The following is a 253,031-nucleotide window of genomic DNA, read 5'->3' as shown; positions in this document are numbered from 1 at the left end:
CAAGAAGTAGGGCGTCCAGTGACTTCCCAGCTCTGGATCACGGGGGTCCTCTCCCCTAGCCTCTCAAATGGGATCATCTGTACCCAACTCGGGAGAGGCCCCCAGACCCAGATGACGACGTCACCCTCATGTCAGCTGCCACTGAGACGCGCTGCCGATGCCACTGCCGTTACCCACCTGGATGCAAAAGATCGCCTCTGTTAATCAACCCTCCGCCCGGTCTCCCTCCCCTCTTCTTATCAACCTGGATGCCAGGTTCAGAGATGCCTAGGGGCCTGCCTGAGGTCACACAGTAAAGGGTCGGCCTGAAGTGGCCCCTGCCCCCCTCTAGGCAGCCCTGCCCCTCCACGCTGGGTCTCCGGAGCATCACTGTCTCTGCATCCTACAGGAGTGGACAGGGTGGGGCCGGGTGACCCTTGCGTGCCAGCGTGGGCAGGGCCACGGGACCCCTGACCGTCCTGGGTTTCAACTACAGACCCCTGGTGCTGCTGGGGAGGTTTGGTGGGTGTCCGCCCATGGCCAGCTCTGGGGAAGACCAGGGGGTGGACCTTTTTCAGAGTTCTGGAGCATTCCGTCCCCTAGGATGGATGCCCTGGAGGGTGGCAGGGTGGGGAGGGGGCAGGTAGACTTCTAGGTCGGGTGTCAGGGCTCCCGAGGGGTGCCCACCCTCGCCTGTGATGAGCCCCCTGCCCGCTTCTGTCTGTCTTTGTCTCCCCAAGAGGCTAGAGGAAATGGCTCTCCTTCCTGCATGTGAGAGACACCCTCTCCCGGCTCTGGGCACAGCCCTGCCCTCTGGGGTGGGGACCCGGCGCCCCCGTGCACCCACCCCGGGCGCCGGGCCTGCCAAGCCCCTGCGTGGGCCTTTGTGCTCTGTGAGTTGGATAATGGGCGGCATTCTCAGACGTCCAGTCATGGGTCTGGGCCCGGGAAAGGACCCCGGCAGCTCCACACTGAGGCCTCTGTCCGGCAGCGGTAGGGGGGCAGGGGCAGCGCCGCCCCCGGGGACCCCACCCACATTCTCAGGCTGTTGCCCGCTCCAGGGGGCCAGCTGCCTGGGGCAGGCTATCCCTGAACAGAGGGGAAGTGCCCCACAGATGGAGTCCCGAGGAGGCAGGGGAAGCCCACAGCTGAGCAGGACGCTACTGTTCACTGAACAGTCATGGGGGCTGAGCGCCTACTGTGCGCCAGACATGTCCCAGTCAATCCTCATGGAAGCCATCAAAGGGAGGTGCTAGTGATCCCATTCGATGGATGAGTAAACTGAGGCTCAGGGAGGCAAGGCAATGGTCCTGGATTTGAACCCAAGCCTGTCTGGCCATCCTCATTCCAGCGGATTTTGAGTGAGCACCTACTGTATGCCCCGGGACCCAGCCGTGACAATGTCTTGAGGGTACACAGAGGAGCGTTCAGGCAACCAGGCCCCTGGGAGCAACCAAGGCAGGTTTCCCAGGGGAAGGGGCACCCGAGCCCCAGGGTTTACAGAGCCCTTACAGGATGACTCAGGATTGAACATGAACTTCATCCTTCACACCGCATGGACTGTCAGGCCCATTTACGGGGGAGGAGAAAAGGGAAGTGACTTGCTCAGGGCCACCCGCTACTCAGGTTGGAGCAGGAACTCCTCGGTCTGGCTGTTCCCTCTTCTCCATGCGGGAAGTCCAGTCAAGGCTGTGTCATCCCGTGGCCCTGGGTTCAGATCCGTCTGCTTCCCATGTGTGTGGCCCAGGGTGAGTCCCTTCGGCTCTCCAGGTCTCAGTCTCCACACCAGTGTTCAGTTCAGTCACTCAGTCGTGTCTGACTCTTTGCGACCCCATGAACCGCAGCATGCTGGGCCTCCCTGTCTATCACCAACTCCCGGAGTTTATTCAAACTCACGTCCATAGAGTCAGTGATGCCATCCAACCATCTCACTCTCTGTCGTCCCCTTCTCCCGCTTTCAACCTTTCCCAACATCAGGGTCTTTCCAAATGAGTCAGCTCTTCGCATCAGGTGGCCAAAGTATTGGAGTTTCAGCTTCAGCATCAGTCCTTCCAGTGAACATTCAGTGAAATGGGTCTGAAAGTCCCAGCCTCTCTACACCATGCACAGCAAAATGAGATATTCTCTAGAGCATGTACAGCTGCCAGCCATTTGGCCTGTGATAAAGAGTCAATCATATTGATCACTCAAGTCATGGATGGCAAGGAGACGTTGCTCCCCCTCACTCCAACCCCATCCTTCCAGCTCTGGCTTCTGGCTGCCCCGCCCTGCCCCGCCCTGCCCCACCTGGATGGAGCTCAGAGCTGGCTTGGGTGTCAGGTACCCACAGAGGCACCTCTTCCCCCTGCCGCCACCTCCTCCCCCTGCAGTCAGGGCCTCATCTCAAGACCCTTTTGTCCTCTCCAGACTGCATGCTCCTCTGAGCCTCAGTTGTCTCTTCTGTAAAATGGGACGATGCATCTGCTTCCCAACAGAGTTGGCCTGTGGCGTTTGGTCTCTGCTCAGGACAGAGCTGGATCTTTCCTCATTGGCTCCCTGGAGTCTGCCTAGCAGGTGTGCCCTGGGCCTGGCCTGCAACTGAACCGATTCTGAGACCCCGTCCACTCCAGCAGGGCACACACAAGAACTGGGAAGTCCTCCTGGCTCTAGGACAGGGCAGAGATGCTCTCGTTGGCACGCATGTGTGGGTGAGGCTGGCATGGACGAGCAGGGCCCAGTCTCACTGGCCCTCTGGCCTGCACAAGTCTCTAAAGAGAACCCAGTGTCCGGAGAAGACACGCATCTTCTTTTCTCAGTCACCTCCACGCGTCTCTCCACACCCAGTCCAGATGCCGCTTCCTTCGGAAAGCCTTTCCTCTTGAGCTCCCAGGCCTCCCTCAAGGTCTAGTCTACATGGCTGTCTTTCTGAGAGGACTACCTTGAGTCCTTCCTTCCAGAGGACTTTCTGGAGCAGTTTCAGAAGCTCCTCTCATCAGATTGCTTTCCTCACAGTGGGAGAGCATCTGTCCTCCCCAGCGGACTGGCTGGTCTTCCCGGGTGGACACGTGATCACTGCCTATAAATGTTAGGATGGATGGACCGCTGTGTCCCCACACCAGGACATCGACCGAGCAGATGGGATGGTCACGCTGGCCTCTGGAGACCCCTTCCTGGGCGACGCCAGACACATTCTGCCAAAGCTGCCTCCACGACCCCCACTTTGTCCACGTGGCCACACTGCCCGCCCCCCTTCACAAGACCAGGCCATCCTGCCCTGTGCCTGGAAGACCAACTGGCCCTCAAGGTGACCCCTCAGCCTGATTCCTGGTGTGGTTCTGAGGGTCCTGCCGCCTCCAGGCAAAACCCTGGGTGGAATGAAACACCAGAACAGAGTTCTCCCTTCCTTCCTTCCTTCCTTCCACCACCACTGACCAAGCACCTACTCTGCCAAGCCCTGGGGATATTATGGGGACCCCGCAGGCATGGTCTCTGTCTTATGGGCGAGATGGTCTTAAATCAAATAGCGCAAATAATCACATAACTGTGAAGAGCCACAGCTTCGACAAAGGGCAACACCACGTGGTTCCAGGAGGATTTCTTGCGGCGGTTGTGGGGGGGACCTGAGTCCGTCTTGGGGTGAGCAAGGGCCTCCCTGGGGCAGTGACCCTTGAGCTGAGATCTGCAGGACGCTCACGGGAGAGCTTTCCCAGCACGAGGACCAGGGCAGCGGCTGGAGTGGGCAGTGTGCGGCCCCTGGAGGCGCAGAGAAGGTGAGCTGGGGGCTCTGCTGGAGGAGGGTGGGGTGGGATGGGTTCTCCAGGCGCTGGAGGGCTGGGCAAGGCCAGGGAGAGCCCCCTGACTGCACAGCGAGCGCAGGAAGCCAGAGATGCGTTCTTAGGAAGAGGGACTCCTGAGGACTGGGGGACGATGATGTGGTCTGGGGTGAGCAGAGGCAGGGTCCAGGCAGGGACTTCCTAGGTCGGGTGCTTCACCAGCCTGGGGCTTCCTCTTCCAGGCTGAGAGCAACAGGCTGGTGGGAGATTCAGAGTTCACTGTGGAGGCATTAAGTTAGAGGGGCCTCCCTGGTCACTGGGGGCAGACTCTGCCCTGTCTGAAACTCACAGAGGTGGGACAGCACCACGCTGACCGATGGCTCTGAAGAGGCCTTCTCATGAACAGCTGCCCAGGGTGGGCGGGGCCGCAGCCCATCAGTTCACCTGCCAGGAGAGAAGCATTGGGGGCCCATGGGGCGTGCCCTGGTAATGCCCGTTCCCCCCCAGCCTGCAGGAGCCTGTCTCTGGTTGGCTCCCAGTGTGTACGCATCGGTGTGTGTGGGGGGGTGTGGGCCAAGCAGGGAAAGCATGGGCACGGACATGGGGAGACGTGTGTGTGTGTCTGTGTGGATGTTGGGGTCATGTGTACACGTGGGGAATGAGTGTGCAAGCTAAGCTCCACATGGGTAACAGGCTGATGTGAGGGGATGGACACAAGAGCCCACCCTGTGCACTTCTCGCTGGGACTCTGGTCTCTGGAGTGTCCACTGGGCCTGCGCTTGCTGCCCCTAGGACTGCTAGAGGATTTCCTCCTCAAACTGCTAGATTTTTATCAACCGACAAGAGCCCAATTTCTGCTTTGGAGGGTTCAGTCTGGTCCTGGGCACTTCAGCCTGTGACCTTGAGTGGTCCAGCCTCTGGCCTTAGAAGTTGAGTTAGTATTAGTCCTTCAGTCGTGTCTGACTCTTTGCGGGCCCATGGACTGTCGCCCACCAGGCTCCTCTGTCCATGGGATTCTCCAGGCAAGAATACTGGAGCGGATTGCTATTTCCTTCTCCAGGGGATCTTCCTGTTCCCAGGGATTGAACCCAGGTCCTCCGCATTGCAAGCAGATTTGTTACCATTCAGCCACCAGAGAAAGCCTAAAGCCTTGGAAGGTCCAGCCCAAGGGCTTCCTAAGGCCTTGGAAGGTCCAGCCCTTAACCACGGGCAGGGCAGCCCGTGAGCATTACTCAGCCTGGCCACAGTCCCCTGAGTTGAGGAACTTGGAACTGGTCCCTTGGGGACTTTTGGGTGACGCCATCTGTCATCTTACTTAAGTGCAGGCTCCACTGACCACAGCCAGGAGGCTCAGGATGAGCCAGCATCCTCACCAGTACTTTCCCGCATCCCTCCCCCACTCCAGGTCAGAGTCTGAGTCCCCAGAGCCCGGGAGCCCCCCCACCCACGTCCTGGTATGCATGTTACATTTCACCACGACCCTGAAACTTCCCTCCTCCCCGTCTCCCTGGCTGAGCCTCCAGGCGTGCCTCTCAGAGTCGGCTCTGGCCTCTCCCCTTCCAGGCAGCCTTCTCTGACCTCCCAGGCTGGGTAAGTGCTCCCACTCTGCACCCCACGGCCCCCAAGGGCCCCCCACGCGCCCACACCAAGCGACGATGTGTCTGTTACTCTGGCTCCCTCCCCACTGGGGGGTGTCTCAGGAGCTGGATCGTGTCGGGGGCATACCTGGGTTCCCCACAGGGACTCAGAGCAGGCTCACGAGAGGGAATGAAGCAATGAGTGAATGGATGGGCAAGGAGATGAACTACAGTCCTCTCGCCACTTTCTTGGCTGGTACCCACTCCTCATAGCTCCAGGGCCCTGGTGTCCGGCTGATGCCCCCTTGCGCTCTCACCCACCTGCCAGGGAAGGCTGACACCCATCCCCCTAGCATGGGGAGGGTTTGTGAGTCTAAAAATACAGATTTTCCTATGAGGACGTGACTTGGCTGGGTTGATCATGCTTGCATCAACTCATTCTCCCAGCTTAGGGCCACAGGCAGGGGCCAGACACCCTGGGATCCCCGGGCGGTGTGGGGAATCTTTGGGAACCAGGGAGCAGGTTTACATCCTACCTCGCCACTCCCCAGCTGCAGGACCTTGGACAGAGCCCTTCTCTCCCAGCCTCTGTTTCCCCTTCTGCAAAATGAGGGTGAGGCTGCATCTCTCGGCTTCACTGGAGCCTCATCACCTTTTCTACAGCCCCGGGCACACAGCAGAAGACCTACCGGGCCCAAGGAGGAAAATAAAACAGCTACGGTTTACTGAGGCTGCCCAGGAGCTGCACGTGGATGATCACGTTTATTTGTCCCATTCTGCAGATGGGAAGCAAGGCAGAGTGGAGTTGAGTGACTTGTTCACAATCACGGACTGAATGTGTCGCCCCGCCTGGACCCAGCCCAGGCCTCCACTGCGTCGCACGTGGCACTGAAGGCAGAACCTGGGAGGTGCCCATCCTTTCCTCCCATTTGTTCAGAGGGCACCCCGTCCTCCCCTCCCATCAGTCTGAGACAACATCATCCATCCAAGCCCCACCCCCTCCCGCCTCTCCTGGAATCCCTTCTCCATGAAGCAGCCTCAGGGAGACTGTCCAATTGCAAACCTCTTCACGTTGTTTTTCTACAGCTTGAAACCCAGCAAAAGCTCTCGGGGGTAAAGCCTCACCTGTTTTCCTTCATCCATGACCCCTGAGGACTCCACAGTGGGCAGAGGCCCCCGCGCCCTCCCTGCACAGGGCTCACAGCACCCTAGTGGCTGGGTTATTTGGTGAGTGTAAACACCCGGGGGAAGGTCTGCATATGTTTGTTCACTGCCGCTGCCCCAGGGCTAGACCCCTAGCGGGTGCTCCTACACCTAGGCCAGCAAGGAATGGGTCCCTGGGCTGGTCTGGTGTCCAGCTGAACACAGACTTAGTGGTGGGTGCCCAGGCCTGGCGAGGGGTGGGCTGCAGAGACTTTGAGTAGCTGCCGGGGAGGGAGCCCCCAGCACTGGCCCAGCATCCAGAGGAAGCTATTTCTAGCTCCAGGAAACAGGAAGTGAGTCATGGCCCGAGAAGGCCGGCTGGACGCTTAGCACCTCGCGCGCGATTGATGAGCGCCTGGACGGAAGGGCCAGCCGTGCCTCGGGAAGCAGGAAGGAGGCCTGGAGGAAGGGGATAGGAGGGGAGACCCTCTCCCCAGCAGAACAGGCGGCCCTGTGGGGCCCCAGAGGAAGCCGGTGAGCTCCACACGGATGAAGCCACCAGCCCATTGTCCCTCCGCACCTGGGGTGGGTCGCCAGGGCAGGAGAGGCCACCTGCCCGAACCTTCCAACCCAACTGACACCCAGCTAGGGCCCGCCCCGGGGGGACCGATACTCATCCCATCTGCTCCCCTCAGGAGTGCAAGCAATCCCTCGCCCCATTTCACAGAAGCCCAAAGACAGGCAGGGGCTTGCCAAGGCCATGGCCTCAGAGAGGGCTGCGGGGGACTCAAACCCCGCCCGGTGCCACCAGGGAGAGCGCTCACAGAGGACAGGAGGCCGCCACCACTAACATCTGGGCAGGTGTCTGAGGCTCCCTGGCTGGGCTCTAGACCCAGTTCAGTTTCTATCTGAAAATAGTAAAGCCAAACAAGTACCCCCACCACCACCCCGGGGCCCCGACTTCCCTGTCTTCACTCAAGAGGCTTGGCTGGTCAGGCCAGAGTCAAAGTCTGGGGTCTGAGGCTGGGCCGGTCCCCCCTGAGCTGAGGCTCCCCAGGCAAGCGACCAGGGAAACCCCCTTCCTCCTGGCATCACAGCCTGGGGCCCCAATATGGTTTTGGTCGGGTAGGGGGGCACCACCATGTGACCCTCCATCCGGGACAAGGGGTGGTGCCAGTGGGCTGCCGTCAATCCTGTAAGAGGTGGGGGGGCGTCGCAGGAGAACTTTCACTTCCTCAACTGAACCCATGCCATCCCATCCCTGCCCCTCCGTTCTCACTTCCCCCTCCATGCCACGGCAGGGGTGGGCATCCCCTGCCCCTACAGGAATCGAGGGCTTTGACGTGCCATGCAGCTAACAATGGGCACCCTGAGAGCCCGCCACCAAGAGTGTGTGCCGCGGGTTACAGGGTTGGGGAGAGGCAGAATCAGGCAGGGTGAACCCTTGATGCTTTGCTGGGTGCCTGCATGCATGCCAAGTCGCTTCAGTCGTGTCCAACTCTTTGCAACCCCATGGACTGGAGGCCGCCAGGCTCCTCTGTCCATGGGATTGTCCAGGCAAGAATACTACAGTGCCATGCCCTTCTCCAGGGGGATCTTCCTGACCCAGGGATCGAACCCGGGTCTTTTACGTTTCCTACACTGGCAGGCAAGAACTTCACCCCTAGCACCCCATGTACCGGAGTGCTTTGCTGGGTGAGAGGGGAGAATTTGAAGTTTTTCTTTCGAGTCTCAATTTTCTAAGTTTCATCAGTGAAACTTGTGTATTATTTGTGTTAAAGGCAACAGAAGACAAAAGCCACGGGTTGGGAGGATGTGGGTAATGGTGGGTATTTGTTGAGAATCAGAGGCCAGAAGCACAGCTGCACCTACGAAGGGAAGGAGGGTGGGGCCCGGAGCCTGGGGACGGGGCACTCTGAGGGGAGACTACCTCGGCCCAGCCCAGGCCCTGTCGCTGCCCCACAGCCCCGAGGGAGAGACTCAACTCCACCGTGGCAGGGTACCAGACGCTCAGAACAGCTGGCCACCTGTCGGGGGTCACCGCCCCAGAATGTGGGGGGCGCTGCCCACCCCAGACCCTCCTCTCAGACACAACTTCCAGGGCTGGACTCACCTGGCTGGTCCGCAGGTCCCCTCTGAAAGGTAGCACTGGTGGAACCCCAGCTCTGAAGCTCCGCAACAAGTCACCACCCTGCTCTGTGCCTCAGTTTCTCCCGGGTACCTGGGACGGAGCCAGCTACCGCTGGGCACGCACGCGGGGGCACGTACACATGGGTCCACACGCACCGCCTCTACTATTTGACGGACATGAAGGAACCCAGTGCCACGCGCATGCATAAGGCCGGGCAGGACCGTAGCATCCTCCGTGGGGACCCAGTATCTGTGCGAGACGGTCAGAGGTTGCCCCCCATTTTACTATCCAGCCCTGTCCCTCTGTCTTTACTGAACCTCAAGGCCTCCGGACCTCAAGGCTTGATGGGAGGCAAGGGCCTTGCTCCTCTGGACGCGCACGTGCCCACCCAGCGTGGACCCCATGTGGAAGAGGAGGGACGGAGAGGTTGAGTGACGAGCCTCAGAAAACGCCCGTAAATGCTACAATCAGCGTTATTTACCGCAGGTTTGCGTTTCCAGGACCCTCGGCCCCTGGCGGAGGATGCCGGGAGAAAGAGAGGTGGGCGTACGGAGGAACCGGTCGCATTACTTTGAGCACGGGTAGCTGAGTGGATCCCTGTGAGTTACAGGTCTGGGGCTCCGCTTTCCCCTCCATGCTCCGGACCCTCCCAGCCAAGAGACCAGACCGCCTGAGCACCAAGCCCAGCTGCCCGCCTTGCTAAGCTGGTTAAAGCACCTGCAGGGTGCCTCCTGGGCCGGGCGCTGGGGCCCGTTCAAGTTGGTTTCGCCGGGTAGGGCTGTCATCCCCATTTTACAGAGGAGGAAGTTGAGACTCAAGAACTCACTGCGGAGATTGCCAACCAGGGTCGTCAGAGTTCAGCCCTTGTGCACCCCCCAAACGTACCCACTTCTGTGCCTGTACCCACCCCCACCCCGGGACCCCGCCCGACTCGCCCTTTGCCTTCTCCATCGCAGATCAAGGTCCCTGAGTGGACAGTGAGGACCGCAGTGTAGGGACCGGGTGCCCCTTCCCATGCTCTACGCGGCTGGTGTCCCCTGAGTGCTGAGCAGAGGAGAGAGCTGTAAACCAACAGGCCCAGCCCGCAGTGGAAGATGAAGTGCCGATGAATGCGAGCAGGAAGGTGCCGACTCCCGTTGTTTGTTTAGCCTGGGTGGGGGAGGTCAGGGAGGGCTTCCTGGAGGAGGCACCAGGCTACCAACAGGGGCAGGGGCTGAGGTGAGGGGGCACAGCCGATGCAAAGACCCAGGGGCGAGAAGGAGCCCTGCCTTCCTCCTCGCCCCCCCACCCAGCTCTCCCCTTCCTGACCGCCCCCCACCCCGCGCCCACGCCCATCCTCTCCTGCCAGGGGCTCCTCCAAAGACCGGAAGTTGAGGTGGGAATCCAACCCCGCAGATGAGGAAAAACTGCTCCAAAGGAAAAAAAAAGAAAAAGAAAAAAAAAAACCCACCAAAACCCTTACAGACATTAATTCCATTGTTTCCACTCCCAGATCCTGCCTGAAAAACAAAAATAAAATCAAAATCAAACCCCAGCTGGGAGGCTTTCTCTGGCAAAGCCTTCAAGTAGGGGGTTGAGTGGAGGAGGCGCCACCCCCATCCCCTGCAGAGACCCCGCGCCCCTTGGACCTGAGCCTCCGCCAGCCCCTCAGTGGGGTGAGAACCGTGGGGGCCAGTTGCCTTCCCTGGCCAGTTCACTCAGACCCCTTCACACCCATAAAACTGAGGGGCTGGGCATACAGCGGAGCTGGGATTGGAACCTGGATCTTTGTGACCCTCAGAACGCACTAGCTTGCCCCCAGTCCACGGGGCACTGGGAGCAGGTACGGAGGAGTAAGTGTTGGCAGGGGTTGCCTCCTGCACTTCCGGCTGGCTCTGCTCATACGTCCAGCAACCGGGAGCTCGCTCCTCACAATCAGCCATCTCCGCCTATTTGCATTGGCAAGAATTGTCTGTCCACTCCTGCCGCACCCCCGGCCTGGCTCCTAAACTCTGATAGCGACACACGGGAGGCTCTGTCGGGCCAGGACTGGAGCGGCAGCCTGGTGGGACACTTTTCAGAAATGGGAACAAGAAGTGGGAGGCCACAGGAGGAGGGTTAAGTCTGGCCCCTCCTGGCACTGTGGTCCCTCGGGCGAGTCCCCTGGAGCCTCCCGCCATCCCAGGCCTCTCACGGCCCCGTGGGCAGTGTCCCTGTCTCGTGCCAGGCCCAGAGGGTGCATCTTGTCTCCCTAGGGGCCTCTGAGGTGGGCGTGATTAGGCCCATTTTATGGATGGGGTCAATGAAGCACAGGATGCGCCCAAGGCCGGCCACGCCGGACCCCATGTGGGGGCCCCGGCGCCCCGCTTCCCACTTCCCTCCGGGGCTGACCCCAGCGGCCCCTGGCCGGGCTTTTCCCAGAGCTGAGGCCGGAAGCACAGGTCCCGAGTGTTTGTTCAGGCTGGGCCGGGGCTCCGGGCAGGCGAGGAGGAAACGGCCGCAAGATGTTTGTCCAAGTGGGGGGGTCAGGATCCACAGCCAGGAGCTGGGAAGGAAGTGCCAGAGGAGGAGAAGTCAGCTGGAGTCAGCAGGCCCGGGCCTCGCCTGCCTCTCCTCTCCTCGGGGGCAGGGCTGCACACAGTAGGCACCTGCTGGATAAGGAAGCCAGAGCCCCACCCCCACCCCTCCTCTGCTGCACCCTCCCAGCCACGTCCTTTGGGAAAACCTCCTGGCTCCACACCCTGGAACAAAGAGTCTGGCTGCTGCCCCCCACCCACCATGCCACCCAGGTCCGGCCACCAGCTTCCAGCCTGGACTGGGCAGTAGCCACCTCACTGGTCTCAGCACCCCCATCCTCCTCCCCCCCACCCAGTCTATTCCCCGCCCGCCTTGGCGCCAGAGGGATCCTTATTAATATGCAAATCAGATCTTGTCTCTTCTCGCACAACACTCAGCCAGGCCCCCACCTCCCCGAGAGCAAAAGCCATCTGTCAGGGGCTGAATTGTGTCCCCAGATTCACATCCTCAAGTCCCACCCCCCAGCACCTCGGAATGTGACTGGATTTGGAGACAGGGCCTTTCAAGGGGGTGATTAAGTTGAGGTCATATGGGTGGGCCCCAGGCCAACGGGACCAGTGTCCTTATAAGAAGAGATTGGGGCACAGACAAGTCTCCGCACAGAGTGATAAGGGGGCCATCTGCAGGCCAAGGAGAGAGACGTCAGGGGAAGGCAAACCCGCTGACGCCTTGACCTTGGACTTGTGGCCTCCAGTGAGCCCGGTGGGGCTCTTTGCGACGCCATGGGCTGTAGCCCGCCAGGCTCCTCTGCCCGTGGGCTTTCCCAGGCAAGGATACTGGCGTGGGTAAGCCATTCCCTTCTCCACGGGATCCTCCTGACCCAGGGGTCCAGTTGCAGGCAGATGGTTTTCTGTGTGAGCCATCAGGGAAGCACTCCAGCCTCCAGAACTGCAGGAAAAGAAATTTCTGTTGCCATGCGGTGGTACTCTGTCTCTGCCCCCGAAGCCAACCAAGGTGCCCTCTCCCCTGGCGCCCTGGCCGGTCCTGACCCCTCCTGCTGCCCCTGCGCTCTCTCTTCAGTCCACCTGCCATTCTCTCAGCCCCCGGCCTTGGCCCTTGCTGTTCCCTCTGCCTCTTACGCCCTTCCCCCGGGGCTGCTGCCTTCTCATCACTCGAATGTCTGCTGCCACGGCCCCCTCCACAGGGGCGCTCCCGGCTCATCGGCTCATCGGGGCTGTCAACCACCTCTCCTGACGGACTGGCACCTCCACCAGGGCAGTGGCTGGTGCTTTGTGCCAGAGTGGCCCGCACACAGCACATGTGCAACGAAGACCTGCTGAACACTGGGAGGCAGGCTCCTCCTAGCCCCACCTCCCCATCTTCCAAAACTCAGAGCACAAGGGAGGCAGGGCGGGGCCTCCAGGTGCCGCCCAGGTTCAGGAGGTGGCTCCGCAGCATGGCCTGAGCAGGGCCTGCCTGCCTGCAGGATGCATGAGATTGCTGCCTGCCTCCCACATCCTGGGCTTCTGGACAGCACCTGTGTTCATTCCCCTCTTTCCTCATTTGTTTTTCAATGACTCTTCCGGAGGCTCTGCCGTGGGTCAAACGCGGTCCCCCTCTCAAATTCATCTGTTAAGTCCTAATCCACAATGTGATTGCATTAGGAGGGGGGATCTTTCGCAGCGTGAGTAGTCGTGAAGGTGGAGCCCTCATGAATAAGGATAGTTGTCGTTTTTCAGTCGCTCATTCTCTTAGGGGCCCCATGGACTGTAGTCCCCCCAGCCTCCTCTGTCCATGGGATTTCCCAGGCAAGAATACTGGGCTAGGTGGCCATTTCCTTCTCCAGGGTATAACCCTGTAAACATTCACGTTTGACATCTGTCCATTTCCCTCTAGCTAAATTATATCTCGATAATAAAAAAACAAAGCAAAACCTTTTTTTTTTTTAAAGCCACCACTCCCCTTGTCGGCCACTTGCGGGACGGGGCAGGGGGGTACTCATCTCCTAGGGCGCCGCAGTCGTGCGGGCCGCGGAAGTCTCCACGCGCGGGTGCCGCCTAGTCCCTCCCGGGCCGGGACGCGTGGCCCCGAGAGCCGCGCCGGCCTCCCCGGTGCCCGCTCCCGCCCGCCGGGGCTGGTGAAAGGCCGGAAGCGGCGCCGGGTGGGCGAGGGCCATTGTCCGCACGTCCGCTCCGGCCCCGCCCCACATTGTCCCGGGGGAGGGACCCTCCGCGGGCCCGGGGCTGGGGGTCCCCCGGGTCGCGCAGTGGCGCCTCCCCTTGCCCGTGTCCTCCCCTCCTCGTTTGCAGGAGGGAGGCCAGCGCCGGGGACCGAGCCCCGCGCGCCCCGCCGCGCCGTCCCCAGAGGTCACTCCGCCACCCGCTCCCCCTTCCCCTTGGGGCTTTGGGCCCCTCCGAAATCACAGACGCCGCTGGCGGGTGGGTGGGTGGGGTGGCAGGAGACAGTCCCTCGCCGAGGGTCACGTGGCTGCAAAGCTGGGGAATCAGGGAGACGGGGCAAACCTCGCTGTCCTTGCCAGCGCCCCCGCTTTGAACGAGGGAAACCAGAGAGGGTCTCGTCTGCAGGGGGCTCCCATTCCAGTGTGGGGCGGGGGCAGAGGGGGCGCAGAGCATCGTTTAGACGACAAGTAGGTGACTGCACGGTTGCACAAGCTGGGAGACCGGTGAGGGAAGGCTCAACGAGAGGGGTGGTCACCGGAGGCTCTGAGCAGGTGACGTCCTGGCAGAAAGCACGGGAGAAAGAGGCAGCCCGGGGGGACGGGGTGGGGCGCAGTCGGGGCAGAGGAGCCGTGTGGACCGAGACCCCGTACGAGGCCGGCTGGCGGAGGCGCCTGGTGGGAGGGAGTGAAGTCAGAGAGCCGACTCGTGGGAGCCCAGAGTTTAGGGGCTGCATCTGAGTCAAACTCGATGAAGAGACGGGCCGGCAGTTTGCTGAGAACAGAGAAGTCAGGAAGGCTTCGTTTCCAGCTATGCTCGACGACGACGTTCCCTCTCCCGGCCTCGCTTTCCCTGGTTGCAGAAAGCATCTGGGTTGGAAGACGCTCTGAAACTGACTCCTCTCCAACCAACATTACCGTGACCTCACCTTGGTTGCACAAGAAAGGCGCCTGCAATGGTTCACAGATGGCGGATGGACCTAGGATTGGAAAATCAAACCTGCCCAGCCAGGGATGGATGCCCTGGGCGGGAATCTCTGATCCGCCGGGAGCCGCTGCCGGAGGCCGGGAGTTTAAACGTCTTCGCCAGGGAGGGTGCGATCCCCTCAGTAGCCGCTAGGCGGCAACAGAGACCGGGCTTGAAGCGCCAGAGTCTTTTTCTGAATCGTTTTTGAAGTTACGGAAAAATTCTGAGACTCGTACAGAGGACTCTAGGACTTTCTTAACTAAGATTCATCAAGTGTTAGCATTCGGACCCCCCTCTATGTATATTCAAGTTCTCCCCCAAGCATGGGGAGAGTAAATTGCAGTCGTGCTGCCCCTTGAACCCTAAATCCTTCAGTGTGTGTTTCCCAAGAACAAGGACATCCTATTACACAACCGCAGTAGGGCTTTCAAGATCAGGCGATGTAATGGTGATGCAAGACTTATATACTCGGCAAAATATTATTCAAATATTGCCAGTTGTCCCAACGAGGCCTTTTATAGCATTCCCGTACCCCATCTGCATTCCAAATCCCGGATCACATTTAGTTGTTTGTTTTTATGTTAAATGAAATGCATTCACTAAGCCTTCTCAGGCTGAAGTATTTGAAAAAGATGCATGTGAAGAGTTGCAGCCTCACCCTCCTTAACCACACGTCCCCGGGGCAGGTCCCACTCAGGTCTTCTCTACTGCAAGGTAGCAGATTCTGGGCAGGGTGTGTGGGAGAGGCGGAGCGGGCCAGAGAATGCACTTACAGCCTGAGATGGAGTCTTTCTTTTTCATTCTTCCTGGCCTGAACCCATTTGTGCAGGTCCTTTGGCCAAGGGCTGCTCCCCAGCCATTCACCAAGGGTTTCAAATGACTCCTTGAGGAAACAGCTTCTTGCTTTGGGAAACAATGGCAAATGCCCCCAGCTGGCAAGGCCAGGGGAAGTCCTGTGCTGGGTCTGGAGAGGGAGAAAGGCTCTAAGGGCTGCCAGCACTGGGAGATAAATCCTTTGGCCGGTCCAGTGGCTTCCATTTCTTGCTTGCAGCAAAATGGCAGGAGAACCCAATCCTTTTGTCAACTAACAGAGAGTAATCATGTCTTTAACTTTTATTAAGAAAAATGGAATCATGCACACATAATAATGCCAGTCACCAGGTGGCAACAAAAAATAACTCTTTCTGATGGATTACTATTGACTTCCGGTGTAAAACGCAAACGGAGGGAACATGGTTAACGTTCCCCCAGGACTCCTTCCTTTTCTGTTCCTTATTTATGTGACAAGATTTCTGAGTGCTTACAGCCGTAAAAATAAGAATGAAGAAGAGACGGAGCTGTAGATACTTCTCCACTGGTACACAAGACGGGAAATCCAGTTAAACCATTACAAATGTCATGTGAAATAATACTTTGTGTCATCAGTATCTATCAAAACTTATAATATTTATAGTTTTGATCAGTCATGTACTAGTATTTGTAATCATACCTTTGCAGAATAACAGTTTGCACTTAGTAACTTAGGAGCACAGAAAATTTTTAAAAATTTGAAACCGGTTGTTGTCGCAGAAGATGGTATGATCAGCAAGTGACTTTCAGGCATGAGAATATACTGTTGAGGACTTCTCTGGGGGTCCAGTGGTTAAGACGCTGCACTCCCAATGCAAGGGGCCCAGGTTCAGTCCCTGGTCAGGGAACCAGATCCCACATGCCACAGCTAAGGCCCAGCAAAGTTGAATAAATAAATATATTTTTAAAGTGTATGTTGTTGTTCAGTCGCTAAGTGGTGTCTGACTCTGCGACCCCATGGACTGCAGCCCACCAGGCTCCTCTGTCCATGGGATTCTCCAGGCAAGAGTACTGGAGTGAGGTGCCATTTCCTTCTCCAGGGGATCTTCCTGACCCAGGGATCAAACCTGCGTCTCCTGCATTGGCAGGTGGGTTCTTTACCACTGAGCCACCAGGGAAGCCCCAAGAATAAATTACGCTGGGCTAAAACTTTGTGAGAGGAATCGAACTGAAGACAAGTTTCAGAGAAACTGACACGAATTCTCATTAATACAGAGGAGCTGGTTTGTGTGCTGTCTACACGAGTGTACACGGGGCCACTACGCTCTTCAGCTTCATGGGATGTGTACCGTGGAGTGATCAAACAGCTCAAGCTTACAGTGTCAACATTTAACATGTCCCGAAAAGTAAACCCTGTGCCCCCACTTTGGCTTCGACATCGTCGATGTCAATTTTTGAACGTGTAAGAGGGTGCGGTGTTTCGGAATTCTTTCCCAGGGGCTGCCAGCTAAGCAGTTTGCAGTTCTCCGATGGGTGGGTCCAGGCAGCTGGCTCTGAAGTGTCAGGCCGGGCTCCCTGCAGACGCAGGCTCCTCTGGGTACTTGTCCCATGTCTGGGAGATGTCTACCTCAACTGCGAACTGTTTCACACCCGAGAACAGTGAGAGCCCGAGGTCTCAGAGCAGAGGAACCGGCCCCTCCCAGGTCCGCTCACAGCGCCAGCGAGGCTGACAGTTATGTAACTGCTCGACCACTGCTCATGGTGGGATCCCAGAGCCTTGCTCCGCTGCCGCTGGGCCCCAGACACGGAGAAGGGACTGAAGACGGCTTCCTGGTCTGTCTGGGGGCTGTGGAGAGAAGGGCTGGTCAAAGAAGACTTCTGAGAAGTGGGGCTCTCTGAAGGAAGAAAATGCCTGAGCAGACGGATGGAGGAGAGGGCCGTGAGAACAGCGCCTGAGAAGGGGTGGAGGCGACAGCGAGCGCTTTGTCAGGCGAGGCGACGGGCGTCCAGGACACCGGCAGGGCTGCTGGACTTCCGCTGAGTATCTATTGCCTCTTGGCTGCTGATCTGGGTACCTGACGAGGTGACTCACAACACCCTCCTGGGCTTCCCTGGTGGCTCAGACAGTAAAAAAAAAAAAAAAAAAAAAAAATCTGCCTGCTATGCAGGGGACATGAGTTTGATCCCTGGGCCAGGAAGAGCCCCTGGAGAAGGGAATGGCACCCCACTCCAGTGTTCTTGCCTGGAGAATCCCACGGCCAGAGGAGCCTGGTGGGCTGCAGCCCACGGGGTCGCAGAGAATTAGACACGACTGAGCGCACACGCAGTCCCTTAGGCAAGACCCCGACCTCTCTGACCTCATCAGCAGAATACTCTTCACTCGACACTGCGCCATATGATACGGCCATTTTTATAGCTCAAAAAAAACAGCTGGGTGTTGGAACTTCCACACAGTTCCTTCTTAGATTGGGCCCCCAAAGGGTGCCTAGTTAAGAGGATTATAGGTACGTCCTACACAAGTGAACCCCGGCGGGGACCGAGTGGCCGGTTGCAGAGCTGGGCCGGGGCCCGAGGTGCCGGGCTGTGCCCCGCCTCACCTCTCTTTGCCTGTGTGGACTCTCCCCCTGCCGACAGCTCTCACAGACGTCACACTCACCTGCTTCCACAACCCAGGAACTGGAACTGCCCCTCCCGGTCCCTCGCTCGATTCTGACGATGCGGCCACTCCCGCGCAGACAGCATGGCTGAAGCTCGGGGCGCTGTGGCCCGGGAGGGAGGGGACTGGCGGACAGTGTCTCACGAGTCCACCGTTACGTGCATCTCCTGGCTGCGGGCAACAAAGCCCAGCTCAAACTAGCTTCAGCAAGAAAGGGAATTTACTGGTCCACGAGAGCCTCCCCAGTGGCACTAGTGGCAAAGAACCCGCCTGCCAAGGCAGGAGACGTAAGAGACACGGCTTCCATCCCTGGGTTGGGAAGATCCCCTGGAGGAGGGCATGGCCACCCGCTCCAGTATTCTTGCCTGGATAACCCCATGGCCAGAGGAGCCTGGCAGGTGACAGTCCACAGGGTCGCAGACAGCTGGACATGACTGAAGCGTGTGAGCAGGCAGGCACTGGCTCCTGAACCAGGAGCTTCTATAACCGAAACTGGCTTCAAGCACGGCTGCATCAGGAGTCAAACTGGTTTGACGGGAACCTTTGTCCTTGTCTTGGCCTTGCCTCCCTCCCTCTTGACCTTGGGCTGTGTTCCTGGCAGCCCTGGACACACAGGGTCCCTGTCGATAACAAACAGAAGAGTTCCCCTTTCCCAACTCAGCCAGCAAGAGCCTCCGGACCGACGCGGATTGCCCTGCCTGGAATTACTCGTCTGTCTCCTGAGCCAGGATCATGGGATTACTGCACCTGAATGGCGTTGAAAAGGGACAGAGGAGGGTGTTTCCTAACCCAGGGCTTGGTTACCGGAGGAAGCCATGTGGCGTGGCAAAAACCACGCGTAAACCAAAGACCTCATTCGCTGAGGGGGCTGCTGTAACGGAGGGGCTGGCAAAACCGGCGTCCCCTGGGTGTGCCTGGGGGAGTCAGGGCAGGCTCCACAGGGGACAGGCTGCTCACGTCCCCAGGAGGTCACACACAGAATTGCCGCGTGAGCCGGCAAGGTCGCTCGTAGGCGTACACCCCGAGAGAACTGAAAACAGGGACTCCAACCAGTGCGTGCGGGCCCACGCCCATGGCCGCAGGGTCTGTATAACATACAGCGCCCAGACGGTGGAAACGGTCCCACCGGCCATCAGGCGGCGAAGCGCGCGGGCCTCCACGACAGGCTCTGCTTCAGCCGCGGGAAGGAGTGCCGATCCAGGCCACAGCGCGCATGGACGCTGAAAGCGCGCCGAGGAAAGGAGCCAGCCAGAAAGGCCCCGTTTGGGGCGACTGCACTTGCAGAGAACATCCAGGGACCCAGCCCAGGGCGGTGGTCGCGGCGTGCGGAGGCGGGGGCGCGGGGGCACTCCCGGGGCGAGGACATGGCTGTCGCGCGAGGCGGAGGCGGCGACGGTCGTGCAGCGCTCTGGCCCCAGCACCGCCGAACGCCAGCGAGCCGGTCTCTGTAACCCGGTTCCTTTTAGTGGCAGGAGCCACGTGGGGCCGCGAAGGCGGCAGGAAGCCCGAGAAGCAGCTGAAGAAGCATCGAGGAGGTGGAGGAGGAAGATAAGGCGTTCAGGCGCAAGCAGGAGGAAGAGGGGAAGGAGCTGAAAGCGAAGGCCTCGGGGAAAGGCCCCCGGCCCCAGGTGGAGTCGAGGAATCCGGCCAAAAGGGAAGCTGGTCCTTGTGCCTGAGGCGACGATGGCCCTTAGTTCCATTCCTGTGTAAACGCCTGGATTCGCTGCCACAGTATCTGCTGCCACCGACGTCTGGAAGGAAGTGTTGTCATGGAACCTATTCTACATGTAAGAATACACTTTTGTGGGAAAAAAAAATCCCACACTGGTTCATCTTGTCTTTAGTTTTTCTCAGCCATTTCTACCTCAGCCATGAGATGCACATAAACCCAGTCCAGAATCCTGCCAAAGTGTGTTCTTAAGTCTGTGTTCTATCCTGATCTCTGTACCACCTGAAATTAAACCAACTCATTTGAAATGGAGGGGGTGGTGGGGAAAGGTTCATTTTATGTCATGTGAATTTCACCATAGTTTAAAAAAAATATTTTTTTTGAGCAGAAAAAAACCCCAAAAGGACAAATAATGTATGCTACCTGGTTATTTCCTCCCAAAGGATCTAGTTTGAAGAGAGACGGGAGGGGAAGGCAGGTGTGTGGATGAGCAGGACTGACCACAAGTTGGTGACTGATGACTGAGGTTTAGGACACTATTTACTGACGGTCCCTGTTTGAAAAATTCCTAAATAAAGAGTTAAATACAAGAGTAGGAGCTGTCAGGCAGACAAACAGGGCTGGGGGAGGTTACTGCAAGAAGGAGAAGACGAGCAAAGAGGACAAGGCGTGAAGGGAGCGTCGGGGAACACTGCTTGTGGGAAGCCAGGCTTTCTTCTCTCTCTCTCCTTCTTCTCTCTTTTAAATAAAATCTTGGTGCTAAGCACCAAGAGTCTCAAAGCTGCTTGATCAGCAGTCACAAAGCCCAAACACCTATCGTACTTATTGATGGGGACCCAATAAGTCCTGGTCACTGAGGACCCAATTAAACTTGTGAAAGTCGCTCACTCGTGTCTGACACTCTCTGCGACCCTGTGGACTACAGCCCGCCAGGCTCCTCTGTCCCTAGGATTTCCCAGGCAAGAATACTGGAGTAGGTTGCCATTCCCTTCTCCAGGGGGATCTTCCTGACCCAGGGGTTGAACTTGCATCTCCTCCATCGGCAGGCAGATTTCTTTATCACTGAGCCACCTAGGAAGCCCATGAAAAACAGTGGAAACAACCCGAATACCCACCAGCCAATGGATGGATAGAAACGTGTGTCCACACAATGCAATATTATTCAGCAGCAAAAAGGAACGAGGCGCTGAAACATGCGGCCACACAGAGGGTCCTTGACAACGCCCTGCGTGAAAGAAGCCAGTCGCCAGGGACCATGTGCTGTGCGACTCCATTTATGTAAAATGTCCAGAAGAGGCAAGCCTATAGACAGGAAGTAGACTAGTGTTCTTCGGGTTGGGAGAGTAGCGGGGTGGCAGTTTATGGGTGGAAGGTTTCCTAGGTGATGGAAATGGTCTGGGATTAGTGATGCTGGACGCATCAGCAGACCACTGAGCAGAACGCTTTAAACAAGTAAACCGCATGTTCCCTCAATAAAGCTTCTATTTTCCAAAAACATTAAGTACAGTAGTCTGGGCTACTTTAGGGCAGGGGCAAATAGCATAACACTCCACTTTCCCAACTCAGCTTCTCTGGGCTGGCAAGCTGGCCATGATAATTAAATGAATTTCAGCAGGAAGTGTTTATGTTCTGGAAGATACCTACTGAAAATGTAAGAGGGGAAAAAAAAAATGCTTCTGGTGCATGAAGCAGTGAGATTCAGGGTCTCTGAGGCCAAATCCTGCCTTTGCCATTTACGAGTGAAATGACCGGCCCAGAGAATAAAACCTAAACACCTATCTGAGTTTGCTTTCATCTGCAACATGGCGATTACACACCATCTCCTCTTCAGAGCAACTGTTAAGAATTAGAAATAGAACAAGTACCATGGTGCCTGGCACAGACTAGGGATTCCATATGTAGCAACTTAAAAACTCCACCTTTTTTTTTTAACTTGGGAGAAGCTTACATTTATCTTTACTTTCCCACATCGCCAATCAGGGATTATGAGAGGTTTCTGTATCTCCGCCAGGAAACACAGCGCCACCGAGTGACTCCTGAGCCTAATGGAGAACTCAATCTTCAGTCACAGCGTTAAGAGCGCCTGGGTTCGGTCCCACTGGCCCTCTTTGAAATGACCTAAAATTCCACTTTTCAAAGAGCACTCACCTTGTGCCAGGCGCCAAACCAGGCACTGAGGACATGGCCACGGACAGAGCACCATCCTTACCTGTGGTTAAGAAGTCACCAGTGGGGGCTTCCCTGGTGGTCCAGTGGTTAAGACTCTGCCTTCCAATGCAGGGGACACCGGTTTGATCCCTGGTCAGGGAAGTAAGATCCCACGTGCCTCGGGGGCAACTAAGCCCCTGCGCCACAGCTAGAGAGAAGCCTAACGCTCACAGGCCAACGATCCCAGGCAGCCAAATACATAATAAACAAATATATGAAAAGAGTCCCCAGTGGAGTCTGTCGTCAGCCCCTGGGCCATGTACTCACGTCCATCTGCTAGTTTCTGCTCTCTGTGGACGGGATGCTCTCTGTGGACGGGATGCTCTCTGTAGACAGGATGCTCTCTGTGGATGGGACGCTCTCTCTTGCTGTTCCCATGGTCACAGTATTGTTGACACATACTGATTTTTTTTTTTTTACCCCCCAAGCCAACTTACGATCTAGAGCTGGCAACAGAGAGCCCAGATTCTAGCTACTGGTTCCTTCATCAGATAAGAATGAGAGACGGGACATAATCTGAAGGGATCCAGATGAGTGAGAGAGGTCCGTGTCCTCAAAAAGTCCTCAGCCTATTAATAATAGCATGAAGAATCGAGACCATTTGTGGAGCTGGGAGAGGTACTGTGCAATTGTTTAATCTCATCCTTACAACCTCTAAGGTATAGCGGTTATTATAATGGATTTTCTTCGTGGTTTGCTGTACCTTTTAACTGTCTCAACAGCTACTGAGATGAGTCTTCTATTCCTTTGGACATTTTTAAGCATTCTTTAATGCAGAAGCCTAAATAAGCTGTTAAGGACTCCTGATGTAGACGACCCCTTTAAGGGTTCTCAGGCCAGAAGTGACTCCCATTTACGTATATGAACTGAACTCCGAGCTTCCTATGCTCTCACCATACCCTCACCTAGCAGATCAAAGCAAAACTTGAGCTTCTTCCATTATAGGATCAAAAAGGCAAATGACCAAATACCTTGGACAGCGTTTCTCAGCCAGCCAAATGCCATGACAAAGAGGCTACTGGTTCATTGCGAAAGGGCTACAGTTGCCTTTAAACACAGGGTGGGTCACTGCACCCTGACAGCTTCCTGCAGCCACAGTGTAAACCTTCAGCAGGGCATTCAGAATCTTTCAGAACTGCTGTTAACTTTGTCTCTGGTTCACACGTTCTTCCAGCATGCTTGCAGCCGACCGAGGCTCTCAACCGCTGCTGAAACCACTCGCCTTGGCCTTTGTCACCAGGGTGGTGTTTGACAGCACTGTTCCTTCAGTGTGCAAGGCCCCCCTCACTCATCTCCACCCACCAGAAACCCATCCTCTCTCAGCCCAGACACCACGCCTCCTCCTCCAGCCTTTCCCAACTGCTGGCTCAGAACAGCTGCCTCCTCTCCGCCCCCACACGTGGCTCCTGGCTCTGTTACAACACAGGCTCCACCCCCTTGACCGAGAGCACACCTCCACTGCCTGGCCTGGTGCACGGAGTGGCTTCCAAAGGCTGGAGGATAACTCAAGGTGGCAGCAGCTGCTGCAAGCCCATCGCCCCACGTACCCCTGGCCCAGGCACCCCCCGCCCCCGAGGGGGACATCCATCTGACCACCACACCCAGAAATCCAGGCTGGGAAGAAACCCAATGGGTGGTCCAAACTTAGCTCGGATCTCCTTCTAAGGCAAACCTAAATTACAGTCTGGCATGAGGAAACACTGTCAACTCTTTCCTGCTTCTCAATGGACCTATTACTTAAAAAAAAAAAAAAAAAAAAGGTTTTGATTTTTTTAAAGATACACAGCTACATTCATGTTTAAGAGATTCATACTTTACAATCAAACATCAAAGTCCTTTTTCATCACCATCCCTCCCACTCCCTTTCCCAGAAGTAATTACTGGGAACAGTTTTAATGTGGTTTTCATTTCTATATACTTACATACATAGAGTTATGCAAACAAAACTACTGGGTTGGCCAAAAAGTTTGTTCGGAACTTTCTGGCCAACCCAATACTTTGCACAGAAGTGGACAATACTCTGTTTCACCACAGACCTTTTCCCCCATTTAACGCACTGCTTTACCCATGAGGCTGAACATTTTCTTTTGAATACTTATTGGTGATTCATTCCTTTTCCTGGGAACCTCCGCCCATTTTCTACTCGGTTGACGATTTTCTCAGTTTCCATTAACCCTTTGTGGACACTCATCTTTTGTTACATATGTTGCACAGACCTATTTTCCACCCCATTCATTTACCACTTCCTAACAGTGTAACCAACCAGTCCATTCTGAAGGAGATCAGCCCTGGGATTTCTTTGGAAGGAATGATGCTAAAGCTGAAACTCCAGTACTCTGGCCACCTCATGAGAAGAGTTGACTCATTGGAAAAGACTCTGATGCTGGGAGGGATTGGAGGCAGGAGGAGAAGGGGGCGACCGAGGATGAGATGGCTGGATGGCATCACTGACTCGATGGACATGAGGCCTGGCGTGCTGCGATTCATGGGGTCGCAGAGTCTGACACAACTGAGCGACTGGACTGAACTGAACTGAACAGTGTAACTCTGGGCAAGCTTTAGCTCAAGCTTTGCTTCTCAGCTAGACGGTGAGGATGACAAGGCCTGTGTAAGAGCCTCGGGAAGAATTGAGAGCTCTGCGTCCCGTGGGCTTCCCTGGTGGCCCTGTTGGTAAAGAATCTGCTTGCACTGCAGGAGCCCCAGGTTTGAGCCCTGGGTCAGGAAGATCCCCTGGAGGAGGGCATGGCAACCCACTCCAGTATTCTTGCCCGGAGAATCCCCATGGATAGAGGAGCCTGGCAGGCGACAGTCCATGGGGTCGCAGAGAGTCAGACACGACCGAGCGACTAAGCACAGTGCATGTGTGTCAAGTACCAAGCCTTTAAGCCCAGCATTTGATAAAGACTCAGTGAATGTTAGCAGCTCTTCATTAGCGAGATTTGGGGTCATAAGTCGGCTAGGAGTTTAGTTTAGCTCATAGTTTAAAAATAACACAGTTGACTGTCAGGTAAGGTAGACACTTTCTAGTTGGTCACATGCCCATTCCCTGCCTCCCTAGTCTGTTTTCTACACCACAGCTTCACAGATTTATGAGGGAAGCCCATTTCTAGTCTTCCATACTCCCATGTTTTTAATGGATGATAATAAATCAGACTTTGAAATTATCCATCATCTGCTGTCAGGGTTCACTGTGAAAACTCTAGGACTTGTCACTCATGGTGTAGCTTACTTAGGGCCCATTGAGACTGGCCAGCTTAGCATCTGCACATAGCAGGCTGGTCCATATTTCAAGCAGCTTAAGGGGCTTCCCAGGGGCGCTAGTGGTAAAGAACCCGTCTGCCAGTGCAGGAGAGACAGAGACGTGGGTTCAATCCCTGGGTTGGGAAGATCCCCTGAAGGAGGGGATGGCAACCCACTCTAGTATTCTTGCCTGGAGAACCCCACGGACAGAGGAGCCTGGCAGGCTATAGTCCACAGGGTCACAGAGAGTTAGACACAACTGAGTGACTTAGCAGCAGCAAGGGCATTCTCACAGCAATTTAAAAAGTTTTCGTAAGAGGCGTCTCTTCCTTTCACATCATCCGCCAGGCAGGATCAAGGTGGGTGAGATACTCTAGCTGATAGATGGGAGGGGAGGCACAGAGCTAGCAAGCCAGAAGAGTGACCTACACATCTTGACATTCAGATGGGGGTGGGTGTGAAGGATCAAAATCAGGAGGACCCCGTTTGGTGCCCTGTCGAAGGCGAGATCAGAGCTTCTCCATTTCCAGAGGCCTCCCAGATATCATTAAAAAAACAACCCATCACAGAAACTATTACATCAATACCATAACCACAGATGGAGACAGGCTACAAGATAACTCCTTGCATGAATGCAGAACTTCAAATGGTACATGTTTTACTAAGCAAGTTTTTAGTCCCATCGTAACATCTGTTTATTAACAAAATGGACACGGATGGTTATACCTGTTTCGGGTCATCAGGTGCTGAATTGGGAAGGGCCTGCCTCTAGAGGACTCCCTCCTAAGAACGAAAAGGCAGTCTTGTGTGCCTGTGTGTACAGTTGCGTCTGACTCTCTGCGACCCCACGGACTGTAGCCCGCCAGGCTCCTCCGTCCATGGGATTCTCCAGGCAAGAACACTGGAGTGGGTTGGCATGTCCTCCTCCAGGGGATCTTCCCAACCCAGGAATCAAACCCACGCCTCCTGTGGCTCCTGCATTGGCAGGTGGAATCTTTACCACTGAGCTACCTGGGAAGCCCTCAGGAGGCAGTCTTACCTACCAGTGTAAAGGAACTGTGGCAAAGTGCCAGTCTGAAATGAAGTCTGCACAATCCAGGGAGACGTGACAGCTACCCAGCTGCAAGTTTATCAGTTATGGTCTTGAGATACTGGCTAAACACACTCACACACACTCTCTCTCTCTCTCACACACACACACACACACACACACACACTCACACACAGAGTTTCTAATGCACAAACTAGTGGAGTTTTCAGACTGACAAACTTGCCACTGGAACTGAATATGCAAAAACGAAGAGCAAAACAAACCCGAATCCAACCACCTCGTTAACAGCTGAGGTCTTTATTTCAAATTCGTATGTACAGTAAAAGTGCTGCTGAGAACTGGCAGCAACCAGACACAACATAAATGTAATTCTCTCTCAACAATTAGCAGCTTAAGACCTATCAACTACAGTGGTAATGTTCACACGTTCACAAGTGTCATTTCTGTACTTTTCAATTCGTGCAAGTGAGTTTTTACTCTTACACACTTTGATAAACACGCTTACAGCCTAGTAATCACTCCTACTGAGGGCATCACCCAGAATACACAGCACACAGACAGCAATGGTAACTCTTAGAGCCACATTCAAAGTCCCCAGCTGCACGCGGGGGCGGGAACCGTAATCCGACCTGTGTTGGTTTGTTTTTTTTTTAATCATATTTGGCTTTGTTTGGGATGCATATTTTCCGAAGCTGAAAGGCAGCTCCTTGCTGGAACTCACTTGGAATTCAGCATTTCATCCAACTGTACCTCTGAGGAACAGGAAATCAGAAAACAAAACCAAATGCAGCAAAGACCACGTGAACATTATGCTCGTTATCAAGATGTGGCTAGCAAGGAAGGCTTGATCCCAGTTTTTCCTGGAAGCAAATTTTACCTTAATTGAGTGGAACCGGCTCAGGGGATAGGGAAGACCCCACCCAGTCAGTGAAGTATAAAATGTAACCTTACTTTTGCTTCTTCAGGAGCGGGTGGAATAGAAAGCCTTCTTTGCTAGGGTGCACTGAGTATCTTTCCAAAGAACTGAGATTGGAGCAGACAGAAGTGCCGTTCAACGATCATGTAAAAGGTAAAATGTTAGTGAGACTCTACAACCTGAACAGTCACCCAGGCCGCCATCAGCCTCACACACAGCACTAACCATTCATCCAGGAATGCTTCATTTCACAGGGAATGCACGCAGTCTTTAAAGAGAATAAGCGTTAAAGCGAGGAGACGTTTCCACCCACAGAACTGTTAAACCATGAGAGCGAGGTTACAGGAGAGCTCTGAACAGATAAGACAACTCAGGGACAGCCACAATGCAAAGAAACTCAGAGGCAACAGGAATGGGCAGGCGAGAAAACGGATGCATGGTTACAAACAGCATTAGGTGCAGACAACTGCTGGGCCTGGGGAATAATCAAGGGACAGGAGAGCTAGAAAGCCATTACTGGGCCTGACCTGGCCTGGAGGAGGTCCTTCCTGGGACAGATGAAGAGGATGGACAGTTAGCGGGGGCCTGTTTGGCTGGGAGCTCAGGGAGCTTCTGGAGGTGCAAACCTTCCTTTGATAGAAACTGTCCCAAAGCCAAAAAAAAAAAAAAAGGGAATAATTTTAATCCATCTAGCTAGTGAATTCCGGTGCCCTCCAAACTTTGTAGCCTCTCCACAGTTCAGGGGACTCAAAAGTTCTTAGAAAAACTGGAGGATTGTGGCTAGAGTTGTTTCCAATAACTTCATGGGGCGCTCTTCCCCTCTCTGAGAGGTTAACCTGAAGCAGACAGTTAGGAGACACTGCGCTGGTCTGACCAGGTCGTGGTGTCCTCTGACACTTCTACCTAAAGTCACTGCAATATATTTAGACAGAGTTAACACTTTATCATTTGTATTTTTATCATTTGGCCGTGCTGCACAGCATGAGGGATCTTAGTTCCCCGACCAGGGATTGAACCCATGCCCCCTTCATTGGAAGCGCGGAATCTTAATCACTAGACTGCTGGGGAAGTCCCAACATTCTTAGATACACGGGCTTGGGAACAATTTGTCTTGGGCCAGGGCGTAAACTGGTTCCAATTATTTTAAAAGAAAACTCAGCCCCATGGTCCTTGTTCTGGGAGGTGATTCTGAGAGGCCTGCAGAGCTGACAGGTATGCCGTCACCATCTGGGGCTGGAGGATGGGGTGAAGACTGGGGTACCTGAGTTAGAATGTCGAGATGATGACGGAAACCGCACGCTGACTCTGGGAAGGCCACGGAAGGCCAGAGCTGGCGTGCAAGCCATCGTCTCGCATGGACAGGCGAGGCTAATCTGGGGCTGGAAGCGTCCCCCAGCACAGGGAGGATGGGCAGAGCGTGCTGTGCGTCTCTTTCCAGGGCAGAGGACGTCTGCCCCTTGTTCACTGCCTGGCTGCACAGGACAGAGGCCAAGAGGCACCAGCATCTGTGATTCAATACTATGAACACGAAAAGCCTGACCACGCTTTCAAGACAGGCTCGAAAAGTCCAAGTTCCACCAAGATTGTGGAACTGGTGATAAGACAGGGATAGAGGCTCAGCCTGTCTTTCTAAACTCTCTATATAAAGGTCCAAGGAGCACAGCTAATACGTCTGTCTTGATGAAGAGGAGGCTGACGACATGTTACACCCCAAACTTGGGTCCTTCTAACCTGACGTTTCCTTTCCTGCTCTCTAGGGATAATCATCCTCAGTTGATTCTCTCAGGCAGACAGAATAAAGCTGTGAAATGAAGGCGGGCTGGGGCCAAAATACAGACACAAGATTTCACGTCACTTTGGTCTCGGTAGTTAGGGGGTGTTAAGAAATAAATTAAGAAAGCACGAGGAATTATTTATGACTCTCGTAGTGCAGTCTCAGATTTTCCTAGAGACAACCCCAGCCCAAAGTCACTGGGTGAACCTAAGTCTCGGGGCAGAAACGTCTCTACCCTGTCACGCTGGTTTGCGGAGACAGCCCCCCTCTCCCTGAGCACCCCTCTCCTCTCCAACCAAGCCAAGCCCACTGGGGGAGGTGTGGAGTGGCAGGACACCAGAAAGCAGCAGCAGCAGCCAGGGGGGAGCTGAAGCTGTGTCTCAGGACGAGGGCATCAGAGAGCGGCATTCACAGCAAGTTCTCTCCTCAAACTGTTTCAGGACAAGGAGGGCAGCACACTTAAATATCCACACATCTCTTCATTTAAAAACAGCACTTCTTTATTTCAAAGGAGGAAGAAAAAAAAAAGACCCTCCCAACCCTTTCCAAAAAAACCCAATAATAATAATAACAATAATAAAAAACCCTATTAGAAACCGTAAGGAAGCACTGAGAGTTTGAGTACTACATTCTTCAAGTACGCGGTCTGGATTTTTTTGTTTGTTTGTTTTTATAAGTTGGTGACCATACACATCTTTTTTAAAAAAAAAAAACCTTAAAAGTGCGGCCATGGGATTTGTTTAAAATTAAGCAGTTAGAGGGCTACTTCAAAATACTGTAGTAGGACTGTGCAGTGATCCTTGGGGTGTGATGTCCTTTTTTGTATCCTAGCAAAGGTTATGGGACCAGGCTCCAAACTGATCATACTTCCAGGGTTAGCGTGAGTGGCCAACTTGGGTGAGAAAGCCAGGGAGATCCACGTGTTCTTCCACGGACAAGGAAAATCCACCCCGAGCGCAGAAACTCAGACATGGAATGTGGTAGGGCTTCACAGTAAAGTTAGTCTGGGACAGGGAGAGGCGGTGCGCCCAGACAAGGCAGGGTGTTAGGTTCAACTGGTTTCCCTAGTCAGGTGTTCACGCGTCTTTTTAGTGGGTTTTAGTGCAGTCCTTCAAGCCACAATTTAGAATGCCCTTCAGTGTGCTCCAGAGGGTTGGTTCATGTAAAAGGACTGTTTTCAGATTTGCATCCCAAGGAAAATCATGCTACATAAAAGTGATCCAAGATTGTTGCCCAAAAAACTTCTTGGATAAAATCTAAAAAATACTATTGCAATTGCGTCTTTTGAGGAAGAAGAAGAAGAAGAAAAAAAAAACATTATTCTAAATGTAAACAGATTCACTCAACTCTTGTTGCTGTAGAAAACTCCAGAGGAGGGAAGTGGCCGTCTACGTCCTCGCCGCACGCACTCGCCGGAGGGGAGGGCAGCATCACCTGGGTGAGGAGAAGAAGCGCTGCACGTAGCCCAGGAGGGCGTCCCAGTGCTTCCAGAGAAAGGCGATGAACACCACGAGGAGCAACGTGCTGAACGTCCTGCTGCGAGTCTTCATGAGCGGAACCACGCAGTTGGCGACCGTGGACACGAAGACCAAAAGGACCGCCATGACCGCCAGGAGGATGTTGATGAGCTTGCCCAGCAGGTTCCGGGCAGTGGCGTTCTCCAGCCCCTCCAGCTGAACCACCTGCTGCTGCTGCTGCTGCAGCTCCATCTTGGAGATGCGGGTCTGGCACGCCTCCAGGGCCTCCTGTGGGTCAGAGAGGGGAGAGGTAAGCCTTGGGACGCTCATGGCGCCCGGAGCAGCTGGCAGGCCCCGCGGGGCGGCCAGATGCATCCCGAGCTAGGTCAGAGATCTGAAATGTGCACGAGTCTTGAATGTGAGGGGCCACGGCACAACTCATGATTTAAGCAACTAATATTTACTTTTTGATTACCATTCAAGCAACTTGATTCCCCTCTGCTGTGCTCCGCTGCATTCAGCCACAGTCAGATCTGGTCTTGAACATTCTAACGACAAGACCTCAAACCCACGACTGCGTCTCTCTTTTCTTCCCCCATGTAACAATTACTAATTCGAGTGGCACAGGACACACACACTTGCTCACCATAACAGGACATACAGGCTCCCTTGGTATTTTCCTCAATCCCGGTCCCTGCCCTTGGAGTGACTCTGCCAGTCTGGTGTGTGTTCACCCTTTCACCCGTGTTTAAGTCTACACACAGATGTCCTTAGGGAAATGCATGCAATTATTTAAAATTTTTCTACCTTCATGCAAATAGTATCACACCACGGGACTGGTCCACAACGTGTTTCTCACTTGACAGAGGGCCCTGGCGATTCTCCACCTCAATGCATCGAGGCCCACCTGGTTCTTCTTAATGGCTACCTAGCATTTACAGCTTGGCTAGGTCACAGTTTATTCAGCCAGCTCCCTACTGGAGAGATCTGGGTTATTTCCACCTTTCTCACAGAACAATGGAGTGAACCTCCTCTGGACATATTACCAGGTGCTTTTCAAGCTAAGTAACTCCCCAACATCAGGCAAAAGGGCTCCCTGCACTGTCTTCTTAAGAAGAGTTGATCTCTGTGAAGAGAACAGACACTGTGCCCAACACCTGACCCAGCGTTTCCTTTCATAACCTGCAACCACGGGTTCATATAAAATTGACCATAAAACTCAAGAGGACAGGACCTATTTCCTTAGCCATGGTCAGATACCCTCCGAAGTTCAGCAGTGGTAGGAGCCCAGATTATGTGACCTTGGTTTCAGTGGGTGCTGGTTTCCTGGGATCTGAGGTGATAGCAAGGCAACTTGAGACTGAAGCTAAGCTAGAGAATGGACACACAACAGATACACCCCATTCCAGAAGGACCTTGGGAAAAAAACTAAAATGTAAACAGACTTCTGGGTCATGGAAAAGGGGGCATCTGGGCAAATGATCTAGACATTCCCTTGATTCCTTGAGGCTTCTGTAATACATGTCTCCTGTATTACAGCACCAAGACTGGTTTATTTCAGGATGCTTTCATAGGAAACCACCAGAGCTGCCAGAGAAAGGCAGTGAAAACCACAAGGAACAAAGCACTGAAAGTCCTGGTGTGCGTCTTTGAGTTTTCTCAGGGTTTTTAGAAATATCTCCCAACTGGGATGAGAAAAAGTTAAAATCTCTTTTGCCATGGATTAAACAAGAGTGCCATTAGCCTTCCTCATTACCGCTGTTATTGTTGAGTTGGTCAGTTGTGTCCGACTCTTGGGTGACTCCATGGACTGTGTAGCCCGCTATTATTCTCACAAATGGCCTGGTAGTGTAGCTGTATAAGGTGGATCTGGCAGTGAGGCTTCTGCCACAGAAGAAGATAGGTCAGGTGGCCCTGGGACCTGTCAGAGCAGCTTCTGAAGCAGTAACCACAGACATAATATCTGTGCTCGTCCATCTACTAAGACCATCCTGAGCCCAAGAAACATCTCCCAAGAAGCCAAGCAAGCACACCACCTCCAAATGGTGTAGACTTGAGAAATGCTGGTGGCTCAGATGATAAAGAATCTGCCTGTGATCCGGGAGACCCGGGCTTGATCCCTGGGTTGGGAAGATCCCCTGGAGGACGGGATGGCTGCCCACTCCAGTATTCCTGCCTGGGAAATCCCATGGACAGAGGAGGCTGGCAGGCCACAGTCCCTTGGGGCGCAGAGAGTCACACACAACTGAGTGATTGACACTTTTACTTTGAGACACGCACCGCATTTGAAGAGCAGGTGTGTTACAGGCGGTCTAAGCTTCTTCTAATACTCTGCCCTCTCTGTCTTTGACCCTAAACATTTTTTTGTGTGCATGGTAAAAATACATAATATAAAATCTACCACACATAATATAATATCTACCATTTGCTCCTTTTAAAGTGTTCACTTAAGAAGCATTTATAAGTTCACCATGTTGTGTAACCATCGCTCCTATGAAATTCCAGTATGTCTCCATCATCCCCAGAATAACCCCCTCCCCTTTAGCCATCACTCCCGTTCCTCTCCCTCCAGTTTCTGGCAACCACAGATCCACTTTCTCCATAGACTTGCTTACTCTGCGCACTTCACGTAAATGGACTCAGGCACTGTGCGGCCTCTGCGACCGGCTTCTTGCACTGAGCTCCATGTTTTCGGCTGGACCCAGGCAGGGGCAGGTGCTGGTGTGTCATGCCTCTTTCTTCCCCTTCTGTACTGTGGTAACATATATATGATGTAAAATTTACCATCTGCACCGCTTCTAAGCGCACGGGTCAGTGGCATGACACGTTTGTGCTGTTGTACAATCACCGCCACCTACCTCCACGCTCTTTTCATTTTAGGAAATTGAGACTCTGGACCCATTAACCAGTAACCTGCCCCAAGCCCCCAGCCCCTGCCCCGAGCCCCTGGAAACCACCATTCTGCCTTCTCAGCCTTCTGCTTTTCCACCTGGCCCACCGTGCTGACCTGGATGTCCCGGGCCCGTTCGTAGGACTGGTACGCAATTTTCTCTTCCATGCTGGCCAATTCCTGCTTCAAGTTCAAGATCTCATTCTGGTGGAGCTCTGTTAGGTCATTCAGCTGCTCTTCCAGTCGTTCACACCTAACAAGAGGGAGAGGTGACATGGTTCACGTGTTCTGTATTTCTGTTGGTTATTATTCACATCCAACCCCCCAAATCCGTTCTGCAAAGGAAGAAAACGAGAGCACAGAGAAATCAGGCAAGTGGCCTGGGTGACAGGCACGCTAGTGGGCACAGCTCTCGGTCCCTGGGACGGACAGCTTCTCACAAGGCCGCATCACAACAGCAACAGGGCTCTTCCACATTCTTCTCAACACACGGTATTTGCAGCGAGGCCAGCAGCCCTGGTTAGCTTTGAGCAGACCCATTACAAATGAGGCCATTCTTACTCTGCCCCCAGCGGCATATGGGAGAAGCAAAAACCAGAGGACGTTAAGCGGTCTCATCAGAAGATACACAGCAGGCAATTGGAAACTGACCTTCCAGCAATCACCAGGAGCTTATTCCGACTGGGGCAGGTCACTCACTCACCTGGATGTTCGTCATTCAGAGCCCACTGTCCCTATTGCCAAGCACAGTGCCCGGCACAGGGTCAACAGACGTTTACTGAGCACCTGCTGTGTGCCTGGTTTGTTCAAGGTTCTGGGAACGCTGCGGTAAGAGAGACCGAACGCCTGCCCTCAGGAGTTCACAGCCTACAGTGGTGGTGGAAGGCAGTAAAACCAAGACAGCTGCAGGCGGGTAAGTGAGCCGGAGATCGGGACGGGGATACGGCAGCGTGCCCGGCGGCCCTGGACTGCTCGGGAAGACCTTTTCCCAACCCTGAGAGCTGAAACCTGGGTGATGGCATGAACAAGCCACATGAAGATGTGAGGGGAAGAGTATCTTAAAGCCGAAGGAACTATCTTAAAGCAAGTATAAAACTCTTGAGATGAGAATTGGCTTGGCAGATTTTAGAACAGAGAGGAGGGACAGTGTGGCTGCAGCTGAGAAGAAAAGTGGGGGAATGCACAAAGAGAAGGTTCCTCAGGAGCAGGGAGCATATTTTGTTCATCTGGTACCTCTAGCACTTCAGACTCACGTGAAAAGGTTCATTCTACATGAAGACGGGACCTGGGCAGGGCACCGCGAATCTGTGGGACTGGAACCGTTTAAAAGGAAGAGATCATAGAGGCTGGACAAAGAACACGGGTGAAGGGCGGGAGGTAGAAATGTACGGACTGGCCAGAACAGTTGGGGGAGAAAGAAATTCTGCCCTTAAGAGGCAGGGAAGGCAGGGGGAACCTGAAATAGACAGTGCATGGACCTAAAGCAGATGCTGAGGGGGGAGGCTGACATGAGGAACACAGGGCTGCCTGCTACTGGTGAAGCTTCCGGCAGGTTGTAGGTGGAATTCAAGGAACCAAAAAAAAAAAAAAAAAAAAAGGAAAGGAAAGAGCTAAATAGGTAGGAGAAAGGCCGAAGACGACAGTGAGAAGCCCCGACAGGGAGGAATCACACAGCTCTAGCTGACGGTGACTAGAAACACGGAGGGCTCATCCCAAGAGGAGGATACACAGTTGGAGATCTACATACTTCAGGTTCTACCGAGTTCGGATGGAAGATATTAAAAAAAAAAAAAAAATCCATCAAGTTTCGAAACCTAAGAGGTGCATTTACTGGGCACCAGCAGTATCTACAGAGCATCTACACTGTGAGCGCCACCACACGGGAGGGTGCGCACAGGCTCCATAGGGGCTGGAGCATCAGCAGACTTCACTACTTCTGGGGGTGGGGTGGGCTCCTAGAACCGACTCCCCACAAACGCGACGACTGGGTGCTTCTCAGGCAAGCACACACCTAACACTGGCATGCAAGTCTCGGCAAACTTTGTATTAAAGAAACAGAAATGGCAGAACAAAGGCAAACATTTAAACTGCCCGTCCCTTTCGTGTTTAACCAGATGTGCGGTACACACACTTGAAAGGAATCCATGGAAGTTCTCTGTTCAAGGTCCTCTTTATGTGGCAGCGGCATCAGCAACATTCTCCCTTCTAATAATTATATAATGAATAATTAGATCCTAAACCCCATTCCTTCTCCATGCGACACAGATTAAAAATAAAGGTCTAGCTGACCCTCTTTGCTACATTACTGACTCCTATTTAGTTCTCCTGCGTCCTTGATAACAATCTCTGTGCTGCTTTCTCGCCCATCGAAACCGTCACCGGAGTGACCTGAATAACGGATCGGGAAGGTTTCCACTTTGTGTCTGACTCAGGCGGGTTCTCTGAAACTCTGCCTTTTTACGTCATCTGTGGGCCCCGGCACACACTCGGAAACAGTGCCACCTCTGGAGCTGATTTTGCACCACATTTTCCATCAGTTCAGTTCAGTCGCTCAGTCGTGTCCGACTCTCTGCGACCCCATGAATCACAGCATGCCAGGCCTCCCTGTCCATCACCAGTCCGTGATGCCTTCTAGCCATCTCATCCTTTGTCGTCCCCTTTTCCTCCTGCCCCCAATCCCTCCCAGCATCAGAGTCTTTTCCAATGAGTCAACTCTTCGCATGAGGTGGCCCAAGTACTGGAGTTTCAGCTTCAGCATCAGTCCTTTCAAAGAAATCCCAGGGCTGATCTCCTTCAGAATGGACTGGTTGGATCTCCTTGCAGTCCAACGGACTCTCAAGAGTCTTCTCCAACACCACAGTTCAAAAGCATCGATTCTTCGGCGCTCAGCTTTCTTCACAGTCCAACTCTTACATCCATACATGACCACTGGAAAAACCATAGCCTTGACTAGATGGACCTTAGTTGGCAAAGTAATGTCTCTGCTTTAGAATATGCTATCTAGGTTGGTCATAACTTTCCTTCCAAGGAGTAAGCGTCTTTTAATTTCATGGCTGCAGTCACCATCTGCAGCGATTTTGGAGCCCCCCAAATAAAGTCTGACACTGCTTCCACTGTTTCCCCATCTATTTCCCATGAAGTGATGGGACCAGATGCCATGATCTTCGTTTTCTGAATGTTGAGCTTTAAGCCAACTTTTTCACTCTCCTCTTTCACTTTCATCAAGAGGCTTTTTAGTTCCTCTTCACTTTCTGCCATAAGGGTGGTGTCATCTGCTTATCTGAGGTTATTGATATTTCTCCCGGGAATCCTGATTCCAGCTTGTGCTTCTTCCAGTCCAGCGTTTCTCATGATGTACTCTGCATAGCAGTTAAATAAGCAGGGTGATAATATACAGCCTTGATGTACTCCTTTTCCTATTTGGAACCAGTCTGTTGTTCCATGTCCAGTTCTAACTGTTACTTCCTGACCTGCATATAGGTTTCTCAAGAGGCAAGTCAGGTGGTCTGGTATTCCCATCTCTTTGAGAATTTTCCACAGTTTATTGTGATCCACACAGTCAAAGGATTTGGCATAGTCAATAAAGCAGAAATTGATGTTTTTCTGGAACTCTCTTGCTTTTTCCATGATCCAGCGGATGTTGGCAATTTGATCTCTGGTTCCTCTGCCTTTTCTAAAACCAGCTTGAACATCTGCAAGTTGAACACGGTTCACGTATTGCTGAAGCCTGGCTTGGAGAATTTTGACCATTACTTTACTAGTGTGTGAGATGAGTGCAATTGTGCGGTAGTTTGAGCATTCTTTGGCATTGCCTTTCTTTGGGATTGGAATGAAAACTGACCTTTTCCAGTCCTGTGGCCACTGCTGAGTTTTCTACATTTGCTGGCATATTGAGTGCAGCACTTTCATAGCATCATCTTCCAGGATTTGAAATAGCTCAACTGGAATTCCATCACCTCCACTAGCTTTGTTCGTAGTGATGCTTTCTAAGGCTCACTTGACTTCACATTCTAGGATGTCTGGCTCTAGGTGAGTGATCACACCATCGTGATTATCTTGGTCATGAAGATTTTTTTTGTACATTTCTTCTGTGTATTCTTGCCACCTCTTCTTAACATCTTCTGCTTCTGCTAGGTCCATACCATTTCTGTCATTTATCGAGCCCATCTTTGCACGAAATCCACCACGTTTAAAGTTCAACAAATGCCACAAGATTAGGTTAACGTACTGTCTTTGTATGACTGTCCTATTAAACCCACCGTGTGTGGTGGTGTCAGCATTGGATGATTCGTTATCCTCTCCCCTCACCACACAGGGGCTAGAGGCTTTTTAAAAATGGGGTGTTCCACTGTGTCAGTTTCTTGGGATTTAGGGGAAGGGCTGGGCTGGGCTGGCAGCAAAGGACTCTCCTAAGCTAGGGCCGATGTGGGGTGGCAGGGCGGGCAGCCTGGCAGTATTGGCAACCAGCCTGCATGCTGACAGCGGCAGACTCAGGTGACATCTCTGCTGTGTGGACCACCTCAGTCTCTCAGCCACTTTCAGGCTTTCCAGGAAAGTTACAGACAATCATTTCATTAAACCTGGCTCACAAATACCATTAGAACAGATTAAAAAGGAAGAGCAGCAGCAGCTACCATTTCTCCAACGCTTATGATGTAAACTGGGGCTTCAGCAGTAAAGAATTCGCTGCAATACAGGAGCTGCACGGGACATGGGTTCGATCCCTGGGTCGGGAAGATCCCCTGGGTCGGGAAGATTCCCTGGAGGAGGGCATGGCAACCCACTCCAGTATTCTTGCCTGGGAAATCCCACGGATAGAGGAGCCTGTCAGCCTACAGTCCACAGGGTTTCGAAGAGTCAGACAGGACTGAGTGACTTAGCTGAATCAATTTAGCATGGATTATATAAATTAACTTCCACAACCTCAAGAAGACAGTAGGTAATACCTTTACTTTACAGATGAGGAATCTGGAGCTCAGAGAGATACAGAAATTTGCCCAAGGGCAGAGAAATTAAGTAGGGGAGCGAGGACTTCAATCTTGAATCCAGGTAGGTCTGACTCTAAAGCCCAAGTTCTTAACCATTCAAGAAGGCCAGATGAATTCCCTTCATAAGAAGGGTGAGTCAGGTCTAAAGTGGATTCAAATCACACAGCTCCAAAGGGGCCTGGACACTACCACACTGACTGATGGTTTTGAAGCTTTATGTCAAGGCAGAGTCAACAGGAGGACTGTAATAAAAAAGATTATGGACCTAGAGTAGGAAAGAGGATGATAACAAGTGTTGGTGAGGACGTGGGGAAATTTGAACCGTGGTATACAGCTGGTGCAACTGTTCTCTGGAAAGTAAGTTTGGCGCTCTAAACATAGTTACCATGTGCCCCAGAAATCTCACTCCAGGTGTACACCAGAGAGAAAGGAAGACTAACTTCCACTCGAAATTCGTATACAAATATTAACAGAAGTATTATTCATAATGGCCCCAAGCGGAAAGAACCCACTATCAAGTGATAAATGGATATATAAAGTGTGGTCTACTCATACAACGCAGTGTTATTGCAAAAGAGAAAGAAATGAAGTAATGACACACGCTACAGTATGGATGAGCCTTGAAAATATGTTAAGTGAAGGATGCCAGTAAGGAAAACTGAGAATTGTGTGATTCCGCATGCATGGAATATTCAAAATAGGCAAAGCTATAGAGACAGAAAGATTAATGGTTGCCAGGGGCTGGGGCAGGGTAGAGAAGATTGTAGACTGATAAAAATGTCCTAAACTGATTATGGTGGTGGCTGCATGTATCTGTGGATATACTAAAACCACTGATTTTCGTATCTCAATAAAGCTGTTAAAAAAGATTACAGTAGTTTACTTTGAAATGCATTAAAAAACAGATAAAGGATAGATAGATGGAAAGATATACAGTAAGACAATACATTACCAGTATGGGAGTTAACTGTACACTTTTTTCCCCCAAGTCTGCAGTGTGTTTGAAAGTTTTAGAATAAACATCGGGGGAAAATGACTACAGGTATTACAGCCAGGAGCATTCAGGGTCGTGAGTCCTTTGCGAATTCTACCCCTCAAAGTTGCACGGTCTCAGGTCGGCTCACTTTACATAGCAAATTCCTTCATCTGTAAACTGAGGTTAATAATCCACCTTGAAACATCTGTTTGAGTACACAGGAGGTGTTAAAAAATGTGTTTCTCTTTTTTCCATCTTCAGTTTACTAAGAACACAGTGGCTGTTTTGAAAATGTTTCTAGTTCATAATGAAGAAGGCATCAGGTGAATACTTGCTTCCTGGAAAGAATCCATGGGAATTTGAAAACCTTTCTAACCAACCGAGTATTTCCTGTGGTGACTGATTCACGCCTTAAGTCTCTTTTAGACTCATCAGCAGTCCGCGTCATTGTGCTCACTGCAAAATAAATCCAGTGTCTCACACCCTACTTTACATGTTTCTAACATGATCACTATTTCACATACCTCCCTCCTTCACCCTTAAGAGTTGTTAAAAATCAGTATGTTACAAAGAGAAATACACCACAAAGTATTGTTTGAAAGGTAAAAAATTTAGTTCCCTGACTATAAAGAATGTTAAATTCTAGGGAATAGAAGCAGCCTTGTTAAATCTCTTTCCATCCAGGAACTATTTCTACAATAGCCCTGACAAGGAATCTCTCTGTGAACACCTCCAGGGGCAGGGTCTCATTTTTCTTGAGTTGTTTTCACTGCTAGATAGATGCAGCTATCCATCTAAAACTGAACTAAAACCTAGCAACTCCTCACTCACACCAAGTCCCTCTCTCAGCTACATTACTTGTGATGCCTGCCTTCAGCAATAAGAGGCAGTGCCCATGGATTCCATAGAACCAAACCCTGGTAAAGTCTTGATTGCACACGCATCTGTCAGTATCACTCTCTCTCGCCTCGTGTTATTTGTAAAGATGAGCCTGTATTCTATTCTGGGGGAAGACACAGAAGGCAGGAGGTAAGGGCAAGACGCTTTGGAGCCTGGAGGTGGGAGCTAACCACTGGACAGCCAGGGGGTCCCAGCATCCATCACTTTAAGGTAACAGGAATGACATGAACAGAAAGTTGCCAGGTGCCGAGTGACAGGCATATCAGGACATAAGATACACTTTTTCTGCCCCTCAAACTTTTAACACTTTAACATTTCTTTGAAATGCAAGCCTTGAATCCTATATTCTCTTCCGCAATTTTAGATCCAAACTGATGTAGACATTAAGAATTCCCAATGTAATTTTTTAAGTCCCTACTTAAGATTTACCAACCTGCTTTATTGAGTTCTTTCACTGATTTGCGTTTTTTTCTTTAGTATTTCTTTCAGCAAGGCTTTATAAGAGGTAATTTTACCTACATGTGTCTGAAAGTGTCTTGCTTTCACCCTCTTCCTTGAAGAATAAAGCAGGAGGGACAGAGCAGCTTATGTGAGGTTTCTCTTCCCCAGCCCTCTGGAGGTATCACTGCCATCCTCCGGCAGTATAATGTCGCATGTGTCTGGTCTGTTTCACACTCAGTCTCTTTCACCACCTGGATTTCCTCGTGACGTTGGCAACTCTGGCTTCAGAGTCTTCCATGGCGTTCCCTCCTGCAGGTTATCTCCTCTTTTCAGGTTTCTTTTTGAGCTGCTTCGTGGCTTTGAGTTGTGACAAAACGTGTTTTGCATACTTACACCCATGGACAGTTAAGATGATCTATCAGAGGACACTTGAGGCTGGCCCTCGGATTCTTTTTCAACCTGTCTGTAGAAGGGGAGATTCTATAATGATGTAACACTACCGATGAGTACGTAATGGTACATGTGAATCAAGAGTAAGTGTGAAGTCATCAGCACGTGTTTCTAACTCTTGAACCTTATAAACCAGTGTCTGTCCTATAAAGGTTACTAACACGTCAAAGGCTCTGGAAACCATGTTAGGACTGAATTTTGCTCACCCCACGTTATATCTAAAGGCTCTCCACCCTCACTGTTTCTGCTTTGTACCTTTTCTTCACTTGAAAATGTCTTTATGCTGTCACAGTTTGTCCCAGCCCATGAATCTGCTCATCTAGGTTTTAGACTCAAATCCTGACTCTGCAAAACACCGGTGTGAGTGACCCTGTTCACCTGTTAAGAAGTTTGTCTCCTCCCAAGGGTGGCTGTGAGGATTATTACACAGGAGATAGATGACAAATGTCTGGCAAAAAAAAAAGGCCAAGCCTAGCGGGGTGGTTCCAGGGGGCTGCTTGTCAGTGGCCACGGGATCCCGAGTGCTACACGGCTGCACTCTTCACGGCTTCCTGCTTCTGATTTGTTTCTCTAACCCTTCATTTCTTCATGTCTCCACGTTCTCAGTCTCACATATTCCGGAATTTTCAGCACTCCCAGTATACTCATGCTGCTTTCCCTATGAAATCATACAGGTGGGTTTACGGGGCAGGCATCTGTCCTCCACGCTGGGCACAAGCCTCTTACTTCTTGCCTCCTCATCAGGAGGCCAGCACAGGCGCACCGATGGCTCCGGCCATCACCCTGGCTCAAGTCCCCCAGGCGACTGAACTAACTGAACTAGCTGGCCTGTTCCAAGCTGTTCTTTAAATTGGTAAAAACCCTCCTATCTGCCTTCCTTTCATGGCATGTGTTGTGTATGTGTGTGAGGCAAAGTCTCTTGAATAAATTGTATCAGGTCTTTGCAAACCTCCAGAAAGAGTTGAGTAGAAAGTGTTAATCTTTACCCTGGGTTACCATGCCCTTGCAGAAAACGAAGGCTTTCAGAAGCTGAACAATTTACTCACAGTTACATGGCAATTAACAGCAACACCCCTCAGGCTGAGTCTTCCTGAATGGGAAAATGTAACTGGTGCTCCCAAAGACAGCGCTTTATTAGCAGGTAGCTAACTAGCCAAGTGGCACTGGCGTAAGCAGAAGAGCTCCGTTTCCCAACAGATGAGACACAGACAGGTTAGGAGCCTTGCTGAGGTGACACGAAGCTGCAGAACTCAGGGGTGAAGCAAAACCCACAAAGGGTCCAGCTGAAACAGCCCCATTAATTCATCTACTAAGCGTTTGTTTGCCCTCTTCAAGTCATAAGAATTACCTGGAGAATGATGACTTTCTGAAAGAACAGAAAAGTTGCAGCTGTTATTGTGAAGTGGAAATCCTATCACACTCACACAAACAGTTGTGTTTGGGTTACCATAGTAGTAAAGCACCTCCAATCTGCAGGGAACATCAGGGAGGAGACCGAGAAAGCCATACACTTTGAGGCTTCTGCCAAATGTGACGAACAAAGAGGTTGGCAAGATGCCCCTGGTGCTGTGCAATGCCGTCCTCTGGGTTGTCTCAGTACCCTGAAAGAACTCGACTGGCCTGTCATTACTAAAACATTTTCCCTAATTTTCCCACCTGGGTCAGAGAAGTTCGGTCTCTCAGCTCTTTTCACAACCTGCAAATTGGAAAGCACAAACCTGACTAGGCTTAGCCACTTCCACTCAAATGTTTTTTTTCAGTGCTTCCAGCCTGAGAGGCTTACATAAACCACATGTGAAATTACAGTCTGCAAACAGCCTGGCCCAAAGAGCCCAGTAAAAAATGCTGTGGTATTATGTGCGGTGGTGGAGCGTGTGGGGTGGAGGAGTTTAGGGATCAGTCTAACCAATTAATCACTGTCAGCATCGAAATATCAAAAACGCCAGCAGAGATAAGGAGAACAACAAGAGCTACCTGACCCACTAGGCCTTTTTATGTGACGTGTCTGCCTCAGAGACTCATCGAGACACTGCTCGGTAATCCTCACCTCCTTCCTCTCTGGGAGGTGCTTTGAAGTGTAACTTAGAAAGGGGAGGCTGAGAAAAAAAATGCCACAACCTCCCCCAGCTGGTGAGGTGCAGGAGGATGCGAATCGCTTGCTTCACGCTTCTCACTGCTTAGATCTGTTTCATTGTTGTCGTTTTTATAACTTCCACCCTGTCCAATACTGTTAGTCAGATGAGAAATCTAGACGACGAAAGGAAGGAAGAAAATGCTGTCACCAACTTTCCACTCCTCCCATTTTGAATATTATAGACTCTTTTGCTCCCTTTATTTTTCAGTGTTTACTTCCAGTCTGAATTCTAAAACGGAGAAGCCAGATACCTAGGGAATTCATAAAAAGAACACATCACCATTCTCTCCTTAAATATTAATGCCAAACCAGCAGAGGGTGAAAAAAAGGGAAACTAAACTGTGAATCAGTCTTTCATGTGTGATTTTTTAAAATCAAGAGCTCCCTGTAAGGGACCTGTAACCCCTCATACGACATTACTTGAACTCTCTGGACACGAAGGGTGGGTGTTCTTGGCCCTACGAGTCTGTGACTTTGACTGGCACATGCTTCTCATGTGACTTAACGTGGAACACAAAGGAGCATAAGGTGAATAATCTTACTCTGAGACTTTTAACTTAAAGGTCCTTCCTAAATCATTACAACTCAAATGCAGCGTTGACAGCTAAATATGATTTGAGCTTAACTATCTAGTAAACAGACAGCCTGAACACTGTACGATCTTTTTTGAAAAAAGTAGGTTATATCGTACTTGGGGAGGTGAAACTCTTCTCCACCAAGATGCAACTGCTCTGTCTACAAAGTATTAAAATACATCTAGATTTTTTTTCCCAAGAGGAATTTAGAGCAGTTTATTCCAGGCTTTTAACAACAGGATCTGAGTCTAGTCTAGTCTGACCACAAGAATCTATCTGGGTTAAATTCACCAGTGGGGTGCTTCACCCTTAGGCAACCTACTTTCCCGCCCCCCGCCCCAAGCTTATTTATTTTTTTTATTTTAAAATTAATTAAAAATTTTTTTTTCAAATTTTGGATTTCCCTGGTGGCCCAGTGGTTAAGACTCTGAGCTCTCAGTAGAGGGAGCATGGGTTCGATCCCTGGTTGGGGAACTAAGATCCCACATGCTGTGTGTCCAATAAATGAAATAAAACATTAAAAAAAGTTTTTTTTTCCCAAATTTTTATTTAACACCAAAAACATTTTGTATTGGGGTACAGCCGAAAATACATCTAGATTTGCTGCACGTTCACAATGCATAAATGAATACTGGTCTTGGACACTGAAAATTCCCAACTGGTCCTGGAAACCTGTCCAACTCATCCATTGGATTAGTCAACACAGTAGTCACCTTCCTAGACCAAAGACAAGCCAGGCTCTTTGGGGCCGCATTCCTGACAAGTGAGAAAGCTGGGTGAGTGCACAGCTGGGAATGCACCGCCACTCTCTGGGTGTGGCTTAGGAGTGTGGAGCCATCTCTGAGAGCCTGTGGGGCTTCCCTGATTGGGCAACAGGTCAACAGGACAGGATGGCTGAAGAATCCTGTGGAACAGGTATTGAGAGGAACAGGAAGGACTAGGTCCCGGCTGACGGACACCAACAGGCAAGCCTGGCAGCGGATGAGTGCATTATCTCCCCAGCGCGTCCTAAGACCCGAGGCGGTTTCTGCCAGTGCTGGGCCTGAATGGGCAGACACGGCGGGGGCTGGAGACAGGACGTGCAGTGGGAGCCTGAACGCGCCCCTGGCTGAACTGGGGGAAAGAAAATCGATTTCCCCTCCTTACCTTCTGTTCCCTTATTTATGTCGAGGCCCAAAAAGAGACTAGGAAAGACTCCACTAGCCTTCAGTTGAACAGGAAAAAGCACAGTTTCAGTCCCCAATCAACAACAACCAGTCCCCCTAGCTTTCAGGAGAGGCAGTGAGTTATCTTTAAAGACGAAAAGCAGCAGATGCCTCAAGCACAGAGGGAATAAATAAAGGCTACAGGGGGAGACGGCGATGACAGCTTTCTGATATCCTGGCGCTGCTCACACCATCCTGGCTGCCCCCACAGACGCTGCCTCATTTAGTAATCTCCACAACCCTGCACCATAGACATCGTTTTTATGGAGGAAACTGAGCTTGGGTGAGCCACACCAGCTCATAGCACTCACCAGCGTCAGAACTGGCGAGCAAATTCAGGCCTGCCCAACCTTTTTTAACGAACAAAGTGGTCACTGTATTTGCTCACGCTTCCATCTGTCCGCCCTTCTCCCCTCCCACCTCAGCACCTCTCCAGGGCTACCCTGGGAGGAGCTCACCTGCATGAAAAATCTCTCAGGTGGAAGATCTTACCCTCCGAATGAAGAGTCTGTCTCTGAGGTGCACCTCTCAATTGGGCTTTTTTCCCTCTTATAAATGAAGAACCAATTTGAGCCAATATTCTCAGTTTCTATTTCAAGCTTATGGCCAAACCTGGTCTGCATACCCTCTGCAGACTCTCAGATTGACTGACAGTTGACAGACGGGTTTAACCTAAGAATACGGGGCTACCACAGCTGTATCTGACCGTATCTCTGTCTTATGCTCAGTGACAGGAAAATAAATTCACACTTAACAACAGCTTCTCTAGTTAGAACTCCAGTGGCCGGTGCCTACCTGGGTGGGCCTCACCACTGACTGCTCTGCAGCGTGTGACAGCTGCTCATGGGGATGGGCTCCTTCTGTATTTTTGCTCTTATGACTCAGTGCAATTTAAAATATCCCTGGGCTTAATACAAACAGTCTCAGAAGCCGATTTCCAAAGAACAGCAATCCCCTTAAAATAGAAGCTTTCAAATGGCATTACTGCTCATCAACACCAGGAGGGTTTTTGCCTGCCTGATATGACACTGCTTCATGCAGGCAGTCGCTGAGCAAAATTCTCTGGGAAAAATGACAACATGAACCTGTAAGACTACTGATGGACTGTTTTCCTAGTTCTCTCCTGGTTTCAATGCACTTTGCCATAGAGGAATTTCTTCCTACAGTAGCTCAGCACGGTACATTCAATTTGGGAACAGGACTAAACCTCCAGCTTTTAGCAGCCAATTAAATATATGTTAAACCATTTTACTGTGTGACCTGGCAGAAGTCACTTCATCTTTCTGGGTCTCAGGGGACTCATCTCTGGAATGAGATTACACTAGATATCTAAGGGCCCCCTCTACCTCTGATGTACGAAAGTGAACCCAGTTGCCACGAACCAATCTGTAATAATACTCTAACGGGACAAAGAGATTAGATGGACAAAGAGAATCTGATGTCAGCACAGATTCCATTACTTAAAAAAAAACGAACACAGCTATATATCCTGTCTCCTGCCTCCTCAGATATACGATCCCACTCATACCTGAGAGTCCAAAGCAAAGCGCAAAGACTAAACACCTAGTTAGGGGCCCAAGGTTGAGGCGGAGTTCAGATCCAAGCTCTGCGACACTGACTGCCTGGGCTAAGTGCGTGTGGGCGCTGAAGACACACTCTTCACTTGTGGCACAATCATGTGGGTGAAGAGAGGTTTCTGAGGAATTCTGATGATTCCAAAGAAGACGGTCTTGGGCAAAACTCTTTTCCCTGGTGCAACTCACTGGTGTAGAGACCAAGGGGAAGCACTCACCAATGAAGTGGCTGATGGTATTGAGAAAGGACTCTGAAAAGGGGGAAATCAGGATGGGGTAGTGGAGGTTTACTTAAGTAGGGGTCCCTTATTATTCACCTAAAGTGTTGTATAAGCTTGAGCAGTCACAGAATTTTATAGAATATGTTAAAAATAGAGAGAACTTTTACAGAAATAGACACTGGGTCCTCAAAAAGGCCCTAAAGCTCTTGCTATTAAAGTCAATGCTTCTTAGAGCTAGACTCTAGGTTAGTCTGTCAGACAGATTTCAGGGTTGACTTTGGGAAAATACTTGTCCTGGGATGAAGAGACCCCAGGCTTTGGGGTCACATTAAAGCGGGTGTGATTCCTGGCTTTACCATTTACAGAGCAATCTTTGGCAAAACTTAAAACCTCACTGGGTTTCAATTTTCTCATCTGTAAACTTGGGTTTAGGGTTTCCCAGGTGGCTCAGTGGTAAAGAATTCACCTGCCAATACAAGAGGTGTGGGTTCGATCCCTGGGTCGGGAAGATCCCTTGGAGAAGGAAATGGCAACCCGTTCCAGTAGTCTTGCCTGGAGACTCCCATGGACAGAGGAGCCTGGCGGGCTACAGGCAGCGCAGTCACAAAGAGTCGGACATGACTGAGAGACTGAGCGCACAAAACCGGGTGCAGTGTGCCTACAGGTCCACAGTGCGGGTCAGCGAACATGCAGGAAACATCTAGCGCAGTGGGCACCCTAGGGGTTTACTGATGCTGCAGAGGCAGAGTCCTCCTCCTCCTCTTCCTTAACCACTGTGCCTGGCCTCCCTCCTGTCAACTCAGATGCTAGTAAAATAAACAAAGGCAGCGAGAATAAGTAGAAACCCATCTAGAGCAGCCACGGACACATTAATGGGTTTCCTGGTCACAGAAGAGTCTCATAAGCCCAAGCCCTTCCAGGCCTGGAACAGAGCAAAAACAGAAATCCGCAGAGAGAGGCTGCTGCAGGCAGCTCCCTCAGAGAGTGGAGAAGGTGTGGAAAGGACAGAGAGCAAACTGCCCAGGACCATTTACTGTAGAATCATGTACGCTTCTACCTGCACTGGGCTGAGAGTATCCCTCTAGGCTAGAACACTACTGTTGCCAGCTATTTCCACTCACGTCAGGTTCAATGTACTACTCTGTTAAAAGAAGGGAGAGAAATGCTGCAAAAATGCTTAAAATGTGAAAAGTTGTGGGCCTTAAAGAATACACTACAATCCGTGGCGGAAATCTCATTTATGTAAAACAGTCCAAAGACCAATAAAATTAGATAAATATATTTACCGTGTAAAGACATATGGAATAGAGGAGAATTCCCTTATTGCTCTATACATGGAAATACTGCTGCAACGAAATAACTGAGTAAACGGTTGTTGACTTTTCCAATGCTTTTCTTGGGGGAAAAAAAAAAAGATTCCGCTTAAAGGAAAGACCACGGTCAGGCTGAAGTGACGTGGCAGACATGTCTTCCTCCTGCCCCTTCAGGTTTGAAAATTCACAAGTTCCTTTTATTCTCTCTTCATTCAGAAAACTAGGCATTCACTTTCCAGAATTCAAAATGCAATGAAAGGCGTGCACTTCTCCTCACGTCGCAAGTGGCTTGGGTGTGATTCTTTTAATGAGGTACTAATGAGGAGCTAAAAGTTCTGTCCTGTCTGTGAATTATTTTAAGTGGACACAGAGGTGGCCTTGGGAGACTTGTTTTTCAACTCCCCGATTTTCTCACACTGGCCTACACTGGACTTGACGGCGTTAACAAACTCTATATGAATTTTAAGCTCTGGAAGAATTTAAAAACTGGAATGTTTTGCTTTCCTTTCAAAATAAAGAGGTCAAAGCAGGCAGTTGTTTTTCTGAGCAACTGACCATGGAACGCCCAGGTCTCCATGTTCAGGGCAATGTATTTTAATAGCAGCAGTAGCAGCTGCTACCTAACATCAATCAAGCACTACGGGGCCAGGCACTGAGCTACGTGCTGTGCATAAATTATTTCATTTAAATGGCACAATCATCCTATGAAGGACTATTATTATTTCTATGCTAGAGACGAGGAAATCAAGACTTAGAGAGGTTAAGAATCTTGTTCAGTTTGCAAGATCAGAAAGCGGCAGGCCTAGAATCTGAACCTGGGAGTTAGGTGTTTTTAGACTCTGCGTATGAGTCAGATTGCCCACTGCTTTAGATACTGTTTTCTAAAGTATACTCTGTATGTGTGCTCAGTTGTGTCAGACTCTTTGCAACCTCGTGAACTGTATGTAGCCCACCAGGTTCCTCTGTCCATGGAATTTTCCAAGCAGGAATACTGGGGTAGGTTGCCATTTCCCTCTTCATATAATTATATTAAAGAATATATAAAACAATGACATAAGAACAATCATTCATTTGCTTTTAGAACTTCATTTCTCTCTCCCACACTTCTCTTTTCTTCTCCCTTCAAGTCTGAAGTCAGAACTGAAGGATAGAAGAGTGAAGATTAGAGGCAGGACTGAGTGACATTTTTATCACCTGAAAAGAGCTTGCTGCTGTAACTCCTCTCGGAACTAACTGATACACGTGAACAATTAATCTCAGGCCCTAAAATTACCTCATAAAGGCAAAATTTGAAAAAAAAAAATCATTTTCATTATTTTTTTTCCCCCCAAGAGGTGAAGGGACTGTTCAATCCTTGACACTACAGTAAAAGTACTGAGACTCTAGATGCTAAGTGGGACAGGACCAGACGCAGGCCTTTCAGGGCTTAACCTGTGGCTGTGAGCAGGGTGTGTAGCTCCTGTAATACTGGCCCTTACATCTGTCTCAGAGAGGTGGCCTGGCTCTGGCTGACACCACCAGCCATATGCGATGGGAACAAGAGGCAAAGACACAGACGTGGAGAATGGTTAAGACTGGTCTAATATGAATACAGTGTGTGCTGTGAAACACAAAAGAGAGGCCGGCTCCTACCCTTAACACAGATTATGACTCCAAGCACTCAGTCCTTGAAGAATTTTCTAACTGTGTAGAACCATGTCATGTTTAAGTCCACTCTCATTCAAAGAGCTGACAATCCATGAAAGTAACACACAGGCTTATCTAGATTTACTTCCAGTCTAAATCTTTCTGTATCAACTGCCCAGATAAGTGTGTTTAAAGGCAAGTATCTGCAAGGTTCAGTATGTTTGGCTGGGCTCTATCTTTAATTTCTACAGAGTTCAGAGGGTTACAGATCTTTTCAGTTTCACGTAGTAGAGCTATGGGCTGCAATGGTTTGTGGTGCTGGGATTATAAGTAAGTAGGTGGAAAGCCTTGGCTCCATTTGGAAGTTGAAGACAGGAGAGCTACAGTGACTGGTGTGAGATCTTGGGAGTAATTTAACTCTTCTGGCCTCTCTTTTGCTCTCTCTCAGAACTCATGCCCACATCACACAACATATCTAAAGTGCTGTGGATACTCCAGAGAAAGACTCTACACAGACCTTTTAAAGCTGCGTCTCTGCAGACCCAGAGAACAGACTTGTGGGCACGGGATGAGAGGAAGAGGGCGGGGCGAACTGAGAGAGGAGCGTGTTAACACAGACACTGTCATATATCCAGGACTTGAATCCCGTATCACTTACCTATATCGCTCTTCCTGTAAGGCCTGCATTATTAGCGAATAGTCCCTCTGATAATGCTCCTTGAGGGTCTCAAAGGATTCCTCGAGTCGGGCCTGGGTTTCCCGGATCTCCTGGACCTCGTGCAGCAGTGCATCGAACCCTGAGCTCTGCATGTCCAGGGTGTTGGTTCTGGAGCTGGACGCTCCTACGGCGAGGCCGCCGGCGGTGCTGTTGGCGCCCACTGAGCCCGAGGTGGCGCTGGAACAGTCCTCCTCGCTCCCATACTTGGGGCTGGACTGAAAGGTGGAAATTGCCCCCAAGGCCTTCCCTGCCTCGTCCACCTGCCCTTCCTCTAAAGAGTCCTTCAGGTTGGGGATGTTGTCAGCGCTGCCAAACTTATTCCGAATTAGAGACGCGATCTCTCTGGGCTTGGAGACTACAGCCCCAGCAGCCGAGTGGGTTGCCTGGGAGAAGCTGGACAGCCCCCCTTTGACACTGTCCACCACGCCTTCGCTGAAGCCGGTCACTTTGGCGCCCACGTCCTTCAGCCCCTGGTGCATGTCCCTGAAGACATCCTTTGGCTGCCGGGGGATCCCATTCTGCTCCACCTCCCGGAGCTTCCGGTGGTAGTGCTCGAGCTTCTTCTGCAGCTGCTGGATGGTCTGGGCGGACTTCTGGTTCTTCTTCTCAAAGACCTGCTTGATGCGGGCGGCCTGCTGCTTGTCTGCACTGTTGGCCAGCTTCAGGTACTCGGCCACGTTGTCGTCCCGGGCCGTCTGTGCAATCTTGATTTGTTCCGTGAGCTTCAGAATCTTCTGCTGCAGGTGGGCAATAGCAGCCTTTGTGCGCTGAGGGTCTGGGGTTCCATCCACCGAGTCTGTGTGCAGGCTGCCATCTGTGCTGGAGGCCACCGCACTAGAGGTCTGGGCAAGGCTGCTCACTTCCAACCGCTCGATCTGGTGTGAAAGCAAGAGGGGGAGGTTAGAAGGAGCCCAGGAGGACTCGCTCTCCACCATCGACGGGCCCCAATGTATTGAAAAAGTTCACCTACTCAGCACAGAGCATTGTTCTAATTGTTTAAGTCACTCAGTCCTATCTGACTCTTTGCGATCCCATGTACTGGAGCCTACCAGGCTCCTCTGTCCATGGGATTCTCCAGGCAAGAATCCTGGAGCGGGCTGCCATTTCCTGCTCCAGGGGATCTTCCCCACCCAGGGATCGCACACACATCTCCTACACTGGCAGGTGGATTCTTTACCACTGAGCCACTGGGGACACCCACTCAGCACAGAGTGCTGACCCAATTCCTCCTGTCCTATACCAGCCCCCTTGCCCTCTTGGATACTGTCCCCAAACAAGCACACTTTGCTTTAAGTAAACCAGATACATAAGAAAAGATTTGCAGAGGCTGGAATCTGTGCAAAAGGTATTCGTCTTCTGCTAAAGGATTTCTTACAGTACTGCTTTAAATAATAAAGCTCTCCCAGTGAGTTTAAAGCATGAATTAATTCACACTCAGCACACATACTTGTGTTTAGAAGTTTATCTATGTACAACATAGTACATCTGCATTTCAATTTAATCATATGAAAACTGTCTCTGTATTCAGACACCACTGTATTCCAATTCTTGCTTTCAGATTACAGTCATCTGAAAATGTTGGTGAGAAAGGTAAGTTAAGTGGCTATATATAAAAATCCAATTGTTATCACGTGTCTTTTTAATCAAACCACATCAAGGGATACAGAATCATTTTGTCTATTCCAACAGGGACACTAAATTGGAAGTTGGTGGCATGTGAAGGCGAGAATGGGAAGGTCCTGCTGAAAGTGGCAAGCATGAACATGATAAGGGCTTGAGAGTTAAAAGCCCAGATCACAAGTAGCTGTGATAAGCTTGGCCAAGGTAGCATGAACTGTCTGGGACAGAGATAGAAGAGGTAAGTAATTAAACAAGTCAGGGACTAAGTTCAGGCCTTGTGTGAAGCTCAAATTTTGTCCGTTCTGTCTACTCAAAGATTTTTATTAGGCAAGGGACTCCAAAACACATACAATGACTATCTTCCTATGTGTGTGTGCAACCATTCAAGGGAGCCAAAGAAGAAGACAGATTGTTCAGATTTGAAAACTTCAACTATCAAACTTCAAAACCATCAGGCCAAAGCTAAGGGAAGGTTGAGTTTCTCTAATTCAGGAGAAAAAAGCCCTTCAAGAAGGTGCGCCTGGATGTGGCTTGTGGTGATGAATTAGGGCAGGGCCCATGCAAAAAGAGGATGAGATGGTTGGATGGCATCACCGACTCAATGGACACGAGTTTGAGCAAGCTCCAGGAGGTAGTGAAGGACAGGAAGGCCTGCATGCTGCAGTCCACGGAGTCACAAAGAGTCGGACACAACTGGACAATGACAGCCATGCAAAAAGGCTTTAGACGCTGCTCTCTATTGAGCAGTGACAGCAAGAAATAATGAAATAACCACTGTGGGGTAAACAATTCCCACCAGGAGTGACGATGTGCAAGTTCACCACCCTGGAGAAAAGAGGGGGCACATTCTTTCCCTTGTTTCCCATCCCTAATCTCGTTTACCAGTAAACAAGATGGTAGCAAGAACTACATATAGGTTACTCTCATATTCGGAAAGGCCAAATCAGTAATTCTGTAATGACAATAACACACCAAATCTGAAATAGTCATGAAGTGCTGATCATTAACTTGTCAGTCTAGAGACGCATTTTCCCTTTCCCATCTTGGCTGTACCTCCTCAGTATGCTGTCTGAGCAGGGACCATGCTGATCGCTAAGACACACGCAGTTCGCAACTGGGTTCAGTATATTGCTACTGATGTGAATAGCAAGCAGTAATATTTTCCTTCCACATGAACAGAAGTGAACTACTGAATGCTGAAATAAAAGCAAAAGATAATCTATAACTGAAACGAGTAACAAAAATGACATTATGCTTCACTAACGAAACGAATACGTACAAGAGTCAGGGAGGAACCCGGTAACCGGGTCGGGTCCCTTCTCCATCCACCCTGCTCCTCTCTAGGCGCCTGCGAATCAGCGTGGAAGGGCCAGAGGGAAGGCAGCAGCGGCGAAGAGGAGCCAGAGTTCCAGCTAACTGAGCTGCCCAGAGTTCCAACAGAAGCTCCTGGAAACCCACTCTACTCAGGGCCTCGGGGCCACTCTCTCAGGCTGCACAGAGCTCCCACGGCGTGTTTCTCTCTGATGGGATTTCAGATCCCATAACTACCGGACATATCATTACACGATCCTGACTATGCTTATGCTTGACGGCTCCCCATCTACCACAGTGTAACAGGAAGGCAAACACGAAACACCTCTAGGTTGAGGACCACAAGCTTATGCACGGTCTAGTTTTCTTAGGCTCTTTCTTATCTGAATATCAACTTCTACGCATCCTGTTGTCTGAGGAAGTGTCGACATGGAAATCAAGTGTCACTGTTACTCTGGGAGGACACACATGGATCACACTGCTCAAAAGATACTGTTGGGACTAGAATCGGGGTGTTTTAAATGTATTTATTATTTATTGAAATATATCTAATTTACAATGATGTGTTCATTTCTGCTGTAGAGCAAAGTGACTCAGTTATACACACATATATACCTTGTCTTCCATTATGGTTTATCACAGAATACTGAATATCATTCCCTGTGAGACAGAATAGGATCTTGCTCTCAGAATCAAGGTTTGATTCCATCACTAAAATTGTAAAAACCTATATAAAGGTTCAACATAATTATTTACAAATGATCACAGTTTAGATGTGATGTTACTTCCCTGCACAGCAACTGAAGAGATAACCCAGTCTCTCTCTACTCTGGCTTCTCTGTCTGGGCTGTCTGGAGCCCCACTGCGTCCTTCCTGTGCCCAATTCCCACTTAGCATCAGCAATATGTCTGCGAGAATACAGCTGACAGAATCCACTGTCCTCAGCCTCGAGAAAGAAGACTAACCCTCAGTTTCAGCACAAGGGCAGTTTACATTTGAAACCATGAATCCCTGGGTTACCCAGTAACTCCTCCCAATTTTGGCAAGCACTATTCTTAAAAAGGAAGAAGAGCAAGAGAAATCGGGAGAAGAGGGGAGGGGGCAGAAAGAAAAAGGAAGAAAGAGAAAGATACATTGAACTGCAGAGTTACAGGACAGGGGTGAGAATGCTCTCTTGGTATCGACAGCACTGTGAACCAAGTCCTTGGTGGCCTGAATACTTAGCACTGGAAGGGCTGACTCAGCCATGAGTTGTAAATGTACCAGCTGCAAAGTCTGCTGTCCCAAAAGTCTTTGCTAGCGTACGAGGCTCTCCACATCTAACGACATAAAATTTCATTCCTACTTCACTCCAGACAAACAACTAAATTGCCAATAGGAAAAGAATGTTTTAAACCTTTTTAGAAGGCAGTAGTGGAAAACAGGAGAAGGTTTTCTTAAACGGGAAAAGGTACAGATCAGAAAAACAAGACTATTAAATCTGGCTACAGTTCCTACAGCAGGGAAGCACAGGTTCTGGCATAAACTGCTCAGGTTCAAAACTGGCTTTGCTACTTACTAGCCATGTGACACTGGGCAAGCTGTTCAACCTCTGTGTTCGTTTTGTCAACTGTACAATAGGGACAGTACTAACGCACACAAAATTACCTCAAAAAGCAGCTTGAAAAAGCATTGATATACAAGTAATACTCGTGACAATGATCCTGATCACCTGTGAACTTGGGGCTACAAGTCTAGTTTGTCTCAAACAGCCCTTTTCTGTTGTTGACCCCACTCTTTTCTACCACCAGCACTTTTCAGGTCTATCTTCATGAAGAACGAAGTTTTAAAATCATCTCGTGGGTGACACTGCGTATGTGACAATTCACTGAAACATGAACTCTGGTGGGGTCTGCTCACTAGCTTTGGAGCTACTGATCCCAGCATGTGCCTCGGCAGAATTGTGACCCGCCCCCCGGCCCCGCCAAAAAAAACAACAAACCAAAACTGTATCATGGGTCACTTGGGAATAACGGAAACTTTCCATTTGAATCTGTGTGTGCTAAGGGCACAACTGGAATGCAGCTCTCCAGCCAGGGTGCACAGCTTCACACGTCCAGTCTTCTGCCTTCAAGGGCACAACCTCCTTTCCTTTCCTGGCTGAGCGGAACCCAGTCCAGGCAGAGCCTCCTTCCGGGAATCTCTCCTGACAGCCTCCTGCTCCCAGTTGGATTCATGTGTGCAGTCGCTCAGTCGTGTCCGACTCTTTGCAGCCCCATGGACTGTAGCCCATCAGGCTCCTCTGTCCATGGGGATTCTCCAGGCAAGAATACTCGAGTGGGGTGCCATTTCTTCCCCTAGGGCATCTTCCCACGCAGGAACTGAACTCGGGTCTCCTGCGCTGCAGACAGATTCTTCACGGTAGGAGCCACCAGGGGAGCCCCTGGAGGCGCGGCTCCTCCTCGCTGTTCCCACACGTCTCTGCGCTGCGCCGCTGTGTCGATCACATTACGCTCTTCCTCGCTATTCCCACACATCTATGCACTGTGCCACTGTGCTGATCACATTATGCTGATACGACTGTCTGAGTGGGCTGCTTCTACTGACGGTTCCTGTGGGGTAGGGGTCATCACTCATCTCTGTGCCCCGAGAAGGTATCGCAATGCCTTGAACAAAGAAAATATCCAGTAAGGGTTCAATATAAATGCTTGCTAGCGTGTCCTTCAAAGGATCCTTTTCGAGCTTGTACGCCATGCGGTGACTGAGCCTATGTGACTATGAATGGAACAAAGGTCAGAATTTTTGTAAGAAAAACAGCTTCCAACAGATGATACACATTCCTCCAAGGCTGCTGAGGAAAAGCTACTGCCTGAGTCGAATATGCGTTGAGATGATTAACATCCTCTCTGGCCCACCCTGCTCTAGCCCCACTGCAAAGAATCCATTATGGAATCCAGGGCTGCTGCTCAGAACGTGCCATCGCAGGAGAACTGCTTTCCTGCTTGTGTGAAATAGAGCACTGAAGATGAGCATTGCCAGGAGTACTTCAGGCCTGATGTGTGAATTTGATGGATTCATGTAAGCCCGGGGTCGGGCGGGGGAGGGAGGAAGAGAAAGAAAGAAAAGAATAGAAAGAGATCACAGGCAACTTCCAACCACAGCACTGACGGTGTAAGTATAAAACTATATGCTGCTTTTTTATGGTTAGGAGCTGTTTCTGTAAGCACAGATTCATTGTTCCACTTAACCAAGGGGCTTCAAGTATCAGGTTGCATATGCACTGGAAATGTTCAAGCAGAGACTTCGTGCCTGCATGTTAAAACTGTCGCATGAGGATGCACTGACAGTTAGAACAGATGATCCCTGTTTCCTTCTAACTTTAAGGTTTTACCTTTTGTGAAAAAGAAATAGTGACTTGGGGTATGGGTTTTTCAAAAATCTTTCTCATAAATCCTCAGAATGAAGAATGACTAGTCCGAAGCACACAGATCTGCTAATACTAAAGTGACTTTCTAGTTTTTGAGCAGGTGCTAACGAGCCAAAGAAGAAAGTGACACAGAAAAATGCTTTCACTGCTGAAGATTTAAGAATGCATATATCAGTAAAACCCATGTGTGGATAAGCGAATCTATAAAACTGCCACCAATGAGTTCCCCTTTACAAGTTAATTTCCCACAAATACTCTTAGGACACAGTCTAATTAAGACAAAAGATTTCCAAGCCTCAGCTTAATCCTTTTTATTTCAAGCAATTCTGATAAAACAAAAGTCTAAAAAGCAATGAAAGAATCTGAAAAGCTCCATGTGGTTTGTGATAACCTGGTTCTCTCTGAACTGGCTATTGTTAGTCTTACATGTGGAGTAAAAAGCTCTAGGGAGGCGCTGTATAAACTGTACACCCTCAACTCCATTTTATGGCTTGATTACTCTTCTTCCTCTTTAAATGGTCTTAGATATAATGCATTTGCTAACAGTTTCCAAATGTATACCGTAGCCGATACTTGACTCATATACCCAACTACCCATCTGCTATCTCTACTTGGATGTCTAACAATCACTTCAAATTTACTACGTACAAAACTGGGTTCCTGACATCTCCCTAACCTGTGGCCCCTGCAATCTTTTCCATCTTGGTAATGGCTACTTTACTGATCCATGCGATCATAAAGCATAAAGAGTTTAAGTTGTCCACAAACAAGAGTAAAGAGGTGGCCAAACCACTGCTTGAACCCGGGTAGCCTGGCTCCGGAGCCTGCGCTGTTACCAACATGTGTACTATGTTGCCACAGCAAAATGTTTCAGGCTCTACTTGCAGAATCTGCCTGCTTCTCACTGTACCTCAGCTGCAGCCACTCTGGCCTACGACACCATCAGTTCTTCCCTGCATGACTGCAATGATCTCCTACACTACTACAGCAATAACATTTTTACAGTCAAAAATATTTCAGTAGTCCTTAAAAACCTAAGTCAGATCACAGCAACAGTCTTTTACATGCATTACTTTCCGGTGGCTCCACACATTGGTCAGAGTAAAAGCTAAAGTCCTTACAAGAATGATATATAAACCAATGTTCTCAGATAGAACATAATGGATATAACCTAGCTGATACTTCAGAGTTATAATGGGACAGCAGTAACTTAAAAAATTAAAAAAAAATTTTTATTCTACTATGAAAAAAACAGCATAAAGATGTGACTAGTATGGATTTCAGTGCATGCTCAATCACTCAGCTGCATCTGACTGCAACCCCATGGACTGTGGCCCACCGGGCTCCTCTGTTCATGTGACTTCCCAGGCAAGAATACTGGAGTGGGTTGCCCAGGGGATCTTCCCGACCCAGGGATCAAGCCCACAGCTCCTGAGTCTCCTGCTTTGGCAGGCGGGTTCTTTACCACTGAGCCACCTGCGAAGCCCCATCCATCAGGTCACACAAGCCAAAACCAAACCATGCCAAAGCCCAGGGATCACCCTTGATATCACCTGCCTTCTACCTGCATCCAGTCCAATACCCAGTCCTATCTACTCTTTTCCAAATTTCCATCAAAGTATAATACTCGTCACCCATCTCTATTTCTACTGTCAAACTCTTAGGACAAAATCTTGTCCTCCCTCTGCTGAATCACTCACACTGACTGATCTATTTGTATTCATGTAGGCCCTCAATTAAACTGAAGATTTTAATATTAAAAAAAGGAAGTCCTAAACCACCCAATCCTTACATTATTTTAGTAGCTTTCCACACTCTTGAAGTATTAAGAACAAGAACCTGAACTCGGTCGACAAAGTTCTACGTGACTGGGCCCCGGATCTCTCTCTAGCTTCATCTCATAGCGTGCTCCTCCCACTCTAGACACTCTGGCCTTTTTCAGGCGCTGCTGCTCATCCTTTCTTCTCTCACGGTGGATGGAAAGTTTGCTCGCCGTCTGCCTCTACAAAGATGAGGTCACTGGCCGCTGTGATCGCTGATCTTTGACACATCCTGAAAGCGTTTCAGACCAGAGATCAAGAATGAGGGACTCTGTGCTCTGGGAAAAACTGGCAGAACTGGCCTTCAGATAGTTAAAGATACGTTTCAGGAAAAGATTTTATGACCCCAATTTCCTGCAACTTTTCAAATCTCGAAAAGCATTAAAATCATTAGTGAAGACACCTGCTTCTTGTGACCAGCAGTAACCTGCTCTAGACTAGCAGCACTGTCTGTAAAAATGTATGCGTGAATCCCCTGTTACCAAAATCACAAATATACTAACACCACCCCTCCCTTTGGAGCAATTCCTCACAGCTATCTGAGAGACTGTCTCCCAGGCTATAGTCCTCATTTTGTTCCCAAATAAAACTCAAGCCACAACTCTGACGTGCATTTTTTCAGTCAACGTCACCACAGGATCTTTACTCAGGCAGTACTGCCCAGTGCCCTTCCTTCAGCTCTCAGCCAGGCACTCTGCTAGGCGTCTGGGCGTATCCTGACAAAATGAAGTCTGTTCCTTCATGACGCTTAGGGCTAAGTGGGGAAAAGTGGTAGAGAGAAAAAACCGGTAATCAAATGACATACACTGCGACCAGTGCTACAAAGAAAAAGGACAGAGTGCTGCGACAAAAGGAGTAACGTCAGGCAGAGAAACCTACTTTAGACTGGAAGGTCACAGAGAAATTCTTTGAACAGGGGCATTGACACTGAGTTCTCAGAGACAGAAAAGGACGTTGTCACTTAACTGGGCCACAAAGGAAGAGAAGTCTTATTTCTGTAGGTCTCATGTGCCAACAAAATATAGCATCTGAATGATCATAATCAAGATGAAACTACACAGTTAAGCTGACAATTCAAAAAGAGGAAAAAGATTTGTCTATTCATTGCTTCTCACTTGGTGAAAGACTGAGACTGTTACCAAAAACGTTTAAGGAAGAAGCACAGGGATGGGATGAGAGAGGAAAAGACCAGAAAAGAAGGGGCCACCTGCCCAGTAACCAAATGGAGTGGATGGGTAGCTGTATTTACCAGGCTTATATAAGCAGTGAGTCAGCAAAAACCCAGGTGTCAATGGATCTTTTCTCTGCCCACTCTAAGCAGCTAGAAAACTTGGCTCTCTCTACTGGATAGAAGAGGGGCTCAAGGGCAAGGTCTGAGGCAGGCTAATAAAACAGCCACCGCACCAGCCAGTGGTACTTGCCCAAGAAAGGCTGGGGAAGAGTAAACCTTCGCGCTCAGCAAAACACAAGAAACAGGATCCAGCTTAAAGCAGACTAGGGCAAGGTGGTTCTGGTAAGATTTCACTGACCTAGTGTAACTATTTCTTTAACTCACAATAAAAATGCTTATTCAGTCCAGTTCAGTTGCTCAGTCGCGTCCGACTCTTTGTGACCCCATGGACTGCAGCATGCTGGGGTTCCCTGTCCATCACCAGCTCCTGGAGGTTGCTCAAACTCATGCTTATTAAGGAGCCCCAAATCCAGACTCCAAAATTTGCTGAAAGCAAACTCTAGATTTTAAAGAAAAATATCTTTGTCTTTCTTGGGGTCCATAAGTATTTCATGGCTTCTTTCTACAACTATCTTTTCTCTAAAACAGGCTAATATGTATTAACAGTAACAGAAGAAGGGCTCATAATGATGGAACTGGGTCTGGCAAAGCAAAACTGTACAAACTAGAACACAAAAGGGATTAAAGAGCAGTAGAGGCAGAGATAAAGCACTAAGCAACCACGTGACACTGAGCAGCAATGACAATGAACCGAAGACAAACACCCACCAACGCACAGCTATGAAAATAGCAGGCTCTTCAACCTGCCCTCCTCCACCTCCACACTTATAATTCTCAGCCTATTAGTGTTTCAGTGGTAACAATTAAATAAGAGCACAGAGCCTTTATTTTTTCTTCTCCACTTCAGGCCACAGGGAAAGCTGAAAAAAAAAGGGGGGGGCATGGGGGTTAACTATGACTGCTCAAAGAAGAAAAAGGCTATCTAATTGTTAGTGTTCTTTGCTCTGGAAATTCCTAGCTTCTACCACTTCATGGACATCTGAAAAAAAAAAAAACCTGATGACTATTTCTGAAGGTCACAGAACTGAATGACCAGAAATAATGGCTTCCTTTCTGGCTCCCTCGGGTATCCCTTTCCATCAAATGTGAATCTGCAAAATGTTTTAGTCATTGCTAAGAGGCAATTCTGTATAGCAGATACAGAAAAGTAGAAACAGCAACAACAAAAAACAAAAACAAAAAAAGGGGAGAGGGCTGGGGGGGGGGGCGGGCAGAGACCCAAAACATAAGCGACACATTTATCTTACCAAAGCCCCCTGTCAGGCAGTCTGCTGATTTTGCTCGCCACAAAGCTCATCCTTCATTTGTGCACTGCCAGCGCAAGCTTGGATCGCGCAAACAATCACAACCTCTTTTGGCTATAAGCTCTTTCCATTTGTCCCAGCTTCCAAACTGCAGAAGAGCTGTGGCAGAGTCTGTCACGGCTGCACATACTTGGTTTCCGAGAATAACGTGGTAAATGAGGACAGCTACCACTGGGAATGCCTTCCCCCACCAACAGCCAGCCGAAATGAAGCTTCTAGTTGCTCCCTGGGCTTCTCACCTTCACAGCCTCAGAGAAGTGCCTTTCACAGAACAGACAGGTACAGCCACACCACATCAACATCCCCGCATAGCCAACACCCTGCAGTGCCCTCCTCGGCCTGCGAACTGTTCCGCTTCTGTCTCCCGCATCAACTCTTAGAGCTTTCTACACTGGGGAGCCAAGGAGGAAGGACTCTGTGCTGAACAAACAGAAAGCTTCTGCCAAACAAGCATCCGTGTGTGAGAGAGAGTGTGTGTGTATGTGTACGCGCACGCGCGTGCCTGGGTGTGGGCACAGTTTGCTAGAGCTGAATGCAAATGAACAGTTTGAGACTGGAAATCACAGACAGTATCTGCCGCTCTTCTTCAAGCTGTGAGCATCTTTTATAAAAGACAAAAGCATCCAACAGGCTGGGCTTAAAGCTACAGGACGTTCATTCACCATCCACATTTGTACTCTCACTTACAACCAGAGAACAGCTCAAGGAGGTGAAAAATATTCCAAATAGGATAACACTGTTTAGGGAGCTTGGTTCCATAAAGACAAAGGAAAAACAATCTCTCCATGTTTCAACAGAAGACTAAAAGACTGCCAGGACAAATTTCTATGCTTTTCTAATGTTTCTTCCCTTATTTTTCATTTTAGGTTTACAAAGTCATTTAAATGAAAACTGAGCAAAGAAAGACTTCAGAAAGATTTCTTTTGTAGCGCACAAGACCCTGAAGTCTTTTTAACTATGGACAACAGGGGAAAAAAAAAAGCTTCTGAATGAAAAACAATAAGCTCTCTGAAGTTTAGGTAACAGATTAAAACACCACAATCGTAAACCTGAGCTCAGCTCCTGTACCATCACATACTATTTATTGAATACTCACGATACTGCATGAAAGAACAAAATGTCTTCAAGAGACTGTTCCTGCCCTGAAAAAGTCACTTTGGGATTTACCCTAAAACAACCCATCAAGGATGTCTGTGTGATTAATTAGCACTCTTAACCACAAAAATCAGGTCAAATCTAAAGAGACCAATTATTTTGTGATCAAGAAAAATCTTTGTAAATTATTTATGATCACAAGAGGGATGGGAGGTTATCAGCAGAAATTGCAAAACACTAAAGTGGTTAAAAATTAAAAAAAAAATTAAGTGTCTTTTCAAGGGACTAGCCAGTGCTGTCTATCAGATATTCTGGAGTTATCCAATAGTATAAATTCTGCATCTTTGTTTCTGTCTAGGTTATTCTAAAACTGTAGAGATGGAAATTACCTTGTGGATAGTGCTGGTGATGAAATACAGGTCAATTTTGTCTGGTAGAGAATATAAACTTCCTTAAGTCCAATTCTCATTTTAATATCTTACTGCTTCCTAATAATTGGTGAATTAGTGAGACAAATAAAATCTTTGACACGTGTTCATTTTGTATGAGAGTCACAATTTTTCCTTTGAATAAAACCTTTAACATTTGAATCTGCAGCTTTTATTTTATAAAACATCTAATTAAAAATCAATAGTTTAATTCTGTTTTAATAAGGTTCTTACAAAAGACCTAAGAACCAAGAACTATTTTTAAATTTTTAAAGAGTTTTAAGAACAAAAACAAACAAAATATATAATAGAGTACTCTTGTGGCTCTCAAAGTCCAAAATATTTATTTTCTGCTCCTTTACAAAGAAAAAAGAAAGCTTGCTAATCCTTGCTTCACAAACCCAGACAGCGTATTAAAAGCAGAGACATCACTTTGTGGGCAAAGGCCTGTATAATCAAAGCTATGGTTTTTCCAGTAGTCATGTATGCATGAGAGAGTTGAACGATAAAGAAGGCTGAGTGCTAAATAACTGATGCTTTCACAGTGTGGGGCTGGAGAAGACTCTTGAGAGTCCCTTGGACAGCAAGGAGATCAAACCAGTCAAACCTAAAGGAAATCAGTCCTGAATATTCATTGGAAGGACTGATGCTGAAGCTGAAACTCCAATACTTTGGCCACCTGATGTGAAGAGCCGACTCACTGCAAAAGATTCTGATGCTGGGAGACTGAGGGCAGGAGGAGAAGTGTGCAGAAGAGGTTGAGATGGCATCATCGAATCAACAGACATGAGTTTGAGCAAACTCTGGGAGATGGTACAAGACAGGGAAGCCTGAAGGACTACAGTCCACGGAGTTGAAAAGAGTCAGATATGACCTAGCAATTGAACAACAACAATCCTCGCTTTAGATCAAAGTTACAGCGTCTCAACTGGCATAGATATCTGAATAAGCATGATCAACTTGACAAAATAGAAGACACTGAGGATTCAACTGGCATTTAGCAGTAAAGTCAAGTTAGGACCCAGACAGAAAACAGGCTCCTTTACTAAATACCACCCAAAGACATATCAGGGATATTTTATTGATAACACAAAAAGTTTCCTTTAAAAATGTCTAAAAATGTTCAAATGTTACTTTACAAAGAGACTTTTTTTAGCTTTCTATATTACTTTTGGCTGCGCTGGGCCTTCGCTGCTGCGCGTGGGCTTTCCGCTGCAGTGGCTTCTCTGGTTGCAGGGCACGAGCTCTGGAGCGCAGGCTCAGTGGCTGTGGCCCACGAACTCAGCTGCTCCAGGGCGTGTGGGCTCTTCCCCAGCGAGCAACTGAGCCTGTGTCCCCGCACTGGCAAGTGGGTTCTTATCCACTGGACTACCAGCGAAGCCCCAGAGAAACTGTTTAGACCTGTTTTCCATTGACTGGTTTTCAGACTTCTCAACACTGATTAAAGTTTACTGAATATGCCCTTAGAAAGAAACAAAGGTGAATACAAATATTACTAGAATCTAATTTATGAAATACTTTTAAACATTGTAGTATAAATAGAATAATGTGGAAATAAAACAAAAATAATAACAAAAACCTACTAAATTCAGAATTTATCTGACAAGAAAATATTTTTTCCCTCAGTAATACAAACCTACAACAGTATTTTTACTGTGTTCAACACTGTTGAGTACTGGGGGGAATGCTGAAAATTTATAGGAAATAGATTTTATCCTTCTAAAAAACTCTTGGGGAAAGAATGCCTTTTAAAAACTTCTTTGTTATGCAACATTTCAAATATGTGTAAAAGTAGAGAGGATACTGAATCCTATACACTTTTCCCAGCATTGATTATTAACTCATGGTTGGTCTTTCCTCCCTCCCATGCAATGATTTAGAAGCAAATCCCAGACAAAAGACATGCTTAACATAAACCAAGTCTGATTCTAGAGGCTTTGCTCTATTACTAAACATATCATCTCAGCTGTAAGACCTCATGGGTACTACTTTATTTTTTGGACAAAATGCCTAAAGCTCTCCCTCTCTTTCACCCTTTGCGATACTTCATGAAGGATCCACTGGGGAAAAATGTCCAAAGACTGAGGAACTTTGTTCTGTAAAGCATCTAATTTGACTGACCTTCTTGATGCTGATGCCTGATGATTGGCTGGATAAACTTTTCCCAAACTGGCCAAAGATGGGGAAAAGGAAAGCTGAATCGAGGAAGAACAATCATAAATCTAATAGATCAGTTACTGTCTGTAATAGCAGAAAGCAGAGGATAGATCTGCAAGGGAGGCACGAAAGTCAAGACCTGTTGCAACAGCTGGCCCTGCATTCCTCAAGGAGTCTCTTTTCTTGCCCTCCTCCAGCAGGTTACAGGTTCACCTAAAGTCCTTAACTGCAGCAAGCTCCCACTGGGATTCAGTTAAGAGGGAGGTTTTCTTTGACTTCAGCAGCTTTCTCTATGCAAAAGCAACCCCTCATAACCAGGCAGTGGGTGGGGGAGCAGAAAAGTGACAAAGAAAGTAACTGTAAAGGAGTTTAAAATCTTTTGAGATTAGTTTAGTCATATGAACCTCTAAATAAGGCAAGTGCTTTCTTTTACTGCTTGGAACCAATTAGTTCAGAAAGGAGAGCAACAGAATTAGTGCCAAAGCCAACACCAGAATATGAAGCTTTAGGAGAAGAAAACAGGCACCCGCCTTCTTTAGAAATTAACCAGGTTACCTGCCTTGCTATTCGAGACAATTAACTGAAGACGTGCAATTCTGATCCAAAAAGGATGTCCTAGAGACATTTCCATGACTAGTGTCAACGTTTAATGTATGACAAATATGAAGCCAAATATTCATGTCCTTTGGCCCAAGTGTTTACAGTAAATGGGAACAGTGTGTAAGTGAAGAACAAGTCTTGCTGAGGTCAAGGACTCACACCAGGATAATGATAGTCAAAATGGGTGATTAAGAATCTGCACTGATCTTGAAAAATAGAATAAGCACAGGTTCACGAAGTTAGTTTGGAAACAACTCACTCCTAGAGCTTCCGTGAACAGGATCAACGTGTACACAGCAGAAGTACACACAGCAGAAGTGTACTCATCACTATAATCACAGAGGGGAAAGGGACTGAGACAAGGAAGGTAAGAGGACATCTTCTCCCAAAGGCAATAAACATGTTCTAACAAAGAAAGTACAGAGAATTAATGTCCCTTCAGACACTAATTTATTTTATTCTATTAAAAATGTTTGATTGAAGCACAGCCGATTTACAATGTTGTGTCACCTTCTAGTGTTCAGCAAAGTGATTCAGTTGTGTATATATTTATTCTTTTTCATATTCTTTTCCATTATGGTTTAGTTCAGCTTACAATGTAGGCTCAATAAATGTCCAGTGAATTAATCCATAAGAAATAAGAATATAACATCAGTTCAGTTCAGTTCAGTTCAGTTGCTCAGTTGTGTCCGACTCTCTGTGACCCCATGAATCATAGCACGCCAGGCCTCCCTGTCCATCACCAACTCCCGGAGTTCACTGAGACTCACATCCATCGAGTCCGTGATGCCATCCAGCCATCTCATCCTCTGTCGTCCCCTTCTCCTCCTGCCCCCAATCTTTCCCAGCATCAGAGTCTTTTCCAATGAGTCAACTCTTCGCGTGAGGTGGCCAAAGTACTGGAGTTTCAGCTTCAGCATCATTCCCTCCAAAGAATATAACATCATATCACCTGAAATACAGGCTTATGTTATATTTAAATCTACAGATAGTTGTGGCTAGTTTCTGAATTGGAATCTTCCATTTTTTTTTTGTATACAATGTTTCACAGAGCCACCTCTGATTGCTGGACAGTGTTTGCTTATGAATTAATTTTAGTCCTTTAAGGATTGCCTTTAGTTTCTGATATTCCACAAGCACATAAAAAGCAGAGTTACAAAAGTTTTTTTCTCTGCAGAATTCCAAGCCAGAGTTGTAAGAGACCTTAGAAGACAGCCTCTGTGCCTGCTCAGTCACGTCTGACTCTTTGCGACCCCATGGACTACAGCCCATCAGGCTCCTCTGTCCACGGGATTTTCCAGGCAAGGATACTGGAGTGGGCTGCCATTTCCTCCTCCAGGGAATCTTCTCAGCCCAGGGACTGAACCTGCGTCTCCTGTGTTGGCAGGTAGATTCTTTACCACTGTACCACCTTGAAAGCCCCAAAAGATAGTCTGCTCAGTATTTAGGTGAAATTTATTAGAAATGGGGGTGAAATCATTCACAATTAAAATCTAGAGACAAATTTCTCATAAAAGACTAAGAAGCAGTAACTATAGAAGGCCTCTGTTCTCAAGCCATTATTTAGAAAATCAATATGGAACTGTCTCTAGTTTGTTCTTGACTTTGGCACACTCAGGGAAAAAAACATATTCCATCTTCCCAAGAATATTTTCTGACAAAATTACTTTTTATCTTATAATGATTTGATAAAAATTAATTTTTCAAACCATGTTACAGTCAAAATTAATTTTAACTTTACAGTTTAGATAACTGTTAAGACTTTATAAAGAGGGCTGAGCACTGAAGAATTGATGCTTTTAAACTGTGGTGTTGAAGAAGCCTCTTGAGGGTCCCCTGGACTGCAAAGAGATCACATCAGTCAATTTTAAAGGAAATCAGTCCTGAATATTCATTGGAATGACTGAGGCTGAAGCTGAAACTCCAATACTCTGGCCACTGATGCAAAGAACTGATTCATTGGAAAAGACCCTGACTGCTGGGAAAAATTAAAGGCAGGAGGAGAAAGGGACGACAGAGGATGAGATGGTTGGATGGCATCACCAACTTGATGGACATGAGTTTGAGCAAGCTCCAGGAGTTGGTGATGAACAGGGAAGCTTGGCATGCTGCAGTCCATGGGGTCACAAAGAGTCGGACACAACTGAGCGACTGAACTGAACTGAAGGCTTTATATGGTATTACAGAATTTGCAGCCCTTTAATCTAGGGAGTAGGAAAGGAAAAATCCTAATTAAAATTCCTAATAACTTAGTGCTTTGTCTTGCACATTAAGGGGAGAACTTTAATAAATTTGCTCATGACCAATTGATAACAAATGTTCTTTTGGTGGCTTTTTGTAAACAAAATTGAGATGGGAATATTGTTAGTCATTCCTCATATTCTTTTCAACTACTAGGAACTCAGTTTTCTCTCAGGGTATTTTATGTTGTAATTATATCAACAACAATGTTTCTGTTATAACATCCTAATGTTAGGGTAATATTAATAATGCTGCTTTTCCAGAATTTTAATTTCAAAGAATGACTAAGACAAACTAATTCTTAAAATGTATTGTAGTAGAACAAGAGCTCTGTCTGATTTAGGTTATTCAAGATCCCACTAGGTAAAGACTTCCTTTTTTGCTATAGGATCTAAATTACTTTGAGTTAAGAGATTGCCAGAGAACCTACTCACAGCATTTCTAATTCAGTTCTTCAGTTTGTTTTCTCTTTAATTGCAAATGGTGTTAAGAACAGCTGACCTTTCCATAAATCACATAAATATGGTACAGCTGAATCATATAATGTGGTGACTTCTGCTTTACATCTGAGAATACCACTGAATTCCAACTTTACAGCTCAAAATTTTAATTATTCTTTTCAGCTGCTTGACATCTTCAACCCTGACTAAGCATAGCAATGTCATTAGTGACGGATTAATGAAGAGGTTGAAGAGGACCGGAAGCTCTTTGCAGCAATCCATCAGGGACCGTGTTCCAGGATGGTGTTTATCCAAGTTAGTAATCTTCACTCTTTCATTCACTGACTCAGTTATGAATAATCAATTATAATTTCCTTCCCTCAAAAGATACCATGAAAACCTCTGTTAAATGTACTGCTGAAATCTAGATATCCTGTCTTCAGAACATCTCTACTACTATAGTAAGCCTATTAAAAAAGGAAATGAGCTTAGTCTAAGGATAATCAAACTTACAAAATCTGTTTAGTGCCTTCCCTATGGGCCTCTTTTGCAAAGTACTTATTTACATATGCCTAACCACTGGTCTGGAATAGTAACAATTTAATGCTAAGGAGACTGAAAATTTGTCCATTTTTCAAAGACGTAATGGCAGCCAGAAGATATTTCTGTGCCCTTAATTTTAACATTAATAAAAAACAGAAGCATGAACTAAAAATTTAAGTTTTTATCTTAAGACTGTTAGTGTTTTAGCAACTTTGGATCAAGTAAAATGTTTAGAATACATATATACACCATATGGTTACACTCATTTCACTGTACGTTTTTTCTTAATTTCAAATTCCTATTAATTTGTAGGCCACAGAGATTTGTGCTCACGCTCAGTCGTCGAATCGTGTCCAACTCTTTGCAACCCGATGGACTAGACACAGCCATGATCCTTTTCCATGTAATTTTCCAGGCAAGAATACTGGAGTGGGTTGCCATTCCTCCTTCCAGGGGATCTTCCTGACCCAGGGATCGAACCTGCGTCTCCTGCATTGGCAGGAGGATTCTTTACCACTGAGTCACCTGGGAAGCCCAGGCCACAGAGATCAACCTCATGTAAATAAAGATATGTGACTCTTCACTTAAGGAAGATTTTCTTCCAGCAAAATAATGTGCAAATTAAGGATTTAATATAGAATAATATTTATTACATTTGAAAATGTGTTACACTTAAAAGTGACTATATAAAGGAATTTAGAATGAATGCTTTTGAAAGAAAATAGTTACCCTATCCAGAGTTAGAGAAGTTCGTCTAAATCCAGACTTTTCTCTGTACTAGTAGTACTAGTTTAAGTCCAGTAAACTCCTTCATTTCTTCTATGAGTAGTTTGTAACTGAATAATAATCAGTTAAGAAATTGCTTTTTAACTCTATTAACTGCCTAGAAACAGAAAAATAAGTTTGAGACCGGTGTCTCTGACCACTTCTGAGAGTCATAGGAAGACATGTCACTTTATTTTTAAAACCAACCTATACGTGTCTATGTACATATATTCTGAAACATCCTAAAATCTAACAATCTTGAGAAGCTGTCTTGTGAAGTAGCCTTATCTTACAAGTGAGGAATAAAAGCTCTGGCATGTTAACTAAATCCCCAAGTTCCCATCTGGTTCTGGCAGGACTGGGACTATAGCCCATACCTCTCCAATGTACTCCTTGTTTACTTATTAGGCTTATTACTTGCTGTCATCTTCCCCAACTTGAATGGAAGCTGCATGAGGGCAGAGAGCCATCTCAACTCCCAAACTCTGATAGATTCTCCAACAACTGTTTGTTCAGTGAACAAATGATCAGTCTATACCACCCTCTGTTTCAGATAGGATATACTGGAACTCTGGCATACAGTAATTTCTGGCATGAATTAAAATAATCAACGACAAATGTTCTTAAGCATTGAGTCGGAGTTCTCAACCTATTTTTCTTCTCGCAGTCTTAAGGGATGTGAAACATCCTCCGGAGGAGAAGGAAAGCACTTTGGGCACTGGGAGTAGGGAGGCGCGCCCTGTGAAACAGTCTTCTGCTGCTGTGCTGTGCACTTCTCATCCACCACTGAAATCACTGTTGTAGCTATTCCTTTCGAATGAAAGTCAATTACAAAGAAATCCCACAATTACAAAATAATGTGGGCAGATCCTTGCACTGTTTCATAGGCATTGTTCCTAGGAAATCTGACCTTTATGTAGCACTCTGAGCCCCATGAAACGATGAGAGTTGGTCAACCAGCAGTTGAGATGGGAGGGGAGTTTTATCATTTAAAAGTTCACAATTTAATAAAGTGACAGTCCAGTGTAAATAACTGTTTAAATGACATAGATAGCATCTGTACAGAACCAAATAATTATCACCATAAATTCTGGGCATTTGTACAGAAAATCAAGGCAATTTATATAGATGTGTGTTGTTGCACGGTTATTAAAGAAGGAAAAGGCAAATTATTCATCTTTAAGTCAACATCTGGGAATATTATCTTGTGTAATATTTAAAACACAAATATAACTTCAATATATAAGCAATATGTTCTGTAATACCCCACTTCCTAAGACTCTCCAATTCTTCCGATATGTTTTCCCCTCTAGAGTTTTGTGCCTTTAAAATGTTTATCCTGCAGTTTTCATAAAGTGTGTTGCAACCTCACGCAAAGAGGTTTTACATAAAGCCCTATCTACAGCAGTTTAATGTATCCAGAAGCTATAGCAAGTACCTCTTTTCTGAACATTTTTATCATTGTTTCAATGAGAGGATCCCTGTGGCGCAACTGGTAAAGAATCCTCCTGCAATGTGGGAGACCTGGGTTCGATCCCTGAGTTGGGAAGATCCCCTGGAGAAGGGAAAGGCTACCCACTCCAGTATTCTGGCCTGGAGAATTCCATGGACTGTATAGGAATACTCTGGGTCAGTGAGAGACACGGGTAGAGAAGCAAGTTTAATCTAAAATTATTCACTCAGGTACTAAGTGATTTTGGCAAGCTTTTCTCTACTCATGGATTAAGGCAATAAATAGACAAAACAAAATCAATTAAAAATATTCAGATTACATTTTACGTTTTCCTCCTCTTCTGGGACTGTCAGTAATGAAGAAAAAGGAGTTAACTTCTGTTTTACTATCAGTCTCCACCTCCTATCCTTTCAGGGCTGGCCTATGAATTCTTTTCTTCTGAACACCCCATTCAACCTGGGATTGCATTCTTAATAAAACATAGATAAGGAAACTGACCTTTTATAACCTCAGAACAAACAGAGATGTGCCAGGGTTTTAAAATCCAAGATACAGAACAAACAACAGGAAAAAAAGGGGGGGTGCACAGAGCAGAGGTACAAATCTGTTAATAAAGCTGGCATTTAACCATAAGGAATAGGAGAGTGGCTTACACTAAACTCCAGAGTGAAAATCTATTTGGATCTTAAATACAGTGGCTCACAGCAAACAATAATACACATCAGCTTCAGGATCAGGTAAAACTGCACAGAATCTGTGTGCTTCAGCGTGTATCTCTTAGAAAGGATCTACATATTATCTATAAACCCACAACACACCAAAATCTCATGGTAAACTACAGCCGTCACCCACATTTTGCACTGCTGACTGTGGATGAGACGTGAACATGGTGGATTCACTGTGAAGCTGGGTCACCCTCCCATCCAGCGGAATCTCAGGGACTTGCTCCACTGCTCCCGAGGAATAGCACCAAAACATGTGCATGCCGCTTTACAGTTCAGAAAATTGCCAAGTCTTTGGGAAAAATACACGAAAAACAAGTAGCTGAGTAATAAGAACCATTTTGTTTTGTTTCGTTTTGTTTTTTAATGTGAGAACTATTTCAAATGGCTTTAATCCAAATTCTTATTGGTTATGCATGCCTGGTATCTTCAAATTTAACCCAAGCTTTCCCCAAGCTGCCAAAGGCAAAGGAAACTCTGGTTCTCTGAAGAAAACACTTAATTTTGGAGTACTTAGCCTGAGAGAGTGAGGATGACATTTACTCTGCACTGAAGCAGCCCTGTCATACAGCAGAACGGGACACTCTGGTATCATCTGAGCATGCCCACACAGCCAAAGAACACTCTGTGCATTCTACCTAAATACCTAGGGGTAAAATGAACAACTAGGAAACACATAACACGCCTCTCCATTACTGCCACCTCACACAAATCAGTCCCAAAATAGCAAATGCCCGGGGCTGAGATCTACTGCTGAAAAATGCTACGTTTCAGCAGCTCAAAGCATTTCCTGTGTCTGTCTCAGCCACCAGCCCCCACTTAAAGCTGTAGAATTATAAGATTAAGGAAGAGATTTGAGGAAAAAAAAGACAGATACACACACATATACAACATACGGTTTCCGAGGAGAGTGAGGGTTCCATGCTTGTGAGGGAGGAAGAGGAGGAATATGCCGAAGAACCCTCGGGTTTCTCCCAGATTTGAACATGCTGTACTGTGGCATGAGGTCAGCAGAGACTGACTCCAGCCTGTGAGGCTGAATTCTACCCTGACAAAGCAGGATCACTGTAATATGAAGCAAGAGGACCCAGGGCATGTTGGCTGCTGTACAGAGTGGCTGTTCTAGAAAGTAATGGCAATTCCAAAACAAGGGATCTATGCTGTCACATGAGGTGATCTTCAGCCCAGTTAAGCAATAAGCACCCAAAATACTCTGAATCCCAAACACAGGCAGCTCAAAACATTAGGAGAAAACTTTGTTCCTCAAACCTATTTTGTGTCTGGAGGAAATGAACAGGAAGTGGGAAATTCTAAGAACTATTGGTTACTTTGTTTTATATCACAAATAATGTCCAGATTCTATTCTAAATGAGCCACAGTCGTTTGGACACTGTGACCTAGCCAAGGAGCCCCAAAACTTTTCTATTACTTTACAAGGAAGAAGGGAGAATGTTCTAAAAAAATATTTTTGGTGTTAGAGATACGCTGAAACTGAAGAGATGGTTTAAAACCCTCATTTCTCCCAAATACCCAAAAGGCGGAGGTTGCTGCAGACCTACAGCACATTACCATTTCTTTTTAGGTCACCAAGAATGTATATAACTGTACTGTTAGAAATTTTTCCCTGAAATAAGGGGAAAACACACACACACAAATCATAAATAGAAAAAGGAACCAGGAGATGGAATTTCCATCAAGACAAAAACACAGGACACACAGTGCAGAAAAGCCTCTCCGTTCTGTGGTCTCCCCCGTATTACAGAAGTTTTACTCTAGGCCAGAAGTGACCCAATCCTTTCACCATTCTCAAAAAGACAAAACTCCGATGAGAAGAATGGATTCCGGATTCAGGGTGGGGTTAGGTGTGACTATCAGGGGGGTCTCCCGGAGTGATGGAACACATGAACACGCACATGCACAGCCAAAATCAGCACACACATCAGCTTCCCCTCAAATGCCTCCCGTGTCGCCTTCTGAATCCCAGTTCTGCCATTTCCGAGATGCACGGCAAAATAAATGAGAACACCCCAGGCCTCTGCGACTTCTGGGACTCTCATTTCCCCTTCAAGCGCTTCAGGCTGCCTCACCTACAGCACGGGCCCTATGCACGTTAGTTCCCTTTCCTGCTTTTATTTCCATCACAGATCTGTTCTCACAGACACCAACCGCCATGGATTTCTATGCAGAAACTGAAAGTTTGCAAATCAGAGTGTGAGTTCAAAGTTCTGTGCTTCCGCCGTGCCAGCTGACGACGTCTCCAGCAGCCACACGGCATCGGGGGATGCGTGGCTGCCGCTCATTCATTCAGCAGCAGCAGAGGCTAACAACTCAAGCCTGACTCTGTGCTTGTCATCAAGAAGATAACGGCACAGGACAAATCAAGGAATAGAAGCTGTTCTGTTCTCTTCTTGGGCTCTTTTCTTGTCTTGAACTCTTTTTAGTCTTATCTGTGGTGGTGCGAAGCCGCTTCAGTAGTACGACTCTTTGCGACCCCATGGACTGCACCCTGCCAAGTTCCTCTGTCCATGTGATTCTCCAGGCAAGAATACTTGAGTGGGGTGCTGTGCCCTCCTCATTGGTCTTATACGTCCAAATAATATTTCTCAACTCCACCAGGGAAAGGACAAGAAGTGTGGAAAGAGCAGAACAGTCAGAGCTATGAAGCACTCAGGATCTGCTTAGTTTCACATTCAAAAATGAATCACAGGCACTTTACGGGTGGGGTGAGAAGGGTCTTCAAAGGGTATGAATATGAGAAAATCAATTCAAGTAAATAAAAAATTCTAAGAAGTGACATCCTCATGGTCTGAAGCAAAGTCTGCCCATCTCCACAAGCTGTGGCGCTGTGCCCTCTGGCACTTACCTCTGCTCCCCACTCAGACATCTCACTGCTGCTCTGTCCCTGCTCTGCCTCCTGAAGAAGACTGTCCAGGACTCCAGCAGACACATGGATAAACTCTTACATGACTGTGCTTCAGAACATTTAGCTCTTCCGGGACTTACCAGTTAGTCAAACGGAATTTACCTTTGACCTTATTAACACGAGGTTCTGTTCCACCTCACCACTGAGATCACTAATCTCAAGACTAATCACCCTTTTGGAATTACATCTTAGGCTTTCATGTCTAAGAAATTAAATCTCATTGGTGCTACCCTATTCCCTCCCTCTTCCCCCTCCTAGCAGGATCTATTATACTATCTTTCAAGCCAAAGTCAACGTGGTATAAAGAAATCAAGCAAAACTACATTAGAATTGACTCTACTGATTACTGACTGTCCAACTTTCATAACCACTGAACGTCAGTCTCTTCGTCAAAATAAGAATATAGCACACCTTTCAGCCCACATTTCTGAGCACTGACATACAGATTATCAGATACTTCTGCTACAGTGAATAAACCCAAATTTCAAGAATAATCTCTTCTATGTACATGGCTCTTTACAGAAGTTTTCAAAGCAATTAATGTGACATAATCTCCATTTTACAAAAAAGGAACTTGAGATCTGCACAATTCCTGAATATGGCAGGGCCTCAGTAAATATTAGTGACTACTCTGAAGGTTGACTTATTCAAGATTACACAACTGGGGTGGGTTAGGATTAGAACCAAGGAATTCTGACTCTTCCCTAACATTCTTTCCACTATTTTGCCGTTCAGTTATTTGCCTCTATTTCTGTGCTTCTGTGTTTATTTGGAAGAAATAAAATTATAAATTATATTTCTCATGCTCTATCTTTATCATTTATTATTTCTATATTGGCTTTCTTTAGCTTATATATATATTTTGCATACTCAAACTTTCAAAGTTTCTCTATACATTCATCCTAATACACTGAAGATTCCATGACTTATTTCAGCAAAATAAATTGAGATCATTTAGTTATTTCGATAGACTTCTAACACTACAACTTCACTCTCTATTTCCAATATTGTAATTTCTCCTGAGCAAATGTCTCATCTTTTGGTTTCCAACTGTCTACCACGGGGAAAGGACTCTCTGATCTAAACAGTTTGATCTCATACTCTTCACATAATTTACCTAGAAGCCAGGTCAGAATTCTTTCATTTCTGTCATTTACATCTCTCTTCGTAAAGCAATGCTTAAGAATAATTTCCTTTGCCAAGAAGACTCATGGTCTTTTCAACAAATGATACCAACACAAGTAGCTATCAACATGCAAAAGAATGAAGTTGGACTCTTCCTCACAAAATATAAAAGATTAACTCAAAATGAATCAAGAATCAACATGTAAGACCTAAAACTATGGGTGTAAATCTTCACGACCTTGGATTTAGTCAATGGTTTCTTAGATGTGACAGCAAAACCATAAGCCATAAAAGAAAAACACAGATAAAACAGCCACCACAAGCTTCAAAGTGCACCCCTAAGACCATGAGAAGACAGCCCATAGAAAGGGGAAAAGCTTTTGGCAAATCATAAGCTTTATAAGGGACTTGTACATAGACTATATAAAGAACTGTTACAACTAAATGTTAGCGAGAAAACCCAAATGGGCAAAGGCCCTAAATAGACACTTCTCAACAGAAGACTGACAAATGGCCAAAATGTACATTAAAAAGATGCTCGACATCATTAGCCTTCAAGGGGATACAAATCAAAACCACAATGAAATACCCGTTCACACCTAGCTAGGGTGACGATAATAACTAGAACTGGTGAGAATGCAGAGAAAGTGGAGCCCTCGTAGGCTGCTGGCGGGGATGCAACATGCCACAGTTCCTGCGGCAAACAGTCTGGTAGTTCCTCAAACGATTAAACAGACAGTTACCATACGATTCAACACACCCCTTAGAGGCACATGCCCAAGAGAAACAAAGACAAATGTCCACAGAAAAACTTGTACCCAGACATTCACAACAGTATTATTCATGAAAAAAGGAGAAGCAACTCAAATGTCCGTCAACTGATGAATGATATATAAAATGTGATTTGATATAACTGAATATTACCTGGCACTAACAAGGAAATACTGATAAATAACATATAGTATAATCCTGAAAACAGACTGCTAAGTTAAAGAAGCCAGTCACAAAGGATCAGCTATTTTATGATTTGATTTACATAAAATGTCCAGAACATTCAAATCTACAGAGACAGAAACTAGATTAGTGCTTGCCTAGGGCTGAGGGAAATGATAAGATTGGCAGTAATGGCTAGGATGTGTGGGATTTCTTTCTGGGGTAATGAAAATGTTCTAAAATTAATTATGGTGACAGTTGTGAAACTGAATAGAGTAAAAGTTGTGCAATTATAAACTTCCATGGATGAAGGGTATTATATGTGGATTATGTTTAAAAAAAACTGTTAAAGTTTGTTGAAAAGCTGTTAAAACTTGAAAAAGTCACTTCTCGATTAAACATTTTTAACAGGACTTGTATTCTCAGCTACCACGACTCTTAAGATCTATACGGATTTATTGCATAGATGTGCTTGATCACAGACAGAATGGAATACACCAAAGAAGCACTCAGAGTCAAGGAGAGAAGACAACGTACACTGGATACCCACTTTGGCACCAATAACCTGTGTAGACAAGTCTTACTAAGCCCGTTTCCTCATCTCTGAAGCCTCTTATGATAAAATTGTTGGCTGAATCAACTCTCTTAGAAAGATTTTCTCTTAGTTTGCACAAACTTGAACTTCATGAGCAGCTGAGAATTCTAGGAAGGCTGGAATAAGGGATTAAAAACAGAATTAAACATTCCAAAAAAGACTTCTGTAGAAAAGTGTCATCTGTACTTCATGCTATTTATTATGGTGAATCTTTGGAATATGCAGCTACTCCTCTATATGTTATATAAAGTATTCAGAGTAAAATATTTTATCATGAAATAAGAAAAACAAAGTTGTATTTACATTACACAAATGGCACTGTGAAGTATATGCAATTGACATGTGAATTAGAAACACTCACAAAGCTGTTATGTTGTAATGCACCATCAATTTTTTTGGATGACGAAATGTCTTTACAGCCCTAACAATGTAGGACTATTTTTATCACAACTACTACTATCGATAACCACCAGAAGAATAGCGACCTTTTAAGTACTAGGCTCTTTATACACATCACTTTATTTAATCCACAAAATACCTGGCACTCTACTTTATTCATTTGCTTCATTTTTAATGAAGAGGAAATTAAGGCTCAGCGAGGGTAAGCCGCTTGCTTACCTGTGCTATTCAGCCTATCTTTGATGCTCTTGTAGACTGGCCTACATCAAATGACAAACCAAATCCCAAGGGAGATGCCTCGTTTTATTCTACCCATCCTAAAGGAAGGTAGCTGCCTTGCTAGCTTCATTTTTGTTCCAGTGTCTTTGGGTTCACACTGTGACAGCAGTTCAGAAGAACTGGGATGGTTTGTAAACACATGTAACATTCATACAGTATCCATCACTACTGGGCCTTGCCTCCTGAAACTCTCTCACCCTGGAATGCGCTTCTACATCCAACAGCCGTTAAAGGCTCAGAGCCAATACTCCCATGAAGCTTTCTCTTGAGTTCCTTCTGTGGAAATCTTTCTCCCAATCATAGCATTTCATGAATATAATTATAAAACACCTACTCGGAGCCAGATGTTGTGATAGGCACTGAGTTAGATATATTTATTTTTTTACCATGGTGCAGACCAAAAAAATCAATTGTATTTATGTTTCACTCAGTGTATAAAAACAGGCTACATGGTCTGCAAAATGCCCTGATAGAGAAAAATGATCTTGATCATAGCTTCAGAAACAAAGACAGTGGAAGGAGAAAGGCATTTCTGAGTTCAGTTTCTAAACTCAAAGAAAAACTTAAAACTCACAACCTCGTTGCTATTGATTAATTTACTTAAAATTCAGGCTTTAAAAAATACCTTCCCCGTTTCATAAAACCCAAATCAAGAGCTTTTCTGGTAGGTTTCAACTGCCAAGTTCCATTTGTTTTAAAGGAAAACAATTACAGTCATAACAGCATCTAACGAAACATTCTAGTGACACCAGAGTATGATTTTAAAAGTTTCTTTGAAATTATCCAAATCTCTAGAGTAAATCTGATTAATATTGTGTTCCACGTACCAAATTCAATGCAAAATGGATGCTTACATTGCTGATAAGATGTTTAAAATCTTAATTTCACCTTGTAATTATAAGCGTACTACCACTTGTACCAAGTAGAGCATTTCCAGCAACTTCAGGGGAAGAAGGAGAAGGGGTCAGTGAGGTTGGTTTGCTGTAGAAGATTTCAGAAAAATCAACTATTTTTAAGTTGAAACCACCCATTTATCTTCACTCCTTTCTTGAAAACATTTAAAATAGCACACAGTGTGTACTGTCAGTATATAACTTGAGAGTTTTACACATATTCAATATAATCTCCTAACAGCCCTGGTAGGAAGTTGCTACAACCACCATCTTCAACTCGAAGATGAAGCTGAGAGGAGGAGAAACTTGCTCCAGGTAAGAGCACCGACAGAAAAGGAGAAGAGATTTGAACCTAGGTGTTTCCCAGCCGATATATATATATATATATACATGGTAATTTTGGGTAACCATTAAAGAGCACAACCACCACCTTCGAGGCTTCCCACAATATGAAGAGAATAAAATTGCTTAGAAGACAAACATGTCACTGTCATGTGCTAAATTGAATTAAACTAGATTTCCAAGTACCAGCTATGAGTGCTAGAGACACCGATCTGATAGGAAAATCCTTCAAGAGTACACTGAAAAAAAAAAAACAGAGAAAAAACATGTCCCACAGTTTCAAACATGCATTCACATTTCTCAAAACTCACTCTTCTCTTTGGCTTGTATGATGAGATTATAAAGCATTTTGTTGTCATGTCCTGCAGCAACTCCACACCTTCTCTTGGGGGCTCATAATCAGAGTTAACACCAACAGCTTCTCAGCCACAGCACAAAAGATGCTTCCAAGAGCGGCTGCACATTTCTCTAAGTGTAGCTGTTGCCAGAAGAATCCTCCCTGCTCAGAGCAGCTGCCCTGGAGGGAGATCGTGTAGCCCTTGCCTACACTTGTGCTGTGCAGCCTCTAGGGCAGCGTTGCTAGACATTCTGGATCCTAAGGGTATTGGCCCCTCTCTCTCCACTTAAGCAGCACGAAGCGTGTCCTTGCTACCCAAACAGAAAGACATGGCTGAACCTCCTTTCCTTCTACCTAGTTTTTAAATCCCTGAAAGGGAGGAAAAGAAATGAAGTATTCTTAGAGAAGATTTCATGACTATACCTGTGGCTTTAAAAACTGTTTTAATTTTTTATAATATTGCAGACTGTTGATTACTGTATAATCTCAACTGTTAGAAAACCTGGTCCTAAAGCGATTCCACGAATAAACTGGGTGATAAGGAGACAGTTATGATTATACTCACCGCTACTTGAGCATGTGTAGAACAGATGTTTTTTCCATGAGGATATGGGAAGGCTAAGGAAATTCAATAAAGCATTCCCAGCATTCTCACAAGAGAAAATGGATTAATACAGGGAACATCTGAAGTTCTTCACCCTCACGCGTTGCATCAGTCGGTATCTACTTAGTGCCCTCACCCTCTCTTTGAGAGAGCGGGGCGTGGGGCAAGGGTGTGTGCAGCGCCAGGGCACCAGCATCCGCACAGCGCCCAAAGGGCGCGCGGCTGCAGACAGTGCAGTGGGGAGCAGGCAGGGCAACTCCTTGCTCTCTCACTTGGCTCTGTAACCTTGGGCGAGCATTTTGAATCTGAGTCTCAGTGTCCTCATCAGTAAAACAGGATTATTCACTTTGTATAAATGCTGTGAGAATGAAATGAATTAATGTGTTAAGAGGTTTTTTTTTCCTCCTAGGCACAAAAGAGGCATTCAGTAAAAAGGTAATCCCCATATACTTGAAGACTAATTTAAAACATAAATTTAACCCTAACACAAGCTCCATTAATGCAGGCTGCAAAAGGATTCTTAAAAATGAATTTATAGAGGCTCCTCAGTTACCCACCTTGTTTTTAAAAATGTAATACAATGGTTCAGTCTTTTTTGGATCACATACCCTTTTGAGAATTTGATGAAAATTCTTCCTCCAGAACAACTCGTGGACACATACAGATTTACACGTAATCCTAAGAAATTCAGGGACCCAAGATTAAAATTCCCATATGTGATATTTTGCTTTGGATACCAGGGAGCGCAGTCCAAACTATAACTCAGTGTTATCAGGTAAACCATCAATGTTCTGATGTTCTTCTTGTCCTTTCTTTGAAAACTTGTATTATATGCCTAAGAAGTTTTTGTGTATAATACTTCTATTTAGAAGATTTTAGACTCTATAACAGTCAATTCACATTAAATTGCAAATTTGAAATCAGAGTTTTTTCCTTAAGCTTTTAGGATTGGCTTATAAATCATGATTCTTTCCAAAGGCTAGTAAAATTTAGCAATCTTAGCAATCTGTCTCAGTTGTACAGAATCCACCTGCCAATGCAGGAGATGTGGGTTCAATTCCTGGGTCAGAAAGATCTCTCGGAGCAGGAAATGGTAACCCACTCCAGCATTCTTGCCTGAAAAATCCCATGGACGGAGGAGCCTGCTGGGCTCAAAGAATTGGACACACTGAGCAACTAACACTTTAACATATGGCTATAAGTCATTTATTCCCAACTTATTAATACCATTAACTATAAGTATAACTGGCTCTTCTTTGGGAGTTTTTAATATAGCATCAGAGCTTAAATTATTCATATTTGGTATTTGAGAACCTCCTCCCAACTGTTTTATTCTTGAACAATTTTGCCAGAGTTGGGAGATTTGCTTCATTTTTTACCCAGATTCCTCTGTGGTGTACTTTGAACAAGTAGGGTAATTAATTTTTTTTCAGGTAAATTTAGTACGTATTTCTCTAAACCTTAGTTTCCTTGTTGGCAAGGAGCTCATCGGATTGTTACAGAAATGCAAATATGGTCATAGTATTAAGTATTAAATAAAAAATCCTTCTAGCCAACAATGACTAGAGGAAGTAGAATGGAAAAGAGATTGAGGGTTCCAGAGAGCTTAAGATAGGTGCAAGGTATTTAGTCTTGTTTTGATCGCTTTAAAGAACAAAAAATCCGGATATCCTCATTGTTTCAGAAAAAAACATAAAGATGTTTTAATATGACAAGTAAACTAATCTGTTATCTGTGATCTCAGCTCATAGGGAATTAAGATTAATCCTGAATTTGCAAGGCTAAGTTTTATGTATCATTACAAAAGTTTTATTTTGGCTTCCCAGGTGGCGCTAGTAGTAAAGAATCTGCCTGTCAATGCAGGAAATGAAAGAGATGTCGGTTCGATCCCTCGCTCGGGAAGATTCCCCTGAAGTAGGAGATGGCAACCCACTCCAGTATTCCTGCCTGGGAAACTCCATGGACAGAGAAGCCTGGCAGGCTGCAGTCCATGGCGTTGCAAAGAGTTGGACATGGACTGGGCACACACACACACGGAACAAGACTGTGACATCTCATAATTCAATAATTATCAGCACAGGCTGTGGAGCAAGGCATCTTCTAGTTGACCCAGAATTCAAAGGAATATAGGTGTTATAGTGTTAGAGTGCTCTTGGTCCAGATACGAGGTCATCAGGATTCCAGAGGGTTCTGGGGGGCAGAGCTGAACTATATTATTTGTGTTTTAAGTCAGCATCCAACTAACTGTCCTAATTTAATTGTCAAATAGTACAAAGAAATTATGACCCTCACTGTAAGAGTTTAGGGGTCTCATTTCTAGTCAGAAAGTGAAAAGCAAAGAAATACCACCTGTGTAGAAGATTCTGAAAGGCATTTTCTTGGACTCTGATTCAGGCATGCCTGAAGCCAAACTTGTTTGGGCTAGTGTTTTCTCCTTAAAAGACTTGCAGGGAGACTAGCCACTCCCGCCAGGAGTAAATATAGAGACTGAAAGCTAGAGATGGGTTGCTGGCCACTCAAAATAAGGACCAAAAGGAAGGAGGGCAATGTCTTACTTCTGTGGAAATGGCAAAACCCAGTCAGAATAATCTTTCACTTGATACAACTATTAACTGCTGTGTGAGCTAGAACTGCTTGCTAGGTCTGAGACTAGACTGATACAAAGAAAAGGAGAGATCAGTGCCCTGATGTCCTGGGAGGCCAAGCTGGAGTGCTAAATTCATTCATTCATCAGTTCATATACATTGTCATTCACCCAAATATTTTGAGTTTATGGCATCTGTAAGGCTTTGTGCTAGCATACATGGAGAATACAGAGATGACCATGCTGCTGAAAAGTGGGATGGAAACTAACGCCTAATATAAGATGTAGATTTTCAAATATTTAGTACAATGCCTGGCACATAATAAGCAGTCAACAAATGCTAGCCATTATTCTCAAAAAATCAAATGGTTCTTCAGATGATACAACAATGCTGGCTAAACAATCCTTATGATAAACGCTTTTTAAAAATCACTTTTGAGATATAACTCACACATCATTATAGTTCACTGAAAGTATACAATTCAATGATTTTTTGTATATTCACAGAAATGCGCACCCATCACCACGATCAATCTTAGAACATCTTCCTCATCTCAAAAAGGAACCTCCTATCCCTTAGCCATCACCCTCCTACTACCCCATCCCTCCTTACCCTATGGAATCACCAGTCTACCCTCTGTCTCTACAGCCTTGCCTATTCTAGGTATTTCATATACATGGAGTCACACAATATGTGGCCTTTAGCCTTCTTCAGCGATCAATGCAAAGAAATAGAGGAAAAGAACAGAATGGGAAAGACTAGAGATCTCTTCAAGAAAATTAGAGATACCAAGGGAACATTTCATGCAAAGATGGGCTCGATAAAGGACAGAAATGGTATGGACCTAACAGAAGCAGAAGATATTAAGAAGAGGTGGCAAGAATACACAGAAGAAATGTACAAAAAAGATCTTCATGACCAAGATAATCACGATGGTGTGATCACTCATCTAGAGCCAGACATCCTAGAATGTGAAGTCAAGTGGGCCTTAGAAAGCATCTCTATGAACATAGCTAGTGGAGGTGACGGAATTCCAGTTGAGCTGTTTCAAATCCTGAAAGATGATGCTGTGAAAGTGCTGCACTCAATATGCCAGCAAGTTTGGAAAACTCAGCAGTGGCCACAGGACTGGAAAAGGTCAGTTTTCATTCCAATCCCAAAGAAAGGCAATGGCGAAGAATGCTCAAACTACCGCACAATTGCACTCATCTCACATGCTAGTAAAGTAATGCTTAAAATTCTCCAAGCCAGGCTTCAGCAATACATGAACCGTGAACTTCCAGATGTTCAAGCTGGTTTTAGAAAAGGCAGAGGAACCAGAGATCAAATTGCCAACATTTGCTGGATCATGGAAAAAAGCAATAGAAAAACATCTATTTCTGCTTTATTGACTATGCCAAAGCCTTTGACTGTGTGGATCACAATAAACTGTGGAAAATTCTCAAAGAGATGGGAATACCAGACCACCTGACTTGCCTCTTGAGAAACCTATATGCAGGTCAGGAAGCAACAGTTAGAACTGGACATGGAACAACAGACTGGTTCCAAATAGGAAAAGGAGTACGTCAAGGCTGTATATTGTCACCTTGCTTATTTAACTTCTATGCAGAGTACATCATGAGAAACCCTGGGCTGGAAGAAGCACAAGCTGGAATCAAGATTGCCGGGAGAAATATCAATCACCTCAGATATGCAGATACCACCACCCTTATGGCAGAAAGTGAAGAGGAACTAAAGAGCCTCTTGATGAAAGTGAAAGAGGAAAGTGAAAAAGTTGGCTTAAAGCTCAACATTCAGAAAACGAAGATCATGGCATCTGGTCCCATCACTTCATGGGAAATAGATGGGGAAACAGTGGAAACAGTGTCAGACTTTACTTTTTTGGGCTCCAAAATCACTGCAGATGGTGATTCCAGCCATGACCTTGGAAGGAAAGTTATGACCAACCTAGATAGCATATTAAAAAGCAGAGATACTACTTTGCCACCAAAGGTCCATCTAGTCAAGGCTATGGTTTTTCCAGTGGTCATGTATGGATCTGAGAGTTGGACTGTGAAGAAAGCTGAGAGCCGAAGAACTGATGCTTTTGAACTGTGGCATTGGAGAAGACTCTTGAGAGTCCCTTGGACTGCAAGGAGATCCAACCAGTCCATTCTAAAGGACATCAGTCCTGGGTGTTCTTTGGAAGGAATGATGCTAAAGCCTGAAACTCCAATACTTTGGCCACCTCATGCAAAGAGTTGACTCATTGGAAAAGACTCTGATGCTGGGAGGGATTAGGGGCAGGAGGAGAAGGGGATGACAGAGGATGAGATGGCTGGGTGGCATCACCGACGCAATGGACATGAGTTTGGGTTAACTCCAGGAGTTGGTGATGGACAGGGAGCCCTGGCCTGCTGCAATTCATGGGGTCGCAAAGAGTCGGACACGACTGAGTGACTGAACTGAACTGAATCTAAAGAACAAATAATTATTTCGCTTTGCTTGAGGTGTGTTATAATAGATGGCAAGATACAGCTCTTCCTCACAATACAGTTTGAAGATATTTCACTAGAAAGTAAAAATTTAAAGTCCCCAATCCAAACAACTTCTGAAGACCATTTTTTAAATGCCCACATATATAGACATAAGGATCTTAATGTGTCCATGAGTTCATTATTTTAAAAAAAGTTCAGTGAGAGGTGCCTCCTGAGAGGTAAATGATTTCAGCAACTAGATCTCTAGGCATTTTGTTTTGATTTATTACAAATCCTACTGAATGGGTGTCTCTTTTCCCCTCCTGTTCTCCTCTGCTATGAGAAACTTAAACCGTCCGTTCTTTTTCTGACTCAAGAATAAGATTTGAAGACTAAGTTGCAAAGGAAAATGGATCTGGTTTAAAGCTTTACACCATACTCCCAAACGAAATTAATCCATCCCACAAGAGAAAATCAGGATAAAATATAACACGGCTATTCACTTAGTTCAAAGGATTTCTATTCTCACATCGAGGCAAGCCAGGCTGTCAGGGTTTTTCCATCCGCAAAATACAGGGTTGGATTATGTACTCGTTAAGGTCTCTTCCATCTCTGACAGACTATGACTTTTCTCCTTAATCCTTTTGAACACAGGCATAAAGAGCTGTACTATGACTTGCCTGAGGCTAAAGAGAAGCTTGTCAGCAGGGCTACGGTTAGACTCCTCATTCATCCCTGTATTCACTGGGGATATCCAGAGAAAGAAGTCAGACTCATTTCTGACCTCACAGACTTCACGGTCTAGTAGGGAGGAAGGACAAGCAAACGGTAATGGTTGTGACACACAGAGAACCAGGAGAAGGAAGGGGTAAGAGCTGGGAATTTTGTCTTCTCTTCTTTGAAATACTTCACATCCCCCTCCAAATATGAGTCTTCTATAAAGCAATCTAGGTTAGACCTCATTCATTTAGGTTCTTACACTGATGTCTGGAAATGATGTAAAGGTTGACATATTTACTCTTGACCAGGGGTAAAGATAAACTAAGAACAATTAAACCACACTTCTCTTCTTACGGCACGTAAGCTATGCTGATTCACAGAGGGGAAACAAAACTGCACAGTTTATTTTTTAAATGCTCTTTTATTATTAATCACAAACTGCCTGAATCAAGCAAGAAAGAATATGTTGCCTATCTTTTCCTTTAGCAGTTAAAGGTCTTTCTTTAAGGTGATAATTACCAAAGGATTATTGTAGCCAACACACTCTGTAACTTCTGATTTTATTACGCGTGTCATGAATTCAAACGGACCCATCCTGCACTGCATTTTTGATGCAAAATGGAACTTTCATTTCCTTTATATTGTTAAACGGAAACATTCTGTCCTTGGCAAGCAAACAATTTTGCCTGAGGTTGGTAACTATTTGGGGATCCAAGGGATTCTGTGATTATCTGAGGTCCAATTAAATGAAAGAGCAGAAAAATGAAAACTGTATCTCTACTTACACAGGGATTTAGAACACAGGTTAGACACAATTCTTTAAATACTATCAAAATGCTCCTAAACTACAGATTTTTAATTCTACAATCTATCAATTTGGAGATTATCTCCAGAGAGTGTGCAAAATTTCCCATACCTTCCGGGAAGACACTCTGAATTTGGGTTCAGGGACACTACACAGTAAAATGAATATATAACTGCAATTTGTACACGTGACTAAAAAGACAGACTATAATTAGGTTCACCCTAAAAATGAAATTTCTGGCCTCCTAAGCACTCTAACAAAAATGAAGAGATGTGGACAACAACAGCTGGATCACAGGCACCGCCCGCGGGAGAGGAGATGAGTCAGTTAAGATGTGTGTGCTCTGAGGTTTTTGTCAGTGTGATACTACCACTGTCAAAATCTCTGGATCTCTGGAGGACTCTAATACTTAACTCTAATTGTCCCTAACCACAACACTCTCAGAAATCAACATGTCCATAGTAAGGAATGTGAGAATGGCAGTTGTGTTTAGTCCTTAAGTTCTGTCTCAGGGACTGTAGCCCTCCAGGCTCCTCTGTCCATGGGATTTTCCAGGCAAGAAGACTGAAGCCCTGGGGAACGGTAGAGGAAAGCTTTGCTAGGAGGGAAGCAGCTGATCTTGGCTTAGAGAATAGTTAAGACCTGGATAAGGAGATTGGGGGTGGGCAGGAAAAGGAAAGGGAGGATAAAGTGATCCGGGCAAAAGAAAAACCTGAGTGAAAAGCAAGAGGGAACAAATACAGAGCCTGTACAGGAAACAATGAGCGATTCAGTCTGGCTGAACCCTAGGCTCACTGGCTAATGAAGTTAGGTTAATTGTCCTCTGTCATGAGAGGACTTAACCAATAAGCTGAGGAATATGAGCTTCATTTTGAGTACAGAGGGAGCAACTGAAGACTGTATGGCATGACTGAGACCACAAGAGACACAATTTACAAAGATTTCACAGGCAAAATAGATACGGGAAAGGCAGAGCTGGAAGTGGGTGTGGGAACAGTTAAAAAGCTAGACTTTTTTGAATGTACCCTGCTTTGTAGATTTGACTTTGGTACCATGTAAATGTTTTATGCGATTATAAAATCAAATTCAATCAGAATGGGGGAAAAAACCTCTAAATGTAAAAAGTGAAATGAAAGAAGCCCAACAGCATCTAGTTGGTAAGTTAACAGAAAATTTTGAAACAATAAAAGAAGAAAATAAACACTTAAAAATTCATGTCTGACTCTTTGCGACCCCATGACTATAACCTGCCAGGCTCCTCTGTCCATGGGACTCTCCAGGCAAGAAGACTGGAGTGGGTTGCCATCCCCTTCTCCAAGGGATCTTCCCGACCCAGGGGTGGAACTCAGGTCTCCTAAACTGCAGGCAGATGCTTTACCATCTGCGCCACCACGGAAGTCCAAAATTTTAAAATATATTCTTACTGTACTTTGTACCTTAAAGACCAGAAGAACTACAAAGAAATATTAAACTGTTTTCCATTGTCATCCTGACACAACACAGAAGCAATGAGCATACTTAGTGCTCAGAATGGTCCCTAAATGTGATTTCTCACTAAAGGAACCAGGGCTCCTTGGAAGAACACAGATGATTCTAGGTCTGGAGAAGAAAATTTCTTGACTTTTGTGTTACACAAGGACAGCTGGAGTCCTGTGAAAATGTCTAAGGGCCATTTCAGAGAATATTATTGTTCGGGGTACTGACCACTTTGTCATTTAGCTTGAGGTATCAGTCTATTTATGAATCACATATATATTGAATATTCTTTCCATAAAACTGTCAGTAGGCAGAATAAATTATCATACCCCAAAATGCTATGAATGTTCTATTAATATATACATTTCTTACCACAGATGACCTTCAAGGGATGTATATTAAGAATCTAGAAGGTGGAAGTATAATGGTGAACATGGAAGATTTCACCCCTGCCCTCATGAAGCCTACAGTCCAGTGGAACACAGAGGTAATTCAAAATATTGAGTCAGAGGCCTGGCAGATGGTAGGCAGCACACGGTGCTGAGAGAACACAGAAGAAGGGCAACTGGCTCAGAGCTGGTGGGCCACCAAGTTTCTCTGGAGCAATGACATCAAAGCTGAGACCCAAAAGACATTCAGGAGTTTGTATACATTTGCTTGTTTCTTGGGAATGGAAACTGGAGAGTGAATAGTGGCAGGATTAGGAAAAGGGAGGGAAATCCATGCAAAAACAGTCACAGCATGACTCCTCATGACTGAGAGGGAAAAAATTAGTAATTTAGAGTGGCTGGTGGATAGCAAGGATGAGGCAAAAAGGTAAGCAGAGGCCAGGTCATAAAAAAATCTACAGATTACGCTAGGGCAGTTTTAACTTTATCCTGAGGCAGCCAGTGAAGAACTTTTGGGAGAGGGAAGCCTTAATTAAATCTGTCTGAAGAGCCACAATCCCTGGAGGAGGGCATGGCAACCCACTCTAGTATCCTTGCCTGAAGAATCTCATGGACAGAGGAGCCTGGCGGGCTACAGCCCACGGGGTCACAAAGAGTTGGACACACCTGAAGCGACATAGCATGCATACACACACGCACATCCAGAACGGATTAGAAGGGGGCATGATAAAGCACGCAGAGGTCCATCAGAAGTCTGCTGTCAAAACTCAGGTTCAACACTGGGGATGGAAGCACGCGCTCAAATACTCGCTATTTGAGAGATGTTTAGCAAGCAGGGTCGATGGCTTCTATTGGTTAGGGGTTGAGGGTGTGACGGGGGAAAGATTAGAAGCTGAAGATGATGCCTCCTCTTCCGTCATAAGTAACTGGGTACACAGGGGGTGACCCTTAATAAGAGAAGACTGGGAAAGAAGTAAGTTTGGGGAAAGGGGCGGGGAAGATGAGCTCATTTTTGACCATATTAAACACCGAGTGACTGTGAGAGATCCCAGAAGAGACAAGAAGCAGGCAACCAGCACTGTTTCCCCGTTCCCCACATTCAATCCATCACCAAATCCCCTGAAGTCCACTTTCAAAAACCAAGATACAGCACAACTCTGTCCACCTCTTTCATCTCCACTGTTAACCAGCACATTGCAAAAGCATCATTGTTTCTCTCGATGGTTGCCACATGTCACTTCTATTACCTAGTCCCCATGCTGTAAGTAATCTTTCTAAAATATAAATCAGATCGTATTACCCCCTATTTTAACCCTTGAAGGGCTTTCTATTGAATTTTAAAATGAAATCGAACTCCTTATCATAGCCAAAAAACTCCTCCATGACACTGGCCGTTTTCCTTCTTTTATCTGCCGCTCTTACTCATTTGGCCAAACTCTCTGCTTTTAGAATCTCTGCACTAGGGAACTGCCGCACTTCCCTTTATTCCCCTTTCTTCCCTCAACACAAATGTCTCTGCCTTTGGATGTCATCTCAAATACCATCTCCTCAAAGAGTCCTTCTCTAGCCACTCCCTTCCACATTGCATGACTTACTGGACTACAGTCTGTATCCTTGACTGTTGGCCTATTCCCTACATCATAAATTCCATGAGAATTGAAACCTTATTTATCTTTTCCACTGCTCTACTTTGTATAGACGAAACAGAGTTGACCTTCAGCATGTTTGCTGAATGAATTGACAAACGAATAAATGCACAAAATGAATGGAACTGAAGCTCAGAAGGAAAAGCTCAGCTGGAGCCCCTGATTTGGGCATCTTCCTCATGTGTATGACAAATGATGCCAAGAAAACCAATACTGCCCACGGGAAGTATAGACAGAGAATAAGAGAGCCCTTAAAACAGAGCCCGGAGGAACATCGACACTCTAGAGACGAGCGGAAGAAGAGGACCTATACACATAAAGGAACAAAATGGAAGAACCAGAGGTAAAGAAGGAAAACCAGGAGATGCTCCCAAAGTGCTGGGCTCTGTAGAAGAGCACTCTTTATTGGAAAGGCAGCTCGGCAGTAAGGAGAAGTATGTATCACTGAAGTCGGACATATATTCCTACCACGTGCCAGGGACTATGCTAGGAGCTCGGACATAAAATCAAACAAGAAAATAGATCAAATGCTACTAATGACTATTCAAAGACTGGTACACAATACAATCTTCTCCAAGTGTGCTATGAGCAAGTCCCAATCCGAATCTTAATTATCACAACTGCTGAGAAGATTAAATGAGATCTTGTTCATAAAGTGCTGAGTATAATTTCTGAAACACAACAGGCATCTAATCAATCACAGTTACTATTATAAAACTATCTTCCCTTCACTGATTAAAAAAAAAATTACAGCACACTATAGCAATTTATGGCAATCTTCCCTTGGGGAATAATTGGATTTAAAAATTCATTATCTATTCTGGGAATACTAAAATAAGCAAAAGGATAGGATTCTTTATAGGGAAACTACTGGCGAGTACCAATTCAAGGTTCTTCCAAGATTCCAGTTTGGTTTTAGCACAGGTACAGAAGTGACTTAAGCGACTCAGAAGTAGGTCACCCCAACTCACCTTAGTAGACAGCTCTTTGAGTTCCCCACCCCTCATATACTACTCAGAGAAAGACCGTAAACCTGCCGTTCCCCTCAAAACCCCAGTTCCTTGGGCTTATCTTATTCCTGAACAAGACTTCCTGACTTTCCTAAAACGAGACAATTAGAAGAAAAAGTATCACAGTTCAGTCAGATCTCATTTTTTGCACTTTTATTTTGCTAGATTATCCCCTTTAGAGTCAAGAGGCTCACTTCTTTTAAAATAAAGAACAAAAAAGTCAGCTGAGCTGAAAGAACACAGATTCCTCAAAAACACTAAACAAGAGAAAAATGCCCGAGTATTTCTCACTTAAATTCCAACTGGGAACACGAGGCTGAAATACCGCGGACCAACAGGAGCCTTTATTCTGCATGCCACGCGATCCAACCCCCAGCCGGAATGCCTCCTTCCTCAGAGCACACACTACTTCCCATTGATTCCCCCTACTTCAGTTGGTGTCCAAACCTCAGAGATCAAGGCTGCACTGGTATCTTCCAGCCAAAGGAAAATTATTTTCTTTGCTTCTCTTTTGTTCCTCTCTAACAGACTGCCGGTTCTTTTGTCCAGACCATGTGGGCAGCGGAGCTAAAGAACTTCTGCCAGTTATACACGCTTAGCAAGCAAAAAGTAAACAAGACAGATTCTTCCAAGCTGAAATGTTCTAAAAGCAAACTACGCAGTTAAGTTCCTGAATATTTTCAGGTAAACAGTCTATTTACTAGAGTGTATTAATAGACTAAGGTCTGGAATAAGGGGAAAAAAATTCAAAATTTAAACAGAGCAAAATTTTCATTTAATACCAAGGTCAAAAGAGCATGAAACTGGAAAATAAGGGAGAGAAATCCTAACCACGATCGGATCACTATGCAGCTGTGCTTTTGCCCTTGTTTACCCACTGATGCAATTAGGCTAAAGACACTTTCTCCCTTTCTGCCTTCGAAACAGGTTGAATTTCACAATATCTCATCTCCCTGCAGTAAAGCATAACTGAGAGAAGTGTACTACATCTCAAGGTAGTATGCTCCCTTTAAAAAAAGTTAATCAAACAGCCTGACTCCACTCTAACAGGGCTTTCTTTTGTGTGTGCGTTTCTGAGAACCCAGCACCAAACGACTGTCTCTTAATTTGGCAATGTGTTTGGAACGCAATGACTTGTAGCAAAGGACAATGTCCCCCATCATAATACACAGGGACCACTGGCAGCAGTAAACCACCCAAGAGTGGCCGTGTGCCCTTAGAAACAAACTGGGAGAAGTTAAACCCCAAGAAGTAACTCCTAGCTTACTCCTATCTGTTCAGTTGTTATTTCTAAAACATCACTGCAAAATTAAAAGAAATCTTACATTTTACCTTTTAATTTTCTACATAAGGTGGAAGGCTACAAAGTCTCTTAAGAATATTTTCTTCTAATAACAACCAAAATATAAGTCAATCTTCTGGGTCCTTACAAATCTTAAGCTCTTCCTTTTTCACCAAGCTACATTCTCATCATCTGTGATCACCATTTCAGTAGAAGTTCCCTTTGTAATATGACATCGTACTTTAAAGATGTAAAAAAGGTTCACCTGAGATACCTTTTGGGGATGGAGCAGGGAAACTTCTTCTCCCTCACCTAGCTTTACTGCGCTACAATGAACATGCTGTGACACATTTAACTTGTATTTGTTGTTCAGCTGCTCAGTCGGGTCTGACTCCCTGCAATCCCATGAACATCAGCAGGCCAGGCTTCTCTGTCCTTCACTATCTCCCAGAGTTTGCTCAAATTCATGTCCATTGAGTGATGCCATCCAACCATCTCACCCTCTATCACCCCCTTCTTCTGCCCTCAATTTTACCCAGCATCAGGGTTGTTTCCAATAAGTCAGCTCTTCACATCAGGTGGCCCAAGTACTAGAGCTTCAGCAACCGTCCTTCCAGTGAATATTCAGGGTTGATTTCCTTTAGGATTTACTGGTTTGAGCTCCTTGCTGTCCAAGGAGCTTTCAAGAGACTTCTTAATTTATATAGTGGTTGGTTCTTTAATATTATGGGAAATATCTTCAAATAGTGGTGGTTAGATAATTAAAAGTTATTTAAAAAACATACTCAAAGTACTTATGCTAAAAATTTGTCTCTCTGAATTCCTTTCAGATCTTAGTGGATCAGGTGGTCTGAAGAACAGGAAACATTATGAAGTCATATCTTTCCAAGTAAAATGCCAGTCACACCAACAATCAACATCTTAAACCCGAAGAGAGTAACGTGCAGCGAGGCATGACTTTTTCTGTATGTGCACAATCAGAAGGTTTGGTCATTAAATAGTTTCGGTAGACCTAAGGACTATCTACTTCTGACTCCACTAACGACAGTCTTGAGTCAATTACTTCAGACCTTCCTAGGCAGCAGTAAGAGGAAGGTAAGACTACTTTGTCACTTTCATCCCTTGCCTGTCAAGCCAGAATGATTTATTCAGTGACATTTCTGTAACCAAAAAAATACTTTGGTTTGATTTTACTGCCTCTTCCAATTACATCCCATTTCAAGCCCTTCCCCACCTCCTGCCAGGCTTCCTAAAGAAGCTGTCCACACTTACTAATGCCATTTGTCTATCCCATATTCCACTTACCGGGCTGTTAACTAGCTTCCCATCTCGTCTACTCAAATTTTATATTCCTCAATAAGATTTTCCTGTTTTGCTCACATAATGAGAAAAGAAGTAAATTGAAGGGGTCAGCAGAGAATTTAGGCTCAAGACTTCCATCTGACATTTACAAGCTGTGTATATTTAAACATTTCATTTCACATCACTGGGCACTTTCCTCCTCTGTAAACTGAATCGATTAGATGACAATCTCTAGGGTCTCTTCCTCTACTAAACCTATAGTTTCACAACTAAATTCAATCAGCCTTCATCCTTTTCTCTTTGCTGTATGACACTAATCACCATCTTCACTCCACTATTATTTGCTCAAAGCTCTTCCACTCGTGACTTCAGGTATTATCTCTACGCTAATATCACCACCAAATCCTCTAACCCCAAATTCTCTATTTCCAAATACACAGTCTCTACACTTCGCCATTATATCTTCATCAAAGACATAATACACCCAAACTTGTACTTACACCCAAACCAACAAACCACCCTTCAGCTTGCTCCAAATATCCTGTTTCCTTAATAATTCCTAACTACCCAAAGTCTTGGATGCTATGCAAGTCTGAGTCTTTCTTCTTCCGTCTCCTTTTCATTCGATTCTGCTGACTCTTCTTAGACAGTAGATGCTCTCCCTTTTGAAACGTCATCACTCCTGGCGGGATTGCTCTAAACACCTACTGCTTGTTTTCTCAGTCCTAGTTTGTTCACTTTCCCAACCAGCCAATATTCTCTTGCATTGTCCAATATGGCATCCACTAACTGCACGTGGTTTTTAAATTAAGTTTAAAATTCAGTTTCTCATTCACACCAGTTGCAGTTCAAGGCTCAACAGCCACATATGGTAGGTGACTATTACACTGGACAGCAGAGATACATTCCCATCCTCACAGAAAGTTCTATTGGAAGGAGCCATAATCTTAGACAAAACTTCTTAACACGCTATTTACATCATGGGTTTTCTTGGTAAATATTTAGTAAGAATATGGGCTGGATTGCTAACACTGAATCAAACCAGTCTGAAATCTTTATCTGGACATCGAAACGTTCCAGGCTTCGCTTCAAACTTCTTTGTACATTTTCTTTGCCAGCACATACTCTGTTTGCCAAACTGTTCTCAGTGATCACATAGTGAACAATGTTCATTATCACATTCATTCATTCTTTCATTCAATATATAAACCATGTGTGAGACACTTACAGATTCCAGGAATACCGCAGAGAAGGAAACAGACAATAATCTTCTGACCGACTCTGCTTCCTCTCCGCTCACCGGCTTTCTACCCATCTATCCTCCAAAGCCCATCTTCTTCAAGCTCTCCTAGCTTACCTTCCCCTCTCAAAGTTCGCAGGGCACTGGTACACAGCCCACATTTGGACAGAATTAAGTAAAACTTAGTTTTATATTCTTTCATGCTTTATCATCCCAACTAGAATTCAATCTACTTAAGGAATTTGGCATTCACTACCAAGAGAGGAGATATTTCTGTGTTAATATGAATTTAACTAAAATCAAAGACTTATGAGACACTGAAATCTTATTTTATATATCTACTAAGTAGGACAATAACATTTGTTCTATCTAAATCATAGAATCAAACTAAATAAGAGTGAATAACTTTGATTTTTCTTGTTGGCAAGAAGAAATCTCTAGGGATTTGTTATTTATAAAAAAGCTGAAAAATAAAGAGTAGGCAAAAGGTTACTTTGCTGTTGTTACATTCAAGGGAAATGATGAAATCACTTTAAAAAAGTTACACACTAAGATTTCTGCTCAACAATAAAATACAATGTTCCATGGAATATTACATTCTTAATTCAGGATGGCTCTTTTCTTTCCTTCCATTTTTTTCAAAGAAACAATTCATTCACGTTTTCAATAAACAGGAACTAGGCATCTACTATACCCTAGATGCTGAAGATACGTTAATAAAATAGACAGACACTCTCCAAGGAATTACATTCTTGAGGTTGGGGCAGGGAGGGAGAAAGAAAACAGATAAATTAGTAAATCGTATAGTATATTAGTTATTGTACACTAAAAGGTAATAAATGGTAGGAATAAAAAATAAAACAAGGAGACATCCTAATTTAATATTTTAGAGTGCTCAGGGAAGGTCTCACTAAGAAGATCTGACAAGACAACACCTAAGGTAAGATCTGAAGGCAATGACCACATGAATGATGTGTCTCCCTGGAGAAAGAAGAACCCGGAGATAGCAGAGTACAGAGTAAAGGTTCTGAGGGAGGAGAGTGCTTGGTATGTTCCAGGAATAGCTAGAGGGCCAGTGTCAAGGAAATCAACCTGAATATTCATTGGAGGGACTGATGCTGAAGCTGAAGCTCCAATACTTTGGCCACCTGATGGGAAGAGCTGACTTGTTGGAAAAGACCCTGATGCTGGGAAAGACTGAAGGGGGGAGGAGAAGAGGACGACAGAGGATGAGATGGTTGGATGGCATCAGTGACTCACGGACATGAGTTTGGGTAGGCTCTGGGAGTTGGTGATGGACAGGGAAGCCTGGCGTGCTGCAGTCCATGGGGTCGCAAAGAGTTCGACGCGATTGAGCGACTGAACTGACCTTAGTGTGGTCAGAGAGTTAATGAAGAAACAGATTGTGTAGGGCTTAAAGACCAGGTACAAGTGAGTGACAGAGGAAAACACTGGAGAGTTTTGATCATATGAGTAATATCATCTGGCTTAAGTTTTATTAGGATTATTCTGTCTTTTGTGATAAGAAAATTCTAATGGGGAAAAGTAGATGCTAAAAGACTCGTTAGGTTAATGCAGTAATTCAGGTGAAAGAGGGTGTCAACAGAGAACAGATATTGGCGAATTCTAGATACGTTTAAAAGTGAAGTCAAGAGGATTTGTTGATAAACTGGGAGTGAGAAAGAGGCATCAAAGGTGACTCAAAGATTTCGGGCCTGAAGGGTGGAGGTGTTGTTAACTGTGAAGGAAAAGTGCAAGGGAACCATGGAGGGGAAAGGATACCAGAAGCTTAGTTTTGGACATATTTCGTCTCAAATGTCTGTTAGACATCCTAATGGAGATGTCAAACAGGCAGCTGAATATACGGGTCTGGAATTCAAGGGAAAGATCAGGACTGAGATTATACACTTGGGAAGTGTCAACATATAATGGTACTCAGCACTGTAAAGCTGGATGAAATCACCAAGAAAGCAGTAAAGTGGACTGAGCCTAGGCTATAGCTACATAATTAAAAGATCAGGAAAGGAGACTGACTGGTGAGGACCAGTAAGGTGGAAGAAAAGCCAAGAGTATGATACCCTGACAGCCACGTGAAGGAAGTGTTCACTGAGGACAGAGCGACCGGCAGGCCCCATGCTCAGATCAAGAGGCGACTGAGAACCGAGGACTGGATTTAGCAACACAGCAGTCACACTGGAGGTCTTGGCAAAGCATAAGCAGGGAAGTGACACAAGTGAAATGAATAGCCATGCTGGAGTCCAGGTCTCTGTGCTTCCACGTCTCCAAAGCTATAGGGTTAGAGTGGTAATGACAGACACAGCAGTCTCCCTCACTGCTGACTCCTCCTTTGACTCTCATGGGAACTATTTTCACTTGAGTAGGACTTGGGAAAAAAGGCAGAAGGGCATCTATTGGGAATGTTTACCATCCTTCCTATGATATTTCAGGTCGGTTGCTCAACACAATTTGATTATCATGAGCTGTGATACGTTATTTTCCTTTTTTTGTTTGTTGTATTTGAGAATAGGAAATATGGAAGGTAGTAGTAGATAGCGCTTCCACTTATCACCTAAAGCTTGAGTATTCCTGACAACTTCAATGGCAGAAAATGAAAAGTTGCTTAAAAACTCAGCTAACTTAGATGCCAGAACGGGGAATTCCATTTAGTTTGTCCTTTAAGATAAGCTATTTTATAGTAGCCATTTGCCCTTTCTCTTAAATTAAAAACTAGGCAAGGTGACTCTGGAAGCCACCAGTATATTCAAACACAAGTGTGTTTTTGTAGGGGTAGGTTTATCAAACCAAGAGACAGCTCAAGAATGAAGTATGAGAGCTTTTTCTCAGTTTAGCCCAACAGACAGATGTCAGCTCTTAAAAGTCTCCATATTATAATATCGAAATACCTAAATGTATTTGTTCATTGAATAATAGAGAAAGGAAGTTTCATTAGGATTTTAGTTTCTAAGTACTGCTGTTTTTATGCAGGAGTCTAAATGACAAAGTCTACAGAGGAACAAATTCTTGCATCTCCAAAGTCCAGGAAAAAGGCAGACATCACACAGACAACTTCCCAATAGTCAGTATAGCTCTAGCATTTCTTTTGTGATCGCTTTTTCAAAGGATGTAGCACTTACGAAAGGTGGCCATCACCACTCGACACCAAGCTTCCTTTATAAGGTGAAGAGGGAAGGCCTCTATATTCCAACAGGCAACCAAACAGAGAAAAGAAGACTGAAAGGCATGTCTTCCTGCACACAGACATGAACAAAATAGATCGACATAAAGTTCACATAAACTTTACCATAAAGTTTTCATGATGGGGGTGCGGGGAACAGTAAGAAAATACAGATGACAATAAATAAACCAGAAAACCAGAGGGGGTTAAAGAAAAGAAACTCAAAGGGAAATAAGGAGAGCTGGGGAACAAGTGTGTAGGGGTGGGGAGGGGGAGTAATTTTGCTGTTTTAAAGAAAACAGCTAAAGCCTTGCTGAAGAGGTGACCTCTGAGCTGAAACTTCAATGATGCACAAGAGCAATCCAAGCAGATGCTGAAGAAACAGGGTCACAGAGGGAAGGGAGGACAAACGCAAAGGGCCCAAGGCTGTGTGCGCATCTGAGAAAACAGCAAGGCAGCGGGTGCAGCTCGGGCGGTCTGAGTAAAGGAAAGAGCAGTAGGACGTGAGGTCATTGCTCACCTTCACATACAACCTCCATTTACTAAGTTCCAGGTTCTCTCCGAGTCAGAAAACACACAGAATTTCTACTCTTTGCCCTACAATTTCTTGAAGTCGCAAGGGTTGGGTGTTATCTCATTACAGTGATCAATAACATCATTTCGTAAGATTCGAAACTAAAATAATCACTTACCACTAGACACTGAATAGCTTGGGTCACATTCTCAATTTTCTCCAAAGAGAAAGTGTTCACTGAAACCAAGCTTTATGGCTAGTCTCCTAAGTCTCAACACACAGACACACACAGAAACACCCTGCAACCCAGAGAGAATGGGCGATTCTACTCAGGTGCTATGCGCATCGTTTCAAGATACATCTCACCAAGTGACTAGAAGACAGGGAGAGAATGTTAGAGACATATGTTAAGACTCTGCAGTTAAAATTCCATACATAATACTAAGCGGAAATCTTCAACAACCCACATACATTATCTGGAAGACTGTTTCCTGGATTTACCCCTACAGAAGTTAAGGAATTTAGGATGACAACACTGTTCATTGATTGGTTGGCTGTCAAGTCACTCAGCCATGTCCGACTCTGCAACCCCATGAACTGTAGCCCACCGGGCTCCTCTGGCCACAGGATTTTCCAGGCAAGAATACTGGAGTGGGTTGCCATTCCCTTCTCCAGGGGATCTTCCCAACCCAGGGATCGAATCCAGGTCTCCCACATTGAAGGCAGATGCTTTACCAGCTGAGCCACAAGGGAAGCCCACACTGTTCATTACTTTGGTTAAATTTCCCCACAGAAAATATAAACTAACTCTCGGATAGATTTTTAAAGGATGTTCACATTAGAACTTCCCCAAACAAACAGGTATTGAATATGACATAGCTCTCCCTCTTAAAACCATTCCTGGTAATCTTGCCTCCTTCCTGGAATATTTTCCTCCTGTCCTTCCTTCACTGACATCAATGATACGCAAAGGAAGGGGTTCCCCTGGAGTATGCATCAGAAAGGTGAGGTATTTATCAGGTCACTCCCCAAAGTACTACTACCTTAAGCCTAAGTCACATTCTTACAGTATTAGTATTAATATGTTGGGGCTAAAGGGGAAGGGACAGTTGAGAACCACTAATCCAAATCCTTTGAAAGTGAAAGTTACTGCTCAGTCGTGCCTGACTCTTGACGACCTCATGGACTGCAGTCTGCCAGGCTCCTCTGTCCATGGGATTTCCCAGGCAAGAATACTGGAGAAGGTAGCCATTCCCTTCTCCAGGGGATCTTCTCAACCCAGGGATCAAACTTGGGTCTCCCACACTGCAGGCAGATTCTTTACTGTGTGAGCTACCAGAGAAGCCCTTAAATCCTTTCAGTTCAGTTCAGTCGCTCAGTCGTGTCCGACTCTTTGCGACCCCATGAATCACAGCACGCCAGGCCTCCCTGTCCATCACCAACTCCTGGAGTTCACTCAGACTCACGTCCATCGAGTCAGTGATGCCATCCAGCCATCTCATCCTCTGTTGTCCCCTTCTCCCCCTGCCCCCAATCCCTCCCAGCATCAGAGTCTAGGTCCAGGTAAAATCTCACTTCCTCTATGGGGCTTCTCAAGCCTACCTCAGGTTCAAAACAATAGTCTGTAAAAATAAAAAGCTTATTTTAGCTTTTTACCTTTTTTACACCCGCCACCCTAGTTATGATGAACTTTCCCTTAAGAGGAGTGGGTTTTGTCCAAGAAAAAGGACTTGAATTCCAACACACCGTCATACAAAGAAAATCTGTTGCGTATAAGGTAAACTTCCATTATAAGAAATGGGTGTTTCCACAGAGAAATTTTAAATTTTCTCCTGACAAGGAAGAGGCAGAGGAAATGTTTATCATCTCAACGCTCAGACTCTAACAAGTGTAATTCTCTTGCTATTTTCAAATCTGAATTATCCGGAGTCGGCTAGCATCTAAACTCTAAGCCTATCCATTAAAGTCATAAACTTATTTTTATTTACTTTAGCCAAGAATAACTGTATAAAATTAGATCTCTCCTAGTATACAACTAGATATTTTTTCTGGCATTTGCGATCTAAAGTCATTTTTCTTGGGACTATAATCTAGCTCACAAACAGATCACAGAATTTTGCATCCTTCAGGGATCCCAGATAACACTTTTCAGATGAGGAAAAAGCTTCAGAGAGGTCAAATTACTTGTCTAAAGTCACACAGCCAGCCACAGTTCACTTAACTTCAGTGAGATATACTTTTGGGATAAATTTTATTAAATCAAAATGAAAGCCATGAAATGTTTATTATATGTGTTACCTTTGGATTTTAGACACTGCTGGCTTTAACATGGATTCTTCTCAAACACTAAACTTCTAATACACACAAAGTAATCTACTTCTTACAAAACACTAGCTGGAAACAGAGTGAAATTTAATAGCAATTTCCTGTGCTACCACAAAGTAAGTTCAATTTGCACTCTTCTTATTCAACATGTTTTGCAGCAGGACTGTTACAGGTCCATGTATACAGCAGAGGTTAGCCTCGCTAACCCCAGGGTGTCCAAAAGGGCAAATTCTTTTAATTTTCTCATGTAAGCCAAATCAAGAGTATTTTAGTAAGTATTACATACAACTTCTATATACAGATATAACAAGTAAAATGTCTTCTTGCCTTTATATACCATTCCGCAAATGGTATATAAATAGTATGGTTAACTCCAAACAGGTTCATCTAAAAAAACTTTAAAGGGTTAGTAACCCTGTACTACAAACTTCTATGTTACATGCAAAAGCTATCTTCAATCTGAGAATAACATCAATGGTTGGGATAAAGTTCCAAGCCCAGAAGAATATCACCTTTAACCATTAACCTTTAAGTAAACTATTGGCAATGGTTTTCACTGAAGAATAATGAAATTCAATTCTACATTTTGATCTTTAAACACATTTAACTCAGACTGTTATCTATGAAAGTGTATATACATGGTAAATAATTTTTAAAAACCAAGTCTCCTTCCTACCCCTAACCCAAGTTTCCCAGGTCCTCTTCTCAGAGGCAATCACTGTTACCTATCCAAAAATAGAGGGGTCTATGTGTACCAAAAAAAGGGTGTGTGTGTATGTGTGCCTATTTGAAAATATAGTTTTAAAGAACCATCACTTCTTTTCAAATATACTTTTACAGAATGACAGAATAATGAAGACACCATAATCTTTAATACAGTGCTTTAATATAGTGCTTCACAGTTTCCAAAGTGCTTTCAAGGATATCAGCTTATTGATTTTCAAAACTAACAGTTCTTGGTAAACAAGTTCGAACTTCAAAGAATCTAATAGAGTCATTTAATATAGCCATCTCACTTAGGAAAATGATATTCAAGGCGACACCAAATGAAAGTTATGTACTTAAAAAACAAAAAAGCAACACATTCCCAAGGAGATTTTACTATCTGCTCTTGGTAACATATTCCAGTCTCTCAGATCTACAGCCAATAACTTGTTATTTTTAAAATTTAAACTGGCATCAACATCATGAAAACATTTCAGAATTATATAATACACGTATTTTTAAATTAGTTTTCTACTTCAGCCTATTATTGCCAATATATTTGAACAGGAAAGCCATGCTCTATTTCTTACCTATTCCCACCACATCCACAATATATGGAACTGATTTTACTAGGGTCTCATTTCATGTAACAGTAGAGCAGCATCCATCAGTCTTCTTATTTTGGTTACGTAATATATCAGAATGATCTTATAATGCTGATGACACTACTACCTCATTTAAGCCTCCAAAATACAAACATAAACCATTATATTTCCAAGTATGAAACTAGTTGATGTCTGAAGTAACTCAGAGAAAACTGAATTTTAAAAGAATGAAAAAGAGAGGTATACATTTCCATTACTTAAAAGCATCCATCTGGTACTGACTCCCACGCCTATACATAAAATACTACTTTGCTGTACCGATATAGTATTTATCATTCAGTTCAGTTCAGTTCAGTTCAGTCGCTTAGTCGTGTCCAACTCTTTGCGACCCCATGGACAGCAGCATGCCAGGCCTCCCTGTCCATCACCAACTCCTGGAGTTTACCCAAACTCATGTCCATTGAGTCAGTGATGCCATCCAACCATCTCATCCTCAGTCATCCCCTTCTCCTCCTGCCTTCAATTTTTAGAAGGGTTCAAAATATTTTCTTTCTAATTGTGGTAAAAATACATAAAATTTACCACTGTAGCCATCAAAATACTTTTATAAGATCTTAATTATTTAAAATGGAAATGAGAATCCTTATTTCTTATACATTCATATAATGATTAAATCAATCATGTGCATTATCAGAGGTCACAAACCCAGAAAGCAGGCAGAAATTCAAAGGAAACTGCATTTGAGAATATAACAGTTTTTTATTAAGAATTCAGATTATGATCAACACTTCTCTAAATGTTAAGTTTCTTAGGCTGGTACCAAACTGACACCAAATAACAGAGCAGTCTCAAATGTAGGAAGGGCAAGAATAAATTTCTTAGACAAAAATACTTTCAAGTGCTCTACAAGTCTGAATTAAATAACTTCAATAAATAAGTCAACAGACAAACTGGGGGGAAAAAAAGTCCCACATCTCCTATTTCTCAGCCATTAATCTCTTCACAAGGCAACCCATAATTTACTGGTATGATTTTTATATTCTATGTTTTATGCCATATGAAAAATTTTAATATAGCCAAAGAAAGATCTCCAACTGAGTAGGAAAGAAATGTGGTATGATTGAAAAAGAATCAAATCATCTTTGATGTACTATTATTTTAATTATCTTTTATATAGAAAGTACATTCTGTGTGGCTTTACTTGTCCTAAAGGAAGCAAGCCTCCTGTGTAAATGTGAAAATAAACATGAATCCCAAACAAAGTTCAAGCTATTATTTTAGAACAAACATTATCCTGCATTTTAGAAAGGTCAGAACATACATGTTCACATTGTCTTACATATACATAAACAAACAGTCAAAGGCTAAACAAGAAACTGGTTACCTATGGAAGCAGGGATTTGAAAGAGTTGAAAAGACATGGAAGCAAGAGTTCACAATTATATAATTTTTATTTGTGAATCACAGAAATGATTGTCATTAAAAAATAAAAGGATGTTTTTCTTACTGAAACAATCATAAAGCTATTTTGTCAAAGCCTCCTCAGCATTTATCATACTTTCTAAATCTTGCTGAAACAACCTTAAAGCTATTTTCTTAAAGTCTCCTCAGTAGTTATCATACCTTCTAAAAACCTAAAGTTTCTGAAATAGAAAAGACTGATTTTCTATTACCCATGTAAAGTGGGGCGGGGAGGGGGGGACGACAGCACAGCCAAGAATGAGTTAAAATAAGACTGTCTGAATGTTTAATTCATTGTATTAACATTATTAAACATTATTACAGAAACTCAATAGTAAATTCTTCTCCTTAAAAGACATTTTTAAAAAGGCAATATAGTTCATAACGTTTCATTGTAAGTACATGCACTTAAGCTTCAATTACATTTAATACGGCTTTATTAAATCAACTATTTTACTCAAATCAATATGTTTCTCTGGCCAAATAACATAACTTTGTAGAAGACACTTACCAAGTGTGACTGATAAACCCTTTCAAACATTAATTTCAGCCCTGTGGGGTTGCTCCTTAAGAAATTACCTAAGTTATTACTATGCTGTTTTCTATATGCATGGAGAGAGATCACAGACCATGACAGGAGGCCAGTCAACACGCCAGAAATTTAGGGAGGCAGGTGGTGTGCAGAGACAGAATGGGCTTGGAGTTAGACCTAAGCTGAACCTGACACTCTATCTCTGGCTGATCCTGGGAAAATGAATTTCTCTGAACCTGTTTCTTAAATGGCAAAATGAAGTTGGTATCATCTAAGCTGAAGTATCATTAAGAGAATCAAGTGTCATGTCCAAATTAGCAAATTTCAGATTATTTCAGCTGGCTCATGAAGAGGACTTAGGGGAGGAAAAGAAAAGCTTTCCTTAGTATTTTTGAAGTCACATGTGAGAAAACTTTAAAGGAAGAAAATAATCTAAAATGGCAAAGGAAAAGAACTAGAAGGCAAAGAAAAATAACTTGTCTGAGGCACGTAACTGGGATCTGGTCAAAGAGGACAACTGAGCATGTGTCTTTTTAATGAAGATTTTTACTTCATCTATTTAATTTGCTTCCTCCTTTTTTACTTAGTTCAGATGTCAATATCCATTAGCCTGGAGGAATCATGTTAATATTCTAGGGCAAACATCCAGTGTAAGTAAACATGACTACCAAAGGTAAAAAGTATCTAAATTAGATACTGGGTTTGAAATCACTGCAAACATGTATAAATACTTTCATTCAACAAATTCCCAACAAAATTTAAAGATGATCATCTGAGTTTTTCTTCTTGTCAAGATAGAAAATTGCTTTTTAAAATGAGATCATTCTAAGACAAATCTATATTTGTGGAAGATTATTCCTTATTGGAAAAAACACTTGTTCCTAAAGTTGGAATCATATGAAACTATCATTGTTCAACTGTTTTTGACCTGCAAATAGCCAATTTCACTTTGAGTGTTCAATGCGTGCTAGAAATACCATGCACTGGGGTACAACAGGGCCTCTGTTTTCAGGTAATGTGGGTTTAGCCAAAAAGACAGAATAGAGGCACTGTGTAGTCACTGTAGTTTAAAAAAGAAGTTTTTTTGACATAGACTTTCAGTTTCTACTCCATATTTCAGGGCCATACAGAAACAATTAAGAATATTATTTTTTCAATTCATTACTGCATTTTTTCAATTATTACTATGTTAAGGATAGAAAACAAAATTCCTTAGATTTGGTCCTCACCATCCAGTTTAGGACCCAGAAACCATATTAAAATGGAAAGGGATGTTAGAAAAAAGAACTGAAAGAGGTTATCTCTTGTATAATTTGTATATATTTTCTAGTATATAATTTGTACCTTTTATTTCTTCATGTTATAGAGAAGATGTGCTCCTAGCTCCCCTAAGAACATTTTTCCCCCCTATAATTCACGGTCAAGAGTATAGTACAGAGTGAAATGAATATTAAAAGTTCACACAATAACTGGGAGAGAAAAACTGACAGCAAAATACCTAGAGAGCAGTTATTTCCTAATTAGAAACTTACCACCTAGTTCTCAATTGTTTCAGAAACTCTTACGCAGAAACATCAGTGCTCTGACAATCTATACACCTTCCGCTTTTTAGTTGTACTATATATCTGAAAACACGTGGTTCTGGAAGTTCACATGAAGGAGATACAAAAATGACTCTTTTTATTGTTAGGGAGAAATGTTGAGGCTTCCCGTTTCCTCACTCCCATCATACATAAACCTGGAATGAGGACATGGGAAGCAAGGAAAATTTATTCTATAATAATACTCCAAAAAAGTCCTTGTTCAGCTTGGAGATCCAAGAAAAATGATGACTTCTGACAAAGGGATGAAGGCAAGAGCCTTGCTCATTTCTGCCTGAATGCACACATCTTACACTGAGGTCACCTGTGAGGAACTAAAGGTTTCCCCTTAAGATAGTAATGCTTTTCAGGATTTAACAATTCTGACTAACCACTAACGAAGTGTAGAATACCTACTGATTTACTATTTGCTTTAGCTTTTGTCTGGACAGAGGCGCTATAGTGCATAGGGTTGCACAAAGTCAGACATGACTGAAGTAACTTAGCACGCATGCACGAAGAGGATGGACTCTGACACAAATCCAGCCACCCAACTGCTACATTTTTCAAGAAGAGCTTTTCAAACAGAATAATTTTTGAAATAAGCGCAACTCTTAGCACACCTCTCTTCTCACTAGTTTCTGCACTGAGCTCCATAAATGGTGAGCAGAGGGCTGGCCACTGCCAAGTGTGATCCATAAAACCAGCAGCCCCTCTTCTCAGAGAGCTTTGCTTTTTCTTTTTTAATTTTCAATTTGATTTTCTCAGATTAAAATAAGTTTTCCCCCAAAGCTGCACACATGAAATGTGTTTTGTCAGCACAACTCAGGAAAAATTGATTCCTGAGCCTTCCAGTGACTGCCTGTCACCTGCTCCTTAAATGAAGGAGTATGTGAGTTTCTTAATACCACCACTCACCGTAACATCGTCAGGCTGGTCACACTTACCGAACTATTTTCTGGGAGCTTTCCCCAGTTTGACATTAATTTTTGTATGAAAGCACTGATTCCACAGACCAATAAGGTTTTCTCATTTTGGTCAAGAGCGGCTACATGAATTGCTAATTAAACATGGGCACTTTTTACCCACTATTCTCTCTTTCCCCGCACACACTGTAGAAACCCTAAGTGAGAAGCGGACTACAACTTCCTCCAGATTCACAGATGACAGCTCCCCTTTCGAGGGAACAAAATCTGGGGTTCCCAGTGCAGGCTTCAACCTTTGTGTCTGTCTGAGGAAAGAACAAAAGGCAGCGCTTCCTCCCCCAGCCCCTCCTCAGCTCGGAGGAGGCAGGTTTGACAGAAGAACCGTGCCGGAGGACAAGGAGACCACGCCGGAGCCGGTGCGAGCTCCCCTCCACACGCACACCCGAGCTACCCACCTTGGATAGCTGCCTCCTGAGGCTGAAGCGCTGAACCATGGTCACCCTGAGGACTCTTCACACAAAGCGATCCACCAAGGGAAGGGCTTTTTCCGAGGCCGCTTCTTGCAAAAGTCGGTGGCAAAACATCTTGCAGGCTAGCACGGGAGCCGGAGGAACGCGCCGGGAGACTCAGCAAACTTGGAAGCCCTTCATTGTTCTAGGGGAGACAGGGCAGAGCCCACGTCGGAGGGGGAGGGCGGGATCCCGGCTCTGCGAGAGCGAGCACTTCCTGTGAGTCAGCCGAGAGGGGTCCGGGCAGAAGGACCACCCCTTCCCTTCCCACCAGATCGCCGGCCGGCGGCCAGGGGAGCCGCCCGCCGCGGTGCCACCTGAGAGCCGGGGACAACCTGGCTCTCGAGCGGGAGGGGGAGCGGCGCGCTGGGGTCGGCAGGCACCGCTCTGCCTGCAGGAGCCGGGTCGCTGCGCCGGCGCCTCCCCCGGGGCCTCCCAGGGGCGGGGGTCGGCGGCCCCGACAGCACCCCCTGCTCAGGCTCCACCGCAGGTCGGCTGCAGGGCGAAACCCTGGGAGACGAGCCCCGCTCGGAGGAGAGGAGGAGTCTCTCCCCAGTGGCTCGGCTCGGCAGGCAGCCGTCCGGCTTTGTCTAAGCGATGGGCCAAGCCTTTCCTCTTACTCACGGGGAGGGGCCCGGGGCAGGAATGTCAGGTGCGGGGCGACTTCAGCTTCGTCACGAAGTTAAAACAACCTAAGCCTGTCTCCTGGCATGCTTGCCCTCTCTCATTAGAACAAGGTAGTAACTTTAACGACACGTCTACATACACAAAAGGAACAGCTCAGGCTGAATTAATAAAGGTAGAAAGCTATGAAAAAATGGCAATGGTGAGGGCAGTGCCAAAGATTTAAAAAATCCACGTGTATCTTGCTGTCATTTACTAGTCTCTTCCTATCTATTGGATTCTGCTTCCAGACGGCCGATGGGAGGATACAGCGTCATTTTAATGAAACTTTCCACACCATATGCGCCTCTGCAAATTTTTCATGACTTCTGAATGAATTTAATAACTGACCAAGGCAGAATTTGGGGGCATATATTAATTTTTCCCTGAGCCTGTGACTCTCAATTCCCTGTCACACATGAACACCTGTCAGGCTACATAAAGCCTTTGTGTAATGAGCCTACTATGTGCGGTTGTTGTGTTGAGCATGTCACATCTATCATCCCATTGACTTCTCAAACTCGGTGAAATAGGTACTAAAATCCAACTATGAAGCAGGGATATTCTCTCTAAAAATCTCAATATTATTATGAGTAAACCATATAGTATTTCTAAATTTCTTTTCTTCAAATGAGAAAACTGAAAAACGAGTCTGAAAAGATCTTCATGCAATGGATATCCTCAACTGTGCCCGAATCACACACCACTGTTTCTACTTATCAGCAAATATGATGAACAGTCTTTAAAAATTCATCTAAAATATGACACATTTCAGAGTACCTTAGGAAGAGTAGAAAAGACATACCAAAAAAAAAAAAAATCAGGCTGCCAAGGCTCCCACAAATTTTTCTAACCAAAATGCATACATAAAGAGTTTATTCTACAAACTCTGAATAGAAATGGACTGCACATATTTAACTGAACTTTTTTTGTGTAACTCCAAAGCTTAAAAAAAACTATTAGATCAATAGATCTGATTGAAAGTGAAGCCTTCTTCGTATCTAGGTTCAGAGTATGCAATGCAACCTAATATTTAAACTGATTGAAATTTAATTCCAAGTGGAAAGTAGGCTGACAAAGAACTTGAGTTCTGTGTGTGTTGTTTTTAAAAGGTAAGAGTACCATTACCTCCACTTTTCTCCTACAAAGAGAGAAACCAAGTATTCAGCAAACTTCTCCAGGGAAAGCAGAATTAATCCCAAACAGGGATTGAACCCACACTCCTGGCAGTGCAAGCATGGACTTCTAACCACTGGACTGCCAGGGAATTCCCAAGATAAAGTATCTTTAAACATGAGGCATTTCTGATAAAAGCAACTAGAATCCCAGATCACTGCTTTAAGAGTCTTGCTAACCCCACCTCCACAAAAAATAAAAAGAGTAAACAGGAAAAGGAATTAGAAAAAAATGTCAATGATATTTAAGTACACATTAAATATCAATCATAACTGAACAAGGTATATGTCCTCAAAGTGCCAGACACACAAGTGCTAAGTCACTTCAGCTATGTCCAATTCTTTGCAACCCTATGGACTGTAGCCTGCCAGGCTTCTCTGTCCATGGATTCTCCAGGCAAGAATACTGGAGTGGGCTGCTGTGCCCTCCTCCAGGGGATCTTCCTGACCCAGGAATTGAACCTGCATCTCTTATGTCTCCTGCATTGGCAGGTAGGTTCTTTACCACTAGGGCCACCTGGGAAGCCCATAAGACTTAAAAAGGATGATGTCTCCTTTCTAGGAGGAACCTACTTATTTCTTACCTATTAAAATAAAGATAAATCTCTAATTGTTTAAAATGCAATAAAGCCTGTTAAATATAATTTGAATGCATGACTGCAATTCATTCCTTGATAAAATGATTTAAAAAAACAAACAAACCTGAGAAGATCCTCAATAAGTTGAGCTGTTAGGGGAAAAATGAGAATCTCTAAATCTGATGTATTTTGAGGCATCTCACAGCTTTGTGGATGAAAATAGTAGACCAAGATCAAAAGCATTAGAACTGGGACTGCTGCTGCTGCTGCTGCTAAGTCGCTTCAGTCGTGTCCGACTCTGTGCAACCCCATAGACGGCAGCCCACCAGGCTCCCCCGTCCCTGGGATTCTCCAGGCAAGAACACTGGAGTGGGTTGCCATTTCCTTCTCCAATGCATGAAAGTGAAAAGTGAAAGTGAAGTCACTCAGTCATGCCTGACTCTTCCCCACCCCATGGGCTGCAGCCCACCAGGCTCCTCCGTCCATGGGACTCTCCAGGCAAGAGAGCTGGGACTAGAACCCCAAATACCCAGATTTCACAACACTACTCTTCCCATTACATCATGCTTTCTATTTTTAGTAATTTAGAATGCACTTTACAAAGAGCACCACAGAAGATACGTAGTAAACTTTTGTTGCAAACTGTATAATTACTCCATTTTAAAATTTGAACCTTTATACTTTGCTATGAGGGAGTCTCCCTACAGCCTGGCACACCTAAAGTAATATGCTTACAGTTCCTCCCCTTATCTTGCTGGCGTCCAATGTAACAGAGTTCTATTAAATAAATCTTATTGTTCAAACATTATTGTGGGTTTTAACCAGCTTCCTGTGATAACCCAGTAGAAGTAATTGCACAGTGCCAGCTACCAGTCAATCCATAAAACTGTAAGACAGGCTTTCATTATGCAGCACCGTGTCATTGCAGAAAGCCCCTCTCATTCAGGCCAAACAAGCATTAATGCCACCAGAGAGTACAGAAGGAAACATTCCCTTTACTTAAGGAGGTTCACAATCCAGTGAGGAAACACAGAAAACTTAAAACAACTGTCATTAATGCGGCAGGTGCTATAATATAGGGACAGAGGAGGCACAAAGAAGGGAGAGATAACTTTGCAGGGGACGGATAAACTCGGAAAGTAGGAGTCTTTCAGAGTGGGCAGAAATTCTGCAAGTGGACAAGAAAGAGGAAGGGCATTCCAGGCAGAAGAAAAAACACAAGTTAAAAACACAGAGGGGTGAATCAAGCGGTAAGTAAAATTCAGTTTTTCCAAACTAACAACGCACCGTGTTGTAAGTCATAATATTTTCCACAATATTTTTTCTTTGTGGAATGGAATGGGGATTATAACAAAATTCATGTATTCTTTCTTTCTAAATTGCACGTTTGTTAGCTATTTTGCTATAAATTGCCCAAATGGGAATACCCCATCATTAACAAATAATAATCTGACAGGTTCTCTCTTTACACAAGTTATGATTGTTTTAGCTACTGTTTGCCTTTAAAGCAAGGAGAGAGAAAAATCTATTTGCAAAAAGTTTAGTAAATAACATCTTCAGTTGCTGCATTTCCTATGGCAGTTCAGGCCCCTTGAATGATATTTCTCTCTTGCAGGAAGGATTTCTTTTGGGAATCCCAAAAACCATTTTTTTTTTTAAATTTTTTTTCCCCAAAAACCATATTTTATCTACCTAAGAACTGCTTAAGTACCTTATGGAGTTATTTGCAAAGGTTCCAGCCACTGTCAATACAAACAACCCTAAAAGTAGTATACTTTATTCGGTAGTAAGATGTTAACTGATACTGATGACAAAAATAATTTTCAACACCTAATCGTATTTAATACCATAACTAACTCATTGTGACGGCTGATTTAAAGGGCAGCCAACCATGCCAAATTAACATATTTATTTTCATGAACTGGACATAGCTCTTTTAAATACGCTGAATTAAGGTTGCCCCCTTTTACATCAGCACTGTTTGGGGATCTGTGATTATTTTTCCCTGTAAACCCATGCGTGTGTCACCTGCAGTGAATACACGACAAGGGAGAGGGCGACAAGCAGAGGGAGGGGAGAGGGGGAGGAGGACTAGAGCGGACCTGCTAAGTACCAAGCAACAACGGCCTGCTGTTGGCTCTTCTGCTAAGAACACACAGCAAAATTATGTATTTGAAATACGTAAACACTATAAAATCACATTCTTAGAATGGTTTACAAGGTGTTTCCTGTGCTGGTCCCCGCTTTCTCTCTCCAGACCTCTCGCATGACCTTCAGCTTCGCTCCCAAGCTCTGCTGACACTTCTGTCCCTTCGGGAAAGCCTTCTCTGTCAGCCTCCATGAGCTGCTTCTCCACCCTGCTGAGTCCTCCTCATACACTGTCATTTCCTTGTCTGTATCCCCTTCATCAAAACATAAGCTTCTTAGGATAAGGAACTCTGGCACCTGCTAGGACAACTATTCATTAAATATCAATGTTTACTGAACGAATGACTTAAAAATATAAGGCAATGCTTAATGGCTCTATAAAACTTCAAAAGCTTCTAAGACATTCTGGACTTCCTTTTTTCTTCCTCAACCATCTCCCTTACTCTTAAACTCCCGGGTTTTTCCACTTAATTCTTCTTGTTCTCCTATTTCACTTCATGATTATTAATTTTATTAATTATCTGTCAATTACTTACCTCCCACTTATGACTCTCTATAATTTAACATTTTCCAACAAAATGCTTCTTGTAAAAATTCAGAAAATATGGTAAAATATAAAGAAAATTTGTGAATAATATCACCATACAGAGGGAACCACTAATAGTGTTTGATAAATTTTCATTTGGACTTTTTATTTTTAATTCTGCAAATGATTTATAAATGCTTAACTGTTGTAACCACTATTATCAATTTATCCTTTTTTTACTATGAATTTATATACTATGTACTTATAAAAGTACACAGTATTACATGCATGCTAGCTTGCTTTGTTTTTAACCCAACTAATATCATACTATACATATTATTTGAAACTTCTTTTGCTGTGGTCTGAATGTTGATGTCCCCCCAAAATTCTTAGGTTGAAATCCTAACACCCAGTGTGATAGTATTAGAAAGCAGGGTATTTGAGATATGCTACAGTCAGCAGGTGGGACCAGTGCTCTTATAAGAGAGATCCCAGACTCTCTAATTCCTTTCAACATGTGAGGATACGATGAGAAGTCTGAGGTCCAGAAGAGGGTCCTCCCCCAGCCACACAGGCACACAGATCTCGAATGGCTAGCATATGAACTGTGTGAAATAAACCCTGGTGCCTATAAACTTCTCAGTCTGTGATACGTGGTTACAGCAACCCAAATAAGCTACGCTATCTGTTTTTAAAAATTCGATTTACTTAGAAAATTCTGACAGCACATATGGATCTCCACTATTTAATTCCTATACAGTATTTCACAGTATAGATGGAAGAATTTATTTGTGCATTTTCTTGATAATCATTTAGATTATTTCCACATTTCTGCTAGTTCAAACATACAAGCCTACTCAGGCCTGCTGTCAGATGTGTGATTCCACCCCCCTCCACCAGGTGAGACATTAAGATAAGATCCTAGCTATTGAAGGTCCAACTCAGACTCATTTTTTTGGAAGCCACTCCTGTTCACTTAAGTTCACTATTATTTCTGCTTCTGCATAGCTCATAGTGATGGTTCTTATGCTTTTATATTTTGTGTGTTGATGTTGTATTGTTATACAGTTCTTTATGCATTAAGGTTGCCTTTCATCAAATTAAAAATAAGGACCTTGGAGGATTACACCTCATCTTTTCTGTATCCCAACCGCATAGTACCTTATACATAGTGGACTGTATTATGCATGGTAGCCTTTGACTGTGTGGATCACAACAAACCGTGGAAAATTCTGAAAGAGATGGGAATACCAGACCACCTGACCTGCCTCTTGAGAAATCTGTATGCAGGTCAAGAAGCAACAGTTAGAACTGGACATGGAACAACAGACTGGTTCCAAATCAGAAAAGGAGTACATCAAGGCTGTATATGGTCACCCTGCTTATTTAACTTCTATGCAGAGTACATCATGAGAAACGCTGGGTTAGAGGAAGCACAAGCTGGAATCAAGACTGCCAGGAGAAATATCAATAACCTCAGATATGGAGATGACACCACCTTCATGGCAGAAAGCGAAGAACTAAAGAGCCTCTTGAGAAAGTGAAAGAGGAAAGTGAAAAGGTTGGCTTAAAACTCAACATTCAGAAAACGAAGATCATGGCATCTGGTCCCATCACTTCATGGGAAATAGATGGGGAAACAGTGGCAGAGTTTATTTTTGGGGGAATCCAAAATCGTTGCAGATGGTGACTGCAGCCATGAAACTGAAAGATGCTTGCTCCTTGCAAGAAAAGCTATGACCAACCTAGACGTTACTTTGCCAACAAAGGTCCATCTAGTCCAAGCTATGGTTTTCCAGTAATCATGTATGGATGTGGGAGTTGGACTATACAGAAAGCTGAGGGCCAAAGAATTGATGCTTTTAAACTGTGGTGTTGGAGAAGACTCTTGAGAGTCTCTTGGACTCCAACGACTCCATCTTAAAGGAAATCAGTCCTGAATATTCATTAGAAGGACTGATGCTGAAGCTGAAACTCCAATACTTTGGCCACCTAATGGGAAGATCTAACTCATTTGAAAAGACCCTGATGCTGGGAAAGATGGAAGGCGGGAGGAGAAGGGGAGGACAGAGGATGAGATGGTTAGATGGCATCACCGACTCAATGGACGTGAATTTGAGTAAACTCAGGGAGGTAGTGAAGGACAGAGAAGCCTGGTGTGCTGCAGTCCATGGGATCACAAAGAGTCAGACATGACTGAGCGACTGAACTGAACTAAACACAGTAGACACTCAATAAATAGTTGTCAAATGCCCTGAAAACTGTAAAACAATACATGGTCTTATCTGATAGGCTTATTTCTTTATTCCAAAATAAAACATTAGACAGGCTAATACTGCTTTAGACTTCATCTTCTCAATTTGCATATATGAACCTCACAAAGGACAACCACCTTACTCAAGTCCAAAATAGTCCATCTCTGATTCCCTTTTTCCCACCTGTCTTATAAAGAGAATCATTATCTGGCAGTATTCATACTTCAAAAAGTGATACCAGGGACAGTGATGTCAGCAAAATGGCAGACTAGGAAATACTGGCCCTCCTTCCCTCACAGAGCCACTGAGTTAACAACAATAGACAGACAAGTTACAGCACCTGGGCCACTGTAAACCCAACACAAGATTTCAATGAAAGGGGTAGGAAAATGGTGGTGTTTGGCATTCTGCACTCATGCCACTTTCCCTGCAGAGCACGGTGTGGAGCAACCAGGAAGAAAACTGTCATGCCTGGACTCTTCCCTGGGAAACACAAGCAAAACAGACCTCATGTCCAACTCTGGCCTGTCTGGAAACCTTCTAAGGGACTGATTCTGTCCTGGATAACTCTGAGCACTAAGAGAACTAGGAACCAGAGTTGCAAGACACTGTAAGCAAGGTGCAAGAGGCAGCTTGGAGCTGCACTTCTGCAGGCAAAGCCCAGGGGGAGTTGAGATTAGACAAAGGCTTGAGAGGCTGGGATAGGTGATTTTTTCCAAATTTTTTCAAGTGCCTCAGCAAAACCCGACAAAGTATATAAAGAAACAAAGAGGCAGGGCCCAATTAAAGGAACAAAATTAAACTCCAGAAACAGACTCTAAAGAAACAGATCTATGAGTTGACTGACAAAGAATTTTAAATAACTGTTATAACAGTCATTTCAATACGTGGTATTGGAAAAACTGGACAGTCACATGCAAAAGAATAAAATAAGACCACTAAGCCAAAATGGATTAACAACTTGAGCATAAGGCCTGAAACCATAAAACACCTAGAAGAAAACCTAAGTAGTAAGCTCCTTGACATCAGTCTTGGCAATGAATTCTTGGATTTGATGCCAAGAGCAAAGGCACCAGAAGTGAAAATAAACAAACGAGAATACATCAAACTAATAAGCTTCTGCAAAGCAAAGGAACCCATCAACAAAATGAAAAGGCAGCCTAGCGAATGGGAAAAATATCTGAAAGTCATACACCGGAAAAGGGGGTAATACCCAAGATACATAAAGAACGCACGCACCTTACCAACAGAAAGTCAAGCTGATGGAAAAATGGGCAGAGGACGTGAACTGCCGCTGCTGAGTCGCTTCGGTCGTGTCTGACTCTGTGCAACCCCACAGACGGCAGCCCACCAGGCTCCGCCATCCCTGGGATTCTCCAGGCAAGAGTACTGGAGTGGGTTGCCACTGCCTTCTCCGGATGTGAACTGACATTTCTCCAAAGATGACAAAAGACAGCTGACAAGCTTATGAGAAGATGCTCAACATTACTAGTCATCAGAGAAATGCAATCAAAACCATAATGAGATATTGCCTCATATCTGAAAGGATGACTACTATCAAAACAAAACCAAACCCAGAAAACAAGTGTTCAATTCACAACAGCTAAGAGGTAAAAGCAAACCAAAGATCTAGCAGATAAATGAATCAACAAAATGTGGTCTATACACACAAGGGAATATTATTCAGTCTTAAAAAGGAAGGAAATCCTGTCACATGCTGCAAGATGGATGAACCCTGAGGATATTATGCTTCGTGAAATAAGCCAGTGAGAAAAAGACAAACACTGTATGATTCCCCTCACGTGAGGTATCTAGAGCAGTCGAAGTCCACAGAAGGCAGAATGGTGGTCACCAGCGGCAGAGGGGAGGGAAGACAGGAAGAGTTTCTAAAATGGGTATAGAGTTTCTGATTTGCTAGATGAAATGGTTTGGAGCTCTATTTCACAACAAAGTGAATATAATTGCCACTACTAACTTGCGCATTTAAACAGTAAATTTTTGAAAATGTGGGCCACATTGAGTGGCAGGATCTCAGTGCCCAGCCAGAGACTGAACCCATGCCTCCTGCAATGGGAATGCAGAGTCTCAACCACTTGCTGCCAAGGAAGTCTCTTAAAATAGTATATTTTGTTACGTGCTTTTCCCCACAATTTTTAAAAAGTGACATGAGCTGTATTTCTGTCTATTTCCAAATACGCTCCTTGATTCAGCACTTTTGTTTCCTTAAGCCTTTCTCCTTTTCTTGCATTTAGGCATGAATATCAACCAATAGATGTCTCTTTTTTTTTTCCCAGAAAAAATGGAATATCCTCTAAATAAAAGGACATTCTCTCCAGACAGAAATGAAGAGTTTTGACAGTGACATATCACTGCAAGGCGTTACAGACCTAGTACCAAAAAAAAAAAAAAAAAAAAGGCTTACTGCCAAAAATCCTTATAAATGGACAAGCAGCTACTCCTTTCTGATTTGTTCTTATAATATCTTATTACTCATATTCACACAATGTTAAAAAAGGATTCTTTAAAATGTAAGTTCTTAGTCTTCATCTAAATTCTATTTCTCACAGGTGGCCTTTTGTAAAGGACAATAATTACATTAAAAATAACTACAACTCTAAATGAAATAATTATATCCTGAGGTTTTGTTCTCTCAAGTGGGGCCCCCATGCAATTGTTTACATTGCCCAGAGCATGCTGAACATGAACATTATCACAAGTCAGAGAGACAAAGGAGCAATTCCTACCCCACAGGCCACAGAAACATCTCTAGCAGTGAAAAATGACAACACTCGTGAAAAGAAAAGACCCAAAGACCACATATGTACGGTCAACAAACCAAACAACAAGAGAAGGTTGCTGGGGATTCTTATGTCTTCCTGCTGAGAGGCCCGTCCTGGCGTTATGAAATGCCATTCTTTATCTTCAGCAATACCAAGTGCCTTAATGTCTAACCTATCTGATATTATTATATATATTATATTATAACCTACCTGATATTAGCACAGTTTTAACAGTTTTCTTTTGGTTAGTGCTCACATTTTTTTCTGTCTTTTTACTTCCATTTTACTATTTGTTTTAAATTTGTCCCATGTGTTCTTTATTCTTTTATTCTTCTTTTCTATGAATCAAGCATTTTTCATATTTCATTTAATCTTGTCTATTAGTTTTTAATGCATTTTTGTGTTATTCTTTTAGTGGTACCATGTGAATTACAGGGTTACCAGGCTACCTTAAGCATCTTCCAAACAATCCGAAGTCCTTCTTGCTACTGTTGTATATTTTATTTCTACTATGTTTTAAGCCACACTGGCAGCCATATTATCATTTTAAAGTTCAATCTTTAACCAACCTAAGGAAATATACATGAAGGCTGTACACAGAATGAACAAAATTAAGTAATACTATTCCAGCTAAACTGATATTTGCTGAAATCCCCTACAGATTCGTGTAGCCTGGCAGCCAGGGACTCAGGGAGTATGCTGTTAGTGTGCAAATTCACAGGCACTGTGTATCTAACTGGCACTCCATGGAATTTACAGCCTCCAGCCTCAGTAGTGTGGCGCTTTTAGAACACTGGAGGAACCCTGATGTAGTTCTAAGACACACAGGTATACTGACTAGGGACCTCAACTTTTTCTCTTACCTAGCCTGACACTATCATTTTATCTCATCCTTTCCTCCTACTGGAATGTTTCCAAAAATGCTATAGAACAAATTCCTACATTGGACAAAAAGGTCTGTTAACTAAACTATTAAGATCTTTTAACTTTGCTGCGTTGCAATCACACAAAATTACCATTTTTATAGGCTAAAATTGCTTCAGTTCAGTTCAGTTGCTCAGTCGTGTCTGACTCTTTGCGACCCCATGGACTGCAGCACGCCAGGCCTCCCTGTCCATCACCAACTCCCGGAGTTCACTCAAACTCACATCCATCGAGTCGGTGATGCTATCCAGCCATCTCATTCTCTGTCGTCCCCTTCTCCTCCTGCCCCCAATCCCTCCCAGCATCACAGTCTTTTCCAATGAGTCAGCTCTTCACATCAGGTCCCCAAAGTACTGGAGTTTCAGCTTTAGCATCATTCCTTCCAAAGAACACCCAGGACCGATCTCCTTTAGAATGGACTGCTTGGATCTCCTTGCAGTCCAAGGGACTCTCAAGAGTCTTCTCCAACACCACAGTTCAAAAGCATCCATTCTTTGGCACTCAGCTTTCTTCACAGTCCAACTCTCACATCCATACATGACCACTGGAAAAACCATAGCCTTGACTAGACGGACCTTTGTTGGCAAAGTAATGTCTCTGCTTTTGGATATGCTACCTAGGTTGGTCATAACTTTTCTTCCAAGGAGTAAGCGTCTTTTAATTTCATGGCTGCAGTCACCATCTGCAGTGATTTTGCTTACCTACTGGCAATTACATATGGCTTAAAGTAATACTTCAGTATAATTAACATATCTAGATTAAGGAAATCGAACTTACATTACATTAAGTGTAATCTAGGTTACACTTAATCTAGATTTCCTTCACCCAAATCAGGATTTGGAAAACTAAGCTTTACTATCTGAATTCAAACGTTAAAAAGATTGTTCTGTCTATGACACTCTAGACCAATGAAAGGAGAACGAAGCTCATGTTTAGCTGTTTAGTAAGAAGAATCTGAGACAGAAGATAACTGCAAAATTGCTACAGGAATGCTATTTTTAGTGGCTATAGGAAGAAACAAATGGATCCTAGTCTTTCCTACTGTACACGAGTGGCCCCCTAGGTTTCAAAAGGCTCTGTATGTGCTGAAAAACAGGCTAACCTGGATTACAACGAGTAGAAATGAAATTTTTGGTGATTTCTACTTTGAGGGCAAAGAAGACTTTAGAAGGCAAGTCTGTATCAAAGTCCCTCACATTTCTATTGTAATAAAAGCTTCCTTAGAGAGGAATCAATGAACTAAACATATTTATCTTGGCTTTCTATTAAAACTAAAATAATAAAAGGCATACAACCAGAAAGGCACAGCAAACTTGAGAGAAGAGAGCAGCAGATAAGGATGTCAATGAAACTCTCTGGGAGGTGAAGAATGATGGTCCAGTAATAAAGGACAGCTTTGGGGTTTCCTTCAGTCGCATAAGTACTTGGCAGGGGAGTGGGTGGTGTGAAGCAATCAACAAGAAGCAAGCCTATTTATGCCAAAAGTATAGAAAGGTCAGGATTTAGAAGTATCAGGGGTTACTCTAAAGACAAGGGCACTGGGTCGAGTCTGAAAACAGAAGGACTGAATATGAGTATTTATAGTGAGCACTTAGCTCAGCAGCTCATTCCCGTAAGGCACACGAAGGTGATCAGTCCAGGGGTTTATTTTCTGGGGAACACTCAAACAAGGGATGAGAAGGATTGTTGACTGAGAGACTCTAAACTCTGAAGGATGGAATGAGGGACCACTCTAAGGACAGAAGGACTACACTGATAAATGAGAATTTCAGTCCTCTTCCTCCCAGTGTTCCAGCAAAACAGGCTGCCAGGCTGATGACCACCACCACCACCCATCCACCAGCTAAGGCAAAAGTCTGAACAATTCGTCTGGAAAAGCTGACTGCAGAGCTGAAGAAAAGGGGTCTTCAACAAAATAAGTCTCTGCCTAATCACTCTATAGTAAAAACTATCACCTACAAGCTTTCACAAAGGAGAGCTTCCCACAGCATTTTAACGCCTCCCTCAAATATGAAGAAAGGGCCAAGGATGACCAGACACTTGAGAAAACGCTGTAACCAAAAAACCAAAGACTAAAACACCCAGGAAAAAGGAAAACGGAAGGGCTCTGAAGAGAAGAGACAATATAGGGAGAAAAAGAATCCTGAGAAACAGAAGAAAACAAAACCTTTACTATAGGAAAGCATATTATACAAAAGTATTCACAGAAGAAAAAAAGGCCTTAGAAACTTTAAACCATGAAAGAAATAAATTATTTTAAGGGAAGTACTGGAAAGTAAGTTTAAGGAAACTTCCCAGGAGTTAGGATAAAAGACAGAGGCAGGAAACAAAACAGAAGCCCTGACCTGTGACTACAAAGTGTAGGGGGATGAGACGCACAGTCCAGATGTGCCACGACTGCATGCAGAAACGTGGAGCCACCCCAGGGAAACACACCTGCGGAAAAAGCAATTCACAGAAGGCTCACTGTGGCTATTCAGCTGCTCAGTCATGTCTGACTCTCTGTGATCCTGTGGACTGCAGCACGCCAGGCTTCCCTGTCCTTCACTACCTCCCTGAGTTTACTCAAATTCATGTCCATTGAGCCGGTGATGCCATCCAACCATCTCATCCTCTGTTGTCCCCTTCTCCTCCCGCCCTCAATCCTTCCCACCATCAGGGTCTTTTCCAGTGAGTCAGCTCTTCACATCAGGTCCCCAGAGTACTGGAGTTTCAGCTTTAGCATCATTCCTTCCAATGAACACCCAGGACTGATCTCCTTTAGGATGGACTGGTTGGATCTCCTTGCAGTCCAAGGGACTCTCAAGAGTCTTCTCCAACACTACAGTTCAAAGCATCAAGTCTTCGGCGCTCAGCTTTCTTTATGGTCCACTTCTCACATCCACACATGACCACTGGAAAAACCATAGCCTTGACTAGACGGACCTTTGGCAGCAAAGTGATGTCTCTGCTTTTTAATACACTGACTAGGTTTGTCATAGCTTTCCTTCCAAGGAGCAAATGTCTTCTAATTTTACATAAGCTATAATATACCATTTTATAAAGCCCCAAAACAAATACAACTAAACAATGTCGCATACATCATTTCAGACTCTGAGAACCTGAAAGATGGCAGCACATGAGTCTATGAAAACTCCTTTACAAAAAATGTACAAGAATTCCTTGGTTAACGATTTAGTGGTAAGGACTCCACGCTGTCACTACCAAGAGCCCGGGTTTGATCCCTGGTTGGGGAACTGAAATCTCACAAGCCGCACAGAGTGGCCAAAAAAAAAAAAAAAAAAGTCTGTGACTTTTAAATTCTTGGTTTCAACAATTCTCTGAAAGACTAAAGACATTAACACACACTGAAATAATATTAATTTTTTAAACATCATTTGTTCCTATAGCTTATTGTTGGCCTTAAGTCACAATTCAGTCTTCCTTTGTCAGGAGGCTTTTCAATGCTTCCAGCTGTGATTTCAAAAATGGTACTAGGACAATGCTGTATTGTGAAGCCACAGACAGTGAATGATAAGAGATGCAAAGTAACAGGAAGAAAAAAAATCACAAGAGTACAAAAAGGAGAGAGAGAAAAGACAGTATCTATAGAAAAATATATATCTAAAACGTTCAAATTACACAAAAAAGAATGGTCTCTGTTATTTTTCATACTGAACATATGATTCTGTGATTATCAGTACACACGTCTATGTCGGTCTTGTGTCCATGGTTCCTAGATCATGGCTCCTGAGACTCTTGGAATTCCTCAAGGGTAGAGGATGGGGAGAACCTTGTTATCGTATTTGGTGTTTTGTCCTCAGTTCCTGAAATAGCTTCAGAGTATAAAGGTGAAATGGGTGTCTTATTATTGATAACCCCTTGCAACTACATCTGAATTTCTGCTAACGAGGTAACTTTATATAAAGGTCCTAGGTAACCCATGCTTGGCGGGCGGCTAGTTGCCAGGGGAACCAAGCCATGTGATAAGACGGTTGGAACTTTCAGTCCAACCCATCCCACCCAACCCAACTCCCATCCCAGGAAAGAAAGAGGGACTAGAGATTACCCTCAGTCACCAGAGGCCAAGTAAATAATCCAGTTGCCCGGGTAATGAAACTTCCATAAAAATCCCTGAGGACTGGGTCCGGAGAGTTTCCAGGTTGGTGAACACATGGAGGTGCTGGGAGAAAGCAGGGAAGCTCTAATCTCTTCCCTCATACCTTTCCCTTTGCACCTCTTCCATCCACCTGTTTCTGAGTTATATCTTTTAGCAAAAAAGCTGTAGTGTCATAAGTAAAATATTTTCCCAAGTTCTCTGGGTCGTTCTGCTTAATAGTAAATTAATCATTCCCGAGGAGCAGCTTATGGAAGGTGCTCTAGCCAGCTGGTCAGCAGCACAGGGGACAACTGGACTTGGGACTGACAGGAAAGGGGGACGGGAGGCAGTCTCACGGGACTGAGCCCTCAGCCTGTGGGATCTGATGTTATCCTCACATAGCGTCAGAACTGCTTTAGACTGGAAGACACCCAGCTAGTGTTGCAGAGGACTGTGTGGAAGGAAAAAACACCCCAGCCCTTTGGTGACCAAAAATGAAGTGTTTTGTGTGAGTAACAAAGGAGAGATACAAGAATATTTTTTCCTTTATACAACACTGATGTCTTTTGCAAAGATTTTTCTGCCAGTTTTGATGGCAGTTAATTTTTTTTAACCTCATTTTTAGGTGAATCCCACTAAAAGAGTAAAAAAATAATTGCCCATTAAAGATACTCTAGATGTGACAATGTGTGACTCATCTAAGTGAGGAAACTGATTTATTCAATTGATTTTATTCAGTAAAACTACAAATCTTCATAATGATGAAAGCAGGATGTAAAAGTCAAGCTTGTCTTGATTTCTGTACCAATCTACAAACCAATCTGTACCCTAATGCAACAGAAGGACACAGAACCATAAGCAGAAAACAAGGAATACATATCACATCCTAGTAGGTAACCCAGGGCAGGTAATTTACACTGCGGCCTAAATTCTCCTGAGCTCTAATCGGATCAGAAACCTTCATTCCCATTCTCAAGAAGCTGAACTGCTGACAACTAGAAGACAGACTGAATTCTATCTTTATGCAAAGAAACTCAAGCAAGGTCACCTTACACCTACGGCCCTCTGGGCAAACATTCTTAGGAAGAATACATTTATCTCACACATAGTTATCTGCTTAAACTTAATTTGATTCTATGTTCAGTGCAACTCATCACAAATCACGTAAAGACAATGTATGATAACCAAAGAATATGGAAAACGGAAGAAAGCTTAACAAAGAACTATTTCAAGTCCTAACAATCACACTCGCAATAACAAAATGGGGTAGATTATTTTCTTCAGCTGCTTTGTATTCTTGTAGCAGACAACAGTGCCACAGAGCAGAAAACTTAGAGCCTGTTCTTTCGCCTAGAAGAATGCACAGTTGCCACCTGAGGCATCTACAGTGACTGGAAACAATCTACTGTTGTTGGAAAGGCTGTGGTGAGCTTCAGCCAGTAAGCAGGGCTGAAGACATTCCGTGCGACGCTAAAGTGGTTCTTTATACGTGCATCTGCACTGCTCCTCAACAGGAGACTTTTATTAATAGACCAGGAGTATGCTCCCTAAGACTGTGTATGTTCTCATGAGCCTCTGTTTCAATCAAGTCCCAGAAATCATTTTCCACAGAGCATCTTCATATGGAAGGTTTTATCAGTCTTCAGTTCCTCTGAAGCACTAGTCCACGATTAAACTTCCTACGAAGAAATGCTTAGAAATAGAGATGAGAATTAGGGCTCTGTTTCACTCTTATAGCCATGCATTCATTTCGTGACTTTTTCATTTTTAAAAGAAGAGTGCTGCTGAGATGGAAACCACCTCAATAAATGCAGGGTCAGTCATTACACACACACACACAAAGACTCAAGTTCTGGGGAACTCAGTATCACTTCTAGAGTCATTGGTGCAGAATGGCTTTTGCCTCTGCGTTAACAATGAGAGAGAACAGGGTATTCCATGAACCAGGAGAGAAGAAACCCACCCAGAAAGCCTTCAGCAGCGCTTGCTCTCGAGCACTGCAGCCACATCCACAACACTCAAACCAAGATCTGTGTCGTGAAGAAGCTCTACGTTTACTGCCGACTTACCTTTGTTAGCCGGATCTCACAAAACCACCACTCTCTCACTGAAAAGAAATAAACGGAGTTTAGGAGGAAACTAAGGTTCTCCTTTTTAAGGTGATACAACTTTGAAGGTTCAAAGATGAAGCTGTTCAATTTCTACCACAGAACAGACGAATTTTAGTGAAACACTACTTATGTATGTTAGACAGAACTGAAAAAACTGAAAACATATTTCCTAACTCATTAGTGATACTATATACTTCAAAATATCTGTTCATTTATTTTAAACTTGTTTTCATTTCTTTCTCTGTTTGATATAATGAAACAGAGTAAGCAATAAAGTCCAATTTTGGAATCCCTTGTTGTTTATATATTTAGTCTTCCATTTAGTCAGGATGGAGAAGGGAATGGCAAACCACTCCAGTATTCTTGCCTGGAGAATCCCACGGACAGAGGAGCCTGGTGGACTGCAGTCCATGGGGTCACAAGGGGTTGGACACGACTGAGTGACTAGCACTTTTAGTCAGAAACGCAATAGGCTTGAAAAAGAGGTTAATAGTTTTCCCTATGTGGAGATGGCTTGAGAACCAAAGCCCTTCACATTTCCAAAGACAGCAGAGGTTTGCATGAAGGAGTTCAACAACTTCCCAGCACACTTCTGAGTCAGGCCTTCACTCAGTCTAACTCTCCTACAGTGTTTTACGTTTAAGAGCTCGACTCAGGAATTCCTATCGATAGCCACAGAATCTTAGAAGAAATATCAGAAGCTTAGTCCAATTCCCAACTGGAATCGAGGAGTTTTTTTCCTACAAGAGGCATGATGTGTGGTTCTCCAGCCTGGGCTGGGTCACCCAAGGCGGCCCGCCTCAGAACGGGACAGTTCCATCGCGGAGCCTGTTCTTATGCTGTGCTAGTGCCATATTCCTGAAAGTGAAGGGGAACGTGAAGTCAGTCGTGTCCGACGCTTTGCGACCCCATGGACTGGAGCCCACCAGGCTCCTCCATCCGTGGAATTTTCCAGGCAAGAGTACTGGAGTGGGGTGCCATTTCCTTCTCCAGGGGACCTTCCCAACCCAGGGATTGAACCCAGATCTCCTGCATTGCAGGCAGACGCTTTACCATCTGAGCCACCTGTCACATTCCTAAGGCAAGTATAAATGATTTTCATATTACCCCCAAAATTCTGTAGAGGGCACTTTTCTGACTTTTATTCTTGCTGTAAATACAGGATACATGCAGCCTGGTTTGTATACAAAACAATCAATGAATCATGGGAAGAAAACATAACTTCACCTATATTTTTTATTCATCCTTTTCACATCTGTTTTTGTGTTATGAGATACATAATATGTGAAAGTCACTCACTTGTGTCCGACTCTTTGCAACCCCATGGAATTCTCCAGGCTAGAACACTGGAGTGGGTAGCTTTTCCCTTCTCCAGGAGATCTTCCCAACCCAGGGATTGAACCCAGGTCTCCCCCATTGCAGGCAGATTCTTTACCAACTGAGCCACAAGGGAGGCCCAACATAATATACAGGAACAATTATATAAAATATGAAAATATAAGAGACACAGTAAAACGTGTGGGTGAGCAAAATAATCTGGAGGCTACTAGTCTCCACAGTTCAGAGAAGGCAATGGCACCCCACTCCAGTACTCTTGCCTGGTGAATCCCATGGACAGAGGAGCCTGGTGGGCTGCAGTCTATGGGGGCGCTAGGAGTCAGACACGACTGAGCGACTTCACTTTCACTTTTCACTTTCATGCCTTGGAGAAGGAAATGGCAACCCACTCCAGTATTCTTGCCTGGAGGATCCCAGGGACGGGGGAGCCTGGTGGGCTGTCGTCTCTGGTGTCGCACACAGTCGGACACAACTGAAGCAACTTAGCAGCATAGTTAATAACCGCCCCTTTATTTTTTTTTTTAAATTAGGTCATAGGAGGCCTACCTATATGATTATGAATCTTCAACAGATATTAAATACTCATAAACAGTGTAGCATCAACCACGTATAAATAACATGTTCAGCATCAGACTCCAAGGGCACCCAAATAAGAGTGAAAGGCAAAGGAGTCCAGAAGTGGCAGCAAAGAAATGGGACTATCCAGCTCTCCATCAAGCTTACTCCATGCATGTGGCAACCATGTACACAGACACAGACACACAGACACACAGAACACACAGACACACACACACACACACCCTCCGACACCCAGAAGGGGGATAGAGACCTGAGAGCCTATCTTTCATTATCCTTCCAACCTAAATCTAAAAACCGAATCTAATTTGACTGAATTTATCTACCTTTAACTGGAGGAGGAAATGGCAACCCACTCCAGTATTCTTGCCTGAAAAATCCTACAGAGGAGCCTGGCAGGTCATAGTCCTTAGAGTCACAGAGTCAGACATGACTGTGTGCCTGACCATGAGCATTATCTACTTTTAAAGGCCTAAGCTGGATTCTCCAGAATCTTAATATTCAAAGTGACCCCCAGAATATATCAAGCCCATTTCAATTAACATTAAAAATATAGTTATCCTTGAAATTAGTTTTCAAGTATAGTACTGTTTAGAAAACACTATCAAAATCCTTATTATACAAAAGTAGAAAATACTCTACGTTTTTAAATAAAATGTTCATGTTGCCACAGGGAGTACCCTAAAAACAAGGCAAGGAAATGAAGAATGAGTCTTTGAGAAACTGCTCTATCCAGGACCTTTAAAAAAGGCAAGCAATTTAAATTAAATCAAGTTTTCAAGGGCTCCCCTAGTAGCTTAGATGGTAAAGCATCTGCCTGCAATACAGGAGCCCCCTGGTTCTATCCCTGGGTTGGGAAGATCCCCTAAAGAAGGAAATGGCAACCCACTCCAGTATTCTTGCCTGGAGAATTTCACAGACAGAGAAGCCTGGCAGGCTACAGTCCATGGGGCCGCAAAGAGCTGGACACGACTGAGCGACTAACACACACAGGTTTTCAAAGCACACTGTCTATCTTCTGGTTATTTAAAACCAAAACCACCTTATTGACCAAAGTAAAAATCCTGAAGCTATTTACTAACCACAAGAGATTATGCAAAAGTTCAGAATTTGTGCCAACATTTGTTAAAAGTTAGTTCCAAGACCAAGTTGGTAATTAAAAATAAGACTTTGGGATTATTATGACGGTTAACCAAGAAACTTTGTTTAAAATACACTACAGCCAGTAAGAATCACAAACCTAATGCAGAAAAATTAGCCATTTCATTAAATACTCAGCAGTACCAGAAGGTATCAGCAGAGGGCCTCTAGAAACAGTGGTACACAAGCTTTCTAAAAACATCTTTCCCAAGTAAACCAGGAAATGAATTACTTCCCTGGTACTGATATTTGCCAAAAAGAAAGTATAAGTTCAAATTAATTTGTCAACATCTGATTAAGACTCTAGCTCAGAAATGAAATCTGGGAATTTCTCTTAAACTAAAAAAATTCACCCCCAAACGAAGAAAGCAATATTCAAATGTCAAATATTGCTTTTCAGGTTACCACTCTGCCCTATAGGACCAAACTTTTCTAACAGTTTAAACAAAAGTGCCAGCTCTTCAGAATATTGTTTTAAAAAACCATCTGATATTTATTGTCGTTCAGTCACCAAGTCACGCCTGACTGTTTGCAGCGCGCCAGGCTTCCCTGTCCTTCACCATCTCCCAGAGCTTGCTCAGACTCATATCCATTAAGCTGGTGATGCCATGCAAACATCTCATCCTCTGTTGTCCCCTTCTCCTCCTGCCCTCAAGACATCTAAGATCATAAAATCACAAATACGACAGAAAAGCAACATGTGCTACCTTACTGTAAGTAAACGAGGGCCCTACTGAACCAGGCAGATCCACATCACTTCTGGTTTCCTGAGAAACTCTTATAATTTCAGAGCCTTCCTTTATCCCAGTAGGCTGAAAATTACATTATTTGGAGTTGGGAAGTAGTTTTTTTTTTTAAAGATAAAACAAAGTTCACTAGCAAAGTCTTATAACATTCTTAAAATTATTGGACATCTGTATTTTTAAAGCACTATCGACAAAAATTTCAACTGTTCTGAATTAAATTTTATGACTTTCACCAGATGAAAATCAGAGATATGAAAAAGATTGCAAAAAGGAAAAGCAAGTTCAAACTAGAGTTAAATATATTAAAAGAAGCATATCGGATCTTAGAATCAGAAAAGTGATAGGGACTTCCCTGGCAAATCCAGTGGCTAAGACTCTGGGCTTCCAATGCAGCAGGCCTGGGTTTTGAGTCCTGGTAAGGGAACTAGATCCCACATGCTGCAACTAAGACCTGGAGCAATGAAATAAATAAACAAGAAAAGCGATAGCTAAGCTCTTGTCACCTGTGGACACTGTATTCTGTTTTGGAGACCATAATTTAGGAAGAATACCGAAGAACTAGAACAACCAAGAGCTGATGGACCAGTATGACTAAGTATTCAAAATGACGATGTGAGAATACCCCAGCGCTTACTCCAGCAGCACATATACTAAAATAGGAACACAGAGTATAGTAACGTGGGCCCTGCAGAGGGATGACACTCAAATTCCTGAAGCACTCCGTATTTTTCATGGGCCTCTAGCGTCCTTAGTGAATTGTTTAAAACACAGATTTACATCTGTGACTCTCAAAGATCTTCCTGATTTGCAGTTTCCTGATGGACCCCAGGGAGACTCCAAATTCATCTAGCATCCCAGAATCTCACTGCTAGAAGGCCATTCTTTAGGTCAGTTTTCTCTTTGAGCTACCTCCAGGCATTACTGATGGCTACAAGATTAGTTTTGGCAAGACCCACAACAGCAAAGGGTAGTAGTCAGAAGGATGACTTTTGTTACTCATCTGTAAAAGATGACCAGAGTTGTTTCAAAGTAGTAACAGAAGACAAACAAGGGTAGTGGGGAAATCAGCCTTTGTCACTGCTCACATTCAAAAAGCTTATTTAAGTTATTTTGAAAAAGGAAAAACTTTGTCTCCCTTTCTTGTCCCCTACTTGATCATAACAATCATGTTCTTCAATTCTCTGACATACAAACAGGATAAAAAGACAAGAAAGCTGAACATGAAATCAGAAGGAACCCAGGGATCTGTCCCTAGTATCACAGTTAGCTGCATTACCTCAGGCTGTTTTCCCAACATTTTTGGGTCTGTAAAATGAGGAGCTTGCTTAGGCTTAGCCCATAGTCTTAATAGTCTTTGAGTTCTTGCTAATCACCTGGCAATACCCAGCGATCTTTTGGCTGAAAGTCATTTGTGTTGCAAGGGGCTCATTTTGCAACCAAGGTTTCTAAATTCTTAGCTTCTTCATTACAATGATATCGAAATCTGTGTCAGGGCTCTTTACCCCAGTAAAATGTTACTGTGATAAAATAAAATGTAATTGCCAGTTCTATAGCTCAGTCAGTAAAGAATCCACCTGCAATGCAGGAGACCTGGGTTGGGAAGATCTCCTGGAGGAGGAAATGGCAACCTACTCCAGTATTCTTGCCGGGGAAACTCCATGGACAAAGGAGTCTGGTGAGCTACAGTCCACGGGGTCACGAGAATCGGACACAACTTTGCGACTAAACTACCACCAACAAAAATTTTACTTGATCTTTGGCTAAAGATACATTTTTGTAATATATAAACCAATAAATCCTTGCTAATTCTTTTTACAAAGAGATCTCTCCAAGACTGATTTTTGAAATCAAACATTTTTTGCATATCTTAAAGGATTCTATTTAGGAAACAAGATGCTTTCAAAGTCAAACCATACATAAAATGAGACACTAATGCCTAATAAATATATGCTGATCCTGAAGTATGAAATCTGGTCACCTCCCATTGACTGATGAAATCACAGGTCACGATGATGTAACATCAAAACAAGTCAAATATTAACAAATACTTACTAAAGCCCAATACTGTGCTAACTGCCAAAGCTGCCTACCTTTCTTTACATATAATGCAGCATTATGATCACAATCTGTTCTAGTAATTATCTTCTATCATACATGATCCTGGTCTGGCCTTCTATTTATCTACCTATGAGTCTTTGGGAAGCTAACAGTCACAAGACAAATTCTTGTAACAATGTTCTGGATTTAAAAAAAATAAAAAGCAGTAGTGGACTTTGGGGGCCAAAATTCTCCCTCCCTCTTAAGATTGAAGGCTACTGATAAAGTACTCAAATCCTCTGTGAATAAAAGGGGAAAGCAGAAGGTATAGGTACATACTATGTTCCTTTAGAGGTCTAATTACTCTAAAGTCTCTATATATTTTTTAATATAAAGGAAAAGGAGGTTAAATTTAACTTAAAGAGTAAACTTGCCTTTGCATTATGTTGAGCCTTCATCACAGAAGGAATACAACTCAGATGTTAAAAACAAAACCAAACAGAACTTGGAGAGGCATCCTTATGATGATAACTGTGCATGGTAAGTCTACCAAGGTCAAGAACATCCTAGCTACACCTTCAAATCCACTCTTAGGAAAATCACATTAAAATTCAGCGTAAGACCATTAAGGATAATAAAGGTATCTTGTGGGTCACCACAGAAACATACTGCATTAAAACAAACATACACATTCTGGACCTCCTTGTGGCTCAGCTGGTAAAGAATCCACCTGCAAAGAGGGAGACCTGGGTTCGATCCCTGGGTTGGGAAGTTTCATTTCATACATTTCATTTCACACATTTCATTTCACACATTCTAGACCTCTGAGTTAGGGTCAATAAGCCTAAAAGTTACTTCCTTTGGCATACGAGTTTTGTTCTATAAAGTACCTTTACTACAGAACAACTGAAAACACAACTTCATCTCTGATTTATCCCTACTTTTCCATTCCGTATCATTTCTTTGATGATATCATTTCCTTGATAGTATCAGCTACCAAACTGACACGAAATACACAAATGAGAAAGATCTCTATTGGTTTTAATTTTAAAAATACAATTTTCAATGTTTTTGTTTTTAGGAAAATAGACATTATTTTACTAGTTCTCCCAAGCAGACTTTAGGACTTTCAATTTTATCTTTAATTATTTTAAAAAGTATTTATTTACTCACTTATTTGGCTGCACTGGGTCTCAGCTGTGGCATATGGGATCTTTGGCTACAGCGTATGGGATCCAGTTCCCCAACCCGGGATTGAACCCAGACCCCACTGCATTGCAAGCCTGGAGTTCCAGCCACTGGACCACCAGGGAATTCACTTTATTTATTTATTTATTTATTTATTTATTTAATTGGAGGATAATTGCTTTACAATTTGTGCTGGTTTCGGCCACACAACAGTATCTCTATTTTTAATTCTAACATTGTCAGTAAATTCTACCCACTCTTCTATCGTCAATTCCATTTCCACAGTTACCAACTCAGTTCAGTACTTTAAAAGAGCGCCTACTACTACGTATGATAGTCACTACTCAATCCAGCCCATATCCTAACAATTCCCTGAGCTAGTGACTTCTCAAGGTATAATTCCTTCATTGTTAATGGCCTGTCACAGTAGGAGTCATCTCCTCACTTCCGCCTACTTCTCCTGGTCTAGGGGTACCACCTTGTGGTCAGCAACAGGAATTATCCTTCCCATCACCTCGTTTCTTTCCCCTTTGGAAGAACATTATACCTAGGCTTTCTGGTTTTGCACACAGCTCAATTAACTCAATCTTACAAACCTCCCTTTCATTTGAACAGAGTAGAATGCCATCCTGCAGTAATTTACTGTGGAGGGTAGTGTTCCTTATTTATAAACCCTGGGAAATCCACATACTCTAAGTCTACAAGCTATTTGTTACTGAATGAGAAAGAATGGGTTTTAGTCTACACCTTTGACAAGGCCACTGGACATGACTATTTTAAAAGCTACATATAAACACAGTAAGTTTATTTAAAAACAAAACAAAACACAGTAGGCCCCAAATGGAGTCTCTTATGCTAATTCTCACATCATCAAACTGAGAACTAAATTACAGTTTTTTGCCTCTCCCAGAAATGGACCCAAACCAGCCAACCAGGAACTGCTGATTAGCACTAGTTAGGTAACCCTTGCCGGAGAAGGCAATGGCACCCCACTCCAGTACTCTTGCCTGGAAAAATCCCATGGACAGAGGAGCCTGGTAGGCTGCAGTCCATGGGGTCGCTAAGAGTCCGACACGACTGAGCGACTTCACTTTCACTTTTCACTTTCATGCATTGGAGAAGGAAATGGCAACCCACTCCAGTGTTCTTGCCTGGAGAATCCCAGGGACGGGGGAGCCTCTGGGCTGCCGTCTATGGGGTCACACAGAGTCGGACACGACTGAAGCGACTTAGCAGCAGCAGCAGCAGCAGCAGCACGTAACCCTTGCCATCCTCTGTAAGGAGAGTAACCTAGCAATAACCAACACACTTTTTGTAACTTCCTGTTCCTGCTCCCTTCTGCCTAGAAGTCTTTTATTCTGTACAGCTCTTCAGAGTTCGTTTCTATTTGCTCAGACTGAATGCTGCCCAATTCATGAATTGTCAAATAAAGTCAGTAAGCTCTTGACTTGGTTCAATTTCGTTTTTTTGAAAAGTACTAACACCACCCTTATGGCAGAAAGTGAAGAGGAACTAAAAAGCCTCTTGATGAAAGTGAAAGAGGAGAGTGAAAAAGTTGGCTTAAAGCTCAACATTCAGAAAACGAAGATCATGGCATCTGATCCCATCACTTCATGGCAAATAGATGGGGAAACAGTGGAAACAGTGTCAGACTTTATCTTTTTGGGCTCCAAAATCACTGCAGAAGGTGACTGCAGCCATGAAATTAAAAGACACTTACTCCTTGGAAGAAAAGTTATGGCCAACCTAGACAGCATATCGAAAAGCAGAGACATTACTTTGCCAACAAAGGTCCGTTTAGTTAAGGCTATGGTTTTTCCAGTGGTCATGTATGGATGCTAGAGTTGGATTGTAAAGAAAGCTGAGTGCCGAAGAATTGATGCTTTTAAGCTGTGGTGTTGGAGAAGACTCTTGAGACTGCAAGGAGATCCAACCAGTCCATTCTAAAGGAGATTAGTCCTGGGATTTCTTTGGAAGGAATGATGCTAAAGCTGAAACTCCAGTACTTTGGCCACCTCATGCGAAGAGTCGATTCATTGGAGAAGACTCTGATGCTGGGAGGAATTGGGGGCAGGAGGAAAAGGGGACGACAGAGGGTGAGATGGCTGGATGGCATCCCTGACTCAATGGACGTGAGTTTGAGTGAACCCCGGGAGATGGTGATGGACAGGGAGGCCTGGTGTGCTGCGATTCATGGGGTCACAAAGGGCTGGACATGACTGAGCGACTGAACTGAACTGAACACTTAGACCATGCAACCTAAGTTTAAATAAGACATACAGATTAAACTCTCATTAGTAAGAAACGTTTCAAGTATTGCTCCTCACCCATCAGGCACGGCAGACAGGTGGCTACAGCTAACGGCCTTGACGTGCATTATCATGTTCTCCCCTTTAACAATGCCAAAAAAATCCAACTTCCGTAACATTTCCTCACAGTACAGGCCTTTGGGACCTTACCCTTTGCTGTTCCCCCAGGTCTCCCTTCAGAGGTTTGGTCTGCTTCCTCGCATCCTCCAGGTCTTTGCTTGTTTATTAGTGAGGTCTTCCCCGACCACTCTGCTTAAAACTTCCCTCCCTAGGAATCTTTATCTTCTTATGCAACGGTCACATTGTGCACTTTACTTATATGTTTTGCTTACCTTCTCCTAAACTTCTCCAGTGCGAGTATTTTCGTTTGTTTGATTCACTCATGTATTCTCAGCGCCTAAGACTGTGGTGGGCAAAGTATGGGCCGAGGCCCAGACGCTGTTCACCAGTCAAACCCCAGCCTGCCCGTTCATTTACATATTATGGGTGACTGATTTCATGCTCCGACACAACTGAGTAGTTGCAAGACAGACCAGATGGTGGAAAATACTTACAATCAATGACTACTTACAGAAAAAGTGTGCAGATCCCTAACCTAAAACAATGGTAGGTCTAACACTCAGTGGAACAATTACTGAACAATTACCGAGCAAACAAACACAGGGGGGAAATGTCTCCCATCCCACGGTATTTTATACAGATAAAACGGAAGAGTGTCTACACTGAGATATCACTATGAAGCCCTCCCCAGGCTGGCCCCTTGCGGCCTCTCTGAGGCCATCCTGTACTACTGTCCCCCGTCACTCAGCTTTCCACACTGGTCTTGCTATTCCCTGGACAATCAGGCGGGGAACGTGAGCTCCTACCCTGGAGTTACTTCATCCGTCTGAGTAGAGAGCCAGCCTCATGACTCATTTCTTCATCTCCTCAAGTCTTCACTCAAACGTTACTTTCTCAGCGAGGCCTACTTACCTTATACGGCAACTCCCCTCCCCTCTGTACACAGCCCTAATCTCTTTCTTTCTCTAATTCTGCTCTTTTCTTCCCATAATACTCATCACACTTCATCGTAACACATTATTCATTTTTATATCTACTGTATGTTATCTCCTTCAATACAGAGTAAGCCTCCATAACAGCACAAATTTTTGCCTGTTTCATTTTCTGGTGTATTCTAACTACCTAGAAAACTGCCCAGTACATAGCTGGTATTTAATGTACTGATGAATAATTAAATGAAAGATTACTCCATTTCAAAAACTTCTCCACATACATTCTCAAACTCCCTAACTAGATATCGTTTCTTGCTCCCTATCTATTTACTACTAATTCATCAAACCAATAATTCAAGGGCCAAAGTACTGGATGCGTGCTCAGTCGCTCTGTCGTATCTGACTCTGCGACCCCATGGACTGTTAGCCCTTGAGATTCCTCTGTCCGTGGGATTCTCCAGGCAAGAATACTGGAGTTGGTTGCCATTTCCTCCTCCAGGGGATCTTCCTGACTCAGGGATCGATCCGGCACCTCCTGCAATGGCAGGCAGATTCTTTACCACTGAGCCATGCAGGAAGCCCGAAGTACTGGCACGCGGAGTAAGACACACCCCTGCCCTGGGGCAACTCTTCTTTCCGCTCCCACCATCTCATCTTCGACCCAAACTACCACGACCGCCTTCCAGCTCATCTATCTGCATCCCACCTGAATGCAGTCCAACCCACTCTTCACACCATAAACACAGTGATATTTTCTAATCACAAACGTGAAACTCTCCCCTTTGCTTAAAATGCTTTGATACTCCTCATTCCTCTTAAATGGAGAAAAACTCCTGAACACCGTCTGAAACCTCTGTCTGAGCTCCTTCCCCTCTCTCCAGCCTTACCCACCGTGTGCTTGCAGGAACACGCGCACACACCCGCCATCCCGTCCCTCATACTCAGTAAGCGTCCTTCCATCTTAGCACCTTTGCACCTGGAGCTCTCTCTCCATCACCTGATCACCTCAGCTTACCCTCCAGATCTTTGTCATTTCCTCACAGAAGTGACATCCTTAGCTAGGTCAGAAGTTCCTATAATAGGCTCTAGTAGCATGTGCCACAGTTGAAACTTTAGATTTGCTCAAGTGATTATTTAATATGTATCCCCATCTAATGATGAACTCCATGAGAGTAAGGATCACATCTTTTTCTGTACATCACAGTATCCACAGTGACTGGAACACCTCATTATATGTTTGCTGAACGAATGACTGAATGAAAGAGTAAGTCAAGATATGGACAAAAGGAAAAACTTTAGAGGAAAAATAAAAAGCGTGAGAAAGAGTAATAGCTGTTAAGTTGTAGGAGGTAAAGAAGTCCACATGGGCTAAATCATGGGAGGTCTTGCGTATCATTTTAAGGAACTTTCTTTGCCCCTCAGGAAATGATGGAGCCAGTGACTGCTTTTTAAGCAGTGGAAATGACAATGACTTGTTTTAGTATTTCAGATAGCTCTCACAAGCTGTGTCCAGCACGGGGAAAAAAAGAAGTTGAAAGGGCAGTGAGACAGATGAAGGCCTAAACTAGGGCACTGATTCGGAATGGAGAATGGAGGCAACCTTGGGGGTCATGTCATTAAAGAGCAGGAGCAGTCCAGATAGCTCTAAGCTTGCCGACCGGGCTGAATGGGGGCTCCAGAAATTTGGATTCAGTAATTCTTAAAACTCGTGGGCTGACTGCACTGGAATCATCGGAGGCAATATGTTAGGAAGCAAACAGAAATATAATTAGAAGCATTCATTATTAGCTATGACGATCACTCTTCATCCCACTTATTTAATGAAACGGGAAACTATCTTTGGCCACAGCCTCGGGTACTTGCTATTTCTTTTCAGTCACCCAGGCAAAGTGTGCAGAGTACTAGATATAAAGCACAAGAAGTTGACAGGTAATCTAACAAAAACTTACCCGCTCTACAGACACCTCATCCCCCGGGAGACACGCAGCAGCAGCGGCAGCGGCACAAGCTATTTCCATCACCACGGAGCTGGAAGGAGCGTCGGTAGTGGACGAAGACCTGGGTCGGCCGGACTGCATGACGGTTGCCATCTCCTGGCCAGATTTCCTGTTGATCTGGGGACTTCCCTTTGGGGCCTCTGGCTTGCCCCGCCTGCTGTGCAGGCTCGTCCCTCGCTTCATCTTGGGCGGCACGCGGATCTGCTGCAGGACACGATTCAGAGCTGTGGGGTGGGTGGGGACACCATCAGTCTCAGCACACGCGTTCTGGCTTTCCAGATCCACTTCAGGCTCTGCGTCTGCCTGAATCTGCTGCACATCGTGGGGGGACACGGACGACCTCCTGCGCTGGTGCTGGAAGAGATGCTTCAAGCCTTGGCCAATCACGTTAATGTTCTCCAAAGCATTGTGGGTCATTTTAGACAACTTTTGTTCTGATTCTGTTTGCTTTCTGGCCTCTGCATCTTGGGATTTGCCTCCGGGATCAGGGTCCTCAAATAACTGTTCACTGCCCGAAGGCTCCATCAGTAGACTTAATACGCTTATTTGCAAACTCAAAATTTTTTTTAACACACCACGACTGTCAAATTAGGTAGGCATTGCTTCGACAGTAACTACACATGCAGCTGTGAGACGAAGGCTTCATGCCTATCTAATGTTAAAAAAAAAAAAAAAAAAAGCTCGTATTATAAATCCATGCAGAAACTCCAGTGTTAAAACAAAGAAAAACATGCCACTAGCCAAAGAAATACACTATCATTAAGCAATCTTTAATCAGAAGATTAAAAGATAGTTTTCTAGATAGTGGGTAATGATTATTTTCTAGAATAGGAGAAAAAGCTCCGAAACAAGTACAAAGGAAATGAAAACAGAGCTGTTAAAAAAAATCCCTACAAGCTGCAATGTGAAGAGGAACTACGTACTAGAAGAGTCATTGTGGAATGGAAACCATAATAATATTTGAGAGAACAGCCATTACTTGGGGAATCGGGAGACAACCAAGCACAGAGCACTCTATAGACAGTCTAGCTGAGGCACCTGAAATGATTCCGCTCAATCACAACCATAGTTAATTATCTGCATGCTGAAGCTCCACACAGTAAATTCAAAGAATAACTGTGAAAGTGGATATCCCAATCTAACTACATTGTGGATTTTAATGGAAAAGAGGAATTTCCAGTTATTATTTACATTCATCAAGGTCACTGGCAACTAGACACTTCTCTTTTGAGAAGAAAATGGAAACTGAAATCTTATAGGTTGGATTCTCTGCTGGAGCACAAATGACCTTTTGGTACAATGAGTACATGATCCAGAAAGAATCTGTCTTCAGAAACTAGAGCTTGGCTCAGAACCAGCAAACAAAGAGAGAGACTCAAAGGAATCCCTTTCTTTGAAGAGGGTCGACCCTGACAGAGGCTGCCCATGTACAGTCCACCCTCCATACGCGTGGGTTCCACATCTGCAGACTCAACCAACCTCAGATGGAAGACGTGGGGTGAAGGAGTTCTAGGACATTCCAAAGAGCAAAACCTGAATTTGCTATGCTCCCAGCAACTGTTTTCATAGCATTTATTTACGTTGTATTAGGTATTATAAATGCTCTAGAGATGATTTAAGGTATATGGGAGGATGCACATGGCTCTATGCAAATACTATGCCATTTCATATAAGAGACACGAGCATCTGAGGATTTCATTATCTGCAGGAGTCCTGGAACCAGTCCTCCATGGGTACCAGGGGACAGCTGTATTCACACAAACTCAAAAGCAAAGAAGTGACACAGTAACTGGGTATGACTAAAAAAGAGAGAAAAAGAAAGGTCAAATAGCAACCACACACCAACATTAAAGTGCAGGAAATTAAAAGGAAGTTGAAACTAAGAGATGTAAGGTCAGCACAACTGCCATCGTTACGGAAGTCACATGCCAAAGAAAGGGAGGGTGTGGTAGGGATGAGATTTCTCATAACAGAAAACTTTTTTTAAAAAATTGAGTTTCTGCAAATATGTAAAACAAAACTGCATTAATATACAGAACCTGCTACGGAGGACAAAATGTGGTGCGTGAAGTTCTTTATTTCTATATTTTACCTCAACCTTTCCTTCAAAGGCTTTAAAACTCCCTGCGTTACACCAAGGACTTTGAACAGTTTGAAGTCACTGCTAAGTCACTACCAAGTCTGAAGCACTTAGGGTGGTCATGGTCTGGGCATAAGCAAACGGACCTCTGGCCATCAAACAGCAATCTGAAAGGCGTAAATCAGTTGGATTTAAGAGTTCACTTGAGCTCCAGGCTCCTAGAGTCCAAAGGGATAGGAATGCAAACCCATCAGACCTTTCTTCCTGGTAACTTCTCTCAGACAACCTGCTCACCATGAACGTGGATGGACACCATCACCGTGGCTTCACGGACCACACTCTTACATGCCTATCTTCCCATCTCCTAACTTCATGACTCAGGAGCATAAACCATGTTGACAGGGTTAAAGACCTGTAACCGGTACCTTCACAGTAACTAAATACCACAAAATTTTTTGCTCCCAAACTAGGTAAATGAGGAGCAGTCACGAGGATGGGAAATTTCACTGCTTTCACTCAAAGTCTCTGTGGCCACACCGAAAACCTGCCACACCGCTGGGGCCTCTCACCCTTTTCCTGACTCTGTGTTGCTTTTATTTTTCCTTTTCCCTTTGGGAAAGCCAAGAGAGAGCCCTTAATCCTACCGACATAAACAACTGTTTCGGGCTATATGGAGTTTTCTGGGGCTCCTTGTGGGCAAAAATGTTGTCAATAGTATATGCATTTAATTATCCTGACCTTCCCTTATGAGTTTCTAGCGCAGACTAACAGTTATTGAATTATTTTCACTCTGCAAAACACTGAGCCTCTCAGACAAAAAGGGCTATGTAACCAAGATAATCCAGTAACTGTATATCAATTAATCTCTTCTTGTACTGGGATATTTAGACCCTGAGAAGACAGAAGGATGTGAAAGCAGCAGGCTGATAATGAGGAAGTAATTCACTTTTTTCCTTACTCATATTGCATTAGCTAAATAATACAACAGATTTTTTGTTGCTGCTATTTTTGAAAGTAAAATATATAAAATAAGTTTCTCCCATGATAATAAAAGACACCATAAAGAGAGGAACAGTGTCAAGGTTCGTTAGAAAACCAAACAATCTACTTGTCTCACATATAAACATGCAAGGAATTTATTACTCAGCAGATCAACTTCATTGGGCAGTGTCATAAACTAATCAAGGGGCTTCCCTTGTGGCTCAGATGGTAAAGTATCTGACTACAATGCGGAAGACCCAGGTTCAATCCCTGGGTCAGGAAGATCCTCTGCAGAAGGAAATGGCAACCCACTCCAGTACTCTTGCCTGGAAAATCCCATGGACAGAGAAGCCCGGAAGGCTACAGTACATGGGGTTGCAAAGAGTCGGACACGACTGAGCGACTTCACTTCACATAAACTTCACTTCACATAAACCTGCTTCTTGGTTTTAAAAAATGGAGAATATGGTACATTTTTAAATGTCTGTATCTTCATTTGAGATTTCATTAGCATGTCTATATTATTTATTCTCATATAATTCAAAAGAATGATTAATTATAAAGATATGCCAGCATTTGGAGGAAAACCTAGAAACAGGGTGTTGATTTCCAAGCCAAAGCTTGCATAGGCTATCTACATGGCAGCACAGATAACCTAGTAGAGGAGTAGTAAATTCTGGGATTTGTAAAGGCAAAACATATCTTCATGATACTAACAGAAGCTTACCTAACACAGAACACCAAAGAAACCTAAACTGAGCTTTAAGCATCAAATTGTTAGATAAGAATTCTGAAAAACAACCTGTTGCACTGACTGTAAAACGTAATGCTATAATCATTATATAAAACTTGTGACAGGAAGGAAGTGAGCACTAAAATAATTCAATAATGTGAATGTTTTTTAAGACTCCCCTATTTTCTTCTGTAAGACAGTAGTAAAATTCAAATGAATAGTAACTGTTGTTCAGCTTCTAAAACTTTCCAAACAACCGCATTGCTATCTCTGGTTTAACACAAGCAAGTTCAACTGTAAAGCTAAGTGTTCTTTCATAAGAAGGAAATGCCGGCTTCTCTTTTATTCACAGGGCTTCTCTGAAAAGTAAAGTCCTTCCAAGTAAGCCTGAGGAAACCAGTAAAGAGAAAAGGGAACAAAAGGATATGGGAGAAAGGGGGCAGGTGGAAGGGGTGAAAAGTAGGGAAAAAAGAGGAGGAAATGGTAGCCACCGATAAACCAGGTATTTCAGAAAACTCTGTTAAATTCTCAGAATTTTAACAATTTTCTACAACAGTTTTGAAAAAAAAATTCAAATTATGTGAACTATCTCTTTTTTTTTTCCTTTAAGTTGTTACTCCCAACTTTTTAGTTTTCCTGATGAGACACAGTGACCAAAGCTTTTTGGTTTGGCTATGAACCAAATTATCTCACTGACGCCAACAAGTTGGATACTTGCCTTTATCACTCTTCCTCAAGTACTTCTAAGGTGTTCTGGAATCCTTTTAGGGAAAACTGAAAAGCAAACATTAAGAATTACAAAGTAGGAAACTTAGAAGAGGGGAATTTATTTATATAAACATAGGAAAAAACTGAGTATACACATAACAAAATGGTAACATTTAAGCTCTCAGTGGTAGTACAGGGCAATTTTTTCTAGTGTTTTTCAGTATTTTCTCATTTTGCAAAGAAATAATGGAAAAAAAAAACTATAATCAAGAAAAAACACTGGGGAAAAAGTAACTTGTCAACATTTAAAATAAGAAAGTAGCATATTTCATAAATATTTTTACACTATGATACTGAATTAGGAATGGATAGTCCATTAATTCTAATCTTAAAGTAAAATGAAATGCAAAATAGTGTGTTAGTCGCTTAGTCATGTCTGATTCTTTGCGACCCAGTGGACTGTAGCCTGCCAGGCTCCTCTGTCCACAGAATTCTCCAGGCCAGAATACTGGAGTGGGTTGCCATTCCTACTCCAGGGGATCTTCCCAACCCAGGGACTGAATCTGGGCCTCCCGCATTGCAGGCAGATTCCTTACCAACATGAAAAGAAGTATAATTTTATAAGAAAGTATCTTTCAAGCAGTTTCCAATTCTCCATCCACAATTTTGCGCTCAAAAGCAATTCTTAAAAAGTATGTCTACCATGAATAATTGAGACTCAAGATGCACCAAAATGGAAAATTCCCTGGAAAACAGCCATTACCAGAGGCAATTTACTCAGGCACGTGTTTGGGGGGCATCTGCTTTGTGCTCCAAATTACACAAACAAAGCATCCTACCTAACCCTTAAGGAACTAATCTAGGATGGAAAGTGAGTTTACATACTTGAAGCTTAAGAGAAACAGCACAGAACAACATAATTAAGTGCCAGAATGTGTAAGGCCAACTATGATCACTATCAGAAGTGGAAGAAATCAGATGACATTTGCCTCGAAAAGTTTCAAGAAGAAAGAAGCTTTCACTGCACCTTGAAAGATGAGAAGATGGATGAATCAGCAGGAAGATATAGGCCAAGATTCCCAGCTACAGAGCAGTACACACGCTACACGCTGGGGGCCAGTGAAGAGGCCAGACGACTGTACTGGGGGTACTCATTCTGAGTCATTTGGAGAACTGAGTGGCTGGTGGGCAGATGTGAGGGGGGACTTTCCATCTTTAACTTTTTCTACCTTTCGAAGTGTATACATTATGACCATTCTTATGTTGGGAAAAAATAAACTTACGTATTTGATTAAAAAAAGAAAGTAAATACATGTTTTAATCTCAAGAGGAAACATTTTAAAATGGTAGAAAAGGATATAACTATTGTGCTAACGGAAAGGAAAAACAGAATTAAAATATGCAAATAAATGCAAAAAGGAGGGAAAGCAAGATTGCAGATAAGACACATAAAAACGAAAATATAAGATATCAACTGCAAACCCAAATATTCCAATAATTATATTAAATATAAGTGGACCAAAAGAAAAAGACTATCGTACTAAATAAAAAACAGAAATCAATCCCTGGTGGTCCAGTGGTTAGGATCCGGCACTTTCACAGCAGTGGCCCAGTTCATTCCCTGGTTGGGGAACTATGATTCCACAAGCCCTGTGACGTGGCCCAAAAAAAAAAATTCCTCTATTATGATGTGTGAAAGAATCATGCCAAATATAGAGAACAATTAAAATTAAAAGTATAGAAAGGGTTAACAAACATAATCTAAACAAAAGCTGCTCAAGCTTTAATAGTAATACTCAAAGTAGACTATAATTCAAAAAGCATTAATGGAGGTAATATAATTCATAGGATTAAATGCAGAACTCATTAGAAAGACATAATTTAAAATTTATATGCAAGTAATAACAGCCTCCAAACGCATAAAGCACAACTTAGCAGAACTACAAGAAGTGAAATATATATATAATCATAATAGAGAAATTTTTAACATCTCTCATAATTGATAGAATAAATGACCTAAATCAGAGGAAAAACAGAGATATAGACTTGAAGAGCATGGTTAACAAACTGGGGACTTAAACAGACATTTGTATAAGACAGTATCCAATAACTGCAGAATACTCTATCAAGTTCAAAGAGATCACTTACAACAAGTGACCCATATGCTGAGCACTAAATCAAGTCTCACAAGTTATTCTCTGACCACAACGTGGACTCCTAAGGTTCACAAACAGTGGATGAAACCACTCTCCCCACCACCCACAATGTCACCTGACCCAACCTGGAGGCAATGCAACAGGGATGGAGCAACACAAGAGGCTGGACAAGCACCTGTAATCCTAGAGGTAAAGCTTTCTTTCTGACCAAAGGAAACACAGCCCCAAGAGCATGAAGGAATTCCACTGCAGTCAGGACGATTACATCAAATTTTGACCAACTGTGGAGACTGAATGTGGGATAGTATGCGAGTGCAGAGTCTCGAGGAACTGCAATTGAGGGACTGCAATTGGGGGAGAGTCTCTACCCTATTACAAGCTTTTCTGCCAGGAACCTCAAAGGCTGTATGGGGGGGGGGGGGGGGTGGAGGTGGATAGAATCTGAGAGAATGCAGAGAAGCTCCTGATCCCAGCCCCCACCCTTGTGGAGCTTGGCAGCCAATCAGCCCAAATCTATCCCCTATTAGCTTAGGGACTTCCCTGGTGGTCCAGTTTGGTTAAGCCTCCATGTGCTTCCACTGCAGGGAACGAAGATTCTGCATGCTACATGGTGAGGCCAAAAAAATAAACCACAGGGGCAGGGAAGGCTGCTTTTAATAGGAAATTCAAACAAAAACTACTATTGGTTAAAATCTATTAAAAAAAAAAACCTTAAGCTTAAAAAAGGGGAGGGAATATAAAACCTAAGATAGAGCAGTTGAGGAAGAGAAAAGAAGGGGAACAACTCCACTTCTAGAAACAGAAAGTTTTATAAGGGCCACACCTCTGAAACCCAGGTTCTAGTGCCTTCCTAAATCTGAGGCCTACCAGATCATCACAGAACTCCTCCCACCCTCCACTATCATGCTAACAGTTCAGTTCAGTTCAGATGCTCAGTAGCTCAGTCATATGTCTGCCTCTTTGCGACCCCATGGACTGCAGCATGCCAGGCTTCCCTGTCCAGCACCAACTCCTGGAGCTTGCTCAAACTCAGGTTCATCGAGTCGCTGATGCCATCCAACCATCTTATCCTCTGTCATCTCCTCTCCTCCTGCCTTCAATCTTTTCTAGCATGAGGGTCTTTTCCAAGGAGTCAGTTCTTTGCATCAGGTGGCCAAACTATTAGAGTTTCAGCATCAGTCCTTCCAATGAATATTCAGGACTGATTTCCTTTAGGATTGACTGGTTTCATCTCCTTGCAATCCAAGGGACTCTCAAGAGTCTTCTCCAACACAGTTCAAAAGCATCAATTCTTTGGCACTCAGCTTTCTTTATAGTCCAACTCTCACATCCATACATGACTACTGGAAAAACCATAGCTTTGACTAGACGGACCTTTGTCGGCAAAGTAATGTCTCTGCTAACAAGCTTTGAGTAAAAATAATGGAATATAGCTGCAAGAAACAAACTCACTGTGTGAAACAGCACAAAGAGAAAACCCAAAGCTAAGCCGGGATATAATGGACACTAGGGAAATTTGAAGTCTTTGGTTTCCATGGCAACAACATGTATCAATGCTGGTAACCATAGCAATAATACTCTTTAAACATAGCCCAACCCCTAACAGATTAATTTAAATTCTACCTTAAAGGCTCAGCAGAAGGAAGCTTGCAGTCTTCTCCAAGCATATCAGATATTCACCTCAGTATTTCCTGTTCTACACAAAACGGACACCTTTCAACAAGAGCTTATGAAGCATGCCAAAGGCGGTAATAAAAACACAGTTTGCAGAAACAAAGCAATCATTAGAACTAGACTCAGAAATGCCATGGTATGAGAATTATCAGAGAATTTAAAACATGATTAATATGGTACAGAATAATGGAAAAGGTAGACAACATGCAAGATCACACAGGTAGTTTGACAGAGACGTGCAAATCACAAAAAATATAGTGGAAATCCTAGAAAGAGAAACACGGTAATAAACAACAAATTCTTTTAGTAGATTTGAAACAGCTAAAAAAAGAATCAGTGAACTTGATGACAGGCTCACAGAAATTACTCAAATTGAAATGTAAAGAAGAAAAGAAGTAGGAAAATAAAACAAGAGAAAACTTCCAAGAACTGTGGGAAAATATCAAATAGTGTAATATACTCAGAATGCCTGGTGAAGAAAGAACAGAGCAGGAGAAATATGTGAATGGTTAAGTGACAAGACACCAAACTACAGATTTAAGAAGGTCCAAAAGTGTCAAACAAGACTTTAAAAAAAACCCCAAACTAGGCATATCATATTCAAATAGCTGAAAAGAAAAAGGGAAATCATGAAAGCAACCAGAGAGGGGCAAACACAGTATATGCAGAGGAACAAGGATAAGGATTATAATAACCCTGCTGTCAGAAGCTTTGCAAGCAAGGTAATCGGGGTTTAGCAAGTTTAAAAAAATGTTGAAAGAAAAAGATTGTTCAACCAGTATTGTGTATCTAGTGAGAACATCCTTCATAAGTGAAGAGGAAATAAAGACTTTTCCAATGGGAAAGTGCACTTTTTGGTGCAGCTACTATGGAAAACAGTATGGCTGCTGCTCCTGCTGCTGCTGCTGCTCCTGCTGAGTCGCTTCAGTCGTGCCCGACTCTGTGTGACCCCTCAGACGGCAGCCCACCAGGCTCCCCCGTCCCTGGGATTCTCCAGGCAAGAACACTGGAGTGGGTTGCCATTTCCTTCTCCAGTGCATGAAAGTGAAAAGTGAAAGTGAAGTCACTCAGTCATGTCCGACTCTTTGCGACCCCATGGACTGCAGCCTGCCAGGCTCCTCCGTCCATGGGATTTTCCAGGCAAGAGTACTGGAGTGGGGTGCCATCGCCTTCTCCATGGAAAACAGTATGGAGTTTTCCCTAAAAAGCTATCAAGAAAAAACAGAGCTGCCGTATGACCAAGCAATACCACTCTTGGACGTATATCTGGAGAAAACTCTAATTTGAAAAGATACATGCACCCCAATAGTCATAGCAGCACTATGAATAATAACTAACACATGGAAGCAACCTAAATGTCCATCAGTAGAGGAATGGATAAATAAGATGTAGCGTACGTACACAATGGTAAACTACTCAGACATAAAAAGAATGAAGCAATACCATTTGCAGCAACAAGGACGGACCTAGAGAGTATCATACTAAGTGAAGTAAGTCAGAGAAGACAAAAAGCACAGAGTACCACTTATATGTGGAATCCAAAAGAAATGACACAAATGAACTTATTTACAAAACAGAAACAGACTCACAGAGAAAACGAACTTACAGTTCTCAAAGGTGAAAGCGGGTGAGGATAAACTGGGAAATTAGGGCTTAAAGGATATACACTACTAAAACAGATAAACAAGGCCTACTGAACAGCACAGGTAACTATGTTCAATATCTTGTAACAACCTAAAAAGGAAAAGAATCTGAAAAGGAATACATATAGACATATATGTATAACTGAATCCGTGTGCTGTACACGAGAAACTAACAACATTGTAAATCAGTTCAGTTCAGTTCAGTCGCTCGGTCATGTCTGACTCCTTGTGACCCCATGGACTGCAGCACACCAGACTTCCCTGTCCAGCACCAACTCCCGGAACTTGCTCAAACTCATGTCCAGCAAGTTTCTGATGCCATCCAACCATCTCATCCACTGTCATCCCCTTCTCCGCCTGCCTTCAATCTTTCCCAGCATCAGTCTTTTCAAATGAGTCCATTCATCGCATCAGGTGGCCAAAGTATTAGAGCTTCAGCTTCAGCATCAGTCCTTCCAATGAATATTCATGACTGATTTCCTTTAGGGTTGACTGGTTTGATCTCCTTGCAGTCCAAGGGATTCTCCAGAGTCTTCTCCAGCACCACAGTTCAAAAGCATAAATTCTTCGGCACTCAGCTCTCTTTATGGTCCAACTCTCACATCCATACATGACTACTGGAAAAACCATAATTTTGACTATACGGAACTCTGTTGGTAAAGTAATATCTCTGCTTTTAATATGCTGGTGTGTGAAATGAGTGTTAATTGTGAGGTAGTATGAACATTCTTTGGCATTGCCTTTCTTTGGGATTGGAATGAAATCTGATCTTTTCCAGTCCTGTGGCCGCTGCTGAATTTTCCAACTATACTTCAATTAAAAAAATCTTAATTTCAAATTTCTTACATCAAGTATTCACGATATGTAATTCAAAACAGGAAAGAATACTCAAAACAAACATACACAAGTATTTATTATTAATTAGTGTTACATACAAATAGCAGGCTTCCCAGGAGGCTCAGTGGGTAAAGACTCCACCTGCAACGCAGGAGACGCAGGTTCAGTCCCTGCGTCAGGAAGATCCCTTGATGGAGGGCATGGCAACCCACTCCAGTATTCTTGCCTAGAGAATTCCATAACAGAGGAGTCTAGAGGGCCACAGTTCATGGGGTCAATAAGAGTCAGACACGACTGAAGCGATTGAGCACGTACGCACACATAACATAAATGTCACATTTCAGTATGCCTTCAGAATGTCAAACTCTGCTCAACTGACCCAGAGCCAATCTTAAATCTCTCTAGGGTAAATGGATGAACACCAAGTTTAGAAATAAAACTTAGCCATGTGTTTTTGGATTTTAAAAACGTCTTCAACTTCTGCTCTTTCTCCTTCACTGTAGGTCATTTGAAATGGTTTCAGTGGTAACACATACTTTATGCTTTGCTACACTGCAAATTTATTCAACAGTTCTATTCTTGAAGTCATTATTTCTTCTCATGCCTCTGTTTTATAAAGGACAACATTTTTCCGGCTCTCTCCTAAGGGTATTTGTGATTTAGCAACATCTTTTCCCAGCCCAGTCATTCACACTCAAAACAAACCTTTCTCTTGACCTCTTTGGTTTATAAATGCTTAGACAAGAAACCCAAGAGTTGAGCCAGAAATGAGAAAGACATAATCAAAGTTCAACAGATATTTACTACTTTGAAAAATGAAATCTCCTCAGTCACAAATATAGCTTTATCACATTTCCTTGAGTTGGGCTTCCCTTGTGGCTCAGATGGTAAAGAATCCGCCTGCAATGCAGGAGACCTGGGTTAAGTCCCTGTGTTGGGAAGATCCCCTGGAGAAGTGAGAGGCTCCCCACTCCAGTATTCTGGCCTGGAGAATTCCAAGGACTGTATAGTCCATGGGGTCACAAAGAATCGGACACAACTGAGCAACTTTCACTTCACTTCACTTCATTTGAGTTTACTCAGTAAATATGGCAGAAGCAAGAGGCCCTTACTAAAAGCACAGTGACTACAAAAAATGGGTAGCTCTAGTGCCTTGGCTTCGGAGAAGGCAATGGCACCCCACTCCAGTACTCTTGCCTGGAAAATCCCATGGACGGGGGAGCCTGGTGGGCTGCAGTCCATAGGGTCGCTAAGAGTCGGACACGACTGAGCGACTTCACTTTCACTTTTTCACTTTCATGCACTGGAGAAGGAAATGGCAACCCACTCCAGTGTTCTTGCCTGGAGAATCCCAGGGATGGGGGAGCCTGGTGGGGCTGCCATCTATGGGGTCGCACAGAGTCGGACATGACTGAGGCGACGCAGCAGCAGCAGCAGCAGTGCCTTGGCTTAAACTGTTCGGTAAATGAATGAACATGCAAACATGAGAATACAAGACACTAAGATACAGTGTTCCACTAAAAGCAAGAAATACGGTCAAAGTGAGACTGTCCAGTGAGTAGTTGATAACTACAAGACAACAAATGCACTGGCAGAATCTGTCTGCTGTACTTTGGAAATAGGGAACCTATTTAAGGCTTGCAACTTCCAGGCGAAAGCTTGGACAGTAAGTGACATTTAATCTCAATTTCAACTCGTAGCACTGTAGCAGCTACCCAGCTTCCTCTAGCAACACACAGGTCAGCTGGGCAAGGTTCCAGAGCAGCCTGGACACAGCTTATGGGAGCTGGGGGGGGGCAAAAAATACTGTCCTCCAAATACCACAGATCTATGTGACCTGTGCTCTGACCACCGACTGCTGCTTCTGATCACAGAGATGCAGAGACAGGTGCTCATTTTTGTTGCACCTTTCCTCCCCATCCCTCTGATCCCCGGTAGTTGCAAGGCCCTCTCTCTCCAGCTAAGTGACTTCCAAGGGATTTATTTAAAGGACTGGTATCCTTCTTTCTAATACTCTGGCCACCTGATGTGAAGAACTGACTCACTGGAAAAGACCCTGATGCTGGGAAAGATTGAAGGCGGGAGGAGAAGGGGATGACAGAGGATGAGACGGTTGGATGGCATCATCAACTCGATGGACATGAGTTTGAGCAAGCTCTGGGAGTTGGTGATGGACAGAGAGGCCTGGCATGCTGTAGTCCACGGGGTCACAAAGAGTTGGACATGACTGAGCGACTGAATTGAACTGACCCTTTTTTCCCCAATCCATTTTCCTACCTCTTACCCCCACTACTGGCAGCCAGACACTGAAGACTAAGACATTCAAAAGCAACTGCATACACATTCTTCTGAAATGTATGTGGGACACATTTAAGGACAGACCATATAGTAGCTCACAAATTAAGTCTCAATATATTTTAAAAGACATACAAACTATCTTCAATTAGAATGGGATGAAGTTAGAAAACAACAACAGAAAGATAACTGGAAATTCACAAATGTGTGAAAATTAAACTACACACTATTATATTAACAAATGAATCAAAGAAATCACAAGGGAAATTAGCAAAAACTTAGAGACGAATGAAAATGAAAACATGACATTCTAAAACCTATGGGACACTTAGAAAGCTGCACAGAGGTGGAAATTTACAGACTATAAATCCCCACACTAAGAAACAAGAAAGATCATAAATCAGAAACATAATCTTATAACTTACAGAACTAGAAAAAGAGGAATTAAACCCAGAAGTAGAGAAGGGAGGAAATAAAGAAGATGAGAGCACAAATCAATGAAACAGAGAAGAGAAAAACAATAGAGAAAATCAACGAAGCTAAAAGCCGATTCCTTGAAAAGATCAACAAAACTGACGAACTTTGAGCTAGAATGACTACTAAAGAAAAGAGGACAGACTCAAAATCAGAAATGAAAGTGAGGACATAACTATCAATTCTATGGGAATAAAAAGGATCACCAGAGTATACTATGAACAACGGTGTACAACAAATTGTACAACCAAGATGAAATGGACAGATTTCTAGAAACAAAATCTACCAAGACTAGCTCAAGACTTTGAACAGACCTATACAGAGTAAGGAGACTGAATCACTCATCAAAAATCTCTTGACAACTTAACAGTAAGATGTAAGAAAGAAAAGTGAAAGTCCCTTAGTCGTGTCCGACTCTTTGCAACGTCCATGGGATTCTCCAGGCTGGGATACTGGAGTGGGAAGCCTTTCCCTTCTCCAGGGGATCTTCCCAAACCAGGGATCGAAGCCAGGTCTCCTGCATTGCAGGCAGGCTCTTCACCAGCTGAGCCAGCAGGGAAGCCTAAGATGTAAGAAAGGTTACAATTTAAATTATTTTCTAATTAACACTCAGATTAGGCGTTACTTGAAAACAGTTAGTACTTTCCTGAAAAGTCCGCATTTCTTTTGTAGAGAAAGATAAATGCATAATGTGTAACAAAGGCTAAGTCCTGATAGAAAATAGTATGGAACGATACTACTACCTCATCAATTCATGTTTTTGTACTTAACACTGTTCAACTATAGACTGTCCTGTCCTTTTTTGTCTGTACTTTTAAATGCCTTAAAAATGCAAGATGTAATATCCTAGCTGGATCCACAGAAATTAGAAAAGAATCCTACTTTTTTCCCCCCACTATGCTTTCCTGAAACCAGAAGAAAAAGCTTATTTTATATCCATCTCACTCATGTTTTAACAGTATCTACTCAGGCCAGAGCAAAGATATATTTAATCTCACATTCTGTCTTCCTATCACACAAACTCCCTTCCATGAACTAACTTGCCTCCAAAAACCTGACAGTGGCTGCTGAGATGAGGCAAAAGTTTAATCACTGGGTCACACTCACAGAAAACTAAACCGGTGAACCCAAGATCTGTTCAATAGTAGGGTTTCTCAGGTGGGCTTTTTCCCCCTCCTGGAGCAATCTATACAACAATTTTCCAAACTGCACTCACAATGCATTCATTCTCAGGATCACTACTCTAAAGGCATATAAATAAACCATGGCACAGCCAGAGCCCACCAAACCCATTTTGACAGATCCAGGCCAAGCAATTGCAAGGCTTCTGACTGCACCACCCCTCAGGCCTATGCGACCCCAGCCTCTGGCTCCAGCTTAGGTTCCTTTCCTTCCTGCGGGCCTAGCGCTGGCTTTTGAGCAAAGAAAAATAAAGCTGTCAACCGAGCGGATCAAACTTCCAGCAGGATAAACACAACAAGACTGTCATACAAATTCCTTCCAATGAGCATCTACTCCATAAAAATGAAGGCAGCTTAAAGTTATAAAAGACAATACAATGAAAATTTAATATATTTTAACTTTTTTTAATGATTAAAAGAATAATACTCAAATATGCTACTTTCATCAAATTATAAACCAGCCAGTGTAAGTAGAGAACAATACAACTCAAAGCCAAATAATACCAGGCAGAGAGCTATTTTTTATTTTTCTATTTTGATTCCATTAGGTAACATGCTCCTGAAAAATAAGGCCTTTTTCATCTTAACATTTTACAAAATTCTAGAATAAAAATAGATGGTTTATGGAAGAGGGAGGGGTTGTTAGGTAGGGAGAGTGTATTATTATTAATGGCAAATATCAACTAATAATGCATCCTTAATTATTTGCCAACATGAGAAACATGAGCAAGAGGACAGTCTTTCTGGAAAGCATTAAAATTACAGATCTAATCATTCATTCAGGAAGCACTACCCAATGCTTCCTCTTTCATTAAAACTGTACTACACATCAACACAATGGGAAAAATACTGATAGGCATACCATTATGGAAAAGTAATTCCCACATATGTTACTTATTTGTATCTTAAGAACAAAATACTATCAAACCAAACTAAAACTCAACATTCAAAAAACTAAGATCATGGCATTCAGTCCCATCACTCCACGGCAAATAGATGGAGAAACAATGGAAACAGTGACAGACTTTACTTTTTAGGGCTCCAAAATCACTGCAGATGCGACTGCAGCCATGAAATTAAGACGCTGGCTCCTTGGAAGAAAAGCTATGACCAACCTAGACAGCACAGCAAAAAGCAGAGACATTACTTTGTCAACAAAGGTCCATCTAGTCAAACCTATGGTTTTCCCAGTATGTATGGATAGGAGAGTTGGACTATAAAGAAAGCTGAGCACCACAGAATTGATGCTTTTGAACTGTGGTGTTGGAGAAGACTTGAAAGTCCCTTGGACTGCAACGAGATCCAACTAGTCCATCCTAAAGGAAATCAGTCCTGAATATTGATTTGAAGGACTGATGCTGAAACTGAAACTTCAATACTTTGGCCACCTGATGCAAAGAACTGACTCACTGGAAAAGACCCTGATGCTGGGAAAGATTTAAGGCCAGAAGAGAAGGGGATGACAGAGGATGCGATGGTTGGATGGCATCACCAACTCAATGGATATGAGTTTGAGCAAGTTCCGGGAGTTGATGACAGACAGGGAAGCCTGGCGTGCTGCAGTCCATGGGGTCGCAAGGAGTCAGACACAACTAAGCGACTGAACTGACTGAAACACATAAGAGGGTATATCTAAATCTAACCAGTGAGTTCTCACCTCATTAAGACATCTCCTTCCAGGTATCACCAGAGAGTACCTCAAGTTCTACATCTAATTTGTGATCTTCTTGGAAAACAAAATAAAATGGTCACATGTGTTCTTTCAGCATTCCTTTTTCCTGTGAGGGGCACTAAGTTGCCTGAGACAGAGAAGCCCGAGTCCTCTCCCTCCGCCCTTTACATTCTCTGCCCCTCACCAAATGCCACCTAAACGCCACTCTTTTCCTTCCCGTTTTACTGAGCTGTCTGACATACAGCTTAAGCTTTAGGGGTTCCCTGGTGGCTCAGTGGGTAAAGGATCCGCCTGCAATGCGAGAGACCTGGGCTCGACTTGGGAAGATGCTGGTTTGGGGAGACGCCCTGGAGAAGGGAACGGCCACCCACTCCAGTATTCTGGCCTGGAGAATTTCATGGGACAGTGTAGCTCATGGGGTCACAAAGAGTCAGATACAACTGAGCGACTTTCACTTTCATGGTGTAAGTTTAAGGTGTGCAGCATAATATGACTCACATACATCATGTAGTGATCACAATACATTTAGTGGATATTCATCGTCTCATCTAGATTAAAAAATAAGAGAAAGAGAGAAAAGCTCTTCCTGTGCTAAGAACTCATGGGATTTACTCTTCTAACAATGTTCATATACCTACCATTCTGCAGTAGTAATTAATCATGCTTCTCATTACATCCTGAGTACTCATTTATCTTATCACTAGACAGTGAAAGTCGCTCAGTCATATCCGAGTCTTTGTGACCCTATACAGTCCATGGGATTCTCTAGGCCAGAATACTGGAGTGGGTAGCCTTTCCCGTCTCCAGCGGATCTTCCCAACCCAGGGATCCAACCCAGGTCTCCTGTATTGCAGGCGGGTTCTTTACTAGCTGAGCCACCACGGAAGCCCAAGAATACTGGAGTGGGTAGCCTATCCCTTCTCCAGCAGATCCTGCCAACCCAGGAATCAAACTAGGGTTTCCTGCATTAGAGGCGGATTCTTGACCAACTGAGCTATCAGGTAAGCCCTTATAACTAGAAGTTTGACCCTTCTGACCACTTTCATCCAATCCTCCACCCCCCTCCCCAACTCTGGTGATCACAAATCTGATCTTTTTTCTAAAAATCTGTTTGTTGAAGCATAGTTGACCTACAATACTGTGTATATTCCTGGAGTTCAACCTAGTGATTTGATGTTTCTATACATTACAAAATGATCACCTTGCTTCTCAAATATTCTTGAATTATTTCCTTCCTATCCTCTCTACTAACACCACTCTTGTTTAAGGAAGTCACAGATTTAAAACACCAACTATGGTTACCAAAGGGGAAAGGGGGGAGAGGATAAATGAGGAGTTTGGGATTAACATATATATACACACTACTACATATAAAATAATCAACAAGGACCTACTGTATAGCCCAGAGAACTCTACTCAATACTCTGTAAAAACCCGTATGGGAAAAGAATCTGAAAAAGAAAAAAAATTAATATGTGTGTGTGTGTATTCACAAAATTCTTGGATAGTTCCCTTGGCCTAAAAAAATCCATGCTATTCAGTGACTGAGTAAGGCCTGTGTAGATGTGGTTGCTCAGGCAGCCTGTCTGCCTGTTTTGCCTGTTTTGATAGTGAGCACAGTTCTAACTGGTGTTTCAATACCATATCAAGTCATTAAAAGAGTAGATAAGATAATTCATGACAAAATAAAAAGGCAAATGAATGAAAAAACATAAGGTATTCTACAATAAACAGGAGTTGTAGTATCAGAAATTATTAACAATTTAGAGAAAGATACACATTTCTAGAGACATGAAGAGAGTTAAAGAGAAAGAAGCAAAAGTTCTTTAGATTCCAAAATGGTCAAATGATGTAGCATGAAAGTTCAGTTAAAAAACCTACCTCATTCTTCAGTTATTTCACCACTTCAATGAGATCAACAAAAGACTGCCCAAGCAAACAATCTAGAACTACTAATTTTAATCTCCTGAGAGCAACGGTATATACTGATGAAACAACTACATCAATGCATACACCTTATTTTTTATGATTTTCCTCACATAAAATTTTCAGCACCATTTATGTGACAAAGAATGAACAAGCAATAAGAAGATATGAGTAGACTCATTACACTGCTGGTAGCAGTATAAAATGGCACAGCTGTTATGGAAAACTTTGGTAGTTTTTTATAAAATTAAACATTTAGTTATCATACACCCCACCAATCATATTCTTTGGCATTTATCCAAAAAAAGATCTATGTTCATTTAAAAACTTGTACATGAACATTCATAGCAGCATTACTGACAGTACCCAAACTGGAAGCAAGGCACACATACCTCAACAGACAAATGCTGAACTCTGGCACATCCATACAATGGAATACCCACTCAGCAATAAAACAGAAAGAACTGCTCACACTGACACACATGAAGACCTGAAAAGATCTTAAAGGCATTCTGCTTAGTGAATGGAAAAAAAAAAGGCAGATCTCAAATGATTCCATGTATATAGCATCCTCAACATGACCATACTACAGGGATGGACAGCTCATGCATGGCTACCAGGGAACAAGGACAAGGACACAGGTAGAAGTGTGTTCCCATAATAAAACAAGGTTTTGGATGTATCCAATAAACATTAACTGCCCTTGGACTTTCAAGTTTTAATTCAGGTCCTGTTTCCAGTGAAAGTATTCGCTAACTTGTCCCCTCAACTAGCTGATTCACTTCAGTTGGCAGTGAGGCTTCCCTTGCAGCTCACTCGGTAAAGAATCTGCATGCAGCGCAGGAGACCTGGGTTCGATCCCTGGGCTGGGGAGATCTCCTGGAGAAGGAAATGGCAACCCACTCCAGTATCCTTGCCTGGAAAATCTCATGGACTGAGGAGCCTGGCGAGCTGCAGTCCATGGGGTTGCAAAGAGTCGGGCACGACTGAGTGACTAACACAGTAAGGCAAAACACATAGCTACATCTGTCTCTGAGTCATCAAGATATCCTTACAGGAAGTCTAAAGAAAAGAGTCAGGATACAAAATCAAGCCTCGGAACCCACAGCAACTTTAACCTTAGCTGGCTAAAAGGAAATCTAGCTCTCAGCACTGAACAGGCAAAGACTATGCACAGGGCCAAGGACAGGCTGATAGTGCTTGTCAGGTGGAAAATACAGTCAAATGGTCAAAACACAACTGTACTGCCTTGATACTAGATCTCATCAACTGATTAACAGGCACACCTAAAGGGGGTGGGGGACAGCTATACCTAAATAACAGCTTTCTGAAGAGAAATGCTATCATATCAAATGCACACAATATCGACACATTATGATGCCCCCCCCCCAAAAAAAAAACCGGCATTCCTCACAAAATTGACAAAATAGAGGATTTATAGAATACCACCAGCTTAGCTAACCAACACCTATCATATGTTCCAAATTTTTCAAACAGAGTTAGACTTAAGCACTGCTCCTTGACTTTTACTTATCCCAAAATCTATCAAGCCCTCTAGAGGTAATCAGATAAAATTACCAATAACCTATTGCTGGAAACTGACAGAAGAAATCTTTTGCAAAGATGTGGTAAGTCTGCAAACGTGTGAAGTGCAAACATATCCAGACTGTAAAGAAAAGGTTTCAGAGTATTGCAGCACCAAGCACAACTTATTTGTCAACCTTCAATTTCCTCATGGGTTACAACAGTATCTACTCTCCCAGAATTGTGAAGATTACATGCACAACACTTACAGGGCAGCCTAGTATGCAATAAGTACAACATAACTATTAGGCTAAAAAACACTATAAGGATTATATTGTACAGCAAAGGGAGTAACAGCCAATATTTTATAGTAGCTTCCAAGGTGGTACTAGTGGTAAAGAATCCGTCTACCAAGGCAAGAGACGTAAGAAACATGGGTTCAGTCCCTGAGTCAGGAAGATCCCCTGGAGGAGGAAACGGCAATCTGGTCCAGTATTCTGGCCTAGCAAATTCCAATGACAGGTAGCCTGCTGGGCTACAGTCAGTGGGGTCACAAAGAGTTAGACACGACTGAGCGACTAAATAACAACAATCATTCTGCAGTATAATCTCTCATTTTACATAATGCCCTTATAAGGAGAAACGGCCTCATAAAGACTACTATTTGCAATAGTTAAGTAAGTAAAGTAAGTGTCAGTCGCTCAGTCGTCCCCGACACTTTGTGACCCCATGGACTGCAGCCCACCAGTTTCCTCTGTCCATGAGATTTTCCAGGCAAGGATACTGGAGTAGGTTGTCATTTCCTTCTCCAGGGGATCTTCCCAACCCAGGGATCGAAGCTGGGTCCCCTGCATTGCAGACAGATTCTTTACCAACTGAGCTACAAGGGAAGCCTACTATTTGCAGTAGTCCGAATCAAAACAAATTTTTTTTTCATGTTCTCACATATAAACACCTGCAAGCATGTATGGAGATTAAGTGGCTGAGAAAAAGAATGAAAGGGTTAAAACATGCAAACCCCTAATTATCTTGTTTTGCCTGACTGCCTCTTGGTTTCCAACATATCTGTTGGAACAAACAGACTTTCTTAATCATAGGTAGAGGTCCAATTTAGGATTTTTTCTGATCGCTTTAATGATTTTTTAGTTTAAGTAACTATAAAGAACCTGGTACCTGATTTAAATTTATATATATACATATATATGCAAAATATATTTCATTATTTCTTCTCATACTGTCAAAGCAGTAATATAAATATAGTACAAGACAAAGTGGGGATAGAAAAATAATCTGATAGCAGTGATTTAAAAGAACAAAAATAATCCTATAATCCCTATTTCAAATTTTGTCTGAGATTTTGGTTTGCTCATAGTATTTCATTCACTTTACCATAAAAACTGCAAAATTTTCAGGGACAATATTATTTTAACAATATTAATGTCTTAAATATTCAAGAAGAAAAGTGATGTTTCAAAGTCACATTTCCTTTTTCCTAACTACTTTTTAAAATAAGTAGATACATTTTTATCATTTTATCTTTTAAATGTACTGCAAAAACAGTCATTATGAAATAAACATGGAAATGCAAATAATCTGAATATAAAATAAACTACAAAAATAAATCAGCTCTTAGGGAAATTTACCTTTTGACTTTGCTCTAATGCAGTCTGGCACTACCACCCACCCCATCCCTGCTGGAAAAACAAACATCTCTAGGACTTTGATCATTTAATTTTTGCCCCCTTTACACTGCCTGACACAGTTGGTGCCCAATAAATACATGTTAAACTTTCCAAGAGACTTCAAACTTTCCATTAATAACCATCAAGACCATAATCCAAACTCTAGTACCCAGAAGTTTATCTGCATACATCAGGGCAACTGTACAATTTTCAATCAATCCATCACCAATGATAACTAGAAAAACAATTTTGGATGCCAAAGCAGATATTTCTTGACATAAAGTAGAAAATAATTACCATTAGCTAATTTAATCTACAAAAGAATCCAATGATTTGAAAAATACACAGGTTTAACATTTAAATATTTCCCCACCCTCCTATCTTCATAAATCAACTGGTCATCATTAAGAAACAACCATTTAAATAGATGTTTCATAACTTGATGTCAAAATTTAACTCCAAAAAATATTGTATGATTAGAAATCTGTTCATAATATACTGCTAAGCGCAGTGGGGGAAAAAACTCGTAACAAAACAGTATGTACCCTGTTATCCAGATATACATATGTATTTATAGGTATGTTTGCATCAGTCTATCATGCAAATATTAAAATTATAACACTGGTTATCACTATAAATTATAGAAATTATAACTTTCTAATTTATATTTCTCTGGGTCATTTTTATATTTTCTGTACAAATCTAAACTTTTCTCACAAAAGTCAGCAATAAAAACATTTTTTAAAAACTTTACTCCAAAAAAAAAAATCTTTACTCCACTAACCAAGGAATGTAGACTGTCTAAGATTTGAAGAAACATGCTTTCCCAACCATCTCTGATTTTCTGTGTAGTCAAATCAGGGAGAAAATAAACCAAATGCACTTATTATGGGACTTTGTGGAGAAGGCAATGTGGCACCCTACTCCAGTACTCTTGCCTGGAAAATCCCATCGATGGAGGAGCCTGGCGGGCTGCAGTCCGTGGAGTGTCTGAGGGTCGGACACGACTGAGCGATTTCACTTTCACTTTTCACTTTCATGCATTGGAGAAGGAAATGGCAACCCACTCCAGCATTCTTGCCTGGAGAATCCCAGGGACGGGGGAGCCTGGTGGGCTGCCGTCTATGGGGTTGCACAGAGTCGGAAACGACTGAAGTGACTTAGCAGTAGCAGCAGCATGGGATTTTGACTTGCATGATATTCTCTGAGTGCTTTCAGAAAAGTGGGGGACAGAATAAAAGTAAGCAAAAACACTAAATAATTATTATTTTAAAAATTACTGTTTTAACACAACAAAAATTACTGTTTAAGGCTGGAACTTTTCAAGTGATTTATAATCTTTCAACTGATTTACAATCTCTTTGGTAAAATAAAACTTCATATATGATTAAGACAATCCAATTAAAAAAACAGGCAAAGAATTTGCAAAACATTTCTTCAAAGATACAGTACTGGCTGATAAACACATGAAAAGATGCTCATCATTGGGTTTTCCTGGTAGCTCATCTGGTAAAGAATCCGCCTGCAGTGCAGGAGACCCTGGTTCAATTCGTGGGTTAAGAAGTTTCCCTGGAGAAGGGAGAGGTTACCCACTCCAGTATTCTTGAGCTTCCCTGGTAGCTCAGCTGGTACAGTATCTGCCTGCAATCTGGGAGATCTGGTTTCGATCCCTGGGTTGGGAAGATGCCCTTAAGAAGGGAACAGCTACCCACTCCAGTGTTCTGGCCTGGAGAATTCCACAGGCTGAATAGTCCATGGGGTCGCAAATACTCGGACACACGACTGAGTGACTTTCACTAATCATTAGGGAAATGCAAGTCAAAACCACAGTAAGATACAACTTCACACTCACTAGGATGGTTAAAATCAGAGGAAGACAATGTAACAAGTGCTGAAGAGAATGTAGAGGGACTGGAGCAGTCCTGCCCTGCTGGCGGGAATGGAAAATGGCCCAGGCAGCAATGCCTCAAAAATCCTTAACACAGAGCTACCACAGGACTTGATAATTCCATCTCTAGGCAGGCGTATGTGGTCAACACAAAACCTTGTATGCAGATTTCACACCAGCACTGTTCACAATAGCCAAAAAGTAGAATCAATTAATGTCCATCAACTACAAAATGAAAACAAAATGTGGCACAGCCATCCAACAGAATATTATTTGGCAACAGGAAAAAGAATGGATACATGCTATAGAATGAATAGACTCTGAAAACATGCTACATGAGAGAAACCAGCCACAGAAGGCCACACATTATAAAAGTCCATTCATATCATACGATGTCCAGAAGAGACAACCCACAGAGATAAAAAATAGATGAGTGGTTACCTAGGACAAGGGCTAGGGGGAGGGCAGAAATGGGACTGATAATGGGGTACAGAGTTTCTTTGGGGGATGATGCAAATATTCTGGAATTAGATTGTGGTGATGGTTGTACACCTCTGTGAATATACTAAAAACAGAAATGTGCACTTCAAATGGGCAAATTTTAAAATACATCAAATTTATCTCCATGAAGCTAACAGGATGTTACCAACAGGGAAAATAGGTGCATGATAGACTTTATATATTATCTTTGCTTAACTTTTCCATAAATCTACAACCTCTAAAATGAAAGATACAAATATGCAAATTAGTAGACAAAATCATGTAATATACATAGTGGAAGTATGAGGTAAGCTAAAGCTGCAGCACAGCAGTTTAGAAAGACACACACACAGTGCCTCAGACAAAACCACACTGAATAAATATTAGATGTAAAAAAATGAGGTTAGGCCTTGTCCACAGGGTTACAAAACGAAACAGCTAGAAGGAAGAACAGAACTCACAGAACTGGAACAAGTTCATCGTTCACTTAGCCAGACCCAACTTTCCTTTTCCCACTTACCTACAACGTTCCAAATAAATTTACTTTCAGACAACCCAAAAATTTTCAGGAAGAAGTCTACACAGAGAAGAAAATGCACAACACTGCCTCTTTATCAATGTAAAATTACTCTCTCTGTGGGCTTCCCTGGTGGCTTGGGTGGTAAAGAATTTGCCTGCAACACGGGAGACCCGGGTTTGATCCCTGAGTTGGGAAGATCCCCTGGAGAAGGGAATGGCAACCCACTCCAGTATTCTTGCCTAGAGAATCCATGGACAGAGAAGCCTGGTGGGCTACAGTCCGTGGGGTGCAAAGTTGGACACAACTGAGCAACTAAGCACACACACACATAGGAAAGTGTTTTAACACAATTCTGCCTCATCTAAAAGGCTCAAGACCTTACTGTCTCCAGATTACACTTTATTACAGGGCTCAAGATTCAGATTACTGATGAAACATAAAAGATGTCAAGATTTGTTTTCAATCGCTTCTAAGATAAGTAATAGAGCACTCAAAGTGTGCTCTACACAAAGCGTGCTCTAAGCAGGGCACAGAGTGACTAGAAAGGGGCATGAAGGAATCCTACGGAGAGGAAAATGTTCTAAGTCTTGATCCGACTGGTGATGGACAGAGAAGCCTGGAGTGCTGCAGTCCATGGGGTTGCAAAGAGTCAGACATGCTTGAGCGACTGAACTAACTGAACTGACTGGTGATTACGTATACAGCAGCATACACATGTAAAAATTCAGTAAGCTATACAGACATCTTAGATTTGTGCATTTACTAGAAATTATACCTCAAATTTTTTACATGACATTTTTTAAAAGATTCCAAAGAATGACCTCATTATTCCAAGATATGGGAGGTAAGAAGAGTCAGATTTTGTTTTCTTTTAGTAAAAACAATCGAGCATGGAGAAGTAAAGTAATTCACTTTATTTTCTTCTGTCAAAATGAAGAAGAAAAACAGGTCTTCCAACTCTCTGCTATCACTGATCTAACCAATGTGTGTCAAAGGCAATTGAGTTTGAATCTCAAGATCTTTCTACTGAGAATAAAAAAAAAAGTCGGAAAACATAGAAGACATAACCAATCCTAGTTCAGCAAGTCACCCGGAATAAGGCTAGAAAACTGAGCGACCAAATCAACAGCCTCTCCATCCTCAACGCCATATTCTTATTCCCAAATAAGAAAAATATTTCTGTCTAGAACTGGTTGTGAAATAATTGCAAAGCATGCAAAAGAAGTTCACAGGTTCACACTTCCTCTAAAAACTAACACAGTGCTACCTCTTGCCTCATTCTGTGGTTTTTGTAAGAGTCTCAGGACTATACTCCCTGGCCTTCATTTTGGGCCATTTACACGTCTTGAGTAAGACAGGTAGAAGCATAAAGGTTACACCTCAATGAACCAAGGTAAACGCTGGCTCTTATTTTATGGTCATAAAGCTTTAGAGTTGGACTAGATCTGAGAAGTCAATTATTCAGTTAAAGAACAAAGAAACTAAATCCTAAAATGGTTAAGTGTCAGTCGCTAAGTCGTGTCTGACTCTTTGTGACCCACGGAATTCTCCAGGCAAGCATACTGGAGTGGGTAGCCATTCCCTTCCCCAGGGGATCGTCCCGACCAGGGATCAAACCCAGGTCTCCTGTATTTCTGGCAGATTCTTTACCATCTGCATCACCAAAGTTCAAAAAGGGTTAAGAGACTTGCCTAATATCTCAGAGCTAAACAGGTAGAATAGTCAAAGTTGAATCCAGCCTTCTATTCATCACACCACACCTATTCTCTCTGTCCACACAAAAGCTGGATATCACCTTATCTAAAGTGATAATTATACTCTGGAAAAAAGTTGTTCATATTATGCAAAGCCTCACACTTATCTGTCCCACAGCACTAATATTTTAATTTATAATCAGAATTATAACTATCAGGCAGTCAGTACCTTCTTTTCTCAGCAAGAAAAGTCTCCTTGGTAAACTGAATAAATATCAAAATATTACTTGGTAAGTGAACACTCAGAGATAAGAGAAGCCATGCAACACAGTCCAAAAAGAAATATACCATCTTTAACACTGCTCTCTCACTGACACAAAAATCTCCAAAACCTATGCCTGAGGCAAAAGAAAAACAGCATTATAATATTATCCTATTTATGTAAAATTACTTCATATATACACATCTATATGTGTATATACTTGTAAAAAGTGATGTATAGAAAAATGTTTACAAAACTATAATGGTAATCATCCATATGGGATAGAATTTCAGATTAATCTGAACTGAAAAGGAAGAAGAAAAACTGTCACTGTTTGCATGTTTACATGCAAACAAAAAAGAACAAACAGTTACACTGTTTACATGATACTATACATAGGAAGTCCTAAAAAACTCAGAAAACAGTAAGACACTGACAAAAGAAATTGAAGACAACACAAACAGATAGGAAGATATACCATGTTCATGGATTTGAAGAATGCGTAACATACATCATAATTTGATTTATATACATCATGAAATGATTATCATAGTAAGTTTAATAAAAAGCCATCGCCTCATATAGGTAACAAAATTAAAACACTAGGAGAAAAATATTTTTTTCTTGGGATGAAAACTCTTAGGATTTACCATCTCAACAACTTTCATATGTAATATAAAGCAGTGTTAATTATAGTTATCATGTTGTACATTACATCCCTACTGCTGCTACTGCTAAGTCACTTCAATCGTGTTTGACTCTGCGCGACCCCATAGACAGCAGCCCACCAGGCTCCCCCGTCCCTGGGATTCTCCAGGCAAGAACACTGGAGTGGGTTGCCATTTCTAGTACTTATCTATAACTGGAAGCTAGTATCTTTTGACCGCCTTTATTCAACAGCCCCCTCGCCTCCACCCATCCCCCTCACCTCCAGTAACAAACCTAATCTTTGCTATGAGTTTGTGTTTTTGAAGTATAACCAACGATACTGTTATTTCCTGTTATACAACAGTGATTCAGTATTTCTATAGTACATTTTAAACTGATCACCATAATGAATCTAGTTACACTACATCACCATAAATGATGTTACAAAGTTATTAACTATACTCCCCCAATTTTACATTTCACACCCATGACACATTTTGTTTTGCAGCTGGAAGTTTGTACTTAATCTCCCTCACCTATTCCTTTTTTCCCTCTCCTCTCTAGTTTACTTTTTAAGTGGCAAGTCTGTCATCTCATTTTAGAACCACAAAAAAGAAAAGTTTAATTACTAAAACACGGTAAAAGAAAGTTATTTCTGCAAACTAGAAAAGAAAAAGGCAATTCTTATTTCAGAATACTTGAAAGAGTAATGTAAATTCTCTAGGTACTAAAAGAAATTAAGCAAACTCTAAATAAAATCAGATTGAAATTGAAAATCATAATGCATTTACATTGTCTGAAATATGACATATGTAAACACAGGAAAAATATATGACATTTTTTAAAAAGTTTGGTCAACTGGCCAAATTTTTCTAAACCTATCTTAAGAGAACAATGGGAAAAAAAAAGCTTAAATAGTATTCCCAAGAACCCAAACTATACTGCACATGGCACCATTTAGGGATCTACATGACTAGAAAAATGATCGTCATTTTATGAGGCTCCCATTCTATCCTGTTTGGACTGGTGCTAAGAAATCTTGTTAATAAACAGCCAGTCCCAACTAAAAATGAGGAGAAAATCTAAGGTAACTCAACTGAAGGAAGAACATATGGCCAAGGAAATAACCGAAGCCACAGAGAATCGGTTATTTCTTGGCACTTTCCAATTCAGTCTATCTGGTGACTCTGTTTGCTTGCTTTCAAGAAACTGACTTGAAGGCCAGCTGAAACTAAATTTTGAAAAATAAGGCTAAGAATAAACTGAGTCACAGATTCAGGGCCAGGATTCTAATGATTTTAAAAGATAAGACATGAGATTGGGCTTCCCTGGTGGCTTAGACGGTAAACAATCTGCCTGCAATATGGAAGACCTGGGTTTGCTCCCTGGGTTGGGAAGATCCCCTGGAAGAGGGAAAGGTTACCCATTCCAGTATTCTCACCTGGGAAATCCCATGGACAGAAGAGCCTGGCAGGCTACAGTCCCTGGGGTCGCAGAGACTCAGACACTGCTGAGCGACTAACATTTTCAACATTTGGGTGAGTAGTTGGGAAATCCTCTGATCTTAAGAAAGTGCATCTGATTCATTTATTCAATTCAGTTCAGTCACTTAGTCGTGTCCAACTCTTTGCGACCCCATGGACTGTAGCACATCATGCTTCCTTGTCCATCACCAACTCCCAGAGCTTACTCAAACTCATGTCCATCGTGTCAGCGATGCCATTCAACCATCTTATCATCTGTCCTTACCTTCTCCTCCCACCTTCAGTTCTTTCCCAGCATCAGGGTCTTTTCCAGTGAGTCAGTTCTTCCCATCAGGTGGCCAAAGTATTGGAGTTTCAGCTTCAGCATCAGTCTTTCCAATGAATATTCAGGACTGATTTCCTTTAGGATGGACTGGTTGGAACTCCTTGCTGTCCCACGGACTCTCAAAAGTCTTCTCCAACACCACAGTTCAAAAGCATCAATTCTTTGGCACTCAGCTTTCTTTATGGTCCAACTCTCACATACAATGACTTCTGGAAAAAATCATAGCTTTGACTAGACGGACCTTTGTTGGCAAAGTAACATCTCTGCTTTTTAATATGCTATCTAGGTTGGTCATAACTTTTATTCTAAGGAGCAAGCGTCTTCTTAAAATTTCATGGCTGCATGGTTTTTATTAGTAAACCTTTATTAGCCCACAGGACAGAAGAGCCTGGTGGACTACAGTCCACGGGGTCACAAAGAGTCAAACATGACTGAGAGACTTAGCACACACAGAGATTCTAATTAGTTTACATAGGTAGCTGGCAGCAAAGGCTAGAACTGACTTTCTAACTCCTAGAAGAGAACAGATGTTTACTGAGTGCCTAACATGTGCCACATGGAACAACAGACTGGTTCCAAATAGGAAAAGGAGTGCGTCAAGGCTGTATATTGTCACTCTGCTTATTTAACTTCTATGCAGAGTACATCATGAGAAACACTGGGCTGGAAGAAGCACAAGCTGGAATCAAGATTGCTGGGAGAAATATCAATAACCTCAGATATACAGATGACACCACCCTTATGGCAGAAAGTGAAGAGGAACTAAAAAGCCTCTTGATGAAAGTGAAAGAGCAGAGTGAAAAAGTTGGCTTAAAGCTCAACAATCAAAAACTAAGATCATGGCATCTGGTCCCATCACTTCATGGGAAATAGAGGTGAAACAGTGGAAACAGTGTCAGACTTTATTTTTGGGGGCTCCAAAATCACTGCAGATGGTGACTGCAGCCATGAAATTAAAAGAAAGCTTACTCCTTGGAAGGAAAGTTATGACCAACCTAGACAGCATATTCAAAAGCAGAGATATTACTTTGCCAACAAATGTCCGTCTAGTCAAGGCTATGGTTTTTCCAGTGTATGGATCTGAGAGTTGGACTGTGAAGAAAGCTGAGCGACGAAGAATTGCTGCTTTTGAACTGTGGTGTTGGAGAAGACTCTTGAGAGTCCGTGGACTGCAAGGAGGTCCAACCAGTCCATCCTAAAGGAGATCAGTCCTGGGTGTTCATTGGAAGGACTGATGCTAAAGCTGAAACTCCAATACTTTGGCCACTTCATGCAAGAGTTGACTCACTGGAAAAGACCTGATGTTGGGAGGGATTGGGGGCAGGAAGAGAAAGGGATGACAGAGGATGAGATGGCTGAATGGCATCACTGACTCGATGGACATGAGTTTGAGTGAACTCCGGGAGTTGGTGATGGACGGGGAGGCCTGGCGTGCTGAGATTCATCGGGCCGCAGAGCCGGACACGACTGAGCGACTGAACTGAACTGAATGTGTGCTGAGAGCTCAGCTAGGCGCTCTTAGACCAGTGCTCACTACTGTATACCAAGACACTTCCTGTAGAGGTCCAAACACGTAAGGCTAGTGTGCTTAGTGGCTCAGTCGATTCCGAGTCTTTGCAACCATGGATTGTAGGCTGTCGGGCTTCTCTGTCCGTGGAATTCCTTAGGCAAGAACACTGGAGTGGGTAGCCATTCTTGTCTCTAGGGGATCTTCCTGAACCTGGGTCTCCTTCATTGCATGAGGATTCTTTACCATCTCTGCATCAAAGGCCCTACTTAAAGCTTACATTCTCTGTAAAGAAACTTTTGTATTAGGACAAGGCAGTGACCACATCTCTAACAAGCATACTAAAATAAGCAGATAGAGGTGTGGAAAACAAATTTTAAGTAGGAATGAATTTGGAATTCCAAACAATTTACCCTTCCTTCCTATGAAAATTCACATGTGGTTTACCATTAAAAAGATTAAAACTACCAAAAGACATCTCTACCCAAATTTCATGACCCAACAGGTCTAAGAAAAACAAGCCTTATTCCTGTTGGAAAAATGATCTTTTTGTCACATTACACTAAGAATGAGCTCTGTCATGGGATTACAGTACAGTCATCTGAGGACAAAAGTCTAGGCAAAAAAAGAACTGATACTGGAATATGATAATGATCCCTGAGGAAAATGACATCTAGCTGTTTTCAATGGTACCTTTCATCTAAGAATCTCAAAACAAATGCTATTTACATTACCAAGAATCAAAATGGTGGCATCACAGCCCAATAAAGAAACAAATCAGTGACCTCGAGGGAACTCACTACTGATGTTCTGAAACTCAGCCCTCTACTCTAAAAGCAAAATCTAGTTTTATGTAATCGTACTATGGATGAGATGGTTGGATGGCATCACTGACTCAATGGACATGAGTTTGAGCAAACTCAAGGAGATAGTGAAGGACAGGAAGCCTGGTGTGCTACAGTCCATGGGGTCGCAAAGAGTTGGACATGACTTAGCGAATGAACAACAACAATATGATATCGTAAGAAATATATATTTGGTCTTTACCTCCAGTTCCTGACACACAGCTCCTAAAACCCTTTAAATTTCCTGAGTTAGAGCAGTGTCTTTTGTTATTCAAAACAAGCCCCTTTCAACCAGACCTGAGTTTATGCTCACAAGATGACTCTTGGCGGGGCACCCCGAGATAGCATCCGGATGGGAGGTGGCTGCAAGAGGAACTATCCCTGTGATTAGAGGTTTGCAGCTTTCAGGTTCTGCCCCCAATCTGGGGAAGGGAGACAGGCTGGACAGAGTTAGCCACCCATGTCAGTGATTCAACCAATCATTCCCGGGTGACGGAAACTCCACAAACTCCCTAAACAAAGGGGTTCCAGGAGCTTCCGGATGGATGAGCACAAGGAACCAGAGGGTGGTGCACCTGCAGGGGGCAGGGAGGCGCCCCACACCTGCCCATGCATCTCTTACAGTTAACTGTTTCTGAGCTGTATCCTTTTTGACAAATCTGTAAATGTAAGCAATGTGTTTTTTTCTGAGTTTTGTGAGTCAACCCAGTGAATTACTGAAACTGAGAAGGGGGTCATGGGAACCACAGAATTTGTAGCAAAGTCAGAGAGGATAACAGGTGACCCAAGACTTACAACTGGTGTCTACCTTGGGGGTCTTATGAAACCGAACTTAACTTATCGATCTGACACTAACTCCAGGGAGATAGTGTAAGAGGTGAACTGAATTGTTGGACACCCAGTTGGTATGGAAATAAACAACTGTGGTGTGGAAAAACCCACACAAAAGTAGTTAATTCCTGGTCTGCATTTGTAAAGCTTGAAGATACAAATGGGTTTGTTGATATAAACTCCCAGCTTACCTTGCTGCATACATACAAATAATAAACCCTCCAATTTAAGCAATGTTGTCAGAATAGTTGCTACTAATAATAATTAGCATTAATTTTATGCCATCTATGTGCTTTGCACCAGGCTTTAAACTTAGAATAAATTATTTCCAGTATATATACAATTCTGAAAGGTAAACACTGCCAACAGCAGATGAGAAAATTAAGTCTCATCATTAAACTTCCCACTGTACATAGCAAGTAGCAGAGATGGGGGTGAAATCTAGTCTTAACAGACAAATCCCTGCCTTCTTCTACACTATAGCAGCCTTTACTTTTTACATGGAGTGTAACATCATAAACTCTAACAATCCTTGAGGATAACACATCTTAAATTATTCCCATGAAAGGCTAGTCGTACGTAAGAGATGCTCTGTGGAAAAAATAATTATAAAGTAAAAATGAAATTTCATGTACAGATCTAGTATTCTACTTCTGTGCTTTCCACACTTAAGGAAACTGCCTTTTTAATCTGTACTCTCAGGCTGGTTGGCAGACATTTCATTTTATTTCTTCCCCAGTTATTAAGGAACTAAGTCAACAAGATTTTCATTACTTTCTCATCATTGCCAACATTAGCACTAAGGAGAGAGAACATTTGAAGTTAGAAAACCGTAAGAGCTGTGAGGGATGAGAAAACTCACGCAGTCCAGACTCTAGCAGGGGTTCCTCTCACTATCTCCAGAAGACGAGCATCCAGCCTGTATCTGAGTATCTCTAATGACAGAGACCTCACAATTCACCTGCTCCACTGTTGGACAGATCCTATGTGTGAAAGGTCTTCCCCGGGGTGGGATGAAATTCACCTCCACTGATGTAGTTTCCCCCTGCTATTGCCCTCTGCTGTAATACAGATGAGAAGCCTGCTCCTGTTGCTTAAAGCTCTTCAAAATGTATCTAGATAGTTGAGTTTTCAAGTATTAGCTTCCATAGCAAAATAGCACCTGATTCTGCTACTCTTCTTCACTAGATAAAGATGGCTAGAGCTCTCATTATCTGTGAGATTTAGATTAACATTGTCCCACCAAAGTATAAGTCCCTAAGGGGACACAATACCCAAGACACAATCTGACAGTACAAGAACAAAGGGACTGGTGCTCCTTTTAATCTAACATTGCACATCTATAAACGTTCATCAATGTCAGCTGCTTTTCACAGCCACTTCACACTACTTCAGATTATGGTGGCTGCCAAATGAAAAACAAACTATTTGGGACCAGATCATTTAACAGGAATACCCTAAGTAATTCATGTGCACATCAAAGCTTGGAAAGTACTTCCATTTGTTGTTCAGCTGCTAACTACTTACATAAGGCACCATAAGAACCCACCCTTCCCAACCCTTGCCATTCCTCATACACGTTTGTGTCTCAGGACCTTTGCACTTGCCATTTGCTACGCCTGGCATGCTCTTCTCATATTTCTACATTTCTCCGTCATCTCTTTCAAGACTTTACTAAAATGTCACCCTCTCTGTAAGGTTGTCTGTGGTCACTGAATATATCCCTCCCCTCAGTGAGCCCATTCCCCTTTCCCACTTTGACTTTTCTCATCAGAACTGGTCACCATAGGTTAAAAACTGCATTTTTACTTATTTTGTTTATTCTGTCTCCCTATATATTTATTATACAACATAAGCTCTATAAAAGCAGAGATTTTTGTCAGCTTTCTTCCCCAGTGCCTAGAAGATAGTAAGAATTCAATAAATATTTTAAATACATTAAATAAACAAATGAAGTCTCTCTTCAAAACTACCAAAAGACCTTGTAAAATGCTTCCTTATCACACAAATTGAAGTTTTCTCAGCATTACATTACACAAATCTGCTTTTTAAAATATAATGAGAACCTACTATGTAATTAGGCACTATAAACACTAATATTCAACCATAACTAAGCATGGGGATTTAAAAGCTGATTCATGACTAGGCTGTACCATCAAAACTTTGTAGAAATAAAAACTGAGTCTCTGAGTGAAAATAAAAGAGATGCCTACAGCTTTCCACAATGCAGTAACAAGCCTTTATATTGATAAAAACAGTCTTCCACACAAATTGTTTCACTTGATCCTTAACAATCTCGTAAGTTTTGTGTAAAACAAATAATAACACATTTTAAAGATAAGAAAATGAACATGCTTTAACTCTCAAAGTATGGCCATAATAATGTCAAAACTAGGACTGAAGTGTCTCAATTTTTAGTTCAAAACTGTATAATATCACATCTCTTCTTGCAAATGATACTGAACCAGACTATAAAATCACATAGCCATATATTATGCTGGAGACAATAAGCTTTCCCAAACTACCCAGTGCCTCTGCAAAATGGGGGCAAACAAAATATTCAATTCATCAAAGTCATGATCTCAACTTGAAGTATAAAAATTCAAACTGCTTCTTCCTGTTACTTATTAGACTAACCCAGAGCCCAGTGACATTCACCAAGATGTAAGAAATGAGCTTGTTATATTATACATCAGGAAAGTTATTACTAGGACTTCCCTGGTGGTCCAGTGATTAAGACTCTGCACTTCCAATGCTGGGGGCATGGACTCGATCCCTGATTGGGGAGCTAAGATTCCACATACAGTGTGCTGTGGCCCAAAAAACATAAAGGAGAGAAACTTACTGAGCTATGATGACTGCTACAAATAAAGGAAGAACAGGAGTAAGGAAGATGGAGTAAATGAATGAATGAGAACTGAGTTCCACTGAGGAAAGAGGCAGTGTTATGATGTCATACTGCTCTAAGTGATGTAATTTTGCAATAGAAGAAAAAAAGACATACCTCCTCAAAATCCAAGCACAACAGCTTTCCTTCCTTTGCATAGATGAGGATGAACAGTTATAATCCAGAATGTTCCCAAATATTTATTTTTTTAAAAGACAGAGAAATAGAAAATCCATGTGAAAAGACATCCAATCTGGGAAGATGGAGACTGTCTTCTAAGTCTTATGATCAAGAGCAGCTGTTCACCAACTGTCAGAATCTGAAGAAAGTGCTGTCGGTGTGTCTTCTCAAGAGAGTAATACCTGCTGGGACAGACAAGCAAGAAGAAAAAAAATTACTACTGAATGCAAGTGTCTGGCTAGCAAACAATTAGCAGTTGTTAGTCTGCAAGATTTTTCAAGTTGATAAAATGTGTATCAGAAGATCACATGGAGATAAATACAAGTGACTAGCCCATCCAGGCTGGGGTTATCAATAACAGCAGCAATCCAGCTCTCTGGTCAATAATAAATAAGCAGTAAAGAAAATATAAAAATCTATCTCACATTTTCTATCTCAAGATGATGGTCATATCATACAACTAAACACAGGCAAATAATATTAGTCTGCCAAAGACACCAAAGCACTCTGCTAACTTTATAAATACTGTACAACTACCAACGCAGATGTCTATGTCAGCAGAAAATATAGAATAATCTTGCAAACAATACATATTTAGGTCTGAAAGGAAAGCAAAGTTGATGTGGAAGTGAAGAAATATTTCTAAAGTGTTTAAAAAAAAAAAAAAACAGACTGTCAACCTGGAATTCTATGCCCAGAGAAAACAGCCTTGATAAATCAAGGCACGTTAAAGACTTCTTCAAACAGACAAAAATCCATGAAAGGATCCATCACCAGCAAATCTGAAGTACAAGAAATGTTAAAAGAAGTCCTTCTTTCAGAAGGAAAACATACCAGGTAGAAGTCTAGAACTACACAGAAAAAAGAGCACTGGAAATGGTAAATAGAATACACATACAGTACTGGACAGAGGCTTTTACTATAATCAGATAGCCGATTCACCCACTTATTAAAATAAAGAAAAAATACTAAAAAGATACATATAACACACATATCTTCCAAAATAAAGAACCCTGATTAACAGAACTCATTTCCCATCACACATTCCTGTAAACTAGAGAGTCAATATTATCATTTTTACAAAAAGAAGTCTCAAGGTACAAGCTATTTGTCCAGTAGTAGTGAGTCTTTTAAGGATGTGAAATTAAAATATTCTTGGTTCTAGTCCAGTGTTCTATACACAAACTCTTTTAAAGTGCCTGCCTGAAAAGAATTTCTTGGACTAAATTATGATGGCAGTTGATACATAATTTATCTATTTCCCATCATCTCCAGGGAATCCCAAAGTCACTTAAGACACTACAAAGATAGCAAAGAATGTTTCTCGCTTTCAATAAATCTGAAAAACAACATTAGCTTTTAAATAAATTGGTCAGGTTACTCTAAACTTTCTAGAAGAAGAAAACATTTGCCAGGTCTTCTTGAGGAAAATTAATTTGTCAAAGCAGTGAGAGCAAAACAAAGCTTCAAGGCTGGAATAGGAAAAAGAAAACACTAATATTTAATGCCACTCTATCATAGTCCAAACCTCAGAGGGAATGTGGTTAGTAAGAATAAAACCTCTATAAAATCATTGATGCCAAACAGATTACAGAATGGGAATCCTGCCTACTATCCCTCTAAATACAAAATGTTAAACACAATTCATACATTCAGAGATTCCTCAAGACTACAGGCAGATCTTATAATAAAACTTCACAGTGAGTGAATCTCACTCTCTGAAAGACTAAATGGTACACAACATAATTCAGGAAATTCCTCTTAACAGAATTCAAAGGGAAAGCTACTAATGTCACCCTATCAGGACCAACTTTCTTTACTGTGCGAAGACAGCAGAAAAATTAAGTGATTTCAGTATTCAATGATGAATATCATGCCAAGAGAAGAGTATCATTCTTTCAGCACTTTACCACAAGTAAGCCATCAAGTACCCTGCCTCTTATTAAAAAAGTAAAGTTTATCAAAAGAAATATATTGGTTATAAGCCTAAGAGATTGTAAAACATATGTTCAAACAAAAAACTTATACATGAATGTTCACTGCAGCATGATTCATAACAGTCAAACAGTGAAAACACCACCAATGTCCATCACTGACAAATGATTCAACAAGATGTGGTATATTCATACAATGAATCATGACTCAGCTACAAGAAAGACATAAATACTAAAACATGCTACAACATGGATCAACCTTAAAAACATCAAGTAAAAGAAGCCAGAAACAAAAGGCCATATATTATCTGATTTCATTTAAATGAAATGTACAGAACAGGCAAATCCACAGGGACATAAATCAGACCAGTGATTGCCAAAGCATGAGGAAAGGAACTGCTCAATGGATATGAGGTTTCATCTTGCAGTGATGAAAATGTTCTGGAACTGGACAGTAGTGGTGCCAGTGGGTGCACAACTTTGTGAACATGCTAAAAGTCTCTGAACCACACATTTTAAGTGGTAAAAATGATGGATTTTATGTTATATGAATTTTACTTAATAGAAAAAAAAAAGAAGTGTTTCTAATTGTTATTTAGTACCTATACCACCTTACCTGCCTCTTGAGAAATCTGTATGCAGGTCAAGAAGCAACAGTTAGAACTGGACATGGAACAACAGACTGGTTCCAAACTGGGAAACGAGTATATCAAAGCTGTATATTGTCACTCTGATTATTTAACTTATATGCAGAGTACATCATGTGAAATGCCAGGCTGGATGAAGCACAAGGTGGAATCAAGACTGCTGGGAGAAATATCAATAACCTCAGATACACAGATGACAGCACCCTTATGGCAGAAAGTGAAGAAGAACTAAAGAGTCTCTTGATGAAAGTGAAAAACAAGAGTGAAAAAGTTGGCTTAAAACTGAACATTCAGAAAACAAGTGGTCCCATCACTTCATGGCAAATAGATGGGAAAACTGTGGAAACAGTGAGAGACTTTATTTTCTTGGGTTCCAAAATCACTGCAGATGGTGACTGCAGCCATGAAATTAAAAGATGCTTGTTCCTTGGAAGAAAAGCTATGATCAACCTAGACAGCATATTAAAAAGCAGAGGTATTACTTTGCCAACAAAGGTCTGTCTAGTCAAAGCTATGGTTTTTCCAGAAGTCATGTACGGATGTGAGAGTTGGACTTTAAAGCATGCTGACACCGAAGAACTGATGCTTTTGAACCGTGGTGCTGGAGAAGACTCTTAAGAGTCCCTTGGACTGCAAGGAGATCCAACCAGTCAATCCTAAAGGAGATAAGTCCTGAATATTCATTGAAGGACTGATGCTGAAGCTGAAATTCCAATACTTTGGCAACCTGATGCAAAGAACTGACTCATTGGAAAAGACCCTGTTGCTGGGAAAGATTGAAGGTGGGAGGAGAAAGGGGTGACAGAGGATGAGATGGTTGGGAGGCATCACCAACTCGGGACGAGCATTTGAGCAAGCTCCAGGAGTTGCTGATGGACAGGGAGGCCTGGCAGGCTGCAGTCCATGGGGTTACAAAGAGTCGGACACAACTGAGTGACTAAACTGAACTGCTCCAAAATCACTGCAGATGGTGATTGCAGCCATGAAATTAAAAGACGCTTACTCCTTGGAAGGAAACTTATGACCAACCTAGATAGCATATTCAAAAGCAGAGACGTTACTTTGCCAACTAAGGTCTGTCTAGTCAAGGCTACGGTTTTTCCAGTGGTCATGTATGGATGTGAGATTTGGACTGTGAAGAAAGCTGAGCGACGAAGAATTGATGCTTTTGAACTGTGGTGTTGGAGAAGACTCTTGAGAGTCCCTTGGACTGCAAGGAGATCCAATCGGTCCATTCTGAAAGAGATTGGCCCTGGGATTTCTTTGGAGGGAATGATGCTGAAGCTGAAACTCCAATACTTTGGCTACCTCATTCAAAGAGTTGGCTCATTGGAAAAGACTCTGATGCTGGGAGGGATTGGGGGCAGGAGGAGAAGGGGACAACACAGGATGAGATGGCTGGATGGCATCACTGACTCAATGGACGTGAGTCTGAGTGAACTCCGGGAGTTGGTGATGGACAGGGAGGCCTGGCGTGCTGCGATTCATGGGGTCGCAAAGAGTCGGACACGACTGAGTGACTGAACTGAACTGAACTGAAACTGAACTGAGCTCCCACTACTTAACAAAATGCTGTGTTCATAAAAATCTTTCAAAACTGCTTTTTAAAAATTCAATATACCAACATTCTAGAAAAGAACAGAGACAGTGAATAGATCAGTGATTGTCAGGGTCTGGTGAGGCGGGAAGTCAAATAGGTGAGGCTCAAGTTTTTTAGAGCAGTGAAACTACTCTATATGACAGTGTAATGGTGAATAAAAGATATCAAACATTTGTCAAAACCCATAAAACTTTTTTTTTAATTTAAAAAACATTTAATGGCTTTCCATTCTTTTTATAGTGAAATTCAAATATTTTTCCATGTCCAATGGAGCATGATCAACCCTTTCTGTGTATCTCTCTCCTCCTGGTTTGCCATGGCCTTTTTTTTTTAATTAATCAATTTATTTTAATTGGAGGCTAATTACTTTACAATATTATAGCGGTTTTTGCCATACATTGACATGAATCAGCCATGGTGAACATGTGTTCCCCATCCTGAACCCCCCACCTCCTCCCTCCCCTTAAACCCCTAGAACTTTCAGGTAGTATAAATTCATGTTGAGGTTAAGAATAGTTACATACAGAAATATTTAAAGATATGTGTATATACACAACTTTATATATACACTCATCTCCTTGCTCTCTCACTCAGAGTGCGGAGAAGCAACAACACTCTGACAGCAACCAGCCAACCCGGCACTCAGATCTTGGTTTCTAATACCATTTCCCCATAAAAGGAACCACAGTGCCTTAGAAGAATGACCATACAACTGAGGCATTACATAAAAGATGAACCTGAAGCATTTTATGTTGCCAGAAAGAAAGTATTCACACACACGCATAGCCAAGGGAGTATGTCAAAGGAAAGGGATACGGAAAGCCAACTGAAAAAGCTACAAATGGCCAGAGCTGAACAATTTGAGCAATGAAATTTATGTAGGTACTCCACTTCAAAGGAGGTAAAGCGTAACTCATCACTCATTAAGTGTGGGCTACGCCTAGTGACTCTCTTCCAGAGCACAGTACAGAAAGAGAGGAACAAAAGGGTAGCTTTACAGTGGAGAAAACAGACACTAGCACCAGTTAAGTGACCGAGGTTAACAACATCACTGACAGAGTCACATCAGCAGTATGTACTCTTGATATGCGATGAGAAGGGCGCTTTACCTCTGTGGTCTTCCTTCCAAAGTCGTATTACACTAATCTACTACTAGAAAAACATCAGACAAACGTCTGGTTGAAGGATATTCTATGAAAATACCTGATCAGTTATCTTCAAAATTGCCAAGGCCATTAAAAACAAGGGAAGTCTGACATATTGCCTCGATCAAGAGGGGCCAAGGAGACATGACTATTGAACGTAATGCGCCATCCTGAATGGGATCCTGGAAAACAAAAAAGGACATGAAGGAAAACGCTGCAGACCTCCGAATAAAGTATAGACTTAGTAATGATGTACCAATACCGATTCATTAATTGTGCAAGCGTAACACACTAATCCAAGATGTTAATAATAGGGGATACTGGGTATGGGACAGCAACTCTCTACTATCTTCCCAATAATTCACTAAATCTAACACTGTTCTAAATAAAATGTTGACTTTTAAAGTTTTTATTTTTAGAAAGTTGTAAACATTTTATATGGTCTTGGCTCTCAAGAAGCTTGCTGTCTGATTGTGAGGTAAGATATATGCCCATGAAAGAAGTATAAAATACAAAAATAATATTGAGAAATACAGATAAAAGTATCAATGTTTAGGAATGTGGCTCTAGAATTATACGGGAAGACTTTATCAAGGAGGTAAAACCTGAGTTTACACCTTAAAACAGACTTCAAGGTCCCAAAGCAAAAAAATGAACAATGACCGGGACACTTATAAGAACCAGAAGGGTGAATAAGGAAAAACGAAAAGAAATGAAGGGCTTGCCAAGCGGCTCAGTGGTAAAGAATTCACCTGCCAATGCAGGAGACACAGATTCGATTCCCTGGAGAAGAAATGGCAACCCACCCAAGTACTCTTGCCTGGAAAATCCCATGGACAGAGGAACCTGGCAGGCTACAGTCCATGGGGTCGCAGAGTCAGACATGACCTAGCGACTAAACAACAACAAAAAGAAATGAGAGGATTCAGCCCTAAGGTCACGGGGCAGAACTAACAGGGTTACGTCATATGCCCATTTAACTTAAAAGCTGACCTCTGGGAAAATGTGACCAACACTCAAGGACACAGGGAGTGACAGCTGCTCTACAGAGCCACAACAGGAAATGCCAGTTTGGAAAGACAGGAAGCAGGTGGCCAAGTTCTTCTCTACAACTTTCCAAAGGACAGTGTGCATGTGAGCCCAATGAAGCCAAAATTCAGATTCAAATCCTGCAAACATTAACTGACCACTTACATATCATTTAATATGCACAACATATCTGTAAACATTTATTAATGTTTTGCATTTATCCATTTAAGAGGCTTAAATTTATACATTAAAAGGCATAATGCATAAACACAATAAAATTAACCCTGCAACAAAGCAGGAACACATTAAAATTCACTGTCTGATAAGGCTGTGATAGTTCTTAAAAGGCAAAAAATTTTCTGAAGGCCTACATATCAATGTAATAATTTCCTCTTGTTCCTTCCTTCAGTCAAGCTTAGTGGCTCCCGGTCTGAAAAAGGCTTAAGAATTAAACACGATTATATATGCACAAACATGCACACTATGCTTTTAAAATAATTTAAGGGATTTTCAAGCATAGTCTTCATCTTATGTAATGTTTGTCTCAAGCACTGACTTCAGAACCGAATCCTGGAGACGAGGTGCAGGCCCCATTGCAGGCTTCCTCCGTGGGCACAGCCTCAGGGAAAGGAGGCGGAGAGGCCGAGTCCCACCACAACGTGAAGGGTATTCTGACAACAATCAGAGCAGTTGAAAAACGGTCTGGGCTACCTCACAGGAATGAATTTTCAGTCATCAGAGGAGTTCAAATAGAGGCTGAAAAATCACTGAGAACATCTGAGAAGAGAGCAATTGGGTAAGAAGCTAAGATCTCTTCCAGGTCTTCGATTCTATAACATGTAGACTGTAAAAACCTGTCAGGAGCGCCAAGTAGTTGAGAAGGACAAAGTGAAAAAAAGACATCAAGGCAAGAATGACGCAGTATGTGAAGTCAATGCTGGGGACCACAGCCCTGCATGCGTGTTCAGTCGTGTCCAATTCTTTTCTGACCCCGTGGGTTGCAGCCTGCCAGGCTCCCCTGTCCGTGGGATTTTTCCAGGCAAGAATACTGGAGTGGGTTGCCATTCCCTGCTCCAGGGGATATTCAAGACCCAGGGATCAAACCTGTATCTCTTGAGTCTCCTGCATTAGCAGGTGGATTCTTTACCACTGAGCCAAAAAGCCAGAAGCTCGCTTCTACCTGCAAGTGTTTGTCCTTGCTATTTCATCTGCCAAGGAAGCTCTTCCATCTCAATGACAGACCACAGCTCAAATATCTTCTCAATGATGCCTCCCCCATCAACACCGCCAGGCACTGGCTTATCAGATCGACTGGTTTTAGTTTCTTCATGATTCACACTATTTAGAAGTCAGTAAACTTTTTCTATAAAATGTCAGGCCACAGACCAAATCCAGCTTGTCCAATGTTTTTATATGGCCTATGAACTGAGAATGGTTTTTAGATTTTCAAAAGGTGAAGGGAAAAAAAAAATCAACAAGTAGAATTCAATTAGTTTGCGATACGGGAAAACTGAACGAAATTAAAATTTCCGCATCCTAAGTTTAATTAGAAGATGGACACACTTGTTTCTGTACTGTACTGTCTGTGGCTGCTTTTGTACTTAAACAAGAGAGCTAAGTAGCTGCAACAGAGACTGCATGGCGCGTAAAGCCTAAAATATTTCGTTTCTGGTCCTTTAGGAAGTTTGCTAGTCACTGATTTGTAGCATTACCTCTGTTTGCTTATTTGCTAACCTCATTCTCACATACACAAAATCAGTTTCAATGCAGGCAGACCTTCCTCCACACTGTAGCCCAGTACCCACCTAGAAACAATCCTGGAACAAATTAAGTGCTCAATAAATACTTGAATAATAAATTAACAAGTGTGTGTGTGTTCAGTCACTCAGTCGTAACCAACCCTTCCTGACCCCTTGGACTGTAGCTCAACAGGCTCTTCTGTCTATGGGATTCTCCGGGCAAGAATACTGGAATGAGTTGCCATTTCCTCCTCCAGGGGAAGTCCTCGACCCAGGGATCAAACTGTCTCCCATGTCTCCAGCACTGCAGATGGATTCTTTACCGCTGAGCCAGGGCGGCTTCCCAATAAATTAATAAGTGATCCATAAATGACACTCTGAAGAGTTCAAACTTAAGCCTGCAGCCATTATAGTCATGTACGGATGTGAGGGCTAGACCATAAAGAAGGCTGAGCGCCAAAGAATTGACACTTTCAAACTGTGGTCTTGGATAAGACTCTTGAGAGTCCTTTGAACAACAAGGAGATCAAACCAGTCAATCCTAAAGGAAATTAACCCTGAATATTCATTGTAAGAACTGATGCTGAAGCTGAAGCTCCAATACTCTGGCCACTTGATGTGAAGAGCCGACTCATTAGAAAAGATCCTGATGCTGGGAAAGATTGAAGGCAGGAGGAGAAGGGGATGACAGAGGGTGAGATGGTTGGGTGGCATCACTGACTTAATGGACACGAGTTTGAACAAGCTCCGGGAATTGGTGACGGACAGGGAAGCCTGGTGTGCTGCAGTCCATGGGGTCACAAAGAGTTGGACATGACTGAGCAACTGAAACAGCAACATACACAACAAGCATCAGAAAAGGGGAAATATTCTAGTAGAGACGAGCAAAGAGTTTAAAGTAATGGTAGTCATCAATTACTGCAGGTCACTGGGTTTCTTCACCAAACTGTACAGGGTTTTCTGTGCTCATACAAGATTTTCTCATCTACTGTAAGGTGTCAGAACGCTGTCAGCTGATTGTACTTCTGTTTACCTTAAGATGCAAATAATGCTGAGAAATCTCATTTCCTATACACAGTACACAGCACCCACACCATGCTAAATCTTAATAAGTGCTCATAATTTTAATAGATCTAGATCATGTGCTAATGAATTTTTAATATCTGATTCCTCCCTATTCTGCTGATCAGCAATCTATTCTGCAAGCAGCTGAAAACTCCTCAGAAATGAAAAGGTTACCGCCCACAGACCAGAAGCAGCTTTTTAATCTTTCTATACTAGCCAGAGAGTGGGTGTGAGATTTCAAAAAAATACAAGCCAACTCTGTCGGTAGAGGACAAGGAATTGTCGCATTAAAATCCCACCTATAAGCATCATTTGTTACATGACACTAGTAAAACTACCACCTACTCATTATCCGAGCCGCACTCCTCTAATCTACAAGCTGGGGGGAAAATGCTATCTACCTCCTGGAGGAACCTTGTCCTTAACATTTGCATAAGGTTCTCTCCTTCCAGGGTTTGCAACAATTTCTATACACATGTACTTCAAAGACAAGGATCTGGTTTAAGTCAATAACTCCCAAATGTTAGATACATTTGATCAGAAGGCTTAAATCAGTTTTGCTTTGTTTTAAAGCAGCTACCTGCTTTTTAATGACTTAGGAATTCAGACCTTTCACAAAGATGCTTGTGGTACAGGTACCTCCGATAAGTATGTCAGACTTATAGCAACCATTTTGGATTAGGACGTGTGTGTTCATCTTCCCTTTCTCTATGACAAGTGAGGATGAAAAGGCAGCCTGCAAAAGCATTGGCTAAAATCTTCCAAGACTAATGTGTAAGCTGTCGCCAAAGAAGAGGGAGGAAATTAACCAGTAGCTCAAGTGGGGTGCTTCAAGAAGCTGCTGCAGATTCACCTGGGGGGATGTTCACGATCAATGTTAGGGATGACCCACAAGAACCCATGGACAAGCACCACACGCACCTTTGCTTACGCTGAAAAAGCTGTGGAGTCTGCAACTTACAAACGGATCTCTGGCCCTTCAAGGAAGGGACAATTCACTGAGCCCCTTTCCCTTTCCCACAAGGGTTAATAAAAGACACCTTAGGGCCCAGCCAACCCAGACTGCCATCCTACCGCGCACCACCTATTATTCTCCACGTTCCCAGAACTGCCGGCTCCCTCCTCCCTTCCAAACGACAAGTTCGAAAATCAAAACAAAAGGTGCTAAAAACTGGTTTCAGGTGTCAATGGCTGAGTCCTAGTGGCCAACTTCTGGGGACGCCAGGGCGACCGACGACGGTTCGTAGGACCCCCTGACAAACAGTCCCTCGGCCCTGGGCCCACATCCTCACGCTCCCCTCGGTCCCCGCGGCCCCGGAGGGGGTGAGGAGAAGGGGGCGAAACAAGGAGGTTGGGGAAGAAGAAACCTCCAGGGTCAAAATGACAGCGGAACGCGCCGGGAGAGGAGAGAGGCCCGGCAGGATGCTGGGGGTCGAGCCCTAGGCCCCGGGGCTTCCGGCCCCGCTCGGGGGCGACCGAGGGTCCCAGCCGCGCCAGGCCGCGAGCCGGAGGCCCCGGGCCGCGTCGGCGGCGCCGCCTGGCCACGCTCACCACCTCACCATTCTTCCCGCCCCGGGGCGGAGGGCCGGCGAGAGGGGGGCCCTGGCCGCCTCCAGCGTCCGGGGCGGGAGCACTCACTTACCGGTGGGGAGGGGAGGAGCAGCCGGCGTCTCCTCCAGCGCCGTCGCTCGCGCTCAAGCGCCGGCTCCTGCCGCTGCGGCCGCCGCGCCCGATCCATCCCCCCCACCCCGACCACCCCCCTCCCGGCCCTCCCCCGCGCCGCCTCAGCCGCCGCCGCCTCAGCCACCGCCGCGTCAGCGGCCACCTCAGCCGCCGCTACCGCCGCCAGAGTCCCGGCGCGGGAGCGCGAACCGGCGCTAGGAGGCGAGAGCGCGCGCACGCGCCCCGCCGGCCGCCGCCACCCACAACCTCCGCCCCCGGCCGGCGGCGCACGCGCGGGGTGGCGGCGGGCGCGCGCACGCCGCAGGAGGAGGCGGGGCGGCCTCCGGAAGGCGTGGCCCCGCCCACCCACGCGGTCGCTGGGCAGCGGGCTCCTCGGCGACAGGTGGCCCGCGGGCTGACCCAGGTGCGCTCTTCACCGCCGCGGCTCCGGGAATCGACTTCCTCCGACCTGGCCCGGCTTTCTGAGAGCCAAGGTTTGAGCGAATTTTTGGCAGTCGCTCCGGGTCCCTCACCTGTTAGTGCCTACCTTCAGTCGAAGGCCTTCTCTCCCCCCCGGTTCCAGCAGGGTTTTGGCCGCTGCTGGCAAAAGGGCATGTTAGTATTTCGCAGCCATCAACCTGTCCCTTTGTTATTCCATGTTCCTGACTCATTTATTCCTTCATCACGTACACATTGAGGCTCCTTATGGGTGCTGGGCCTCGTATGAGTTACTGGAAGTCCTACGTGGGAACAGAGTCTTGACGTTAGAACTGGTGGAGAAGGCAAACGTTAAAGGGAGACTCACACAAAATTTAAATCTGTGCATAGTAAAAATGTCTTCTGAGAGGTGCACGGTGTTAAGAGAGCCTGTGTTAGGGGAAGGAAGGACGGAGATGGATTCAGCCAATGATTTCCAGGCTGGAATCTGAAGGCTGACTTGGAAAGACTTAACTTTATCTCCAAGGGACCAGAGCTTGGTGTGGCGAACGGGGCACTGAATGGGAAGTAGAGTGTGAGTTGGGGCAGGGGAACTTTACAGTTGGAGCAAGGTAGACTGGTGGAAGAGAGGAGCCCTTTTTTAGAGAGTAAAATGGACAGGACTTGATTGGATGAAGATTGAGGCCAAGGAGGTGACAAGGTTGACTCTTAGATTTAATTAATACATTTGTATTTCTCAGGAAATGCATTTGTAGATCTCAGGAGCTCTGAAGTAGGCCCTTTAAAAAGGTAACTCAAAATGAATGATAAACGTGAAAGCTGTAACTCTTAAGTAAATTTTTAGAAGAAAACATTGAGAAAAATCTTCATGATTTTGAGATAGGCAAAAATTTCATAGAACACAAAAAGCATGAACCATAAGAGAAATTATTCATAGGTTGGACTTAACCAAAGTTTTAACTTTTGTTCTTTGAAAGACACAATGAAGAAAATAAAAAGGCAAGCCATAGACGGGAAGGAGGTATTTGAAATACGATATATTTGACAAAAGGCTTGAATCCAGAATATATAAAGAACTCTTATAAATGAATAAGATGAACAACCTGAAAAAACAACGGGCAAGAGGTTTTACTAAACATTTCACCAAAGAAGACATAAAAATGGCCAATAAGCAACAAAGCAGTGCTCAGTATCTTTAGTCATCTGGGGATCTGCAAACTAAAACCACAATAAGATGCCTCTGCATTCTCATTACAGTAACTGAAATTATAAAAACTGATGACCCAGCGACCACATTCCCACACATCTCCTTAACTATACTTAAGCTCCAAATAAAGATAATAACAAAGTCATACTTCCACCTAACATGATACGACTCACCTGCGTACAACCAAAACACCACAACACTTTCCGCAAAAGAGGATACAGACTTTCTGAGTGATGCTCCCTTTCTTCTTTTGACATCCTGTAACCTAATGCTGTGATATAAACAAGTATATTATTACTGCATCTCCATTAGCTGTTGTTGCTGGTCAGTCGATAAGTCGTGTCTGACTCAAGCAACCCCATGGACTGCAGCCCGCCAGGCTCCTCTGTCCATGGGATTTCCCAGTCAGGAATACTGAAGTGGGTTGCCATGTCCTTCTCCAGGGGATCTTCCCTACCCAAGGATAGAACCTGCGCTCCTGCACTGGCAGTGGATTCTTTGCCACTAAGCCACCAGATCATTACTATTCAAAATGTGTCCCTTGGACCAGCAACATCAGGATCACATAGGAGCTTGTTAAAAATGTAGGATCTCAGCTCTACTCCAGATCACCTTAGTCTAAGTCTTCATTTTAACGTAACCTCCAAGCAATTTGTATGCATATCACAGTTTGAAAGGCATCAGGCTAGAAAACATATGTAATTTGGAGAATTACAATAAACATGAATTGTAACAACTATTAAAAATTCACAATTGAAGTTGACTAATGAATATTAGCAGTAATATCAATGGGAAATGAATGCAGAACTAAAAACCTCAAGTTGTTCAACAAAATCTAGCATAACTTCCATTGAAGTATTGTAATATCTTTGCAGCAATACTTTATCATATTTCCAAGTAGCCTTGTGTCAGTATGTATTTAACTTCGCTAAGTATGGGTAACCAGTAAAGAACATAGCTTCACAAAATTAAAATTTAGTAAAATCTATTCAAGGTCAAGAGTGATCAAAAAAGACTGTCACATTCAGCGACCACAATGTTTTAGAGCATGTAAGGATCCAAACTGTCATGTTGTTGTTCAGCCACCCAGTCATGTCTGACTCTTTGTGTCCCCATGGACTGCAGCACGCCAGGCCTCCTTGTCCCTCACTGTCTCCCAGAGATTGCCCAAGTTCATGTCCATTGCATTGGTGATGCCATCCAACCATCTCTTTCTCTGTCGCCCCCTTCTCCTCCTGCCCTCAATCTTTCCCAGCCTCGGGGACTTTTCCAATGAGTCAGCTCTTCACATCAGGGAATCCAAGTATTGGAGCTTTAGCTTCAGCATCAGTCCTTCCAATGAATATTCAGGGTTGATTTCCTTTAGGATTGACTGGTTTGATCTTGCCGTCCAAGGGACTCTCAAGAGTCTTCTCCAACACCACAGTTCAAAAGTGTCAGGTCTTCAGCACTCTGCCTTATTTACGGTCCAACTCTCACATCCGTACGTGACCACTGGAAAGACCATAGCTTTGACCATATGGACCTTTGTTGGCAAAGTGATATCTTTGCTTTTTAATACGCTGTCTAGGTTTGTCATAGCTTTCCTTCCAAGATGCAGTCGTCTTCTAATTTCATGGCTGCATTCACCATCCCCAGTGATTTTAGAGGCCAAGAACAGGAAATCTGTCACTGCTTCCACTTTTTCCCCTTCTATTTGCTATGAAATGATGGGACTGGATACCACGATCATAGTTTTTTTAATACTGAATTTTAAGCCGGTTTTTTTCACTCTCTTCCTTCACCCTCATCAAGAGGCTCTTTAGTTCCTCTTCACTTTGTGCCATTTGAGTGGTATCATTCTGCGTATCTGAGGTTGTTAATGTTTCTCCCGGCAATCTTGATTCATCCAGTCCAGCATTTTGCATGACGTTCTCTGCATATAAGTTAAGGAAGCAGGGTGACAATATACAGCCTGATACTGGCTTGTACATCTGAAACTGCCATAAGGAATTTCGTTTCTGTGAAAGCAAGACAAGTAACTGTCATACGGAAAATTATCACATGCTAGTGACTTAAAGTTTCTACTTATGGTGCTAGTTTCTCTCTCACCTCAGGGCATTTGCTTCTGCTGTTGCCTGTCCAGGATACACCTTCCTCTCCAACTCTGCTGTCCTTTCAGGTCTCAGCTGAAATGTCATTTCCTCGGAGACCCCTTCCCTAACCCCACAGACAAGGTCAGTCCCTCCCAACACACACTGAGGTCATCCTGAACTTCCCCTTTCTCAGCCCAGCACATGGGTAACTTCCCCCTTAAGCATCTTCTTTCCTCGCTAGACTGTGAGCTCCAAGGTGCAAGAACTTTGTCGTTCTGAAACCACTGACAGTATCTTTAGGTACTCATTAAATGCTTATTGGCTTAGGGACTTCCCCAGCGGTCTAGTGGTTAAGACTCTGCACTTCCACTGCAGGGGGCATGTGTTTGCTCCCTAGTTGGGGTACTTCCTGGTTGGGGTACTAAGATCATGGCACCTGGTCCCATCACTTCATGGTGAATAGATGGGGAAACAGTGGAAGCAGTGGCTGACTTTACTTTTGGGGGCCCCAAAATCACTGCAGCTGGTGACTGCAGCCATGAAATTAAAAGACTCTTGCTCCTTGGAAGGAAAGGTATGACCAATCTAGAGAGCATATTAAAAAGCAGAGACATTACTTTTGCCAACAAAAATCCATCTAGTCACGGCTATGGTTTTTCCAGTGGTCATGTATAGATGTTGGACTATAGAGAAAGTTGAGTGCTGAAGAATTGATGCTTTTGAACTGTGGTGTTAGAGAAGACTCTTGAGAGTCCCTTGGATTGCAAGGAGATCCAACCAGTCCATCCTAAAGGAGATCAGTCCTGGGTGTTCATTGGAAGGACTGATGCTGAAGCTGAAACTCCAATACTTTGGCCACCTGATGGGAAGAGCTGACTCATTTGAAAAGATCCTGATGCTGGGAAAGATTGAGGGCAGGAGGAGAAGGGGACGACAGAGGATGAGATGGTTGGATGGCATCACCAACTCAATGGACATGAGTTTGGGTAAACTCCAGGAGTTGGTGATGGACAGGGAGGCCTGGCGTGCTGCAGTCCATGGGGTCAAAAAGACTGACCGACTGAACTGAACTGGGGTACCAAGGAGGCTTTCCTGGTGGCTCAGCCGTAAAGAAACCGCCTGCAATGCAGGAGATGCAGGTTCATTCCCTGGGTCAGGAAGATCCCTTGGAAGAGGGCACAGCAACCACTCCAGTATTCTTGCCAGGAAAATCCAAAAATCCCATGGGCAGAGGAACCTGATATGCTGCAGCCTTTGAGGTCACAGATTTGGGCACAACTAAAGCAACTAAGCACTAAGATTCCCCATGCAGCACTGTGTGGCCAAAATTAAAATAAACAAAACATATGCTAAAGTCATTAAAAATTTTAATGCATATTGGATTATTAAATGAATAATGGTGACCCTATTCACATTAAATGAGGCATGATTCTGCCTTCTACTTGTACAAAGTTTTGTTCTTTTTAGCACATTTTTACTTCTATTATCCCATTTGGGCCTCCAAAGACCCAGATCCAGCTCTGAGCCTCTCTCAGCCCTTAAAACGTGTATGAGGGAGACTTCCCTGGCAGTCCGGTGGTCAAGACTTTGCCTTCCAATACACAGGCTGCAGGTTCAAACCCTGGTCGAGAAGCTAAGATCCTACATGACTCCTGCCCCCCCCCCAAAAAAAAAACCAAAACATTAAACAGAAGCAGCACTGTAACAAATTCAGTAAAGATCCACATAAAAATCTTTAAAAAAAAATGTATGAGACATCTGACCTCTCAGACATAAGCATGACTAGGGATTGGTTGCCTGCCTTCCAGTCCTAACGCTGTGTCTTGGGCAAGTTACCTCACCTCTCTGTACACCAGTCCCTTTATTTTTATTTACCTCATAGATACACTCCAAGGAGTAAGAGAATATTTACATGTAAAGCACTTGGAACAGTGTCTGGCACCTGGCAAATGTTAGGTATTAAAGCTCCAGAACTTTGGCCACCTGATGCCAATTGTTGATTCTTTGGAAAAGACCCTGGATGCTGGGAAAGTTTGAAGGCAGGAGGAGAAGAGGGCAACAGAGGATGAGATGGTTAGATGTCACAAGCGACTCAATGGACATGAGTTCAAGCAAGCTCTGGGAGATCAGGGACAAGGAAGCCTGCTGTGCTGCAGTCCATGGGATCACAAGGAGTCAGACACCACTTAGCGACTGAACAACAGCAAGCATGAAGATCAAGAGCACTGGGACCGGTATTAAAGACTAGGCATCCTCTCTATTCGTTGTTGCTGCTGTTTTGTTGGTCGGTTGTGTCCGACTCTTTCTGGACCCCATGTACTGAAGCCCGCCAGGCTCCTCTGTCCATGGGTTTCTCCAGGGAAGAATACTGGAGTGGGTTGCCATGCCCTCCTCTAGGGGATCTTCCTGACCCAGAGATCAAACCCACGTCTCTGGCGTTGCAGGTGGATTCTTTACCACTGAGCCACTGAGGAAGCCCTATCCCCTCTATTATGTTGAGTGAAAAAGCAGCCAGACACACACAAAAAAACAGTTTGATATTTATTATGTGATATTTAAGGGCAGGAAAACAGTTCACCTATGATGACAGAGGTAGATCAGGATAGAGAAGGTGGGAGGGGTACACGGCCGTCTTCCCAGGTGCAGAAATGCTCTGACTCTTGCTCATCATTACACAGATGAACGTGTATGTGGAAATGTAGTCTTGAGATCAGAGTGCTTTATTGTATGTAATGTGGGGGCTTCCCTGGTGGCTCAGCTGGTAAAGAATCTGCCTGCAGTACAGGAGACCTGGGTTCAATCCCTGGGTTGGGAAGATTCCCTGGAGAAGGGAAAGGCTATCCACTCCAGTATTCTGGCCTGGAGAATTTCTTGGACTATACAGTCCATGGGGTCACAAAGAGTCGGACACGACTGAGTGACTTTCACGTTTTAGGCAGAAGTAAGGGATTGTGGCCAATCTCCTTTTATCTTGACATAGAAGACTTCCCCCTACTCCCTTCGCTTCCTCCCACCGAGAGAGAACCTCAGAGGGGAGCCTCGCAGAGTGTTAATCTCCCTCCCCTTGTTTCTTTCTGTTGACACACAGTAAACCGCAGATTCCTAACACTGACCTGGCTGCAACTTCATCCCTGGGGAGTGGTCTGGCTGCTTCCCTAGTTAAACATAATGTTCACAGTCCAGGGTTCCAGAGATGGGGCCAGAGGGTCCTGCAGGTGAGATCCAGCCAGCTCAGGACGTGGTCAGAGGAACTTGAGTCTTCTCAAGTCCAGGCGCTCAGCTCTATCCACAGGACATGAGAGCAATAGAATCTACCCAGGCTGGGATCCCAGACACTGGTCCTTAAGCAGCAGCCCACGTGAGCCATGACCAAATGCCGATCCCTTTCTGCTCTGAGTTTCAGTGTCCTCCTCTGTAAGATGGGAGTAATGGAGTTCACTGATGAGAGAGACAGCAGAATCCCTTGAAATGCCCCAGCAACCTCGATTTAAATCCAAGTTCTTCCCTTAGCAACGGTGTGCTCTTGGGAATTTTTTTTAACTCTTCAGTTTTGAAAACAATTTCAAAACTAGGAAACAAAAAAAAAAAAAAACAAACTAGGAAACATTTGTAAAAATAAGCCAAATAACCCAGGTTCAGCAACTTCCTGCATGTTGACACCTCTATTTAGACATTCTTTCTCTTGCTTTTATCCTGAGCCATTTGAGAGTTCCTGGCATACACCATTCCCCTTTTAGTCTTCATGGTTTAGTGTTTCCTAACAACAACGATTTTTCTCTTACATAACCACAATACAGTTATCAAATTCAGGACATTTAATATTGATATAACACCTCCCAAGGGACTTCCCTGGTGGCTCAGCAGTAAAAAAAAAAAAAAAAAATCTGCCTGCAAGGCAGGAGATGCAGGAGACGGGAGTTAGATCCTTGGGTCAGAACAATCCCCTGGAAGAGGGCATGGCAACCCACTCCAGTCTTCTTGCCTGGAGAATCCCATGGACAGGGGAACCTGGTGGGCTACGATCCATAGGGTGACAAAGAGTCAGACGCAACTGAAGCAACCTCACGTGCACGCACACCTCCCAAGTCCATATTCCAAAGCTGCCAGTTGTCTTGATGTCCCACAGCTTTTTTCCCCTCCAGTACTGAGTCTAGCCCAGGATCAGGAATTGCACATAGTTATCAGGTCTTTTTAGCCTCCTTTTGTCTATAACGTTTTCTCAGACATTCCTTTGGAGAAGGCAATGGCACCCCACTCCAGCACTCTTGTCTGGAAAATCCTATGGACAGAGGAGCCTGGTGGGCTGCAGTCCATGGGGTTATTGAGCGTCGGACATGACTGAGTCACTTTCACTTTTCACTTTCCTGCATTGGAGAAGGAAATGGCAACCCACTCCAGTGTTCTTGCCTGGAGAATCCCAGGGACGGCGGAGCCTGGTGGGCTGCTGTCTATGGGGTCGCACAGAGTCGGATACGACTGAAGCGACTTAGCAGCAGCAGCAACAGACATTCCTTATCTTTCATGACATTGTCATTACTGAAGAATGTAGGCCAACTGTTTTATAGAAGATCTCTAAATGTGGGTTTGTCAGATGTCTCCTCATGATTAAATTCAGGTAATACCTCCCCAACCAGAACTTTAGACAAGTGTTATACGTTAGACACCCATTCAAGGGTATCGTATAATCCTAAAGGAAATCAGTCCCGAGTATTCATTCGAAGAACTGATGCTGAAGCTGAAACTCCAATACTTTGGCCACCTGATGTGAAGAACTGACTTATTGGAGAAGACCCTGATGCTGGGAAAGATTGAAGGCAGGAGGAGAAGGGGACGACAGAGGATGAAATGGTTGGATGGCATCACCGACTCTATGGACATGAGTTTGAGCAAGCTCTGGGAATTGGTGATGGACAGGGAAGCCTGGAGTACTGCAGTCTATGGGATCACAAAGTTTTGGACATGATGGAATGACTGCCCTGAACTGAAATGATATGGAGGCATGTGGTATCTGACAAGTCTTATTGGTGATCTCTGTATGGGCCACCTAGTCAATGCTGTATCTGTTTTCTCCATTGATCAGGTCCTGGTTTTCCTCTTGTTTTATGGGGAATCTATGGGGAAACATTCTAAGACCATGCCAATCTCACATTCCTCAGCAAATTTTCCTCCTTAGGTTCAGCATCAGTTGATGGTATTCGCAAAATCAATCTTTATGATGATTGCTGTAAATTGTCATTTTCCAAATCCACCTCTTCTTCCACATTTATCAGCTGACATTATAACATAAGGAAGAGCCCTCCCACCCCCCGCCCCCCATTTCCTTGTTTTTTATTTATTGTCCGTATGGAGTCATTGATTCCAATTTTACTCAGTGGATTGTAGTTTAATACTATCTAATTTTTCATTGGAATAAAATATATGTAGCATAAAATTTACCATCTTAATTATTTTTAAGTGTACCTTTCATTGACATCCCTGTGTTGTGCAACCATTACCACCACCCATCTCCAGAACTTTTTCATCTTCCCAAACTGAAACTCAGTCCCCGTTAAACACCTGCTTTGTCCCTTTACTCTGTCCTTATCATGGAGAGACAAAGACGCAGAATAATCAACATAATATTGAAGAAGAGCTTAAAGAACTGAAAGTATCTGACAGTAAGACTCGCTATAAAGCTACAGCAATCAAGACGGACTAATGTGAGTGAAAGAATGGACAAGTAGATCAACGGAACAGAATATGGAGCCCAGAATTAGATCCACAGAAATGTCAACTTTTCTTTGACAAAGGAGCAAATTCAATACAATAGAGAAAAGCAGTCTTTTCGACAAATGGTTCTGGGACAATGGACATTCATATGCAAAAAATGAACCTAATTACAGACTGTACTCTTCCACATAAATGAACTCAAAATGGATCATAGGCTTAAGAATAAAACACAAAACTTAAAGCTCTTAGAAGATAACAGAGGAGAAAATTAGGCAACCCCGGGAATGGTGATTAACTTTTTAGATACATCACAAAAGCATGACCTAAATGTCTCAGTCCATTCAGGCTGCTATAACAAAATACCACAGACTGGCTAGCTTGCAAACAGCAGACATTTATTTCTCCCAGTGCTGGCGGTTAAAATTCCAAGGTTATGGTGTTGGCATTGTTTGGTGAGAGCCCTCTTCTGGGTCTCAGACTTCTATCCTCACATGGAAGAAAAAGAGAAATCTCCCTGAAGCCTCTTTTATGAGGCACTAATCCCATTCTTGGGGGATTTAAGAACCTCTTAAAGCACACCCCCCAACACTATCATCTTTAGGGGTTAGGATTTCTTTTTTAAAAATTCTTTTTTATTACATATTTTATGTTCTCTTTTTTGGCCATGCCACACAGCATATGGGATCTTTGTTCCCCCAACTAGGGATCGAACTTGAGCCCCGTGCAGTGGAAGTACTAGAAGTCTTAACCATTGGGCCACCAGGGAAGTCCTAGAATTTCAACGTCTACATTTTGGATGGACCCAAACCTTCAGACCTTAGCACCATGAAAGGCACAATTGATAAACTGAACTTCATTAAAATTAAAAACTTCTGATCTGTGAAAGACTTGGTCAAGGAAGTGAGAAAATGAGCCGGAGACTGGGAGAAAATATTTGCAAAAGCCATATCCAAAATATACAAAGAACTCTTAAAATAAGAGTTCTTATTCTTATTCTTAGCAATAAGAAAATGAACAACTGATGTAAAAATGAGCAAAATACCACACCGACACCTTATCAGAGACGAGATAGCAAATATATACAGATGGCAAATAAGCGTATGAAACAATGTTCCACATCATCTGTCATTCAGTTCAGTTCAGTTCAGTTGCTCAGTTGTGTCCGACTCTGCAGCCCCATGAATCGCAGCACGCCAGGCCTCCCTATCCATCACCAACTCCCGGAGTTCACTCAGATTCACGTCCATCGAGTCGGTGATGCCATCCAGCCATCTCATCCTCGGTCGTCCCCTTCTCCTCCTGCCCTCAATCCCTCCCAGCATCAGAGTCTTTTCCAATGAGCCAACTCTTTTCATGAGGTGGCCAAAGTACCGGAGTTTCAGCTTTAGCATCATTCCTTCCAAAGAAATCCCAGGGCTGATCTCCTTCAGAATGGACTGGTTGGATCTCCTTGCAGTCCAAGGGACTTTCAAGAGTCTTCTCCAACACCACAGTTCAAAAGCATCAATTCTTTGGTGCTCAGCTTTCTTCACAGTCCAACTCTCACATCCATACATGACCACTGGGAAAACCATAGCCTTGACTAGACGGACCTTTGTTGGCAAAATAATGTCTGCTTTTGAATATGCTATCTAGGTTGGTCATAACTTTTCTTCCAAGGAGTAAGCATCTTTTAATTTCATGGCTGCAGTCACCATCTGCAGTGATTTTGGAGCCCCCAAAAATAAAGTCTGACACTGTTTCCACTGTTTCCCCATCTATTTCCCATGAAGTGTTGGGACCAGATGCCATGATCTTCGTTTTCTGAATGTTGAGCTTTAAGCCAACTTAAATTAAAATGACAAGATACCACTACACGCCTATCAGAATGGCCAGGTCTGGAGCACTGACAGCACTAAATACTCTTGAGGATGTGGGGCAATGAGGGCTCTATTTTATTGCTGGTGGGGATGCAAAATGACATAGCCACTTTGGAAGAAGTTTGGTGGTTATTTGGGCTTCCCTGATAGCTGAGTTGGTAAAGATTCCACCCGCAATGCAGGAAACCCCAGTTTGATTCCTGGGTCCGAAAGATCTGCTAGAGAAGCGTTAGGCTACCCACTCCAGTATTCTTGGGCTTCCCTTGTGGCTTAGCTGGTAAAGAATCTGCCCATAGTGTGGGAGACCTGGGTTTAATCCCTGGGTTGGTAAGATCCCCTGAAGAAGGGAAAGGCTGCCCGGTAACTCCAGTATTTTGGCCTGGAGAATTCCATGCACGGAAGAGTCAGACACGACTGAATGACTTTCACTGGTGGTTTCTTACAAAACTAGATATAGTCTTAGCACGTGTGTGTGTTCAGACACTCAGTTGTGTCCGACTCTTTGCAGCCCCATGGACTGTATCCCGCCAGGCTCCTCTGTCCTTGGGATTTCCTGGGCAAGAATACTGGAGTGGGAAGCCATTCCCTCCTCCAGGGGATCTTCCCGACCCAGGGATGGAACCCATGTCTCTTATGTCTCCTGCATTGGAAGGCGGATTCTTTACCACCAGTGCCACCTGAGGAGCCAGGAGCCGTGCTCCACGGTCTTTACCAAAAGGGGTTGAAAATTCATGTTCATGAAACTAACTGCAGAGGAATATTTATAGCAGCTTTACTCTTAATTGCCAAACCTTGGAAAGCAACCAAGATGTTCTTCAGTAGGTGAATGGATAAATAAACTGTAGCATATCTAGACAATGGAATATTTTTCAGTGTTAGAATGGAATGAACTGTCAAGCCACGAGAAGACGTGGATGGACCTTAAATGCTCACTACTATTAATAAGTGAAAGAAGCCAATCTGAAAAGGCTACATATTGTGCAATTCCAACTGTTTGATGTTCTGAAGAAGCAAAAACCATGGAGATAGTAAGAGATCAGTGACTGGGGATGAGAGGGTGGGGGTGGGCGGAAGGGCTGAATCTACAGAGCACAGAGGATCTTCAGGGTAGTGAAAATACTTTATATTTCACTATAATGGTGGATACATGTCATAATACATTTGTCAAAACGCAGAGCCTGTACAAACCCAAGAGTGAACCCTAAGGAGAAGCATGGACTTTGGGTAATAGTGATGTGTCAATATAAGCTTATCGATTGTAACAAATGTACCACTCTGGTGGGGGATGTTGACAGTGGGGGAAGATGGGGGCAGGCAGGGGATACATGGGAAATTTCTGTAACTTCTACTTCATTTTGCTGCTAAAAAATAAAAATCTATTTAATAACATACGACAGCAACACGTAGTAACTATTCAGTAAGTGCTAGCTGTTATGATTCTTCTCATTATTTCACTTGTCCGTTCCAGCACTGGTGTGTCGTGATCCTATGAGAGCAAACGGGTGAGAACAGTAAGCAAACAAATGTAGAAATGTGCCTGGTTCCTATTTCAAATCCCAGGTTTAAATCCCCAAAGAGTAAACTGAGAGAGAAGGGGACACTGGAAAACATAGATAGCATTTATTAAGTACCTAGCAGGGAACTCCCCTGGTGGCTCAGATGGTAAAGAATGTGGGAGACCTGGGTCTGATCCCTGGGTCAGGAAGATCCCCTGGAGAAGGGAATGGCAACCCACTCCAGTATTCTTGCCTGGAGAATTCCATGGACAGAGGAGCCTGGTGAGCTACAGTCCACGGGGTCGCAAAGAGTCGGACACAACTGAGCAACGAACTACCAACATTGAGTACCTGCCATGTGCCAAGCAGCTCTATTTATTTACTCGTATCACCCTCACAACATCCAATGACATAGCTTCTGAGAGGCAATCGAATCTCTTTGCAATTGGACTACATGATTTGAGTACTACTGGCCCTGCCACTTCCAAGCTGTGTGACTTTGGGCAAACTACCTAACCTCTCTGTGCCTCAGCTTTCTCTCTCTCTCTCTCTCTCTTTTTTTGACAGCTTGTTAGATCTTGGTTCCCTGACCAGACCAGAGGTCCTCAAACCGAGCCAGGACCCTGGCACTGAAAGCACTGAGTCTTAACCACTGGCCTGCCAGGGAATTCCCAGTTTTCTCATTTGTTTAAAATAGAAATGAATGCCTTTCATACCAGTCTCATAGAGATGTTTTGCAGATGAAATCGAGGACGTAAGACAGGGAGTGGCATGTAGCAGATATTTTGTGTTTACTGATACCGTGTTAGGGGTGTAGCAACTGAAGCACAGAGAGGTTAGGTCACTTGCTTCAGGTCACACAGCTGGGAAGTAACAGAACTAAAATTTCAACTCAGGTATTCAGATGACTTCCCTGGTGGCTTAATGAGGGAGACCTGGGTTCGATCCCTGGGTAGGGAAGACCCCCTGGAGCAGGAAATGGCAATCCACTCCAGTACTATTGCCTGGAAAATCCCATGGACAGAGGAGCCTGGTAGGCTACAGTCCATGGGGTCGCAAAGAGTCGGACACGACTGAGCGGCTTCACTTACTTATTCTTTGATGACAGGTAAACAAGTGTGTAGACAATTACAAAGGTAGGCACCTTTGTAATATCTCCTATTACAAAGGTACTCCTTTGATAGCTTGTGATAGGAGGAGATAGGAGATAGCTTGTAATCTGTGGCCACCCGGAGGAGGCTTTTAGGCAGGTTGGGGACAGGTCTGGAAGGCTTCCAGGAGGAGACAGTGCCTGGATTGTGGCTTAATGGATGGGCTGAGGTTTGCCAGGTGAGCAGGTGATGTGGGGCTGATTCCCAGAGACCCACCCCCACCCCAGCTTCCCTGCCACCCTCTCTCACATCTTTACAGAACCCCCAGGGCCTCGCCCTTCACCTGCACCTGGAGGAACTGAGGCCCAGAGGCCAGGGATGGGTGATGAGGCAGTCCAAGAGCAAGCTGGAAAAGAATTTCCAGACACAGAGCATTTCAGAAGGGAGTGAGTTTATGAAGAGCCAAGAGCAGAGAGATAAAGTGGGCAGTACAGGCACAGTGGGCCAACAACGCCTGACAGACCAGGGGGAGTCAACAGTTTTCATGGGTTAATAGCCAGTTTTAGAGCCTGAAGACAAAGAAAATTCCTGCTGGACAGCTGGTGTTAGGCGATCGGTTGGGGCACTATAGGGTGTTTACTGGAGCGGGCATCGCTGCCTGACTGGGAGTCTGGAAGCTTGTGAGCGATGACCAGCAGTTACAAAGGGGCTCCGTCAGCTTCAGAGGTGACCTTGGTTCTGGGCTCTGCTTCTGTGGCCTTAGTGCGAGGCCTCGCACCTGCGGCCTTGGGGCAGGCCTCAACGACGATAAGCAAGGGCCCACCTCTCCTGGGAGACTGCGGCCAGGACTTTGAACTCCAGCAGTCTGGGGCCTTTCCTTCTCAGGATCTTTAGAAGTTTTTCTGGAAGATAACAGTTTCTGAATAAAGTTGGCTGAAGCCGGGGAGGGGAAGCAGTGCAGCTCAGAAAACCACAAAACCTCCCCTTTCTGGGACTCAGTGTCCACAGCTATCCAAAAGGGAGGGCCAGTCAAGACAACCGCAGAGACCCTGGCCCGTCCCAGGATCCTGAGGCCATTGGCTGGGCCTCAGCCCCTCTTAAGGAGACCCCCTGCCCCCCTACTAGCCCCAGCTCTCAGGCTCTGTCCCTTTGAATGCCACCTCCAGACTTCAGAGTGGGCAGGGGATGCCAGTGAGTGAGGCCCGCACGGAGTGCCCGCCTAGTGAGCAGAGGCCTAGCGGCCCTGGGGGCCAGAGTCTGACAGGATCCAACCTGGCGGCTGACAGGAATTTTAGGCCTCTGTGCGCCTGCCGCTGGGCTGGAAGCAGATTAGAGAAACAGAAATGGAATGACCTCTGCTTGGCCCTCACAATGCTACCAAAGGGAAGGAAAGGCTTTGAGAGAAAGCTAAACAGCCTTTGGTTGTTTTTTTTTTTCCCCTTCCCTCCCTCTTCTCTCAGCCCTGGGAGTAAGGTCAGGACCCAGAGTGGGTTTGAGGAGGGAGCCTCTCACTCCTGCAGAAACCTCATTTGGGACCAGGAATCTCCTTCCATCTGCCCTCAAAACCCGTGAACCTGCCTTCACCCCTCTTTGCGAAGGGCCTGGGGAGAATCTTCAGTGTGCCTCACAGGAACTGTCTGTAATCTGACCACACAGCCCCCATCTCCCCCCTCACTCAGCACCGTTATTTATTTCATAAACACATACCTCCCGGGCTTTCCTCTCAGCACTTCCCAGCACCCACTCATTTAATCCTCATACACCCTCACTTTGACAGCCGAGATCACAGAGAGAGATGGATCAACCTCCAGCATCCCTGGGACTCACCCCCGGGCAGTCTGGCTGCAGAGAACCCCTGCCCTCGTGACGCTCCACTGTCTGCCTCTTCTCCAAAGTCTGATCCCTTTCAGGCTCCCGAACATCAGGCGCCTCCCTTCTGAAGTCGCCTCCTAAATCCCCCAGCCATGCCCCGCCACGACCTCTAATGTCACCCACTCGCCGTGGGAGGCTGTGGTCCCAGAGTCATTATTCACAGATTAACTGCTTGTCCACCCCATCCATCAGCTGCCTCTGACCTGCTGCGTCAGGCTGCCCGGCTGGTTGTTCTAGAACCTTCCCCCTCCCCACACTGCTTCTCACCTGATTCCTCTGAGTAAACAGAGTGCAGCCTGGGGCCCTCACACAGTCTTGTGAAACCCTAAGGGAGTGAAAGGAAAGCTGGAAGGAGTCAGCCCACACCTGCCCTGGCTGGCTCTTGCCCTCGAGAGCCCTGCCCTGGGGGCCCCTGCTGGCTGCTCCTTTCCTGAGCTCTTGGCCTCTGATTGTAGTGAGAGACCATGCCATCACAACCCCTTGTTCTCTTCCCAGAGTCGAGGAACTTCTCACTTCCCAGGCCAGGCCCCAGCCAGAGCAGCAAACCAAGAAAAACCCCAGTCTCTCACAACTGCCACCTCCTTGCACTGGCAGAGCGCTGGGGCCACGATTCCTCCCTTCTATATGAGGGCTGTCACAGATTTGGGCTTCTCTGGTGGCTCAGAGGGTAAAGAATCTGCCTGCAATGCAGGAGACCCGGCTTTGATCCCTGGGTTGGGAAGATCCCCTGGAGAAGGGAATGGCAACCCACTCCAGTATTCTCGCCTTGAGAAACCCATGGACAGAGGGACCTGGCAGGCTATAGTCCAAGGTCTCAAAGAGTCAGACACAATTGAGCCACTAACCACTCAGAAATTTATTTAATCTCCAATAACTAGATCATGAGATCCTCAATGCTTGGAAAACCTTCTAAGGTCTTACAGTGGGTTTTTGTTAATTTCCTCTGACCATTTGCATCGTGGCCTGGAATGCCTTATCCATTTTATCTTGGTGACTGAGTAGGAAGCTGCAGTTTAGCATCCTGTTACACGCACGCGTACACACACAATTATATGTGCAGGGGTAAGAACAGTTTCTACTGCTGAATTTTTGCAAGGAGAGCTGTGTGTGTATCTGGACAGGAGGGCAAGCAGGAGCACTGGCTTGGGGGTAGATGGTGAGAGCTCTGCACGCGCCGATTCTAGTGCCACCCCCCTTTCCCATGCCACACTCTCACAACTTTCCTGCCCCACCGCCCCATCCTCCACCCCTAGCTCCCAGGTCAAGGTGAGAGCGGAGGCTTCGCATAATGAACAACCAATTGAAAGAGCAGAGGTCGAGGAGGGGCAGCAGAAACAAGGAGGAAAGTGCGGTGCAGAAAATGGAAGGTTGCCTCATACCTGGAACTCTCTCCCTGAAGCCAAAAGTGAAAGAAAGTGGAAGTCTGACTCTTTGTGACCCCACAGGCCATGGCCTGCCAGACTCCTCTGTCAATGGGACTCTCCAGGCAAGAATACTGCAGTGGGCAGTGTTCCCTTCTCCAGGGATCTTCTCTACCCAGGGATTGAACCTGGGTCTGCTGATTGCGGGCAGATTCTTCATCATCTGAGCCCCCAGGGAAGCCCTAATGCCAGAGCCTGACAAAATTCCTCTAAAACTCACAAGCAGGACCCAGTCCCTCTGCTCTGAGCAGACGCTGAAAAACTCCTTCTCACCTGTCTTTTGGGGCCAGGAGCTCTGTGTGCAAAGGCAGGGACCACTGGGTCTCTCTTGGCCACCACTAGATCCCCCAGAGTGAGCGACCAATAAAGGTCAGATGACTGACTCGGGAGCCAGGGCCTGAACCAGGCTTTGGGGGCTGAGATGATGACCGATGTGCCCAGGGCTCCTTTAAGGTTCTGTTCCCTCCCCTTCTTCGTCCTCCTATGGCCACACAAATGATATCTTCATGTGTTATAAGCTTACCCACTTTTTGTTTAAAAATTAAACAAAAGAAAAAAGAGCTATACACCAAAGAATGTATTTATGCTATCTTCTAGAATTACCTAGGTAGATGCCTTTATGCTGGTGCTCTTTATTTCTTCCTGTCGATTTGAGTTACTCTTGAGTGTCCTTTCATTTCAGCCTGAAGTACTGCTTTACGTAAGCAGTAAGCAATGACTTTCTATTATCCCCTCCTCTCTGAATCTAGGAACCACTAATCTGCTTTCCACTCTATGAATTTACCACTCTAGGTACCTCATATAATTGGAATCATATAATATTTGTTCTTTTTTATCTGGCTCATTTCACTTTAGCATGATTGCAAGGTTCATCTGTGTAGTAGTAAATGTTGGTACTTCAGACCTTTTCATCAGCTCAGTTCAGTCGCTCAGTCGTGTCTGACTCTTTGTGACCCCATGGACTGCAGCACGCCAGGCTTCCCTGTCCGTCACCAACCCCCTGGGAGCTTGCTCAAACTCATGTTCATCGAGTCTCTGATGCCATCCAACTATCTCACCCCCTGTCATCCTCTTCTCCTCTTGCTTTCAATTTTGCCCAGCATCAGGGTCTTTTCCAGTGAGTAAGTTCTTCATATCAGGTAGCCAAAGTATTGGAGCTTCAGCTTCAGCTTCAGTCCTTCCAATGAATACTCGGGACTGATTTCCTTTGAGATTGACTGATTTGATCTCCTTGCAGTCCAAGAGACTGTCGAGAGTCTTCTCCAACACCACAGTTCGGAAGCATCAGTTCTTCGGTGCTCAGCTTTCTTTATGATCCAACTCTCACATCCATACATGACTCCTGGAAAAACCATAGCTTCGACTATATGGTCTTTTGTCGGCAATGTCTCTGCTTTTTAATATGCTGTCTAGGCTTGTCACAGCTTTTCGTCCAAGGAGCAAGCATTTTTTTATTTAATGGCTGCAGTCACCATCTAGAGTGATTTTGGAGCCCCCAAAATAAAGTCTGACACTTTCCATTGTTTCCCCATCTATTTGCCATGGAGTGATGGGACCAGGTGCCATGATCTTGGTTTTTTGAATGTTGAGTTTTAAGCCAGCTTTTTCACTCTCCCTTTTCACTTTCATCAAGAGGCTCTTTAGTTCCTTTTCACTTTCTGCCATAAGGGTGGTGTCATCTGCATATCTAAGGTTATTTCTCCCAGTAATCTTGATTCCAGCCTGTGCTTCATCCAGCTCGGCATTTCACATGATGTGCTCTGCATATAAGTTAAATAAGCAAGGTGGCAATATACAGCCTTAACATCTCCTTTCCCAGTTTGGAACCTTTCCCAATTTCCCTCCTTCCCCAGTCTGTTTTTCCAAGTCCGGTTCTAGCTATTGCTTCTTAACTTGCAAACAGATTTCTCAGGAGGCAGGTCAGGTGGTCTGGTGTTCCCATCTCTTGAATAAATTTTCAGTTTGTTGTGATCCACACAGTCAAAGACTTTGGTGTAGTCAATAAAGCAGAAGTAGATGTTTTTCTGGAACTCTCTTGCTTTTTCGATGATCCAGTGGAGGTTGGCAATTTGATCTCTGGTTCCTCTGCCTTTTCTAAATCCAGCTTGAGCATCTGGAAGTTCTCGGTTCATCTACAGCTGAAGCCTGGCTTGGAGAATTTTGAGCATTCCTTTGCTAGCGTGAGAGATGAGTGTGACTGGAATGCCTTTGTCAGGATGTCTGGTTCTAGGTGAGTGACCTTTTCATGGCTAAATACTTTTCCATGGTATGTATGATATCACATTTTGTTTATTGATGGACATTTGGGTTGTACCCGTCTTTGGATTATTGTAAATAATGCTGCAAGGACCACTGGCATAAGTTTGCTGTACACCTGAAAGTAACGCAACATTGTAAATCAACTACAATCCAATAAAGATTACCAAAAAATAAAGTCTTTGTCTAGTAAGTCCACCATCTGGCTTTCCTCAAAGATAGTTTCAGTTGGTTTCTTTTCCCCTCGTGTATGGGTCATACTTTCCTGTTTCTTTGTGTGTCTTGCAAATTTGCAGAAATGTTTGCATTTTAAACAGTAAGTGTAGCAATTCTAGAAATTAGACACCCCCCACCTCCCCAGGGTGTGTTGTTGTTATGCATCGTTGCTGCTGCTGCTGTTTGTTTGTCTGGTGAAGTCCCTGAATGAATTCTGTAAAATCTGTGTTCTTTGTTATGTGTGGTCACCAAAATCTCTGTCTGGTTAACATAATGGTCTGCTAATGATGGAACGGAGATTTCTTTAAATGCCTTGCACCAGTAAGTCTCCCAGCCTGGATGAGAGGCTCTGTGTGTTGAGACATGCTTCTGATGCTCTATCAGACAGTTTAGGATCTTCACTTTCTGCTTCTGCAGAGCCTCAAGGTCAGCCAGAAGTGAACCACTAGGGCCATCTCGGTTATTTCCTGGACAGGTGCCTTGCCCTGCCCATGTGCATGGCCTTCTAGACCTCCAATAACATACTGGAGCTTTTCAAAGTCCTCTATGGATGTATCATTCACCAGCTTTCCTTTTACATTTTTTTTGTGCAGCTTCTTGTGTGTTCCATCTGTTATCAGTGCTTCAGGCAGATTTTATGTTAAATTATTGCTGCTGACCTTTCTTTCTTTCTTTCTTTCTTTTTTTGACCAAAGTTCCCTAGGGAAAAGGCTGTTCACACTGACAGAGCTGAGTCAGGTCAAATAAAGACAAGCTGTGGGAGCAGAGATGTCCAGGTAACTTCCAGCAGGTCAAATAATGACAAAGCCCCAGGGACAGGACATTTTAGGGAGCACCAAGCCCTCCTTCCCCCTTCAGATGCTGTTAAATGACTGTTTTTCCTGGCTATTATGATTTGTGAAACTGTTGGTTTTCAAGGCTACTGAAGAGCTGGGAAGAGAAGATGGACTTGGATAACAGCCACAAAAGTTCACGGCTCTTACTCAGTTTGTTTTTCTTAAAATAAATGTTCCTGGGAATGCTGTAAGACTTTGGTTAATTTCCAGAACACTGAAAAAGTTGATTTTGACTACTTTTGCCAACATCCTCATTGTCCTTACAGAGGGCTGGATTTTCAGAGGTCCTTACTCCATTCTTCTGGAAGCACTCTCCCCTCCCACAGAGATCTTGAGATTAAAAAATTTTTCACGTGCTGCCCAAACGAAAGAGCCTGTAGACTGAGATGGTCTGTGGTCCATCAGATGATCTGTGGCTTCTGGTCCCTAAAATAAGCCCTCTACAGGGTCTCCCTGGTGGCTCAGTGGTAAAGAATCTACCTGCTAATGCAGGAGACGGAGGTTCAATCCCTGATCTGGAAAGATCCCACATGATGCAGAGCAACCAAGCCCGTGTGCCACAACTACTGAGCCTTTATCCTGGAGCCTGGGAGCTGCAACTGCTGAAGCCCAAACACTCTGGAGCCCGTGCACCGAAACTAGAGGGTAACCCCTGCTCACCACAACTAGAGAAAAAGCCCACACAGCAACAAAGAACAGCACAGCCAAACAAATAAATGATTTTTTAAAAAGCCCTCAACAAATGTTTGCTTCCCTGATAGCTCAGTTGGTAAAGAATCCTCCTGCAGTGCAGGAGACCGCGGTTTGATTCCTGGGTCGGGAAGATCCCCTCGAGAAGGGATAGGCTACCCACTCCAGTATTCTTGGGCTTTCCATGTGGCTCAGCTGGTAGAGAATCCGCCTGCAACGCGGGAGACCTGGGATCGATCCCTGGGTTGGGAAGATTCCCTGGAGAAGGGAAAGGCTACCCACTCCAGTATTCTGGCCTGGAGAATTCCATGGACTGTATAGTCCATGGGGTCGCAAAGAGCCGGACACGACTGAGCGACTTTCCCTTTCAACAAATGTTTCTTTATTTGTACAAAGTTGTAACGCTCGGCTGGGGGAGCAGTAAACAGTGATTCTGTAGCCTCTGGTCCCCGGAATCCCTATGTGGCTTCCCACCTATCAGACCACATGCCTGGCCCTTGGCTGGATCTGTGACAGCTGTGGCTGTTCCCAGCGGGTCTGGCCCCAGCTGCTGCACCTCTCAGCCCAGGACTTTTCCCAGGGCCCCTGAGGTGGGCAGTGAGGAAACACTGTCCAGGGGAGATGTGGTGGGTACAGAGCCTGGCAGTGTCCAAACCTGTTCCTGGGCAGTTTCTCGTCATCTGGTCAGCACACTAACTCCCTGACACAGGCAGCACACAGAAGACCGCAGAGGAGAGGTCTTTAGATGCTACTGAATGGCTAGACAGCTGAGCACATCTCCTTATATGAGTGAGCATGTGACCTCGCAAATGTCTGTGTGTGTAGCTACATGCGTGTGTGAGTGTATGCCATGTTTGAGTGTGTAAGTATACATGTGTACATACGTGAGCTTGAGTATAAACATGTGTGAATGTTTGTGTGTGTGTATGTATATGGCTATGTGTATAAGCAGACATGTTGGCAAGTGTGTGTGAAAGTGTCTGTGAATGGGTGAGGTATGAATGTGTGGGATATATGTACGTCAGGGAATGCAGAGTGGGTGTGTGAAACTGTGTGTTGTGAATATGAATGTGTGTGAGGTGTAGAACATTTGAGTACGTGTGTAAGTGTATGAGTGCTTACACAATTACAATTACATTAATTACATGTGTGTGAATCAACGTGCACAGATACATCAACATGTGTGAATGTTTGTATGTGTGAATGTGTATAACTGAGTAGGTGCAAGTGGAAGTGTGTGTAAATGTTTGAGGGTATATGTTTGGGAGCAGATTTAAGTATGTTTGAGTATAAAATTGTGTGACTATACTAGTGTCTATATTAGTGACTACATGAGTTTAAAGGTGTGAGTGTATATGTTTATTGTTGTGTCCGTCTCTTTGTGACCCGATGGACTACAGCACACCAGACTTCCCTGTCCCTCACTCTCTCCCGGAGTTTGCTCAAACTCATGTCCATCGAGTCGGTGATGCTATCTAGCCATCTCATCCTCTGCTGCCCCCTTCAGTGGTAAAGCATCTGCCTACCAATGCAGGAGACACGGGCTTGATCCCTGGGTCGGGAAGATGCTCTGGAGAAGGAAATGGCAACCCACTCCAATATTCTTGTCTGGAGAATCCCACGGACGGAGGAGCCTGGCAGGCTACAGTCCATGGGGTGGCAGAGTCAGACACGACTGAGCACCTAGCACCTAGTATATATGTTTGAGGGTGTGTAATTATGAAGATAAATGAATGACCGTGTGGCTATGAAAGTTTGAGTGTGTAAGCTATGACCACATGTATAAATATATGTGTGAGCACAGGAGTCTGAGTAGGTGAATCGGATGGGACTGTGAATGTGTGGGTGTGAACATTTGGGTGAACAAGTCTGTGCATGTATGAGAGTGTGTGTGTGTGTCTGTGTGTGACAAGTATATGCAGATCTGCCAGGGGCAAATGAATGTCAGCTGCAGTGAGGGGGTAAAGCCAAGCTTCTCCCCTGGGACGTGCAGGGCAGCCGTCCCCAGGTGGGAAGTCTGCAGTCACACTGGGCAGATGTTTGCCTGCTAGACCCTAAGGCCCCTGGCCTCCTGCTCCCCCACCACTCGCAGTCCTGGGGGCCAGGAGGGGCTCCCAGGCACTGGTCTCTAGTTAGTGGCTGTGGCTTCGTCCGCCCCCTCTCAATCAAAGAAGCCTGGTGTTTACAGCTCACCTTTGCCTCCAGGCCTGCTACCTGGGTAACAGAGGCAAAACACGTACTGCTGGCATCGTTAAACTTTGCCCGTGAGCGTGATTGCACAGGCCATCTGGAGGTTGCTTTTAAAACCCTGCTCTTATCTGAGAAATTTGGAGCCTTCCCCTTGAAACTTCACCTCCTCACCTAGTTCTCTCCTTCCATTGTCTCCATCACATAAATCTGTTTATTTCCTTGATATCACAACCTGTAATTTTCTTAGTCTTTAAATTGCTCGTTGATATTTCTGTCTCCAAACTCCCCCAAGGCAGGTATGTATTCAGTCAGTCCTAGTCACAGCTGAATCTACAGCATTTAACACAGCTCACGGGCACTTAGTAGGTGCTCACTGAATAACCTCACTGACCGGCAAGGAATTAATTCACACATATATACCACAGAATAAACGCCTCTTGAAACCAGCTACCCACTGGAACTTCCTACCCGCAGAGCTCGGGTGCAGCATTTCCTGTCTTAGCTTGCAAATTGGCCGATGCTAAGATTCTAGAACTGTATGTGCACACGTTTCGATTATTTGAAAACTCGGTTGGTTGGTTCTGGGGCCACAGTCCACTCAGCCCAGTCTGGCTATTTCTGGCACTGCAGTGTCACCTACCGGCTACAGATAAATCTGCAGTCTCAGGAAAAGGCCCTATCCTCCAGGCCTCAAACCAGGAATGGAACGGGGGTTGGGGGGCTGATAAGAAATGGACTGTGAAGAAGTGACACTTCAGCCGGGGTTCCAGCTGGTTTCAGCTGATGGCTCTGCATCAGGGCCTCATCACCTAAGGCCTGTAGCTGACATTCGAGTCCACTCCTGGGGTTCGTCTTGTACTTTTGTGCATGATGTTTTTGACAATGCCACACAGAAAAAGAGCAAATACAAAATGTTCCATCGCTGAGTGAGTCGCATTTAAGGCATTCAGGGAACTGACGCCAGGAACATATTTTTTATGGACTGACAATCAGCAGCCATACTGTTACAAAATGACTCACTCTTTGGCATTCTTTGGTACCCATATATTTCAACCCGGCCTCCTCTTTTTTCTCAAAACATTTTGGTTTGAACTTTTTATTTACTTATTGTTTTAGCATCCTGGGTTCCAAAGGCGATTCTAATAACCAACGTTAGATTTGAAGATTGTTATATCTCTTTGGGGGTAAAAATCAATCCATTTCATTATTTTGACTATTCAGTTCAGTTCAGTTCAGTCGCTCAGTCATGTCCAACTCTTTGCGACCCCATGAATCGCAGCACGCCAGGCCTCCCTGTCCATCGCCAAGTCCTGGAGTTCACTCAGACTCACGTCCATCGAGTCCGTGATGCCATCCAGCCATCTCATCCTCTCTTGTCCTCTTCTCCTCCTGCCCCCAATCCCTCCCAGCATCAGAGTCTTTTCCAATGAGTCAACTCTTCACATGAGGTGGCCAAAGTACTGGAGTTTCAGCTTTAGCATCATTCCTTCCAAAGAAATCCCAGGGTTGATATCCTTCAGAATGGACTGGTTGGATCTCCTTGCAGTCCAAGGGACTCTCAAGAGTCTTCTCCAACACAATTGATTTCATTTCCCCCCGCTGACAATCAAGAACGGAAGGATTCACAGAGATGCTGTATATTTATCTGGTTGCGCTGGGGCTTAGTTGTGGCACGTGGGGTCTTCCATCTTTGTGGAGGCATGTGAACTCTTAGTCTGGCATGTGGGATCTAGTTTCCTGACCAGGAATTGAACCTGGGACCCCTATGCTGGGAGTGCAGAGTCTTAGTCACTGGGCTACCAGGGAAGTTCCCGTATCATAGAGATGTTTCTGAGAATTCTAGCCTGGGGAATAACGAGGACACAGAGTTGATGTAGCCAGCATCTTTATTCTTGTTCTGTTTCTTCTACCTAGGAATTTTAGGATCACTATGCAGCAACCTAGGAAAGTTATTCTAAGATAAAACAGAACTGCGTATCAATATTCTGATAACCTACAATAAAAGTTCTATGATGTCTTTTTTCTGCACCTTTTTTCCACCTTGATATGGCTAACATCAGGAATCTACCTAGTTTTCATTTGAATGACTTCAATATACGCTGGCTTTTCCAGTAATCATATATGGATGTGAGTTGGACCATAAAGAAGGCTGAACACTGAAGAACTGATGCTTTTGAACAGTGGTGTTGGAGAAGACTCTTGAGAGTCCCTTGGACTGCAAGGAGATCAAACCAGTCCATCCTAAAGGAAATCAACCCTGAATATTCACTGGAAGGATGGATACTGAAGCTAAAGCTCCAATATTTTGGCCACTTGATGCGAAGAGCCAGTTTACTGGAAGACACTCTGATGCTGGGAAAGATTGAAGGCAGGAGGAGAAGGGGATGACAGGGGATGAGATGGTTGGATGGTATCGCTGACTCAATGGACATGAGCTTCAGTAAGATACAGGAGCTTGTGATGGACAGGGAAGCCTGGTGTGCTGCAGTCCACGGGGTCCCAAAGAGTCAGACAACGACTGAGGAAATGAATAACAACAACAATATGCCCTAGTTCCACTTTTTGATTTGACCCAGAGAGGCACAACAGCTCTCAAGCACTGCCTGTTTTAGAAGCCTTAAATCCATAAGATGAAACTCCAGGCCAACAATTTGAGGCAAATTAATTTGTGTGGAAGGAATGTAAAGAAAACATTGGCTGGAGCATAACTAGGAGAGGATGCGTTAACTAAATTCTCTGTTTTCAAAAACTTGAGCTGCAATAAAACTTTTAATGTGTATTTCAATTTTTAGTAGCAAATAAATGAGTGTACAGAGGATCTTATTAAAATTTGAGGCAAGTTTGAGTACTTGTCCTTATTATTTTATATTTGCTTTTTTTCTAACCAGGCATTCTGCTGCTGCTGCTGCTGCTGCTGCTGCTAAGTTGCATCAGTCGTGTGCAACTCTGTGCGACCTCATAGACGGCAGCCCACCAGGCTCCTCTGTCCCTGGGATTCTCCAGGCAAGAACACTGGAGTGGGTTGCCATTTCCTTCTCCAAGCCAGGTATTCAGTGAACAGTAATTCTTATCCTCATCATATTCCTAGGATATAAATATCTGGCATATTTTATGATACTGAACCTCTGGGAAGGAACTTCATGCATCTGAGTTCAAAAACAAGAGCACAGATATTTGTACATACTGACTTCCAGGAAGAGATGCCAAAAACGGAGGGAGGTATGGGATATATTTATATATATATATGCACACACACACACAGGCCTCCCAGGTGGCTCAGTGGTAAAGAATCTGCCTGCCAATGCAAGAGATGCTAGTTTGATCTCTGGGTCAGGAAGATCCCTTGGATGAGGAGATGGCAACCCACTCCAGTATTCTTGCCTGGAAAACTCCATGGACAGGCCCTATGGAATCTGGTGTGTGGTCACCCCTTCCCCATGCTGGCCTCCTCACAGCTTCCCTAACTGATGAGGTGGACTCTCTCCCAGGGCCTTTGCCTGCCCTTCCCTTTGCTGGGACCTTCCTTCTCTGGATTATCCACCCAGTTCATTCATTCAGCCTCTCTGGGCCTTTGTTCAACGTCTCCCCCTCAGTGAAGCCCTCCCCCGGACTTTCTCTTGCCACCACCTGCTACTCGGCATATTTTATACATTTGCTGCTTGTCTAGTCTCATTCCCAGTACTCTGCGCTTTATGAAGCCAGGGATCATTGTCCCTGCTCATTTAGTTTACCAGAACATGGTAGACACCGAGGGCTTCCCAGGTGGCTCAGTGGTAAAGAAGGAAATGGCAACCCACTCCAGTATTCTAGTCTGGAAACATTCCATGGATCGAGGAGCCTGGTGGGCTACAGTCCATGGGGTCGCAGAGTCGGACATGACTGAGATCACACACCATGATTTGTTGAATGCATGACTGAGTGCCTACGGACCAAAGCTGGCAGTCTGTGGTGCAACAGAGAGGGGCCGCAAGTGGAATTTTCTGGATTAATCAAGCCCCGGTTAATCATCTCCATGTGGAAAAGTGTTCCAATATTGCCTGGTCGTCTGATTATTGAAAGGAAGCTAAAAATGTGACTTTTGTTAAGTGAAATTCTCTACTTTTTCAAGTGGACCTGATGTCGTTTTTAAGAACATTGATTGTACAGACCAAATGATACCTGTTGGCTAAGTCTAGCCCATGGGCTGCCTGTCTTTTGACATCCGATAGAGCCCAGCTCCCTCTTTCCACCCCTGATTCCTCTTCTGGGTCTCCATTTAGGGAAGTGCTGCCTGGACACCTCCACCTGGAAGGCCTCCTGGACTTGCAGAATCCCCAGATTCAACCCTGATTTCACCCTCCTCTCAACCAGATGCTTTTGAGCTCCTCACCTCACCCCGCAACCTGTCTCCTAAATCAGTCTCTTTTCAATCTGACTCCTCCGCCTGCCCTGTTCCTGCCTTCGTGGCTGTCCTCTGAGGTACAGTTGGGGTTAGGGGAGCTCACCACAAGCTTATCAGGGCTTGGAGGGGTCTTAATCCAACCCTGGGGCAGAGAGCTCACAGAAGCAGACAGGAGATGGTACCACTCTCTCTGATCTCTGGATAAAGTGCATACATCTGATAATTTAACACAAATCTATTTTTAAAAATTTAAATGGGGACCCACGTATATATATATATATATATATATATATAGCCAAAATTGGGATCCATATATATATATAGCCAGGTGCAAAAAGTATTTGGCATGGTGTACTTTTCCATGTGTATCTACCCTGGCACCACACCAGGCCATAGGCCCCTTCCAGCCTCCCGGCAGATGGCCTGGTGTCCCTTCTCAGTCAGTAGTGTCCACAGCGCCCCCGCCTCCACACACACACACATACACACACACACATACACACACTCCCAGTATTATTCAGACTTTATCACTAATAAACGAGTTAGGCCGCTTCTGGAATTTTGCACAACTGGGGTCCTGTGACAGGGACTCCTTTATGTCTGGCTCCTTTGCTCAGTGTGATGATTCTGACATTCAGCTTTGCGTGAATCAGCAGTTTGCTCCTCTGATTGGATGGATGTTCACCTGGAGATGGACGGTGGGCTGTTTCCAGGTTTGGCTCATATAAGTCTGCCTCGAGCCTTGCTGTCCAAGCCCCCGGTGGCCCAGAGTCCTGGTGTCTGGGGGTGTCTACCTGGAGCAGAATGCCTGGGTCCCATGCAAGTACAGGCTCGCCTTCCACATCCAACGGCAGAGGAAAAACGGCTGGACTTTGTGTCTTTAAAGGATTTTAAGGACAGGATGAGGAAGAGGTGTATGTGATTAGCTCGTGGACTGTCCTTCTGATCGGTTGGTGGTGAGGTAACCTGGAGTCAACATCATCAACCTTCTGGTTCCAGCTGTTCGGCCGTCTACCTGCTTATGGTCAACAAGCAGTTAATTTCTGCTATCTGGCGGGGCTTCAGTGTCTGCAAAACAACATAAAGAATATGGCTCAGAATATTATCAATAGAGCTTCCAGGTGGTTCAGTTGGTAAAGTATCTGCCTGCAATGCAGGAGACCCTGGCTCGATCCCCGGATCGGGAAGATCCCTTGCAGAAGGAAATAGCAACCCATTCCAGTATTCTTGCCTAGAGAATCCCACGGACAGAGAAGCCTGGTGGGCTACAGTCCATGAGGTCCCAAAGAGTTGGATACAACTTAGCGACTAAAGCACCACCACCAGTATCTCTAGCCTTTGAGAGGGAACTAAATGTCTTTAACTTCATTTCATGACTAAACTATTATATTTTATCTTGCTTGATTGTTTTCTTTCTGTATTTTCTCACCTCTCTGATTAAGTTTACCTTTGGGAGCTCAGGGAAGGCCTAGGAAACGTAAGTTTTCCTGCAGAAATGAGGCAGGTAGAGGACATGACAGGGATCTGTGTTCCAGGAAGACCCCCCAAGCAGGGCCCTAAGATAACACTTACTGGCCTTGTGACCAACCAGCACCACCCCCCTCTATGGGCCTCAGTCTCTTTGTCTGTGAAATGGGACAGTTAGCTCCCGAGGTCAAAACCTGGCTGCTGTTTTCCTGACGAATCTGCTTTGCTTGACCTGCATGGTTATACCTGAACTTTGAACTAGTTGCCAACCTGTAGAAATCTGGAAATTTGATCTAAAGCCAGTATCTGTGCCTCTTTTGAGAAAGGAGTCCTTCCCTCAGGGCTGTGGCGGGTGGGGCGTAGTTGGGACCACTCCCTTTAGAGGTCTCCTTCAGTCTCTGTGCAGTGTGAGAGATCCGGGTTCAATCCCTGGGTTGGGAAGATCCCCTGGAGAAGGAAATGGCAATCCACTCCAGTATATTGCCTGGAAAATCCCACGGACAGAGGAGCCTGGAAGGCTACAGTCCATGGGGTCGCAAAGAGTCGGACACGACTGAGCGACTTCACTTCAGTCTCTGTAACAGCTCCAAAGGCCTGTGTGAATCTAAGTTTCTATGAAAAGGATCCTAGGGTAGAGTGGTGGTGGCGTGTTACGGTTGCCAGATTTAGCGCATTAAAAATATAGCACTTTGCTGTCCACCAGAAACCATCACAACATTCCTAAACGGCTCTGTGTGTGTGTGTGTGTTCATGGGATTTTGCCCTTCCTGACTGCCAGAACGGTTGCAAGTTTAAAGTGCAATTCTGATTCTTACCACCAGGAGGAAGCAGAGATTGCAAAATTGATGAGTTCCAGGCCCAGGCAACAGAGGAGATGCTTGGATGGCATCACCGACTCAATGGACACGAGTCTGAACCAACTCCAGGAGATAGTGAAGGACAGGAGGGAAGCCCGGTGCGCTGCCATCCGCGCAATCGTGATGAGTCGGACACAACTGAGCGACTGAACAACAACAACAACAACCAGGCCCAGGAGCTCTACTCTGTGGGGTTCAGGGGCTACCAGGGCAGGAGGAGAAGGCAGCTGAAAGATGGTGGGGACAGGATCTGGGGATGTGCCTGACCCAGTGTCTGACAACAAGCGGAGGCCAGAGGGCAAGAGGTCATAGCAGGTATTGCTGTTCAGTTGTCCCAATGAGTTTGGTGTTTTGAAGAAACAAGCAAAGCCCTCGGGGCTCTAAGTGATGAGCGGGGCAGTCAGAGGAGTGGAAGAGACACAGGAAGGAGGTGCAGGACCCGTGGGCCACGGCAAGAACTTGAGTTTTCACTCTCCCTAAAGCCAGGAGCCATGGAAGGCTTCTGAGAAGCAGAGGGACGTGATCTAACTTCAGTTTCGAAGAGAACCATCTGGTAGGAAATAGCTCACGGGGCAGGGGGGTGGATGGGGGAGACCCGGGTGGAAGCAAGGAGACCAGCGGAGAGGCTGCTGCAGTTGCTGGGGTGAGAGGAGATGGTGGCTGAACCAGACTGACGCTGGGGGAAAGGGTGGGATTCTGAACACATTTTGAAGGATGAGCAGATAGGGTCTGCTGCTGGAGGGGTCGTGGGAAATGAGAAAAAGAAAGGAGGCAAGAATGACCCCAGAGGTTTTTGCTGAAGCAACTGCTAGGAGCGGGTTGCATTTTCAGAGACAGGACGCCTGCAGGAGAGCCATCAGCACATGTTAGAGAGAACGCACTGTGTGTGGCCCAGCCAGCCTGATCCTGGAGCCTGGAGAGGGGAGACAGATAGTAACCTCTCACTCACAAGTAAAGAGAAGATGCTGGCTGGTTGGCAGGGCCACGCAGATCACAACAGGGTCATGAGGTCTTCATGCTACCTAAGAGCAGCCAGAAGCAGCTTTCAGCGAGAATCAGAGGATACCTTGACCCTTTAAGAGAGAACAGAGTGCCTCATTGCCTCACTGGCCCTCTCAAGGGGTTTGGGAGACCCTCCAGTTCCCTGATAGCTCAGTTGGTAAAGAATCCACCTGCAACGACTCCTGGGTCAGGAAGATCCGCTGGAGAAGGGATAGGCTACCCACTCCAGTATTCTTGGGCTTCCTTTGTGGCTCAGCTGGTAAAGAATGTGCCCGCAATGTGGGAGACCTGGATTTGATCCCTGGGTTGGGAAGATCCCCTGGAGAAGGAATAGGCTACCCACTCCAGTATTCTGGCCTGGAGAATTCCATGGACTGTGTAGTCCATGGGGTCGCAAAGAGTCGGATACGACTGAGCAACTTTCACTTTCCTGTGCCCAGGGACTCTCAGCAGCTGCCACCTCACCATGGGGACTGTCACGTCCCCCGGGACCCCGAGGCTCCCCCTTCATTTCCCTACAATCAGCTCCATCTGTGGGCTTTTTCATTTCCTCCAGAGCCACCCCCACCCCCTGCCTTGCTCATATCCTGTTGATCCAGACCCCTCATCCACCAGCGCTGCCCCTCACCCTGCTCTGGCTATGACTTGGCTTAGGAGGGCATCACTCTGATGTCTGCCTCCTGGGTCATCGGGCCGTCTCCCCGTGTGTTTCCATCTCTGTGTCTTTTTCCCCCTTCTAATAAGAACAGTAATTGCGTGGGCTTAAGGACACACCCTACGACTTCACCTTAGCTAATTACATCCTAGATGACTGTTTCCGAATAAAGTCACATTCTGAGATACTGCTGGAGAAGGAAATGGCAACCCACTTCAGTATTCTTGCCTGGAGAATCCCATGGATGGAAGAGACTCGTAGGCTACAGTCCACGGGGTCGCAAAAAGTCGGACACGACTGAGCGACTTCACCTTCACCTTTCACCTTTCTGAGATACTGAGGCTTAGGACTTCGATATAGCTTTTCAGGGGGATATAGCTCATCCCATGACAGCTTCGTTGTTGGGGTGATGAGCCAGCCTGCATGTCTACATTGCCCAAGAGTTGTGCCCTATGGGAGGGCTTTGCAGATGAGGCGGCTCCCATGGGCCAAGGACAATTGTCAGGAGAAGGGGGCAGCTATGCTCTTTAGCGGGCAACACTCACGGCAGCCGGGAGGTGGGTGCCTCAGCCCGGAGAGGGGAGCTGGGTGGGGTATCCGCAGCTTCTGGACAGGCAAGCTGTTCAGCCTCTCTGTGCCTCAGTCCCTTCACTTAGAAAACAGGGCTTGTAACCTGTGTGGTGGTGATTTAGGCACCAAATCGTCTCCGACTCTTTGCGGCCCCATGGACTGTAGCCCGCCAGGCTCCTCTGTCCCTGGGATTTCCCAGGCAAGGATGCTGGAGTGGGTTGCCATTTCCTTCTCCAGGGGATCTTCCCGACCCTGGGTTCGAACCCTGGTTCCCTGCATTGCAGGTGGTCTCCTGCATTGCGTAGACCGTGTACGTTAGGGAAAGGTGAGGATTAAAATCGTTTACGTTCTTAGACCTGTGTCTGATGCGTGGCAAGTTCTTGGGAAATGCTGCTGCTGCTGCTGCTAAGTCGCTTCAGTCGTGTCCGACTCTGTGCGACCCCATAGACGGCAGCCTACCAGCTAGCATATTATTAATTACCTCTTGGGCCATGGTGGACGTGCCAGTCTCTGAGAAGCAGCTCAGTCTCTGTCTCAAAGACGGGCCCCTGCTCAGCCTCCTGGCTGATTCAGAAAAGCCCTCAGATGACTTAATTCACCACAAACACCACTGCAGAATGAGCCCTTGGAGGTCATCCACTTCAGTCCTCTGGGACCATTTTGCGGATGGGGAAACTGAGGCCCAGCCAGGAACTTACCCAAGTAACGCATGGGAGGCAGCGCGGCAATCTTTCAGAGAGATGTCTTGGAACAGACAGACTGGGCTTGAAGCCCAGCTGGGTGGCCTTGGGTCAGTTCCTCTGCCTCTCCGGGCCCCAGGTTTCTTGTCTATTAAAGGAGTCATCACTGTACTTATGATTGAACATGAAATGCTCTGTCTAAATGCTTATTAAATGTCAGCTCCGGTGTCACACCAGCACTATCAGGAAACACGTGGCTCGTATGCGGCCCTCCCGGAAGGAGGGGGACTTCCTAGCCCAGGATACTCTGGCCCCAGGTGGAGTGGCAGGGTGGGGGTTTCAGCCCCTGCACACTGACTCCAGTCTCAGCAGAGGCCATCCTGGTGGCCTGTCACTCAGCTCCCCGGCGCCATGGAGCTGCTTAATTGCATAGATGGTGGTGCTGTCGCCAAAGCCTCGTTCGTCAGAGCCGTGTGGTCTCAGCCGTGCTTGGCTGAGAGGTACATTCATTACGCAGACAGCTCCGAGCGGGACTTCCAGAGGGACGGGCCGAGGAGGGAGGCGAGCAGGCACGCTCCATTCCCGGGGCCCAGCAGGCCTCTCGTCCCACGGCTGATTGCCATGCGGGCCCACTCTGTGAAGGGTGCTGTCCTCATCGCTTCACAAATATCAGCTCACAACAGCCCCGTGAGGACGGTTATCTGTGAGGATGGTTATTGTGCCCGTCCCCATCTTGTAGATGCGTCATGAGGACTGAAGCTGAAGCTCCAATCCTTTGGCCACCTGATGCGAAGAGCCGACTCATTAGAAAAGACCCTGATGCTGATCTGGAGAAGGAAATGGCAGCCCACTCCAGTACTCTTGCCTGGAGAATCCCATGGACAAAGGAGCCTGGCAGGCTACAGTCCATGGGGTCGCAAAGCGTCGGACACGACTGAGCGACCAGCACACACACACTCATGCCGGGAAAGATTGAAGGCGGGAGGAGAAGGGGGGAGAGGACGAGATGGTTGGATGGCATCACTGACTCAGTGGGCATGAGTCTGCGCAAACGGGGAGATGGCGAAGGACAGGGAGGCCTGGTGTGCTGCAGTCCATGGGGTCGCAAAGAGTCAGGCACAACTTAGCGTCTGAACAACAACAGCCACGGCCCAGAGAAGCGCAGTGACAACTCCAGTTTCACTCAGATCAAAAGTGGGGCCAGTGGCTCCCGGGCGGCCTCTCAATGACAAGGGTGTTGATAAGTGTGACATCACTAGTAGTTTCCAGGTACTGGGGGTTCACAGGGGTCAGAGGCGGTGCTAAGCCCCTTTCTGAATGGACTCTGAGATAAGGTTGAACAGCCCCTTTCATAAAAGGCCCCTGGAGGAGGCAGGCGCTTGCCCCAGGCCATACAGCTGTCCAGGAAACAGCTGCTTTGTCTTCTTCTTTTTCTAAATATGTATTTTCCTTTTATTTATTTATTTGACTGAGCTAGGTCTTAGTTTCAACATGAAAACTCATTAGATGTGGGATCTAGTTCCCTGGGCAGGGATCAAACCCAGGGCCCCTGCATTGGGAGGACAGAGCCTTAGCCACTGGGCCAGCAGGGAAGTCCCTGCTTTGGCTTCTTAAATAAGGCAGTTCTGGTTCCCAGCCTGGGCCTTAACCACTCCCTCTGCTTGGGGGAGGTCCTTGCCCCTCTCTGGGCCTCAGTGTACTTTTTTAAAAAACTTATTTATTTGGCTGAGCGGGGTCTTAGTTGCAGCATGTGGAATCTAGTTCCCTGACCAGGGATCGAACCCGTGCCCCCTGCATTGGGAGCAAGAAGTCTCAGCCACTAGACCACCAGGGAAGCCCCCTCAGTGCCTTTTTCAATCCATCAGTTCAGTTCAGTCACTCAGTTGTGTCCGACTCTTTGCAACCCCATGGACTGCAGCATGCCAGGCCTCCCTGTCCATCACCAACTCCCGGAATTCATCCAAACTCAAGTCCATTGAGTCGGTGATGTCATCCAACCATTTTTGTCTGTCGTCCCTTCTCGTCCTGCCCTCAATCTTTCCAAGCATTAGGGTCTTTTCCAATGAGTTGGTTCTTCACGTCAGGTGGCCAAAGTATTGGAGCTTCAGCTTCAGCATCAGTCTTTTCAATGAATATTCAGGACTGATTTCCTTTAGGATGGACTGGGTTTGATCTCCTTGCAGTCCAAGGGACTCTCAACAGTCTTCTCCAACATCACAGTTCAAAAGCATCAATTCTTTGGCGCTCAGCTTTCTTTATAGTCCATCTCTCACATCCATATATGACTACTGGAAAAACCATAGTTTTGACTATATGGACCTTTGTCAGCAAAATAATGTCTCTGCTTTTTAATATGCTGTCTAGGTTGGTCATAGTTTTTCTTCCGAGGAGCAAGTGTCTTTTAATTTCATGACTACAATTACCATCTGCAGTGATTTTGGAGCCTAAGGAAATAAAGTCTGTCACTGTTTCTACTGTTTCCCCATCTGTTTGCCATGAAGGGTTGGGACGGGATGCCACGATCTTCATTTTTTGAATGTTGAGTTTTATGCCAGCCTTTTCAATCCATAAACCAGCTTTACCAAGCTCCCTACACTGAACATCAGCAACTAGACTGTGGTGGGGGATGGGGCAGGTGCAGAAGACGGAGGGATCTCAAGTTTCTCTGCAGAGGGTGTCAGATACCCGCTTCCAGCCCCGTAGTTGTTTTGTCAATCAGTCGTGTTTGACTCTTTGCGACCCCATGGATGGCAGGACACCAGGCTTCCCTGTCCTTCACGATCTCCTGGAGCTTGCTCAAACTCATGTCCATTGAGTCAGTGATGCCATCCGACCACCTCATCCTCTGCCGCTCCCTTTTCCTCCTGCCCTCAATCTTTCCCTGCATCAGGGTCTTTTCCAATGAAAAGGCTCTTCGCATCAGGTGGCCAAAGTATTGGAGCTTCAGCGTCAGCATCAGTCTTTCCAGTGACTGGTTTGATCTTCTTGCTGTCCAAGTGACTCTTGGGAGTCTCCAGCCCTGAAGATCCTGCAAACCAGCGTTTCTCTGGGTGCAGACCACATGGATTGAGTGGAATTTCCACAGGCTACAAGGAATCAGATTTTGCACTCTTTGCTCTTAATCAAAAAGCCTTAGGAAGAGAACACGTTCTCCACCCAAAACCTCAAAAAGGTTATTTGAGACATTTAACAAATTAATATACAGTTTAACAAGTTTGAGAATTTCGAAAAGTCTTACGTGTACATGTTAAAACATTCAAACAACACAGGAGGGTGAAGTAGGAACTTCAGCTCCTCACCCTCCACTCTGCCTCCCGGAACTGCCGCCCGGAGAAAACTGCTCTCCTGATGCTATTGATCACCTTCTCGGAGCCAAACACTCCCCTGGGCACTGGGGACAGCAGGGGACCAGACACAGCCCCTGCAGAACCAAGGATAATGACCGTGGCTTTTAAAGTTTATTGAGTGCTTGCTTAGAGTGGCCAGGCGGGATCCTGATTCTTTTAACAGTGCCACGATTGTGCCCCTTTCATAAAAGAGGAGAAGGGAGCATCTCCACATCATGATTTCCTAGACTTTGTCTGAGTTCAGCCTGTAACTGAAGCACTTGGACCGGCCGTGCTCAAATACAGGTTCCTGGGCTTGCACTCACCTGCTTCTCAGAGCGGGGGAGGAGCCTGCATTTTACACACACACCCTGGGAGTCTCTGTTGTTGTTCAGCCGTGCCTGACTCTTCGTGACCCCATGGACTCACTGCAGCACTCCAGGCACTCCTGTCCTTCACCATCTTCTGAAGTTTGCTCAAAATCTTGTCCATCGAGTCGGTGATGCCATCAAACCAGCTCATCCTCTGCCACCTTCTCCTTTTACCTTCAGTCTTTCCCAGCATCGGGTTTGAGGACCACTTCCCCAGCTGCCCTGGGCGGTGGCAGGGTGAAGAGACCACTGAGGTAGTCGCATTCTGAAGTGACAAACCCTTGTGGGGGGCGGGGGCAGCCAGGGCGAAGGTGCAGAGGGGAGCGGGCTCATCTGCTGGGTTTCTCTGAAGCTGAGCCTCCTGGAGGTCTAATTGCCTCCATCTCAAGACTTCCAGCCCTGCCAAGGCTCTCCCCCTCCTTCCCAAGATGTGCAATTATTCCAGCTGGCAATCCCAGCTGCTTTTTTTTCAATATCTTATTAGTCAAGCAGAACATTAATTAAATGTGAGAATAATAGGCCCAGAGATGAAAAAAATAATTATAAAGCCGAAGCAAGTCCGTTCACAGGGCTCTGCGGTAGCTGGGACCCTTAACTTTGTGACGGTGAGGAAGACTGTCACCCGGACGTTCCCACCCTGCCAGGTGACTTGAGGTAGCACCTTTAGATGTATGTGGGGGATGGGGGAAAGTGCATGGAGATGCTGAGTCCAGGGAGCCTTGGAAACCAGGGTCATCTTGGCCACCATGGGGCTCTGTGAAGGAGGGGCAGGACGTGGGCCACCACCCAGGAATAAACTAGACCCTGTGGGAAAAGAAGCCCAACTGCCTCTCTTCACCCCATCCTCCCACTCTGCTGGCTTCCCCCTGGTGAGCTCCTATTCATCCTTCAAGGCCCAGCCCAAAAGACCCCAATTCTGGGAAGCAGAGCTAATTAATCCTTGCATTTCCCTGGCTAGGAGCAGCTCTCTGTCACAGTTCAGGCTCCTATTCCCATGTCTGTCCCTGTTATGGTCCTCAAAACAAGGCCTGGCCCTGAGCAGGTGTGGATGAACAGGTATTTTGGCAAGACAAGCACCAGAGCTGGTCAGCTCTGCTTCCAAACCCCTCCTTTCAAATTAAGTATTGTCCTGACATCCAGCCTGTACCGAACAAGTAGGCTGGAGCTGTGTGTACTGTTTGAAGTGGCATTCAAGGTCCTTTGTGACCTCAGCCTCAGCTCCTTCTTTACCAGTTCTTCCCAAGCATGTTCCTGGCCCAGCTACGTCCAAGTCACCTGGGGCACCCCCTGGACCTACCCAGTCAGAGGCTCACGGAGTTTGCAGAGCACCAGTTTGCAGATAGCACTGGGCAGTGGGAAGAGGTGGTGATGGACAAAGTCGGTGGAAGCCAAAGAGCCCCGCCACTCGCCAACCCCTAGCCCCAACCCTCACCCCCACCCACTCAGCAGCTCTTTGCCCAGCAGTCCATTTATCTAAATTAAACACGGTGTTCCTAATGAAACAATGAGAGTTATTACACACTCCGCTACCTCCCGGCAAAGCCTCTGATTGACTCAGCCACCCTGAGAAGGCTCTGAGAACGCGGGTATAGTCCACCCCCATCCTGCCAGAGGAAGGGGCTTGGACACTGGAAGCCAGCTCAGCAAGGCCTACCTGCTTCCTTCCCCGAGGTCCTAGAGCTGGAACACCCACCCACAGGAACTGCGGTGTGGGGAAGTCAAAGTGGACCTGTGGAGAGAGTGGTCCCTTTTCCAGCCTGCTTCCTTCCTGGCTTTGTGCTCAGACACTGGGCCCATGACTGGGCCGCTGGGACCTTCTCCAGCAGCCCTGACCCACCAGCTCAAGGCCCCTCCTGGGTTAAGTGTCACGATCGACCCCTGGCTTGGCTCCATGAACCCTTGAACCCTCACGCCTTTTGCCCTTCCCTTCCCCTTTGGTAACTTACACGGATCCCAGGAGCAGAAGCTGATGCTTACTGAGCGCCTCCTCTATGCCGGGCTTTGGATTCCTGTCTGGATTGTCACTGCTGCAGCCCCTACAGGTCCCACTCTTTCCAGCCTGGGGAGGGAATGGAAGAAACAAGGAGATGTTTCTGCCTGGTTCTTTTGGGTCACTTGCTCTGGGCACCGTGCTGCGAGGGAGCCCAGGGGCCTTGGAAAGGCCACACGTAGGTTTTCCAGGCCACAGACCTGGCTGAGGTCCCAAGCAACAGCCAGTATCAGCTGCTAACTGAGGGGACCTTCAAGGTACTTCCAGCCTCAGCCACTGTCTGATTGTAACAGCACAAGAGACCCTGAGCGGGAGCCCCCCAGCTGAGCCCAGTCGGCCCGCAGACCTGTCCAGACAATAACCGACTGTTCTGTTATTCTGTCAGTTCTTCTTGTAAGCTGCTAAATCTGGGATTGATTCCTTAGACAACAATAGAAACCCGGGGGCTGAGCAGTAGGGGTGTGGAGATTCTGAAATGACTACGTTTCCACTTCTTAGCAGAGAGAGAGCTTGTGATGGAAGTGAAGTGCCAACCTAGAGAGTCAAAATTTTTGCCTCTTTGGCTTCTAGACTTTAGACACAGAAGTCATAACCTTCATGCCAGCCGTGTGACCTTGCGGAAGACACTTTCCCTCTCTGAGCTTCGGTCTTATGAAGGACGTGATGTGCTTGGCACTCACTCGGCTCTCCTTGTCTGTTCTCACCTCCACGGGACTGAGTGCCCTTCACATCTCTCTAGACACCCTCCTTCACTCTCAGGCCATCTTGCTCCTGGGGACACATGCACGCCCCTTCCTGCCTCCCTGGGTGCTGGAGTGAGATGGGAGCCAGGCAATTGATGGCCAGCCCTGCCTGGATGAGTTCTCTGCTCGTTAGAAGGGCCTGCCGCCTCTGCCTCCCTCCCTTCCAACTCAGCAGGTACCTGATTCAGGGCAGGAGTAAAACAGCTAGCAATCTGCTTCTCGCGCCACCTGCTCAGAGTCAGAGAGTCTGCCCCCTGCACCAGAGTAGGACCTAGATGGAGATCTAGGCCATTAATTTCACTCCTGAGAATTAAGCTAAAGACATGATCTAAAACGTGAAGATATTCACTGCAGCATGGTTTAGAATAACGAAGCCCTGGAAAGAATTTAAGTGTGTGTGAAGTGCGACCCTTCATCTCTAGGGCCTTAGACAGTAGAGCAGAAAGAGGCTGGGCTTTGGATTCAGACAGACCTGGGTTCAAATCCCCGTCTGTGTGTCTCTGTCTGTCCCTGTTGAATGTTCCTGTGTGTCTGTCTTCATGTCTCCGTGTGTCCTTATGTGTGTCTGAGTCTCTGTATTGGTCTCCACGTGTGTCCATCTGTGTGTGCTGAATGTGTGACACTTTCTCCACCACCTTCCCCACACCCCGCCTGCCTGTCCATTCCATCCCATCTTAGGAGTCGGTGACCCTGACCTCGGTCTGCCTCGGACCAGCCTGGTGGCTGTGACCTGGCCCATCTCAGCACTCCACTCTCCCTCCCAGGCCCAGGGGAAGTGCCAGGACTTGGTAAATCCTCCTTGAAACCCCAGCCCCCACCATCCTGACAGCTGCAGCAAGTCCGTTTGTGACTCTCTGAATGCAAACTGAAAAATGACCGGTGGTAATTGTGAGAGGAGGGTGTCTCTCTCTGCATGACTCCAGCCAGAATTTATTAAATGTTCTTCTGAAAATTTCTGTTCATTTCCCGACCTGTTGGACTCAAGAGGCTCATCAATCACGAGGCGCCTTTGGCATGAAGAGCATCCACAGGGCTCCCGCTCAACGTCCGGCCCTGCCCATCTCCACAGAGGATGTCACAGTGTCCCGGCCCCTTTCTCAAGCTGCGTCCCTGAAGAGACCAAGCTTATCTTTCATCAGAGCGTAGTCATCACTGCGCTCCCCTCTCCGGGCCGCGGAGCACTGCGACTGCAATTGGAAGACGGAGGGGGTGGGAGCATGGTGACGGAGAGGGGTCTCCAGGTCTATTGCAGCAGGGCATTCAGAGACCCCTTCCCCGGGCCTCTCTATTTGGCCGTCCAGATCCACTCTCCATTTCCCCTCGCTGCTCTGCGTGCGCGGAGCAAGCCAGTCTTCATCAATGGCTTCCTGGGCCCCTGGCTCTCTTTCGGGTTTGGCCGATGGAGTCTCCTAGGGAAGATCAGAGGTGGGAGGAGAAAGAGGCTGCAATGTTTAGATCCCTGGCTCCTCTCTGGGCCTGCAGGTCCCTGAACTGAAGGTTACAGCTCCGGCCACCTCCCTCTCTACCCGGCCCCTGCCTTCCCTGGGTTTTGGTGACCACTGACTGCTCTGTCTCCCTTCAGGCTCAGAGGTGTTGACAGGGGTCCTTCACCTTTCCTGGGTGCTGCACGATACCTTGTACTCTCTGCCTGTATTTTTATAAATATCCCCTTTATTGAATTATCCTCAAACTCTCCAGTTGGAAGATGCCATCTATTTCTTGGCCTGATGGTGACCAATATGCTTTTGCTACGCAGACCACAAGCAGACACACTTTTGATGTTTTAAATTTTTAAAAAAGTTAACTCTGTTTCTGATAATAAATGCTCCCCCAATTAAAAAAAATTTTAAAAAGAGAAAAAATTAACAAAAAACAAAACAAACAGGAAAAAAAAGCTAGAAAACAAAACCAAAAAAAGTGCCCATTGGGGAAAAGTCAGAAAATAAAAAGCAATCTTTTCCAAGTATCTGCTCTGTTCCAGGCCAGCATGATGCCAAGAACATTCCACATTCCCTTATATGACCCCCGCGAGGAAGGTTTTACTCCCTTCAATGTAAAGATGAGGAACCTGTGGAATGGAGAGGTGACGATACCTGCCCTAGTCACGAAGCAAGGCCGTGGCGGGCTGAGGAATGGAGTCTCACAGTCCAGAGTGCTTTCTGCGGTCCCGCCCACCTCCTCAGACGCCCTTGCTTATCTGAGCATCATTCTTACTGTCCTGAATAGCTCTCTGGCCCCAAAACCAATAAAGGAAATTCTACTTGCTGCAGCCACTAGGCCCCCAGGATAGCCCTGGAGATGAGTTTAGCCTAACCTTTGCCATGGCCAGACCAGGATGTTTGTGATGGAATGGTCTGGCTCACCTCTGCTCTCCACTTGTGGGCTCAAGTGGAAAGAAGCCCTTCCTTGCGATTTCTCCCCCAAGAATCCATGCCCTAGATCTGCGCCCACAAATAACTGCTGGCTAAGTGCTGCTGCAGGCATCGCCCTCACTGCGGTAAGGGCAAAGCGGGTCTGCAGGGAGGCGGTGAGCCTCCTGCACGTCCTCCTTGTCTCCAGCTGCACGAGGTGGCCCCTCCTGAGTGCCTGACCCTCTCTGCTCCAGCTTCTCTGATGCCACCCATTCTTCAGCACCCCGAATAGCCCCCTCCTCACACTTCACACTTGACTGGTCTTCTCCAGTCCACAGAGACGTCGTCCATGGTGACACGCTTTCGGTGCTATATGTCTCAGCACATAGCTGTTCTCGAGCTGTTTATACTGTTTTTCAAATCAATTAGTTGCTTACTTGACTGTCCTGGGTCTTTGTTGCTGAGTGCCGGCTTTCTCTAGTTGCGGCGAGCAGGGCCTCCTCTAGTTGCGATGCATGGGCGTCTCATTGTGGCGGCTTCTCTTGTTTCGGAGCACGGACTGTAGGGAGCGAGGGCTCCCTAGTGGCATGCAGGCTCAATCATTGTGACACGCCAGCTTAGTTGCCTCACAGCATGTGGCGTCGTTCCAGATCAGGGACTGAACCTGTGTCCCCTGCCTTTGCAGGTAGCTCCTTAACCACCAGATCGCCAGAGAAGTCCATTTAAACTGCATGTGTCGAGTCTCCCAGTTGCCCTGTGCATGCATGCACGCTCAGTCTCGCTCAGTCGTGTCCGACTCTTTCTGTTGGTGAACACATCCACCCCAGGAGGGAGATGCCCCCTGGCACTACAAAGACGGAGTGCCCATGCCCAGGACCCTCCCAGATCTCGCCCTAGGTGTCTCCTCACCTCACTGTTCATCTGCGTCCTTGGTGATGTCATTCAGTCGCTCAGTCCTGTCCGACTCTTTGTGACCTCAAGGACTGCAGCCCACCAGGCTCCTCTGTCCATGGGACTATCCTGGCAACAATACTTGAGTGGGTTGCCATTTCCTCCTCCAGGGGATCTTCCCGACCCAGGGATTGAACCTGCGTCTACTGAGGCTCCTGCCTTAGCAGGCAGATTCTTTACCCTTGAGCGACCTGGGAAGCTCTCCAGTTGACCTAGGAGCTCCATAAGGCAGGAAACCAATCTACTTCTATCTCACTCACTCACTTGCCCATCCATGGATTTATTCATCTATTCACTCCCTCACTCGTCCATTCATTCATTCACTCAATCACGTAAAGCATTAGAATCCTTAACATTTCTGGGCTCCTTTTGGCTACATACAGATGAGGCCAGGAGAAACCATCCATCTTTTGCAAGTCCAGTTCAGATATTGTCCATAGGGCCAATGGCCCTATGTCGGGTAAGGCCTTGAACGTGCTTTGTTCTGTCAGAGACTCATGAGACTTTGGGTCACTTCCTCACAGGAATACTTCTCAGGTGGAATTGGAGCTACCTCTGAAAGGTGCAGAAAAAGTAACAAAGAGGCTAGAGCTTGTGAACCAACAGGCAGAGCCAAGCCTCCTGCCCCTCATGGCCAGGTCTATTTTCAACAGCTGACAGGCTGTGTACCATGTTAGTTAAGAGGCCAAGATTTGGTCTTCCACCTCGTGACCTTGGGCAAATTGCCCAAACTTCTGGGTTTCAGCTTTTTCATCTATAAAATGGGAAAAACTATAATACTTACATCATTCAATTTTTATGAGGATTTAATGTAATAATGCATGGGAAAAATCCTCAGCATAAGGACTAGCCTGTATTAACCAATTAGCTGAAAACTTTAAAAAATTATCATTAGTGCTTAAGCATTATTTTCATCTTCATTTTACAGAAGGAAAACTGAGCTAGAGATGTGGAGTAGGGTACCTAATCCCCTCTCCCCTCCAGCAAATCATTGGCTGAGCTGGTACTTGAATGCAGACCTATAGAGTCTGTGGCAGAAGCTAAGACAGGGGAATTTGCTCTGGTATCAGACACATGATTCTTCTTCCCTGTGCTGGGATCCCTTTACTTCTTTGAGTGTCAACTGTTAGTCATTAGGTCGCAAGTGACAGAAAGGACAGCAGAAACTGACTCAAACAGTGTATTAAAAAACAGAGACATCACTTTGCTGACAAAGGTCCATACAGTCAAAGATATGATTTTTCCAGTAATCATGTACAGATGTGAGAGTTGGACCATAAAGAACCCTAAAGAACTGATGCTTTTGAACTGTGGTGCTGGAGAAGACTCTTGAGAGTCTATTGAACAGCAAAGGGATCAAACCAGTCAATCCTAAAGGAAATCAGTCCTGAATGTTCATTGGAAGGACTGATGCTAAAGCTGAAGCTCCAGTACTTTGGCCACCTGATGTGAAGAGCTGACTCACTGGAAAAGACCCTGATGCTGGGAAAGATTGAGGGCAAGAGGAGAAGGGGGCGACAGAGAATGAGAGGGTTAGATGTCATCCTGGATATAAGTCTGAGCAAGCTCCAGGAGACGGCGAAAGACAGGAAAGCCTGGCATGCTGCAGTCCATGGGCTTGCAGAATCAGACACGACTTAGCAACTGAGCAAGAACAACCGGGAAACACAAAAGGAGGACTTTGGAGGGTCCAGGCAGCAATGACTTTCCAACCATGTTATCCCAGCACCGCCTTGATGCTGGTATGAGTGTCCCCCCGCAACTCTGGCATGTCTCCACCCAAGAGTCTAAGTCCCAGGAGAGAGTGGGTTCCATAGGCCAAGCTTGGCCCACATGTCGGTTCCTTGTACTGGGATGCGCTGGTGTGGCTGGTGTGCCATCAAGGCCACTTTGGATGGAGATAAGGCACCTCCCCAGGAGAAAAGATGACTCCTTCTGCTTCAGTCAGTTCAGTTCAGTTGCTCAGTCATGTCTGACTCTTTGTGACCCCATGGACTGCAGCATGCCAGGCTTCCCTGTCCATCACCAACGCCCGGAGCTTGCTCAAACTCATGTCCATTGAGTCGGTGATGTCATCCGACCATCTCAATCATGGCTCTTTCTGCTTCCCAGAGGTCAAAGGATGGATATAGGAGGCCAAAACACAATGGCATCCAGTCCAGACTCATAATGAGACAATGAAAAGGAGCACTTGAACTCTTAGGAGGGACAATGAGCCCCTCCTTGGACCAAACTAACTGGGACGTCTCCGTCAGCACCTGCTGGGCTCCTCTTCCTCCATCTCTTGTCACCCTGACTCATGGCCCAACGTTAGAGGCAGATTAATTCCTGCTCCCCCACTTGCAATATTCAGAGTTCAGACTCCATATATTCCGAGGACAAGCTCTAATTAGCCCAGAACATTGGCATAGAGCCTGCTTGTGGCTGACAGCAAGATAAATATACCTAAATGGCCAAGGTGATTTGCGGTTGGTTTTCATTTTTCTCCTGTAATAAGAGGAGCGGCGGCAGGGGTGGGGGCTTGTCATCTCTGGCGGGCCTGATGGATGACGCGGTGTCTCATCTGCCGGTGACTGCGGCTCACAGGCAGCCCGCGGTTTATCACCCATCCCCACCCCAAGCCACCCAAAGCGCTTCTGGACTCATCAGAGTCAGCGTGTATCCTCCCAGGAGGATCCAAAGATAAGCTTCGTGATATTTAAAAAGTGAGACTCTCACTTTTCATGATGGGCCCTGAGACATAAGAGTCTGGGCTGATGGCTTGAGGTATGGATTCCTTCAAAACATTTTCAGTTAAAAAAGAAAACTCCCTCTAAATTAGTGAGGAGAAGACATAAGCAAAACATCAAAGAAAATTTTGCGAAAGGAAAAAGAATTCTCCATATGCATCAACATCCTAACACTAGTTGTTTTCAACTGGGTACAGCCCCTTCCAGTGGGATAAAGTAGACATTTTTATTTATTTTAATAAAGCATTTAATTATTTCTAATTTTTTATTTATTTATTTTTGGCTGCACTGGGTTTTCTTTATTTGCGGTGACTGGAGGTTGGTTTTGTGTTGTGGAACACAGACTCTAGATAACTGGGCTTCCGTAACTTTGGTGCATAGGTTTAATTGCCCCCAAGGGATGTGGGTCTTCCCCAGACCAGGGATCAAACCCGTGTCTCCTGCATTGCAGATTCTTAACCACTGGACCACCAGATATGTCCCAGTGGGCAAGTTTTAGAATAACACAAACCTGATTCAAAGCCAAGTTCCTCTATTTCCTGGCTGTGTGTGTAGGTCATTTTGCTTCTCCGAGCCTCGGTTGCTTTAAAGAGGCAGAATCATTTTGCCCTCATACGCCTGTGTGCATTGAATGAGAAAAAGATGTGTGCGGGGCCCCCAGGCATTGGTTGCTACACACAGTCTCTTTCTGCTGTCCCTCTCCACGTTCATCTCCTTCCTCAGAGCCCACTGTGTGTTAAACTCTCTGGGAGGTGAACACACTGTGTCTGCAGGGGAGTTCCTTCTGTTACAATAACACGTGTTAACTCCCCGGGCTAGCTAGCAGAGTATGTGTGTGCAGTGTAAGCTCAGTCGCTTATTCGTGTCTGACTTTTCTCAGCCCCCTGGACTGTGGCCCACCAGGCTCCTCTGTCCATGGGATTCTCCAGGCAAGGATACTGGAATGGGTTGCCATTCCCTTCTCCAGGGGATCTTCCTCTGATCCAGGGATTGGACCTGCATCTCTGCATTAGCAGGCGGGTTCTTTACCACTAGCGCCACCTGGGAAGCCTCAGCTAGCAAAGAATAAAGAAAATAATTTACAGGTCAGTGTGAAAGGAGGCAACGAGAGTGGTCCACGCACAAGTGAAACACCGGACCTACAGCCATATGTCTTCCCCAGATGGGGTCATCAGTGACTAACTGGACCCAAAGATGATCACAGACCCTGCCCCAAACTGAGCCACAGATAATGTGTGTGACACAGGTACATCCTGACCTGTATCCCTGGGCACAAACACACGTGCACATCGCACAGACACGGACTGCACACACGTCCATACGCACACTCAAGCTGCCTGTGTGATGCAGAGCTGTGCACCCGAACACCTCTGTGCACATGCTCCACGCCACCTACAACGCATCGGACAACACTCTCCAGAGCCGCTCTCGTGAGTTCCGCTCCCTGGCCGGCTCCGCGGGTTGGCGGCGTCTCAGTCACCCCGGGCCCTCTCTGATCGCAGGCTCCATTCAGCAAGCTCCAGCAGAGCGGAAAATTGCTCTTTAGACACAATCTGGACCACACAGACCTGCAATTGGCCTCTCAGCATGAATGTAAGACCTCAGGGAGGCACAGGGCCTGGGCTGGTGGGGCTCAGGGCTTCAGCTCCTCAGTCAGCCTGGGCCATAGAGTCCTGGGCTGGTCCTGAACCCAGACAGGGGCCCGACTCTCCTGGGCATCTCACAGGGAGTGGGAAGCCTCCCTGGGCATCAGCCATCTCCGGACCACACTGCTCTGGTGAGGGGATGTCTCTGGCTCGGGGAGGGAAGAAAAACAGGTCCTTGAACAGCTAGGGCTCCCCTGTTTCCAGTCCTGCTGGTCCCGAGTACCCCCATCCTCCGGCCCGTCCACCCCCAGGAAGCCTTCCCTGATTGCTCTTGCCTTCGTGTCTCTCCTCGCACCCCCTGAAACTGCCACCCACGTGGATTGTTCCTCCTTCTGGTAAATGTCTAGACTGCCTTGTGTGTGCCCAGAGATGACACGGGGTTGAGGGGCTACCCTTACGCCCTCTCGGTTCGAAAGACGTCGGCCAGGCAACTCAGCTTGTGCGCACTCGTTCTGGGCTGAACGCACTCACTCGTGCCGTCAGTAGATCAATAACTCTTTACCCAGCACCAGCTCTGAGCCAGGAACTGGATAAACAGCACGGAGCAAGCAGCTGTCCTCACGAAGTGAGGTTCCACTGCGGGAGGCAGACAACTAACCAGGGACAAAGAAATAAACACCTGACTGTGCTTCATGATAAAGGCTGGCGGGGAAGGGCGAGTGTGACAGCCACCTGTTTCAGCCAGGGTGGTCGGAGAAAGCCCCCTGGTAGGACCTTCCATCCAAAATAACTCCAAGTCTTGTCCAACAAACCATCCATCCCTGACCCTATGGGCTGGATCTGTGGCCCCACCCCAGGGCTTTTGAGCACTTGGTACCTTGCAGTGGAATCGATGTGGACAGGTTCTCCTCCCCTGCTGGACTGCTAACATCTTCAGAAGAGTGTTCCTTTCTGGATGCCCTCAGTGACCCCCAAACTCAACATGACCTGCTCAGGGAATGTTCATTAAACGAGCAAATAAAAGGACAGATGAATGAATGAGCAAATAAATGAGTAAATAAATGGATGTATGAACAAATGAGCATTTGCGGGAGGCTCTAAAGAATGTGTCCAATTATAAAGTCCACCCTTTCGACACCAGCTTCTTTTACATATTAATGACCTAACCCTTGGCATACAGCAAGAGTGCAGGATCCAACTCTGAGACTGCTTGAAAAGTGGAATAGTGATTGCAGACAGGCCAGTGGAGGCATACTACGTTTCTGAAAGGTGGCTTTCACAATAAAAAAGAAGATGGGATTTTTTTTTTACATCAATACACCACTTATTTTAGAAAAACTATTTCCTCACTTAACATCTCCATATAAGGTGCTTGAGGGCTTCCCTGACAGCTCAGTTGGTGAAGAATCAGCCTGCAAGACGGGAGTCCTGGGTTCCCTGGGTTGAGAAGATCCTCTGGAGAAGGGAAAGGCTACCCACTCCAGGATTCTGGCCTGGAGAATTCCACGGACTGTATAGTCCGTGGGGTTGCAAAGAGCCGGACACAACTGAGCAACTTTCACTTTCTAGGTGCTTAAGGGGTTCACACTATTCTTCATATTTAACATATATGTGTATACATGTCTGCATTCATAGTTTCTGAATATGTTGTCTTAAAGTTTGTATGTAAAAAAAAAAAAAAAGAATAAATGGCCCACAGGTGGCAAGGGCAAAGAAGAGGGGCAAAAGCATGGAGGTGTGAGACTTCACACAGCTGTCCTGTGGTTTTGTGAGGAAGCTGGTTTGTGGCCAGGTGCAGCGAAGCAGCTGAGGAAGGCTGGGGAATGCATCGTGGGAGCAGACTCAGGCTGAGCCCCGTGGGGCACAGATACCTTAGACGCAGGCAGAGTAGAGTGAGAACCCAAGAGAAGACAGTGGGCAGAAAGGGGTGAGAGAGACGGGAGATTTCACAAGGAGCAAGGGTTCCACAGAAGCTCCTCATTGGCTTTGCTATTTCTCTTTGCCCCTGATGTACTCACAATTAACCAAGAAGACAGGGGGATGGTCTGAAAGGATAAATCAGCTCAGAGTTCTCCCTGCTTTAAACCCTCTGTTGTGCCATTGCTTCGAGAACAAAATCCATACTCTTTTATTCCTACTGCCAACAAGACCCCAGGAGATCTGTCCCCTCCCCCCTTTTCTCTTATTCTCTATGACTCCCTCCGCATCCCACCACCCCTGTGCGCCCTGGGCTGGAACCATCCTTGACACTTGGATGTATGTTGGAAATCCTTGCTGAATAAAGAAATACATCCATAACTGAATTAACAACTGAAAAGTTTACAGTGGACTCATGATCAATAAAGTCATTGATTAGTTGAGTCAAAAATCTCCAATGGAATCTGACTGGGGAAATTTTCAGAGTGAGTTTCTATGGAGAAAAGGCAGACGCTGAAAGGACTCTTCTTCCTGGAATTTTTTGAGACGATTTTTATGATCTTGGAAACAGAGGATGCTTATCATGTATTATTGTTTCTATTAACGCTGAATGCAAAGGAAAGAACTGAATATTTAAAAGGTACCATTTGCTATAATTAAAAAGCTACCATGTAGTGGATATAGAAACCACTAGAGGAAGATGTAATCATTATGGGAAGCTGGGACAAGGGTACCAATGACCTCTTTGTATTATTTCTTACAATTGCATGTGAATCTATAATTATCTCAAAATTAAAAATTTATTAAACACTGAAAAAAAATCAATGGGTAGGCTAGACAGACCTTCTGCAGTTTAGGGTTGATAAAGACCCTACAATATCTGAGGGGCATCTCTGAACATAGAACAGAGGGCTTTGAGAGAGGAGGTTAGAGGAGCTCAGGGAAGGCAGGATCTGGAAATCAGAACTTTCCCAGGGTTTCAAGAGCCCTCATGCAGGAAGATGTATGTATGTGTATGTTGGGGTGGGTGGGGGTGATAGTCGTGGGTACTGGGAGTTAGAAATAGTGTCTAAACTTCACCATTAAATTATCTCATTATTCTTTTTCAAAAGCAAAGCTGTCTTAATCTGATAAGCAACTACAGTCTTGAAATCAAGCAGATTTCTATCATCAGGTGGGGGAAAGAAAAAGCAAGTTGGAAAAATACATGCAATATAATGACTGGACTCCTAGCTCCATGAGAGGGAGAAGGAACCTGACTTGTTATCCTGCTGGGTCCCTGTTTTAAAATATAAGTTTGATCATTATTCAGGTATGGTGAGACCAGTAGATGAGGAGATGAGTGGGAGTGAGTCACAGCTCCTAAGAGGACAGCGCGCACCACACAGGGCCACAGAGGGAAGTACCAGCGTCCACCAGCAGTCAGGCAGAGGGAGCAGGGAGTGGGGGACGGAAATGGGCAAGAACCTCTATTGTGGTTGCTCAGGAAGGAACAGGCACAGTGGGGTAGGCAGCTTTAGAACTGGCTGGTTTGAATAATTCCAGTGGACTCTGGGGCATCTGGACTATCCCTAGTTGTCTGGTACCTGACCCTGGCTGATTAGGGCTCTGGATTGGTTAGTTTGTATATGAAAGGTGCTCTCATGAGAGTTCTTTACTCTAGGAACTGGCTACCCTGGGAGGGGCAGGCTCTCCAGAGAGTCAGCAAGACCCCAGAGGTCAAAGCATTAAAAATATTATCACGAATATAGTACTCAAGGTCTTGATCAGATCATCAGTTCAGTTCAGTTCAGTCACTCAGTCATGTTCAACTCATTGCAACCCCATGAATTACAGCATGCCAGGCCTCCCTGTTCATCACCAACTCCTGCAGTTCCCTCAGACTCATGTCCATTGAGTTGGTGATGCCATCCAGCCATCTCATCCTCTGTCGTCCCCTTCTCCTCCTGCCCCCAATCCCTCCCAGCATCAGGGTCTTTTCCAATGAGTCAACTCTTCACATGAGGTGGCCAAAGTATTGGAGTTTCAGCTTCAACATCAGTCCTTCCAATGAACACCAAGGACTGATCTCCTTTAGGATGGACTGGTTGGATCTCCTTGCAGTCCAAAGGACTCTCAAGAGTCTTCTCCAACACCACAGTTCGAAAGCATCAATTCTTCAGCGCTCAGCTTTCTTCACAGTCCAACTCTCATATCCATACATGACCACTGGAAAAACCATAGCCTTGACTAGATGGACGTTTGTTGGCAAAGTAATATCTCTGCTTTTGAATATGCTGTCTAGGTTGGTCATAACTTACCTTCCAAGGAGTAAGCGTCTTTTAATTTCATGGCTGCAGTCACCATCTGCAGTGATTTTGGAGTCCCCCAAAATAAAGTCTGACACTGTTTCCCCATCTATTTCCCATGAAGTGATGGGACCAGATGCCATGATCTTAGTTTTCTGACTGTTGAGCTTTAAGCCAACTTTTTCACTCTCCTCTTTCATGTTCATCAAGAGGCTTTTTAGTTCCTCTTCACTTTCTGCCATAAGGGTGGTGTCATCTGCATATCTGAGGTTATTGATATTTCTCCCAGCAATCTTGATTCCAGCTTGTGCTTTTTCCAGCCTTCCATCTTGTGCTGAGATCCTAGTAGCTATTAAGGATTCAGTGGATATTCTCTGAAAGAAGGAAAGAAGAGACAGAAGGAAGGGAGAGAGCTGGCTTGTTGAGGACATCTCAGATACCTTTACCATCTTCTCTGGTCCCTTGGGCTACATGGGAACCCCTATCCCATGACCCAGCCATCCAGAAACTCTCTTCCTAACAAGCAACTCAGACCCCTGATTACAGAAATGGGCTCACCAGGGAGCAATATTTCCCCCACTTCCCCCTGCCCCTGGAAGGGAATCTCTTAGACTCAGACAAGATTCTGTTGTTTTGTGTTTGTTTTTTTTTTTCCCATATTGCTTGTGGGTTTGTGGACAGGGAATCTGGTCCCATCACTTCAAGGCAAATAGATGGGGAAACAATGGAAACGGTGACAGACTTTATATTTTTGAGCTCCAAAATCACTGCAGATGGTGACTGCAGCCATGAAATTAAAAGACGCTTGCTCCTTGGAAGAAAAGTTATGACCAACCTAGATAGCATATTAAAAAGCAGAGACATGTTTTTCCAGTAGACATGTATGGATATGAGAGTTGGACTATAAAGAAAGCTGAGCACTGAAGAATTGATGCTTTTGAACTGTGGTGTTGGAGAAGACTCTTGAGAGTCCCTTGGACTCTCAAGGCATCCAGTCCATCCTAAAGGAAATCAGTCCTGAATATTCACTGGAAGGACTGATGCTGAAGTTGAAACTCCAATACTTTGGCCACCTGATGGGAAGAACTGACTCATTGGAAAAGACCCTGATGCTGGGAAAGATTAAAGATGGGAAGAGAAGGGGACAACAGAGGATGAGATGGTTGGATGGCATCACCGACTCGATGGACATGAGTTTGAGTGAACTCTGGGAGTGGTGATGGACAGGGAGGCCTGGTGTGCTGTGGTCCATAGAGTCGCAAAGAGCTGAACATAACTGAGCAACTGAACTGAACTTGTGTACAGGGAATCCTGCACAGAGGAAAAGAAAATCCAAATACCTCTAAGGGCTGCCAGTGAAAGAAAACCCCCACCTGACCTCCCCTTCTCCAGCCCCCCGGCTCCCTGGCACTGTACTCTTTCATCCCTCCTGAGGGGATCTCTGAATACAAGAACCACAGTTCATCTCCTGTGCCATCACACAGATGTAAAAATTGTTCTCTGCTCTGCTTTGTTCACTTAACAATACATCCTGGAGTTTATTGCACATCTGCTAAGAGTGACATAGTGCCCTGCAGCTCCAGATGGGCCCCAGTTGATCCAAGCAGATCTCTCCTGATTGACAGCCAACCAGGCTTTTTCCAGTTCCTGCTTCTGTAAATCTTGCTGCCCTGAGATCTTCCCCACCCAGGGATCAAACCCACCTCTCTTACGTCTCCTGCACTGGCTGGCAGGTTCTTTACTATTAGCACCACCTGAGAAGCCCTGTGGAAGGTACACATGTGTCAAATTTTCAGGTGGCCCCCAGGGAGATGGGTGATTTATACCTCCACTGCTGTATATGAAAGGTAACAGGTCTATGTGTCTGTCTGATTTAATGCTTAGCTAGGATGGCAGTTCTTCTAATCCTGGGGTCTGGCTGGGAGATCAAGTCTGGAATTGCAGGTTTGTAATCCACCCCCATCCAACCATCTGACCCTGGGGACACAAAGTGTGTCTGGGAGTTGGGAAGGTGGTCAGGTTACCTCTACAGACCTCAGTATCTTCACCTAAGAATGAGGAGGGGACTATAGCTGGTGATCTAAAAGTTCCCTTCCACCTCTAGTCTTTCTGCCTCTCTGAGTCTCTAAGTCCCTATCTGTAAAGTGGGACTTATAGTCCCTACCCCACTTATCTTGTGATGTAAGGCTGATGTAAGGGTGACATAGGGATGCCAGGAGGTGGTGGACATGCCTGGAAAGTTAGATGCTCTGCCCAGGAAAGGAGTAACAACTAACACTCTTGGATTCCCCCTGCCAAACCACCAGCATGGCTTGAGACATACAACAGGTACTCCAAGTTTTAGCCTGAAGAACTGTTGTAGGGGGAGGCAGAATAATGTTCAGACTGTCCAGAGGTAGGCGAGTCTTCACCGATGTTGTTCCCTCTGCCTAAAATACGGTTCCCTCTAAGTATGTCTGGCACACTTCTGTATCACCAGGAGGGACTAGGGAGCCTGGCACACTGTGGGTGCCCATTAACTCTTTCACTATGAAGGCTGTTCCCAGGACTAGTGTGACAATGCTCTCCTCCAAGGCATCATCTGACTTCAGGGACTGATTGGTGCACAAGCTCCTTGGGATCGTTGCTTTTCTACTCCCTCTATCCCTTCACTTCCTAAAACTTCCTATCCAGGGGTCAATGACCAGAGCAACACACTGGGAAGACAGTAGAAACTGGTGGAGGGTGTGATGACCCAGGGCAGCTGTTGTCAGGAGGAAATGCAAGCCCACTTTTTCCCAACAGATTCTCAAGAGAAGCCATAAATCCATAATTTCCCTGAGTTCTCCTGGCTGTAAAACGTTGGTTACTGAGTTTTTCCTCTGGCCATGGGATTTCCCAGGCAAGAATACTGGAGTGGGTAGCCATTTCCCTCTCCAGGGGATCTTCCTGCCCCAGGGATCGAACTGGTGTCTCTTGCATTGGCAGGTGGATTATTTTATCACTAGCGCCACCTGGGAAGCCCAACAGCCCAGTTCAGTTCAGTTCTGTTCGGTCGATCAGTCGTGTCCGACTTTTTGCGACCCCATGGGCTGCAGGAGGCCAGGCTTCCCTGTCCATGACCAACTCCTGGAGTTTACTCAAACTCATGTCCATTACAGTTTTGAAATTTTAGAAACTGCAGCCTTCCCTCACTGTAGGGATGAGAAAATTGGGCCCAGACGGGGGGAGACATTTTCCAGAGACGACACAGTCAAGATCAGAGCCCAGGTCCACTTGGCCACTTGCCTCCTCTCTCTGTCTCTCCCTCACTCCCCCTCCCTCTCCCCCGCAGCCCCCAACTCCTCCCCATCTTGACGGTCTCTCTGGCGTGGTCTGCTCTGATCTCTCTGTGCGTCTCTCAGCCTCCGTCTCCATCTCCGAGTCTGTCCTGTGCTCATCTCCGTGCGATTCTCTCAGCATCTCTGCCTTTGTCCCCTACCCGGCCGGGTGTTCTCTTAGACATCAGACCTTCGAAGCTGGATGCAGAAACCACCCTGCTCCAGCATCCGATTCTGCAGCTCGTGCCTCCTCCCCCGGCTCCTCCGCCCGCCGCCCCCGCCGCCCCCGCCCCAGATTTCCGGCGGAGCAGGCAGGCAGGCGGGCCAGCGGGCGGGGTACCCACGGGGCCCGCTGCCGTCAGCGTCCCTTCCCGGCGGCCGCGACCCCTCCGCGCTGACCTCACCCGCACCGCCGCCTCGCGCAGATATAAGCAGCGGCCCGGCGGCGAGGAGGGCAGCGGCGACCCGGGTCCTACCAGCGCTCCTCGACTCCTGACCCACCGACCCCAGACCCCGAATCTCCGGATCGGAGCCCAGGATCCCGGACCGGTCCGCGGAGCTCGTGCCGGGCAGGTAACCACTGTCGGTCCCTTCTCCCCGCGGGCGGCGTCCGGGACCCTGGAAAGGGGGGCGCTTTGCCCGCCCTCCATGCGCCCCGCGGAGAGAAGCGGCTTTGGAGCTCGGAGCGCGCCCGGGAGGGGCGCTGCGCTTCCACCCCCGGGTCTTCCACGGCGCAGGCTGGGTCCCGACGGAGGCTCGGGGCGGGCACAGGGCTGGCGGTCCCTCCCGGCGCGCACGGCCCGGCCTTTGGAGCCGCGCACCGCGGGGAGGTTCGCATCCTACGGCTGCCGGGCTTCCCCAAGCTGGAGGTCCGCGCCAGGATGCCGGAGGCTGCACTGGGCAGTCAGGACACAAGCAGGAGAGCCTGGGAGTTAGAATTCGAATCCGGATCTTACCGACTGTTCACGGTGGCAACCGACCTCAGCCTAAGAATCTCAGTCTCGGAGCTAGAAATAGGATTTAGCCTATTGAAATTAGCCTCTTAGTGTTAGAATTTGATTCCTAGCCTGGCCCTAGAATCTTAGCGTTAGAAATAGAGTCAGCGTTGCAATCAGAACGCTGTAGAAGGCGTGTTGGAATAAAAACATTGCTTTGGGAACCTTGAGGGAGAATTTTAGCCTGCGACGCTGCAGGTTAGCGTCCTGGCTGTTGGGCCCGCGCCGCAATCTTGGTGGTTACACTCCTGTCATTGAGAAGTGGTGGTGGAGATGGGGTCCCTGACTCTTGCAGGTAGACCTGGGGGCAGGCAGGCTGTCCAAGCATCCTTAGGGCTGAGGATGCCCAGGACTCAAGGCAGGTCCTCCAGCTGACCTCTCCCAAACGTGGCAGGTGGTCCTGCTCCCAGGAGGGCATTTGAACGGTTGATCCCCCCCCCCAACTCACCCCCGGCCTCGGGTATCCCCCAGGACAGGAAAGAGAGCCATAGAGCAGGCTGGGACAGGAGCGCAGCGGTGTGCCTTTTTTCTCTTCCTGTCTCCCTGCCCCAGACGCCAAGATGCCTGGCCCTTGGTTTCTGCTAGCCATGGCTTTGACCCTGACCCTGACCAGTGTCCCCGGAGGCCGCGCACAGCTGGATGTGGCCCAGCAGGACGTGGACCTGTCTGAGCAACAGGGCCTAGAAGACCTCCTGCAGCAGGCGGAGCGCCTCCTCCTCCTCCGGGAAGACCTCCAGCGACTGAGAGAAGACCAGGATGACAGCGTATCCGGTGAGGGCTGGGACTGTGTGGGGCTGCGGGTTGAGAGAAGGATTCCGGCTGGAGAGGGTTAGGGGAAACCCGGCCACAGAGGAGGGAACGACTTAGTCATTCAGCCTCTTGCCTTTCAGAAACTCCCCCTGGCCACACCTTCGGCAGGTGGTGAGTTGACTGCTTCCTGGGATCAGATTCCTTTTCCATCTCAGTTCTGGGAATATTTCAGAGAGCAGACCTTCTGTGGGAAAGAGTCTGTGCCTGGGAGAGAGAGTTTCTTTGTGTGTTACAGCGTGAATTACTAGGCACCTGTTCATACTAGAAACTGGTATGCCAAGCACCCTTCTAAGTACTTGAAACTCCTTGTAGCAGGATTTGATCTTCCTAAGCATCAGATCCTAAATCTATCTGCAATGCAGAAGACCCAGGCTCAATCTCTGGGTGGGGAACATTCCCTGGAGAAGGAAATAGCAACCCACTCCAGTATTCTTGCCTGGAGAATTCCGTGGAGAGAGGAGCCTGGCGGGCTACGGTCCATGGGGTCTCAAGAGTCAGACATGACTTAGCGACTAAACCACCAAGCCTCAGATAGGTACTGTTATTGCCCTTCCCCACCCCATTTTACTCAGAAGGAAACTGAGGCTCAAAGAAGTTGAGTTGCTTATGGTCACACAGCTGGGGAGTGGAACCAGAGGCCACGGCCTTGACCACCTGTGTGAGTGTGCCTGGGTCTATGAGGCCTGAGAGGCAGGTGCAAGGCCATGAGTCTGGGTGAATGCTGTGGGAATCTGTCTTGCCTGGAAGAAAGGCTGGAGTGGGCATCTGTGGGTCATAGGGTCCCTCACTGGCCTCTTTCCTTCCCCAGAGTCCCAGATCTTTCAACCCGATTGGTTCTCCAAGCGTCAGCATCCTGGCAAAAGGGAGGAGGAGGAGGCAGACGAGGGAGTGGAAGGAGAAGAGGAAGAAGGAGGGGCCGTGGGACTCCGCAAACGGCAGCACCCCGGCCGGAGGGACGATGTGGCGGCATGGGCGGTGGATGCGGGTCAGCAGAAGCGGCAGCATCCTGGCCGGCGCGCCTCCTGGCTTGGGTACGCTGTCACCAAGAGGCAGCACCCAGGCAGACGGCTGGTGGACCCCAGGCCCCAGAGGAGCTGGGAGGAGGCAGGGGAGGACGAGGACGAGGGTGGAGAGCTGATGTCAGAGAAACGCCAGCATCCTGGGAAGAGGGCCCTGGGGAGCCCGTGCGGACCCCGGGGACCCTGCGGCCAAGCCAGCCTTCTGTTGGGCCTCCTCGATGACCTGAGCCGGGGGCAGGGGCCTGAAGAGAAGCGGCAGCACCCTGGGCGGCGAGCGGCCTGGGCCAGCGAGCCCCTGGAGGAGTGAGCCTGGTTGCCTGTAAACTCAGTTTGTGGTCTAAGAGCGTCTTGAGCCCTGTGCGCCCTACCCCCTGTGACCTCTCTTTTCCCCTCCTCTTTAGATGCCTGACCACACTCCTGAGCCCCCAGTTTACACACATGTCAAACTCTTGGCTTCGCTTGCCTATATCAGGGACTTGAGAAAGCCAGCTGATGAGTTCAAACCCCATGTCACCCCACTCAGCATCACTGGTGAGGCAACAGACCCCAGAGTCCCTCTCCCCCACCCCTGCAGGCCTGCTCCCCTCCCTAGCCCTAAGATGAGCGTGCTGTGTCTTCTAAGGGACCCCCAGAGTGGAACAGGGTGCTATTGATGTGAGCAACCAGGGAGGGTGGGTGGAGTTGAAGCCAGCATGTCCAGATCCAGCTTCCAGCCCTTGCCACGTGCCAGGATTTGCCATGTATAAACTTCACCCCCGGCACTGAGAATCTCGTTCTCTTCTTGGGCATCCTTTTGTGGTTAGGAAGAGCCCCTCCTCACAGCTGTGTTCCACTTGGGAGAAACATTGTAGGTGGTGCTGTGTTGTGTGGTGGCTGTGGGAATAAACATGTGCAGGAATTTGTAAATGTCACCGTGGAAGTCACGGCTCATATGTATCCTTATAGGCACCTTTCTCCTATTCGTGCTAATAAAACCTGCATCTGGATAACATCGGTGGTTGCAGTTATATCTCAGCTGGCGTGGGATTTATCTTTACAGCATTGAGAGGGGACAGGCTGAGAGCTCCCCAGCTCTGCTGAGAAGGGAATCAGGGACCTTGCTGGGATGAAAAGTCCTCTCCACCATCCTCAGCTCAGAACAAGCTCCAGGGAGGTGGACGGGAGCTCTGGAGCCGTTTGACACCTGGGGAGACTGAGGCGTGGAGAAGAGGAGGGACTTGTCAGAAGATACCCAGCTAGCTGGGGCAGAGCCACGGGTGTGAGAGGCAGCTCAGGACCCTGACTTGAGTTTGCCTGATTGGTGACAGGGCTGGGCTGGCCCAGTTTTATAATCATCATCGTTCTTGGCAGGAACCAAGAGTTCATGTGTCATCTGGCAGGCACAGTGATGACAAAGGGCCAGGCTATGTTTGCGAACTCAAACCAGGGGCTGAGCAGGGAGGCAGGCTGGGTGTGGGACAAGAGGGAGTGGTGGGGACTTGGGCAAAAATGGAAGAGGCCGTCTGACAGCACTTCAATCCAAAAACTTGGACATCCTGTGAATCAAATAATGATAATATTAGTGACATATACCCAACATGTACTATGTGTCAGGCAGTTCTTAAGCACATTACGCATATTGATTCTGATCTTCACAATGATCTTAGGTGTTACTGTGATTAGGCCAAGTTTCCTAACCAAGAAACCAACGTACAGAAAGCTCCAGTGACGTGTCTGGGGCTGCATTTGGCCCATTCATGGCCACCTTCCCACTTTTGACTGAAACTGAAATTTCCCTGGGTCTTAGACTGTGCGTCACTCACCTTCTTTTCTGGTGGGTGGATGGGCTATTTGGCTTTTCTGCAGACAGCATTTGGCCACCTTCCTGGAGAGGGAAAGAAGGGTTGGAAGGGTGTCTGAGACTTAGTTCCCGTCCTCAGGGAACCACAGTTCGGGTGGGCTGGGGTCGGAGGAACTCAGGGCTTATGCCTTCACACTCGTCATCTCCATTAATATCCGCAGAAGTCTGCTGAACTATTGAGGTGTTGATGGATTTTTCTAATTTTGATGAGGGAACCAGCACAGAGATTAGGCACCTAGGTGCCTGAAGGTAGGGCTGGCCTTCCCTCTAGACCCTCTGGCTCTTCTTCACTGGACCATCAGGGAAGCGGGGCCCCAGCAGGAAACTCTGTTCAGAGACCCTCTGGAAGGCAGACACCCTAATACAGCTAACATGGGCCACTTAAAGAGCTCTTCCTGGGGCTCAGGGCTTGCAGGTGCTTTCTCAGCCAGTCCCGTGCAGCCCCAAGAAGCTGCCTGTCATGTCCTTTCTTAAAAAAATACACAAGACTGTTTTGTTGTGTTTTTTTTTTTGCTAATTAAAAAAGTGTATTTATTATTTTTGGCTGCTCTAGGTCTTTGCTGCTCTGAGGGCTTTTCTCTAGTTGCGGCGAGCGGGGCCTACTCTCGAGCTGTACAGGCTTCTCATTGCCGTGACTTCTCTTGTTATGAAGCATGGGCTCTAGGGCGCGCAGGCATCAGTAGCTGCAGTCCCCCGGCTTTAGAGTACAGGCTTGGTGATTGTGCTGCGTGGGCTCAGTTGCTCTGCGGCCCGTGGGATCTTCCCGGATCAGGGATCGAACCCATGTCTTCTGCACTGGCAGGTGGATTCTTCACTGAGCCACCAGGGAAGCCCTGGTGTGTCCTCCTGAAGTTGAATGGCAGTTGAGTGTGGAGAAATGAAGGGCTTGCCTAAGAGCACACCCTACCCTCTGCTCCTTCCAAACGTGCTTGGTGTGGGTCGTTGTTACCTCTTCAGACATGGGGCCGTTTGAAGAGTGAGACACCCGCTTCCCCAGTCATATAATGATTCCCCTGTACCCCTGAGAGTGATCAGACCACGTTGCAGCTAGTAAAGCACGCAGGGTAGACACAGACGGCAGAGCAAATCTGTCTGGCTGAGCAAAGCAGGCTTCCTGGAGGAGGAAACATCCAAGCTGAGTCACAGGATAAATAAGAGGGAAGATATTTCAGGCAGAAATAAAGAGCATAAACAAAGGCCCAGTGGGGAAAAGAATCAGTGTTCCTAGAGTGCTAACACTGGAAATCTGAAGGGTTTTGGCCCATTCCTTTCTTCGAGGAAAAATGTGGCCCATTTCTCTACCTGTTGTCTAGCACTGATCATGGCCCCTTAGAAGCATGAGAGAGCAGTGTAGTTTTGGAATGGAATCAAGGAAGACTTTCTGGGGAAAGGGGCACTTGAGGTAAGCTCTGAAAGACGAAAGAAAAAGAAAACTTCCTAATCATGTACTCTGGGCCCAGACATCAGGCTTTGCCTGATGGGCACTTTTATCCCACTGCTCAGCACATAGTAGGTGATTTGTAAATACCTGTTGCATGAATTAATTACCCATCATAGTCATCTCCAGTTCAAAGGAAAGGATACTAAGAGAGAAGTAATTTAGGGCTAGTCTGAACCCTAGAGATGAACTTGGGGTTCATCTCTACCCAACCCCTCCTCTCGCATCCAGTGTTTACCACGTCCTGTGAATTTTACCTCCTAGATCCATCTCAAGTCCACCTATTTTCTCCCGGTTCCTCTGACACCCCCCAGGTCCTGGCCACCATCACTTGCTGGTCTCTGGCTTCCACGCTTGTCCCCAAAGGGCCATTGTCCACACAGTGGCCAGAGAGAAGCAGATAGGACTATGGAAACCATACTGCTTAAGACCTCTTAGCAGCTTCCAACTTGCCCAGGATAAAATCCTCACCACGGCTACACAGCCGGCCTATTCTCTGGTTCCTGAACATACCTCAGGACCTTTGTCTCTTTCTCCCGCCGTCTGGAGCCCCCTTTTCTCCTATTCCTCACATTCTCCAGATCAGTATCCTAGGGTATCCGAGGATACTTGTGAAATATTCTAGGGTACTTCCTGAACTGTGGAGGTTAGAAAGCAGAAACTGCATTTCCCAGACTCCCTTGCAGCTAGAGTTTTGGAATCACATTAAGGTGTCCATGGGGAAGAAGCGAGATTGGGCAGGCTGCTCTGATGATTCCTGCTCGAAAGCAAGGTGATAGTGATCTGTTTCTGCAGCACCTTCCTGCTCTCCAAACTCCAGCTCTGAGAGCATCTAGAGTCAGTTGTTGAAAGCACCTTTCTGGCCAGCTTCGCAGCTATCATAGTATGTTCTTTCCCCTTATAAACAACTTTATTGGTGGTATATTTTATATATCCTGAGATTTATTCATTGCAGGAATATACTCCAATGATTTTTAGTAAATTTACGTAGTGATACAACCATCATCATTAATCAGTTTTAGAACATTTTCAGACCCCCAATAAAATTCCCATGCCCATTTACAATTAGTCTCTCTTCCTACTCTTAGGCCCAGGCAACCACTCATAGACTTCCTCTCCATACATTTGTGTTTTCTGGATATTTTATACAAATAGAGTCTATAACATGTGATCTCTTATACCTGGCTTTTGCTGATTGGCACAATGCTTCTGAAGTCCATCCATGATGTAACCTGTCTTGTTACTTTGTTCTTTTTGATTTGCTGAATAATATCCCAAGTTGTTGTTGTTGTTGTTCAGTTGCTAAGTCATGTCCGGCTCTTTGTGACCCCATGGACTGCAGCCTGCCAGGCTTCCCTGTCCTCCATTATCTCCTGGAGTCTGCCCAGATTCATGTCCATTCAGTTGGTGATGCCATCCAACCATCTCATCCTCTCTCACCCCCTTCTCCTCTTACCTTCCATCTTTCCCAGCATCAGGGTCTTTTCCTATGAGTCAGCTCTTCGCATCAGGTGGCCAAAGTATTGGAGTTTCAGCGTCAGCATCAGTCCTTCCAATGAATATTCAGGGTTGATTTCCTTTAGGACTGACTGGTAGCGAGTTCTTAAGCTCAGTGATTCCCATGGCAGTCTCCTCATTTTCCTCATTAGAAACAGAGAAAACAGCTTCCCTGGCAGGGCACTTCTGTGGTATTTTTCTGCAGGATGGCTCCCCCAGCCCTTTGACAATTGCATAAGCACTTTATTCTGAGAGCAATGTTCCAGATATTCAAAGACTGGTACCAGACAGGCATCAGCCAATCAGGGCACACGTCCGATCAGAATGGACGGATTCTAACACACCTGTGCGGCCACAGCAGTATCGATACAACTTGCTGAATGCCAGCCCTGCTGTGTTAGATCAACGTTTCTGCTTAACATCCCTGGAGCAAAGTGTTTGCTGTGCTCACTCCTGATTCACACTAGGTAACTCCTCCTCCTCCTTAGCTGTCATTTCAGACAACCCTTCATCGGGATGTGGCACCACGTCTCGCCTTTCCTTGCAGCTGTCACAGTTTGTTTTTATATCTGTAGCCTACAGATATAAAACAGTTTACTTGGAGGATGATCCAGGAAGCGATGGTCTCAGAGTTGGGGAGGGATTTGGGGAAGACAAGGCAATGAACGCAGACGCAGTCGTGAATAGATTTCCCTTGAGAAACTGGAGAACAGGACTCAGAGGGTCCCACTCGACAGAGTGAGGTAGCTGGAGATTTTCTCCTGACTCTCATTGATCAGGAGTCAAAGGGGAGTCCTAGGGATGCTAACACCTTGGCACTTTCAGCTTACTGCAAGCACTGACCCCTGGGGGCCCTGAGGTGGAGAATCTTAGGATGCTATTGTGTATTATCGCAAAGGTGAGCGCTGAGGGGATGGAATGAGGGACCCGCAGAATCTAACAGTCTTTTTGGGTGATTTTTTCATAAATGCCTTCTTCGTCACCAAACTCTGCGTTCCATGAGGCGATCACTCCGGTACCCCCAGCACCAAGGACAGTGCCAGTGCAGGGCAGGCGCTTAGAAAACATTTGTTAAACATGAAAACAAAGGTGGAGATGGGAGTTGAAGGTTTCCTGCTTCCCTGATAGCTCAGTTGGTAAAGAATCCGCCTGCAATGCAGGAGACCCCGGTTCGATTCCTGGGTAGGGAAGATCCCCTGGAGAAGGGGATAGACTACCCACTCCAGTATTCTTGGGCTTCCCTTATAGCCCAGCTGGTAAAGAATCCTCCAGCCATGTGGGACACTTGGGTTCAATCCCTCCTGGGTTGGGAAGATCCTCTGGAGAAGGGAAAGGCTACCCACTTCAGTATTCTGACCTGGAAAATTCCATGGACTGTACAGTCCGTAGGATTGCAAAGAGTTGGACACGACTGAGTGACTTTCACTCACTCACTGGGTGGCAGCAGTAAAGCACCCAACTGCCAATGCAGGAGACATAAGAGATGCAGGTTTGATCCCTGGGTGGGGAAAAACTCAGGGAGGAGAGCGTGGCCCCCCACTCCAGTATTCTTGCCTGGGAAATCCCATGGACAGAGGAGCCTGCTGGGCTACAGTCCATGGGGTTGCAGAGAGTCAGACACAACTGAAGGGAGTTGGCACGCATGATGCCTGAGAGAGCCGATGGGGCAAACCCAAATGTTGTAGGGCGCTACACAGTCACTACAGACCTGTGAGCCTGGCCTCAAGGGTGGCCCCGGAGCTGAGAGCTTGTGTTATGACCCAGTGTCACACTTGCCCAGCGACTCTGCCTTTTACAGAGTCTTGGAGGACGTCAAACAGCCCTCTGCAGGTGGTAGTCTTTAATCTCTACACTGGGACATCAAGAACCTCCTCTGTGCGGGGACTTTCCGCTTACCATTTACACCCCACTTTATGGGTGAGAGTTGCCTGGTTTAGAGAGGTGAAGCAACTTGCCCAAGGCTATACGTCTCCTACGGGTGGTACCAGCAGGCTCACCCCAGTTCTAAAGACTTCAAGGCCGGTGGTTTTTCCTTTCTACCCCTGCCATCCTCATGCACACAGCTTTAAAAGAGGAGGAACAGGGCTTCCTTCGTGGCTCAATGGTAAAATATCCACCTACCAATTCAGGAGACACGGGTTCAATCCCTGATCCGGGAAGATCCCCCATGCAGCTAAGTCCATACGCTGCACTGCTGGCCTGTGCTCTAAAGTCCGGGAGCCCCTGCTCCACAGCAAGAGAAGCCACCGCAATAAGAAGCCTGTCCACCGCAACCAGAGGAAAGCGCACACAGCAACGAAGACCCAGCACAGCCAAAAATAAATAAATATTTTTCAAAGCTGGGGAGCATCCCTTCAAGGAGCTGCCTCTCACAGAATCCAGCAAGGCCACCTGACCTGCTTTGCTGTGAGCCATCCCCCTGTCACGACTTCCTCTGATATATGTTCTTGAATTAATTCCTTCTGCAAACCTTATTTCGATTAATTAGATGCAATCAGAGGACCGCTTTGCCAAGAGACTCAGTTCCTGCTTGGGCCTCTCGGGGAGTGGGGTGGGGTAGGGGAACACGTGGGGCTTCTAACCTGAAGGATGTTGGCAATTAGAACCCATTTCGATCACCCGGGTATGAGCTGACTGCCTTGGAGAACATCAATTAGCTCAGTGGCTAAACTGCGCTGAGAGCTACAGGTTACCAAGGGGACCTGTGGTCAATGCCAGGATTTAAGTGGCTCTAGTCTTCGGGGATCATCTTTCCTGAATAGCGGCCATGTTCTGGGGCTGTTGATTATCGGCAGGCTGATTAGACCCTGTCCATGGAGGAGAGTGAATTCCTAATTGCCAGCTGCTGAGGAGGCGAGCTTCCCGGCACAGACGCAGGTACACCCCGTCCAAGGTGCCAGAGGCAGGCAGGCTCATGTCAGGGGGCGGCCGCATTAGGCCGGTAGCCAGAGAGACGGCACAGGACACATGCCGGGCTCCGCCTGGTCTCCCCTAGGAGGAGTGTGGGGTCTTGGGGTGACCCTGGAGAACATGGAGGCCCAGGCCATCCTTGGGAGGATAAAGGAGACGCCAACCTAAAGACAAAAGGGAGCCCCTGCTAGTGCGAGGCTCTGAGCTGATAATCATAACAGTTATTGTTGTTCAGTCGCTAAATCGTGTCTGACTCTTTGCGACCCCACGGACTGCAGCATGCCAGGGTTCCCTGTCCTTCACCATCTCCCTGAGCTTGCTCAAACTCAAGTCCATTGAGTCGGTGATGCCATCCAACCAGCTCTTTCTCTATCGCCCTCTTCTCCTGTCCTAAATCTTTCCCAGCATCAGGGTCTTTTCCCATGAGTCAGCTGTTTGCGTCAGGTGGCGAAAGTATTAGAGCTTCAGCTTCAGCATCAGTCCTTCCGATGAATATTCAGGACTGATTTCCTTGAGGATTGACTGGTTGGATCTCCTTGCAGTCCAAGGGACTCTCAAGAGTCTTCTCCAACACCACAGTTTAATAATCATAATAGTCAGTGCTAATTGAACACTTTAATTGAGTGCCGAAGAATTGGTGCTTTTGAACTGTGGTGTTGGAGAAGACTCTTGAGAGTCCCTTGGATCGCAAGGAGATCCAACCAGTCCATCCTCAAGGAAATCAGTCCTGAACAGCTATGGATGCTGTGCTGGCTCTTAGGCGATGGGGCTTGGACGACCCCTCAGGCCCTAAAACCCTTTAAGGGGATTCACAAAGTTTTCACCTTCCTAGCTGTGCATCTGTGTGAGGCCAGGTTGTCTTCATGTGTTTGCATCAAAATTTAATCTGGTGAGTAAACATAAAAGCATGAAAGAGAATCTAGTTGCCTTCCATTACGTTGGACAACGAGAAAATTTGTAAAATTGTACACCAACGCCACTTCTCTTGTGAAATTTTTGTTTGTTTGTTTTGGAAACGCAATTATTTCCTTAAAAATATTTTAGTTAACACACTATGTATTAGTTGTTTTAAAATATTCTCACTTGCATTTCTCATATGGGAAACATCAATAGGTATAATCCAAAGTTCTTTGAGGGGGGGGTCTCAAATAAATTTTAAGTACCTACAGAGGTGCTGAGAGAAACTTGATTGAGACACACACACACACACACACACACACACACACACACAATCTTAAGAAGAGCTGTACTTAGCAGTCCTGTCTGCTACATATTCTTGTAAGGGCTTTATGTATTTTGAACTATTTAGTCTTCATAGCCAGGAGGCAACTATTACAATTATCCATATGGGGAAACTGAGGCACAGAGCGGTTCAGTCTCCTACCCAAGGCCACATGTTCAGAACAGGGCGGAGCCCAGTTGCCAGCCCAGGCCTCCAGGCTCCCATCTGAGCTCCTGGCCAGGCCTCTGCACTCTGCTTCCAAGCAGCATGCACCCTGGGGCGGGGAGGAGGAGGGGAGGTGGGGTCAGGCTGCACAGAGCTTAGGGCTTACGGGGTTTGATGGCATCAGTGTAAGTTTCCCATGATAAATACATTTCTGCACAGAGAGATACAGCGCTTTTGCTGGATCACACAGCCAGGAGAGGGCTCCTCACTCCTCAGTTCTGAGCCAAACCCCAAGGACCACCTTCTCACCGCCCTCAACAGTGACCAACCGACTCAGGGATGGGCCACGCTCAGCTGATGAGAGCCGGCTTCAGAGCTTTGGTGGGGACATTTGTCCGGAGGCTCTTTTTCCCCTCACAGGTTGCTGAACTGGTAGGAGGTTACCCTGGAGCTTCTGGGGGCCACCAGGCCAGTGCAAAGCAAGAACCTGGCTGAGAATCCTCACTGATCAGAAGACAGACAGGCGATGGAGAGACTGAGACCCAGCTCCAGCACTGCCTTATACCCTTGGCCTTTCCAGTGACATAAGCCAATGAATTCTGTTTTCTCTCAAGTCATGTGTGTTTCTTTAAATATAACACAAGTTTAACATCATCCGTACATGTCACCCTCTTATTTATTTCTTTAGCTTGCCAGGTCGTAGTTGCGGCATGCGAACTTTAGCTGCAGCATGTGGGATCTAGTTCCCTGACCAGGGATCAAACTTGGTCTTAGGTGTCGTGAAGATTGAATGAGATGCGGCCTGTGAATGATGTAATTTGGGAACTGACTCACAGTAAATTATCCTAAAATGCCAGCTCCTGGGACGATCACTTTATTAGTTTGCATTTAATTTTTGTTGAGGGAAGAGTTTTGAGCTGTCATACAATTCTCAAAGGGGTCTACGATCCCGGAAGTTCAAGAACCATTGGTTTGGGAATCCGAGGAGCGTGGGTCAGATATTATGATAAATTATCACGTCTTGCTTTTGCAAAGTCTGCCAAGATGGCGCCCTGTGATTGCCTCTGTGGGGGTCAGGATGCTCGCCCTAGCCAGGATGAGCCCCTCGCCAGCTTATCATCCCTCCCCCTGGCCCTGGGTCCCTGTGACCTCAAAGCTTGAAAATGCCTCATTAGTGCCTGGTGAGAGCAGAGCCAGCAAGTGGGGCTGCCTCTGGCCTCCGTGGAGCACACCCCTCATTAGAGCAGAAGGAAGCGTCTCATCTGACAGCGGGGTGGCCAGGGCCGGCGGTCCCTTTGTGTCTGGGCCCGATGACTCAGGGAACGCCAGCGCAGAGCCGTGGCACCGGGCCCCACTCCCACTCCCATGATTCTCCAGCCCCAGCGACCAGCACTGCAGCTGGCATTTACTGAGGTGATAAACTAGGTATTTACTCCTTGGTCCTCCTGGTCTGGCCAAGAGAGGCTGAATCAGAACGCAAGGCCTCAGGGAGGGAGACAGAGCCAGGATTCAGATGCCTTGCCCCTGCTCCAAACCCTTGCAGTGCAGAGTTGGGGGGTCGGGGGGGACAGATGGAAGTTGAGAGGCAGACTTGATGTCCGGCAGACAGGTGGGCCCTCTGCTCTGCCACTCTCTGGCCTCGGTGTTAGGCAAGTCATTTCTGCTGTCTGCAACCCAGTGTCCTCAACTGTAAGGGGGGGGATGAAGAATCATACCTGAACCGCAACCCTGCAGAGAACTCATTTCACAAGTTTGCTCACGTTTCTGTCCTGCTGACATCCCCAAGCTGCGCTAACCTCAGCTCTCAAACACAGGCGGGGTCAAGGCCCACCGTTTAAGGTCCTTTGTGAGCCAGACCCTGCCCACTGCTCCTGTGTCAGCAACCACCCAATCACCCACCTTACCCAATCACTCTGTACAGATGAAACGATTTCTCTCCTTCACCCACGCAATACTACCACTTGGCCTGGAATTCTTCAGCCTCTCTTTTTGAAGATGGAAAATCCCGACTTCAGGCTCAACTCGGGCACCTCCTCATCAGGAAGCCTTCCGTGACCTCCTCCCAGCATTGCATCAGGCAACTCCTTGGGGATCCCACCTGCCAGAGCTGGACAGACCTGGGCCCAGGATCCTGGGGATCCATCTAGAACTGCCCATCTCAAAGCATGATCCAGCATCATCCAGAAACTTGTGAGAAACGTGACTTCTCAGCCTCCACCCTGGACCTTCTGAATCGAAACTGGGAGCACGGCCCAGCAATCTGTGTTATAAAAAGCCCCCCACAGAATTCTGAAGTTCAAGTCTGAGAATCACTGGTCTAAGCAGCTGCATTTTCTGCATTTGAAGTGCCTTATGACCTGGTCTCACTCCAGCAGCTGCTGCAAGAGGGAGGGGTCCGTGCCTCCCCTGGGTGCCGCCCGCTAACAGAATTGTTACAGATGAGAACTGTCTCTGACCCATCCTCTCTCCCACTTCCTGGAGATACTCAACCAATTTTGAATTGTAACTTTCTTTTATTGGCAAAGAAGAAATTTCAGCACCGGGTCTTATTCATTTCTCATCAGACTCTCTCCATCCCAATCCTGCCAGGCTGGGACCTGCTGAGTTTGAGAATCAAAACGCCAGTCAGCTGCCTCTTCAGGAAAACGTTGTCAATTTTGCATGGCTCCCCTCAGACACACCAAATGTTGTCTGGAAAAATACTTCTTTTCTCCTCTTCTCTCACCCAGCGACTCACCACTGTGGCTCAGAAAGCTGGGAAGGTCTCAAACATTTTCAGAAGAGTCACTTCCCTGCACTCCTGGAATCTGCTAACCTCTTGTACTAGGAAGTTCTTCTTGATGTCTAACTGCACTCTTTCTTGCTGTCACTGGCTCCAAACCAGTCTGTGATTTATAAGAAACAAGTGGTTTTATCTCTGTTTTTTGTCATTGTTCAGTAGCTAATTCATGTCTGACTCTGCAACTCCAACACGCTAGACCTCTCTGTCCCTCGCTATTTCCCAGAGTTTGCTAAAACTCATGTCCATTGAGTCAGTGATGCCATCCAACCATCTCATCCTCTGTCGTCCCCTTCTCCTTTTGCTTTCCATCTTCCCTAGCATCAGGGTCTTTTCCAACTAGTTGGTACTTCTCACCAGGTGGTCAAATTATTGGAGCTTCAGCATCAGTCCTTCCAAAGAATATTCAGGTCTGATTTCCTTTAGGATTGACTGGTTTGATTTCCTTGCCATCCAAAGGACTCTCAAGAGTCTTCTTCAGCTCCTAGGCATCAATTCTTCAGTCCTCAGCCTTCTTTACGGTCCAACTCTCACATGACTAGTGGAAAAACCATAGCTTTGACTATACAGACCTTTGTCAGCAAAGTGATGTCGCTGTTTTTTAATATGCTGCCTAGGTTTGTCACAGCTTTCCTTCCAAGGAGCAAGCACCTTTCGATTTCAGTGATGGTTGCCATCACTGTCCACAGTGATTTTAGAGCCCAAGAAAACAAAATCTATCACCACTTCCACTTTTTCTCTGGAAACTAGCCAAGGGCCAGGCACACAGCAGGCACTCAGTAAATGGTTTATTCACTTAGAAATAGTAGGGTAGGGGGAAGGAAATGGGTGGATTAAGAATAAACTTTGACAATCGAAAGTGAACATTTACTCTGAGCCTTACGTTAAGTGTCTCAGATCTAGTCAAAGAGCCAACAGCTTTACAAGGTAGATGGTATCTTATTCCTATTTTACTTGGGAGGAAACTGAGGCTCAGAGAGATGAAGCAATGTGTGTGAGTTCACACGGCAATTTTGTGACCGATCTGGTATGTGAACCCAGGGGAATATTGGGGGCTCACTTCCTGGATGGTCCGTGAGTGTTGCTGGGGTGGGGTGGGCAGGCAGCTGTCTCGAGAAGCACCCAGCCCCTGGAGATTTTGGACGCGTGGGAGCAAGGCCCAAGGCAGAGACAAATGAGGCCCATTCGTGTCCTCCGATGAAGGGCTTCTGAAGCAGGCAGGAGGAGGCGGCGGAAGATGCTGTCAGGAGCTGGCGCGGTGGAGGAGAGGCTGCCACCGAGACAGCAAGTGCCAACAGGTCTGAGTAAGAAACCCCTTTCCTCACACCCGGCTGGGGCTTCTTTTAGAGCAAAGCTTCAAGACCAGTGACAAGCAGCAAAGACAGAGGAAGCCTTCCTAACACTCCCCCGCACACCCTGCCAAAGCACACAGCTGTTGACTTAAAGTGCCTCCTTCTTTCTTCCCCCCAAACCCACC

At 45.4% G+C, this 253,031-nt stretch overlaps 2 protein-coding genes across 8 annotated transcripts; one reads left to right on the top strand and one right to left on the bottom strand.

The window, feature by feature from the left end:
• TMCC1 (transmembrane and coiled-coil domain family 1) lies at nucleotides 26,113–182,447 on the bottom strand. Of its 7 annotated transcripts, XM_018067172.1 has the most exons (9): nucleotides 182,341–182,447; nucleotides 176,924–177,047; nucleotides 171,477–171,721; nucleotides 140,935–140,990; nucleotides 136,375–136,646; nucleotides 49,933–50,867; nucleotides 41,975–41,992; nucleotides 32,989–33,124; nucleotides 26,113–30,269 (listed from the first exon to the last, which is right to left on the bottom strand). In XM_018067172.1, exons 5-9 carry the CDS (start codon nucleotides 136,603–136,605, stop codon nucleotides 29,955–29,957), a joined length of 1,635 nt encoding a protein of 544 aa, XP_017922661.1. In that variant the 5' UTR covers nucleotides 136,606–136,646; nucleotides 140,935–140,990; nucleotides 171,477–171,721; nucleotides 176,924–177,047; nucleotides 182,341–182,447; the 3' UTR covers nucleotides 26,113–29,954. The 7 variants fall into 7 exon arrangements, with proteins under 7 accessions (XP_017922661.1, XP_017922659.1, XP_017922658.1 ...); XM_018067170.1 differs by lacking the exon at nucleotides 41,975–41,992 and having other exon boundaries at nucleotides 136,375–137,074; nucleotides 171,477–171,724; XM_018067169.1 differs by lacking the exon at nucleotides 41,975–41,992 and having other exon boundaries at nucleotides 136,375–137,074.
• On the top strand, nucleotides 237,306–240,696 carry TRH (thyrotropin releasing hormone). Its single transcript, XM_018038489.1, has 3 exons — nucleotides 237,306–237,452; nucleotides 238,427–238,645; nucleotides 239,493–240,696. Exons 2-3 carry the CDS (start codon nucleotides 238,435–238,437, stop codon nucleotides 240,008–240,010), a joined length of 729 nt encoding a protein of 242 aa, XP_017893978.1. The 5' UTR covers nucleotides 237,306–237,452; nucleotides 238,427–238,434; the 3' UTR covers nucleotides 240,011–240,696.

This window comes from Capra hircus, chromosome 22 (assembly GCF_001704415.2).
Source record: "Capra hircus breed San Clemente chromosome 22, ASM170441v1, whole genome shotgun sequence".
In the NCBI taxonomy this organism is placed as follows: Eukaryota; Metazoa; Chordata; class Mammalia; order Artiodactyla; family Bovidae; genus Capra; species Capra hircus.
Note: the sequence above shows the minus strand (reverse complement) of the source record. Positions and strands in the feature narration are given on the sequence as shown.

Bases quoted from the DNA above. Each gene is read 5' to 3' on its own strand.
- TMCC1 (XM_018067168.1), bottom strand. From the start codon at position 136,947: ATGGAGCCTTCGGGCAGTGAACAGTTATTTGAGGACCCTGATCCCGGA. The intron at 50,868-136,374 runs GTAAGTTTTTGT...CTTTCACACCAG, and splicing joins ATGAGGTGTCTGTAGAGCGG to ATCGAGCGGTTGGAAGTGAG. The intron at 30,270-32,988 runs GTCAGCACGGTG...TCTGACCCACAG, and splicing joins AACGGGCCCGGGACATCCAG to GAGGCCCTGGAGGCGTGCCA.
- TRH (XM_018038489.1), top strand. From the start codon at position 238,435: ATGCCTGGCCCTTGGTTTCTGCTAGCCATGGCTTTGACCCTGACCCTG. The intron at 238,646-239,492 runs GTGAGGGCTGGG...TTCCTTCCCCAG, and splicing joins CCAGGATGACAGCGTATCCG to AGTCCCAGATCTTTCAACCC.